Source organism: Salvia miltiorrhiza, chromosome 1, assembly GCF_028751815.1.
Source record: "Salvia miltiorrhiza cultivar Shanhuang (shh) chromosome 1, IMPLAD_Smil_shh, whole genome shotgun sequence".
Lineage (NCBI taxonomy): Eukaryota > Viridiplantae > Streptophyta > Magnoliopsida > Lamiales > Lamiaceae > Salvia > Salvia miltiorrhiza.
Window position 1 is genome coordinate 77,115,604 of NC_080387.1, and position 286,378 is coordinate 77,401,981.

The 286,378-nt window shown below is 35.2% G+C and overlaps 16 protein-coding genes, 4 long non-coding RNA genes and 1 pseudogene across 28 annotated transcripts in view; 9 read left to right on the forward strand and 12 right to left on the reverse strand.

Annotated features, from left to right (window-relative positions):
• Positions 1–563: 563 nt before the first annotated feature.
• Positions 564–2,983, reverse strand: LOC131006394 (uncharacterized; annotated as a pseudogene).
• Positions 2,984–48,462: 45,479 nt separating this feature from the next.
• On the forward strand, positions 48,463–50,132 carry LOC131006396 (transcription factor SCREAM2-like). Its single transcript, XM_057933562.1, has 4 exons — positions 48,463–48,744; positions 49,310–49,432; positions 49,527–49,700; positions 49,834–50,132. The coding sequence occupies exons 1-4, from the start codon at positions 48,667–48,669 to the stop codon at positions 49,921–49,923; spliced, it is 465 nt and encodes a 154-aa protein (XP_057789545.1). The 5' UTR covers positions 48,463–48,666; the 3' UTR covers positions 49,924–50,132.
• A 1,420-nt stretch (positions 50,133–51,552) lies between these two features.
• On the reverse strand, positions 51,553–55,121 carry LOC131006395 (BTB/POZ domain-containing protein At3g56230). The gene is made up of 4 exons (XM_057933561.1): positions 55,028–55,121; positions 53,364–53,540; positions 52,817–52,993; positions 51,553–52,065 (listed from the first exon to the last, which is right to left on the reverse strand). The coding sequence occupies exons 2-4, from the start codon at positions 53,529–53,531 to the stop codon at positions 51,604–51,606; spliced, it is 807 nt and encodes a 268-aa protein (XP_057789544.1). The 5' UTR covers positions 53,532–53,540; positions 55,028–55,121; the 3' UTR covers positions 51,553–51,603.
• Positions 55,122–83,048: 27,927 nt separating this feature from the next.
• On the forward strand, positions 83,049–89,418 carry LOC131006398 (uncharacterized). The gene is made up of 18 exons (XM_057933563.1): positions 83,049–83,388; positions 83,788–83,820; positions 83,908–83,982; positions 84,588–84,647; positions 84,737–85,497; positions 85,577–86,140; positions 86,359–86,448; positions 86,663–86,749; positions 87,005–87,091; positions 87,168–87,284; positions 87,367–87,435; positions 87,531–87,584; positions 87,669–87,734; positions 87,831–88,000; positions 88,077–88,257; positions 88,545–88,661; positions 88,739–88,882; positions 88,957–89,418. The coding sequence occupies exons 2-18, from the start codon at positions 83,793–83,795 to the stop codon at positions 89,317–89,319; spliced, it is 3,033 nt and encodes a 1,010-aa protein (XP_057789546.1). The 5' UTR covers positions 83,049–83,388; positions 83,788–83,792; the 3' UTR covers positions 89,320–89,418.
• An 860-nt stretch (positions 89,419–90,278) lies between these two features.
• Positions 90,279–93,351, reverse strand: LOC131006399 (protein FAR1-RELATED SEQUENCE 5-like). Its single transcript, XM_057933564.1, has 3 exons — positions 93,158–93,351; positions 92,131–92,923; positions 90,279–91,780 (listed from the first exon to the last, which is right to left on the reverse strand). Exons 1-3 carry the CDS (start codon positions 93,180–93,182, stop codon positions 90,385–90,387), a joined length of 2,214 nt encoding a protein of 737 aa, XP_057789547.1. The 5' UTR covers positions 93,183–93,351; the 3' UTR covers positions 90,279–90,384.
• Positions 93,352–94,253: 902 nt separating this feature from the next.
• Positions 94,254–95,768, forward strand: LOC131014158 (uncharacterized). The gene is made up of 3 exons (XM_057942045.1): positions 94,254–94,346; positions 94,445–94,972; positions 95,223–95,768. The coding sequence occupies exons 1-3, from the start codon at positions 94,254–94,256 to the stop codon at positions 95,766–95,768; spliced, it is 1,167 nt and encodes a 388-aa protein (XP_057798028.1).
• Positions 95,769–124,369: 28,601 nt separating this feature from the next.
• Positions 124,370–131,592, forward strand: LOC131006400 (protein NRT1/ PTR FAMILY 5.1). 2 transcript variants are annotated; one of them, XM_057933565.1, is made up of 4 exons: positions 124,370–124,798; positions 125,083–125,300; positions 127,000–127,556; positions 130,524–131,592. In XM_057933565.1, the coding sequence occupies exons 1-4, from the start codon at positions 124,696–124,698 to the stop codon at positions 131,380–131,382; spliced, it is 1,737 nt and encodes a 578-aa protein (XP_057789548.1). In that variant the 5' UTR covers positions 124,370–124,695; the 3' UTR covers positions 131,383–131,592. The 2 variants fall into 2 exon arrangements, with proteins under 2 accessions (XP_057789548.1, XP_057789549.1); XM_057933566.1 differs by lacking the exons at positions 124,370–124,798; positions 125,083–125,300 and adding an exon at positions 125,822–125,934.
• A 1,058-nt stretch (positions 131,593–132,650) lies between these two features.
• LOC131006401 (uncharacterized) lies at positions 132,651–142,830 on the forward strand. 3 transcript variants are annotated; one of them, XM_057933569.1, is made up of 13 exons: positions 132,651–132,883; positions 132,960–133,124; positions 137,814–137,912; positions 137,999–138,133; positions 138,252–138,320; positions 138,501–138,597; positions 138,684–138,786; positions 140,656–140,866; positions 141,409–141,522; positions 141,778–141,909; positions 142,017–142,097; positions 142,176–142,292; positions 142,399–142,830. In XM_057933569.1, exons 1-13 carry the CDS (start codon positions 132,770–132,772, stop codon positions 142,498–142,500), a joined length of 1,539 nt encoding a protein of 512 aa, XP_057789552.1. In that variant the 5' UTR covers positions 132,651–132,769; the 3' UTR covers positions 142,501–142,830. The 3 variants fall into 3 exon arrangements, with proteins under 3 accessions (XP_057789552.1, XP_057789553.1, XP_057789554.1); XM_057933570.1 differs by having other exon boundaries at positions 132,656–132,781; XM_057933571.1 differs by having other exon boundaries at positions 132,678–132,883; positions 132,960–133,139.
• Positions 133,146–137,286, forward strand: LOC131006403 (uncharacterized). Its single transcript, XR_009095515.1, has 2 exons — positions 133,146–136,450; positions 136,696–137,286. It is a non-coding gene; the product is annotated as an uncharacterized LOC131006403 (long non-coding RNA).
• A 185-nt stretch (positions 142,831–143,015) lies between the features above and the next one.
• Positions 143,016–145,597, reverse strand: LOC131006402 (phosphoglucan phosphatase LSF2, chloroplastic). Of its 3 annotated transcripts, none has more exons than XM_057933574.1 (5): positions 145,164–145,597; positions 144,260–144,465; positions 143,696–143,866; positions 143,402–143,619; positions 143,016–143,280 (listed from the first exon to the last, which is right to left on the reverse strand). In XM_057933574.1, exons 1-4 carry the CDS (start codon positions 145,420–145,422, stop codon positions 143,416–143,418), a joined length of 840 nt encoding a protein of 279 aa, XP_057789557.1. In that variant the 5' UTR covers positions 145,423–145,597; the 3' UTR covers positions 143,016–143,280; positions 143,402–143,415. The 3 variants fall into 3 exon arrangements, with proteins under 3 accessions (XP_057789557.1, XP_057789555.1, XP_057789556.1); XM_057933572.1 differs by having other exon boundaries at positions 143,398–143,619; positions 145,164–145,542; XM_057933573.1 differs by having other exon boundaries at positions 143,016–143,619.
• A 22,152-nt stretch (positions 145,598–167,749) lies between these two features.
• On the reverse strand, positions 167,750–171,894 carry LOC131006404 (adenine/guanine permease AZG1). Its single transcript, XM_057933575.1, has 2 exons — positions 170,008–171,894; positions 167,750–167,918 (listed from the first exon to the last, which is right to left on the reverse strand). The coding sequence occupies exons 1-2, from the start codon at positions 171,679–171,681 to the stop codon at positions 167,886–167,888; spliced, it is 1,707 nt and encodes a 568-aa protein (XP_057789558.1). The 5' UTR covers positions 171,682–171,894; the 3' UTR covers positions 167,750–167,885.
• A 14,183-nt stretch (positions 171,895–186,077) lies between these two features.
• Positions 186,078–191,229, reverse strand: LOC131014167 (uncharacterized). The gene is made up of 5 exons (XM_057942057.1): positions 191,086–191,229; positions 187,492–188,181; positions 186,927–187,137; positions 186,165–186,816; positions 186,078–186,123 (listed from the first exon to the last, which is right to left on the reverse strand). The coding sequence occupies exons 1-5, from the start codon at positions 191,227–191,229 to the stop codon at positions 186,078–186,080; spliced, it is 1,743 nt and encodes a 580-aa protein (XP_057798040.1).
• A 7,365-nt stretch (positions 191,230–198,594) lies between these two features.
• On the reverse strand, positions 198,595–201,025 carry LOC131006405 (CBL-interacting protein kinase 18-like). The gene is made up of 2 exons (XM_057933576.1): positions 200,915–201,025; positions 198,595–200,268 (listed from the first exon to the last, which is right to left on the reverse strand). Exon 2 carries the CDS (start codon positions 200,033–200,035, stop codon positions 198,713–198,715), a length of 1,323 nt encoding a protein of 440 aa, XP_057789559.1. The 5' UTR covers positions 200,036–200,268; positions 200,915–201,025; the 3' UTR covers positions 198,595–198,712.
• A 6,745-nt stretch (positions 201,026–207,770) lies between these two features.
• LOC131006406 (5-amino-6-(5-phospho-D-ribitylamino)uracil phosphatase, chloroplastic) lies at positions 207,771–213,392 on the reverse strand. Its single transcript, XM_057933577.1, has 11 exons — positions 213,235–213,392; positions 213,001–213,138; positions 212,593–212,661; positions 212,395–212,496; positions 211,414–211,468; positions 210,642–210,715; positions 209,338–209,421; positions 209,091–209,231; positions 208,572–208,637; positions 208,324–208,433; positions 207,771–208,104 (listed from the first exon to the last, which is right to left on the reverse strand). The coding sequence occupies exons 1-11, from the start codon at positions 213,328–213,330 to the stop codon at positions 207,936–207,938; spliced, it is 1,104 nt and encodes a 367-aa protein (XP_057789560.1). The 5' UTR covers positions 213,331–213,392; the 3' UTR covers positions 207,771–207,935.
• A 5,815-nt stretch (positions 213,393–219,207) lies between these two features.
• Positions 219,208–222,568, reverse strand: LOC131006408 (uncharacterized). Its single transcript, XR_009095517.1, has 3 exons — positions 221,872–222,568; positions 220,005–220,069; positions 219,208–219,417 (listed from the first exon to the last, which is right to left on the reverse strand). It is a non-coding gene; the product is annotated as an uncharacterized LOC131006408 (long non-coding RNA).
• Positions 221,040–221,731, forward strand: LOC131006407 (uncharacterized). Its single transcript, XR_009095516.1, has 2 exons — positions 221,040–221,402; positions 221,533–221,731. It is a non-coding gene; the product is annotated as an uncharacterized LOC131006407 (long non-coding RNA).
• Positions 222,569–227,960: 5,392 nt separating the features above from the next.
• On the forward strand, positions 227,961–230,896 carry LOC131014173 (uncharacterized). The gene is made up of 4 exons (XM_057942068.1): positions 227,961–228,858; positions 228,970–229,265; positions 229,416–229,603; positions 230,893–230,896. The coding sequence occupies exons 1-4, from the start codon at positions 227,961–227,963 to the stop codon at positions 230,894–230,896; spliced, it is 1,386 nt and encodes a 461-aa protein (XP_057798051.1).
• A 1,035-nt stretch (positions 230,897–231,931) lies between these two features.
• Positions 231,932–235,690, reverse strand: LOC131006409 (uncharacterized). The gene is made up of 3 exons (XR_009095518.1): positions 235,462–235,690; positions 233,168–233,263; positions 231,932–232,158 (listed from the first exon to the last, which is right to left on the reverse strand). It is a non-coding gene; the product is annotated as an uncharacterized LOC131006409 (long non-coding RNA).
• A 5,405-nt stretch (positions 235,691–241,095) lies between these two features.
• Positions 241,096–241,867, forward strand: LOC131014183 (protein G1-like6). The gene is made up of 2 exons (XM_057942078.1): positions 241,096–241,131; positions 241,325–241,867. The coding sequence occupies exons 1-2, from the start codon at positions 241,096–241,098 to the stop codon at positions 241,865–241,867; spliced, it is 579 nt and encodes a 192-aa protein (XP_057798061.1).
• Positions 241,868–243,622: 1,755 nt separating this feature from the next.
• On the reverse strand, positions 243,623–246,101 carry LOC131006410 (WEB family protein At2g40480-like). 4 transcript variants are annotated; one of them, XM_057933581.1, is made up of 3 exons: positions 245,701–246,089; positions 244,602–244,831; positions 243,623–244,520 (listed from the first exon to the last, which is right to left on the reverse strand). In XM_057933581.1, the coding sequence occupies exons 1-3, from the start codon at positions 245,836–245,838 to the stop codon at positions 243,794–243,796; spliced, it is 1,095 nt and encodes a 364-aa protein (XP_057789564.1). In that variant the 5' UTR covers positions 245,839–246,089; the 3' UTR covers positions 243,623–243,793. The 4 variants fall into 4 exon arrangements, with proteins under 4 accessions (XP_057789564.1, XP_057789563.1, XP_057789561.1 ...); XM_057933580.1 differs by having other exon boundaries at positions 244,602–244,834; XM_057933578.1 differs by having other exon boundaries at positions 243,623–244,834; positions 245,701–246,101.
• A 39,901-nt stretch (positions 246,102–286,002) lies between these two features.
• Positions 286,003–286,378, reverse strand: part of LOC131006411 (purple acid phosphatase 2-like) — a 4,605-nt gene continuing 4,229 nt past the window's right edge. Inside the window, exon 9 of the mRNA XM_057933582.1 lies at positions 286,003–286,378. Coding sequence (XP_057789565.1) covers positions 286,207–286,378 — 172 coding nt within the window. The 3' untranslated portion in view covers positions 286,003–286,206.

The following is a 286,378-nucleotide window of genomic DNA, read 5'->3' on the forward strand; positions in this document are numbered from 1 at the left end:
ATTTACAACACGAGAGAGAGAGAGAGAGAGATGTCTGGTTGGGAAAGAGGGCATAGTATACTACGGGATCAGGCACAATTCCCCGCTTCACAAATTCAAGGAATTCATGAGAAATCCATGACGTGAGAGTGGAGAAGGGTAATTTTGTAATGCTATACAAAAAACTGATTAATTTTTAAAAATTTTATTTTAGTGTGAATACTGTTTATTTTTGTTACATGAGAATGGATAGTTTCATGTATTGACTCATTTATTTCTACGTTCACGTGGTCAATGGTTAACTCTTCAGTTCCCATTAGTAGTAATCAGTTGATTGGCCAATGGCTGATTTTCTTTTCTTCATCTTCATTGATTCTTGCAGAGAAGAGAAGAGCACAATGGCTGAGATCGGTCGATTTCGATTTAGTTATAAACCCGAATCATCTAAAAGATTAATATGTGAATGAATTTTTATTTTCTGATTTTACAAAATGAATGTTTTTCCATGTCCCAAACGCAAAGAAAACACACAAAGACACGAGAGAACACATAATCATTGATTAAATCCTTCAAAATCAAAGAGTCAAACCTTGTTCATCCACATTGATTAATCAAAAACTTTGACACTGCTAACAAAGATCCAAACTCATGCTATCTATATATCAATCCAGCACAACCAGCTGCTGATATTTTTACCAGCAATCGCAGCTTCCATCACCGCCACCGGATCCATCACTCCACCCTCCTCAAGAAATATCTTCATCAGATTCTTGGAGAAGCCGCTCACAAGCGCCACCCCCGCCTGGTTTGCCGGCACCGGCGTCGCCCTCGAATCCCTCAAATTCCAAAACACAATCTCCGGCACACATTCTCCGTATCCCTTCTCTCTGTATTTCCTCACGATCGCCTCATAATCCGTCTCCCACGGATTCATTGAAGCCTCATCGAATTCCATATCGCTGAACACAAACAGCCTCTTTATCATCTCCTCCGCCTTCAACTTCCCCTTCTCCGCCACTTTCAGTATCACATCGAACACCTTTTGGAAATCAGTGTTCATCCCCCACTCCATTCTTCTCACAAACTCAGTCTTCTCTTTCAAGCTTTCCCCTCTCACTCTCTGGAGCTGAGGGTTTGCGCTGAAGGTGATTAGCTTCCCCTTCCATGGCTCATCGCTCAGCTCCGACACCAGAACTCCTAGCGCCACCGAAACCTCCATCGGGATCCCACACATGCTCCCGGAAACATCACAGATTGCAAGGCAATTGCTCAATTTCCCAACCTTGGCCATGTCCTCCACCATTCTCTTCCACTGAAGCTCCGCGACTTCACCGCCGTCGTCTTCGTCATTCAACGACGCGATTATCTCATGAGGAAGCAATGCGCCTGCAGCGATCTTGGCTTTGCCGGACTTCACTTTCTCAAGATACTCCTTGAATCTTTCTTCATCGTGCTTAAAGAATTTACTCTTGTATGTTTTCATAGCCACAGACGCCACTCTTTTGTAAGGCAGAGATCCCCAATCATTGGCCCCGATATACACCTCCGGCAGCTCCAGCGCCTTCCGCAGCGGCACCAGCACCTCCTTCCTCAGCCTATCCCTCACGCGATACGCGTAATGCGCCTCCTCCACGCCTTCATACTCTGCATATTCCGCCCTCGGAAACACCTTCTTCGCTATGGTTTCACACAGCAGGGTTATTTTGTCAAACGACGAATCCAGAGAGGGGCACCATTTCGCGGCGAGGCTGATCTTGTTCAATTTCCCCGATTTCAGCATCTCCATATCCGATCTCAACCGCTGCGCGAAGAGATCGGAGACTTTGTCGTGCAAGAAATTGAAATGGGGATCCTCATTATACCTGTTGACAACAGTCCTTGCCATTTTCAACCTCTTCTCTTCGCGGGTAATTTTCCCCGGTTGCAGACCTTTTCTAGCCCACATCAACTTCGCCTTCACACTTTGCCTCATGAACAACAATGTGAATCTGTATCACAATCCCCTAGCAACTTCATCTCCTCCACACATCCTTGGCCGATTTCCAAGCTTTCCACTTCTCCCCTATCTCTTTCGCCGATGCTCGCGCGTTGGGGCCTTGAAGAATCCGAAAAAGGATCTCGAGAAAATCTTTGTGGTACCCGAAATCCGCGAAGGCGGCCACGTTGCCGGCTAGGGTTTTGGGGTGGCGGTCATGCAGCCACAGCGCGGCGGTGGTGTAGAAACCTTCTCTATCAGATTTTCCGGTGCCTTTGACTCCGCGGAGATTACAAACGAGCTTCAGTGCCTTGAGCGGATCTTGATCCCACGCGAGCTTGAGGCGGTGGGTGAGGGATTGGGGTGGCGTGTCTGGGACGATGTGGGAAGAAGAAATCCAAACACGGATTTGCCGTCGATAGAAACGTCGGAGAACGGTTCTCCGTGAGGCCCCTCAGATTGATTTCTGTTTTGTTGAATTCTGAGACCATAATGTCGACGAAAGCATCGCCCGTGGCAGCATCGGAGGCGGCAGTGGATTTGGGTGGTTCTTGATAGATTTCCGGTGGTCCAACGAGAAGAGTGGTGAAGGGTTTTGTACAAGGGCTTTGAGAATGTATTTGATCATTGACATTGTATGAAAGCGGCAAGATTGTATAGCAAGTTATTTATGATCCACAAACGTAAAGACAAAAAAGAACTATAGCTCAATCACCTAAAATTCTACCGCCTCAATTCAATCGAAACGCGTCTTCTTGCCCTTCCCGAAAGCACGACAACATCCGTACGATGAAACCTTGAGGCTTGAGCGAAGGCGGCTCGATCGCCGGCGATGGAATTCCCTCCAGCCGTTAGATCGTCAATCCAGTGAGCGGGGATGACAATTTATTTAGGGCAGTGGTTACCAGATCTTTCTTATTCTCTCTGCTGTTGCTGCACTCCTTGACGCAAAAAGAAAAGAAAAGAAAGCGGATGAAGAAGAAGCTGTAGCGGCGCTGGATTGGGGAAAATGTAATAGGGCTTTCACTATTTTACTTTTTAATTATATTAATAGTAGTATTTTGCAGTTAAACTTAAGAGGTGCGGTTTTTCGTGTAGAGACAAATGTGTGTGAAATGGCCACACATATTTTAATTGGAGTTAAAAAGAACTTTATTTTATATGCTAAAATAGAATTATAAAAATATTAAGTAAATACTAATTCCTTAGTATAGCAAAGTAGTGCGTATATATAATGATTAAATCAAATACAAAATTTGACCATAAATTAAATTTTACAGTTTTATTGATTAATTTTAATTCTAATTTTACTATTTTGTTTTTTTTAATTAATTAGCTTATTTAAATATGGACTTTTAACATAAATATATTTGTATGTGTACTTATTTTATTTTTAAAACAAATTTGGGATATTAAAAAATATATAGACTTTTAACAATAAAATATTTTGCTCTATTAATTATTTATTTATTTAATTTTGATCCAAAATTGTAAAATTAAGTGTGAGCTAATAATTAAAATATAACAATGACTTTAGCACAATGATAAATAAAATTGCATGACATTTGAAAATTTAGCAAATGCATGGTTAGAAGAATATTATTATATAAAAGTACATGATATAACATAATTATATGAAATTAATGATTGAAATGGTTGTATACTCCGTCTATAATACGTTTAAATTATTTACTACTACTAATTATAATTATCATTGCACTTTATATAAAAGTGAAAATTTGTTTCAGATTCAAATTCATTATTGAATACTATGAATTTATTTTATTTTAAATAATTTCTATTTTTATATTTTGATTTTATTTAATATTTATATTTAATTATTTAATATATGTCCCACATTCGTATCCGTCGTGCATCGCACGAATGGTAGTACTAGTTGTATGAAAGCGGCAAGATTGTATAGCAAGTTATTTGATAATTAGAATGCGAAAGCGCCAAGAAATTTTATAGCAGAGGCAATACCTTGGAGGCCAAGCACAAGACAACATTTTCATCGCAAAATTATTCCTGCCCGGGTTTTATCCGTCCCGTTGGCCCAGACCCGCGTCCTATCCCCTTAAACCCTAATCTTTCCACTTTTTTTCTCACTCCGTTCTCTCTACTTGCCTCCTGCGTTATCATCATCTTCTCACAATTTTGGCAGTCATCTCTGGTGCACCATGGCCGCCGCTCGCTGCCGATGACACTGCTCAATGCCTACGGGAACTTTGGGGATTTCGAAGAGGGATATCGCCGCTCGCTTGAACTCGAACAAGAAAGGGGTTAGGGTAGGGGTTTAGGGATTTTAGAAATTGGGGGATTCTCTTATTTTCTTTGTATCTGATATGGAAGGAGCAGTGAATTTGTAATGCGAGGATGCTGATGCAAGCAGGAATGTGAGTGCTAAAAGTTTGAAGGTGAAACATGCTCTTCAAATTAGTTAAATATATATACTTGTTTTAAATTGTTTGTAGTGGTTTCTTGCTTATTTGAAATTTTGTTTGAAGATTGCGGAAACTGCACAAAGGAAGGGGATTATTGTGATTGCAGATGAAGTTACACATTGTTTTTGGAAGTCAAAAATTCAAAATTTTGCGTGGTTGGTTTCTTGCTTATGTTTACGCGTCCGATGATGTTTTTGGATTGAACCAGAGATTAATCTTGGGATTGTGGACTCTTAGGGCTGAATTGCCATTTCCAATTTTAGGGTGATATGTAACAATTTGATTGAGCGCGGGGGCCACAAGAAGATGTCTAATTTTGTGGAGAATTATTTTTATTTACTTGATGAAGTAAATATTATTATAATAAAAAATAATTATTGATATACACAAATATAAATTTTTAAAATTATTATATTTGTTATAATTATTATTGTAATATAAAGTAATAATTATTATGAAGTAAATGTAATGTGTTTGAAACATTACATTTCTTTAACAACAATATTTATTTTTATTTATACGAACTTTTACGTTAGTTATTTGCTCAAGTAATAATTTTTGTAATAAAAGTAATTATTGATGTGAAGAAAAGTAATGTTATTTTCACTCGTTTTTACTTTTATTTTTAACTATTTCGCCCAGTAATTATTGTGGTGATAAAAAGTAATTATTGTTACAAAGAAATGTACTGTTTCTAATTATTACATTTGTTCACGATAATTGTTACTTTTATTTATGAGAATTGGTACTTTTTAATTTTTTAATCAAATAATTATTATTGTACGAAAAAGTAGTTATTAATATGTATAACAACAACGTTTACTTTGGTCAAGTAATCATTGTTGTATGAAAAAGTAACTATTGAAATGTAATGTTTCAAAAACATTACTTTTTTATGTTAATAATTACTATTGTAATAATAATAATACTTTCGAATATAGTGCGTAAATAATAAAATACAAACAAAATAAAATAAAATAACATTGTAAAAAATCAAAAAAAGTACTACCTCCGTCCCATTAGTAGTGTCTCACTTTCTTTTTTGGATTGTCACATTAGTAGTGTCTCATTTCCTTTATGGCAATATTCTCTCTCAATACCTAATATTTAAATAATTTCCCACCAACCTACTTTATCTACTTTCTACATACTCCTTAATCTCAGTGCCAAAAGAAATGGGACACTACTAATGGGACGGAGGGAGTATTACTTAAAAAGGAAAAAAGTGCCCCCCCCATTTTCATGTTTTGGGCTGCATTCTAGGCTTTCTTGGTGGGTCAGCGGTTTGGGCTGTTCGGTTGCGTAACCTGGCAAAGCCGACGTAGCACGAGCATTACATATTTATATTCTTGAATTTTATAACAGGGTTAATGCATCTAATTCACGAATTTTAATCAAATTAATTTTTTAAAAAAATTATTTTTATACACCAACTTTTGGATTATGTTCAATTTAACAACGAATTTTAATATGCTAACAGTAATTATGTAGTAAAGTAAACAAGTTTTTCAAATTTCAAAGACACGCGTTTAGAAATATTTCTTCTGCGTACTTTGGTGAAGAATAGTTTGATTTTGAAAACTACTCCTAGGGTTCGTAAAATTTTGTTGCAAAGTTCTGATTTGAATTATATGGAGAGGGTTTTTTGGTCACATTTTTTTAAATCTGGAGTCCACTTCCTTCTCAATATTACAAAACGGATGGGGGGTCAGCGATTTCTAATCTGTAGAAACGCTGAGTTTTTCACACGGGCTGACACTGTATCATGGGCTTTTGCTTTAATATGTTATGAAAACCAAACATTATTTTGAGCCCACATATATCCCTAATCTTGGGGTTATAAGCCAAACCAAACTAGGCCTTAGCAGACGAAATCCAACGAGACTTGAGATATCCATGCTTTAAGGAGGAATCACAGGTAAAATCGATAAAACAGACGAAATTGAGGAATATTAACAAAAAATAACAATTAACAAATACGGGCATCAATAATAACATGAATGAATTTATGTTTATTGCTTTCGAACAACGCATCCGAACTAATCCATCTCACTTTCACCCCCAAATTTCTTCTTTCCTGCCAAAGTTGTAAACTTTCACCATCATCGGCGACCGCATCTCCTACATCCCTTACCACCACTCCCACACATCGATTTCTTATTCTATGATGAACTTGCAGACTCTAAGTGAACCGCTGAGGGCGTATATAAAAAATGGTGATGCAAATGTTTGATACGAGCGGCGACAACAGCAATGCAGGTGGCTGTCGGTCGTGGCAATGCAAGTAGCGATACCATCCACCAAGCTGTGGCGGCGCCAACTTTGAGTAGGAGAGGGAGCACGGGATTTGGGTGCGGGGGAGCGATGGAGAAATTATAGGGGGTGAGAGTTTTTATATTTTTTTTCTTTTCATATTAAATGTTTTGATTTTTAAATTATTGATAAATTTTTAAATAAAATACTTAAATATATTAGTATTAATTGTAGGGAGTAATAAAAAGATATTGTGGTAAGAGTGTTTATAATTAATATATTATTAATGTTATAGTTTCAATTAATTTATGCTTAAACAAAATGACTATTTTAAAATTTGCCTAAAAAACTTGAATTTTAAACTTATTTGTAAAAATGACTTGAATTATGATGACGTGGAAGACTCGGATTTTATATGAAAATTAGTACGTCTGCCCGTGCGATGTACGGAGAGTATCAAAATTGAATGTCATTAAAATTTTAATGTATAAATAAATAAAATTATAAACAAATTAAAATATAAGTAAATGCAAATTATTTTTTTAAAATAAAATCATCCACTCCAACTCCAATTATACAATAAAGAACTTGAATTTAAAAACATACAAATTTTAAACTTTGTATTTTTTATAGTTGAAATACCAATTTATTGTTTTAATAGAAAATAACTATAAATTGGTATTTCAAATATTGTAAATACAAAGTTGAAAATTGATATATTTTTAAATGCAAGTTCTTTATTATGTATTTGGTGTGAATTAATTTAAATCCGAACTATATTGTTGAAATCTAAACTTAAATAGCCCAAAATAAAAAGCTTGAAATTTTAAAAATTAATTAAACTTAACAATTAAGAAAAAATTAAGTTTTTGGAAAAAAGAAAAAAAACATGACGTTGTTCTCTCTCTCTCTCTCAACCGAACCCTAACCCTAGCTCTTTACCGTTGATTTTTTCGTTCGTTGATGTCTGCCAGCGACCAGCCGCCGCTCTCGGTGGACAGGAGCGGCCTCAATCTGCCACCGGTTTTGAATAACTTTACTCGTCCTTCTTTTTCTCCTGCTGGCGGGTGGGGGAAACCCTAACCCTAGTTCTCCTCCGCTGGCGCTTCATACTGACGCCACGCGGAATGGCACTACGTAGCACAACGTCTCTACTGTCAAAACTGTGACTACTCCTGCAACCTCTTACGCGAGGATCACCGCGCCGCAGCGTGTCAAAAAGCCTGATCTTCCGGCGCACAATTTTAAAGCGCTGCGCCCTTTCAACCGTGATAATAACAGTATTCTTAAAGTTCCTAAGGATCTTCAACTTGCTCAAGCGTCTAAGTTTCAATTCGCTTTGATTGGCCGCTTCATGATGAACAAGGGGCTCTGTCACGACCGGCCCTAATTAAGGATAATTAAGCCGGGAAAACCGTGACTAATGGAGGGAGATTAGAAGCGGGGTAGAAAGGGGGATAATCAAACAAGGAAGGATCGCATTTCATCATTGTTAACAAAAGGGATATTTATAATATAACGGAGGTTTAGTCGTATAGACTCAAATAACTAGTAAGTTCGGATAACTCCGACTTAGCCAAAATAACATAAAACTTCTGAGTACGCAGCGGAATAAGGTTCTGATTACATGTATGAAGACATGTATCCCTAGAGTTCATTAATACATAATAAGACAAAAGAGTCCCGCTCGTCACTTCATCACCATCGGCAGCTACTCAACCTGCACATTTAGAAATATATGCAGGGCTGAGTACAAAAGTACTCAGTGGGCACGTATGCCTAAGTATAAAAATACATGCTTCAAAACTGTAAATTGTCATGCCATCATAAACAGTACAGCAAGGGAGTTTTTCGCTAAAAAGGCCCAAGCTTACTAAGTTCATTTGTGATTCTTAAAGTTCGTCTGCAGACTAAGTTCTCTTGTAATCTATCATATCTGGAACTTTGTGCCGGAGAGGTGGCCACCTCTCACGGACACTTGACCGGCCAACCCGCTAGATGACTCACGGTCACTGGTGTACACTAGTCAAGGCAGGATAGCTATCAACTGCTCAGGACCCGAATTCGATTGCATCATTGGCAAAGCCAAAGCAGATAGATATCATACTAAAATTTAAACATTTTATGGCAAGACAATACTTGAAATAACTTTAACTCAAAGATTTTGTCATGAAATAACTTGCTTGAATGTAACATTTAAACTCATTTGATATATATGAAACTGAAATTAACAGTTAGATCATCCCATGCATTCATTCGTATAAGAGGCCTACGACACGCAGGGGATCTCTATATACGTATAGTAAAAGTAATGCCCACCTGATTGCAGTGTTTTGCTACTTAAGACAATGATTCTCTTTCCTTAGCGCGATAGGTTACTCAGGCGCTTTTGTTTATTTGAACCTTTGATAACACGAAAACATGTGTTCGAGTGAATAATAGAAAATATAACAACAAATGCAGTGAATCACTATTCACTCCTTTCTCTAACTACCCATATTTCCTTAAACGACTGTATCTAACTCATTTACAATCGTTCTTCCTTTATCGAAATACTTCATGTACCTTTGAGGATGTAGGAAATCCCATTTTATATTATTCATTTATTTATCTATTATAAATAAAGAATAATTCTATATACATAAAACGTTTTCTTTTCCCCATTTAATAATGCCAATCAATATATATATATATATATATATATATATATATATATTGCTACTATTAAAATAACTAATAAGTCATTAATAAATTCTAAACATTAATTCCTAATGAAAATTTCATTGTGAGATTTTAGGAACATTTGTAAAAATACTTTAAAATAAGAAATTAACTATAAAAAGAAATTTTTGAGGAAGATCTAATAATTTTAATATTTTAACCATTTAATAATTAATAAATCTTTAATATTTCATTTATCAACTATTCCATCTAATATAATTCTACCAACAAATTCTCATGAAATCTTTCTCAAAATATATATATATATATATATATATATATATATATATATATATATCTCAATAGCTCATTTATAAACTAAAAGTGATATTTTATCAACAATAAAACTTTAAAATCCTTAATATGAATTATTTTGAATCATTTCAATCTCAACAAAGCTGTATAGACTCAACTTCAACTAATAAACTGCTTTTACTCCGAACTCGTATGGAGTCGAATTTTATATCAATAGAAACATCTTTGAGTCTAGGTATGTTGAAAAAAATCCAAGTAGTTTAAGAGATATAGCGATTTTCCCATCGCCTACCAGATTCGGCAGTTTCTGCCAACTGAAAGTCTAGATTTTTGAAAAATAGCAAACGTTACCGGAATGACCTCAAATTTTATATGCAGATAGCTAACATATATATATTCATAAAATAAAAAGTTTAGAGCTAAATATCAACATATGGTTACTGAAATAATTAACCTAATCATCTTCCTTACGACAGTTTCAGCAGATACGGGCAGTAGACTTCTCGAATTTTAAAAGGGTAGTAAACGAAGTTCAAATGACATGAAACTTTGTACGAATATTCACCACACTCCCATCTATACCCCAGAAATTTCCCATAATATAATAGAAACGGGAATGCATCAAAACAATAGCGTCAACTTACCCCTGTCCAAGTGAGCACTAATGGAAGTTGTTCGCCGGGGATTTTTCTGGTCGTCGTTCCGCGATGGTGTTTAGCCGCGAAGGTCTACGACTTAGTCTTCCTCGTGCGAGGTAGATCAGGCTACACAACGGTGGTTTCTCGATCCTTTTTCGTCGTAAGGATAGTGAGAAACGAAGGCCGTAAGTTGGCCGGTGGCTAAGTCGGGAATTCGACGTTGGCCGCCGAAGGATATTGCGGCCTTTGGTCAAGAAAATACAAAGAAGTCTTCGGCCTTTCGATTGTTGGATTTGGTAGCCTGAAGATGGAGGAACGAGTACACGTTCTCGGTTCAGAGCCTAGTGGCCGGTCGGCGAATAAACGGCCCGGCGAAGGGAGCTCACTTGAGCTCTTACAACTAAGAAATTTAAAATTCTCTCTCTCATTCTCTTGTTGTTGGCGTGTGAAGAAGTGGATGGAAATTGCTTGGCTGATGATTTAAAAGATGGAGTTGTTGGCTGATACTACAAGGGAGTCAAAATGTATCTGCGAGGTGTAGTCATAGGTTGCGGCTGAGGTGGTTGGAGGATTTGGGCGGCTGGAGCATGCTAAGGAATAGGGAAGGGTGCTGCAGATTTTTGCACACACATACACTTTTCCTTTCTTTGTAGTCAACATCCTCATGCTTAGGTAGATGTTAGTATTGTAATAGCTAGGTTGGTTGTGATGCAAATAAATAAAATCCCTTTGGCTTCAAAATTCTAAATCTGTAATATGAAATGCGTATTTGTGTATTTGCTTGATATCTGATTTCTAGATCTCTTAGGATAAATCTAAATTAAATCCGTAGATTTAATTCTTTGACTAGCATCTAAATTAAATCCGCAGATTTAATTTGCTTCACAAGCCGAAATAAATCCACAACTCAAATAAAATAATAATAATAACAACTAATAATATAATTAATATTTCTATTGCACTTAATAAATAACATGACTTCGCTAAGTCAGTTATAACTTTTGAAAAACATCACTGACTGCTTCAATAATATAAATTCAGGATCATAAGCTGAATTCATATCTGGATAATAATCGTTCCATTCACTGATGAAAAATAATAAACACAAAATACTGGATTTAATATATATAAAAGTGCGGGTCACTACATACTACCCCTCTTTACAAAAATTTCGTCCCGAAATTTGCATATCTCTTCTAAATAGTTCGGGGTATTTCTCTTTCATCTTATCTTCAAGCTCCCACGTGGCTTCCTCGTGTCCGTGGTGTCGCCATAAGACTTTCACTGATGTGATTGCCTTATTCCTGAGTTGTTGCACTTTTCGATCTAGAATGGCCTCTGGTCTCTCTTCATAGCTCAAGTCTAGGCTAAGGATCATCTCTTCTTGGTGGATCACATGCTTTGGATCGTAGACGTATTTTCTGAGTTGTGACACGTGAAAAACGTTGTGAACGTTTCCAAAACTTGGCGGTAATGCCAACCTATAGGCCACTGGGCCTATCCTCTCTAGAATCTCATAAGGTCCTACGAATCGGGGCCTAAGTTTTCCCTTGACGCCAATCCTAGTTATCCCCTTGGTAGGAGATACCTTTAGGAAGACCTTGTCTCCTATTTCAAAATGTAACTCAGTTCGACGTGCATCAGCGTAAGATTTCTGTCTATCTTGTGCCTCCTTTATTCGCCCTCTGATCTGGCGGACTATCTCAACCATCTCATTGACCATGTCTCGTCCTAAAACTTTTCTCTCACCCACTTCATCCCAATAAAGTGGGGATCTGCATTTTCTTCCATACAACGCCTCGTAAGGCGCTATATCAATGGTCGCCTGATAACTATTATTGTAGGCAAACTCGATCAATGGCAGCACCGATTCCCAATTTCCGCCTTTGTCTAACACCACTGTTCTTAACATGTCTTCGAGGGTCTGAATCGTCCTTTCAGATTGCCCATCTGTCTGTGGATGGAAGGCGGTGTTGAAATTTAGCCTCGTGCCTAACTCCTTCTGTAAGCTCATCCAAAATCTAGAAGTAAATTTTAAGTCTCGGTCTGAAGTGATCGACACGGACACGCCGTGTTAGCACATAATCTCTCGAACATACAACTGAGCTAGCTTGTCTGACCCGTGTGTGATCGGTATTGGTATAAAATGAGCACACTTTGTGAGTCGATCCACTATTACCCAAATGGCAGTGTTTCATTTCCTTGTCTTGGGCAAACTGGTCACAAAATCCATTGCAATGTGCTCCCACTTCCATTCCGGGATTTCCAATGGTTGTAGCTTTCCATATGGCCTTTGGTGTAGGGCCTTCACTTGTTGGATGCTAGGCATCTCCCTACAAATGACGCTATGTCTCTCTTCATGCCTTCCCACAAAAAATGCTTCTTTAGATCTTGATACATCTTTGTACTCCTGGAGTGGGCAGTATAAGGGGGTATCGTGAGCTTCGCTCATGATTTTATTCTTAAGTTCATCATCGTAGGGATGCATATCCTTCCCTCGAAGAAGATAGTATTATCTGATGCTTCTTGATAATTCTTGATGCCTCATTTCCTTACCGTTTCTCGTAGCTTTTCCATTTTCTCATCATTTCTTTGTGCTTCTACGATCATCTTTCTCAAGCTATGTATCATTGCAACAACGCTTGCTATCGTTCCTGGTGGTTTGACCACTTCTATGCTCATTCTACCAAATTCTCTTATGAGCTCCATCTCTCGAGTGATGAGAGATCCCAATTTAGATTGAGTCTTACGACTCAATGCATCAGCCACTACGTTGGCCTTGCCTGGGTGGTAGTTAATACCACAGTCATAATCTTTCACTAGTTCGAGCCATCTCCTTTGTCTCACGTTAAGGTCCTTTTGCTAAAAAAAAATATTTCAAGCTTTTGTGGTCCGTGAATATCTCGCACCTAACTCCAGATAGGTGATGTCTCCAAATCTTTAGTGCGTGCACCACCGGAGCCAACTTTAGATCATGAGTCGGGTAGTTTAGTTCATGTAGTCTAAGCTGTCGCGATGCGTATGCTATCACTCTTCCTTCTTGCATTAATACGCAACCAAGTCCATTTTTGGACGCGTCTGTGTAGATCACGAATTCCTTGTCAGCTGTTGGAACGGCTAACACTGGTGCAGTGGTCAACTTTTCCTTGAGTTCTTGGAAGCTCTTCTCTCACTCCTCTGTCCAAGAGAATTTTATTCTCTTCCTGAGTAGTTGCGCCATTGGCCTTGCGATTTTGGAAAATCCTTCTATGAACCTCCGATAGTAACCTGCCAATCCTAAGAAACTTCTTATCTCATTAGGGTTAGTAGGCGATATCCATTCACGCACTGCTTGCACTTTCTCAGGGTCCACTTTAATCCCTTCTGATGACACAATACGTCCTAAAAACGTGACTTCGCTGTGCCAAAACTCGCACTTACTGAATTTGGCATAAAGGCGCTCCGTCCTCAATGTTTCTATGATAATTCTCAGATGTTCCTCATGTTCTCTCTTGTCTTTCAAGTATACCAAGACATCGTCTATGAATGCTAAGACAAATTTGTCCAAGTACGGGTGGAACACTAGATTCACGAGGTCCATGAACACGGCTGATGTGCTGGTTAATCCGAATGGCTCAACTACAACTAGTAGTGGCCATATCTAATTCGAAAGGCCGTCTTAGGTACGTTTTCCGGCTGGATCTTCAACAGATGATATGCAGACCGCAAACCTATCTTTGAGAACATACTCGTCCCCCCTTGAGCTGGTTAAAGAGGTCGTCTACCCTTGGTCCAGTTCTCTATAGTCTAAGCACATTCGCAATGTGTCATCCTTCTTCTTGCGATAGCTCTTGGGTATATACTTGTCATATATGCCCACCTTGAATTATCCTCAAGTCAGATTTTCTAACTGCTCGCTGCCATTGTTTTCATTCTTGCTTTCCACCAGGAATTAGCTGACCCAGTCAGCTAAAAAGGGCACGCAAGTTAAGCGCTCTTGGTCATTGCAGCGAAAAAGCTGAAAATGCGCTCCATCTTTCGTACATATGTCTCAGCTTGGCCGGATCTCTTGTCCCACTGAAGACAAGTGGACTTTGTCATAGGAATAGTTCTTCTATTCTATGTTCTAGTTGTATAGGTGGTGAGGCCATGTTTTGTTCTAGCCCTGGTATTGGGCCTCTTCCATCATCTCAGGGAATTATTTCCCCTTCTCTCGGACGCCTTTGCTTTGTTGGCATTCCGATGAGTCGACATATGGTCACCAATGTAATACACATATGCATATCGTCGATTCTGTAAATCATTTTCTTGATTCTCAAATCTCGCTCATACTCTATCTCATGAAAGTATATAAATAACATAGCAGAAGTGACTTGCCGCAAAAGACTGATAGGGTCGCTACATAGACATGGGAAATTAGTATCAATGAGGACTATTTCATCAACATTTGAATATAGATATGGTGATCTATTCAAGCATTATACATGATGAACTGGCTATCTTGCAAATTCATCATGAAAGAGCTCAGTTCCAAAATGCCCTATTAACCAGCGTTTCCGTACTAATACTAGTCAAAATAACTAAGCCAACATAGGGGCATACAAAAGCATCGAAATGATCATCGTTTTCGAAATACACAAATAAGGTCCTACTAAATGCACAAGAGATTGTCTGTATGCATTACGTGCTTGACCCTTGGGTTGAAGCATACGTGTTTGACTGATTTAATCTGATGAGTATCTGTTTGTCCTTGGGTTACAGAAAATCTACCAACAGCTAGTAGATCGCAATGATTCAAATCACAAATGGCAATTAGGCAAAGTGTTTCAATAATTTGCCAAACAATTGAAAATGAATAACCATAGGGTAGAAATGAATTGACTGAAAGGTCGAAACGAAAGGACCTAATAGTCTGAACCCGTTTGGCTTTTCAGATGAAGGTTTAAAATATATAGGTTTAAAGACCCATATATGACGACTACTGAGATTTTGGCCATGTGGACTGGCCAGGTCCGACACAACTACTTCTCAGTCACTCGGAAATACTTTTCCGAACTTGGCAACTCTTGTTCATTTTGCTGCAAAAGGTATATTTGGTCTAAAATCACCACTTTCTTCTTAACATCTTGAACATGTCCTTGAGAATATTCTAGAGCTTCTCAAACTTGGAGTCTGCCTCCTAGTTTAATGCAATCCTTAAACATCTTCTATAGGCAAAAATAAGGTAGGCTCGACCTTACTCAACAATCTTCCTCTACATGATCTTTATGTAGTACTTCTAGTACTTAGTGTTCCTTCACATAGCGTTTGAAATGCAACCATATAATTTGAAGCACTCTTCCGTGTTATTGCAAAAGACCTTCTGAATCATCACGCATTCAATAAGGAAATAGCTTTTACTCATCTGAGCACCTTTATAGGGTATGTGTCACCATATGTAATGCTAAGTCATGAAATGACCTTAGTCAATGCTCTCATTCCGGCTACCAGACTAAATGCCTAATCCAAGACGTTCTAACTGAGGCGATGTCCTCGATAGGTTAAGGTATGTATACTTATCTTGAGTATATCCTTAGGGTCTCATTAGAATCTTAATTCATTTGTTTCAGCATTGATCCACTGTCGGCGCTTCTAGCTATTATTAAACTCTGAACCATCTTCGAGAACTTCTCTCGTCTTACACACTTGCGTAAACTTTTATGATCAATCATAATGGTTGGTAATTGCTAGTACCCATATCACATCTCGTCTTTCCAATTCGTAGTAGGTGATCGTAATCAATAGGGATTCTCAGTCATATCCTCATCTATTGCGATAGGTACTGTAAGTAGAATGGTTCCGAATATCTGAAACTATAAGCTGATAGCTTTAATCGTAATATTATAACATTATATACAAAGCATTTTGACCCCTCGTAAGTCTAACTTTGAAGTTCATACATGAATCATGAAGGTTATCCTCAAGCCATAGCTAGTGATAATCGAGGCTAGAAGCGAGTCTCAGCTTATTAGGGATTAGCTAACTGATTACATAAGTCGCACTCATCGCTATAAGCAATATCATGCTTAAACTATCATCGAATAAGGCAATAGTCGATTAGGTGCTCCGTCTCGCGTGAACAACCTGAATGAAGAACTATGTCTGCGTCAGTGATTCGTGCGTGGCACTCCGCTTGCACTGCTTTCATTGGATTCTCTTCCTCTTTCTTAGCTCTTCACCATGGCTATAGTGAAATATAACTGAGTTTCTAGCTTCTATTGTTCTTCTCGTAACAGTGATCATGCATTCTTAACGCATCTAAGTTCATTGAGATATCTAATCAATCAATAAAGCATAAAACTTGAATGTAAGCATCAGTACATTCATATAGAACGTGAACTTCTCAATGTTTTAAAATCATTACCACCTTCTTTCTTGCTGAGCATGACGATGTGATGAAGTGATGAGCTTTGGTTGACTAACTCATATATACCAGTGATCATACTAGAAAAATTGGTTAACTCAAGGGTTCGGAGCAAATAAACCTGCTCTGATACCACTCTGTCACGACCGGCCCTAATTAAGGATAATTAAGCCGGGAAAACCGTGACTAATGGAGGGAGATTAGAAGCGGGGTAGAAAGGGGGATAATCAAACAAGGAAGGATCGCATTTCATCATTGTTAACAAAAGGGATATTTATAATATAACGGAGGTTTAGTCGTATAGACTCAAATAACTAGTAAGTTCGGATAACTCCGACTTAGCCAAAATAACATAAAACTTCTGAGTACGCAGCAGAATAAGGTTCTGATTACATGTATGAAGACATGTATCCCTAGAGTTCATTAATACATAATAAGACAAAAGAGTCCCGCTCGTCACTTCATCACCATCGGCAGCTACTCAACCTGCACATTTAGAAATATATGCAGGGCTGAGTACAAAAGTACTCAGTGGGCACGTATGCCTAAGTATAAAAATACATGCTTCAAAACTGTAAATTGTCATGCCATCATAAACAGTACAGCAAGGGAGTTTTTCGCTAAAAAGGCCCAAGCTTACTAAGTTCATTTGTGATTCTTAAAGTTCGTCTGCAGACTAAGTTCTCTTGTAATCTATCATATCTGGAACTTTGTGCCGGAGAGGTGGCCACCTCTCACGGACACTTGACCGGCCAACCCGCTAGATGACTCACGGTCACTGGTGTACACTAGTCAAGGCAGGATAGCTATCAACTGCTCAGGACCCGAATTCGATTGCATCATTGGCAAAGCCAAAGCAGATAGATATCATACTAAAATTTAAACATTTTATGGCAAGACAATACTTGAAATAACTTTAACTCAAAGATTTTGTCATGAAATAACTTGCTTGAATGTAACATTTAAACTCATTTGATATATATGAAACTGAAATTAACAGTTAGATCATCCCATGCATTCATTCGTATAAGAGGCCTACGACACGCAGGGGATCTCTATATACGTATAGTAAAAGTAATGCCCACCTGATTGCAGTGTTTTGCTACTTAAGACAATGATTCTCTTTCCTTAGCGCGATAGGTTACTCAGGCGCTTTTGTTTATTTGAACCTTTGATAACACGAAAACATGTGTTCGAGTGAATAATAGAAAATATAACAACAAATGCAGTGAATCACTATTCACTCCTTTCTCTAACTACCCATATTTCCTTAAACGACTGTATCTAACTCATTTACAATCGTTCTTCCTTTATCGAAATACTTCATGTACCTTTGAGGATGTAGGAAATCCCATTTTATATTATTCATTTATTTATCTATTATAAATAAAGAATAATTCTATATACATAAAACGTTTTCTTTTCCCCATTTAATAATGCCAATCAATATATATATATATATATATATATATTGCTACTATTAAAATAACTAATAAGTCATTAATAAATTCTAAACATTAATTCCTAATGAAAATTTCATTGTGAGATTTTAGGAACATTTGTAAAAATACTTTAAAATAAGAAATTAACTATAAAAAGAAATTTTTGAGAAGATCTAATAATTTTAATATTTTAACCATTTAATAATTAATAAATCTTTAATATTTCATTTATCAACTATTCCATCTAATATAATTCTACCAACAAATTCTCATGAAATCTTTCTCAAAATATATATATATATATATATATATATATATATATATATATATATATATATATATATCTCAATAGCTCATTTATAAACTAAAAGTGATATTTTATCAACAATAAAACTTTAAAATCCTTAATATGAATTATTTTGAATCATTTCAATCTCAACAAAGCTGTATAGACTCAACTTCAACTAATAAACTGCTTTTACTCCGAACTCGTATGGAGTCGAATTTTATATCAATAGAAACATCTTTGAGTCTAGGTATGTTGAAAAAAATCCAAGTAGTTTAAGAGATATAGCGATTTTCCCATCGCCTACCAGATTCGGCAGTTTCTGCCAACTGAAAGTCTAGATTTTTGAAAAATAGCAAACGTTACCGGAATGACCTCAAATTTTATATGCAGATAGCTAACATATATATATTCATAAAATAAAAAGTTTAGAGCTAAATATCAACATATGGTTACTGAAATAATTAACCTAATCATCTTCCTTACGACAGTTTCAGCAGATACGGGCAGTAGACTTCTCGAATTTTAAAAGGGTAGTAAACGAAGTTCAAATGACATGAAACTTTGTACGAATATTCACCACACTCCCATCTATACCCCAGAAATTTCCCATAATATAATAGAAACGGGAATGCATCAAAACAATAGCGTCAACTTACCCCTGTCCAAGTGAGCACTAATGGAAGTTGTTCGCCGGGGATTTTTCTGGTCGTCGTTCCGCGATGGTGTTTAGCCGCGAAGGTCTACGACTTAGTCTTCCTCGTGCGAGGTAGATCAGGCTACACAACGGTGGTTTCTCGATCCTTTTTCGTCGTAAGGATAGTGAGAAACGAAGGCCGTAAGTTGGCCGGTGGCTAAGCCGGGAATTCGACGTTGGCCGCCGAAGGATATTGCGGCCTTTGGTCAAGAAAATACAAAGAAGTCTTCGGCCTTTCGATTGTTGGATTTGGTAGCCTGAAGATGGAGGAACGAGTACACGTTCTCGGTTCAGAGCCTAGTGGCCGGTCGGCGAATAAACGGCCCGGCGAAGGGAGCTCACTTGAGCTCTTACAACTAAGAAATTTAAAATTCTCTCTCTCATTCTCTTGTTGTTGGCGTGTGAAGAAGTGGATGGAAATTGCTTGGCTGATGATTTAAAAGATGGAGTTGTTGGCTGATACTACAAGGGAGTCAAAATGTATCTGCGAGGTGTAGTCATAGGTTGCGGCTGAGGTGGTTGGAGGATTTGGGCGGCTGGAGCATGCTAAGGAATAGGGAAGGGTGCTGCAGATTTTTGCACACACATACACTTTTCCTTTCTTTGTAGTCAACATCCTCATGCTTAGGTAGATGTTAGTATTGTAATAGCTAGGTTGGTTGTGATGCAAATAAATAAAATCCCTTTGGCTTCAAAATTCTAAATCTGTAATATGAAATGCGTATTTGTGTATTTGCTTGATATCTGATTTCTAGATCTCTTAGGATAAATCTAAATTAAATCCGTAGATTTAATTCTTTGACTAGCATCTAAATTAAATCCGCAGATTTAATTTGCTTCACAAGCCGAAATAAATCCACAACTCAAATAAAATAATAATAATAACAACTAATAATATAATTAATATTTCTATTGCACTTAATAAATAACATGACTTCGCTAAGTCAGTTATAACTTTTGAAAAACATCACTGACTGCTTCAATAATATAAATTCAGGATCATAAGCTGAATTCATATCTGGATAATAATCGTTCCATTCACTGATGAAAAATAATAAACACAAAATACTGGATTTAATATATATAAAAGTGCGGGTCACTACATACTACCCCTCTTTACAAAAATTTCGTCCCGAAATTTGCATATCTCTTCTAAAATAGTTCGGGGTATTTCTCTTTCATCTTATCTTCAAGCTCCCACGTGGCTTCCTCGTGTCCGTGGTGTCGCCATAAGACTTTCACTGATGTGATTGCCTTATTCCTGAGTTGTTGCACTTTTCGATCTAGAATGGCCTCTGGTCTCTCTTCATAGCTCAAGTCTAGGCTAAGGATCATCTCTTCTTGGTGGATCACATGCTTTGGATCGTAGACGTATTTTCTGAGTTGTGACACGTGAAAAACGTTGTGAACGTTTCCAAAACTTGGCGGTAATGCCAACCTATAGGCCACTGGGCCTATCCTCTCTAGAATCTCATAAGGTCCTACGAATCGGGGCCTAAGTTTTCCCTTGACGCCAATCCTAGTTATCCCCTTGGTAGGAGATACCTTTAGGAAGACCTTGTCTCCTATTTCAAAATGTAACTCAGTTCGACGTGCATCAGCGTAAGATTTCTGTCTATCTTGTGCCTCCTTTATTCGCCCTCTGATCTGGCGGACTATCTCAACCATTTCATTGACCATGTCTGGTCCTAAAACTTTTCTCTCACCCACTTCATCCCAATAAAGTGGGGATCTTGCATTTTCTTCCATACAACGCCTCGTAAGGCGCTATATCAATGGTCGCCTGATAACTATTATTGTAGGCAAACTCGATCAATGGCAGCACCGATTCCCAATTTCCGCCTTTGTCTAACACCACTGTTCTTAACATGTCTTCGAGGGTCTGAATCGTCCTTTCAGATTGCCCATCTATCTGTGGAGGAAGGCGGTGCTGAAATTCAATTTTGTGCCCAGTTCTTTTTGTAAACTGATCCAGAATCTGGATGTGAACTTGGAATCTCTGTCCGATGTAATTGACTTTGGAATTCCGTGCAAACGCACAATCTCTCTAGCATAGAGTTGAGCTAGCTTGTCGGATCCATGGGTGATTGGGATTGGTATAAAGTGCGCACACTTCGTAAGTCTGTCCACAATGACCCATATAGCCGTATTACCTCGCTTGGATCTTGGCAATCCTGTGACGAAGTCCATTTCTATATCATCCCATTTCCATTCTGGTATCTCCAAGGATTGTAACTCCCCGTAAGGCCTTTGGTGTAAGGCTTTCACTTGCTGGCAAGCAAGACATCGCTCAATAAACGAGGCTACATCTCGTTTCATTCCTTCCCACCATAAATTCTCTTTTAGATCTTGATACATCTTAGTACTTCCCGGGTGGGCAGTATAAGGGGTATCATGGGCTTCGCTCAAGATTTATTCTTAAGTTCTGCATCTTGAGGAATGCATATCCTTCCTTCAAAGAGTATGGCATTGTCTGGTGCTTCTTGGAAATCTTTGAGATCTCCTAATCTTATCTTTTCCCGTAATTTTTCCATCTTCTCATCCTTTTCTTTGTGCTTCTACCACCATTTTTCTTAAACTAGGTATTGTCTCAACAACGCCTGCTATAGTTCCAGGTGGTTTAATCACTTCTATTATCATCTTGTCAAATTCTTTTATAAGCTCATCTTCTCTTGTGAGAAGATGTCCTAATTTTGATGAGACTTTTCGGTTTAATGCATCGACTACTACATAGCCTTGCCTGGGTGGTAGTTAATACCGCAGTCATAGTCCTTTACTAATTCGAGCTATCTCCTTTGCCTCATGTTTAGATCTTTTTGCTCGAAAAAGTACTTCAGACTTTTATGATCAGTAAAATCTCACACCTAAAATCCATATAGGTGATGTCTCCAGATTTTTAATGCATGTACTACTGCAGCTAGTTCCAGATCATGAGTCGGATAATTCAACTCATGAGATCTAAGTTGTCGTGATGCATATGCTATTACCTTACCATCTTGCATCAACACGCAACCTAGTCCATTTTTTGACGCATCCGTGTAGATTACATATTCTTTGTCTGGTTCGGAGACTGCTAAAACCGGCGCAGTAGTTAGCATTTTCTTGAGTTTTTGGAAACTCTCCTCACACTCGTCTGTCCAAGTATACTTGATCCCCTTCTTGAGCAGTTGCGCCATTGGCCTTGCGATTTTGGAAAATCCTTCTATGAACCTCCGATAGTAACCTGCCAATCCTAAGAAACTTCTTATCTCATTAGGGTTAGTAGGCGATCCATTCGCGCACCGCTTGCACTTTCTCAGGGTCCACTTTAATCCCTTCTGATGACACAATACGTCCTAAAAACGTGACTTCGCTGTGCCAAAACTCGCACTTGCTGAATTTGGCATAAAGGCGCTCCGTCCTCAATGTTTCTATGATAATTCTCAGATGTTCCTCATGGTCTCTCTTGTCTTTCAAGTATACCAAGACATCGTCTATGAATGCTAAGACAAATTTGTCCAAGTACGGGTGGAACACTAGATTCACGAGGTCCATGAACACGGCTGATGTGCTGGTTAATCCGAATGGCTCAACTACAACTAGTAGTGGCCATATCTAATTCGAAAGGCCGTCTTAGGTACGTTTTCCGGCTGGATCTTCAACAGATGATATGCAGACCGCAAACCTATCTTTGAGAACATACTCGTCCCCCCTTGAGCTGGTTAAAGAGGTCGTCTACCCTTGGTCCAGTTCTCTATAGTCTAAGCACATTCGCAATGTGTCATCCTTCTTCTTCCGGTAACTTTTGGGTATATATTTATCATTATCCCTATCTTGAACTGCTCCCAGGAGAGGTTTTCTAGTTGATCAGCTGTCATTGTCTTCATTCTGGCTTCCCACCAGAAATTAACTGACCCAGTCAGCTAAAAAGGGCATGCAAGTTAGGCGCTCTTGGTCATTGCAGCGAAAAAGCTGAAAATGCGCTCCATCTTTCGTACATATGTCTCAGCTTGGCCGGATCTCTTGTCCCACTGAAGACAAGTGGACTTTGTCATAGGAATAGTTCTTCTATTCTATGTTCTAGTTGTATGGGTGGTGAGGCCATGTTTTGTTCTAGCCCTGGTATTGGGCCTCTTCCATCATCTCAGGGAATTATTTCCCCTTCTCTCGGACGCCTTTGCTTTGTTGGCATTCCGATGAGTCGACATATGGTCACCAATGTAATACACATATGCATATCGTCGATTCTATAAATCATTTTCTTGATTCTCAAATCTCGCTCATACTCTATCTCATGAAAGTATATAAATAACATAGCAGAAGTGACTTGCCGCAAAAGACTGATAGGGTCGCTACATAGACATGGGAAATTAGTATCAATGAGGACTATTTCATCAACATTTGAATATAGATATGGTGATCTATCCAAGCATTATACATGATGAACTGGCTATCTTGCAAATTCATCATGAAAGAGCTCAGTTCCAAAATGCCCTATTAACCAGCGTTTCCGTACTAATACTAGTCAAAATAACTATGCCAACATAGGGGCATACAAAAGCATCGAAATGATCATCGTTTTCGAAATACACAAATAAAGTCTTACTAAATGCACAAGAGATTGTCTGTATGCATTACGTGCTTGACCCTTGGGTTGAAGCATACGTGTTTGACTGATTTAATCTGATGAGTATCTGTTTATCCTTGGGTCACAGAAAATCTACCAACAGCTAGTAGAACGCAATGATTCAAATCACAAATGGCAATTAGGCAAAGTGTTTCAATAATTTGCCAAACAATTGAAAATGAATAACCATAGGGTAGAAATGAATTGACTGAAAGGTCGAAACGAAATGACCCAATAGTCTGAACCCGTTTAGCTTTTCTGATGAAGGTTTAAAATATATAGGTTTAAAGACCCATATATGACGACTACTGAGATTTTGGCCATGTGAACTGGCCAGGTCCGACACAACTACTTCTCAGTCACTCGAAAATACTTTTCCGAACTTGGTAACTCTTGTTCATTGGCTGCAAAAGGTATATTTGGTCTAAAAATCACCACTTTCTTCTTAACATCTTGAACATGTCCTTGAGAATATTCTAGAGCTTCTCAAACTTGGAGTCTGCCTCCTAGTTTAATGTAATCCTTAAACATCTTCTATAGGCGAAATAAGGTAGGCTCGACCTTACTCAACAATGTTCCTCTACATGATCTTAATGTAGTACTTCTAGTACTTAGTGTTCCTTCACATAGCGCTTGAAATGCAATCATATAATTTGAAGCACTCTTCCGTGTCATTGCAAAAGACCTTCTGAAATATCACGCCTTCAATAAGGAAATAGATTTTGCTCCTCTGAGCATCTTTACAGGGTATGTTTCACCATACGTAATGCTAAGTCATGGGATGATCTTAGTCAATGCTCTCATTCCGGCTACTAAACTAAATGACTAATCCAAGACGTTCTAACTGAGGCGATGTCCTCGATAGGTTAAGGTATGTATACTTATCTTGAGTATATCCTTAGGGTCTCATTAGAATCTTAATTCATTTGTTTCAGCATTGATCCACTGTCGGCGCTTCTGGCTATTATTAAACTCTAAACCATCTTCGAGAACTTCTCTCGTCTTACACACTTGCGTAAACTTTTATGATCAATCATAATGGTTGGTAATTGCTAGTACCCATATGACATCTTGTCTTTCAAATTTGTAGTAGGTGATCGTAATCAATAGGGATTCTCGGTCATGTCCTCATCTATTGCGATAGGTACTATAAGTAGAATGGTTCCGAATATCTGAAACTATAAGCTGATAGCTTTAATCGTAATATTATAACATTATATACAAAGCATTTTGACCCCTCGTAAGTCTAATTCTGAAGTTCATACATGAATCATGAAGGTTAATCTCAAGCCATAGCTAGTGATAATCGAGGCTAGAAGCGAGTCTCAGCTTATTAGGGATTAGCTAACTGATTACATAAGTCGCACTCATCGCTATAAGCAATATCATACTTAAACTATCATCGAATAAGGCAATAGTCGATTAGGTGTTCCGTTTCGCGTGAACAACCTGAATGAAGAACTATGCCTGCGTCAGTGATTCGTACGTGGCACTCCACTTGCACTACTTTCATTGGATTCTCTTTCTCTTTCTTGGCACTTCACCATGGCTATAGTGAAATATAACTGAGTTTCTAGCTTCTATTGTTCTTCTCGTAACAGTGATCATGCATTCTTAACGCATCTAAGTTCATTGAGTGATCTTCTTAATAAAAGACATAAATAGGATATTAAACACTTGCGCATTCGCGTGAAATATAAAGCTTTTGTCTTTTGATGTTCTTCCTCCTGGTTGAGCATGGCGATGTGATGAAGTGTTGAGCTTTAGTCGACTGACTCATATATACTAGTGATCATACTAGAAAAATGGGTTAACTCTAGGGTTCAGAGCAAATGAACTGCTCTGATACCACTCTGTCACGACCGGCCCTAATTAAGGATAATTAAGCCGGGAAAACCGTGACTAATGGGGGAAGATTAGAAACGGGGTAGAAAGGGGGATAATCAAACAAGGAAGGATCGCATTTCATCATTTTTAACAAAAGGGATATTTATAAAATAGCGGAGGTTTGGTCGAATAGACTCAAATAACTAGCAAGTTCGGATAGCTCCGACTTAGCCAAAATAACATAAAACTTCTGAGTACGCAGCGGAATAAGGTTCTGATTACATGTATGAAGACATGTATCCCTAGAGTTCATTAATACATAATAAGACAAAAGAGTCCCGCTCGTCACTTCATCACCATCGGCAGCTACTCAACCTGCACATTTAGAAATATATGCAGGGCTGAGTACAAAAGTACTCAGTGGGCACGTATGCCTAAGTATAAAAATACATGCTTCAAAACTGTAAATTGTCATGCCATCACAAACAGTACAGCAAGGGAGTTTTTCGCTAAAAAGGCCCAAGCTTACTAAGTTCATTTGTGATTCTTAAAGTTCGTCTGCAGACTAAGTTCTCTTGTAATCTATCATATCTGGAACTTTGTGCCGGAGAGGTGGCCACCTCTCACGGTCACTTGACCGGCCAACCCGCTAGATGACTCACGGTCACTGGTGTACACTAGCCCTGGCAGGATAGCTATCAACTGCTCAAGACCCGAATTCGATTGCATCATTGGCAAAGCCAAAGCAGATAGATATCATACTAAAATTTAAATATTTTATGGCAAGACAATACTTGAAATAACTTTAACTCAAAGATTTTGTCATGAAATAACTTGCTTGAACGTAACATTTAAACTCATTTGATATATATATGAAACTGAAATTAACAGTTAGATCATCTCATGCATTCGTATAAGAGGCCTACGACACGCAGGGGATCTCTATATACATATAGTAAAAGTAATGCCCACCTGATTGCAGTGTTTTGCTACTTAAGACAATGATTCTCTTTCCTTAGCGCGATAGGTTACTCAGGCGCTTTTGTTTATTTGAACCTTTGATACACGAAAACATGTGTTCGAGTGAATAATAGAAAATATAACAACAAATGCAGTGAATCACTATTCACTCCTTTCTCTAACTACCCATATTTCCTTAAACGACTGTATCTAACTCATTTACAATCGTTCTTCCTTTATCGAAATACTTCATGTACCTTTGAGGATGTAGGAAATCCCATTTTATATTATTCATTTATTTATCTATTATAAATAAAGAATAATTCTATATACATAAAACGTTTTTCTTTTCCCCATTTAATAATGCCAATCAATATATATATATATATATATATATATATATATTGCTACTATTAAAATAACTAATAAGTCATTAATAAATTCTAAACATTAATTCCTAATGAAAATTTCATTGTGAGATTTTAGGAACATTTGTAAAAATACTTTAAAATAAGAAATTAACTATAAAAAGAAATTTTTGAGAAGATCTAATAATTTTAATATTTTAACCATTTAATAATTAATAAATCTTTAATATTTCATTTATCAACTATTCCATCTAATATAATTCTACCAACAAATTCTCATGAAATCTTTCTCAATATATATATATATATATATATATATATATATATATATATATATCTCAATAGCTCATTTATAAACTAAAAGTGATATTTTATCAACAATAAAACTTTAAAATCCTTAATATGAATTATTTTGAATCATTTCAATCTCAACAAAGCTGTATAGACTCAACTTCAACTAATAAACTGCTTTTACTCCGAACTCGTATGGAGTCGAATTTTATATCAATAGAAACATCTTTGAGTCTAGTTTAATTGAAAAAAACGTATGTTGAAAAAATCCAAGTAGTTTAAGAGATATAGCGATTTTCCCATCGCCTACCAGATTCGGCAGTTTCTGCCAACTGAAAGTCTAGATTTTTGAAAAATAGCAAACGTTACCGGAATGACCTCAAATTTTATATGCAGATAGCTAACATATATATATTCATACAATAAAAAGTTTAGAGCTAAATATGAAAATATGGTTACTGAAATAATTAACCTAATCATCTTCCTTACGACAGTTTCAGCAGATACGGGCAGTAGACTTCTCGAATTTTAAAAGGGTAGTAAACGAAGTTCAAATGACATGAAACTTTGTACGAATATTCACGACACTCCCATCTATACCCCAGAAATTTCCCATAATATAATAGAAACGGGAATGCATCAAAACAATAGCGTCAACTTACCCCTGTCCAAGTGAGCACTAATGGAAGTTGTTCGCCGGGGGTTTTTCTGGTCGTCGTTCCGCGATGGTGTTTAGCCGCGAAGGTCTACGACTTAGTCTTCCTCGTGCGAGGTAGATCAGGCTACACAACGGTGGTTTCTCGATCCTTTTTCGTCGTAAGGATAGTGAGAAACGAAGGCCGTAAGTTGGCCGGTGGCTAAGTCGGGAATTCGACGTTGGCCGCCGAAGGATATTGCGGCCTTTGGTCAAGAAAATACAAAGAAGTCTTCGGCCTTTCGATTGTTGGATTTGGTAGCCTGAAGATGGAGGAACGAGTACACGTTCTCGGTTCAGAGCCTAGTGGCCGGTCGGCGAATAAACGGCCCGGCGAAGGGAGCTCACTTGAGCTCTTACAACTAAGAAATTTAAAATTCTCTCTCTCATTCTCTTGTTGTTGGCGTGTGAAGAAGTGGATGGAAATTGCTTGGCTGATGATTTAAAAGATGGAGTTGTTGGCTGATACTACAAGGGAGTCAAAATGTATCTGCGAGGTGTAGTCATAGGTTGCGGCTGAGGTGGTTGGAGGATTTGGGCGGCTGGAGCATGCTAAGGAATAGGGAAGGGTGCTGCAGATTTTTGCACACACATACACTTTTCCTTTCTTTGTAGTCAACATCCTCATGCTTAGGTAGATGTTAGTATTGTAATAGCTAGGTTGGTTGTGGTGCAAATAAATAAAATCCCTTTGGCTTCAAAATTCTAAATCTGTAATATGAAATGCGTATTTGTGTATTTGCTTGATATCTGATTTCTAGATCTCTTAGGATAAATCTAAATTAAATCCGTAGATTTAATTCTTTGACTAGCATCTAAATTAAATCCGCAGATTTAATTTGCTTCACAAGCCGAAATAAATCCACAACTCAAATAAAATAATAATAATAACAACTAATAATATAATTAATATTTCTATTGCACTTAATAAATAACATGACTTCGCTAAGTCAGTTATAACTTTTGAAAAACATCACTGACTGCTTCAATAATATAAATTCAGGATCATAAGCTGAATTCATATCCGGATAATAATCGGTTCCATTCACTGATGAAAAATAATAAACACAAAATACTGGATTTAATATATATAAAAGTGCGGGTCACTACATGAGCAAACTTCGCTCAATCTCTAATCATCATATATGCATCAGCTAGTTCTTTCACATCACAATTAACAGTGTTTCTCTTAATCATTTCAATTAAAAATATAAAATAATCCCGCTTTGCATGGATCAATACTGAAAAATAAATGAAGTTAACTGCCACTTTTGGAATGAGATATTCAGGAAAGTATGTCCATTACTAAATGGTCATTAATAGTAACATAAAACATTACTCATATATGATCATTTAGAATTCAAGAAATCAAATATATGTAGAATTAATGTTTAATTACCCAACAATTCACATCTGGTAATCTTTTGAGTTTTTCAAAGTAATGAAAGATTTCTACTGGTCAATGCCCAGAAAACCAACAAACCTTCGTGATTCACAAGATCAAAAGTAGACCGTAGACATATCTGTTTTTTAAAAAAAAACTCAAACTAAAGATTTCTACTAGTTATTTCCCAGAAAACCAACAAACCTTCATTATTCACAATATCGAGGTAGTCACCTCTCTAAATTTATAGAACCGATTTTTGTAGTAGCCACTACTGATAGTACAAATCAATATTTGTCCATCAATATTATTTCAATTAATAAATTTTAGCCAATTTTTGAATATTTAAATGAGAATGCCCCAGTAGTGAATGGGGTCGATTTATCCTCTCTCTTACACGAAATCCTCTCCAAACCCTACATTCGCTCCGTCGTGCCGCAACTACTGTCCCTCTACCGTGCTGCCAACTAATCCTCCGTACAGTCTCAAGTTTTCGAGATCATTTCCTTTATTTTATTTTTTTGATAAATTACACAAGTAATAAAATAAATTTAAATTTCTCTCAAAAAACAAAAATTAAAGATTGCACCATGGTGGACTCCAACTCAGGACTTCAGGTCTTGAGCATTAATCACCTAAAATGAAGCATTCTACGAATACTCCTACCGGAACTAGATCTGGCAAAGAAGAACATGAGACATCCACGAGTAAATGTCGTAAATTTCACAACGTGCCACTCGAACATGAACTCCCTCAAGAAAAATAATCCCTTTTTTTGATTTACTGGTATAATATTTTTTTAACGGTTGATGCCCAATTTCGTGTTATTTCGTTCATTTAATTCGAATTTTATTCAACAATTTAGTTAAAAATTGCTCATTTGAATAAGATCTACGGAGCCAAATGCAATCTCATAATCATGAAAACAATGGGAAAGTGAGCTCGTTGTTGAGTAAGGTTTGAATCTGAACAACAAATTCTGAAAAAAATGAGAAATTAATCGAGTAAGAATTAAAGAATGCTTAAATTTGTAAAGAAGAGAAAGTGATGATAGTTTTATGCCTTGAAGGTGGAACACCCCTCAGTTTCACTAATAGCATATTTGGTCTAAGTACGATTATAAGGTCTTCTATTCCACGAAGAAACTTCGTTTTAACTTAAGTGCTACTCCGTTTGTTCACGAAAAATTTGTTACAATTTTCTTTTTGGTTCATCCACAAAAATTTTCCACTTTCATTTATAATAAGGTCACATACAACTCCACTCACATCAAAATGAGATTCTTACGCTACTAATAACTTCACTCACATTTTATTAAAACTCATGCGTCCATTTCACAATATAAAAAAAAAATTGTGAACATAGGGAGTCTGATTTATGGCAAAGGCCTTTTTAAGGAGAAACTTGAATTTTTTTTCAGTTTTAGAAAAGCGATTCAACTTCCCTGATCAGCTTGGCAAAAAAATTCAGTCATGAGCATGAAATCATCAAAGATTTACATGGAGCATTAGTACAAGGCATGTTAGCATGCATTCTCATGCATAGGATGATATCTTTCACCAAGGCGTTTATTTTTGAAACTTTTGATTTAGTTCCTTAAATCAAAAGACTCACTTTATAATCGAAAGACTCTCGACGTTGCAAAAGTTCAAATCGTTTTAATTTCTAACTAACATCATGTCATGCTTAGACATAACGATATCATATTATATTATATAAAGTTTCATGTGATCAATGTCCGAAATGTGTTTCATGTTTCTCAGTTAAGAAAGTACGTGTTCGATGCTAAGCACGTCATTCATCAACAAAAAATATTCCTAGAACCCAACTTAAGCTTCAAGGAGAGACCGGAAGCTATTTTGGACCGAAAGATTTAACTAAGGAACAAGTCCATTGCGCTGGTTATGGTGCAATGGAGACACCATGAACATGAAGAAGCTACGTAGGAACTAGAGGATAAGATAGAAGAGGAAGTACCCAGACCGTTTCCCCAAAGTTAATAAGTAAATTTCGGGACAAAATTTATTTTTAGAGGAAGAGGATGTAACACCCACCATTTTTATATTAATATAGATAAAATATACATATTTACGTGATATGATATATATGTGATTTAATGTGAAGAAAATACTATTCCATGATTTATTTTCATATGTCATGAGATAAATTGAGAATTTCGACACATGAGTTTAATTAATTTACAAGAGGTGAATTATATGCGTATTTGAGTATGGGATTTATGAAGTATGATATTTATGATTGTATAAGTAAAATGGAGTTTTTATGACAAGGTTACCCAATTGAATTCATTTAATTGAGAGATGAGATTTAATTACGGAGAAAATGCCTGTATGATTTATTTGGCTTATATAGAATATTAATATTATTATTTTATACGAACATAAGTATGTTTATTTGTATGTTCATTTGTTTTTATACGAACATATCGACGAACATTAGTATGCTCATTTATTTTTTATACGAACACATCGACGAACATTAGTATGTTCGTAAGTTCATAATAATGTTCGTTGGTTCCTAGAATTGGAAAATGAGGAATTTACGAGATTTCCTAAACTTGAAGAATTCGGATGAATCTGATTCATTGATTTTGGTGAGATCAATGGCTCTGATTTGGTCTCTATTCTCTATATAGGGAAGTGGTCTCCATTGAATCTGACTATATATATATATATATATATATATATATATATATAGGGGTGGGCTACCGTGAGAGCACATCTTAAAATAACAAATAAGAGCAATTTTTAATGTATGAATTTTATGTAGAACACGTATGGGTTCGCTGTATAAATGTATGAATTGTGAACAATAATTTTTTGCTACCTTTGGGATTCGAACTCAGGACCATAAATCCATCCAACAGGATTACAAATCAATCGTATATCTTGATGATCTAAGGGCTGAAAATGATTCTTATTTTATATCTTAAGAAATGCTCTTATTTTAGCCCTTCCCTATATTTATTTTAGTTGAAACCCAACCCCCCTTCAGATCCGGCCATGAGGCCCATCACCCTAGGCGAGAGTTCAGATCGCACGCCTAGGGCTGAATGTTAGAGGTCTGAAAAACATGTTATTTAAAATTGATAGCTCATTTTACATATCACTCATTTGCTTTTGAATCCGATTGAAAAGGGCTCATACAAATTTGACTTCATTAAAAGAAATTAGTAGCATATTACTTAGCCTTCAATTGGACTTTTATTTTATATTTTGCGTAGAGCCTTTAATCAGAAGGCCCTCCATGTTTCATCACATATTTTCTTGAGGTCGTAACTAGATAAACGATTTATTTTATTTTATTTTATTTGTGGCAATTAATCATTTCGTTCCTACTTTATGTTGATGTAAATGTTTTTAAATAATGAAAGGCATGCTCGATCAAGTCAGCTAGGGCTGGGAATCGGGTCGGGATCGGGTACCCATCGGGTACCCGGTCCCGATTAAGACGGGAAATCGATACCCGATCCCGAACCTGAAAAAAAATCGGGTACCCTAATACCCGAGTCGGGTATTCGGGTACCCTAATTACCCGGTCAAAATTACATGTTTCAGGTCAAACTGTGTAAAATCGGGTATTTCGGGTATTAGGGTACCCGGTTTTCCTTAATCGGGTATTAGGGTACCCTAATACCCGAAAATACCCGATTTTTTTTTAAAAAAAATTCGAAAATGTAACCCCTAATTTCATGCCCAATTGAAATTGAAATTAAGGAATTAAAATTTAATTAAATTGAAATTGAAATTAAGGAATTAAAATTTAATTAAATAATTTAATATATATTTAATAAAAACCGGGTATTTCGGGTATACCCGATACCCGATCGGTTATACCCGATACCCGATTTTTCCCCACCCTAAATACCCGATCCCGAACCCGGTCCCGGTCCCTAATTTTGCGGGTATAGGGTACGCGATACCCGATTTTTTCGGGTCGGGTATTCGGGTACCCTATACCCGAACCCTATCTTCCCACCCCTAAAGTCAGCTCGACCACGCCTACTTTAGGGTGTGTTTGCTTTGATAGAAAAAAAAAGTACTGATATCTTAATCTATTTTTTTTATCATTTTCACATATTTATTATGATGAAAAATTTTCTTCGGGTAGTGTGAAATATTTTCTTGGACAATTCTTTTTCACTCATTTTCTCGTCAATGTTGGATAATATTATCCTATTATAGGGGCGTGAAAATATTTTCCAACATTTTTCCACTTTTTCATCTATAGTACTAAAAAAAAGGAGAAAACGATAACATTTTTTCATCTTTTCTTATCTATTTTTTTCGAATGAAAATTTTACAACCAAAATAAACAAACCTTTATTTGTTAACTGATTCATTGCCCTGTAAATGCATGATTATTTTTCTTGAAGTTAAGAGGATACAAAAGTAAATGCATGATTATTTTTCTTTATTCATTTTTCTTCACACAATGACATAATGATTTATATTTTCACATGATATTTGTACTATATTTTTGTTTTGTAACTGTCCGAATAGATTTCGTTTTGCTTGTCATTATGTTTCCTATTGTACTTCCATTCATTACTGAAGCTGGAGAACAGATAAACATTTTTGTTTAATTAATTAAACATAAACCTTTGAAATCTATACATAGCCTATAATTTATCTGATTAGATATGTATCTTGTAATGAGGAATTTTGAGATGGAACTAAACAATTGAGTTAATATATAACATTAACATAGAACTGGAAATTAAGTATCGACCCTAAACTCTAAAATTGAGTCATGATTCAATAAATCATAATATACATAATTCTTTATTTTAACTATCTTCACAATCATGTCACGTGTATCTTTTTTTAACTTTAGGTCTACTTTTATAGGGAAAAAGAATTATTATCGTATACCTTTGAATTGAACGGCTGCTTATCGCAGTTTATGTAAGATCGTGTATAAATTGCAATTTAATTTAGGGCACGCATAATATAAAGTTACTGAAAGGAAAAAAAGTATTAATAATATTGTGTGCTATTCGGAAATAGGGATGGCTGTCTATATACAATTTCAATATATTATTGAATCTTACCCAAGATAATAATAACACCGATCCATAAGTGTTGTTGTAATAATTGAGTAAAATAATGAATATGTGTAGTGATGATCTTGGGAAATTGTGGAAGGAAAATAAATAGTGGTGATGGTGTGGCACGTGTAGAAAGAGAGAGTTGGAGAGGAGAGAGAGGACAAAGATGACGGCTGTTTTGAGAGGGAGCTCCAAATTCCCCGTGATGACCATTTGGACCCATCCAATTTAACATCCATTTTTTGATGCTTCCCATCTTCACCATTTTCGATAAGAAAAAAAAGAAAACAAAAATTGTTATCTACATACAAACAAATGTGTATACATATATACATATGTGCACGCAGCCATAATAATTCATGTGTTTCACCCTCACAATCCAACCCATGATCACGAGCTCGTGATTCCTTTCTTCATCAATTACTCACTTCAACTGTTACATGTCAACTTGTATCTTTCTTTTTTCTTATATATATATATATATATCTCATCAAACATAATTATTATATAGTATTCATAGTGATAGTTCAAATGGGAACTTTTAAATAAAATGAGGACGGATAAATATTTACGGTCATTCAATCGTAAAGATCTACAATAGATGATGCAGGACATGCATACGAATATTGAAGCGAGCGGAAGTGTCATTTTTTTTAGTGTAGAAAATTTTACTGTAAATGCAGTAATTTTATACGTCTAATGAAGTGTTCTCAGATTCTTACGATACATGCAGTTCTTATAATAATCAATTCCTAATATCCATTATACATACATACATATATATATATAAGCGTTCTTATTTTAGCCTTCCCCTATATATATATATATATATATATATATATATATATAGGGGAAGGCTAAAATAAGAACGTTTCTTAAAATATAAATTAGGAACCATTTTCAGCCCTTAGATCATCAAGATCTACGGTTGATTCATCACATTGTTGGATAAATTCATGGTCCTGAGTTCGAATCTCAAATGTAGCAAAAAATTATTTTTCGCAATTCATGCCTTTATACAGTTTATTCATGCGTGTTATACATAAAATTCATGCATTTTTGTTGGTTCGTAATTTTTAAAATAAGGGTGGTTTATTGAATAACCGCCCCCTATATATATATATATATATATAGGGTGCGGTTATAGTGAAAACCACAATTATCGTGAGAACATAAGAACCAATAAAATTACTGCATCTGCTATACAAATTAATGCATCTGCTATTAAATTTAATGCATCCGAAAAAAATAATTTTTTTGCTCCCTTCAGGATTCGAACCCAGCACCTGCATCCATCCACCAAGATGATGCATCCACCGTAGATCTTGATGATCGAATGGCTTAAAATGGTTCTCCGTTCTTATTTTATTAGTGGTTCTTATTTGAACCTCTCCCTATATATATATATATATATATATATATATATATATACACATGTAAAACCTAAAATCTACCAGTACATACCTCAAAAAAAAAAAAAATCTACCAGTACAGCTCATGTAAATTAACCCTATAAAGAAGGGATAATATTATCACACCAATTTTGAAAGGATAATATTATCCCTCCTTTGTAGTGTAAATAAGGAATGGGTAATGATTAAGTAGGAAATGTGGGAAAAGAAATTAATGATTTAAATGGTGAAATTGTGTTTATCCTTCTTTTTCTCATGATAAATTTACAACCAAAGAGAACGCACCCTCGATGTAATTGCAATTAATTTGTTGGTTGTAATTTATTAATTTGAATCTTGTTACCGCATTAGATTTAGAGCGGAAACTTGTGATTGACTGGTAAAACATATATATGGATATTAATTTATTTTCTTATTTATCCCTATCAGCAACGGAGGGAGCTCACAACGACAGCAACGGAGAGGGCTGAAATCTGTCCCAAAAATGCGAGGAAAAAACGAGAGAGAAGGAGAGAGCCAGACAATAAGGAAATTATTCCTTTCTACAACGACAATAAGGAAATTATTGAAATATATAATATAAAATTTTATTAGTGAAGTATAAGTTACTGGTTAGAATAAATTTCATGTCTTAGTGGGGTATGAGTTGATAGTTTTATTGTGTGTTAGTGGGGTCTGATTAGAGATAGCATGGTGATAATGATGAGAGTAGTGGGATGTCATCTCTATAATTGTGATTAGATGAAAGGTCTCGTTGGAGCTTATAAATACCATATGTAACAAAGAAGATAATGTACAACAAATTCATATTTTAGGATTAATGTATGCAAATTCGAAACTTTTTCTCGAATTCGAGAATTACACCTTTTTTTTCCCCTCACGATCCATAGCCTTTTTTTTTTTGTTTCTAATTTATATCAAACCATCGATTTCCTCTGACGTGACCGTTCGAAAATAACACTATGGTGGTCAGAGTGACATTGTGGCTGTCGAAAATGACACTTGGATTCAAACCCTAATTTTCCCTCCCCCCTCCCCACTCGCCGCCCCTTCCTCCTCTCCCCCCCTCTCGGCGGCTTGGATGCAGTCTGACGGCGGGCCCGCTGCTACGTGCTTGCTCAAATTTGACTTCTACTTGCTGAAAACAACATAACATAGTTCCCTCTTTATGAAGCATCTCTCTGCCTCCTACTCCCCCGTTCACGCCGCCTGCCACCACTCGCTAGCGACAACAGCCGCAATAATAGCGGCATCACCGCCGCCATTCCTTCTCTTCATCTACCCTTCTCGCCTCTCTTCCCCCAAATTCCCAAAAAGCCCTAGAAATAATTCAATAAAAAATTCTCAAATCAAGATTCAACAAGATTTTTTTGCCATCGATTCCCTAAATCTGTTCTCTACTCTTCATCGTTGTCGATAGAATGGGCGAGGGAGGGGAATGATGTAGAGGATTATGGTTTGAAGATTAGGGAGGAAGTAAGGGATTTACAGGCAATTAGCCCTAAATTTTAAGAAAATCTACACGTTTCTTCTATATTTTACCTTGTGTGTTTTATCCTTATAATATAAAGTAGCTCTCCACATTCTAACAAAGTGGTACTAGAGCTAGATGTGTTTGGAAATAGAAGAATGTCGAGTGGAACACTCTGTCCAATTCCATCACTTGCCAAAGAAAAAAAAATATGATAATTAATGGTGCATAAGAATGAAGGCTTTGCTTGGAGCCTATGAAGTATGGAATGTTGTCGATAGTAGTGTTGATGCTACCAATGCAACCGTAAGAAAAAATTACCACAACGCGATCACTCTCATCCATCAAAATTTGGATGAAAAGATGTTCGAGACACTTGCCGTAGCATCCACTTCCAAAGAAGCATGAGAAATCTTTCAAGGCTTTTTGAAAGGAGTTGATAGAGTGCAGAAGGTTGTCTCAAAACATTAGAAGGGGAGTTTATAAAGGAATCCAAATCTTTCTCGGATTATATTTCAAGGGCGTTGGCCATTAAAAATTAAATGCAAAGATATAGTAAACATGATCGTTTTGCAATTGAAGAGTCTAAAGATTTTGACACCTTGTCTGTTGATAAACTTGTGCATTCATTACAAACTCATGAAGAAAGGTTGAGGAAGTTGGTGCAAGAATCAGTGGAACAAGCTTTGAAAGAAAAGCTTTCTTTGCAGGAGAAGGAGACCAATTCTAACACGTCTTAAAGAGGTAGAGGACGTTGAACATGCCAAAATTATGGAAGAGGTCGTGGAAAAGGTGGACGAGGTGGACAAGGAGATATAAATAATGAGCAAAATCAAAATTCCAATAATGGTGGAAGAGATCGTGGACAATGAAAAGGCCAAAGAGAAGGTTATAATTCAAACCAAACAAAGTATGATAAATGAAATATTGAATGTTATAATAGTCATCGATTTGGTCATTTTGTTTCGGAATATTCGAATAATGTGGAGGGAGACAAACAATTTCATGAAGGCTAATGAAAATAACAAAAAAGATGATGGAGATCCAAATTTGTTTATTGCGTGCAAAACTAATCGAGAGAAGAAGAGTCAACGATACCTTAATTTGAGCACAAATAATGATATTTGTGGAAAAAGAGATCTTTTGTGGAGTTTGATGATTCCATGGAACGAGATCTGGCTTTTAGAGACTCATAAAAATTCCAAGTTAAGGGAAAATGTATAGTTTTTATTCATTTAAAGGATGTAAGCCATCCATTTATTTCGAATGTTATTTATGTGACAGATATGGTAAGCAATATACTAAGTCTGGGACAACACTTGGTGAAAATTTACGACATTCATTTGAACAATCAAGACCTGGGTGTATCTTCTAAAAGAGAAGTCTGAGGTGTTCGAAAAATTCAAGAAATTCAGTACTGCTGGATCTTTCTACATACTGACCTACACTTGCACTAGCACAAGCATCTTGATTCAATACTGCTAAGTTGAAAAATACAGCTTGAAATATTTTCTTAAAGCGAGTTAAAACACAACACCACATTTTGCACTCACTTTAGTTACTAGTCCAACTGATCAGCTTACGAGAAAATAGTAGGATTGTTAATTGAAGACTCTGTTACGCAGGGGTTTCACATAACAACAGTCGGCATACCTCAGTAAGCTAATTTGCATCTTTCAGGCTGACTTAAGTTTAAAAAGAGCAAATCTTTTTTAAATTGCCAACAAGTGTATTCCCTTCTCATCACCTCATACACCAGTACAAACTCACCCTAGGACAACTGTGCTCTATCATCTTCTCCGCCATAAATACTCGTCAAATTTTAACACAAATGGTTGCCGAAATTTCTGTGAAAAACTCTCAAGCTTACAAGCTCTCAAACTTTCAACTCTCATAAAACTAGCAAGTAACCAACAGGAAATCAACATTCAAGTGAATCTTTCCAACTGTTATTTCAGATTATAACTTGAGATTTCAACCCAAATTTCTCTTAGTATTCTAAACATTCTTATTGTAAATCCAAAGTTTAGAATCGAGCGAACTAAAAACTTTGTGATTGTTCTTCATTGTAACAGTTTAATCATTAGTTGGAAACCTTTCAAATACTTACCATCTCTGCTAATGTTAGGTGTTTGTGTGAGAAGTAGAAGTAAGCAATGAAGTATTTAGATGTCTGAAAATGAAGGTTAGGAAATCGATCACGGCTAATAACTCGTGGTTAAGTTAAGAGTACAAATTGAACAACTCACTTGTATGTATAAAATAAGAAATCCTAAGGTTAATTGGATTTATCTGATTGGATCAGGTCCATGGATGTAGGAGGTATTTTTTTTTTTTAACAATAAACTTCGTGTACTTTAAATTTTGTACTTACATCTTGTGTTATTGAATTGTCATCATCAGAACATTGTTTAGCAACATACTTTTGTCAACTAATTCAATTAGCTTAACAACTTAACTTGCATGAGCTGGTCTAAAAGTTTTACAAATGTTTTCTATTTATAGGCGACTAAGTTAAGCCACCACTTTTTGCACATGAACTCAATTATCTATCTAACAGGCGACTAAGATGTGCCACCACTTTATGCACATGAACTCAGCTCTTTGCTAGTTGTTTTGTTCGCTCATAATAAATACAAACAACTTGAATGAAAGTAACTCACACTTTGCATGCTTATGTAAGTAATCTCAGGAGCTAGCTACCATAAGCTAACCTGATAGTCATGTCAAAAGCTAGCGAAAAAGTTCAATTAGTTTATTCCCCTGTACACTAGTATACACTGGCTCCAAAGTTATAGGCTGATTCCTTCAGGGGGTTGCCACATATTATTTTTTTTTTTTCGTGTATTGTAATTATTTTTGTAGTGAGAGTTTTTTGTATTGACAAAAGCTTGTGTACATTGGAATGTATAGTGCATCTACCCTAATTAAATTTAATTATCGTTCATCAATCTTCAATTATGATTTATTAGTCTCAAATTGTGGTTTGTTAATATCTAACTAAGATTTATTAATCACAATAAGATTCAATGTGACCAGATGCATCAAAAATCCGAATGTATGAGAGTGTGCCCAGTTAATATTTTAAACTTTTTCCAAGTATTATAACACTTTTTATTGTCACTACTAATAGAACTTTCCCTAGATAGTCAAGTACCTTTTAGTGTAGTGTATAGTAGAAAAGAATGAGGCGTTCCTATAGTTGCTCTTTTATTTTATTGGAGTGGAATCATGGAATGATCTATAACGCAAAATTATTTCTCTATTGCTACAGAAGCTAATTAGGATTGCACCATCTTTAAATATCCCCCCGAACACATAGTGTTTCAATCAATAACTTACTATTGCACTACTATAATAACGGTGTAAAAGATACCAATCTAATTGAATATTGACTAGTTGAAGATCGACTCTTTTACAATTAACCAGAGCACGATTTGAGTACTAAAGAGATCATGGTTTTTCCATGATCCTAAACATGCTTAATCGAGCATAAAGAAAAATATATTAAATTTAGGTTATTGTTTCTATTAAGTGCATAATCAAGGTAATATTTAATGTAAAATCTAGAATGCACGGTCTAAAATATTATTTTAAGATGATATATATAAAAAAATTGATTCCTTTTATAAATTTTATTTGAATTTGAAAAAATATTACTATAACTTTCAACAAATTGCCTACTAACTTATAACGATCTATCTCACGAATTTGTTAGCAGAGTACTGTAAATATTAATATTAATATACATCTATATATACAAGTGGAGCTTTGTTGAGTTGTTCTCGAGTGTAATTTTGTTATAAGAGCATAACTAATTGGTATTTGTAAAAGGACTCCTTGAATTTAATTTAATCATTTCAGACAAAATTATAAAAGTAATTAATCGCATTATATGATTTTTAGCGACATATGATATAAAAGTTCAAAATCAATGTATGCCCACACACAAATTTGATCATGGGATTCATTCTTCTATTTCTTCTCATCGGTTGTCTTAAATATTTAGATTCACGAGGAATTCAATTAGTGAACTGATAGATTAGCTCATATCTACAAACAAGAACAACAACAATAATGTAAAAACTTACAAAATCAACACAAGAAGAATTACGTGGTTCGGATTAAATCCTACGTCCAAGGGAGGGTCACAACACTATGATGTTTATTGAATCACAACGAAGAAGAACACCAATACAAGGACACAATCGATTATTAGCTAATTTGCAGCAGTTCTCAAATCGCAGCAAGAGCATACTAAAATTCTATGCACAACTCACTTGTAATTTTTCCCCTCACACAAATTCTTTGTAGTTAATAAAAATCAGTTGATATACAATGATAAGCTAAGTATATAAAAGACTCGAACAACAAACTCTAAAGCCCCAGTCATAATGCAACAAATCTAATAAAATAATGTCGCATGCATGCTGTTATAACTGAAAGTTGCACGACTTTATAACCAACTCCTTGAAGACTTCTTTATTTTCTATTAAGTCTCTCATATAACTACGTTCTGCACAACCAACCTCTAACAAATCTCCACCTTGGAAGTGTAGAAAGAAAACAAAACACCATAAAGAAATCTTGATGGATTCATCATGCATTTTCAATTTAACATTTTCTATGCCTTTAACTCTGCATACCTAAATATTTCCAACAAGTACCGAGTCTTGATCATTATCTTTCAATTCCATAAACCGGTTTTTGTGCAGACACATAACTATGGAAGCTGCATCCAGAATTCATGATCCAAGCATCTTCAATTCCATTATCAATAACATTGAACATCTCTGTGGTTTCAATCCCTTCTATTAGATCTGCTGAATCTTGGTTTTGATCTTTCTCATTTTGTTTATTCTTCTGGGCTTTTTTTTACACGAATAATATTTTTTGATTTTTTTTCTTTATTCTCCTTGGGCTTGAACTGACTTTGTTTGTTTCCATCAGAAGTACATTTCTTGAACATTTTTCCTTTGAATTTCTTTACACTCAAACTTTTTGCAACAAAATCTTGAACACCATTGTTCATCTTCTGTAATTCTTTGGCTTTCAGAGTTGACTAGACTTCAACTAGAGTGATATTATTCACTCTATCATGCAACATTGCATTAATTTTTCAATTTATAAAAGGATTTAGGCAGAACATTTAATAGGAAGATAGCCTTGTCCTCATCCTCCAACCCTAACATCAATGTTCTCCAAGTCATTGATGGACTTGTTAAACTCATTTAGCTGCTCACTTATTCCCTTAACTTCAAGGAATTTGTATGAGTATAACCGTTGCTTCATGTACAAGCGACTAGGCAAAGATTTTGTCAAGTGTAGGCTCTCTAATTTAGCCCATACACATGCTGCAGTGGTCTCCCTTGAGACCTCTCTTAAGACTTTGTCAGTCAAGCAGAGTATGATATCGCTCTGCGCTTTCTCCATCATCTTCGTCCACTATAATTCAAAGTTTGCATCGAGATCATTCTTGTCAGAGACTTGATCCATCACCTTGACAATTCATTTGTTTATTTGATCTCTTATGAAACGCGGCTTCACATCTATGTGTTTTGACCTTTCATGAAACACTTGATATTTTGCCAAATGCAATGCACTTTAACAGTCACAATTAATCATAATCGACAGTTGCTCAATCCCAAAGTCTTTAATAGTACATTTTAGCCAAATACTTTCTTTCAGAACACTAGTTAAAGTAATGTATTCTACATGTGGTTGACAAAGTCACAATTTTATTGTAATGAAGACTTCCAACTGATAGCTAATCCAAACAAATTGAAAACATATCCAGATTGAGATTTCTTGTATCAAGGTTTGTTGTATAATCAGAATCACAAAATCCAACTAAAGCATCTCTTCTATAACTATCATCACCTCTAAACAATATTCCATGTCTAAATTGTTTTTCAAGTATCTTAGAATCCATTTCAGAGCATGCTAGTGAGCTTTTCCATGATTAGACATGTATCTACTAGAAATACTAATTGCATGAGCCACATAAAGCCTAGTGCAAACCATAGTGTACATAATACTGCCAACAATATTAGCATATGGTATAAAACTCATGTTGGGAACTTAATGAAATATCATATCCCTAGTTTTGATGATACAAAAACTCCTAGTTCTTATTGTAATAAACTAGAACTTTTTGAACTCAAGTGTTAGAGTTCACGCTTTCTAGTTAGACTGCAGTTTTGAAGACTAGAGATCTGAAGACTGAAAAATGAAGACCTCAACTAAAGATAACTTTGAAAAGACAAGTTAAATATTGATGTATTGATTGGACGAGAGTCTCACTGAACTATTAGTGATGACTGATGTGTTAATGCGGACCACGTGAAATTAGCGGACTGATACTCATGACAAGTATCATTTGACATTCTTTATCGGACTGAAACGCTGAAACCTGCATTAAATGCTTCTGCAGCCACATTAAATGCAGAGATTTTAGAGATCGTCCTTTCTCTGCAGAGAGTTTCTATTTGGTGCAAACTTTTCAGAGGCGCTCTACCTGTTGTACCTTGAGACGGCGTCCTTCACCAAAACAGGAACCTCAAAGATTGTAGCCTCAGCCAAATTCAAAATTACTCTCACAACGGATAGACTCTTGAATACCATCTCAGTCAACGGATCTATTCAAGGCTTCGTCTATAAATAGAGCTCGAGGAACACTGCAATCTTCACCGATTCAAACACACAAGCTGAACCTCTGCCAAATTTACAACTCAGCCTTCAACTGTCTACAAAGTTTTGATCGAAGAAGAGAATCTCCAAAGTCTAAATCAGTTTACTGATTAATTATATTCTCTTATTACCTTAGGTAAAATCCCTATATTACCTAAAGCCTAAGTTTCCGATTACTTGAGAGCCTGTTCTCTGTAATCTTAGTTGGAAGATTTCAAATCCACTTTCAACCGAGCGAAAAGAGTGTTTGAGTAGAGAAGAGTTCAGACCAGGGCTCTGACTCCAGAGATCTTAGCCAAGCGCTGGAAAATGCATTTGTGTGTCTTAGCGTGCTAAGAGTGAGCAAGAAATCTCACCCAGTGTGTTGGTACTGAAAATTTGATTTTCACTTCAAAGTTTGTTGTGCACCCAAAAGCACAAGCCCATAGTGTTTGTCGAATTGATCATCTGGCCGTGGACGTAGGAACTTGTTCTGAACTACGTAAAAATCCCTGTGTTCTTTATTTGCTTTCAGTTATTCCTTATCTGCGTTAAACATATTTTCAACTGAAACTTGCTTAACTGAAAAGCGTAACTAAGGATTTCATTAAGTGACAAACTTTCTTAAGGCTATTTGGACTAAGTTTATATTTCCGCTGCTGAGTTATTAGTCTAACTGACCAATCAACTGATAGTCAGTAAGATTCGTAACCCTACTCTATTTTACAAATTTTAGACTGAAGCCTTACGTGGATATCAGTTATGTGCTTGACTGAAATCAAAATATTGAAGCCACTTCAGTATCAGTCTATAACCTTTTTCCAACTGAAGATTGGTTTGTTTGTTTTCCGCAAAAATAGCCTACACGTGTATCCCCCCATACACCTGTTCAACAAACCCTCCGGGACCCAACAACTCGTTTCCTTATTCTTTGTCTCAGTTTTGAGTTTATGCTCTTCAGGCAATCTGAAATATTAAGTTAGAGAAAATGACACTTCCTTTGTCTTAGTCATTCTAAATTTCTTTAATATATTCAAGTATAATCATGTTGAACAAGCTAAAGTTCATTCTTTTGTATGTTTCTCAATATATCTTTGCCAAGAATTCTTTCGGCATTACCTAAATCCCTCGTGTTACAACTGACATGAAGATCTTGCTTAACAATTTCAACTACGCTCAGAGCATAGGATATCATATATGCTTTTGCATATCTTGAGGGTGGCATTATAGATTTTCTTGTTCTATCTCTGGCCAATCTATATTCTTTCAAATCATCTTCAATATTTGTTTGCTCTTGGTTTTCCTCATCATCTTGGCTATGATAATCATCAGATTTTGCATCATTATTTTTAGTAACCTTCACCTTGACCCTTGTAGTATAACTTTCTTTCTCTTGAGTGGGCAACTTAACTTTTTCCTTCTCAAGATAAGGCATGACATCTTCATTGAACTCGACATCCCTATTGATAATGATTTTTTTTTTCTCCATGGTTCAATGCACCATAACATGTAGCCTTTAACTCCCTTCTGATATCCCAACATAAAACAACGATTATGGCTCTAACTCTCAATTTATCTTATCAAATAAGCATAGGCTTTACAGCCAAAAACCTTCAAATCAGAGTAAACTCCCATCTAAAATCAGGTGTACCAAAACCAATAGTTGATGTTGGACATTTATTGATCAATACTGTTGCAGTAGATGCAACTTCTCCCCAAAATTTATTAGGTAATCCAGAGCCTAACACCATACATTACACGCTCTCTAATATTGTTGTATTCATCTTCTTGGCAACTCTAGTTTTTTGTGGATTCTCAAGTACAATTCTATGTCTCTTTATACCATTTTTTTTCTGAAGAAACTTTGGAACTTTTCAGATAAGAACTCAAGACCATTGTTTGTTCTTAGAAACTTTAGAGTAGTGCCTTTCTCAACTTCCACTCCTTTACAGCATTCTTTGAACTTTATGAATGCTTCAATTTTGTCGTTGAGTACATATATTTATAGCTTTCTTGAATAGTCACCAATTATGGACATAAAGTACTTGCCTCTACCTACATTTTCCAGCTGTAATGGCCCCCCTTAAGATCACTATGAGCATAATCGAGAGGTGCTTTAGAAGTATGTTTTCCATAGGAAAAAAAAAAAAAAAAAAAAAACTTTCTCACTTTTTCCCAAAACACAATGCTCTGTAACTAAAATCTATATTGATTAATTCCTGCTTTATCAATTTTTTCATTTCACCTTCACTGACATGTCCCAACCTTTTGTGCCACAAAGCAGTTGTTTCATCAGAAATGGTATAAGTGCTGCCTAGCATGGTTTCAGCCTTAAGGTAAAACAAGTTATTCTTTCTAGCACCTTGCATGATATTGATGGAATCTTTAATAACATATAAACATCCATTTTCAGATTTGAATGAATATCCTTTTGAGTCAAACCTACCAAGTGAAATGAGACTTCATTTTAATCCAGGTATGTGTCTAACATTAGATAAAATCTTGATGGATTCATCATGCATTTTCAATTTAACATTTTCTATGCCTTTGACTCTGCATACCTGATTATTTCCAACAAGTACGGAGCCTTGATCATTATCTTTCAATTTCATAAACCGGTTTTTGTGCAGACACATAATTATGGAAGCTGCATCCAGAATTTATGATCCAAGCATCTTCAATTCCCTTATCAATAACATTGAACATCTCTGTGGTTTCAATCCCTTCTGTTAGATTTGCTGAATCTTGGTTTTCATCTTTCTCATTCTGTTTCTTCTTCTGGTTTCAATCCCTTCTTGATGTGTCCTGACTTTTTACACGAATAACATTTTTTTGGTTTTTTTTTCTTTATTCTCCTTGGGCTTGAACTGACTTTGTTTGTTTCCATCAGAAGTATATTTCTTGAACTTCTTTCCTTTGAATTTCTTTACATTCAAACTTTTTGCAACAAAATCTTGAACACCATTGTTCATCTTCTTTAATTCTTTGGCTTTCAGAGTTGACTAGACTTCAACTAGAGTGATAGTATTCACTCGATCATACAACATTGCATTATCTAATTTATAAAAGAATTTAGGCAGAACACTTAATAGGAAGATAGTCGTGTCCTCATCCTCCAACCTAACATCAATGTTCTCCAAGTCATCGATGGACTTGTTAAACTCATTTAGCTGCTCACTTATTCCCTTAACTTCAAGGAATTGCATGAGTATAACCGTTGCTTCATGTACAAGCGACTAGGCAAAGATTTTATCATGTATAGGCTATCTAATTTAGCCCATACACCTGCTGCAATGGTCTCCCTTGAGACCTCTCTCAAGACTTTGCCAGTCAAGCAGAGTATGATAGCGCTATGCACTTTCTCCATCATCTTCATCCACTACAATTCAGACTTTGCATCGATATCATTCTTGTCAGAGACTCCATTCTTGCTGTCGTCGTGGATCCTCTTCCTCGTTTGGTTTCCCACAATTGTCGTCAATTTGTAAACTAATAGATCAGCTCGAATCCACGAACAAGAACAACAACGATAATGAGAAAACTTACGAAATCAACACAAGAAGAATTACATGGTTCAGATGGAAATCCTACGTCCATGGAAGGGTCAACACTATGATGTTTATTGAATCACAAAGAAGAAAACAGTCATACAAAAACGCAGTCGATTCCCAGTTGATTTGCAGTAGCTCTCAAATTGCAACAAGAGCACACTCAAATGTTATACACAACTCACTTGTATTTTTCCTCTCACATAGATGCTCTGTAGCCAATTAAAATCAGTTGATATACAGTGATAAGCTAAGTATATATTTGACTAAAACAACAAATTATAAGGCCTTAATCATAATGCAATAGCTTCTCAAAACAAAATCATAATGCAGCAGATCTAATCAAAACTTCGAGCTGAAAAACTGTCGCATGCATGTTATAATAACTAGAAATCTGCAATAACTAGGTCCTTGGAGACTTCTTTATTTGCTATTATGCCCCTCAAATAACTACTTTCTGCACAGCCAACTTCTATTACAATTCATTTAGCAATTCTATAGTCGAAATTATTGTAACATTTTAAAACTACAAATAATGTCTAGATATATAATAAAGTTTGCAATTAATTTAAATTGGATAGATCGAGAATTTTTTTTCACTACTAATGAAAATGAAATTACAATACAAATTAAAATTGTGACTGTGTGTGTACGTGACATGTAAAATCCTAGTCCCTCCTCTTTCTAAAGTGGCAGTAGATTTCTCATGACATATACAGAAATCACATGTGTACAAATTGGGCCAATCAAAGTATAGCAGAATCATGCTGTACTCCTGCTGCTATTACTGCCACATTATAGTAAAACCAAAGTTTTATTTCACAGGTTGAGAATACACACATACAATACAACACATAAACATATCTATCTATATATTTAAATATATATATATGTGTGTGTGTGTGTATATTATTTTCTTTGGTCTCTGATTTCTTGGCAGAGAAAACCTTTACGTGTTATAATCATATAGTAGCGGCATAAATTGGTTAATAATTATATCTTACATTCCTTTACACATGCACACAAACACATAATTAATCTATAGAATTACACTATAATTTATGTTTATACTTTGTTTCGGTGAGAGAAAGAGAGGCTGTGGTCATGTGGGAAGCAAACAAAAGATGACATTGATTTGAGAGGGCATCCTTCTCTTTAAAGGGCAGCAGCCGCGCTCAAAGCAATGGAAATATATAACAAATACCAGAGAAAAAAAGCCTTTGGAGGAAAAAAAGAAAAACGAAAGAAAAAAAAAAAAGATAAAGAAATATACTAAACTGCAAAGCTGCAGCAATGGTTTCTCGAGAGCACAAGAAAGATGCGCTTCACGATAAGCTGCAAATTCTTCGTTCCATCACTCACTCTCATGCCGTAAATTCTCTGCCTTTTTTCGCTTTGATTGGTTATTAAAAAGGAGTGTCCCTTGACAATTTTTTGCATCACTTTTAGGTGTTAGTTTCTTCGATTTTAATTGTTGCTTAATTTTCTGATCTTCTTGTGTTTTGATTCAATCATGCTTAATTAGATTTCGTTTTTTTTTTTTTCAAATTCTTTTTGATAGAGGTTCTATATATGTAAAATTAAATCTTTAATTTCTTCAAGTAACATGCTTTTTGTGTTCTTCAAAATCAATTCTCGTTTACATCACAAGATTGTATAAAGATTAATGGTTTAGTCTCAATTTTTAATATGTAACACAAAATTAACGGATTTGAGGGTATGCATTAAGCAACATGTTCTCTTAGTTAGTTCGTACTTGCTTCAATAAACCGATTTCCATTTTTATTCTTATTCAATAGGAATATGAGAAATAAAATTAACCAATATTATGAATAACTTGAAATAGGTAGGTTTGGTGATTGAGATGAATATTTCCCACTTGTAGCAAAGCATTTTTCTTGTTATAGTAATTGGCTTTGGGTTTCCATCTTGGCAGATTAATGATACATCAATCGTTCTCGACGCATCAAACTATATCAAAGAGTTGAAACACAAAGTGGAAATATTGAATGAAGAAATAGCAACTACAGAGAGTTCAACCACTCAGAATATGTGGCCTGTAATGCATCCTGTCCCACATATATATATGTATAAATTCAAATGTAATGCAACAATTAATAATTCTTGGTATATACATACATACATATCTGCAGAGAGTATCTGTCGAAACCCTAGAAAAGGGTTTCTTAGTAAATGTACATTCTGGAAGAAGCTGCCCGGGGCTGCTCGTATCGATACTGGCTACATTTGAAGAGTTGGGGCTTAATGTTCTTGAAGCTAGGGTTTCCTGTGGAGACAACTTCCATTTGCAAGCTCTTGGAGGAGATGTAAGAAATTTTATTCATTTTTAACTCTTTTTTTCTAGTTAATTTTGGCCTTTTTTAATTATGGTCTTAGTATTGCAAATGATATATGTCACTACTAGAAAAATACTTATACATAACACTGAATACATAACAGAATGAGGAAGACGAGGAGAGCATGGATGCACAGACGGTGAAACGAACAATAACAAATGCCATCAAGAATTGGAGTGGAAGTATTGAGTAATCAAGAATGTTTAAGCTAATATATATATATATATAAATATATGTTTATTGTCCAATTTCATGTTAAAAAAGAAATCACCGGATTTATCGTTTCCGGTTATGGGTAGATTGGGAAGCCAAAGTTTGATGAATGTGGGATCTGAAAGAAACAAGTGATCAAAGATCGCTTTGTAAATTTTGGTGCAAATTAATCGCAATTCCCCAGAAAAATCTAGCGAATATGTAACGATTTCATCCGATCCTCGTAAATTGTTGTGTTTTCCCAACATATAACATGCTCAAAATCCTCATAATTTCTGCTAGTAAGATACGGTTTCACTAGTTTACAAACATCTAGTATAATAATTAACATACATATCGTCTTGGTGAGGGAAGTGCTTCACCTCTGTCAAAATTTGTCGGATTCGTCACATTATTGTCATGATAAGTTAACATAATTTTTGTGTATTATTAACAAAATCGTGAAAGAATAACTCGTAATTAACCTGAAAACTCCAAGAAAGTGGGAAATTCCAAGCATATATCTTTTCTGCATAGCTGTGGTACTATACCTTCAACAAGAAGTTACGCTGTTCCAGCTTTTTTGTCTTTTATTAATTGAGAGAGGAATAATAAGTGTTTTATTAATTACTATTGCAGAAGCAATTCGTGTTTTGTTCGATAAGGTTAATGAAGGCCAGCTCCACGGGGGTACCGGTATTGTTGTTTCATGTTAATTCACATTTATTTTTATTTGAAAAACAAAAGATGCATGAATGTGTGAGATATGCTTTTTTCCTATTTTCATATCAATCAGTTTTTAACTTTTCATAATAATATCATGAAGAAAGAATTTGAAACTGGAGGATAAAGAAAACACAACAGAAAAAGACTTATCCGGTACACGACCAAGATTCAGCATCAATCTCAATAATATATATTGTATATAAACACTTGATGATTGGATCAAAATGTAGGGCTTATAATAGAGAGGATGGTAGAATTGCTGCATTAATAATCTCACCTCCACACAAAAAAATCACCGGTTCGGACTGGCCCAGCTGCCAAGGCCATCGGATTTTTTTATCAAAGTCAGGTTGGGTTGGGTCGTCCAAAAAATTTATCAGCCGCAAATAATAAAATCCAATCAGCCTCGAAATGCCAATTATTGTTCAAAACTTACGGAACGGCTCAAGCCCATTGGGCTCTTCATCACTTTGGGTGGTACGATCTGAAATTTCGCCTAAAAATATCTAGGAGCAGCTCCAGTGGGGTTGGCCGAGCTGCACCGATGCGGCACTGGCGCACACCGGGCTCTACGTGGGAACGATAGGGCGTGCCCAGTGCTATGGGACGAAAGGTGTGATGCATATTTTACACGCGCTCACTTAAAAAAAATTAAAATGTGGAAAATTAGCCTAGACAAAAACTAAAACGATAAATAATACTACCTCTGTCCACCAAGAATGTAGCACTTTTTGGTAAATTTTTCTGTGATAGAGGTATTATTTACCAAGCTATAAATTGAACGAGTGTGTATTGGACTAGCGGTAGAGTATTGGTTAATGCCTGAGATCAAAGGTCTCAAATTCGAATACACCGTAGTTTCGTCTTTAAATTTAATGTTGCAATTATTAAAAGAATATAATAATAATGAGAAAAAAGAATAATTAAGAGAGGTAGCAAGTGGATGGATGAAAGGTCAAACAGCACTAGTCTTTCTATTTCGAATATCCATGAAGGATGCCCTGGTGATGTGTACAGTTAGATGAGGATTCTTGAGCGCGAAGGCATCAAAGCGCGGTGAGAAAACTATATCTTCCATATTTCTAACAATGAAGTTGAGGGCTGTTTCTCTTAGGTTTTGGTTGGAGCAAGTGTGGGATATCTCCAAGATATCGAGAGCGTTGGATGAATTGAGAGAGGCAAGCATGTGATCCTCGCAAAACTTGTGCAGGAATGGGATCTCGTATTTGTCTGCAGCAATCGACAGCGAATACACATGTTTCTCCACCTTCTCTTTCGGAAGGCTTCCACTGTACAAAAACTCAAGTAGGGATTCTACTTCTTCGTGATTCAGCTCAGCAAGCATTATCGTTTCATTCGCCGGAGCTTTGCATTCGTCCGAATCCAACACGTTTCGAAATATTGCCGATCTCGCTGCCTGTGCATTCATTATAACATATACATATAATCCAATTTCTCTTCTTATGGTTACAAAATTAAAGCATATTAATTTCTTGTGTATGGTTGGTAATTTGAGTTCGACTATGTATTAAAACTCTAGCACAGATGACATGCACTCGCACATAAAAGAGAATTATTTTAATGATAATTTTGTATGAGTATAAATTTATATATATTTCATTTTATTTTATAGTAATATTTATCATCTTAATATATTTTTTGAACCAATTATTGGATATTTTTGTAAAGTATATATCATGTTATAGAACTCATAATTTTTTTTAAAAAAGATCACTTAAATTTAGTATAAATAATAATTTTAATTAATTAAACAACACCCAATTTTGTCGTCATGATTATTTTCTATATTTCATCTTTACATAATTAATTTTAATTCCAAGAATTCTAACAAAATTATACTTCTAATAAAACTATTAAATAATCCTTTGTATTTTAATTCTAAATTATGAAATTTACATAATAAAAAAATAGCAATTTCATGTGATGAAAGAGTCCTAATGGATATGACTACTTAATTAAACATAAAAGATAAACCTTCATATTTTTTTAGATTTATTATATGTATAAATTACACAATTGACGTTAAATTAAATATATATGAGGGATATAATAGGTAAATTAAATTTTGTTAGGAAACAATGCTCTTTTATAATAAGTATAGATTAGCATCGGAGATGAACCACAGATAAATTAGGGTTGTTACGCACCAATAATGCTCTATGAGCGGGTATAGGAGGCTCATTGTTTCCGGGCATGATTTGAATATCAGTGTGGATTTGATCCCTCAAAGCGGCTGCAAATCCACTTAAATAACTGATCTTCTCATTTAGCTCCTCCTCCGTTTCCTTCATCTCCTTCACCCATTTCAGAGCATTTGCAAATCCCTACCCACATCAATTGCCATATATCATCATGCATTATAAATTTCATGTTTCTAAAATCAATGCAGAGTCCACAGCATAAGAGGTAAAGATTGAAATAACGTAATCCAGTTTTATTTGTGGATCAATTCTATCTATCTAAATACATAATCTCTTTGCACTTGAAGATGAAATAAAATGCGAGCTTAATGTACCTAAAATTTACCTTATAATTTGAACATATGCACCCTAGTTTCAACTTGATAGCTTATAATACCAATCTGATGTTATATCAACTATAAATATTCTGATAAACTTGGCTTAGTCCACAGAGTCGAAACAGAGCATCACAAACAATTGAACTTAAGAAAAAGCAAAAAAAAAAAAATGGTACCTTATTGGAATTTGATGAGGAAAGAAGATTATTGTTGGTGGGTTTATCATTTTCAAGTTTGTTGGTCAACGAGATTATGCTTTTTGCTCCTTCGTAGCAGGCTGCGCATATTGTGTTTCTTGGAGGCCTCAAAATGTAAGGCAGCGCTGTGCAAATGGAACAGTCCATTTTCTCTCTCTAGATTCATAAACAATGGAGATCAAAAGAAGAAGAAGAAGAAGAAGAAGTAAAAATAAAAAAATTGGATTCTTTCTTTGTGTCAACTCATTACGTGCTTCATATTATGCATTGTTTGTTATTTTTTATGTTTTGTAAGTTTTAAATTTAGAATTGTGGGGTTGTAAAAAGAATGAGTTGGAAAGGAGAAGCACTAATTGCTTTCATTCTGTCGTTGGGTAAACTTTGATTATAATAAGGGTTATCTTAATATGGTATCTACTCAAAAAAAAAAAAAAAAACGGATTATCTTAATATTGTAGCTAACTAATTTTTATTCTTTTTGGTAGCTTGTGAAATGACACAAATACCCTAGCTGCTGATGTTTTCTTTCTGTTTCATCTGCCTATCAAACATGCTGTATCAAGTCTATGCCAATATCATATATATATAGGTTCAAATTTCTTTTAAGGATACCATTTTGTATACATACAATATGTAACAGATTATTATTTAAAAATGAAATTAATACTGTATAATGAAATTTGGGAAGGAGGAGAGAGGGCAAAGTTGTCATTTAACTAATTAAGATGGAGTCATGTGGTCGGCTGTCCTGGCTTTGAGTGAGTTTGAAGAAGAAACAATAACAAGAATCTGATAGATATATATTACTTAATTATATATATTGGAGAACAAAAGTTAGGAAGTAGAAAAAGACTTTCCAACGTTGCAAATAGCAAAAATGTGGTAAGCACGTCTTGGAAACTACTCCAACTATTTCATTATCCTTAACTTAATTGTGGCCAACTAATAATTATTACAAAATTAGTGCCAAAATAATTATCATCAATCATTTAAAAGCTTCTTATTTAATAGGAGTTGGTTAACTTGGTTTCGTTTATATATGGTGTTCAGTTGAGGTAGCACCTCATCTTCGGTTACTGCGTCAGCGAATGTAATAGGACTCGTGAATTACTAAAATTATGATTATGTCTCAACCAGTTACAGAATACTATGAATGCATTGGACGTATCCCAATTTCACTTATTTTATTAATAATTAGTTGTAGACGTCAGACCTAACTATTTCTCTTATTAAAACACAATTTGTCTATCAATTTATTCGGCTTTATCACTAATTAGCCCGATTCAAATAAATACGGATTGGGGGAACTAATTGACATTAATCTGAGTTAATCTAAAGTGATCAACCTCAAGAAAATCAAATTAAAGCACTCTGCTCAGAAAATAAATCAAAATCTAATTAAATCAATTAAACATATAGTCAGGTCTCACAGATTTTGGACTAGTATTTCATTATTATCACTGAATCAAAAAAATTAGTTACTCATCCTATTAGAATAAAACACAATAAAATCAAACAAAGTAAACATAATTAATAATCTAATAAATTAAAATAAAATATAAATTTATCACCAAGTCGAGAATTGAGGATGCCACGAAAATTGTCTTCGGTAAAAAGAAAATAAATTTATGCAGTGTTCCTACCAAAAGCTTCACTACCGCCGCAAAACTCCAATCCAGCCGCCAAAGTCCCTCCTACACGTCCTTAGATTGTCAATTTCCCCAAAGGTCCCTTTTATAACAAAACTCCCCCCCCCCCCCCCCCCCCCCCCCCCAAACAATCTCTACGAAACCTGAAATTAATGGGCTAAAATATTAATTTAATTCCTAGCCCACTAAATTAATGGGTTAGGAATAAAACAACAAATAAACTCTAAGTCCAAGCTCGTCACTTCTTTGGTCGTTTAAGTTCGTCACAAATTACACCAAAAATTATCTCCTTTTCTATTTCTTTCTACTCGACTCTATCGACATCAATCTCAATTTATTTCTTGCACCAAAAATCACCTATTTGTGTATATTAAATTTCAATAAAATATAAAATAATTCAATAATATGAACAATCAAAATACACACATCATATACCTTTAAACATCACTGAATTTTATGACATGCTTTTATTTTTGTGACACACATAGCTAGATGTCACAATATTATTTAGTGATCTTTATAAATATCACAATACTTCAAAAATTTATGTCATTAATAGAACATTTAGTTGTAAGTGTAGATTTTATCATCTGTGTGAATTACTTTACATTAATTGTTTCCTAAACTAATTTTAGCATCAATATATAACATCTTTTTAATACTACTAGATCCTTCTCTCTAAAAAATAAAAAATAAAAATACTACTAAGATCCTAGGCAACTATAATTTCATATTCCATCGGTCCTCATAAAATATATCTAATTTATTGTTGATAAGTTTATCACTCACAATAAAATGAGACCCTTACTTCACTCACAATACATTCAATTACTTTATTAAAACTCGTGTCATTTAAAAGTAGATACATTTTATGAGGACGAATCAAGTATTTTTAGTAGTCCCTCCGTCCCACTTCAAATGTCTCACTATCCATAATGGGACGTCCCACTCCAAATGTCCTATACCTTTTTTGGCAATCCACTCTCTTTCTATACTTAATATTTAAATAATTTTCATCAACTCACTTTATCTACTTTATACATATTTTTTAATCTCCGTGTCCAAAAGAAAGGAGATATTTGAAGGGGGACGGAGGGAGTATCAGATTTGAGTCTTATCAACATCTTTATATATAAATTTGAATCTATCACACTAGATTGTTCTAAGAATCAAAATGAATACAACCATAAACAAGGTCGAATTATAGAAAACAAGTTAATAAACTCAAGTTTCTAAATATAGGATTTTGCCACCATGCCTTAAATTTGGAGAGAATGATAATTCATTAAGTAAAAAATAAATAAACTAACAAAAATAACAAATAGAGGCAAAATGGATTTTTTGAAAGAAAAATCATAAAAAATACCCACTATTTACAAAACGACTGTAGAGGCTAAAATCTACAATTGAGGTTGACGTCTGCACGTCCGGATAGATTGGGCACTAGCAACCTGTCAACACAAGAACACGTAAGAGCCCTAGGTTGAGCACCGGGTGGGGGTGTCGACCGTAGAGCCTCCGACGCCCAAGTCAGTATCGGAATAGCAAAATAGAATGAAAAGCGAATTGAAATAGAGAGAAAGGCAGGCTGGAGTATGCGGTGACTCCAGGCTGTAAGCGGCGTCGGAGGGTGGAAACGGTGACAGTGTGTTGTGATAATGGAATATGGGAGGCGGAGATAGGCCAGGTTGGCTAGGCGGCGGAATAGAGAGAATTCAAAGAGTAGAGAGCAAGTAGGATTTCGTCGTGTCCTTTGTAACCTAGTCAGTCTGTCTATATAAAGGGCAGCCAGCCGCTAGGGTTTTACAAGCTGACCTTATCCGTCCACGCTTTTCACTTCCAAGTTGTTGCGATTTGGACGGGATCATAAAGATTCATCCTTTGACTGTGTCAGCTTGGCGAAAGATATTTTTTAGGGTTGATGGCTAGGTCATGTGACTTCGTCAACAAGGTGGGCGGTAACCCTTGGGCCGGATGTGATACCTCCAGCCTGGTTATCGATTCAAGTTGATCTATAGCTTCTTGGGCTAGATGGACCAATATGCTTGACTGACTGGGCCTCTTAGGGTCGTGCCAGATTGGCGAGCTAACTTGATGGGTTTGTGCCAAGTGCGATTTATCCAACCGGACTATTGAGACAAGTTGGACTTGAAGTTTGTCGGGCTGGATTGACCGGGCTGTTTAGCTCATTGGTCCAACTTGAAAGATTAATTGGGTTGGATTGACCAGGTTGCTTGGCTTGCTGAGCCAGCCTGGAGTGCTGATTGGATACGGGTCATGTTGACGAATTTTGCCCACTACAGTTAGCCCCCCACTCTACAATTAGAATTTTCTAATTGGAGAGTCATTATAGCTATTCCGTAGAGGTGAATGTCTCGGAACGTCGGGTTGTCTCAGTTGGTATAACCAATCGGTTTGTAGAAAAATTCACGTCAGTCTTTCAAAATGATGTTTCACGTCAGTCTTTCAAAGTAGACGGCGTGGACAAGTTCGGATTTTTAAATGCCAGCTTGTAAATATGTGAGTCAAGTTGGATCGGTTTGCCAACGTGGGATTTGGTACTTCATAAGCTTGGAGTGATTGATCAATCTTGAAGTTTATTTTTTTTGAAATACAGCTTGTAGAGCTTTGGAGCGCTTCACCAGCTTGGGGGTTTCTTTTCCCCTTGTTCTTTTGAAATTTGGAGCTTGATAACTTGAAATAAGTAAGTAGCTTTCGGCTTGGAATTTTGAAATAGGCAAATTTTTAACTGCTCCAGCCTTTAATTGTTCCAGCCTGGCTGGTTTGTCGAAATACTCGGCTGCTTCCAGTTTGGAGTTTCGAACCTTAATTTTCAATAGGTAAGTATTTATTGGCTTGAAATTTTGAAATAGGCAAATTTTTAATTGCTCCAGCCTGGCTGGTGTGTCGAAATACTCAACTGCTTCTAGTTTGGAGTTTCGAACCTTTTCATGTTTTACTCCAACCAGGCTTATTTTGAAATAGGCAAATTTTTAATTGCTCCAGCCTGGATGGTTTGTCGAAATACTCAGTTGCTTCCAGTCTGGAGTTTCGACCCTTTACATTTTTGCTCCAACCTGGCTTATTTGTTGAAATATTTCATTGCTCCAGCTTGTATGCCATATATTGAATTCAATTTTGCAATTTGTCTCAACTCCAGCCTGACTTTGTTTAGTCAAAATTCGCAACCTGATTGCTCCAGTCGAAATTTGTTCAGTCGAAAATAGGCAAATGGTTCTATTTACTGCAGCCTGGCTCATTTATCGAGACAACTAATTGCTTCAGCCTGGTTTCGAAAATTTGAAGGAAAGGAGTTCTCTTTCTTGGTTTCTCCGTCTGGTCCAAAAGAAAAGAAAATGGGGATATTTCATTTTTCATCTTAGATCTCTCTCTCTCTCGTTTCGTCTTTCCCGTCGAGCAGTCGACGACCGTCCCCGCCGTTCTCACGGTCGGACGGCGCGGTTCGGGTTTTGGCCAGCATGAGAGAAGTTTGGCGGCGTTAGGTGCGCCTAGGGTTTTTCAGGCAGCCTGGGGGCTGTTGGGCGACTGGTGGTCGGAGGCGTCGTCTTTCGTCGGATAATCGAAGGAGAAGAAGTTTGTTTGGTTGTTTCAAAGTTGGGGATCTGAGGTTTGGAGTTGGCGTCGTCGCTCGATTGACGGCGGTGGTAACTGAGATGGAGAGGGAGTCGAGAGAGAGGGGTGAGGCTGAGCGGCGATTTCGCCGGAGGCCGAAACTGGAAGGGGTGGCTCTCTCTTTCTCTTCGAGCATTATCTTATCTCGGTGTGGCTCGATTTTTCATGGGATGTCGCCGGAGTTCAGAGATCGATTAGAGAAAATAGGAATGGGGGCAGCGTTGGCGGCGTCGCTCGCTGCTTGATTCGAGAAGGAGAGGTAGTGGGCGGTCGTAGTCCTGGGTCTACGGAAAGTGCGTTGATTCGCTTGATTGCTAGGGCCCCACGGTGGGCGCCAAATTGTAGAGGCTAAAATCTACAATTGAGGTTGACGTCTGCACGTCCGGATAGATTGGGCACTAGCAACCTGTCAACACAAGAACACGTAAGAGCCCTAGGTTGAGCACCGGGTGGGGGTGCCGACCGTAGAGCCTCCGACGCCCAGGTCAGTATCGGAATAGCAAAATAGAATGAAAAGCGAATTGAAATAGAGAGAAAGGCAGGCTGGAGTATGCGGTGACTCCAGGCTGTAAGCGGCGTCGGAGGGTGGAAACGGTGACAATGTGTTGTGATAATGGAATATGGGAGGCGGAGATAGGCCAGGTTGGCTAGGCGGCGGAGTAGAGAGAATTCAAAGAGTAGAGAGCAAGTAGGATTTCGTCGTGTCCTTTGTAACCTAGTCAGTCTGTCTATATAAAGGGCAGCCAGCCGCTAGGGTTTTACAAGCTGACCTTATCCGTCCACGCTTTCCACTTCCAAGTTGTTGCGATTTGGACGGGATCATAAAGATTCATCCTTTGACTATGTCAGCTTGGCGAAAGATATTTTTTAGGGTTGATGGCTAGGTCATGTGACTTCGTCAACAAGGTGAGCGGTAACCCTTGGGCCGGATGTGATACCTCCAGCCTGGTTATCGATTCAAGTTGATCTATAGCTTCTTGGGCTAGATGGACCAATATGCTTGACTGACTGGGCCTCTTAGGGTCGTGCCAGATTGGCGAGCTAACTTGATGGGTTTGTGCCAAGTGCGATTTATCCAACCGGACTATTGAGACAAGTTGGACTTGAAGTTTGTCGGGCTGGATTGACCGGGCTGTTTAGCTCATTGGTCCAACTTGAAAGATTAATTAGGTTGGATTGACCAGGTTGCTTGGCTTGCTGAGCCAGCCTGGAGTGCTGATTGGATACGGGTCATGTTGACGAATTTTGCCCACTACAACGACAAATTATAGCCACTTAGGACATTTTTACCCTTATGTGTTATTCGCGCATTGCTCAACACTGAAGCGTCAAGCACTCAAGTGTCGAGTGTCGAGCATAACCTATCGAGCACTGAACTGTCGAGCGAGGCGGAGGTGTCGAGCGTCGAGCACTGAACTGTCGAGCAAGGCGCAGGTGTCGAGCGTCGAGCAACTAAGTGTCGAGCACTGAACCGTCAAGCATTGAATTGTCGAACACTGAACCAACGAGGCGAGGTACGGCGACGCGGGGGAGGAGGCGCCACAGCCGCCAACATGGAGCAATTCGATTTTGCTCGAATTTTGTAGGTGTCGTTTGCTCGATTTTGCAGGTGGATTGGGTGTCTCTATCGCCGACGCCGTTGACGGAGGAAGAGGCGCCGCAGCGAGGCGAGTCGCGGCAAAGATAGATCTGGGAGAAGGGGGAAGCGGTGGAGAGAGAGGGGGCAGTGCGGCTGGGCGGCAGAGGCGGGAGGCCGCGGCGGAGGCGCCAGAGGCGCGTTGCAGAGAGAGAGAGAGAGAGAGAGGAGAGTGGTTGTCATATATAAAAATATTATCATTATTGTAGAAAATTAAATTTGTCAACGAATTATATTGTGCCACATGTAAATTCATAAGTTAAATATTAATTAAACTTCCTTGATGAAAAATTCTATATTTTGATTAATTAATGCCCAAATCCAACGATGCAAATCCTGATGATGATCAAAACCTAACTAAAGGATCAGAAAGTTCTCAGCTAATTAAAACTGCAGTATGCTGAAACCTAAGCCTAAGAAGAAATGAGTTAGAGAAATTTTGTGAAGAACCATACTGATGAAGATATCACAGTCTAAAGGATCAACAGATGACCAAGCTGATCAAGTTCGTGTCATACCTCTAGCACGAAGACTTCGCTAAGTTTGAAACGCGAACTGATAGAAATAGCAAAGCAAAGTCAACCTTTAAAGCATATCAAGCCATTCTGGATATTTAATGTTACAGATCTCGAATTAATGTGAATCCCACTTTTTCGGAAGAAAGTACAAGGATGTCTACAGAATGTCAACATCAAAGTACGGATGTGCAGATCCAGCTATCATGACATTTCCTTGTTTCAAACGGAAATATTTCAACGAACAACAGATTGAAATTAAAGAAAGCTCTCTCCAACAGCTCTATTCAATCACTTGTCTATGTATACAATGGAAGATCAAGATACGCGTAGAGGTGGATCTCTGACATTGCTAAGCTCTTTAAACTCTAACTCTCGTGGCTAATCTTTCAGCAATTGTCCGAGAAGGAACTCAATATATTCATTGTAAAATTTTAAGTTCTTACTTAAAATATATTTGCACTTCCTAGAGTAGATGTTTTTCATTGTAAATATCCAAAGCCTAGATCATAACACATTAAATATATATAATTATTCTTCATTGAAACAGTGTGTTCACTGACTCAACTCAAAACACTTATTGAATTGACTTGCAATTATACGAGGTCATTCTAATAAAATAAGCTAATTCAATTAGTACTCTCAAGAAAAGCTAAGTAAGTCGTTTATTCGTATTACACAAAAAAGGCAATAAAATCCTAAACACTCTGAACTGTCACTCCGCATCTTATCCAAAGCGTGTAAAATAAAGCAAATAAATAAAAGCTGTAATCCTAAGATTCCAACAAAACAATGATCTTAATTACAAAATTATTAAGGTGAACCAACAATATAAATGTCGATAACTACGCTAATCCTAGACACACAATAAAATTCAATAAGCTATAATTTGGGCAATAGAAATTCATAGTAATGAAAATTCTAAAGCGAATAATCTGTGAACCGTAACAATCAATAACAAATCATTTTAAACTAGAAAATCTTCTATCTAATCTAATTAGCGTGAAGCTTAAATTGCTTCCACTGAACAATTGAAAGCATTGAAAATATTTAATAAATAAATGGATCAAACATAATAACAATCCATGAAACATAAAAGAAACAATTGAAAGTAAATAAGTAATGTAATTTAAAAATATGAATGAACTCTTACGAAATAAAAGACTGCAATTTAATTTTTTGATCTTCTTGATTTTATGAATGAGGTTATGTAAAAACTATTCAATATTATAACTAATTAAAAATTTGTTTCAAATTAATAATACTTTTAAATATAGTATAGATTAATCCAAAAATATCAACTTGAGCAATATCGTAATAGAGTATACGTTGACATAAAAGAAGATTACTAATACTCTGAAATTGGTAAATAACTGAATTGCGCAGTACAAATACGAGAAGGGAAAATAGATAAAATCCTCGAAAATGAAGTCGGTTTTTCAGTTGGGAATAATTGGCTTTGGTTGCGCGCGTTTCTCTTTCTCACAGTAATAATGGTAAGTTGCTGCCCCCGAAAGGACCGCCAATGTCAGGGCTTGTGCATGCATCCTATTACACATACGCAAACAAGATTATTATCGAGTGTAATCATTTTCAATAGTAAAATTAAGATGAGATGTCGAGTTATTAATAAATACAATAAATTAATGTATTCAACAATACGATTAATAAAATATTAACTATTGAAACGAAGAAATCAATTACGATGATTTTTTGGGAATTATGACTAACGACTAATTAACAAAATTTATATATATATATATAGGCTAGGATGAAAACCATCCTTAGACTATAAAATAAAAATAAGAACGCGACACGTGACAAATTAAAGGTCTTCTATAATATTTTATATATTTATACATAAAATAGAATATTTTTTAGTATTTCTCAAAATAAATTACATAAATGTCGATTTAGTATTTCTCAAAATAACATAATATTCTATTTATAATTTTTTGTATAAACAAATAAAAATACATAATTTTAAAAATTAATTAGTACACTGAAAAGATTTAAAATATTTAAAATAAGGTTTAGAGTTTCATGGAAAATATTACTTAAGAATATAAATTGTTTATAATATGTTAAAGCTTTAAATTATCATAACCAGTTCATATTAAATCGATTTTTTATATATCATATATCAAATTAAATGTCCTTTTATGATCTTTCATCAAAATGTATATTACATATTCTATTCAAAACATATGAAAAAAAAAATGCTCTATCTACGAAATGAGAAAAAAAATAAAGAAATTTAAAATTTAAAGATTAATGATAGTAAATTGAGGGGCTAATGGAAGATTAATTTAATTTTCATATGTATTAATTATAAAATTTAATATAGATTATGCAATTGTTTTTCCTTTAATATGTAAAATTGTCGTTGAAATTAATTTAAAATAATTTAAAATTGCATTTTAATATAGTGTAAATTAAGTTTGATTAATGTTCCAGGAAACATATTTCAAAAGAAGTTTGTTCTTAAGTTTATTAATGTTAAGATTCTGGATGCAATAAAGGGCAATCTGGTTTTTCATTAAAAGGAGAACAAGGTACATCAAATATAGTTGACGGATCGTATAGTAACTTTTCGTTAGTTAGTATTTCATTCCTTCACGAAAAAATTATTATATTATGAACGATATAAATTTTAATTCAATAAATAATAGTGTTGTAAGTATAATTTCAATTAAGTAGTTAAAAATTGAGTAGCTAGTCTCATAAGTGGCAAATTTTGTAAATAATGGAGAATTGAACGTTAATAAAATAGTGAATTATGTGGACCCTACTATTATAAATAAATGAACATGACAATTTTTTCGTGTACATATTGAAAAGTTTTGTAGATAAATGGAACACTATAACTAATATCTACAAAGCTATTATCTCCTCTCGTGCTTATCCCCTCTCATGCGATGCACGGGTCACAACATGTTTTATTATTATTAATTTTTTAAATTACATAAAAATATCAAAATATCATAATTTATGAGTTAGATTAATTGATAACGAAAAAATTGAAAATGAAAACAAAGAAAACAAAGTAAAAAACGTGGATGTGAGTATGAGGAAACCAGTATTTTTTATTTTTATTATTTAAAATCTTCAAATGGTTATAGTTTTTTTTATTCTAAATTTATTTGTTATGATTTTTACATCGATTTAAAGAATCATATTAAATATTTTTCAGAAAAAACTTAAAATATACTCTCTTCGTCCACCAATCCGTGTTCTAATTTGTCGTTTAGATCCGTCCACCAATTTGTGTCCTATTTATTTTTATTTTTTTAGTAACTATTTCCTTAATAAATAAATTATTTTTTCTTACTAGTCGTCTCCCCTTCTCCACTCAACAAATAAATAATACATTTTTTCTTAAAACCCGTGCCCTCTTCCCCTAGGACATGAATTGATGGACGGAGGGAGTAATAAAGAGGAAAAAAAATAGATGAAAGAGAATTTTTGCACCAAAAAAACTGTTTTGAAATTTTCTTTTATTTTTTTCCTAATAAAATTGCATTTAATAATAGTATTTATAAACTTACATAATATTAAAACAAAAACACATAATATTAAATACAAAATTGCATACGTAAATTTAAAACTACGTAAATTAACATTATTGCATATATACTAATATACATATAATGCAATTTTCAAAAAATAAATAAATATTATTATACAATACCTCATTAATTACATTATACTCACAACGCATGAATACTAAGGGAATGGTATATTTAAACGTGTGTGTGTGTGTGTGTGTGTGTGTGTGTGTGTTGGTAGTTACCTGGCATGAATGACCCTGAGGCTTGGCCCAAGAGGGGTTGTGCCACGTGAGCTATAAGCCACTGAAGCACCAATTGCTGCAGCCCACATCGTACCTATCCACAAATTCTTCTCATTCATTAATTTAAATTCAAAATCAACCATATTTTCCATTGCTACTTCATTTATATGTATACTTTAAAAAATGTATACCAATATACCATCAAAGTCAAATGGGTTGCAAAATTAGTTAATTTAGTATATATAGGTACCTAAGAAATTAGATTATATATGTTGCTATGCCAAAGAAAGAATAAAATTCAGATGCATTATAATTTATAGATAGTTTTGCAATTGTATGTACTGACCAATGCTAGTGAGCTTGTGTTCGGAAATCCATGACTGCACAGCCTCCATTGATGCTGAAATCTCTAATATGCTACGGAAAAGAAAATCGAACGAGAAATATGAGATTAATTAGTGATGAGCAATGGTATTTATACATGAGATCCAGAAAAGGTGTATAGTTATTGGAAATCGGAAGTAGTAGCACTAGCATAACAGGCCAACAGCCCCCAGGTTATTGTGAAACCACTGTCCAATATAATACTCCCTTGGTTCCACTCCAATAGGCTCATTTTTCTTTTTAGAATGTCCCATTTTAATATGCTCATTTTTTTGGGGTAAAAAAATTATACTTAATTGGTGTGGACCACACCACTTTACTACCATTTTTCCACTAAAAAGTAAGTTTTCTTAATCTCCATGCTCATAAGAAGAGAGCCTATTGGAGTGGAACGGAGGAAGAAGTACTATTTTTATCTTACTTAATTTGTCTAAATATTTTTATATTTTTATTTGCTTTTTGGTAGCTGACTCATCCTCATTCATCAACTCTTTATTAATTTACCCTGTTATTCAAATCATACATTTTAGTTTTACTATCTTAACTTAATGAAAGTGGGCTGCACCTGAGCAGAGCCCTTGCATTTTAGATCATAAACCACGGCGGCCGCCAGGTACTGCCCGATGGCAGCGGCCGCAGGCTCAAGAGGTGCAGTGGCCTTAATGATTTTGTGCCTAATTTTGTGCCTAAAGTTATATATGTATGATTGTATTTATAATAGGGGTGTCGATCAGTTAGGGGTTCGGTTACCCATACCCAAATTTTCGGTTACCCGAAATCGAAATTGTCATATTTTACTAACCGTTTTCGAACCGTTTTAGGTGTTCGGTTACCCAATAACCGCTTCGGTTACCCGATTCGGTTATTTGGGTATCCGAAATACCCATTTAAAAAAAGGATATTTGCCGTAAAATACACGAATTTTCAACAAATTCTGATTTTTCCCATAATCTTTAAAATTTGAAAAAAAATACACAACCTTTCGATTTTTTCTGATTTTTTCCACGGGCATAAAACACTCTCAAATAGAAGTTGATTTTAGGACTTTTGACTTATATTTTTTTGATACATAAGCGTGGGGATAATAAAGGTGCCATAATAAAGCCGACGTACACGTTTAGGTATCAAAAAATCTAAGTCAAAAGTCCAAAAATTAATTTCTATTTGAGAGTGTTTTATGCTCATGGGAAAAATCAGAAAAAATCGAAAGGTTGTACTCCCTCCGTCCATGAAATGGCTTCCTCTTTATGGACGGCACGGGTTTTAATAAAAAGTTGTAAAGTGTATTGATAGTGGAGAAAAAATAATATAATTATTATTGGAAGTTGTAAAAAGTGTTATAATTAGTATTGAGAGTGGTGAAAAGTGAAAAGTAAGAATAAATAAAGTATTATTAGTGGTGGGATAGGTTTCCAAAAATGGAAAGAAAGAAAGAGGAAGTTATTTGGGGGACGTCCCAAAATGGAAAAAGATGAAGTTATTTTAGGGACGGATGGAGTATATTTTTTTTCAAATTTTAAAGGTTATGGGAAAAACCAGAATTTGTTGAAAGTTCGTGTATTTACGGCAAATATCCTTTTAAAAAAAATAAAATTCAAATAATTTGCTAGATAAATGATTTGAACTCTAGTCTCCAAAAAATACACAAAGCAACTTATCCACTAGACTAAAACTCATTCTTATACATTAAATATATCATAATTTTATTTTACATAAGAATCGATTTTTTATTTAAAAATAAATAAATTAATGAATTAATAATTAAAATGTATATAAAATATATATTAAATAATTTTAGATTATTTCGGTTAACCTGTTTCGATTATTGGGTTAACAGATACCCGAAATTTTTTCTAAAAATGATACCTGAAATTGAACCGATAACCAAAAAATTAGGTTATTGGATACCCAAACCCGGAAATTTCTGTTCGATTAACGGATTATCCAAAACCCGATAACCAATTAGACAGCCCTATAATTATATATATGGATTTTTGTGTACAAAGTTATACTCCCTCCATTTCATTTGTATTGGTCTCTTACTTTTGGACACGAAAATTAAAAAAGTATTTATTTGTGAGTTAAGAAGGTGGAGTGCTTTACTATTGCCCACTTAGGAGTCCTTATTTTTGCTATTTTAATAAATGTGCCAATACAATTGGGACAGCCCAAAATGGCAAGGGGGCCAATACAAATGAGACGGTGGGAGTACATATTTATATTTATATGCGCTCCAATAAGACCCAACTCATTTATATGGACTAGCAGAAAGAACGTACGTTGAACGTGTAATTAATATTATTTTAATTTATAATCTATTATTTAAAAAAATCTATTAATTCATTACTTTTATTAGATAATTTATTGGATGGATATATTTATTTATAAGTCTTATCATTAGCTATAGATATAAAGTAATCTTTATAGATTTGGGTGACAAATAAATATATATCAAAATAGATTTATATTTTATAAATATAATAATAAATATATAACAGGGGTAAAATAGGCAATCCATAAGTTGTGTCTTAGACTGTCTTAGGCTCTTTTTCTATTAGTATAGATGTTTGTATATATATATATATATATATATATATATATATATATATAGGGAAGGGCTAAAATAAGAGCATTTCTTAAGATATAAAATAAGAATCATTTTCAGCCCTTAGATCATCAAGATCTACGGTTGATTCGTAATCCTGTTGGATGAATTTATGGTCCTGAGTTCGAATTCCGAAGGTAGCAAAAATTTATTTTTCACAATTCATACCTTTATACAACAAATTCATACGGGTTTTACATAAAATTCATACATTAAAAATTGCTCTTATTTCTTATTTTAAGATGTGCTCTCACGGTAGCCCACCCCTATATATATATATATATATATATATATATATATATATATATATATATATATATATGGAAGAGTTCAATGGAGACCACTCCCCTATATAGATAATAAAGACCAAATCAGAGCCATTGATCTCACCAAAATCAATGAATCAGATTCATGCGAATTCTTTAAGTTTAGGAAATCCCGTAAATTCCTCATTTTCCAATTTTGGGAACCAACGAACATTATTATGAACTTACGAACATAAGTATGTTTATTTGTATGCTCATTTGTTTTTATACGAACATATCGACGAACATTAGTATGTTCATTTGTTTTTTATACGAACACATCAGCGAACATTAATATGTTCGTAAGTTTATAATAATGTTCGTTGGTTCCCAGAATTGGAAAATGAGGAATTTATGGGATTTCCTAAACTTGAAGAATTCGGATTAATCTGATTCATTGATTTTGGTGAGATAAATGGCTCTGATTTGGTCTCTATTCTCTATATATATAGTGGTCTCCATTGAAGCTGACTAAATAAAAGAAGAATGGAGAACCATTTTCAGCCATTCGATCATCAAGATTTACGGTGGATGCATCATCTTGTTGGATGAATGCAGATCCTGGGTTCGAATCCTGAAGGGAGCAATTTTTTTTTATTTTTTTGAGTGCATTAATTTTAATAGAGAATGCATTAATTTTTACAGTGGATGCATTAGATTTGATGGTTCTCACGTTTTCACAAATAATGTAGTTCTCTCTAGAACCACACCATATATATATATATATATATATATATATATATATATAATACATTTAATTATATGTATTAAAAAAATTGAGATTATAAAAAAAAAATTAAAATCTTAAAGGCGACGATGGTCGGGTGTCGGGTGGCAATGAGCGCCGGTTCAAGAGGTGCGGGGGCCTCAATGTATATTTGTGTTCAATTATATGTATTAAAAAAAATAGATTAAAAAAATACTCTCTCCGTCCACAAAGATTGTGTATTTTCTTTTTTTTAGAAATCTCCTTTAAACTTTAAAATTCACACTCAATATTTACAAAATACTAACCCTTTACTTTTACAATATGAAGGGCACAATACTACCCTTTAAAACTAAAATCACACCTTTCAACTTTTTTATTAAAACTTATGCCCTCCACTTCACCACACACTGTTTGTGGCCGGAGGGAATAACGTCCAAAAATTTTATTTCTATTTTACCCCTACGTGTATTTTGTCTTCCGCTTGGAAGCTCTCTGCCACATGTCACGTTCTTAGCGCGCCGGATATACAAAATGTGTTGAGAAGTTGAGAAGAAATTCTATAGATGAACATGTCAATTAATTTTTATGAACGCCGGTTTGAGAAGTTGAGAAGAAATTCTATATATATATATACACACATACACACATAGGGTATGGTTAATATAAAAACTCCTCTTAAGATGAAAATTAGGAACCAATTTAAAGCCATTGATTTAAATAAAATAGAGGGCTGAGATTAAACTACAGATGCACGATTTCAATTGCATAGATGCACAGGTTCAATTGCATAGATGCACAATTTCGATTTGCTTGAGTATTTTGCATTGTTGGTTTCAATTGCATAAATTACATATTTTTTAAGTGCACAATTTCTTTTGTTGACTAAATCCTAACCATTAGATCTAATATTTAAAAGGTCAAGATTAGGTTCCTAGTTCTCATTTTAACAGAGGTTTTTATTAGAACCTCTTCCTACATATGTATATAGGGGAAGGCTAAAATAAGAACGCTTCTTAAAATATAAATTAGGAACCATTTTCAGCCCTTAGATCATCAAGATCTACGGTTGATTCATCACCTTGTTGGATAAATTCATGGTCCTGAGTTCGAATCCCAAAGGTAGCAAAAAATTATTTTTCGCAATTCATGCCTATATACAGTTTATTCATGCGTGTTATACATAAAATTCATGCATTGTTGCTGGTTCGTAATTCTTAAAATAAGGGTGGTTTATTGAATAACCCCCCCATATATATATATATATATATATATATATATATATATATATATATATATAGGGTTAGGTTTTATTGAGAAGCTCTAATGTGTTGAGAAGTTGAGAAGAAATTCTATAGATGAACATGTCAATTAATTTTTATGAACGCGGGTTTGATCTGGGGTTCGATCCTTGGCGGTGGCGTATTTTTTAACAAATTAAATAGATTCGTATGTTCGTCAGTTATATTTGGTATGTTCAAAGAATTTATTGGTATGGGGTCTAATTGCCATGTTCATCAAAATGTACTGACATGTTCATCTATTAGATTACTTCTCAACTTCTCAACACATTTGAGCTTCTCAATTGAACCACTCCCTATATATATATATATATATATATATATAAGGTTAGGTTCTAGTGAGATTGTTATTTTTCATGAGATGTGAGAATAATGAATAAGTAAGCATATAGTGATGAATATATAGTGTTGAATGGTGATATTCAAAAAATTAATAAATTTTTTGCTCTCCACAGGATTCGAATTCATGTAAAAAAAAAAATTCCTCCAGGTAAATATTAGCCATATGATACATTAAATTAACACCTACAAATTAGTCTAAGATTTCACCAAATATGAGGGAACTATATATATATATATATAGGGTGTGATTCTAGAGAGAACTACATCATTTGTGAGAACGTGAGAACTATCATGTCACAGCCCGCAATCCCTAAGGATGGTTTAACCGGGGTTATGACTCGGGAAGGGGATTAAGAAGCGGGGAAAGAAAGGGGCATTTACTTAACAATCAAACATTTTACGAAAAGAGACATTTATTATATAACACTAGGATCATAACTGATCACTTGGGAAAATACAAGACGTTCGTTCGGGAAGACCCGTCGAAGTGGATTACCCAACAAAAGAGTATCATACTTAAAATAAAACATTAGCATAATCAGAGTATCTTGCAGCGGAAATACGTGTGAGTTATACATATGAAGATGTATACTCAGGGTTACATTACTATTTTATGTCAAAAGGTACATCCGCTCAACTCCACTCCATTCCATCACCCGCTCAACTTGCACATTAGGGAAAACAACATGCAGGGCTGAGTAAAAATACTCAGTGAACATATGCCGGAAACATAACATTTTATATCATTTATTGTACTGCCAACAGTAACACACAGGGTTTTACTTGAAGGACCTGTGCTTACTAAACATTTTCTTTCATTTCATAAAGTTGGATGCGCATCCCATTTTCAGTCTATATGATCCATATCTGTTCCTTTTACACGCCGGGAAGGAGGCCTCCTTCCACGGACGCTAAGACCGGTCGCAAGCGACACACAGTCTCCATAAGTGTACACGTTAACCCTTACTAGCAAACCTTCGTCTAGCGTAGGGTCCGAATTCGATTTCCTTTATAGTTGGCGAACCAACACAGATAGGATACATACATAAAACATAAACATTTTTGGCAGACAATCATTTCATAAACATTTACCTTTCCTTTCATAAGAACCATTCATCAATTAATCATTTCCATAAACATTTCATTTAATAAGAACCATTTACCATTTAAAATATTACAGTTATATCATGTCATTCATTTCATTTCGTATAAGAGGCCTGTATGCAGGGGATCTCTATATACGTGTTTTAAGAAAGCCCACCTCATTCCGTTCCCACTAGGGGCGTAGAGTTACCTCCTTCTTTAGCTTTCACTTCCCGTCTGGACCTTTATTGACGAAGAGTCGATAAGTTCGAGAAGAAAGTCGTGTAAGAAAGGAATATAGGTCTCTAAACTAAACTATCTCCTTTAATGATTTTAGGGTTCTAGCATCCATATTAATCTTATCTCGTCAAAACCTTAAACTCAAAACATTATCACATAACTATCATTTAGGTTCGAAACTATTTATTCGAACATCAACATGCGCATTAATCATAACTCGTTCTATTTATGTCATCAAGTCAAATATTCCGTCATTTAAAAACAAATCCTATAATATCACATAGATAAATTATATCATCATAGATCATGCTTTCTTATATTTAAAATCATTTAATCATTTTCAAATAATCCATATTAATAAGTCATTTGAAAAGAATTAATTTAAATAGGAGTTTAACTCAAAATATTTTATTTTAAAATCCATTTATAAATACTTGAAATAAAGAACTCCATTTAAATAATTAATTTAAAGGTCAATATATAATTAAATTAATCAAGCTCAATTTAAATTAATAATTAAGAGCTCAAATAATTTAAATAGATATAAGCCCAAATTAATTAGATAAATTAAGTCTATCATGTTTTTCTTTGAATAAGCCCCAAACAATTAAATTAAAGAAGCCCAAATCCTATAAATAAAAGAAGCCCATCAGATTTTTATTTAAAAGGGCCGAGCCCAACAGATATTGAAGCCCAAACATTTAAAATCTAAGCCCATCAATTAATTAAATAAGGGCCCAAACACTTAATAAAATCGGCCCAAGTCTCGGCCCAAACAATTAAATCATAGACGGGCCCAAAGCCCATCACCCTTGTAACCCTAAAGTCTCACACACTAAAACACATTCAGCACACACACAACACACATAACACACAGCCACACACACACTCCTCTCTTCTCTCACTCTCGGCGCCTCTGCGCTCTCTCCGCCGCCGCCGCCGTTCAACGGCGCCATCGCCGCCGACGAGCGGCGCTCTGCTCTCCCTCGGCATCTCTCCTCTTCCTCTCGGTTCTCTCCCTCTCTTTCAGTTCTCACTGACTCACACACACACGCACGCAGACACGGCGTAAGCCGCGCCGCCGCGTCGTCTTCTTCCCCGGCGAGGACAGCACCGGTCAGCCATCTCCCTTCTCTCGACTCCGGCAGCAGTAGCAGCAGCTGTTAATGAAGCCAGCCACCGCCGAAGCCCTGAATCACCGACTCCCTCGAATCCGGCGACCACAGGACAGCCATGGCCGCCGCCCTTCCTCCCTCCGATTTCCGGCGAAGCCGCAGCCGCAGCCGCCGACAACCCAGGTAAAACCCTATCTTCTACCATTTTCCCCTTTTCTAAATTAAAAATCTGAAAACCCCTCTCCTCTTTTCCTCTATGGCAGAACGGAAACCACCACGTGGCTCCGCCGCCTCCCGTCGACCGCCGGCAGCCCCGCGGCTGCCATCCCCTGACCTCGACTCACACACACACAGCAGGGTTCAAGCCACAATTCAGTTCACAAAATAGCATAGGATTTTTCTTAGCACATATCATTCTCATACTGTAAATATCATATATATCAATTGCTTATAACATCTGAACATCTTTTCTTGTAGTTTAAAAAATCTAAATTTCAGATCGTATGCCATATCTTGTAAACACATAAAGAAATATGGTGGTTCTCTGTTGGTGGTTCTCTGAAAATTGACAACGAAAGGGTGATGATACCTTGAATAGGTGGATTTTTGTCTCTGCATAATTATGTGTATAGCATAAGTTAGAAATCTGTAGTGAAGAAAATTGAAAGAGGGAGAATTTCCTTTCATTATTACCGTAAATCTTGCTGTTGAAAATGGGCTGCAGTAGTTGAAAATGGTGGTGTGAGAATGGTGAAAGTGGTTGTGGTTTTAAAGAAAAATGAGGAGCGTGGAAATGGTATGAACATAGAATTTCTTTTTCAGCTTGCTTTGTATGACTGAAGAATTTCTTCAGCATGCGTAGTAAATTCTTCAGCATGCTTAGGATTTATTCAAATTTAATCATTAAAATATCTAAGAGATTAATATATTAATAATATGGTTCCAAACTCATTTAAATACATTAAGACATATAAGCCTAATTCTTATTGAAGCATAAAATTCATTTGAGCTTGCTTCTAACATAAATTAAATTACTCATGGGCTTAAGTAAATAATCGATAAAAGATTCATATTTAACACTTCAGTGTTAAATCCTCCACAATAAATTAATGGACTCAAAATATATTTTGAGTGCATCATCTATTGAAAATAAAAATAAATCATCACATATATAAATTATCAAATTCATATAAGTTCGTATTTTATTAATGGATGCTGAACCCTAATTACCATAATCAATCCTTAAATCAGTAATTAAAAGTATATAATCCTTAATAAAAAGTCGGGGCATTACATACTATCCCCCTTAAAATAAATTTCGTCCCGAAATTTGTACCTCAGAAAATAACTATGAGTACTTCACTTTCTTGTTAGACCGTAGTCTATTCTTGACCATGATATATTCATAGGTCCCTTACTATCGGTATCGACTTAGTCCTTAATACCTGAACTTCGATCTAAGATAGATTTGGATCTTCCTTCGTAACTCAAATATTGACTAATAACAATGTTGTTCTCATGGATCATATGCTTTGAATCGTAAACATACTTCTCTATTTGCGACACATGGGATTCATTACGCACATTCTCAAAGCTTAGCGCTAACGCTAACCAATAAGTTATTGGGCTCATCATTTCTACAATCTCGTATGAGCCTATAAAATGGGGTTTAGGTTTACCCTTCACATTGAATCCGATGATTTCTCTTGATGGAGAAACTTTAATGGAAATTATCTCTCCACTTTCACATCATAGGTCAATTCGTCATTTGTCAACATATGACTCTGTCAATCATGGCCCTCTTTTATTCACTATCAAATTTTGACGGATGATTTCAATCATCTTGTCATTTCATCCCAACAAAGTGGTGATCTATATTTCCTCACGTATAACGCCTCATTTGCTAACCTATCGATAGTCGATTGATAACTAGTATTATATGTCTCACAATGAGTGACAAAAACATGTTCTCAGCTTTCACCCCGGTTTAGCTCGGTCGTCTTCAACATACCTTATTAGTAATTTCTATGTCGTTTAAGCGGAACTATAATGACTAATATCTCTAAAGCATTCTTAAGGCAACTTAAACAGTTTGTAAGGAGACCAACCATTTCGAGCATGTAGGCAGTCAGCCTAAAACGCCGTTATAAACTTTTATTCATTCATCGAAGGAATCTCGAGTCATGTGGGCATTGACTGCCCCCTTTCGTGACAACCTTTGCTTAAGTCTGATGGATTCGAAAAATCCATCTCGACAACGAAATTCATTGGTTCGTTAAGGGCTCGGTTTGTCCCAAACATGACATTAAGCTTGACTTTATGAGCTCGAAGACTCAAAGTAACGATATGATATGTTGTAAAACCTTCACTTGCTAGCACGCAAGACATATTTCAACAAATGAGGTTACATCTCGTTTCATTTCTCCTAACTAGAATTTTTCTAGATCTTAATATATCTTAGTACTTCCTGGTGACAGTATATGGGTGCCATGGCTTTATCTTATTCTTAAGTTCATTGTCATGGAGATGCATATCTTCCCTTCAAAGAAAATAGCATTATCTGATTCCTCGTGGTAATTCTTGAAACTTCTTATCCTTATTCTTACTCTTAACTTCTCATCCTTCCTTCGTGCTCCTACCACAATTTTCCTCAAACTGGGTGGTTTAATCACTTCTATCATCATCTTATCACATCTTAGACGAGGCCTTCCGGCTCACTGTATCATCTACTACATTGGTCTTGTCCATGTGATGGTTAATACCAAAATCATAATCCTTTACGGGTTCAACCCATCCTCTTTGTCTCATCAGCTACTACAAATTCCTTATCCGGTTTTAGAATCTCTAGCACTACAATTCAAAATCATCAAAACTCTTTATCAGTAAACTATCATTTATACTCGACACCAATTGTTCGAGTGTCAGATACCAACATTTATGTGCGTTATTCATAACTCTCACACTCACTCCATTTAGACACATAATCGATATCAAACTCAAATAATAAATTATATCTTAACAATTTATCATGCTCATAGTTCTCGATTAAATCTCGGACTTTGTAATTAAATACTAAATTCCAACTATAATTAATTAACATGCTTCTCTAATTTTTTTACCTCATTTAAACTAATAAATCTAATCCATGCTAATTTCTCATACTTAGCCATTTTATATGCATTTCTCATGCAATTCAAAAAGCTCAATAACTTACTAATCATGCTCATCTCATAAATACTCAAATAATTCATATAGTCTTACTAACATAGCATTAACTCATATGCACTGCTAGTTCACTTACATGACTTCACATACTCCACATATCTCAACTTAATAAATCATCGAATAGTTAGAAAATTTGTATTTAATGGAAATAAATTCCAAAAATTTAAATACAAATATTTTTAATTATTCTAAACACATTGGCATGCTCAAAATAACTCAATTAAAATCGAGCATCGCTCGTCTCTGGCCTTATGACTCACGGCCTTCATCAAATTTGAACCTTGTTGTTCAAATTAATCTAAGTAAATTATACGTGCAATATTTAATAAATATAAACACATATATAAACTCAAATCATTCAATATGTTCCAGAAAATGCCACTTTCTTGAGCAAAACTCACACCTACTGATTTGGCATAAATTCGTTCACCCAATAGTACTTGTGTACATGGTCCCTAAATGTTCCTTATGTTCATCTTCATTCTTGGAGTCACTAAGACGAACTTATCCAGGTGAAGGTGGAATACTCTATCAATGATGCCCATGAATATATTTGGGCATTTGTTAGCCTGAATGGCACAACTACAAACTTGTAGTGGTCATAACCCGTTCTAAAAGTTGTCTTGGGTGATGACATCCGATCCTCAATCGATCTTGGAAAACACATTTGCACCTTTGAGTTGGTCAAACAATTCATCTACCCTCAGTAAAGGATATTCATTCTTGAGTATTAATTTGTTCCACGCTCTATTGTCTGTGCGCCTTTTTAAAGTACCATACTTCTTCATAACATACAAATATGCGCTCCCGATGGGAATGCACTAGACTAACTTAGGTCTAGTAGTTTCTGCAACTGGATCTTTAGGTTCTCCGATTCCTTTGGAGTCATCTTGTTCGATGCTTTTGATACACATGTCGATCTTGGTACTAGGTCGATGGTAAATTCTACTTGTCTATTGGGTGGCAGTCTTGGTAAGTTTTCCGGATAATCATAATGGAATTCACGTATAACTTCTATGTCCTCAACTGTCCTTTCGGTTCTAGCTCCTCCGTTTAGGTATACAAGGAAAGCTTGGTAATGTTTCTTATTTATCACCTTTATGGCTTGTATGTATGAAATAACTGGTATCCGCTCCTTATACTAATCTCATGAAAACTTAAAGCGTCTATTCCTGGAGGTTTGAAGGAGATTTCCCATTCATTGCATAAATCATAGCATATTGTTCTCAGCTAACCAGTCCATTCTTAAGGTTACATCTACGTTCCATATTGGTATAACATCAAGTTATTCGCTACCACCTTAAGTGATCCTACATTCAATTAAAGGTTCATATAACTACGTGTTACTATCATCGTTCCTTCTATGGGTGAAAAGTTTCTTATGTCTTGATCACCTTGTTCAGTTTGAATTTGTGTCGGGTGATCCCCGTGCATAACTACCTCGACGTCTAGAGTTTTGCTGAGCAATTCAAAGTACGTAAACTCAACGTGGTTGGCGAATGCCATTCTTATCTCATACTTTAGGCCAGGGCAAAACTTCTTAGGGATCTTTTCATTGGTGTCCACCTATTGTGGGGCATAACGGACATGCCACAACAAATGTGGTCATACTCGGTCATAGATATCCTGTTTTGCTTCAGATTGAACATTTTCGTTTCTCTCCTCCTATCGCAGATATTGAAAATATATGTCATATGTATCCGTCTTAAAGTCTTTCTAAGACAAGTTTACTAACCATTCTTGAGTCATTGCTTTTCTTTTGGCCTCCCACCAAAATCTGTAGATCTAGTCAACTGGAATGCAACATGTGAAGTCGTTCTTGTGCGGTAACAAGAAAATCAAAGGTTCTCTTCATCGTCTTAATCTAGAGTTTACCCTCAACTGGATTCTTGGTTTCAATAAATAAAACAAGCTTTACTCCAGAAAAAGTTCCTCAACCTTTCATAATGGTTCATTTCTGTCCCCACCTTATTTCTAGTTTCTCGCCTACAAGACATTCTATTTTCAAGAGAAAAGCGATAATCAACACACTCCTTGCCACATATTACATGTGTAACATTTTTTTTTAGGGTTTGATCGTAAAACCATTATAGACAAAACAACTCAAGTCCTTGGGCTGAAACCCTACATTACGGTTTGTACTCTAAATTGCTAACAAAATGTATGGTTGATAATAATCATAGGGGAAGAACTAATATCAACTAATTTAGACACAACTGAAGGTCAATTAACCATGCTATAGTTTGAGTGACTTACTAAGTCAATATACTAACACTTCTTAGTCGTATACCTCAAAAGAATCTACTAGGGCAACTCAAAAGTTGTAAAAACTCAAATCTCAAATGATATCAGAATAAAGTGTTGCAGAAAATTTGTTCAAGAGACTCAAATAAATAACCAGAGGGTAGAAAGGAGTAACTACCAGGTCGAACAAAATGACCTAGAGTGAGAACCCATCTGATTTTTAAACTGAAGTTGAAATACAGGGATTTATAAACCCAAAAGACGTCTACTGAGATTTGGATCATGTGGACTGGCCAGGTCCAACATAATCACTTCCCAGTTACACGGGAAACATCATCCCGAACTTGGTAATTCTGGGTCTTCTAAACCCTCAAGATACTATATATAACAAAACTTCAGCTCGCAGTAAGCTAAAAGTTCAAACTTAGGATCATTTGTTCTAGACTCATATTCTGAACATTCAACATAAGTAGACATATTACAACATAGTAATGTAACAGTCAAACCATATTCTTTCTACAACTCATCATGAAACGAAGTCAATTTGATATTCTGTCATGTGTGAACTTTCGAACGTAGAGACTATGCTTAAAACCTTCGTGGTGTAACGTCCATCTTGAAGTTGTCTCATGCCACCTTTCGTTGACTTACTTTCAACGTGGCACGTATCCTTTCAGTCTATCTTTGAGTTTCAAAGAAACTACAGTCTCCCGAAGGAAACCAAAACATTCGTGATGTTTAGTCATTTTCTGATTCGTCATTCTCAAGCATCTAGGTTATAGGGATACCCTATAAATCCATCAATCTATGTTCTTTTGCAAATGTGATCATGTAACTCATAGCAATCTATGTTCCTTGAAAAACGTGTCCATGTCCTTTCATTCGTACAATCGTATCAACATAATATGCACAAATTGTGCCATAAAAAGGTAAAGCATCAACATATCATTCATAACATGCGTTTCACAATCACATCCTTGCAACTGTTTAAAACCATAACATAATTAAACATTGTAACTTCAGTTACCTTTTTCTTTGATTGAGCGTGATGCAATGGAGTGTTGAGCGGTGTCGTTTGAACCCATATAAGTCTAATGACTCGATCTAAGCTTTACTTTGAAAGGAACTTCTAGGGTCCAGAGCAAACGAACTGCTCTGATACCACTCTGTCACAGCCCGCAATCCCTAAGGATGGTTTAACCGGGGTTATGACTCGGGAAGGGGATTAAGAAGCGGGGAAAGAAAGGGGCATTTACTTAACAATCAAACATTTTACGAAAAGAGACATTTATTATATAACACTAGGATCATAACTGATCACTTGGGAAAATACAAGACGTTCGTTCGGGAAGACCCGTCGAAGTGGATTACCCAACAAAAGAGTATCATACTTAAAATAAAACATTAGCATAATCAGAGTATCTTGCAGCGGAAATACGTGTGAGTTATACATATGAAGATGTATACTCAGGGTTACATTACTATTTTATGTCAAAAGGTACATCCGCTCAACTCCACTCCATTCCATCACCCGCTCAACTTGCACATTAGGGAAAACAACATGCAGGGCTGAGTAAAAATACTCAGTGAACATATGCCGGAAACATAACATTTTATATCATTTATTGTACTGCCAACAGTAACACACAGGGTTTTACTTGAAGGACCTGTGCTTACTAAACATTTTCTTTCATTTCATAAAGTTGGATGCGCATCCCATTTTCAGTCTATATGATCCATATCTGTTCCTTTTACACGCCGGGAAGGAGGCCTCCTTCCACGGACGCTAAGACCGGTCGCAAGCGACACACAGTCTCCATAAGTGTACACGTTAACCCTTACTAGCAAACCTTCGTCTAGCGTAGGGTCCGAATTCGATTTCCTTTATAGTTGGCGAACCAACACAGATAGGATACATACATAAAACATAAACATTTTTGGCAGACAATCATTTCATAAACATTTACCTTTCCTTTCATAAGAACCATTCATCAATTAATCATTTCCATAAACATTTCATTTAATAAGAACCATTTACCATTTAAAATATTACAGTTATATCATGTCATTCATTTCATTTCGTATAAGAGGCCTGTATGCAGGGGATCTCTATATACGTGTTTTAAGAAAGCCCACCTCATTCCGTTCCCACTAGGGGCGTAGAGTTACCTCCTTCTTTAGCTTTCACTTCCCGTCTGGACCTTTATTGACGAAGAGTCGATAAGTTCGAGAAGAAAGTCGTGTAAGAAAGGAATATAGGTCTCTAAACTAAACTATCTCCTTTAATGATTTTAGGGTTCTAGCATCCATATTAATCTTATCTCGTCAAAACCTTAAACTCAAAACATTATCACATAACTATCATTTAGGTTCGAAACTATTTATTCGAACATCAACATGCGCATTAATCATAACTCGTTCTATTTATGTCATCAAGTCAAATATTCCGTCATTTAAAAACAAATCCTATAATATCACATAGATAAATTATATCATCATAGATCATGCTTTCTTATATTTAAAATCATTTAATCATTTTCAAATAATCCATATTAATAAGTCATTTGAAAAGAATTAATTTAAATAGGAGTTTAACTCAAAATATTTTATTTTAAAATCCATTTATAAATACTTGAAATAAAGAACTCCATTTAAATAATTAATTTAAAGGTCAATATATAATTAAATTAATCAAGCTCAATTTAAATTAATAATTAAGAGCTCAAATAATTTAAATAGATATAAGCCCAAATTAATTAGATAAATTAAGTCTATCATGTTTTTCTTTGAATAAGCCCCAAACAATTAAATTAAAGAAGCCCAAATCCTATAAATAAAAGAAGCCCATCAGATTTTTATTTAAAAGGGCCGAGCCCAACAGATATTGAAGCCCAAACATTTAAAATCTAAGCCCATCAATTAATTAAATAAGGGCCCAAACACTTAATAAAATCGGCCCAAGTCTCGGCCCAAACAATTAAATCATAGACGGGCCCAAAGCCCATCACCCTTGTAACCCTAAAGTCTCACACACTAAAACACATTCAGCACACACACAACACACATAACACACAGCCACACACACACTCCTCTCTTCTCTCACTCTCGGCGCCTCTGCGCTCTCTCCGCCGCCGCCGCCGTTCAACGGCGCCATCGCCGCCGACGAGCGGCGCTCTGCTCTCCCTCGGCATCTCTCCTCTTCCTCTCGGTTCTCTCCCTCTCTTTCAGTTCTCACTGACTCACACACACACGCACGCAGACACGGCGTAAGCCGCGCCGCCGCGTCGTCTTCTTCCCCGGCGAGGACAGCACCGGTCAGCCATCTCCCTTCTCTCGACTCCGGCAGCAGTAGCAGCAGCTGTTAATGAAGCCAGCCACCGCCGAAGCCCTGAATCACCGACTCCCTCGAATCCGGCGACCACAGGACAGCCATGGCCGCCGCCCTTCCTCCCTCCGATTTCCGGCGAAGCCGCAGCCGCAGCCGCCGACAACCCAGGTAAAACCCTATCTTCTACCATTTTCCCCTTTTCTAAATTAAAAATCTGAAAACCCCTCTCCTCTTTTCCTCTATGGCAGAACGGAAACCACCACGTGGCTCCGCCGCCTCCCGTCGACCGCCGGCAGCCCCGCGGCTGCCATCCCCTGACCTCGACTCACACACACACAGCAGGGTTCAAGCCACAATTCAGTTCACAAAATAGCATAGGATTTTTCTTAGCACATATCATTCTCATACTGTAAATATCATATATATCAATTGCTTATAACATATGAACATCTTTTCTTGTAGTTTAAAAAATCTAAATTTCAGATCGTATGCCATATCTTGTAAACACATAAAGAAATATGGTGGTTCTCTGTTGGTGGTTCTCTGAAAATTGACAACGAAAGGGTGATGATACCTTGAATAGGTGGATTTTTGTCTCTGCATAATTATGTGTATAGCATAAGTTAGAAATCTGTAGTGAAGAAAATTGAAAGAGGGAGAATTTCCTTTCATTATTACCGTAAATCTTGCTGTTGAAAATGGGCTGCAGTAGTTGAAAATGGTGGTGTGAGAATGGTGAAAGTGGTTGTGGTTTTAAAGAAAAATGAGGAGCGTGGAAATGGTATGAACATAGAATTTCTTTTTCAGCTTGCTTTGTATGACTGAAGAATTTCTTCAGCATGCGTAGTAAATTCTTCAGCATGCTTAGGATTTATTCAAATTTAATCATTAAAATATCTAAGAGATTAATATATTAATAATATGGTTCCAAACTCATTTAAATACATTAAGACATATAAGCCTAATTCTTATTGAAGCATAAAATCCATTTGAGCTTGCTTCTAACATAAATTAAATTACTCATGGGCTTAAGTAAATAATCGATAAAAGATTCATATTTAACACTTCAGTGTTAAATCCTCCACAATAAATTAATGGACTCAAAATATATTTTGAGTGCATCATCTATTGAAAATAAAAATAAATCATCACATATATAAATTATCAAATTCATATAAGTTCGTATTTTATTAATGGATGCTGAACCCTAATTACCATAATCAATCCTTAAATCAGTAATTAAAAGTATATAATCCTTAATAAAAAGTCGGGGCATTACATATCAAATCTAATGCATCCACTGTAAAAATTAATGCATTCGTTGTTAAAATTAATGCACTAAAAAAATAAAAAATAAAAATTGCTCCCTTCAGGATTCGAACTCAGGATCTGCATTCATCCAACAAGATGATGCATCCACCGTAGATCTGATCTTGATGATTGAATGGCTAAAAATGGTTCTCCGTTATTCTTTTATTTAGTGGTTCTTTCTTGAACCTCTCCATATATATATATATATATATATAGGGTGGGGATCTACAAAGAATCCCCTTAGTATAAAGAATAAGGAATTAATCCTTACCATAGGATCTGAATAAATTAATGGTCCAGATTAGCACTAATTACTAATTAATCTACATTATTTTTTTTACTGAATACCTTTAAAAATTATATATAAAATCGTTGGGGGTATGTTAGACATTTTGTCTATTCAGAAAACTGTCATTCCTAAATTAACTCCAGTAAATTAGGACATTTACTTTCACCCCCACTTTCATCCACCAAACCATCTTCCCCCCACTTTCGTCTGCCAAACCCTAGAGGCGACGGCGATTCTAGTAAACCAGACGGCGCTCCATCTATAGCAGACGACGCTTCTGTTTTCGCCGGCGAAAATCGAGTAAGTAGTTAGGATTCATTTGTTTTGATTTAGTTCATATGTTCATTCGACAATTCATACGAATCTCCTGTCAAATCGGAAACTTCTTTCGGTGTGACAATGGCGATTAGTATACAATGTGTCTACGATTCATCCGAATAGATAGTTATTTCTATTTGTTTATGTTTCTTGTGTTATTCTGAATAGTTTAAGAAATATGCAGAGCAAGGTCGCTCGATACTTTATGAAATGGCTATGAAATCGACAAATCAAGGTTTATATTGAGTACTTTTTGACAGTATTATATGGTACTTTCAAGTACTGTATGTTAATATGGTCCCCTCATGAATTTTCTATTCTATTCGGTCGAAATGTGGGCTATGGTGTTACAATAAATTTATTATATTTTCATGTTTGTAGGGACAATGACTAAAAAGGGAAAGAAGATAGCAGGTTATGATTAAATTCATGTATTTATATATTTTGTTTTAACTCTATACAGTTCGTATATCTTAAGTTTTAATTGAAATTTGATTTCAGATGTTGGCGAGCCATCTTCAAGTAAAAGCAGAGTTAAACACAAGAAGACTAAAAGGGTAAAAGCAACTGAAGAAGGTATGTCAATGATTTCGATTTATTGGAGTGAAATGTACATTTATAGATTGTGAATTATGTTTTTGTTTGTAAAATTGTTTTGTTGTGTATTTGGTCTGCTAAATCCCAAAAATGATAGAGATATTATGATAAATTGTTTTTTTATTCAGTTGGTATAATTCCTACTTTCACTTACCCCTAAAGGTTGGCAACATTATTCAGATGTTATAATATTAGTTATATGAAAATATTCAGATGTTATATCGTATGTATTCACATGCTTGGCAAGTATATTCAGATTATTTGTGAATTACTAATATCATTCCAAGCAATAAAACTAATGTGCTGACATTGAATTATGCTTAATTTTTTATCATCGAGATATTAACAGTGTGTAAACAGATTTTTGTTAACATTATTCACATGATTTAAGTTTTTAATATTGAAAATTAATGTTTTTGGTCTGAATTAATTTTAAATATTTTGAATTAAAGATGATATTCATACAGAAAATTATGTTTATCTTATGATAAACTGTATTTTTATTCAATTTGTGTACTTCCTACATTCAAATCCACTTTAAGGTTATTCAGATAATATTTACAATATTTATTGCCAAAATACAGGTGAAACCTCAAGCAAAACTGATACAAGGCTTAAGACAAAGACGAGACCTTTAAAAACAGGTAATTGTAATAAAGTGAAATCTTTGATATATTAATAATTTACAAGTTATGATCATGTAATTAATATACTTGCTTATTGAAATGCCCAGCAAAAAGGATAATAACTACAGAGGAGCAGGCAGAGAGAATTAGGGTGCAAAGACGGAGGAATTTTAACAAGAACAAAGATGTTACCTGTAAACGTCGAGGTGATGTAAAAAGCGAGCTGGAAGGAGCACCTACAAAGTTTCCATCGCTAAATACTCGAACAACACCATCATCCTTGTTTGATGAGCTGCCAAAATTGAATGATGCCCAGAGACAAGCCATTCAGGATATTGGATTTGGAAGTGTATTGAGTTTGCAGGTGAAAAAGTTGCCTTGCAGACTTGCCTATTGGATTTTGGAACATTTTGATGAGAACAGATGTGAGCTGGAGCTTGAAGGAGGAATCAGGGTTAAAATCACCGAAGATGACGTTTATAGGGTTTATGGATTCCCAAAGGGGAGTGAGATAATACCGGATTTTAATCGTTGTTCAAATACTGCATTATGTGAAGAATGGGTGGCGTTTTTCGGGCTTGCTAATCGTGAGAAGATAAAGATTGGCCACGTCTTGAGTGAAATGCTGGACTGTACGACAGGTGGAACATGGTTCAAGCGCCATTTTATGATAGCAATGACGCATTCACTGATACAAAGTTGTACAAGTGGAACGGTTTATCCTCACATCCTGAGGTGTTTGGAGAATGTGAGAACGCTAAAGAAATGGAATTGGGGGGAATATGTTCTCAGGAGTCTCGTTGATCATAAGCTGTCATGGGTCGGTGATGAAGATAAGGTCTTTTCTGGGCCAACGCTATTCCTCGTGGTACGGCTAATTAATCTTATATTTTTTACTGATCAAAAACTGATATTACTTGTTCCTCATAACTTGTTCCTTTTTTCAGCTATTTTACGTTGATAGATGTGAGCTGCATCGAAAGAGAGTGGAAAGAGAGTTCCCTATTATAAAGAATTGGACTAGCGCAGCGTTGAGGAAGCGTCAGGCAACTGAGGAGAATATCAGAAAGTTTGGGACTGGTTCATGGCGTGAACCCATTGTCCTCCCAGCCGAGTATGTAGATAATGAACAACCCGATGGAGATTCCAACGACAAAGATGATCGTCTGGGATCGAGAATCATGAAGATGGCGGTGTCCATAAGTGCACAACTGGAAGACTTGAGAGACTTGATATACAGTGCATCTGTCGTGGACAAGGAGTCAAGTTACTTTCTTCAATGCGTGGATGCGGCAATTAAGATTACAGGTGTGAAGGTGGATATGGATGGCCCACGACCATGGCGTCGCCCTGAGGGTATGGAGATTGATGACGATCCCTTATCTTATTCAGATGAGCTGCGTGCGTCGGTTGATGCAGCATGTGCTAATGTGCAAAATGAAAAGGTGAGGGAGAGGGTATCGACAGAAGGAATACCTAGTTTCGACCTCGATATGGGAACTCAGGACGAGGTAATGGGTTTAAATTTATTATATTAATTATAACTTAATTTAAAAAAACTAAATTTTGCTATTCAGATGTTTTTTATGGCTATTCATATAATTGTTAGATTTATTGGATTAATAAAGTAATGATATTCAGAAAAATTTAAGTTTCGTTTGTTAGTGTTTTTCTGTATTCTGGTTTTTAGTTGCTAAAATTTAATGCATGTACATTATAATCAATTAAGGTTCCTATTGAGAAAGATCCCGTCGAACATGTTCCCAACAAGGAGGGTGCTACTATGGTCGAGGATATCTTTGCCAAGGAATCTGCAGTGGTATTATTAGTTTTTATAATGCATTTTTGTTAAAATTATGTGTCATTCCCGGCAACGGAATTTTTGTTTATCCCAATGGGTTTTCTTTGAAGAGGTTTTAACGACGCTCGACCCTTAGTCTGCTTCTCTGTGCTTTCAAGGGTTTTTCGAATTTTTCTTTTTCTTTTTCTTAATAAATCCGCATTTTAATATTGTGTGTGTGTTTTTATCTTAGTTTGAAGCTACAATCTATAAGGAGCAATCGAAAGAATATGGCATGGTCGATGATAGTGTAGCACACGAAGCAGGGAATGGTGAACTGGTATGAGTTATATAATATTCTCTGACCATAAAATAATGATATTCAGTTTGGTTGTGTTTTCCTGTATAGAAGGAAGTTACTTGCATGTACCTTATAATTAATTAAGGTTCCAATTGAGGGTAAAACTATGGTTGAGTAAAGTTTTGCCAACAAATCGGTAGTGTTATTATTAGTTTTTATAATGTATATTTGTTAAATTTATGTGCCATTGCATCGTAATGCCGATAAAATATTGCGTGTGTGTTATTATCTTAGATTGAAGAAAGAGCCCAGCAGGAACCATTAAAAGAATCTGCCATGGTCGAGGATAGTGCAGCACATGAGACGGGGACTGTTGTACTGGTATGAGTCTCTATATTGTTTTCTAAAGATGTACAAATATAACTTAAACAATAACATGGAGTTCTTTATATATAAGGGAAAGTCTGTTGACGGTATAGAGCAACCGTCCAAAGAAGCAACTGAAGAAGGATTTATGGGAAAGGGAGCCATGGATGCAGTTCAGAGTAAAGGTGGCTGTGTTGTCAAAAAAGTGGTATGTTTTAGTGTATTACGTAAGACTCATAGCTTTTAACAAACATAGAAATTAAAAAATTATACATATGTTAAAATTGTAGGTTGCTAGAAAGGCAGACATTGGAAAGGTGAATGAGGTTGCCAAGACTCCACCCCGTAGGTCAACAAGGGTATGGAACCAGAAATTCTTCTTATTGAGTTTAAATACAACTTATGTTGATTTTGATAAAATTCTTCTTAATTGGAGTTGTGTTTATATCTGTAGGTTGGAGGTGCAGCCCGTGGAAAAGGTTCAGACAACATTGATAAACAGCTGGAGGTGCTGAAAAAAACATATGTTAGGAAAAATGTGAAGAAGTAGTTCAATATGGTTGTAACTTAATTTATATTTTGCGATAAACAGGTTAATGGAACTGAGATATTAGATGGCAAGGCAGCACGTTTGCCTCTGGGAAGAATTGACGAAAACGTATGTGAATATTGTTAAAATTAAGTGCTATTATGAACTTGGTTAAGTACTATTATAAATGCATGTGCTTGAATTTATTTGTTTATGTGCGAGAAGATCCCAATGCAAGCTAGGAACATTGGTAAAACACCAATGAAGAGTTTGTTAAGAAAAACAGCAAAATTCAGATCACCCTTCCTACAAAGGGAAATCTCAACATCAAAGCAACTGACCATAAAGGAGAAAGAGCTTGCTTTCTACACATTGTATGCAGTTGAAGAAGATAGGTACAATACTTTTTGGTTTGCTACTTTATGAGAATTTATTGTTTAATAGTACTGAAGTGAAATTATATATTTGTAGGCATGAGCTTATGTTTTCGGCCATCGATGTTGACTTAAGGCGTTATGATATGATAACCCTAAAAAGAGGCATAGTAGTTGGAACGGCTGTCATAGATGCATGGGCAGTAATCTTGAATGGCCAAGAGCAATATCGCTCTGAAACATCGCCTACACGATTCTTTGCAACAACAAGCATATATGTGAGTGAACAATTATTACAGTGTGTTAGCAAATTAAATTCAATAAGTTTATATTTGATATTCAGAACATCGTAATATAAATTCGGATTGACAACTTATGCTATTCGGATTTATTCAGATAAATATATCATGTTATTCGGATAAGTTACGCATGCCATTCAGTAATATTCAGATTAAATAACTGCTATTTTGTTCAGTTTGAATATGAAGCATATTCGGCGCTAGGAGCTTTTTACATTTTATTTGTGTAAAGCTTATTAGATTAAAAAGGTATTATGTTGTAATAGGTGGATTGTCTGAAGCCAACTGATTGGTCCTACGCCGACCAGAAGACTTCATTTTTTCTAACACTATATGCTGAGATACAGGCACATCATGGAGATTTGCTTTCTGTTGTAGACATGGTAACTTTACTACTTGTGAAAATATATCTTTTTCAATGTATTATTATTCGGTATTAAAAGCAACTTTATGTCTATAGTTTTTCTTCCCGGTGTACGAAAAAGAAAAGTACTATGCTTTGTGTTTCGATACACGTCGTCAGCGACTGTATATACTAGACAACACTAATGAAGTAACTGGAGATGCAAATGACACCAAATATAGGGGTGTATGCCGCGATCTGGTGAGTGGCTTGATATCCATATTTATTCTTCTGGTTTATATGTCAACTTTAATGGATATGTTTGTTTGTTGTAGCGTAAACTATTGGCCGACTTCCTATACTACCACAACGATGAGAGAAAGGCGAAGGCAGTGGCTAACTCAGTTGAGCATGTCGTCAAAATGTCGTGGGCTGATAGTAAGAACGAAGTCGACACAGGAGTATACCTAATGAGGCATTTAGAGACATTTATGGGTGATGTTACAAAGGGGTGGACATGCAACTTATCCAATAAACGCCCACAACAGTTGACAAGGTTGCGCATAAGGTATTGTGCATCGATAGTTGCGTGGGAGGGAAACAGCGAGAAGAAAGAGATTGGAGACAAAGCATCGTATACCTTTACAGAGATGTGCAAGAATCCAGGATTCAATGTGAACTCGATCCTACTTGGGTGAAACTTCATCAACTGAACACTATTCCACGTTATAAATTTCAGACGTTTTTTTGGGGAAATAAATTATATTGCAGACTCCAAATTGATTTGAATAAATGTGTACTGGTTTTCAAATATTATGGTGTGCTTGTTTCAGACGTTTTTTTGGGGAAATAAATTATATTGCAGACTCCAAATTGTTTTGAATAAATGTGAACTGGTTTTCAAATATTATGGTGTGCTTGTTTCAGACGTTTTTTTTGGGGAAATACATTATATTGCAGACTCCAAATTGATTTGAATAAATGTGAACTGGTTTTCAAATATTATGGTGTGCTTGTTTAGAATAGTCAAATACTTACAAAATTCTGAGTGTTTGATGTATTAAGTTCTGTATATACTAACACAATATTGGATCTATCAACAAATATAAACTTCAAATTAACAAAAATATTGGGCTAGATTATTCAGATGTTTTAAATTATAATTCACAAAAGGGAGTCATGATGTTCAGTCAATCAGTTTTCTATTCGGTTAGGTTATTAAGTTTTCTTAGTGTTTCTACAATTATTTCCATAATTTTTCAATATTTAAATAAGTTTTTAGGTTATTCAGAAAGGGAAGACATGATATTCAGTTTTTAAGTTTTATATTCGGATAGGTTATTCAGATAAATGGAGTTGTAATTCAAATAGTGTTTAAAAAATGTTCATTAAATAAGTTATCTATAAGTTATAATTATTGTCAGAAGTTCTTCTATATTGCTACATTATTCAGATGTTTAGAGTAATAATTCAGAGCGGTGGATAATGATGTTCAGATGTGCCTTTAATTTATTCAGATAAATTAAATTGTAATTCAGATAAAGTTTCAAAGACGTTGATCAAATAAGTTATAGTAAATGAGTATTTATAAATTCTATAATTGGTTGTAATATTCTGATGAAAATATACGATCAGAATAGTAATTGGTCAAGTCAACTGTAGTTCTAAAAAAATAATGTGGATCAATATTCTAACAAAATAATTCGTCAACGTCAAATTAATTGAAGCAAACTAAAATGTGAAAAAGACAATAGCTAAAAACTTCATGGCTTAACAACTGCCTTGGTGGGACAATTCCGAGAGTCATGGTGTCCCATGGTATTGCATCTTTTGCAGTTACGCAAAGGCTTCTGAGCTAAAATCATTGCCTTCTCCTTGCCGGATTTCCTGCGACCACCGACTCCACTGCCTTTGGTTTTAACAAAAGCAGGGGAAAGCACTGTAGGAACCTCAGGTCGCACAGACCCATAAAACTCTTGAAATATAGCATCCTTCGAATTTAGCGTTGCATTTTCGTTTCGAAGCTTACCAAACTTGTTCTCAACTTCACTTAATGCACCAAGCAACTGCTTCATCAAAACTTGATCCCCCGAAACATGACCAATACATCTGCTGAAAACATGGAATAGATCATGCTTGCCAACTACTTTGGTTGAAGACGAATCTGTCGTACAATTCATCACTTGCGGTGTGGATAGCATAAAAGATTTACACCACCGATTAGCAATGTATCTGTCAGGAATCTTCTCAACTTTCAACCACCGCAACACATAGAACATGTGTCTGCATAAAAGTCCTTTCCTGGTGAACAAGTTGCACTTGCATGTCAAAGAATCGGTAATTGTATCATGCACAACTGTGAATTCGCCATCAACATTGTCATCAACTACGAATGTGTTACCCTCCATCTTTGCCATCATGCATGCTTGAAAAGCAGATACAATCTCCTCCTGTACCTCCTTGAAAATTGAGATGGTGTATAATGTAGAGGCATGTTTCTCAATTGCCATCGTTGTAAGGATGGGGAGAACACCAGTCTCATCCTCATAATTTAGCCGCTGACATGTATCTCGTTGGGCATCTAAGGCGCTGTTATAATTCATAAACAGCACAACTAGATCAGAAAACTTGCTAAGGAAGCGTTTGAAATAACTATTCTCACTCTCAGACAAGGAAGTGGTGCGAAACAGCCCACTCATACTGATGTCACGAAAATATGCAGGAATCCATAAAGCACGATCCTCATACATTGAAGAGAACCACCTGTTATCACCCAACTCATATTCAGCTATCAAATTATTCCATTCTTCCTCAAACTCATGAGTGTCAATCGTATCAGACCATATTATATTATTTAACTTCGATTTGAACTCAGAATCGTCCCTCAAATTAAATGGCAGTTTCTCCACGACCTTCATCGTGATGTGCCACATGCAAAACCTATGATGTGTTTCGGGCCAGACAAGAGCAACGGCCTTCTTCAATCCAGGATCTTGGTCAGTCATAAACACACGAGGCGCATTCCCAACACACTCCGTAAACTTGCTCAAAACCCATGCATATGAATCCATGTCTTCATGTGATATGATTGCCGCACCAAACGACACACATTTACCGTGGTTGTCCCTACCAGTAAACGGAGTAAAAATCATTTTGTACCTACAACAATAAAAAAATCGAACATCAGACTTGCCAAATAGACTACAACAACATACCGAATAAAGTAAACATATGTATGAACAACTATGTAAACCAAACTGAATGAGAACAAAAAAAATAAATAATTGGTGATCAGTAAAATTCAAACACAACCAAAACTAATTTATCTATCATAAAGGAAATATATATATGAACAACTATGCAAACCAAATTGAATAAGAACATTAAAACTTAATTAAATAATTTATCTATCATAAAACTGAAAAAATGTTATGACAAGTTGAATAAGCATATACATGTACTGAATACAATAAAATCATATCCGAATATACATATAAAAAAACGTAAACCTGTTGGTGTTGTATGTTGCATCAAAAGACACAGCCTGTCCAAAATTTTTAAAGTTGATCACAGCTTGTTTATCTGTCCAGATAAGGCGGCGCAGCTGTTTTTCCTCATCAACGTCGTAAAAATATTGAAAACCATCACAAAGCTCCTTCCTATCCTTAAATGTTTCAAGCAACATATGGGCATCCGAACCAGCGACATAGACCTTCAAGTCTCGACCATAGTTCTTGAAATCAATACTAGTGCAACCAACCTTATCATAACCACCAACAATCTCTTTAAAAATGCGAAATGTTTTAGTTGGACCAATGTTGGCTTTAATACCCGCGTGAATAAAAAACTGGTGCACTTCGTCGACTTGCCTATTGCTCGACATAAAATGACGACTGCTTTCAGTAACCATCTTATGGTTATGACCCTCACTAAAGGTTCCAACTCTAAAACGATCATAAGACATGGCCTTAAATATGATACGAGCTCTGCAACCAATCTTGAATGATGTTCTCTTGCGTTTCTTATCTTCTCTGTTACCCTCGACCAAAATTAACGAATCTGCATGGTTAGGAGCACCTTCTCTATTACAAAGCATAAATCGAGTACTTATGGACCCATCGTCATCTCTGTTGATGGTAGCCTTGCGAGGAATAAAACCACATACTTTTGCGTAATCCTCATAAAACTTCTCAGCTTCTTGAAGATTACAGAAAATCTGCCCCTCAAATGGTTTTTCCTTAGCATCACAGTAAGGGATAAAAAGATCGGCACAACCTTCAACTTCATTTGTCGTTGAGTCACCTAAAACAATATAAATAAACGTTGGCAAAAAAATATCACTAACCACAAACCACCTATTCGGACAAGTTTATTCAACTCGACATCCGGCCGTGCATGTCTAATATTATAACTGGAAATCTCATATATATAAATGTTCTCCAACGTAAAAGGTAAAGTATAATGCTATAAAACATGATGTATCCGTTCGAAATGTTGAAACTAATGTAAATATTACGAGCCAAACTCGACACAAACCTGTACTACACGAGCCAAACTCCATCGCAGGTTCAACGGACGATGATGTTTGCGCTGCCGATTTTATAAGTAATTTTATAGTTCGCCGGAATGATGGAGACTTCAGATGAAGGACGCCGATGGAGACTTCAGATGAAGGACGCCGACGATGATATACCAACTTGCTGCAACAAAAACAAAACGTCAAAGCTAGACCAGAAGGTGTTAGGTTTTCCTAAGTTTAAGGAAAGAAAAAGATTTGCCATATAATTGATGGATATTTACGGTAGTGTTAATTAGATTAGGACAAAAATAACCTTTCATTGATTTATAGATGTAATATATATTCTTAATCATCAGCCGTAGGATTTAAAACAATAAAGGGCCGGATTTGATTCCTTATTCTTTTTACATTTAGGATTCTTTTTTGATCCCTTCCCTATATATATATATATATATATATATATATATATATATATATATATGTTGAGAATGTGTGGGAACACACGCGAATAAGTTAATACTCCATCCGTCCCGCGAAGCATGACCCATTTCTTTTCGGCACGAGAATTAAGGAGAGTGTGTTTATTGATTTAAGTGTCTTTGCTAATAAAGAGAATAAGTGTTTAAGGATTGCTTTTATTATGTCTATTATTATTCCTTTTATTTTGACAATTTGATCTTCATAATTTCTTTATAAATTAATTATTATGATTAGTTAAATATGATTAATTAATTAAATATTTAAATAATCAAAATATTGAAATTTTTTAATTTGTTTTTTATAAATTGTACACTTCACCACACAAAATTAAAAGCTGTGTAGAGACACCTATTACAGCAGGAAGTACACGGATTCTTATAAACTGAAATTGTTTCAAAATCCCCCAAAAATATTGGCGGCAGTACAAGGGATGCTCCAATATCTCATTTTCTGCCAAAATTTTCCACCAAAACCTAAATTACAAGTCTATTTAAGAGAGTTACAACACAAAGAAACATAACAAGCTAGCAAAAAAAACCTAACAAGCTAAAATGAGGAAAGATCTCACTACAGCACAAAGAAACTAAGTGGTGCAATTCATCCTCCAAGGCAGCATTGATGGGAAGCCGCAACATGGCAGAATACATGAAGCCGTTCAGAAATTCTCAACCTCTCGTTCCACTATTACTCGACTATGGAGGTCTGCAAGAAAGCAACATCAAGAAGGTGAAGTTATAAACAGTGTAAGTCGAAAGATTACTACAAAACGTAGAACTCAAGTTTATCTAAATTTGACTGTTCTGTCAAATCTCGAATACACCAAGCGAGGCACGATTAGGAAGCTTGCAGTTGGTCTAGAAATCAGTAAGAGCACAATTGGCAGGTGGGTGAAATCTGGAAAAATCAGAGCACACACAAGTGCTCTAAAACCAGATTTGACAGCCACCAACATGCTATTGAGGCTGCGATTCTCACTTGAATCCTTAGAATTGGATAGGATTCTTAATATAATCAAATTCAGAGATATGCATAACACCGTGCATATAGACGAGAAGTGGTTTTACATTACTCGAGGTTCACATAGATACTACTTAGCACCCAGAGAGCCCGAGCCACACCGAACATGTAAAAGCAAGAAATTCATTACCAAGATCATGTTTATGTGTGCTGTAACAAGGCCATTGATAGCAGAAAATGGCACTGTTTTATTTGATGGTAAAATAGGCATATTTCCGTTCATCGTCCAAGTTCCAGCTAAGAGAAATAGTAGGAACAGACAAGCCGGCACCCTTGAGACTAAAGCAATCGAGTCAATCACAAAAGAAGTGATTAAAGATTGTTTAATCAACAAGGTACGGCTGTCACACTTAGATTATTTATGCAGTTAATTAATGCAAATGTATCTAGTGTTGTTGTCTCAGATTATAATATCATCATCGACATGTTTAGATTCTGTTCTTACCATGTTTAGTTTCTGTTCTTACCATGTTTAGTATCTGTTCTTAGCAAGGAAGTGCACAAAACATACAATCAGCATATAAAACTCATCATTTCAGAATATATATAAAACTTACCATTTCAATGCATATATTATTTTAACAGATCATACCAGTCATAATGGCTAAGTGGCCAGAGGGAGCTAGCAAAGATATATTCATTCAACAAGACAATGCAAGGCCTCACATATTGGATAATGATCCAGATTTCAGGAAGGCAGCTAGCCAAGGAGACTTCAACATTAGACTCACACAACAACCACCAAACAACCCAAATTGTAACATAAATGACTTGGGATGGTTCCGAGCCATTCAATCGCTACAAGTTGAGACTGCGTGCAAAACAGTAGATGAACTACTGAAAGCAGTTGTGGATTCTTTTGAGAAGCTATCACCTCATACCCTTAATGCTGTTTTCCTTAGTTTACAGGGATGCATGATGGAAATAATGAAGTTTAAGGGGCAGAATTGTTACAAGATTCCACACATGGGAAAAGATGCACTTAGAAGGTTGAACCAACTGCCACAGAACTTGGAAGTCCCAGTGGAGTTAATTCAAGGGTATATAGACTACCTAAATGAGATGGGCAGCCAAGATGGAATCACAGAGATAGTGCAAAGCCTTGGTTTAGATGAGATTGAAGGTTACTAATCAACATATAACTTAAGTTTTTGGGTAGCATTTTGTAAATTAGAGCACATATGTAGTTGCTCATAAACAATTGTTTAACCTTTTTTTGTAAATCAGAGCACATATGTAGTTGCTCATAAACAATGGTCTAACATTTTTTTGTAAATCATATCACATATTTAGCAGCTCATAAATAATGGTTTAACCTTTTTTAGTATCTGTTCTTGTCATGTTTAGTATCTGTTCTTTTCAAATCAAAACAAATCAGGCTCATCACAACAAGTTCAGAGCAACAAATCAAAACAAATACGGCTCATCACAACAAGTTCAGAGCACCACCAACAATTCAGAGCACCACCAAATCATAGCAGCAATTAGAACGACATCATAGCAACCATTCAGAGCACCATCGAATTCAGAGCAACACGCAACAATTCAGAGCAACACACATCAAATTCAGAGCAACATGCAACAATTCAAAGCAACAATTAGAACAACATCACCTCATCAAGGGATAAGAAACCCTCATCTTTACACTGTTTATCGGCTATGGCAACACACTCGACCCACTCCTCCGTGCTCGGCTTCCAAGGAAAATAGACAGGGGAGAAATCCATGGGCGACATCACCTTCTCTCCAGTTTCGCACTGTGTTTCCTCCATGCCGCCGGCGACCCCAAGTCCATCGGGATACTCATCATCACTGTCGAATTCAGCTTCTAGCTCGAATGGTTGAAGACCACCTCGGATCCAATACGGATCGGTGGATGGGGGGTGGCGATGGAGTGGGACGCAAGAGGAGATAGGAGGTGGCTGAGAAAGGAATGGGGCGGAGGAGGAGGGAGGAGGTCGCCGTAAATTACCATATCTCCACTTGGGGATGAGAAGGGGGAGAGGGGCCGAGGGATGCCCGTTTGCTTCGCCGCCGGCGAGCCCACCGCTCGTAGAGACAATCGCGGTGGGGAGGGGGCAGCGAGGGGGAAAGCAAACTGCATAGGGCCGACGATGGGACGAGACAAGGGTGAGGGTTAACCTACCCATCGTCGTCTGCCATTAAACCACCGTAGGAGATAGCAACGGTAGAAAACGAGCGAGAGCGGCGGAAGCAAACCCTAGATCTGAGTCTGCGATGGGGAGCGGCGCTTGGGGCGAGAGAGAGGAGACTTGAGGGGCCAGAAATCAAATGGGCTCATTTTAGGGTTTCGGGGAAGACTTGGTTAATTGGGTCCTTACTTCAAATGGGTTAGCCCATTAATTAAGTATAGTTATAACCCCTAATTATCTTTAATCTTTGCCATTTCTAGAAACATGTCAAGGTTCATAGGACAACCCAAAAAGGAAAGTGAGTCATGCTTCGTGGGACGAAGGGAGTATTTTTTATGAATAAGTCAATAACTTTTACGAATAGACATTTTTGGTATAGATTCGAATCTTGGAATGAGCGAGATTTTCACCATATTAATTGGATACAACTATTTGTTAATTATATTGATTTATTCATAAATTTTATTGATTATTTGTTATTCTATTTCTTACGAAAAATAGAAATCTCAATAGCACCACACCCGAGAGAAAGACAGAAATAACATAATATATTGCTTTAATAATTGTGGAATCCACTCTTACTGCATAATATTTTACAATGGTTTGTTACATTAATTTGTTAAATTTGTATTAATTTTGTCTCATTTCACTTTGTAGTTACTTTTTAATGTTGTATTAATATTAAAAATTACTTTAGTTTTATAGAAGATGGAACAGTTTTTTAAACGATGCATAGAAGTAATTTTTGTTGTGCTAAATATACATGTGTTGAATTAATAAAAAGAGAACAACAATTTATTATGTGAGTGTCTAAATTCTAATCCTAATCTTATTAAAATTCTACTTGAAAAAAAAAAACTATATGAAATGCTCAAATTTCTTTTACTCGGGGCACTGTCCCCGAGCCTGTAGCAATATACAACAAGTTTAGCCCTCCCTGTCATGAAATTTTAGATCTGCTCTTAATTATGCATCGAATCATGCAAATTAAATACTTAATTAAGTTAAATTATTTTATCAATCACACCTTATCATTCAACCCTAGCACTTTCATATACATTTATGTCATTGTTTTATAATTTATTAGTGTATTTGTATATCAACGGTAGGATCAATTTACACAAGAAGAAAAAAACATTTTATACAGTATCATATTCGCATTTTTAGAAAGTTGGGCTGGAGCTTCATAAAATGAAATGGGCTGACTCATGGATTATTTTTTAATGATAGAAGTGGGATTTAATGAAATAAGAAATGGGTATACGTGCATGGGTTTTATTAAGAAGATAGAATTGACTATTTTATTTTATGTGTTTATAATTAAATTATTTGAAAGACGATAAAGTTTTGTTTCATTTTTTAACACTGATGTTAAATTTATTCATGGAATAATATTATTTGTTTATAAAATCTCAAATTTTTCCACACCATCATTTATATATGTTTTCATGTACTCATTATTATCTGTTTTGATTTCAAGATGGTGCACGTATATTCGAAATGTGGTAGTTCACGGGCTGGGAACCGCCGATTGTGGACCTAAACTTACGGTTCATGGTTCACCGATAGGGTGAATCGTAACTAACCGGTCTGAGTATAAAGAAGGTTTCGGGCCGAGCCCAAAACCGTCAGTTTAGGGTCCGGTTTAAAACCGCCGATTTTCACGCCTGAACCAACATTTTTTATTTTATTTTTATTTTTTAAATATTATTTATTTGTAATTACATAATTAATTTACTACATTGCATTTAATTTAATTGTTGAAGATTATAATAGAAATAAAATCACAACACTCAACTATAATAAAATTTGTATTATTATTAAAGTCAAAGTAAATATGTACTACAAATTATAATCTTCAAATTACAAAATTCAATAAGTAAACTAAAAATAAAATATAATGTTTACACTTTACATTATTTCTATGATTACACAATTACTAAGTAGTACAAGTCTAAGTTAAAAATTATAAATCTAAATACTATAAATTGATGGTTAGCTGGCAGTTGACTAGTGGTTCAAGCCCATAACCGGTCCCTTGTTTCGGACGATTAATCTGGTTCTAAGCTGGCCCGACAGTCACGAGTTGATTCTGATTAGCTGTAGATAACACTAATCTAAAATGATATGAGTTTCATCGTAAATCGTTTACCCAAATAAGATTATGATAGGTCCATACGTTGGCCTTTAAGTAAGAATTAATATTTAGACTCCATTTATTTGGAATGAAAGATTACCCATTCTTAATTTCGACATAAAGAAAATGCAAACATGCAAAAAGATCATTTAACCGAGTTTAATTCAATTACACATGTATTTGTTGATTGCAACTCATTTCTTAGAAAATTTGCTTCTTATGTTTACAGGTTTCAATAAGAAAGAATCAATAGCTGAAAATTGGAACACGAAAAGTTTTTTAGTATTCTTTCAACTTTCAACTCAAATCTACTGATGGTGTTAGAAGATGTCTACAATTTACAGACAAGCTAATAAAGAATGTTAGCAAAGCTCGTTTGATGTTTGAAGATCATATATTGAAGAATAAAGCTAAAGATGAAGTCAGTCTACCCACATCAACTACTTAGATTTATTGAAGAAACGTGGAGTCAACCCGACACTTACTGAATTTTCACGACGAAGTCAACCTAAGATTTAAGCTGAATTAAAGTAGAGTTTGACAACTTTTCTGCAGAAGATCCTGACATATGCAAAACAAAGTACAAGTGTACAACCTATTTAGAGCGCCAATATACGATGTTACAGGCGTCAAAAGCTATGTACCGTGAGTCAAATAGGAAGAATTTCATAATACGTACGTATGTTCTTGTTTTTACACAAGAAATTGACTATGTCGCTTGTCGTGGTCATTTTACTTTTTTTGTTTGTTTCCGTTTTCGCAGAAAATGATCGAAACTCAATCATAGCCAGAAACTCGTGGTTTAGTTAAGGTTACAAACTGAACAGTTGGCTTGCATCTATAAAACAAGAAATTCTAAAGTTAAGTGGATTCACCTGATTGGATCAGGTCCGTTGACATAAGAGGTATTTCTTCGAACCACATTAAACTTTGTGTGCTTTGAATTATGTACTTATATACTATGTTATTGAACTTACATCATCATCACACTTTCACCAGCACATTCATAAACATACTTTTGTTAACTAACATGCATTGAATTAATTTAACTGGCGCTTGAGTTGATCTAAATATTCACAAAGATTTTTTTAGTACAAAGCGAGAATAGCTAAAGCCACCACTTTTGCATGCATGCTCAATTATATGTCCAACTACTAAGCAATATGTTGTCAATATATTAGCAAGTTGATCTTCTCACTCTCGATAAGGCAAACTACTTAGATGAAGGAAGCTCACTCTTTGCGTGCTTATCTGAGCCGGTTCAAGACTTGTGTGTCATAAGCTAACCTGTGCTTGATAGCTACATCTAGTTTTGGTAGAATTGCATAAATTTCTCCCTTTTGTGGACTACAAGCCTTATATATAGTCATTTTTGAAGGTGCATGGATCGCTACTCAATACCAATGATTTTTCAAAAGGATAAATATTAATTTTTAGTTCAACATTTGAGTGAAATGACAAATATGTTAAGGTAAATATAATTGTAAAATAGTAGTACAATATTTTTAAAAAAATACGTTTGTGCCTCGAAAACGAGTTTCAACACCCAAAGATGAAATGTCTTATCGGAGCGCACACATGGCATATATGATATGATTTTAAAATAGAAAACGAGTTTGTGTTTGAGTTATTATTAAAACTGGAACTGGACTTTATTTTAAATAAAAATTAGGCATGTGTTTGAGATATTTTTCACCTTGGGAAGAGGGATTTGAATCCTAAACATTACACCTTGGGTGATGGCCGGTATGCAGGAATGAAATTGAAAGGGAATGAAATGAATTTTGAAATGGAATGACAATGAGAATGAAATGGAATGAAATATAAGATTCCTATGGCTGGTATTTACAAGGAATGAATGGATAGGAATGAAATAATAATAATATAATTATTAATAATTATATTATTATTATTAATTATTATTTGTTAGTACATATTATTATTATTATTATTGTAGTGATTTATTATTTTTTTTTTATGTATTAACATTGTTTTATTATTAGTATTATTACTATTGTTGTTGTTGTTGTTTCACTATTATTATCATTTATTAATTTACTATTAATATTATTTATTTATTATTACTAAAATTATATTATTATTATTATTAATTTATTATATTATATTATTATTAGTATTATTTTTACTACTATTTTTATTTATTATTTTAATTATATTAAATTAAAAGGAAATATTTTTTTTTTGAATAATCCCATATCCGTGGGAATACACAATACTATGGGGGAGGGGAGGAATGACTAATCTCATATGCATGAGAATAGGTATTCCATCGGGAATAATGATTCCCATTATAAAAGTCGTACCAGTCATAGGGTTAGGAATGAACGCATGAATCACCATTTCATTCTTGCATACCAGCCAGGCCCTTAGGGATTGAAGTCTACACTATTTGAATGTTTCATCAAAGATTGCTTAAATTTTTATTAATGACATTTGATGATGTAGCTAATCACTAATAGTTATACTTTCAAACACCAGTAATTTTTATGACACGAATATTAGCTAACAAACCTCATGTTACTGATAAAAGCTTTTTTTGTAGTGAATCATCTTTGTTTAATAGTGAGATTACTTCTCCACTTACCAAATATATAACTAAATTTTCTGAAAATTTGTGTTCATTATTTTGCATAAAGATATTATATAGATGAAGGAAGTAGTATTATATAATTTTGTTATAGTTTAACTATCCAAATCGATAATTGTTTAATTAATTTGAAAAAAACTCATCAAATATTAGAATTGGCGTGATCATTTTCTAAAGATATTTTATAGATGAAGGAGTTATTATAAAATTTGTTCTAGCCAGTTTAACTATCCAAATCAACAACTGTTAAATTGATTTGAAAAAACTCATCAAATATTAGAATTGGCTTGATCATGTTTTTATAAATTACACAAATAATAAAGAAATTTAATGACTACGGACGATGGACTCAAACTCAAAAACTCGAGCTTAATTTGGGCATTAATCATCTACTGTTAGGCTAATACACGCGCACAAATATCAGATTTGAAAAAGCTACTCAAGCTTGATCGTTTTTTTTTAAAAGATATATACTTTATGTAGATGAAGGAAGTATTATATAATTTGTTCTAGTTTAACTATCCAAGTCGACAACTATTAAATTAATTGGAATAAATTCATCAAATATTTAGAACTGGATGATCATTTTTTGTCCGTTCAAGTACTTCTGCTAATTTTTATTTTTTTGAGGGGAAAGACGAACACATATATTACTTCAAATCGGAAAGAGCGATATTCGAGAGCCAGGTAGGGAATGCCGACTTCCATATCAACCCACTGAAGAAATTTAATGGACTCCATATATCATACGAATTATAAATAGTGTAATTAATTAGACAATTTGAACTCAATTGTTGAATTTGCTTCTCCTTATTGGCTCCGCCGCCACTTGCAACCGCCCCCACTTCCTCCCAAATCAAACACCCTCTCCACTGATATGATATTCGATGACAATGGCTTGTGGTGTGGACCTTTTTGCCAAGCCATTTTCCAAGGTCCCAACATATTTCCCCTTTCACGCCTACATCATTATTGCTTCTTCACCAATTGATGCCCTCATATATGCCTATTTCATTTTCAACTTTCTTCATAAAAAGGGGATTCTCACCCTAGAATCTACTGTATGTGTGCCTTTTCTTATCACCTTTCTCCACAATCCATTGCTTTCTAATATGTTGAAACTTTTGTAGTTTTATACTCCCTCCGTCCACGAAAAAGTGCCCCATTTGGGTGCTGACACGGGTTTTAAGAAAGCTGAAAAAGGTGGTGTAAAGGTGGTGTAAAAGACTAAAAGGGTAGTGTTAATGTATTGTGGTTACTTTTACTAATCTTGCACTAACTATTTGGCATTATTTTATTAGGTGAATTAAATGAAAGCATTTAAATGAGAAAACATTAAACAAAAGTGCCGATTCAATAAATAAATGAACTTGAAATTCAGGAAATAAATAAATTGGAAATAAAATTTTCAGAAAATAAATAAATTGAAAATTCGAAAATAAATAAATAAATAAACTGAAAATTGAGAAAATAAATAAATAAACTGGAAATAAATAAATAAATAAGTAAATAAACTGGAAAATAAATAAACTGAAAATTCAAAAATAAATAAATAACTAAACTTGAAATTCAGAAAATAAATAAATAAACTGGAAATAAATTAACTGAAAATTCAAAAAATAAATAAATAAATAAACTGGAAAATAAATAAACTGGAAATTCGAAAATAAATAAATAAATAAATAAACTGAAAATTCAAAAATAAATAAACTTGAAATTCAGAAATTATATAAATAAATAAACTGAAAATTCAGAAAATAAATAAATAAATAAACTGGAAAATAAATAAACTGGAAATAAATAAATAAATAAATAAGTAAATAAACTGGAAATAAATAAACTGGAAAATAAATAAACTGAAAATTCAATAATAAATAAATAAATAAACTTGAAATTCAGAAAATAAATAAATAAATAAACTGAAAATTCAGAAAATAAATATATAGATAAAATGGAAAATAAATAAACTGGAAATAAATAAATAAGTAAATAAACTGGAAAATAAATAAATAACTAAACTTGAAATTCAGAAAATAAATAAATAAATAAATAAACTGGAAATAAATTAACTGAAAATTCAAAAAAAAATAAACAAACTGGAAATTCGAAAATAAATAAATAAACTGAAAATTCAAAAATAAAAAACTTGAAATTCAGAAAATAAATAAATAAATAAACTGAAAATTCAGAAAAAAAATAAATAAATAAACTGGAAAATAAATAAATAAATAAATAAATAAGTAAATAACCTGGAAATAAATAAACTGGAAAATAAATAAACTGAAAATTCAAAAATAAAAAAATAAATAAACTTGAAATTCAGAAAATAAATAAATAAATAAACTGAAAATTCAGAAAATAAATATATAGATAAAATGGAAAATAAATAAACTGGAAATAAATAAATAAATAAATAAATAAACTGAAAATTTAGAAAATAAATAAATAAACTGGAAATAAATAAATAAATAAATAAACTAAAAATTCAAAAATAAATAAATAAATAAACTTGAAATTCAGAAAATAAATAAATAAATAAACTGAAAATTAAGAAAATAAATAAATAAACTGAAAATTAAGAAAATAAATAAATAAATGGGATTGATTAGGCATGGGGGAGTTGGATTCGTAGTTTTAATTAGTGAGTTAATTGTGTGGGTTAATTGCATAGATTAAATAAAAGTGTGGATTTATTAATGACATAAGTTGTAAATAAATTGAAAAGTAAAGGGTATGAATGTACAAAAAGGTAAACAGGGCACTTTTTCGTGGACAAAAAAAAAAGGGTAAGTAGGGCACTTTTTCGTGGACAGAGGGAGTAGTATAATATGTGACATCTAACCTCTATAATTTGGTAGCTCAGATGTTAAGTAATCTAAAATTTTACCTATGGCAAATTAACTAAAGATTGCTATTGTTATGTTAGTATTAACCAACTGTGACGCCGTAAGAATGCAGTTTTCCGTTTTCTATCATAATTAATTTTATCTTTTGTTTTATGGATATTAAATAATATATATACACGCATTGTCAATTCTCCACACATTTAGCATTCTCAATGGAAAGATGAATTAAATGAGAAGGATCCTTAAAATGAGAAATGAAATTGAATATGGATGCTTATGATTAATCATATGAGCTGAGATTAACGAATAAGATAATAAAACGCACGAACAACATTTGATCCTGAATTTGAAGGGGGTAGAAATTTTACAACATTATTTTAATACGGTTGTTCGTACATTATAATTGATTTGTTTGTAAATTTTTATTAATTGGTTTGTTGATTTTATTAACTCTCTCTCTCTATATATATATATAAGGATGTCACATAAGGATTTTATTAACTCTCTCTCTCTCTCTCTCTCTCTCTCTCTCTCTCTCTATATATATATATATATATATATATATATATATATAGGGTTAGCTTATATTGAGATTTTAAATATTTTGAGATTTTGAGATAAATGAACATATCATTAAATTCTTTGAACGTAATCAATATAACTGATGAACATATGAATCTATTTAATTTATTAAAAAATACGCCACTTGCAGGGATTGAACCCCAGACCAACGCACGTTCATAAAAATTAATTGACAAGTTCATTAAAATGTACTTATATGTTTATTTATCTCAAAATCTCAAAATATATATAAATCTCAATTGAACCAATTCATATATATATATATATATATATATATATATATATATATATATATATATATGAGATTGCTACAGTATAAACACTTTTTAACATATAAACTACGAACTAGTTAAAATATATGAATTTTATATAGAACACGTATGAATTAGTTGTGTAACTGTCTGAATTGCGAAAAATAAATTTTTTGCTATCCATGGGATTCGAACTCACAATCATGAATTCATCCAACAAGGTGATGGATCAACCATACATCTTGATGATCTAAGGGCTGAAAATGATTCATATATTATATTCTAAGAGGTGTTTTTATTTTAGTTCACCCCTATGTATAGGGGTAGGTTCCAGTAAGATTGCTATTTTTCGTGAGACTAATGAATAAGACAATATATAGTGTTGAATAACCATATTCAAAAAATTAGTAAAATTTTTACTCCCTCCAAGATTTGAACCCAGGTAAAAAAAAATTCTTTCTAGATAAATATCAGCCAATACATTAAATCAACACTTACAAATCAATTTAAGATCTCACCACATATAGGAGATTTCGTGCGTGTGTGTGTGCGCGTAGGGTTAACATCCGTTAGGAATCCAAGATCAAGAATTAAGAAGTAATATTTAATCATTGATTTTAGTCAATCTAATGGTCTATAAATAAAGGGAAATTGTCGATTTAAATTCTTTGAATAATCCTGATATATGTTTTACAATTATTGAGGGATAGTAATGTCCATTTCACAGACGGTAATATTAGGAATCTAATTAGACGCGTGATTTTCTACCTTCCTTCTTCAGTTTGTTGAAGAAATTCAACAGATTCTTAATTACACGCAAAGGCAGCGGACTCTAGGTAAATGATTAGGCAAAGTTTTTCGATGAAAATAAGCTTTTTTAGATTCATTAGAAATATATAAATGTCCATTATATTTATGATGTTATTTATTGATAGGTACCAAATAAAATGGATTCTTTGTAAGTATACACTTTTTTTTCGACATTTAATATATAAAACTAGGGCTGTCTAAATGGTTATCGGGTTTTGGGTATCCAATTAACCGAACCGAAATTCTCGGGTTTGGATATCCAATAACCGAAAATTTCGGGTAATGGATCGGTTTCGGTTATTATTTTTTTGGAAATTTCGGTTATCGGTTAACCCGAAAAACCGATCGGGTTAACCGAATAACCGAAAATTATTTTATTAATTATTTAATATATATATTATCAATATATCATATATAATATATTATATATTTGTAAATTATTATATATATATTATATATAATATATTTGTAAATTGTATTTGTAAATTTACACATATATTATATATTTGTAAATTTACATATATATTATATACTCCCTCCGTCCCTGAAATAAGTTCCTCTTTTTCCATTTTAGGACGTCCCCCAAATAAGTTCCTCTTTCTTTCTTTCTATTTTTGGACAACTACCTCACCACTAATAATACTTTATTTATTCTTACTTTTCACTTTTTCACCACTCCCAATACTAATTATAACATATACTTTTTTTCCACTATCAATACACTTTACCATTTTCCTTAAAACCCGTGCCGTCCCCAAAGAGGAACTTATTTTGGGGACGGAGGGAGTATTTACAAATATATTATATATATAATATATATTATATATTTACAAATATATTATATTTGTAAATTTACAAATAATTTACATATATATTATAATATATTTACAAATATATTATATATTTGTAAATTTACATATATATTACATATTTGTAAATTATTTAATATATATATATAATACTCCCTCCGTCCCAACGAAGATGCTACATTTCTATATTGGGCAAAAATAAGGAATTTTAAACACTTAATTAATACTAATTAATTATTTCTTTATTACCTTCTCTCTCCTACTTTATCACTTTATTACTTTCTCTTTCTTACTTTATCACTTTATTATTTTCTCTCTCCTACTTTATCACTTTATTATTACACATTTAAAACATTAATCTACAACTCCTTAAATCCCGTGCCGAAAAGCAAATGTAGCGTCTTGGCCGGGACGGAGGGAGTATATATTTGTAAATATATATTATATATTTGTAATTTCTTTTAGAGTAGATAGAGCAAAAATTATTTGAATTTTATTTTTTAAATGGGTATTTCAGATACCCAAATAACCCAATTGGTTAACCGAAGCGGGTATTGGGTAACCGAACTTCTAAAACGGTTCGGGAACGGTTATTGAAATTTGGCAATTTCGGGTTCGGGTAACCGAAAATTCGGGTACAGGTAACCGAACTCGAACCGATCGACAGCCCTATATAAAACTATTGATCTTGGTTATTAAGGTGTGTGTCTAGTATTTATTGATATGGTCTGTAATAATAAGTAAAATTGCCTATTTATATTAGATTTTCTTGAATGAATTCACTAAATTGTGAACTTTGTTCATTATTATTACTTAAATGTTCTAAATATTTATGCAGATATGCTATATATATATATATATATATAGGGTTAGTATCCTCTGAGAATTTAGAATTGTGTGAGAACTAAAAATCATCTTAGACCCTAGATTAATATTAATTCAGCGGTTGAGATTATTAGTTAGGCATTAATTTGTATTTACAATTTAATTGGAAATCAACCGTTTTTAATGAACAAGGGTAATAGTGGTATTTGAAACAAATGTAAATACCGTGTGAATTGAAATGATTTCAATGAATCCCTAAATTACCGCGTTGACTCAAATTAAAAAAAGAAAGAGAATCATCTTGGCTTTATTCACCGAAAATTCTAGCCTATCAACATTAGTCTCATTTAATAGTTTTCATCCACCATTAGAGAGAACCATCTTTCATATTCAAGGTTTGTATCGCCGGCGTCGGAGAAGGCTACTAGAGAGGATATTTTGTATCGTCGGCGTCGGAAAAGGTCTGTATCATTTTCGAAAATCGCCGCCGCTGTTTTTTTTTTTTTTTTACGACATGAACATGCCGACGGAATTTTAGATAACATCGAGAGACCCTTGGCTTACCGGTGCTTTCCGGCGAAGCGTCGATAATGTTGAAAAATGTTTGATTTTCTGATGCGTTTAAGATTTTGGTATGTGTTTGTGAATGGTTTCCGGTATTTTAGTGGTGCTTTGTCGAAAAAGCGAACCGTTGAACAAAACTTGTTCAAAGTGTAGTATATGTTCATTGCTTTTGGAATATGTTCATTAGATATTGGAAATTATGCACGGTATATGCTCATTCATACAATTAGTGAAATGTTCACTTGAATATGATTATTATTCACGACAGTGTTGTTTTTATTCAAAGTGTGATGTTGGATATTATTTACTGTGTATGTTAATTCATGTCAGTAGTGAAAATGTTCATGGGGTATTGTTCACGGTATATGTTCATTCATGACACTAATGATATAGGTTCTGACACATGAATAAATGGAGTGAATAATTTTACAATGATGAAATCAATGAACACATACTTATATTATTGGATGAACAGGGTGTAGTTTGGTTGATGTTTGATATTGTTCATTGATTATTCAGTTGTTGTTCATATGCTTCATATACATGTCATTTGTTTGTTCATATGCCTTAACATTTTGGTCGTGGGATGTATTATTTAATAATAATATTTTGATGTTCTAATAACCTTTTGAATTCATTCATTAAGTGTTGATTCTCGTTCATTATTATGTACGTTGTTTAATAATAGTTTTATTTGACTTACAGATCATTGAAACATTCGTCTAAATATGAGGACCGTCTCTGGATTCATGTGGAAGAGAGCTATGCGATTATAACCTTGTGTATCGATTCTATGTTGTGACTACAACTGTGTCAAAGAAGAAGTCGCGTAGTCCGCAAATGTGAATTAACTCAAACTATGCATGGATCCTAAGTTCAAGGCTAATTAAGTTTTGCTATTGTTTTATTCATGAACATTGAACGTTATGAACAATACAACATTGTCATATTTGAGATTCTTATTTGTTGGGGTTGTTAATCTTATGTTCGTACTATGAGTTTGAACTTAAATCTTCAAGTCAATAAATTGAGAGTATTAATTATTAGATTTATTAACAATGTTCAATGATTACATGACATTGGATTGTATATGAAATTACTGTTCATAAGCTTATTCATTTAATATTTTGATTTTTTTTAATTATGTTTATTGCAAAAATTGGTATTCATGATATTATGTTTGTGTTCATCTGTCACATGTGGGCTGTTCATTTGGTCTTCATTAAGCATTTGGTTATTTATGGGAAATAATCGTTATAAATTTTTTGTTCACTGGTTAATAAGATTTGTTCATGCCTATATGTTCATTTTCTTCATTCATGTTATTATTTTGTTCAACAATTTGTGTTTAATTGCAAAGTATATGACATTATTGTTCATAAGGTTATTCATTTGGTCTTCATTAAGAATTTGATTTTTTGTGAGAAAAGAATAAATGCATGTTATAACTTTTTTGTTCACGGGTTAAGTATTTTTGTTCATGTTTATATTCTTTTTGTTCATTCATGTTACTGTTTTGTTCACGGGTTAATAGGGTTCATTCATGTCAAAGTTGTAATAGCGGGTATTTTTCATAAAACTTACCCACGTGGAACTAAAACCCAATATTACCCACGTGAAATTAACACCCAACATACACCAAAAGGATAATATGTATGGAAAAAATATCCTTCAACTCCGAACATGAATATATCAATAACAGTAACGCATATTACAATAAAGAACGTGAATATGAAAAACGGTGGTCAAAGTTTTTCAAAAAATAATTGTAAAAAATAAAATTTCAGAGTACTCACCTTCGTGCGGCCAAAAAAATATATGTAAAAAAAGCATGAACAATCTATGTGTAAATGTTAACTCCAAACCAACAATTTAAAAATAATGAGTAAGAACAAAACATCCTTCAACTCATAACATGAATATAAAAAGTAACAGGAATGCACATTGCAATTAAAGACATGAACATGATTTTTGACATGTTGAATTAGTTCGAACGTGAATGAATAAAAATCTCATAAAATATGGTATCTGGTGTATGCTTATCGTATTGCTTATGCGAAAGAATCAAGTTTGCTAATGAAATATTTAAATATAACATGAGAAATGATTCAAACGAGATTGAGTCTAAATGGTTAATATTGAAAAATTTGTCGATAAAAACCTTTAAATATAAGTTAGTGGGTGATTGGAGATAAAGTTTCTGACGTGATTTGGTTTAAATCCCACCTTCTTTAATTAAAAGATGTGCTTGCATGATTTTAGGAAGAGTACGATTACACAAAATGATAGATTGACTAAATGGTCCTTTTAAACGAAAATAAAGCTTGAACAAGTTAATAGATAATAACCGTTAGATGGAAAGGATCTACGATTGTGATTAGTTCTTAGTTCTCACAAAAAATTGGAGTTCTCACATGATCCTCTCCCTATATATATATATAGGGTTGCATTCTACGGAAACACAATATTAGATGGAGAATGGAGTCGCAATCTGGTTCGTCAGATCAATCTTGATCAAAGGCTGAGATTAAAAGTTAATATAATTAAAATTTGTAAGATTCATAATATCCCTTAGTTTACTCCCTTCTCTCTCCTCTCTCTATCTCCCGTCACCTCTCTCCTCTCTCTCTCTCTCGTCCCCTCTCTCATCTCTCTCTCTCTCTCTCTCTCTCTCTTTTAAAATCAAAATACATAATTAAGTTCATGAAACTATATCTGAAAGTTCGTAAAACTGTATTTGCAAGTTCATAAAACTATATCTGCAAGTTCAATCCTACTCTCCCATCTACCTCTTTCTCTCTCACGATTTTCCCCCATTAAACACCAGAAAACTTCAACATCATTCAAGACAAGTTCAAGACAAGTTCAGCACAAGTTCAGAAGTTCAATACCACAAATTCAAAAGTTCACAGAATTATACGTATAAGTTCAATAAAATTATTTACAAAATCTGCCGCCCCCTTTCTCTTCTCCGGCGAATGTTCAATGCACGGAGAAGGGGGCGGCGGCCGGAGTTCAGAAGGCGGCGGTGGTGGCTGAACTTGGGGCGTTCGAAGGCGGCAGTGGTGGCTGAACTTGAGGGCGTTCGAAGGCGGCGGTGGCTGAACTTGGGCGGCGGTGGCTGAACTTGAAGGGGTTCGAAGGCGGCGGTGGCTCTGAACTTGTGGGCTGAACTTGGGGCGTTCGAAGGCGGCGGTGGTGGTTGAACTTGAGGGCGTTCGAAGGCGGCGGTGGCTGAACTTGAGGGCGTTCGAAGGCGGCGGTGGCTCTGAACTTGAGGGCGGCGGTGGCTCTGAACTTGTGGGCTGAACTTGGGCGGCGCCGAGGAAGGAGGCAGCGCCACCTTTTGTGTGTGTTCTGCGTGTGTGTGTGTGTTCTGTGTGAGAGACGAGAGAGAGAGGGAAAAAGGGACGGGAGAGAGAGAGATGAGAGAGGAGAGAGGAGAGAGTGAAGTGGGAAAAAGTGACGGAAGAGAGAGAGATGAGGGAGGAGAAAGGAGAGATGAAAGTGAGTAATTTAAGGGATACTATAATCTTACCAATTTTATTTTCAAAAATTATTATATTAATTATATTAGTTTTTAGGGTTAAGTACCAAATACCCCCCAACGTTGGGGCCCCTATCGCGTATAGGACCCTATAGTCAGGGTAAGCGCTGTTTACTACCTCAACGTGGCTAAACCTAAGCAAATCCCCCCCCCCCGCGTTTTAACGGTGCTTAACACCGTTAGTTTTTTAATTTTTTATTTTATTTTTAACGGTGCAAATCCCCCCTCCGCCTCCATCGTCGCCTCCACCGCCACTTTCACCTTCACCCCCACCTCCAGGTTCCCCACCACCACTGTCGCCCCGCCTGCTCCTTTCTCATCTCCTCCGCCGCCGCCGTCCCCAGACATGTTCTTCCCCAACCTCCGCTGCCGCTTCCCCCACCACCGCCAGCCATGCCTTTCACCGCCACCAGACATCCCTTTCCCAAACCTCCCGGCGTCCCCCGCTCTCTCTTCACCATAGATCCTCCCCCAATCTTCCCAGTAGCCATTGCTAAACATCCTCCCCCATCTTCCCAACCGCCACCACCACCACAACAAAAGAAATCGAACCCCAATTCAGAGGGAGGTCGAGAAATTGATAATCAAACCCCAATTTTTGGAGAAATCGAACCCCCAATTTTTGGAGCTTCAGTTGGTGCGGCGGAGGCGCATAGTCTGGTGGGGCAGGGCGGCGGAGGATGAGAAGGGATTGCTGGGGGTAGGCGACAGAGGCCGTCGAGGAAGGCGGCGGATCTGTGATGGTGGTGAGGAAAGGCGGTGGATCTGTGATGAGCCCCTCCCCTCCATGGGTGCCGGGGTTGGCGCTTCTATCGGAGCCGGAGTAGGTGCTTCCATGGGTGTCGGCGTAGGCGCTTCCATGGGTGCTGGGGTAGGCGCTTCTGCCGGAGCCGGAGGAGGCGCTTCCATGGGTGTCGGAGTAGGTGCTTCTATGGGTGATGGCGGAGGAGGAATGATTGTTGGTGACGGAGAATGAGTTTCTACAACTGGCGGTGGGGGAGGAGAAGGAGACGGGGGCAACGAAGGGGGAGGGAGAAGGGGAGGGAGGCGGCAGTGGTGGTGGGGAACCTGGAGGTGGGGGTGAAGGTGAAGGTGGCGGTGGAGGCGACGATGGAGGCGGAGGGGGGATTTGCACCGTTAAAAATAAAAATAAAATAAAAAAAACTAACGGTGTTAAGCACCGTTGAAACGCAGGGGGGGATTTGCTTAGGTTTAGCCACGCTGAGGTAGTAAACAGCGCTTACCCTGACTATAGGGTCCTATACGCGATAGGGGCCCCAACGTTGGGGGGATATTTGGTACTTAACCCTAGTTTTTAATCTCAGCCATTGATTAAGATCGATCTAACGAACGAGATTATGACTCTAGACTTTGCAAATATTTATGTTCTTGTTGAACTCTTCCCTATATATATATTATAACATGGGCGGATTTACTTAGGGGCTGCGCTGGGCTCCAGCCCAGTGCAACCCCAATCTTTTTTTTCTATATATATGTAATATATTTAGCTTAACTAGTACGTTCTCCCGTGCGATGCACGGGCCAATGTATATATTTATATAGTATTTTTTAAAATTTTATTTATGTAAAAATGTCTAATATCATCATTATGAATTAGATTATTTGGCAGTACTTTTTTATATTAATTTAAATATTATTATTTGATTTGAAGTAGTATTGTATCAACTCAATGAATATAATATTAAATTTAATGAATATTGTAAAGTTTTAATTAAATTTATAAATTTTAAAGTAAATAATTTAAGACAATTCATTCTAAGCATATAATACTAAACCATGAATATCAGCATAAAAGTTTAATTAATAATCTAAAAATGACAAATTGATTTGGAATATGATATTTATCAATAAATGAAATTAAACAAAGAATCAAGTCAATCTTCCTACAAAACATAGTCATACTATATCTTATTAAAATAAAGAGGCCAAAAAATAAATATTGAACAAATAATAAATCATAAAAGATGTAGATATTCTATATTTTAAATAATAAATCATAAATGATTTCATCATAGGTGTTCCCGACAATATAATCTTCATTTGTTTCTAAAACAATCTATCAATAAATAATCATTTATTCTTATAAATTATATGATATTTTGTGATACATATTACTATTTGAATTAGTAAATGCAAAAACTAAATTACTTCATTTCACTATCATCTATATTTATTTTCTTTTATTTTAAGTTTTTTATCATATAAAAAAAATTGTAAATATATAACTACAAATGTTATGACAATTAATTTTTATTATTTTTTATCTCCTTTAGGCATATAATAGTAAAATAATAAAAATAATAACAATTTATTTTGATTAGGGTTAACTGATGAGGTATAAAACGTTTTTAATATGTGGATAAGATAAAAGTGACATTGCAAAAATTAGAAATTTTTTTAGAGGAATATTTTCTTTATAAATTTTTTGATACATTTGTTGTTTAAGCCATATAGCTTAATGAATTGAGATGAAGAAATTAAATAAAATTAAAGATATTTTTATGTTTCATTCAAGATGTATAGTATATATTTTATCCAAAATATAATAGCATGAAATGAAACAATATAATCTATCTAAAAAATAAAAAAAAATAAAGAAATTAAAAATGTAATTAGTATTGCACGGTAGTTATTCATGCAATTAGTTTTTGTTAGAAAACTAAAGTGATGCCCACGTTTTTTCTAATGGTAGTTATACATTTTTTTTTTACAATTTGTATAACCTTTATATTATAACATATTTTCAAAATTGCCATTGAAATCAATTTCAAATTAATTTGAAATCAATTTGGAATTGAAAACTCCCTTTTTAATATAGTATAGATATGTACATAGTTCAATTCATAGCCCAGTCTAGCTTAAAAAAAAGATAATTTTTTTTAACATAATAATAAAAATTAATTTATTTTATTAAAATTAGAATAATTTTTAAAAAAATGTATAGATGTAGTTCTTTATGTGCTTCAAATGTACCTATTATTGAATCAATAAAAAGAGTACAACTATATATTATATTAAGCGATTGATTTCTAATTTTAAGTCCATTAAAATTCTACTTAGACAGAAAAAAAATTGTACAGACTGTCCAAAAAAATTTGTACCTTCAAGAAGTTCAGCTCCCCTATCGATAAATTCTAGATCCGCCCCTGTATATATATATATATATATATATATATATATATATATATATATAGAGAGAGAGAGAGAGAGAGGTTCAAATAAGAACCACTAATAAAATAAGAACATAGAACCATTTTAAGCCATTCGATCATCAAGATCTACGGTGGATGCATCATCTTGGTGGATGGATGCAGATGCTGGGTTCGAATTCTGAAGGGAGCAATTTTTTTTTTTTTGATGCATTAAATTTAATAGCGGATGCATTAATTTGTATAGCAGATGCAATAATTTTATTGGTTCTTATGTTCTCACGATAATTGTGGTTCTCACTATAACCGCACTATATATATATATATGGGAGAGTTCAATGGAGACCACTCCCCTATATAGAGAATGAAGACCAAATCTGGTTCCTTGATCTAACTTAATCTAATGGTGGTAATTTAATTGATTAAATTTATTAATTTTCATTTATTTTATAATTAAAAGGTTAAGCATGTCATTTTCTATTTAACCCTAATCTCACTCCTCCAACCTCCCTCTCTCTCTCTCCCTCGACCTCCCTCTTGCTCCCTGACAGCAGCAACGGCCGTCCAACCCCCACCAGATCTGGCGCATGGTTCCTTTTTCGGCCGGCAAAAACGATCGCCGTCGCCGCCACCGTGACTGGCAGCAGCAGTCGGCAGGCCGCCGCCTCCCCTGCTTCCCTCTGTCTGGCTCGACTACAGCCATTCTCCAATATTCATCTCTAAATCCTTCCTCCCCGCCACCTTCCCAATCGCCTCCATCTCTCCTGCTGCTGCTCCGCCGCCTCCCCAATCCCCTCCATCTCTCCTCCTGTTGCTCCGCCGCCTCCTCCTCTGCTCCGCCTCCCCAATCGTCGTGGGCGCCTTCTCCTCTGCTCCGCTAGTTCATGCACCCATCTGTACTTCGATCGGCGGCAACAACGACCGCAAATCCGCCCAGCTGCCGCCTCCCTTTTTCAGATCTTACATCGCCGTCGCCGCCCTTGCTCCTCCGGTGAGGACGCCGCCTATCGCCTTTGTTCATCGATTTTTTCCATGTATTCATCGATATTTTTGTACTGTGTTCGTAGAAAAATATAATGAACATGATAATGTTCATTGTCATGTTTTGTAGTGTGTTCGTAGTGTGTTTGTAGAAAAAAAATAAATGTTCATCGATTTTTTTGTACTGTGTTCGTTGAAAAATAAATGAACACGAAAATGTTCGTAGAAAAACAAATGAACATACTAATGTTCATCAATATGTTCATAGGAAAACAAATGAACATACTAATGTTCACCTATTATGTTCATTGACGGATCAGGTCTCAGAATTGGAAGAGAGTAATTTTCGGTATTTGTTCAACCAGATGCCATAATTCGTGGATTTGAGTGGACGTTTTTGCCCTTTTTGGATTAAATAAATGTAATTAACCATTATTTAATTACATGAAAAATCAAATCAGGAAATAATCTGGATCATTGATTGAATTGAGATGAATTACCTTGATTTGGTCTTCATTCTCTATATAAGAAATGGTCTCCATTGAATGCGACCCTATATATATATATATATATATATATATATATATATATAGGGTTGGGTTCCGGTGGATCCCTATGCTTATAATAGATCCGTAGATCCAAATCTAGACCACACATTTATGACATGTGGCGCATCAAGATGGTGACACGTGGCAAGGCATTTCAAGGCAAAATCTGGAGAGGGGTAAAATTGGAATGTAATTTTCGAAATTCAAAAAAAAAAAAATTATACTTTCTCAAAATATGTATATTTTAGATGCATAAAGTTTCATACGAGAATGCATGAACTTTCATATAAAAATGCATAAAGTTTCATATAAATATGCATAAGATTTCACCCCACCCCAACCCCACCCCCCACACCCCAGAACCCCACCCCACCCCAGAACCCCACCCCCACCCACCCCCTACCCCCACCCCCCACCCACCCCCCCGCCACCCACCCCCCCACCAAATTTTTTTTTATTATTTTTTTATTTTCTCAAAAACTGATTTTCTGACCACTGACCCCCCCACCCACCCACCCCCCACCCCCCCCCCCAAATTTTTTTTTTGAAATTAGTTTTTAAAAAAATAAAAAAAAAAAATTTTTGGGGGGGGTGGGGGGTGGGGGTGGGCCAGCAATTAGAAAATCAGTTTTTGAAAAAAAAAAAAATTGGGGGGTGGGTGGGGTGGGGGGGCAGGGGGCAGGGGCAGGGGTGGGGTGGCGAAACTACCAGATTTATTAAAATGAAATGCATTTTTTGTATAATTTAATGCATTTTTATGTGAAAACTTTATGCATTTTTGTTTGATTTTATATGCATGTGAAACATGCATATTTTTGGGGGGTGGTAATGGGGAGGGTTGGGGGGTGGTGTGGGCTGGATTGGGGGGTGGTATGGGGTGGGGTAGTGAAAATACCAAAACGGGAAAAATTAAATGCATTTTTCTGTTCAAAGTTATGCATTTCATGTGAAAACTTTATGCATCTTTGTGTGAAACTATATGCATCTAAAATATATCTATTTTGAGAAAATCTAAAAAATATATATATATTTTTTTAATTATTAAATCCAAAAATTACATTCCAATTTTACCCCTCCAGATTTTGCCTCGGAATCCTTGCCACGTGTCACCATCTTGATGCGCCACATGTCATAAATGTGTGGTCAAGATTTGAATTTAGGGATCTATTATAAGCATTGGGATCTATATGATCTCATTCCTATATATATATATATATATATATATATATATAGGGTAGTGCTATTCAATGGTCTTCCCTTAGTCTATAATATAAGACTAAATCATGACCATTGATCATTCATTATCGACGGCTGGATTGCATTTTTAAGGGATTGTAAAGTTCATTTAATAAGTTAAATTATGCAGATGCGTGGCTGACGTAAGGGTATAATTGCCCATATGAATTTGACTTTCTAAATCATCTATTTTTTCGTTTTCGAATTTCAAGCATCAATTAAATAGGAAACTGAAGATTTGCAATGATTACTTCTGGGTATATTTAAGGGAGAGAAGAAATTATAGTAATAAATGATTCCCTACCTAAATTTTCACCGAATCTTTCTGATGATATCAATAAAACTTTGATTTTTTTTTCATTGTGTACATATAAATGGTATTTTGTTATGAATAATACATGGGAATGTATGAATTATTTCATAATAGTTAATGAATTATTAGTTGTGTACTATTTACATGAATAAATAGGCGTGTGGTATGATTTTTTCCTGAAGACTAATTATGTATATACATGTGTTTGTATTAATTTTTTTATAATTTAATATTGATGTTGGCAGAATGAATATTTTAGTTCAGATGAATGAACCATCTTAAACATCTTTATTATATATTATTATTTGTGAGGTAAATTATGTTGTATAATTGTGTTTTAGGCTAATTCTGTTTTTTTGGTTTGTTAATTTGATTGTGACTACGCAGGAGATGCAAGAGTATAATAAAATGTTCATACATTTATAATAAAAATATTCATACAGAAAATATGCAAAACTCACTGACTCAAAGGGTCATATAGAACAAAAATTCGTACATAAAAATTCATATAGGTATAATTTAAAATATTCATACATATATACTTAAAATATTGATATATGTATGTTAAAATATTCGCGCATAAAATGTGAAAAATTCATGGACTTAAAGTATCAAATAGAAATAAAATTGTTACAGAAACTATGTAAAGAATCAAAAACATTCATATAGGTATACTTAAATATTCATATAAAAAGGCATAAATAAAATGCATAAATAAATTTTCATACAGCGCAAATGACTTGGTTAATTAAGATATGGAATATGTGTTCCCATAAATAGTGGGATACATATTAATTAATGGAAATGTAATTACATTATTAACCTCCTTTAACAATTCGGATAACCCATTTAAAACAACATTTGTCCGTTGATCTAATTGAGATGAAGAGTTGATATTGAGTCTTATTTTATAGTATAAGATTGAGTCTTATTTTAGCGCAACCCTATATAGGGTATATATATATATCTTATGATCAATATAATTTTATAGAACATATTAAAAAATAGGGTTAATTACATATACATTACTGAACTTTCAACAAATTCTCATTTTGCATATTTGCCCATTTTTCATCGTGTTGACATGACACAAATATATTCGCTTGACATGAATATATATGCGTATCATAAATATGACCGTGTGAAAAATTAGAACTGACGTTGTAATGTATAGTTGGATAAAAACGACGTCATTTCAGACCCAAAGTTTGGTCTAAAAATGGACAAATATGCAAAATGAGAAGAAATTAATAGTTGAGTAATTTTAATAAAGATTTTAAAGTTCATGTGCAAAATAAGAATTTGTTGAAAGTTCAATAATTTATATGCAATTAACCCTAAAAAATATAACGAACAATAAATACGATTGCTGCAAACAAATAGGAGTAATACACTTCAAACTAAATATAAAATTAAAATTTGGGAAATTTGTAGAATAGTTAGGACAAGAAATAATGGCATGAGAAAGAGATGCATATATAACAAAAAATCTTCCATAAATAATTGTTGAGGAATGAAAATTGTACATTTAAAAAAGTCTTCCAAAAATATTTAGATTTGGTTTAGATTTATTATAGTAACTATCGATTAGGCTTATTAAGTAATTTACAATAGGGATTATTGCTTGAAAATACTCATAGTTTGTCAATTTTCTGATTTATAACATGATCTTATAGTTTGACAAGAAAATACACTAATTTTTAATTTAATCGTAATTATAACATGACTTTGTAGCTTGACTAGAAAATACAAAAATTTTCAATTTAATTATAATTATAACATGACCTTATAATTAATTCAGTATAATAATATCAAAGTTTAACATTAAATATTTTTAATTTTCTTTTCATCTCACAATATACTATATACATACAGATATATATATTTTATGAATATACATCTATATGTAAATAATAGTATATAATATTATTTATTTTTTAACATAGTTCCTATTATATATGTACCTAAATTATTTATTGGTCCTAATATTTTATAATTTCATAATTTAAATAGATAAATACTTAATATATATGTAATATATTAATAGAATATTAAAATATATATGCATTTGTGTGTTGAAAATGTAGAAATATATATATATATATGTATGTATTTTTAAACCATCAATATAATATCTTGATATATATATATATATATTACGAAATAATTATTATAAAATAATTAATCATCTAACTTAATTTTTATAAAAATAAATAAGTCAATTGTTAACAATATTTTATATATAACAATTTAATATGAAATTACAATAAATATTAATACATCTATGATGAACAATAATCTAAATAAAGCCATGTTATAATTGAGATTAAATTGAAACTTGGTGTATTTTCTGATCAGACTATAAGGTCATGTTATAATTATGATTAAATTGAAAATTAATGTATTTTTTGGTCAAATTATAAGATCATGTTATAAACCAGAAAATTAACAAACTATATGTATTTTCCGGCAATAACGTATCCTTTTTAATAAAATTGACGGATGAAATGGGATTAATTGCTGCCGTTGGATTGCAAGAAATCAAAGGCTAAGATTATTTTTTAATTCTAAACACATATAGATTTTTCGATGGAACCTTTCTCTCAATATATATATATATATATATATATATATATATATATATATATAAAAGAAACGAAAAGTGACTTTCACCATTTGGTTCATTTTCTTGACAATAAGTGTGAAAGGGTTATCGAACATATATAGGTTCAATATTATAGGAGTATGATTGATAGCTAGGTTTGACGCCAATGAAGCAAACGATGAAACGAATGTTGCTGCACACTGCCCTCGCTTCCAAGCAACAGTTTTTGCATCAACTTATGTTGTGTATACATACAGACAACGATCTTTGGGTGTCTTCCGCTACAAGTGGTCTCATTTTTTTCATTTATTTTATTTGCTATTTTCACGTTTAAATCAATTGGCCAAACTTTTCCTCGATGATACTGCCCTTATGTCGAATAATTAATCTAATACCTTAGGAAAAAAGAAGTCCGTGTATATATATATATATAGGGAGTGAATTATGTAGATTCATTTCCTTATAACAGTACGTAGTAACTAGCGGTCTGCCTTACAATCAGGGACGGATCCAGAAAATTTTTATTGTGGGGGCACAAAATATAAACATATTACAAAATATGAAATACGTTAAAAAATTACTAGTATATAGAATTAAAATCTACGCGTTTTTATTGATGGAAATATTTGCATGATCAACTATCAAAAATCTCTTTTTATATAGAATTAAATTATCATTCATTTATTTATCTCTCATCCGATCGTATAGGCAGTTCTTTATGATATTCATTGCAGAAAATACTTTTTCAAATTAAGGAATACTTATATTTATAGTGGATTGAAGATTTAAGAATTTGCTTATTTATTATATACTTTAATTATATATATATATATAAATATAATTAGTGAAAATAAATAAATAATTGTGGGGGCACGTGCCCCCATAGCAATACATGTAGATCCGTCTCTGCTTACAATGGGACCACGGACCACGTGGAGCGCGCCACGTGACAGCAGCCTCCCAAGACCATTCAAAGTCTTCCAAGGGAAAAACACGGAGGGATAAAATAGTTATTTTAAAATTATAAAAAAATCATATATATATTACCGAAAACCCATTTTTTCTCATGACCATCGTCAAAATTATGCATATAATTGTACACCGATATGCATAAACATAAACCCAAATATACATGACGATGGATAGAAATATGCATGAGAAAGTATCAGTATGTGACCCGTAAGTGACCAGCGGCAAGAGCTACCTGACGGTGTCGCATAGTATTATGCATATAGTTTAACATGAATATGCATAAAGAAAAACAGAAATATGTATAACGTTACACACAAATATGCATAGCATTATTCGACAGCGAGAGATACCAGAGGGTTTGCATACTGATACTTTCCCATACATATTTTTATCCAGCGTCATGCATATTTGTGTTTACCTTTATACATATTGGTGTTCATGTTATATGCATAATTTTGATGACGGCCGCGACAAAAAAATAGATTTTCGGTATTAAAAAAAAATTAAATTTTTGAAATGACTATTTTACCCCTTCTCCATTATCTTTTCAAGCCCTAGTTTTATTCCTTGTATGAAGTGTTGGCCACTCTTTATGCATTTCTAATTTGTAATTTGAATCGGGAGAGGATAATTGCAATAGATTAGGTGTTTGAAACATATCGACTCAATAAACTGGGAGGTTGAGAGTTGGGTGAGAGTTTATCGATCTTTGTTGTGCTTTTGGGAGTTATAGGTTAGAAGTTAACCGGGGACGGTAACTATGACCCGTAATCTACCGTTTTAGTCGTCCGGGAGGGGGCTAGAACTAGTTGGGAGATCACTCTAGATAATAGGTAATATCAAGACTAATGTTGAGCTAATTTGAGGTCCATTACTAATCCATGTCTAGTCCCTAAATCATCTTAATCATCATATTAATCCACCTTGGTTATTTGATTTATTTGTCTTTGAACTTGTTAAGTCTTTAGTTAGATAATCAAACCAATCACTCCATTATTTAGTCTAAATAGTCTTAGTAAAATGAATTAGGATAATCACTAGATTGAACTACTAATCCTTGTGGGATACGACCTTGCTTCCATATATTGCAACTACCCGTATACTTGCGGCATGATGAAAACAAATAGCGAACACCCTACCCGAAAAAATCGGGTACCCGACCCCAAATAAGGACGAGGAGAGATACCCGATCCCGAACCCGAATTTTTAATCGGGTACTCTAATACCCGAGTCGGGTATTCGGGTACCCTAAATTACTCGGTCAAAATGACAATTTTTAAAGTCAAACTGTAAATTCGGGTAAATCGGGTATTAGGGTACCTGAATTACCCGATTTGGCTTAATAGGGTATTGGGGTACCCTAATACCCGATTTTCTTAAAATAAAATAAAAAATATAGCCTCTATTTAAAAAAAAAATCAAAAATATACCCTTAATAGGGTATTCGGGTACCCTAATACCCGATTTTAGACTTTAGTTTTAGTTTTAAATTTCATATTAAATTTAATTAAATAATTTAAAATATATTCAATAAATAATTTGGGTATTTCGGGTATACCCGATGATGAGTTCGTTAATTATATTTTATAATGGGAGATAAAGTATTTCACCTGTAGTGTAAAGAACGTTGAGAGTTTCAGACAAGCATGTAAAAGAAAGAATAGGTCTGTTGTATTCAATATTCGTTGTTGTTTACAATAGGAGGTGAAACTATTATTTATAGAGAAATACAAGAGGGGTAGAGAAGTCATTTTAGGCTCTTGTACGATCGCCATATTAGTTAGAGAAAAGAGCTTTGCGTTAGTAGCTATAGAATCACGTCATTAGTTTGTCGACTTTATCTTGTTATCCAGTGCTGACATGTTCCAGCGTAGTCGTCACCAGCAGCGCTGCCCGCTTACATAGTAGAAACGTCACTTAAAGTCCACAAATGTCTTCACTGGGTGGCAGCTCCTCGGGGAATACTAATTTAGGCGATTCTCCCCTGATGGAATCCAGCTCTGCCCCATAACCTTTGTTGTACTCCAAATGCATACACACTTTACTCCTCATCATCCGATACCCGATTTTTTCATATCCTAAATACCCGATCCCGATCCTGAATTTTTCGGGAATAGGGTATCCGATACCCGATTTTTTCGGGTTGTATAATCGGGTACCCTATACCCAATCCCGAACTTCCTAGCCCTACTTGAATCAATCTCATGAAAGGATTTGAAGCACCACATCACACAAAATTCGAGAAAATAATTTTTTGCATGAAACAGGTTTTGGCAATTTTTTGTAAAATTATCATAACTTTTTTTATTGAACTCCGATTAAGTCAATTAAGGTGATCACGGAGAGCTCTTTCAAAGACAAAGAGATTGTATTTCTGGGCCGAGAAGCAAATGAGATATTTTGAAGGGTCAAACAGGACTCCAAAATATTCTGACGGATTTGAATTCACTAGAGAATTTGGAGGTTGACTGAATAAAAGAACAGCGAAAAGTCTAGCCATCTACATCGAAATTAGCGATTCAAGATTCAGTTATACTTAGGTCAATAATCGAACTCAGGAATAATGCAGGGCCCGATTTTCTGCATAATCTTACGTGCAGTTCATATGTTTTGTGATAGTGATAAATTAAAATTTGCATATTAATTTTTGAAATATAGTTACTATGAAATCCTAACATCGAACTCCTCACCGAATTCCATCAAAGGCTCCCCATACAATGTTAATTTTTAAAGTGAATTTTACTATCTTGGAACGTATCTAAAGCACATTCAATCTTTAAAATTATTTAAAGGCATCCATTCATGGACCCAATAAATTTAGACCCGACCCAATTCAATCGAACCCGATCCAGTAAATTCAACCAGTTGACTCGACCCAAGCAACTAGCATTTATCCTTTGCTATAATATATGATGAGCATTATCCCCTTAAAGAAGGGAGCAGCCGAGGAAGTGATTCACAGCGACAGCGGTAGCAGAATCTTGCATACCGCACCGCCTACTTATAACCCTCCACACTTTCCCACTCCCTTAATTCACATCCTCATTATATACACCCACTATTCTATCAACTAATATTGCACATTTATTGTTTGATCGTTCATGGATTCCAAAGGCTACACACAAGACGGCACAGTCGATCTCCGCGGCCGCCCCGCCATCGCCGACAAGACCGGCAAATGGAAAGCTTGTGCTTTCCTCGTCGGTAAGCTTTAATTAATATCTTCTCGACTCGACTCGATGGAATGAAATTAAAAAGCCCGAGTTCCCTTTGGTTTCATGTCAATTGCAGGATTTTATCACTATCTAAATTTACTAGATTTATACATCATCTCGCCATATATATTTCTTATTCTTGTGAATTTCGTGACATAAAATTGCATGCGCTTTTCAAAATTTTTTAGTTATACATAACTTAAACTGGTATATTGGAATAAATATCCGAGTTGATTAATTTATTTGTTTGATTAATTTGATTTATATATGTAGGTTACGAAGCGTTCGAACGAATGGCGTTCTATGGTATTGCTTCAAATTTGGTGGTATACTTGACAACTCAACTCCATGAAGACACGGTTTCATCAGTTAGAAACGTGAACAACTGGTCCGGAGCTGTTTGGATCACACCCATTCTTGGTGCATACATCGCCGATTCCTACTTGGGCCGCTTCTGGACTTTCACCATCTCATCTTTGATTTATGTCATTGTAAGTATCTTAATTTTAATTATGCAATTATAACATCTTCAATATTTTTCATCAAGACATGCTATTCTCGTGGGATCACACTAATCGGGAAAAGTAGAACATGTTATAATTGCTCAAAATTGAAACATCATGTCCTAATTAATTACATTTTTGTAAAATAACGTGGTATCTGCAAATTCAGTACAAGATTGTATTAATTAAAGTCAACAATCAATCCTTAATATACTTTATGTTTATATTTAATTTCTTTTTATAATATTAGAATTTCTTTTCGTGAAATTTTGTAAGGTGACAATGGCTGCCCTTTTTTTTTTTTTTTTTTTTTTTGTATTATGTGGGAATTGGGTATTGGTTAGTGAGGTTTTCACGTTGTCCACCTAAGTGCAACCATCAATGCTACTCCATTTGTTTGGTCAATATTAGAGTGTACCTAACCCAACTGGCCAATACAAGACTCGGATTTTTGTTTGTGGGGGCCACAATTTAATGGTGTTCCTAATGATCTGTAATTAGGTTCTCCACATGTTGCTGAGGCACCTTATATCATATGTGATATCCACATAAATAAATCCATGGGTTGGTTGAGGTTGATGCGTCATTCATCTTTGATGGGAATGTGACTTACTTATTTCTTGTAAATTAATTTCTCTTGTTTTTATTCTTTTCTCTTTATAGACTTAAAATGAGTTTCTTGGTAGTCTTTATGTCGACCGGCAATTTCAAACCAAAAATCAGTTAAATCAGTTATAACCCTCTACCCATTTAATTAGATATATAATTATTTTTTTGTTATTTAATTTTACTTTTATTAGAAAATAATTTATCATTAGAATTGATCATTTTTTTTTTTCTGAAATATTTCCTCCATCCCACTCTAATAGGCTCATTTTTCTTTTAGGGACGTCCCACTAGAATATGCTCGTTTTCCATTTTGAATAAAAAAAGTTGTATTTAATTGGTGTGGTCCACACCACTTTCCTCATCAAAAGTAAGTTTCTTAATCATCGTGCCCAAAAGAAGTAAGCTTATTAAAGTGAAACAGAGAAAGTAATAGTTAAGTACTCTAATTCATACTATTATAACAATTTTTTTAATAAATATTATTAAACTAGCCAAAGGGGTGTAATCGAACCGAGTCGAATAGTGGTGTGCTCAAGTTTGATTTGTTTAGTATCGAATCGAATCCCGAACTTTACTTACCGAATACTTTGAGGCTCGCGAGCGGCTCACGAGCCTAATCGAGTCTATACGAACTTTCTAAATTTATATTTATATTCAAAATATTGATTATTTTATGTAAAATAATAAATATATTAATTATTTTCTTATGAAAAATAAAATTAATTAGAGATTTAATACAATTATTATTAATTTTAGTGGATAAATATAAGTTGTATATACTAATAATTTATATTTTTCAAGCTGAATCACTTGACGAACATGGTCACGAGTTAACGAGCCGAATACTACTAAGCTCAAGTTTGGTTTGTTTATTTATCGAGCTTCTCTAAATGAACTTGAACGAGCTTTTTTTGAGCCGAGCTCCGAATAGTTCGCGAGCGGCTTGGTTTGTTTACACCCTAAGCCAAACAGCATGGCATATACGAAATTGTGAGACACTTAGATAAAAATGACGTCTTAATTATAATATTACTAATTAATTTTGTGATTATTTTATTGAAATCTATGTTTTGAGCAGGGGATGGTCCTTCTAACAATGGCGGTGTCGATCAAGTTGTTGAAGCCTAGTTGCGAAAACGGAGTGTGCAGCAAGGCTACCACAACGCAGATCGCATTCTTCTACACATCCCTCTACATAATAGGCATAGGCGCCGGCGGCACAAAGCCTAACATCTCCACATTCGGCGCCGACCAATTCGACGATCTAAACCCCCATGAGAAGAAGCTCAAGGCCTCCTTCTTCAACTGGTGGATGTTCAGCGCCTTCACCGGCGCCTTGTTCGCGACGCTCGGCCTCGTCTACATTCAAGAGAACTTGGGGTGGGGACTGGGATATGGAATCCCCACCGTCGGCCTCATCTTGTCCTTGATAATCTTTTACATCGGAACCCCCTTGTACCGCCACAAGGTTAGGCGGACTAACAAACCTGCCGGAGACATCCTACGAGTTGTCGTCACGGCCGTCGCCAACGCCAGGCTTGAGCGCCCCGCCCACCCTTCCGAGCTTCATGAACTCGACCAGCACTACTACATCACTACCAGAAAACGTCGAGTCCATCACACTCCGGTCTTCAGGTAATTTCCCATTTTAATTTATGGCGCACCACATATTTTATTTGTGCTGACTCGTACGTTAAAGTTGAAAATTTAAATTATGCATCTACCGTTGATATATCAAAAAACAAATATATCTAGAGAATATATAGATGAATTATATCAGAATTTTTTATTTATTGGTGACCACAATATAGTTGATTGCGCCTCGATGAACTCAGATCCAAGACCTTGACCTTAGATATTAACTACTTTATATCGCTTGAGCAACACGCGCTCGTGATTACGTTTTTGTTTCCCTTAAAGTGTTTCATTTGGTCCACCAACAAACTTTCTCCTAGCCAGCTAGTTTATGTCGTAATTATATTTTTGTTAGTATTAATTCGTTAACTTAACTTTCTTTCTGTGCCAACTCTATCGATCCTATTTTTGTCACGTATATCCTCAATTGGTATTGATAAAAGGTGCTAGGGTGTCGACTAACCTATGGCCATGACTTCATTGGAGATTAATGGGGTGGTTGGTTGAGCGTACGTATACAATAGTTTATGAGTTATAACTATCTAAGAACTTATAAGTTCTTGCAAAATACTGATATTTGACAAAATAGATTATTAAATAATTTATAAATTATTAAAGTAAATTATGAATTACCCAAGAAATAAGTTTCTCAATCTCAACAAATATTTTCATAATCTAATAAACAATCATTATTTCACACAAATAACCTTATTATAATATCATTTTAATTTTACATCTATTTTATTAGAATTTTTTGTCTATAGCTCACAATTGTCTCCGTAACTTATATTCATTATATCCAAATTCTAACATCTTATAAGCTCTTAAAATATTTTATGTATAATTAAGATATTCAAATTTATAAATTTTCGAAAATAAGCTCAAACGTCCTCTAAGATGAATTAATTAATGGATGACAATGTGTGTGTGTGTTGACCTAACGGTAGATGATTAATGCCCATGACTTGAGGTCTTGGGTTCGAGTCCACCGTCGTATGGTCTTTAAATTTATTTATTCGCTTATATAATATATCAAAAATTATTATAATAATAATGGATGACAATGAGCTGTAATGTTTTAAAATTTATGAGCTGTAATGTTTTAATAGTAACTTTGTAGTATAAGTACTTATCATCTCTGTCTCTGAATAAGCGAATGTCTCAGCCGTCCAAAAAAGTAATGAAATTTGCTCTTTTTATCTCTAATCATTGCGAAAATATAATTAAAGAGTGTAAATTCATTGCAGTTCTGAAAAATTGGACAAAGTAAACTTGATAGTTAGACATATTATTCTTTAAATTTCAAGTTAAAACAATTATTCGGGGATCAAAGTGAATATTGTTGCTATAATTTAATCAGTTTGTCTGTAGTATATATTAACTAAACTCGTCAACCTTTTCGGTATAGTAGCGAAGGTATTTTTATTATAAAGTGACCTTTTGGTTATACTTATTTTGTAAAAAATAAAGTGGCAAATATTCTTTTTTTCATGAGCTAGAATGGACCATTAATTTTAAATAAATTTGTTATATAATGCATTGATCCCCAAAAAACTTTTTACTAGGAGAGAGGGGCACGAGTTTTAAGATAAAGTTGTTGAGTTTATTAAGAATGATGAAAATAGTGAAAAGGAAAAATCTAAAGGTAAATGGGAAATTTATTGTCATGGGGTAGTGTCCAAAAATAAAAGTAAAATTTCTTTTGGTGAAACACCGAAAAAGAAAGTTGAGAAGTTATTTGAGGAACAATGTTATTGTTATTTTTCGAAAACCTATATATTTTTTCGTGTCAGCTCTCTTGACGCCTGATGGTAGAGCATTTGTAAAATTTTAATGGCCTTACCATGTTCCACGACAATGGAAACAAAAAAACAGAAGTAAAATCATTAAATACTAATAAAAACTCGAAATTAATATTTGCGTACTTGATTTCCCCAAGACTCAATTCATTGCTTTCTTCTTTCTTTTTGAAAGTGAAAAGTTAGTCGCACCAGAAATTGTAGCCCACCATTCCTCCGTATATGCATAATTGTAGAATGGTCCATAATTCGTGTTCCACATGCCTAAGAAGTAAGAATAAAACTTCTAAATTGGTCACAACAAATCTCAAGTGAAGTTGAAGGGTTTGTGATCAATACAATGAATTATTGAACCCATCTATATCACATAGAGTAAAAATATCAAAGTGGACCCAACTCATCAATGTTGTTGTCGTTAGTTACTTCGCCTTAATGTTGATCGATCGTAGTTGTCTTTGGCCGTTGATAATAGTACTATCTTTTAGTTGAACCACATAAATCCTCAATCCAAAGTTTTGGTTTTCCGCTTATATATGTGTGATTAATGATAAGTATTTTAAGTTTGATTAATTATAATTTATAGTCCGATCAACTAATTGAGCATATTTCAACTTACTGTTAATTTTTATTTACCTTTTATATGGTTTAAACTATGAAAATTTATTTAGTTATAGCTACGATCACGTCAAAATTGTGGAAGTAGTTTATATTTGTTGAAATTACACCTGAACGATGATCAGTTGCCACTAAATCAGAGTCTAATGTATTCTACGCTGAAGGAGATTTTCAACGGTAGGTTGCGCCTAGAAGCTAGTGCAACGGCGTCCACTATCAAGTATGATTCCCACCACACCGGCGATCCTAGACGATGGCTACCTATCGTTGGAAATTCCTTTCAGCGTAAAATATATTAAGTTCTAGTTTTGTGGCAACTGCTATAATTTCGACGTGATTGTGACTATAATTAAACGATATCTCAAAGTTGAAGACATATAAAAAAATAAATCAAAAATTGAGATGGTAAACTGAAATTCAGAAATAGTTCAGGTTATAAATTATTCTTTCCATTAATTAATAGAGTAATTTTTTGATTTTATAGTGATTAATTAGGTTCAGTATTTCGAATTAGGATAAAAGTTGATTAGTATTTGTGATGGTGAGAAAGCAGATTTTTAGACATGGCTGCAATCAAGAGCGAGAAGTCAAGAAGGCAAGCATGCAGCGTGACTCAAGTGGAGGAGGCGAAGTTAGTGGTGGGCATGTGCATGATATGGGCAGTGACCCTAATCCCGAGCACCATATGGGCCCAGATCAACACCCTGTTCGTGAAGCAGGGCACCACCCTGGACCGGCACCTGGGCCCCACCTTCCAGATCCCGGCGGCCTCCCTCGGCAGCTTCGTCACGCTCTCCATGCTGGTCTCCGTCCCCATGTACGACCGCTACTTCGTCCCCCTCATGCACCGCCGCACGGGCAACCCCCGCGGCATCACCCTCCTCCAGCGCCTGGGCATCGGCTTCGTCATCCAGATCCTCGCCATCGCCGTCGCCTACGCCGTCGAGGTCCGGCGCATGAGGGTGGCCGCGGCCCACGGGATCACCGGCCCCGACCAGGTGGTCCCCATGAGCATCTTCAGCCTGCTGCCGCAGTACGTGCTGCTGGGCATCGCCGACGTCTTCAATGCCATCGGCCTGCTCGAGTTCTTCTACGACCAGTCGCCCGAGGACATGCAGAGCCTCGGGACGACCTTCTTCACCAGCGGCATCGGCGTCGGGAACTTCTTGAACAGCTTTCTGGTGACGGTGGTGGACAAGGTCACCGGGAGGGGCCGGGAGGGGAAGAGCTGGATCGGGAAGAATGTGAATGACTCGCATTTGGACTATTACTATGGCTTCCTTTTCTTGCTGTCGGCCCTCAATTTGGTCGTCTTTCTCTTGGCCTCCAACAAGTATGTGTATAAAGTTGAGTCCGCCGAGATCGAGGGGCGTGAACAAATTGAGCCCAAAAACTTGGGATTGCAAATATGACCTTACTACCTAGTTTTCGTTTCTCAATAAAAAGGAAAAGTACCTAGTAGTTTTCATCTCTTAATTATTGGAAATTAGAGATGCAATTTCGAGTTTGGAGCTGTCCACTTTATGTGATGGATTCAATTTTACAACAAGTGCTTGTTGTGGTATATATATAGTAGTTCGATGTGTTTTGATAACATAATTAAGTGATGTCTTTTGTTAGTATTCACTAAATCAAAACACAAGTGACGTCTTTTGTTAGTACTTACTACTTACTAGCTAGTTTAGGAGGGTTAGAATATGCTTGGTGAGTAAGTCATTAGTAAGCAATGCTTATTATAAGAGTTCTAACTTAGTGCATTTTCTCTTATGAACCTCTCATTCCGATCATGTGGCGTAAAGGCCCTAGTGGAGGAACGAAGTGAAAGAAAGTAAAACATCCACGGAAGCGTAAGCCAGAAGACACAACTTAATATTGCGGGCTTTTCTACTCCATTAATGCGACTTTCTAACAAAAAATCTTATGAATATGATATACTCCATTCGTCTACCAAATATTGTCATAATTTAAGTATTATTTTAGTCCGTCCATAAAAAGTTGTCATAATCTATTTTTAGTAAATTTGTGGGTTCCTTTTTCCACTCATTAACATGTGAGCCTCATTCTTCACCGCTAACTTAATTAACTTTTTCCATTTTTCTTCATTTGTGAGCTTCTTTCTCCATTAACTAAATAAACAACACAATTTTTCTTAAAATTCGTGCCTCCCTTGCGGAGGGAATATCTATTAACTTGCCATGCTTGTTAGATTGATAACGATGAGTGTATGATACCAACTGTTGATGAGTACGAATTGGATCCTGTGTAAGACTATGTTTACTAATGACCGCACAATCGGTCATGGGAATAAAACAAAAATTTGAAACAAAAAAAAATGATTAAAAAATTGTAACTTTGATAACCGAAAAGATAACCTTTTTAATCAAATAAATAGTTGACACTTGGCATTGTGTTATTAAAAGTATGTTAATAAATAATATAAAAAGAAAAAATATTTAAGTTCTAATGGATTATTGATAAAGTATAAAAATTGTAGAATTTAAATAAATTATAGATTGTAGATGTGGAAGAGAGAGAAATAATTTTATTATTAAAAGATTGGGTTGTTGAGGTCAAGATAGTGTAAAACAGGATTGTGCATACGCACATATGAAAATACTAGTAATAAAAATAAAGTATTGATAGATTCATAGGACTAAAACATAAATTAGCAGAACATGAGGGTCCTAAAAGAAACGCCACTATGACACTGTGAGGCTTCCGCATTTGGACATGATTCTAATTTTCAATTTCCCCATCCATGATTTCCCTTTTTTCCCTTGAAAGATCGCGATATCATACATGGTCAGAATGGTAATCGATAAATCTCGTGTAGAATCAATTATTTCAATTTTCGTTACTGTTCATCCCCACGAAACCTCTGCATTGATCTCTTCGACCTCCACATTTTTCTTTGTAAGTCGCACTTTTTAATTGAAGAGAGATGAAGTCTTGCTATGATTGGTAGGTAACGGGTTTATGATTTTTCCAGGTATTGAGTGCGTACTTCGTGGTGCTTCCGTTGCGGGATGAAGGTGCGATATCGTTGGGTTTGGGGAATCTTCCAAGTCTCTTCGTCGGATCACTGCTGCTCACGTTGGTTGCTGCGCCTGTTTCAACCCTCGTCTTTTCGTTACCGAATCTCTCCAAAGGAAAAGTATGAATTGTTTTGGTAATCTACCGAATTTTCAACTAGGAGGCACTGGAAAAAAGGGTCTACTTTTTCATATTATCCAATTGGTAGCATATATGATGCACTAGGATTTGAACTTTGATGCTATGGTTCTTGAATTGTTTGAGTTTGGCTATTCTTTGGTTGAAGTGGAGCATGGTAGATATAGTTATAACCGCAGCGCCCATTGACCTTAGTTAGGATCTCAGGGTGGATGACGGAGTCATTAGACTTAAGTAAGGATTTTACTTCGACTAGGGTGAGGTCAATTTAGTTTTAGTTCGCTAACAAACTAGGGAAAAGAAAGAATGTCTATAGTTCAAGTTAAGTGGCAGGTTTTAGAAACCATCAAAGCTAGTGGAGGAGTCTGATCTGTGGAAAGATGTTGATGTTTAAAAGTGGAAGAATGAACATAGTCACATCCTTCCTGTGTTATGATTTGTAACTTTGTTATTGTTGACAAATTTCAGTGCATATTTGGAATCTAATATTGCTTGTATTAATGTGAGCCTGTTCTCACTATTGATTGTGAAATGCAATAGCATTGCGATATAAAATATTATTGCCAAAAAATTCTTTAATCTATATCTATATTATAATCGCAAAAGGAAGAAATTTAATCTTGTATATTGTAGTGCTAGGGCTACTGGGTTGCACCATTTTAGCTTTCTATTCACCAAGAGGAATAAGAAATGATAAGCTTTCTGTAGTGAGGTTCAACTAAGAGATTATGTGTGGGAAAGGTTAGATTCAAGTTCAACTCTCTTCCTTTGAATAGAACAAAGATAGTGGGGTGAAGGAGGTCTGGGGGGCAACCCGGTATTAAATATAATTTTCACTCCCTTGTAGCTGAAGACATCTCTAGCCGTCTAGCGGGATAACCTTGTTACAGAGGTTGCAGAGCCGAGATATCAAATCTGGTTTTGAGGATCTGCTGTTTCACTTATCTCACTCATGTGAAAATGCTTCTACAGAAACTAATCTCTGCTATCTTACTTCAATGCTCCGACCCTTCTTCATAATATCTTGATACCCAAAAGAAAGAAGACACTAACTTTCCTACCTTACATTATTCAAACAACACAGAGGTTCCTCATATGAAGCAGACAACATGCTAACACCATGCACTTCAACAAAGGAGGGACTTAAACCGTGACCTTATGGAGCTTTCATTTTCTTGGAGACTAGTCCCTTCTCTCATCCCTTCTCATGTGATACTAAAAATCAACTGGTAATTGGCTGATTGGCACCATTTTGATAAATTACCCCTGCAGATCTTCTTAGAGGGTGTTTTACTAGGCTTATTTTAGATAGCTTATAAGCTCTAACAGCTTGTAAGATGTTGCAAGAGCTTACAAGATAAAATGTGTCAAGAGCTTCTAAGTTATCAAAGTGTTTTGGATAGTTGAACTTATAAGTTAGCGTGAGAAAATTGATGAGAGATGTAATTGAAAGGGTATTTTTGTAAATTGATCATTGCTTATAAGATCATGAAAAAAGAAGATGGGGTTGAGGAACTTTTTTTCTTTGTAGCTGATAAGGCAGTGAAACTTATTTTCACAGCTTATAAGCTCTTTAGGAGCTTCTTTTACCAAACACCCTCTTACTATCAACTTACAAGCTGATTTGGGGGCAGTTGGTTGACATGATACAATGCTTCTAGAAAGGGCAGTAAAATTGCTTGTGAATTTTGTAATTTGCCACTAACCATCACTGCAGCATGCATGTCCCTAGGACATATGAAACATGAAAAACTATATATTCACTTGCATGCACTCAATATTCGTAGGGTATTGTGTGGTCTTGTTCTTAGTGTCCTTGTGCAAGTGCACATAATATGAGATGAAAGCTCCAAACATTTTGGTCTTTATCACCAAGTTTGGCGATTATTTTCCACATTATTTCCAAGAAACTTTTTTTTAAGAATAAATAGAATCATGTCCTGAATATGTGTTTCAAACCATAGTCTTTAGTTTAGTTTGTCATCATCTGAAGGTCATGCACAAAAGTTTTCTCCGCTTAGATATACTGAATCAAAGACTCATGGATCTCAGATGCATACTCGTCCACTCATCCAGCTTAAATGAATATATCATGTTAGAACCGCTGGTACATATGTTGCAAGTCCATACCTTTTAAAATAAACTTTATTGTGTATTACCATCTCTTTACAAACTTCACTTTTATAATGTATCATTTACTAAATTACTATGGCAATGTTTGTGGTATACATGTGGATGGATCAGACAACTCAACAAATATCTATAGCACCACCTGTATCCAGATTTGGTGCAAGATTCCATGGAAATTAGCATGTCTCCATCTATGCATTGATGTAGTATCTGTCCCTCACCAATCAAAAAGTGCACAAGGTCTAGAAAATCCTCTCATGTTAGAATATGTGTCAATAATTTTCACATTAGTAGAGAGGAGATATAGAAATCACTTCGTAGCACCAAGATGCCAAGTATTGGTTTCATGGCCTTAATTTATTTCAACCGGCTTTAAGTAAAAAATCTATGAATCATGCTGATGTGTTTTTGTTAAAGTGATTAAGATTACTATTGACTCAATATATTGGCTTCAGCGTTTAAAGATTATCTTCATTGTGCTTAAGTTTTTTCACATTATGCAATTTGCTTTGCTTTTTTATTCTTGGGATTATATATGGTATTTTAGTATTAGGTTTTGATTATGTTTCATAGTTTAGTTAGGAATCTTGTATTATAAATAGGTGCTTTAATGGGTTGATGAATACACAGAAAGTTAGTCCCAAATATGTTTTCCATGTATTGTTTTACATGGTATCAAGAGCCATAGGATCTAGGGTTTCGAAATCGGGGTTTTAGAAATTAAAAGTTAGTGTTTTTGAGTGAAAATGGAGGCACCGAGGCAGCCACCCATTCTTGTTCGAAGTATTACCAGTCGACACCGCCTGGCCAGGGAGGTGTGTCGCCGTCAGACCGACTTTCGCCGAAAGTCCGGTTGCCGGAATCGATGCATGTGGATCTCATGTGCCGGGCCTCCGGCAACCTTTTTCTCCCACAGTTTCATTTTCCTGTGCATGTGGCGGTATGGGCGCATTTCTCTCTGTAATTTGCTCCAGCCGGTCCCATTTGACTCGTCTCGTCATCCTCTGTCTGTTTGAGTACTTGTTTGGATCAGCATCGGAGAGGTATTGGATTTGTTCTCATCGTTCTCGTCCATATTCTAATTTTTGGCGCGTGTGTGGCCGGAATTCAGTCCAGTTTGTGGTGTTGTGCTCGTCTCGACGTCCCCTTTCGTTTCGTATACCTGTTTTTCAATACCTGGTTGGTATTGGATTCCGCTCTCGATACAGATTCAACTTCTGCTTGGAATTTCAGTTTCAGCTGAGATTTATATTGTTTGATTGTTTTGTTGTATCTTGTCTTGGGAAAGTTGTTTTCTTTATCTGTTTGGTTGGGTCAGCATCAGATTGCTGTGTGGTACCGTTTTGATACAGGTTCAGATATTGTTTTTGGTTACTGTTTGGTAGTTTGATATTTCAATTTTGAATTTGGAATTTCTGTTTCAGTTTTGAAATCTTTCTGCTCTCTCTTTTGTCGTTGGAATGGAAACTGTCTGAGGATGAGAAAAAGACCGTGGTTCCTGAGGTTGTGTCCGTGATTGCAAGAATCACGAAACACAAACTTTTGCGTCATCCACCTTCTGATGCGTCCAAACTTTCTTGGTCACAAGAGGATGCTCGTTTCTTGCAAGTTCGAGAAATTGAGGGGTTCTCAACCTACTTCTGTCACCACCGTTGCTGATTCAAATGTCATGAGGAAGAAGATTTTTAGTGAAAGGGAATTGGTCTTCCTATTTTGAAGGGACTTGTCCACTTTTGTTTTCTGTTTAGCTGTCGGTTTCTTAGTTATTTTTTTCTTTAGATAATCTAGTCTTTATTAGTTCTAGTTTTTTAGTCAATAATAATTGTTTTGATGCGCCCGATATAACAAGCTAGGCATGAAACATCTATGTTCTAGCTTGAGGAGGGGTGTTGGAATTATATATGGTATTTTAGTATTAGGTTTTGATTATGTTTCCTAGTTTAGTTAGGACTCTTGTATTTAAATAGCCTAGGTGCTTTATTGAGTTGATGAATATACCAAAAATTAGTCCCAAATATGTTTCCCACATATCGTTTAGCATTTATTAACCATTCTAGCATCATTAGCATGGCCTTCTAGCATATATGATGTAATTGAATCAAGCAATGAGTTATTTGAAGTCACCGTTCTTTTATTTTTCTTACTTAATGCACGGTAACCTGAAATGTTTTTTCTTCAATCATTGATTTGTAAAGGCACTTGAAATGACATTCCACTTCTTTAGATGGAATTTCATGTTATTTGACACTTCTTTTTACCTTCATTTGTAGTTTCATTTTTCTTTCACTCTTAGGCCCTCTCTGTATTGCTCCTTGTGAAATTCTCCATAGGTCACTTATTCTTGAAATTGAGCATCAAGTTTCTGAATCCCATATGTAAACCTTTAATTGCTAACACATTCTCAAGAGGACAAATGTTGCAAAATCAAACTTTTTCTTAGTTCGAGCCTTTCCTTTCAATAATTTAGTACTGAGCTACTTTGTCAATTTACATGGAACGTCACACATTCTCCCACTAACATCAGTTTCTTCTCTTTCTCCAGGCTTTGTTCCTGATACACCGGTTTTTTAGCTTCTCTCTTGTTATATTCTTTGTTCTATGGCTTTTTTCTACACCTGGAAGTTCATCGTTTAAAGCCAAGGTGAAGTGCATAGCAGTCTCATTCTTCAACAGTTTGCTTTCGTCACATATCTTGTGGGATGCACAATAAGACATATGCTTATGTAGGAAATGCTTCCTGTGAAAACCATTGTAAAGGACGAGCTGAAGGTTACAGTCGATGAAACCATTACAGCTAATTCAGGTGGCTGGGAAAGCCATGGGTGGTTTTACATTTTAGTCAGGATTGCCATGTTCCTTTGGGTATAATGAAGTTTGCTTCACATCTATGAAATTTAGATTGTTCCTGATTATATTTTTTTATTATATCATGTCCACATCACTCTCCTGAGTATTTTCTTTTGATATCTGTTATCAACAGGTTGCCCTTCTTAATCTTATAACTATCTCCTCAACGTGGGCAAGAGTAATTGATGTGATGGATAATGAGGTTGGTATGCTTCAATATTTATGTCGGAATCTAATCTACCATTTTTAATAATTTCCTCACAAGATCACGAGTATTTCCTTTATCCTAAGTTCATATTCATAACACTTATGACGCTAGTGTTTACTTAATCTTGTTCTGAGGTCCTTCTCGGGTTTGCACTCTGTAACTGCTTATGTTCAGTCAGGTTCAAGATTGTTTGGGTTTATTGGTGCTGGTGCTACGCTAGGTCAGCTCTTTGGTTCACTGTTTGCTACAGGAATGGCATGGGTTGGCCCATGTATGTTTTTCCTCTATTTTCCATTTCTCTCTCTCTCTCTCTATCTCATTGCCTTTGTTCTCTGACTTTGGATTTGGTTCATTTAGATTTGCTTCTTGTCTCTGCTCTCTTGTTGGAATTTGCTGCGCAGTCTTCGGTAGGAATCAACAAGGACGTTTCCCAGCATCCAGAAGAACTATCTCCCTTAAGGTATTTTTTTTTGTTTTCTGCTTCTTGCGCCCTACCTTATTGACTCACTTCTACAACCCATTTTTCATAATTATTCTGTTCTGGCATGTTTCAGTAGATATGAGTGTTTATCCCTCTGTTTTTATTTCCCTCTCTCCAAAAATATCTGGTCATTGACTTGACTGTATCTTTTTATTAGGATATTAGCTGTAAATGCATGAACTTTGGAGGTTTTCTGAAATTGCCAACAACCTTTTTTTTTTCTGAAAAAAATACATCACCTTTCAATTTTTTCTAATTTTGCACACGATTTTAAATTTCCCCCAAATTGAAGCTGAGTTGACAGTCGGGAATTCTAACATGGTCCAATCGACATTGAGAAAAAACAATAGAGTATTGGAAAACACCCAAGCATCGTTGTTTATAACTAAATGAGTTTCAATTCCAAGAAGCGGTTTCAGGTGCCATCGATGAGCTCAACGATGGTCTTGAAAAATGCCCCATCCCTCCCATAAATATGTCGTCACCATATGAATTATTTCTCAACCATGCTCTTGAAATCTCTACTGCAATTTGGCCGCAAATTCTTTTTTGAACTTCTGAATTCCCCTCAATTGAACGATTTGTGGATTTGAAACCCAAATTTTGTTAAAATGGCGACATTTTGGTGTTTCCCAATACTGTGTCGTTTTTTCTCATCGCTGATTTGGCCATGTTGGAATTTTCAATTGGCAACTCAGCTTTAATTTGGGGAAATTTAATATCTCTGTATTTCTGTTCTGAAAAAAAAAGGTCGTGTCGTATGCAAAATTTCAAAAACCTCCAAAGTTTGTATATTTACAGCCTAATATCCCCTTTTATTTCTGGGTGATTATTTCGACAAGTGTATTGGATTATTTTATACGATATGCGATCTGTCTTCGTTTTACTCGTTTGTACTATATTGTAATAGGATCACATGATTTATTTGGAATAGTTAAGGGGTTTTAAGGTGAGCTTATAACCTGTAAAAATTAAGCTTCTATAGCTTATAAGCTATCCAAAAAATAAGTTCCTCAATTTCCATAATCTTATTTCCATTATAGCCCTTCCAATTTCAATTTTGATCATCCTATCGATTCGGAGGTAGCAAATGTGTGGGCTTCTATGTGCAGAAAACAGTAAAAGTGCATGTGAGATAGGAATATTATACGTGTATGATTGTATAGTCTTGTTTGAAATCCTTATCTTAATCCATTATCAGTGGCGCAGTTAATATGGGAACATAGTATGTTAGCAATTGGTATTCCTATATTTGACAAGAGGTCTACTAGAAAGACTAATCGATAAATTACGGAGTCTCAACTTTATGTGGGATATCAAATTTAATCTAAAAAGATTAGTTATTGAATCAAACAATTACAATGGAATCATAAACCCTTAATAGTTACTTAAATTCATCATTGTTTTGTGGTTTTGTATTCTATGATTTCTATCTCATGTTCACATAGGTAGTGTCTAGTTTGAACAACTTTTTCTAGTCCTAAATTTGCAATATAACTCAATTTTGCTGACTGATAACTCGGTCTTCATCAGAATGAAACTCTACCAGCTACTTTATACTTGTCAGTGATTACATACACATACATTCTCAATGAATACGAGTTAAGAAAGATATATTAGCTGTCATGTTATTTAGTTCCTATGAAAGATATATCTTCAATCTAGAAACTTCATTAAGTCTGTCAAAATATCCTTATATATGTTTGTTAGACATTAAATATTTAGTATACCTCAAGTATTTTGTAAACCTGTACCTTGTTAATCATAGACATGTCTACTGTTAATTGATGAAGGCACTTTATATTGGCAAACCTTATGTATCTTCAATTTGCTTATTGTGGCATGTAGAAAAGCTGATAATGATGATGTCAGTGAGACTGATGGAAAAAGTGAAATGGCTCTACAAGCGTCTTCTCCCAGAATTTCTACTTCCAGAGGGAAACCTCATATCTGGGTTATATTGGAGGGTCTGCAGCTTATATTATCATCGACCTATTTATTACAAGTTGCACTATTCCTTTGGCTAAGTGCATTGGTGTCCTCTTTCTTCTACTTCCAGGTTAAAAAAACATTTGTTCATCTTTGGTGTGATAACTTTGACTCTTCTGTAGGCAATTCCTAGGTTCTATTTCTTTCTTCTGGTCTATTCTTTTTTTGGAGATTTTATGTATATGTAACTTCGTTGATTCTGTTAACAAGTACTATTAATTGAAAACAGTTGACTTTTCTGATTTCATAAACTACTCGCTTTGGAGACACAGCTTACTGAATGCAGCACTAAGTGGCTCCTTATTTCACTACGTGTAGATCTTTATGAGCATCATTGCCTGATTTAATTCAGAACTATATTTCCCAGATTTTTATTTTAATTATCTGAATAAACATTTCCAGATGGCAACTGTATGTTAAGAAAGTGCTTGCTCTTATAAGGTTTCAGCAGAATTGCATGTTTTAAGACAAGGAATTCAAGTTGGGTATATGCATCATTAAGTTAAATATTTCAGGCTTCAATATGTTGATGGATCATTTTTGTTCGAGATTGATTTGGTGTTAATTGGTTGGCTTCCATGTTAAAGCTGCCTTCTTGTCAAATTAATGCAGAAAGTGACTGTTATTGCCAGTACTGTTGCAAGTCCTGTTGGTAGAAGAAAATTGTTTGCACAGATCAACAGCTTTATTGCTGTTTTCATCCTTGGCGGACAACTTACTCTAACGGTATGGATACATTAGAATATTACTAGTTTTTAGTGTAAGCATCCATAGAGGCCCGAGATTTATGTTGCTCTAATTCTGGTTTTTCTCTTCCATTATTTGACTCAAATAATTTCATATAAGCAAGGATTGTGGTGCCCTATGTTTTATCTCTTCCTTCTATATCGTAAAGATGATATCTCATTCAGTAATATGCACATTATGCATTTCTTTTTGGCTCTAATAGTCATGAAATTTACCCATCTACATTTTACACAGGGGCATATCCTTACTGTTGCTGGGGTTACGGCAGCTATTTGCTCTGCACCACTTGTTGGGTTCTTAAATCTGATTGCTCTATCGGTATGGCCATCATGGATAGCAGTTGCCATATCTGAAACTCTACGGAAGGTTTTAACTGCTTTATAACACAGTATTCCTTTTTTATCAATTGTCACCTTGTTCATAATTTAGGCTAAAGAGCGTAACGAATTGACATTGCCCTTTCGTTACTCCAGGTGGTTATATACGTCGTTACTCGCCCTGGAAGAGAGCTGCTTTTCACTGTTGTTACCCAAGATGAGAAGTACAAAGCGAAGGTTTGCATAAACTTTCATCTCATTTTCAACATGGCATCTCTTTTACAAGTGTTCTTGACACCAAAAGTATCATCACAGGTATGCATAGATGTAATTGTTCAAAGGCTTGGAGATGCCACTGCAGCCGGGATGTACAAGCTTCTTTCGGGCACTTTAAACGGCAGTGCCTCTACCCTGCCCCTTTATGCATTGCCCGTACGTAGCTCAACCGCCCTTTATGCATTCTTGAACCACCAAATAGTTTAGTTTGTGAGTAAGGTCGTCTTGCTAAGAGTTCATCTTCTTCACTCCTGCTTATCAGGTGTGTTTCGTATGGTTAGCAACAGCATTCCATTTAGGACGCCAACAACAACAACTAGCAAAGCTCCGATCATCTCAACGATCCGAAACATCATCAAGATGATGTTTTACAGGTTCTTGTAGCAATACATACATAGTCAGAGGATCATATTGTTTAGCAAGGAAGGATAAATTATGTTTGTCTTCCTGTGGTCCGCCGCCATTGCTAAATATAGGAAAATGATTTATCAATTTGGATCCTTTTCTACTATTTTCTCTCTTTTGAGACTACAGATGTGTTTACTAATAATGGTTGGTTAGGTTCTCTTCTCTCTCTCCCCCATATTTTCACCTTGAAACTCATGTTATTATGAACATGTAGTGAGATTAGGACTTGTATACCGTAACTTCAATTTTATTTTAGTTTTAATCAAAATTGACTAAGTTTCAAGGATGCCTCCATTTCCTTCCACCAAAAAGATGGTGTAATATTTATATAATTGTTTGTTCCTTTGGTATAATCCTATTAAAATGATGAGATTGGAATAATCCTATTCTTGGATAAAAATACTCAATTGTGCACGCTCCCCCTAATAGAACGAGGATGTGGTGTTTTCAACTACAACTAGTTACTAAATGTGGACAAATGCTGATTTCATTACCTTTTAATGATTGAACATTTTCAATGTTTAGGTGAACCTCCGATGAAGTTGAACAAGTGCAAGGTAATTTCTGCCCTTGTTAGGGCTTACACAAGAAAAGAACACTTATTCGTTTCCAACTCAACTTGAACTACAATTCAAGTCATATACTAAATTTATAGGAATTACATATATGTGATTAAAGGTGCTCCAATTTATTCTCCAGTTGGATGTATGCGGGGCCAATAAAGTCATCTTCCGCTCTGAAATTACAATTTAACCATTTAAATCAGATTTACTCTACTTAACACATTTAAGGAATGGAAAAATCAACAATCTTTTCCAGATTGGGATAATGTTCTTTTTTGTAATCCTAAAACGCACTTTAATTCTCGAGATCAAGTTCCACCAAGTGCACGAACACGATCCTGGATCAGTTGTCTTTCCCAGTCTGCTATATTCTCAAAAGCATCTTCAGGTAAACTTTCAAGAGGCTCCTTCCAGGGGTCGCTCTTGGCCAAATCATACGTTGCTCCACGAATCGCCTGTCTATTGGGTCCACACGGCCTCTTTGAAGTCAGCGTCTTGTATGCTGTGTCTAGCTGGCTCCAAAGGAACACGAGAAATCATTAGAATTTTCAAACTGCTCTAACAATCATACAAGAAAATGTGCCTTACGTCCATATTGCAGAACCAGAACATATAAGCAATTGCAACAGCTGGTGCCCTTCCCAAACCAGCAGTGCAGTGAACATATGCTCTTCCTTTACCCTCTCTGATCGCCCATTCCAATGACGAAACTGCTTTTGGTAATCCATTTCTTAAAGAATCTGGATCGAAATCTTTTGCCTGCAGTACATCTCATCATTGTTAGAGTTAGTTGTAATTGAAATCTCCAATTTATGATGTAACTCTTACGGGATTATAAACCCTGAAAGAAGATGCAAATCCGACAAGACAAAATAGTAGGGTGAGTTATACATCGTGAATCAGTCCGGGATTGAGCTCAAGAACATTGCTTATAAGTAGTTAGAATTTAAACTACACGTATTTGAAAATAAACTGGGTGATGGAAGGCCAAGACGAAATAGTTTCCATTTGAAGTCATGGACAAATGCAAAATACTAGTCCTAAGGTTGGCTTTTTAAGTTGAAAATAAAACATTTCTTTTCTCTCTACATATCATGGATGATGGTAATTCACAAGCAAAATACAATTGCAGAAGAAACCAGATTAGCTTACAGGCCTTCTCATGTGCCGTATTCCAATTTCTTTGCATCTCTTTATAATAGATTGAAGGTCGACTCCCCAGTATTCTACATCACTATCCTGCTGCAAGTTGAGAATATATGCCACATTCTCTTCCTCTTTCAGATGATCGATGTCCTCAACCTTTTGAGGTTGAGAGCCAACAATCAGATCCTCAGTTATCAGAGTATAGTTCATGCCTAAAGGCACAATTCCCCAATCAGCTTCCATACATCTCAACATTATAACCAGAAAAAATCTAAACACATTTTGCAGAGTCTTAGCAAAGTCCGTTCCAACAAGAAACCAAGATAATTCAGAGCCATCACACAACAGTATGTATCCAAACTCCTAGACCTTTTTCTTGATGTATCTCATTATCATATACAATAGTGCTGAAAGAGAAGCAAATATCAGACTGCCTTTTCTGGTATCCTCAAAGCACATGAACAAAGAAATCACTCTAATAATTAGTCCACATCATTAAGACCTTGGAAAGGTGACCGACTTTTATGACTCAGATCCACTTTTGTAGCATCAAGTCATGTGATTAAGTCAATAATAATGGGATTAAGGCCAGAAAACTGTGAGTAAAAGCTACTTTATTATTTATTACAAACGTTAGTTTAAAGAGAAAAACTTTCTAACACAAACCACTTTTTGTCCCACCAGATTCTCATATGTTTCGTTCTCGAACATGAAATGAAACAAGATTCACAATGGAGACATGAGTTCAACCTACCAAAATTAACTCAAATTGCAATCTATTGGAATAAAAGATCTAAAGACGGAAGCGAAAAAAAAAAATCCCACAAATCTGTTGAAGATTCCTCATTTCTCTTTCAAGATTTTAACTGAAATTAATGAGAAGGCTGTGAAGTGGAGAAATGTGACTAACCAAATTCGTGATGATATTCATACGGGTTCATCATGAGCTTCTTCATGGCTATGTTGTACTCGTCTGTTTTGCTACTCGAAAACCCTTGCGTAGAATGGGTTGTTGCTTCAGTGTCATTCTCAGGTAGCTTGCAACAAATCTTAGGAGATTTGAGGGAATTCTTTGCGATTTGCTTTGGAGAAGAGAAGAGGATACCAGTTTTCTGCAATTGAAATGGAGATAAAAGAAGCCGTGAAGACAAGCTTGCAACAGCTTCCATTTTTCTTTTCTTTTCTTTCTCTGCTTCTCTCTCTCTCTGTTGTCAATAGTATTTTTTACAGTCAGATTTTGTTTGTGTGGTGAACGGTTTGTTATTTATGGTAGCTTCGCTTCTTCAACTTGTATAGTTGTATACACTCCCACTTTTATCTCCTGCTGTATAGGAAACTTTATTTATCTTATTTTGTTCAGAAAGTTTATTTAATTTATTTCGTTTCATGAGATACGTGAAAAACGTGACTTCCTAAGAAAGGAAAAATACATTTACACTCTAACTTTGTTGGTGACTCGAACCCCCCGACTTATTGGTTGGAGGTGAAGCGTCTTACGAACAACATCTATAATAAGCATCTTATTATGGTGTATACCTTGCGAAATTTTGTACTTTGATTTTTAAAAATTTATAATAAGAGTTTCAAATAAACACGCACTATAATCATACATTTGTTAAGTAAAGTTAGTAGTAGGCAAAAAAGTCTTAATCGTTCCATAACTTTCACATGTGCTTCTATATAAATTCATGAATTTTTGGCGAATTCTAATTTTGACCATGACTTTTAAATAAGCGTAAAATACATGAATTTTTTATTGATTCTAATTTTTTTCACGACGAACTCCTCCGGCCAAATTTTTGCTTACTTGTAAATGATGTGGCTTATTAATGTTCACTTTTTTTTTAGAACTATAAAAACAAAGTTGTTTGATGGTAAAAATATATAAAAGTGTTAATAGGCAAAAATGCCCAATCCCTTATGTTTTTTTTTGAAAACATTGTCGTCTTGTAACAAAGCGATGGCGTTTTACTCATTGATTTCAAAATAAGCCCTAATAAAGTTTTATAGCTGCACGAGGACATATACTATGCTCTAGGTCATTTTTGGTGTGTGACGTTCGAGTCAGGGTAGGGATCCCATTGCCATAAAGTAGCTGCATTTCGGGATAAGGGCGCGAGCTCGAGGTTGAGTGTGAGGAACTAGCCATGGCAACTCTAGAATCGTAACATAAACGACTCCAATCAAAGCGGTGAAAAAAGAATCCTACCAAAATTAATGGTTGATGAAAAACCTTAGTCTCGTAAAGAAAAGCCCTAATTTGCAAACTCAATTTCTATCCTAATTAACGAATTCCATCTCAAATAACAACAAAACGACGACATTTTAATTTATGAAAAAAATAAGACAAATCGTGAAAGTTGTGAAGTTTATTTTAAAATTGAAAATTTGTAGGAAAAATCAAAATTCACTGAAAGTTAGTGTATTTTACAACAAGTAACCCTTTAATTTATAATCCTAGCCGGACGATGTTGCCATGTTGGTAATTCTGGATGCCAGTTAAGCTTTAAATTTTGGACTAAATTGCAATATATGAAAAAAAATTAGAATCAATCGAAAGTTCATGTATTTTATGCTAACATTTAAAAGTCATGGTCAAAATTGGAATTCGCCAAAAGTTTGTGAATTTTGGCGCTATTTGCCCTATTTTTAAATACTCCTCCGTCCACAATCCCTCGATCAATAATATCATTGTCACTTTTATCATTTTGATCCGTTCAAAATATTTTTGTCACTTTCATTTGTAATAGTAGGATCCACATACTCCACTCACAATAATAGTGGAACTCAAACTCCACTCATAACAATTATCAACTATTATCAACTACTACTCACAACTTTCTTAAAACGTGTGTCATCACAAAGTGACAATGATATTATGGACGGAGTGGATAATAAATAATACATTTTCCCCTTACTAAATGTAATAGATTTAAAAAAAAAAAAAAGATGAATAAATATAAGAATATATGATCTATAAAAATGTTAATAGGTCGAATATATATTCAAGTTGTACCATTTCTCAAATTAATATTCTATCAGTTCCAATTCAATAGGTCACAAGGCTTAGACATGAATGTTAGGAAACAAATAATTTATAATAAAACAGAAGATAGAGAATAACTTTTTTGAGAATATATTTTTCAAAAAAATTAGAGAGATAAATGAATACTTTTTTAAAATGAGAAGAAAGATAATTATGTCTGAGCGACAATGACATATATTGTAAATAATTAGTTATGTAAAATTATTTATTATGTATTAATTTTCTATTTTGAAAAATGGCCTATTGAATTAGGACGTTTAAATAAGGAAATGTGATATATTAAATTGGGACGGGAGGAGTATTACTTTAAAATTATACTCCAATATTAATCAGGTCCAAATTAATCAAGTCCAAGTTATAAATCTTGATAACAACGTACAAAACACACCTTGTTATACCTATCGACAAATTAAATAGCAATAAAGTTTATAAAATAACTATGTAAGTTTAAAATTTTCTTTAAAAATGATTGAAATCTTATGAAAATATTGGTTTTTTGACTCAGGCGTGACTTAATTAGGTCATTCATACTATAAGACAATCTCCAATTTGAAATTATTTAAAATTAATTTTAATGTTAATTTTATAAAGAAAGTAGAAATAAATGTCATAATTTATGCATAAAATCAAATTAAACAATTAAACGCCCATTAGCTCCTCGATTAACCATTACTAATTTTTAAATTAAAATTTTTTCATTGTGTTAATGGTGCGAGTTGACCAAATAATGAAGTGAAATCAACTTTCTCTCTTTCCTTGTCACTGCTGATCTTGTACTTCAGTTCAAAGTTCTCTTTCACGAGCTTTTTGATATCTGTATGTAGAATAAGTGACAACAATTAGTTGAAGCTTATCCTTCAGATGTCCAATCTCATGCTGAGCTTGTTTGTGCAAATTGAGCAGGTTTTCATGTTCAAACATGATTTGCTCAATCTCTTTCTTTTTAGGGGTGGTTCTCCTTGAGTTTGCATTATGTTCAGAGATAATAACAGTTTTAGATATAAGTTTAAACTGAAGTTTGGAAGTTATCTCTGACTCATTTAGCTAGTAATCAAGATCAGTAAAGCAACTGTCGGAATTGCTGAATAAAGAGATTTTTGGTTGGGCTGACAAAGAGATTTTTGCCTTCATTACCTAAGCTTGATGATTCCTTGGATGACTTGTTGATCCCAAGGTTTGACTGCGATTTTCTAGATAGAATCTTTTGTATTATCTGAGCGTTGATTCCATCTTTTCAAATCGCTCGACCATGAGATCGTATACTTTATGCAGTGTCTCCGGGTGTTTCCTTTTTAATTGGTGAACTTTTAGTTGGATGATTTAGAGTAGCGTTCACCTGAAAGAGGGTTCAAAATTTGCATGATAAAATCGAATTCTTCATGCTTTGCATATTAATTTGAATGCCAATATGTGATTAGATTTAGAGTTTTAAAGCGACAGTCTTGATGCTCTTATTTTCTTAAAAGCTTTTTTCTATTAATATCATGTTCGGGTCTTTTATTATATTTCCAAAACTTAATTATAAAGTTGGCCCAATAATTTGTAATTGTTGGGCTTTTAAATGAAATTTTATACGGTCTTTGAATTTTATTTTTGGACCAAATCATATCAATGAATTGGGTTTTTATCTTTTTTATTACTAAGAGAATGACAACTATTATATCAGTTGAATTATGCAGTTGCAAAAGCCACTTCCTTCTTGATTAATCTGGCAAATAAAGGAGAGCATAAAGTCAAATTTTTGTTCGAAAAGTGAAGTTTAATTAAACGGAAGGGGGTTCTTGTACTCCCGAATTCAATTGTTTTACAAACCGATTGTCTCCTAACTCCTAAGTCTAAGTCGGAGAAAATAAGTCCAAATCTTTAAGGGAGAAGTAGTAAATAGTCCCTTATCATACAACTATCATATACCTACCATATTTACCTCCCTATCTTTTAATTATGGGCTGTCACCATCTCATAAAAAGTGCAAAATTCTCCATGTTCTTGACGGACACTTAACATCATTAAATTTTTTTTTTCTTATTTCACTATAATATTTGTTAAGCAAAATGCACTATTACAAATATTTCTACGCAAACCTCAACCTTAATTAATAATTAACAATTATCATTAAATATAAATTTGCATTTTTTAGAACAATCGACGAATACCCAAAGATTAAAATATGCTCATGCAATTGCTTCTATTTATTTATCCAAGAAGCAGGATCCATTGACCATGATATCCAAATGGTATGATAGAGAAAAATACGTAAAAGCTTATGAGCACTCAATCTTACATATTTTAATCTTTGCGTACTCGTCGATTGTTCCAAAAAATGCGAATTTATATTTAATGATAGTTGTTAATTATTAATTAAGGCTGAGGTTTGCGTAGAAATATTTGTAGCAGTGTATTTTGCTTAACAAATATTATAATGAAATAAGAAAAAAAAATTAATTAACGGTGCTAAGTGTCCGTCAGGAATAGGGGGAATTTTTCACTATTTATGAGATGTTGAGGGGCTAACATCCCACAATTAAGAGATATGGAGGTAAATGTGTTAGGGGATTGTATGATAGGGGAACATTTACTACTTCTCCCAATCATTAAATAGGCTAAAATCCTATATTTATAGTTATAAATATAATTATTTGCTCTCAAAACAGAACAAACATAAAATCATAAAATAAGATTTTTTGTGAAAGTAGTGTGGGTGAGGCGTCTTTTTTTTTAGCGATTTGTTGGGAACCTTGTGGAATATCCTAACCCTTGTTTTGATGATACCAAAATTCATAGGTCTTAATTGTAATAGACTAGAATTGTTTTGAACTCAAGTGTTAGAGTTCGTTTCTAGTTTAGCTTGCTGTGTCGAAGACTGAAGACTGAAGACTGAAGAACGAAGGACTGAAGACTGAAGACTGCAGATACCAACTGAAGTATCAGTCGAAGACTGATTACTTAATGCGCGCAATGGACTGATACTAAAGTCAAGTATCAGTTGAATATTCCTCCTCGGACTGATCTTCCAACGTTCAGAGGAAGCCACGTACTCACAAAGTACAGCCGCATTAAATGCAGAGATCTCAGGATCTTATCTCTGCAGAGGTCATTCCTATCTGGTGGTTACTTTTCAGAGACGTCACATCTCCTGTCCATCAAAGAGAGCCGTTTCCACCCAGACAAGGAACCTCGAAGATTGAAGCCTCAGCCCAAATTCGAATTGCTCTTCAACGGAAGAAATCTCGAGGACGATCTACGCCAACGGATCTATTCAAGAGTTCTTCTACAAATAGCGCTCGAAGATCACTTCAACCTTCACCGATTCAACGACATAAGCTGAAGCTCTGCCGAAATTGCTACTCAGCCTAAAGCTTAATCTCCCCAAAGCTTGAATCGAAGAAGAGAATTCCAAAGCCAAAATCAGTCACTGCTGATTACACACATTCTCTTAGACCTTAGGCAAACCTCTGTTTACCTAGAAGCCAAAGGTCAAACTTGCTTCAAAGAACTTGTTCTTTGTAAGTATAGTTGGCACTCGTTCAAACCTCCCCCCATAAGAGTGTTTGAGTGTTTCGGAGTTCAGGAAGGTACTCTGACTCTGAGTGATAAGTCTTAGCACGGGTTGTGTTGAGCAGAGAAATCCGACGCGAGTGAAGCGTGGGTACCGAAGAAGGGTTTTCTTTAGTGGTACGGTTGTGTGCACCCGGCAAGCACACGGTTTGGTTTGCAGTGCACCTGTTAAGCACTTGCGGAGTGGATTATTGGTCTGATCAACCAACCGTGGATGTAGGAAAGGGTTTTTTCCGAACCACGTAAAAGTCTCTGTGTTGTTTATAGTTTTCAGTTTTACATTCTTACTTGTGTTATTTCAATTGATAAACTGAACACTGATTAACTGCAAAGAGAAACCTAAAAACCAACAACGTGCTCCACCGAGGCTATTGAGAAACTAAGTTTAATTTCCGCTGCGTATGATATCAGTCTGACTGATCTATCTTCTGATAGTCAGGAAGAGTGTTATCATCTCTGTTTTAGCAAACACGACTGAAGCCCTTACTTGCATCAGTTAAGTTCCAGCAACTTAACTGATAACTCTTTACTGAAGAGCTTTCAGTATCAGTCGTTAACCCTGTTTGGTCAAAACTGATTTCTGTTAAACATGCGTCTTTGTTTGCATGTAAAGTTTCGTTTTGATCTCTGACTGAGATCCCTCTGTTTGAGGATTGTTTAAAAATAGCCCATAGGTGTATTCCCCCCCCCTCCATACACCTATTCGAGACCCTCAGGACCTAACACGATTACTTTCGAAGATGGTCGTCCATCCAACGTCGAAGATTGAGCGGGATAACAGTCCAAAAAATTAAGTTAGAGTCAATTTTTTTGCAGAAAATCAGCTTATGGCAGTCTCCGTACAACGACCATAACTTCTTTCACATAATTCCGATTTAGATGAAACAGGTGGCCACAAAAAACTCTTTCAAAAATGAAGAAGTCATATTTCTTACAGAACACGATGGGAGATGGTTTGAGAGGTAAAACAGGGTGTCAAAGTCTGCTGACCTGTCCGACGATTAATTGATGAATTCATTGCGAATTCTTCAGGTATTTTTAAACCCCTATGTGCAGTAATTAAACTAATAGAAGCTTGCTAGACTTGATCGATGTATGATGAATTTAGATAATCTAAGAGACGATCCTCGAACAAAGTGAATGTTAAATGAATTTTAATATTCCTATGTAGGCATGGGTTGACTCAGTCGGGTCCCCCATGTCTAGCACCCAAGTAACACCAAACACTGTTAAAATGCATATTATCAGGATCCCAGGCTTACTATTAAAGTATTTTGGATTTATAGTATCCGTTTCTTAAAGTGTTATTATATTTTATAAGCATGCATGCATTTCACTAAGATAAAGTCTTTAAACTTGTTTTAAAGATAAATTACATTAACTTCACTGAGTGCCTTAGTACTGAGCCTAAGTTTATTTAAATATTTTCAGATTAATGAGGAGTCGGCTGCAACAGGGGGCGTGTGGTGGTGGTAGTCGTAATTCTTAGCAAGCGAGTCAAAGTCGTATTCGACAAAAGTTACATTATATGGACTCATGTCATTTGATTGAGTTCACTATCAGTTCTTGATAACGCTCACTTTTCCATGATTTTTAATGTTCTTATGATGTCAATTTTATAAGGAATGGAATGATTGATGATTGTTTTATGCTTATATTGTTTTATCATAGGAAATATGATACTTGCTTGAATTTTGATGGAATTTACAGAAATTTAAAAGTTTTATTTGTAGATATGGTCTTAATGAAAGTTGTATATCACCTCGATAAGAGTTCATGAGCGCACACGAATCGTAAATTGAAATTCAGATGAGGGAGATATGGCCAAAACAAGAAAGTCGCGCACAGTTGCATAACGACGGCGACCCGGGCGGCGATCGCCGGGTAGGTCGCCGGACACGCTGCTTTCTTCGCGTTTTTTGCGGATTTTTGGGCTTTTATTAGTGTTTTCGAGTTCTATACTGTATTTTTACCATATGTTTATATTTAGGTCTTTTTCTTGACCTATTTGACAACTCTCTTCACCTCACCTCTCTCTTCTCTCTTTTTTTCATATTTTTTCAGTTTTAGGCTTAGAATTTTATTGATTTCATAGATTAGATTCATTTTTTGCAATATTCAAGTTTTCAGCTGTTCTTTGGTTTTATCTATTTTATTTATTTTTATTGCTTTCTTTCTTATTATGTTTTTATTTTCTTTTATTATATCTGGCTAGTTCTTTTTCTGATTCTAGGGTTTGTATGTAGTTGATTGAATTTATGTGATTGATTTATTGATACATTTTTTCCTTTCATTTTCTTATTCACAATTCTTGCTGCCTGTTTCTTGTGGATTATCTGGCCAATAATTTGCATGTCTAATTATTCAATTTGAGACTTAGCGGAGATAACTGTTTAATGGATTCAGAACTGTGAGATATGATTTTAACCTTGAGACCTAGCGGAGATAAGTGGATCATAAGGAGCTATTCTTGTGAGATTTTGATAGTTCGTAGATTTTCTTGAGATCTAACGAAAATAGAGAATTTACTAATCTACTATCATAAACTGCTCTAGCAAGAGTGTATGGTTATTTATGTGATTTCTCACCATAACTGGATTAAAATTGACAATTAGGATTAATAGGTTAATTGTGTGAATTTTATCAACAAAATTACATCCCTAGAATCAGTATTTTATTTATCTGATTTTTTTTTTAGTATAATATTTATATTCTCCACCTTATATTTGTGTTTTTGCCTTAATATTGCTAGAGAGTTATTATGATTACTTAGAGTATTTTTGCTTATCAGTCCTTGTAGATACGATACTCGATTGCTATATATGCTACAATCACACCGTGTTAGTTGCGGTATTTTGTTGCTAATAAATTAGTGATCAGTTCTTTAATTAAACCTTGTTTATTTTGATGCCCTGCATGACAATTGAAACAATTTTATTTTCATGAAGCCAATTGAACAATCGAGTTGCCTTGTGCACTCAACTCCCTTTTATTTTAGATACCTAAGATTTGGCCGGAGTCTTCGTACTCCATATCAAACATGGTTTCCTTGAGCAATCGATAAGAGTAGTTAGGTTAATTATTTCTGCTAATTAACCTAGTTCAGCAGAGTATTTAGGCTAATTATTTTCACTAATTAACCTAGTTCAGTAAAGTAGTTGAGTAATTATTCTAGATTAAGGAACCCAGAGTCCATGTGTCAACCCCTAAAAAATCTACAATGTTTCCGATTGATAGTTGATTTTCTCGTATGTAACCAGGTGTGAGTCGTTGAGTATTTATAATCGTGAATTTTGAATAGATCTGTTTGAGAGGCATCTTCAAAATCTAGGCTTTAGATTAACTTGAAAACTTTCCATTTGACTCATTATTGGAAAAATTCTATGTTTCGAAGATGTCAGAATCCAATGATATCAAAACCCCGATGACGATCAAACTAGCTGATGGATCAGGAAAGTTCCAAACTAATATTCAGTAAGCTGAATTCTACGTCAAAGACAAAGAAGACTTAAAAAAATTCTATGAAGACTTAAAGACTGATAGAAGTTCCATCGAAAGAGATTATCCCAGCTGAAGAATAAGTCTCGACAGGAAAAAGAGAAGACCCAATAGATGTGCAAATCTAGTTGAGAACAAAGAAACAACTGCTCAAATATTCCAGCTGACTTTCAATATACTGACATGGACCCCACTGTAGATCATCCGTACCTGATAAACTGCGAAGCAAAATTAGAAGTTGCAGAGTTCATAGTACGAAGTTGCAGGACTCGACAACGACATGTCTAAAGCAGTCTAACCGGAAGAATTTAATTGCCAACAGATCAAAATTAAAGAAGAGTCTTTCCAATAGTTCTATTCAACTCCCTTATCTAAATACAACGGAAGGTCAAAATCAAAGTATTAGAATTGTTGTGCATTTGATTTCTCAAGCCATCAAGGCAATCATTTAGACAACAGTAAAATTTTGAAGAGGAACTCGATCTACATTGTAATATTCCAAGTTCATACTTGTGAATCAATATTTAGTTCCTAGCTAGGCATCTCTTCATTGTACTCCCTCCGTCCCACTAGACTTGGCACACTTGCCTTTTTTGTTTGTCCCACTAGAATTGACACTTTCCTAAAATAGTATGTGGTCCCTACTTTCTCTACTCACATAAAATAAGTGGACCCTACCTACTTTACACTCTTAACCCTTTATTCTTAATCTCCGTGCCCAACTCAAAAGTGCCAAGTCTAGTGGGACGGAGGGAGTAATATCTTTTGCCTAGATTTTGAACACACTTAAATACCCTTATGTTCTTCAATGTAATAGTGTGTTCAATTAGTTGGAGAACAGCTAAAAATCTCTCACCCCTTGTAAAAGATTGGTGGAGTAAGAAGGTGTTCGATGAGTATCTACTTGTGAGTAGTCTGAAAGTTGATAGAAGATATAGAAGCAAACCGTTCAAAATGCTTGAAACGGTCACGGACGTGTAACCCGTGGATCAGCTTAACGAAACTAGCTGGTCGATTGACTTGCAACCTAAAAATAAGGAATCTTAAAGTGAAGTGGATTCCCCTATTCAACAGGGTCGTGGATGTAGGAGCAATTGGGTCTGAACCACGTTAAACCTTTGTCTGCTCTACTTTGAGCTTTACACATGGCAAACATATGTCTATCATACTTAAGCGTACATCTTATCTACATTATCTTCTTCTGATTTGGTGAGTTAGTTCCATTGGATATTGATTAAACTAAACTCACGATAAGCTGATAAGATAGACAAAGAGATTTTCACAAAGTGATTCTAACCACCACATTCCTCACAGAATAGTTACCGGTCCAACTGATCATCTTACAAGTAGGCAACATGATTGATAACTGAAGACTTAGTGTGAACAAGATTATCTGGAACCTATTCAGTCTACTTAGTTAGCTGATTATAATCAACATCAACTGACTCATTATCAGTTGAACCTGTTCCTCATAAACAACTCTAAACTACAACAAAAAAGTTATAATTTATGTATCCCCCCATACACCAATACATACTCGCTCGGGACCAACACTCGTCAAACATAGCTTTCAACGTTTTACAACATTGTACACTGTCTTATGAAAAGGTTTCACTTGTTCTATCATGTCAATGGATATTGCGGGATACGCCTTATTTGTCTCCGCATAAAAGCTTCAATTGGTCCTGAGTTAACTCCATCTTCAAACAATAGATATTGCATTGAGTTGGTTTTTTCAAGGTGTAGACCATATGTTAAACGACTGATTCCGTAAGGTGTTTCCAGTTTAGGTCAAATCTTCTAGCATCGTGTTTCTATTGATCTTCTGAAGTTTAACTTACACTGAGATGTTTATTATCAGCAAGTCTGGAGTTCATAGGGCTTCTAATCTTCATGCACATTCAGTAGACATTGCCTACTGATCTTTCAGCTGAAACCTATAAACAAAATATGCACACTCTCTAACAGGTGAGTTACTTTCTACAAGGTTACAACAAAAGTTCATCACCAGGGGTTTTGGAATGTTTTCCCAACAGTACCACTTAACTTCATTATTGTACCTTAACTTAACCAAGTGGTAGAATTTAGTATAACGGACCGTATGAGCTCCTTATATTACCCTAAATAGATACAATATCCTAATACAAATTACCAAGTGTTGTACATGCACTGTTGTCACCCAAGATAGAGAGATATTGAGTTCAAACTAACTTTCCCCCGTAGTAGTCAAAGTGACGTACAGACACGCATACACACTTGTCACTTTGTGAGGTATAAGATTACTGACAATCACCGAGATCTATAGTTATTGTTTTTAGGTCTATTAAGAATAACACATCTTACTATGGTCCTGAATACATATTAATGTATCAACATAAATAAATAATCAAGGCAAGTCATTTACTTATTACACGTCAGTCTAAATCGATAATTCGTCCTTGAATTATCTTAGTTATGATTTAGTTTTTATTATCTCATAAAGGTTAATCCAATCATATGATCTTTGTGTCATATGTTACTCACCGTATAATTTACTAATATAATAAGATAATTGAAAAAACATACGCAATTGTAAATAACTCAGATGGGAGAATAAATAGTGGTACAGTAACATTGTATACAATCATAAAACTTCTTGCTCATAGTATACGTACAAACCCAACAACAACAACAACAACAACAATCACACAAATGTTCTCAAAAGACTTAAAAAGAGAGTTCAGAATGATATCGATCTTGGTCTCGCCTTCAATATCCCCACTCATCAGGTCAAGCTATCTATGAGGTAAGTCATGTGCATGACCTGATCGGGTATTGAGGTAAGCCATTGATCATCTTACAAGCTAAGATTTATCTCATCAAGTTAAATCGGGCAGCTCTATCTGATTGCCCATAAACATCTTTGAGATTCAACAAGATGCTAACAACATCGTCCATTCTCAAGTTTTGGAGTTGCAATCTCGGTGACACAGTGTTCATGATATATCATTTCACTATAGTATCTAACTTATGACACCTCTTATGAGTTTCTCGGTCTTCATCGACTAACTCATTAGTTATAGGTGGCGGACTTGGAGCATTGAGAACAAACATGAGCTCTTCGATGACAAGGATATATACTTCAAGTTCAAGTTGTGTTTTCATTCAATTGAAATATGTCTCGCTGTTAATTATTATTATTATTATTATTATTATTATTATTATTATTATTATTATTATTATTATTATTATTGTTATTATTAATGTAAAAAGTTACTCTCTCCGTCCCGCCGAGCTTGAGGCGTTTTTCTTTTGGGCACGGAAATTAAGGAGTTGTTGTTTAGTTATTTAACTATGTTTGTAAATTTGTGATTAACTAATTATTTATATAATTAATTATTTTAAATATAAAATTTAAAGTAATTAGATCTGAAATTTAATTAAAATATTAAAATTATTTTAATTATGTTTTATTTTAAAATAATAAAATTATTTTAAATATAAAATTTAAATTAATTAAATCAGAAATTTAATTAAAATAATAAAATTATTATAAATATAAAATTTAAATTATTGAAGTATGACTATTAAAATGTTCTGATTTTTTGAGAAATAAGAATTATATGGGATTGATTAAAGAAAAATAAGGGGTGCAATTAATTTTGTTAAGCGTTTTAAATTACTTAAGTTTTGTCAAAAAAGGAAATTATTCAAATTCGGTGGGACAACCCGAAAAGGAATACGATTCAAGTTCGGTGGGACGGAGGGAGTAGAATCTTAATATTTTTTCAGATTAAATATTAAGAGGAAGCATAATCTTTTATTAGAAAAAAGTACATATTTATTATTATTATTATTATTATTATTATTATTGTTATTATTATTATTTTGAATACCCTCTCGAAAATCATTTACAATCAACGTATTAAAAATTGTTTAGTAGGGTAAGATACGTGGCGTAATTTTTGATGATTAGTGGTGGTCGATTTTCAGTTTTTTAAGAAAAAATTCAAGTGACTAGAGAAAATGACCGGGCCTCAATTGCTTAGATTCTCAGATTTTAAATGATGATTAAGATATCTATCCACTTTAGCGGAGAATATGTTAACCAATGGCGGCTACACTATGCATATAATTAGGGCAGTAAAGAAATCAAGCGCACCGAAGAGGAGGAAGTAGCCATTACACATCGCTAATCTACAATACCCACTTAGACGTCATTTCGAACTATTCGGAGTTCGGCTTGAAAAAAGTTCGTTCAAATTCATTTAGAGAAGTTTGATAAATAAATAAATTAAACTTGAGCTTAGTAGTATTCGGTTCATTAATTCGTGAACATGTTCGTCAAGTGATTCAACTTGAAAAATATAAATTATTAATAGACACAACTTATATTTATCCAGTAAAATTAATAATAATTGTATTAAATCTCTAATTAATTTTGGTTGTTATAAGAAAATAATTAATATATTTATTATTTTGAATCAAATAATCAATATTTTAAATATAAATATAAATTTAGAAAAATCGTTTAGGCTCGATTAGACTCGTGAGCCTCAAAGTATTCGGTAAGTAAAGTTCGGGATTCGGTTCGGTTCGATTCGATTAAGTCAAGTGGGATGAACTTCATTTAAGTTGAAATTAAGACCATTACCAAAATCGCTTGATATGAGCTACAAATTTCTATATCAATTTTTCATTCTGACATCGATTTGGCTCTGAAGTTCGAACAATCATGGACCCTTAATTTCACGACGTAAAACTGATGCCCGATTGAAAAATTGGTTTGTGGGTTATGTAGTTCAAGGAGATTGCAGTCGTGGTGATCAATAAGATAGAATTATTCATAAAAATAACAGTCTTTGTGTTGATTTATAATTTTGTATACGTTAGGGTGTAATTGTTACAAAGTTCAAATGTTAATCGTATAAATTGTTTTTTTTTTAATATATTTGTATACTAACACCATACACATTCTCTCTAAAGCATAATTAATTTTATAGGTCCCTTCTTAAAAATAAAAATTAATACATGATAAACACATCCACATCATTCACTATTCACACAAAATATCATTATGATTTTATGACTCACAAATAATTATCTCTCATTTTATTTAGAAAATAATATATTCCTTTCTCATTTCTATTTTTTTGACAAAGATACTATCACACCATAATGAAAGTTATTTTCTCTCTTCCATTTTATTATAAATGATTTATTTCTTAACACTAATATTCAAGCTTTATGACCTATTGAATTGAGATAGATAAAATTCTATTTTGCATTTTTAAAAATATATCACAAAAATTTGTGTAAGATCGTTTTATAGGTCAAATTCATAAGACGAATCAATATTTGGAACAAAATTCATATTCAATGACATATTTGTAACTCTGATATTTAATTACAATATTTGGAACAAAATTCATAAGATCGTTTTACAATTCTTAACTTGTAACTAATATTTATACACATAATACACAACCTATTGTATATAGTTTTGAGGTTTTTTTTTTGATCGGGCAAAGTCATGTTAGATGTTAGTAATTAGTTCCCCATCCACTCCAAGAACCACCTTATCTCTCCATTCACCAAATCCACCTTATATCTCCAATCTCCAATTCGCTCCCAAGAGGGATCGAATCCGGGTCACTTCAACTTAAGTGAGGATCCGGTGGCCAGTAGGCTAAGCCCCCTGGTTTATATAATTTTGAGGTGATCTTGGATACAATTAAATGTACCGTACGATCGAATTAACTTGTACTCAGGTCTTAACCCGTATTCCTATTCGAACACGCATCATGATTCAAATCGTGTAAATGACACTATTCACAAATAACACTGCATGTAATTGACACCATTCTGTTATACAAATGACATTGCGTATAAATGACACTATAACATTGTAAATGACAGTGTGTATAATTGACACTATTCAGAAATACAAATGACACTTGCTATAATTGACACTATAAGATTGTAAATGACACTATAATATTTTAAATGACACTATAATATTGGAAATGACACTAAAATGTTACAATGTCATTTATATAACGAATAGTGTCAATTTTTTTTTTGATAAGGAAAGTAAATATTATAGAACGATAAGGCACCAGTAGTACCAAGAAGATTACAAAATCATCGGGGATTTTGTAATTACAAAATCAATTATAGGTAGTGTCATTTGTATAATCAAATAGTGTCGTTTACACGATTTGGGTCAAGATGCGGGTCAGGGTTTGGGTGCGGGTCAATCCAGTTGTACCCAAATTTTTGTGTATAAAATAAAACATCATTTATACGATTTTCTATTATAAAAAATCCTTCCATATTTTGGGACTTTTGCTTGCAAGGAAAAGCATACAGTTGAGATTTGAGAGGCACTTCCACCTTCATTAATCATGAATCTCACGAGATCCACTTGACAACAAGACATGGCTAAAGCACATCCCCACTCTACTAGTTTACTCATTTTACACAAATCTAAAAATGAAATAAACAATCTTTACCAGATTTTCTGAAAACTTTTCAGTATTTAATTTGTGGATTTAGCTTTAACACATTAAAAATGATTTTTTTATTTTTATTTTATTTGGCAAACGACTTTGAGTGGTAGACGGTGCAGATTTTCTTGGTTTTGATTATGCCTAAGTAGGACTTGAGCAGTCGAGCGTGCTGATTCAAAACTAAATAAATATGGGGCCACCAACTATATACGAACCAACTAAAACCCAAGACTTCATTATTTCATACGACATAATCTATATATAATATACTCCATATAATAGCAAAATAAATCTTATCCTACGTGGTAAATCATTCTACGTGTATTTAATCACGATCACAATTATTAACAAATAAGTAATTGACGCAAATATAGATAAATCTTATAAAAAGAAGAATTCTTTAACAAATCAACTAATCTTATATTTCATCTATAAAAAAGTGTATAATTAATTTTATTTCTCAAGCTTTCAAGTGTATATATATATATATATATATATATATATATATATATATATATATATAGGGGTGGGCTACCGTGAGAGCACATCCTAAAATAAGAAATAAGAGCAATTTTTAATGTATGAATTTTATGTAGAACACGTATGAATTTGTTGTATAAATGTATGAATTATGAAAAATAAATTTTTGCTACATTTGGGATTCGAACTCAGGACCATAAATCCATCCAACAGGATTATGAATCAACCGTAGATCTTGATGATCTAAGGGCTGAAAATAATTCTTATTTTATATCTTAAAAATGCTCTTATTTTAGCCCTTCCCTATATATATATATATATATATATATATATATATATATATATATAAGTGCAATTATTTTATAGTTAAGTGCAAATGCTAATATTAATTTATGCAGAGGACGAATACTATCTAGATATTCCGTATAATGCATCTCGCATGAGCAAAATAAATAAATTGATACCGAGAGAGTTCTTAGCATTCAAGATATAAGATAGAAAAAAAGGACAACAAGTACTTTTTGTTAGACAATTGCTTCAACAATTTATAGTGGACAGGTATACCATGATGAAAATGCAACTGTTACAATTAATCTGTCATATTCAGTCAACCCATAGGTCAGAAAAATATGAATTATAAATAATTTGAAAAGCAAGGGAAATATTGCTAATAAAAAAAAAATCACCTTGCATGGTGAATTCGAAGTGCTTAAAAATATATCCAAAAAAATCATATTTTAATAAAATAAAATGTTACAAAATTATATAATAATAGATCCTCGTCGAATTTTGACGGGCCACTTACTAGTATAAAATAGAAGAAATAAAAAATCAGGGGGTGTCTTTGTAGAAACTGACCCTTGATATCAATAAAAAACTAATCATATATGGTTGATTTAATTAATTAACTTATGATGCTTGCTTTCCGATTAAAATTTGAGGATGTCCAATTAAATGCTCGAGCAATCAATGATAAGTGAGTTGGGTCATTGGGTGCAGAGTAATGCTAAATAGCCACATTGTGGCCACCCACACACTAGTATAATAAGGAAAATCTTGATTTATTTAATTTATTTTTTAAAATAAAAATAAGATTTAGTTATTTTATCATATTCTCTACATTGTAATTATTTTTTTGTAATTTTTTGGTAATTTTTTTATTTTTATTAAAAATAAATTAAAAATAAAAAATGCAAAAAAATTTTAAAAAAAATAAGTACAATGTAGAGAATATAGTAAAATAACTAAATCCTATTTTTATTTTAAAAAATAAATTAAATAAATTAAGATTTTTCTTATTATATTAGTGTGTGGGTGGCCACAATGTGGCTGCATAGATTTATTGTTGGGTGCAAGGGTGGAGTATTTAATATGTGGAGTATTAAATATCTTCCACCAATAAATAGACTTCACTTTTTCTACCTACAATCAGATGGATTTTATTGCGCGGAGGAGTATGTAATTCAGATCAATCATCATTGTGACTTGCAACTTGAGTCATTTTATTAATTTTCACAAATAGTTATTTCTCTTGAATTTCCAGATAATTGGGTGTTGTTGGAATTATTTTTGTTCTTGGAAATTATTTTGAATAAGGATAGATTCTTTCGGATCAAATTGATCCGAGTTAATGAAGGCAAAAATAGTCTTAATATTTAAACTAAAAATGTATTTTATTTTAAATGTCCCTAATGAAATTTTAAAATATTGAAAATGCTAAATGTAATATATTCATGAACATAGATTTAATTGTCTTTTCATTTTTCTAGGTCATCAATTGAATTCATGATTTTTGCTTAATACATTTTCGGTTTAGTCAATAAGTGCCTTTTCATTATTTGTAGCTAAGCCAACGTTTCATATTCTTAAATTTATTTCAAATTAATCTCCTTAATTCATGAACATTCTTTACTTTTTTATTTTTAAATAATTTGTTTTTTTTGTTTGACATTTTTGTTTATTTTAAATTTTTTTGTAACATATTTTTATTTAAACACCCAAAATCACTATAAAAAACATTTCAATTTATAAATTAAAATGCTTATAAATAATTAATATAATATCAGATATTATTCTTAAAATAAACTTCTTTACATAAATCATTATGAGTTATGTGTTGTGTACTTTTCAACATCATTTTGATTTTCTTCTTTCCATGAGATCATAATAATTCGGAACACTACTAATAATATAAAAAGTCGTAAAAATATGATATAATATATATTACACCCTCCGTCCCACGAAGCTTGAGCAATTTCTTTCGGCACGAGTTTTAAGTGATTATTATTTTGTGTGTTAAGTGTTGTAGGTGGAAAAGTGAAAATGTTAATAAAAAGAAATTTTTTTGCAATATAAGGAAAGTACTCAAGCTTCGTAAGAAGTGTAATTTTTATATATATAAGGAGAATTTGAGTTTACTAATTTTAGTTCTAGTTTTTAAATATTTACTATAAGTAATTTTTTTAATATGACGAAAAATCGTGTGAGACTAGGCCTATTCTAATCTCCAATGAAATTATGAATAATTAAGGAGAACTTGAGTTTACTAATTTTAGTTATAGTTTATTAAGTACCATTATAACTTATTCATTTTCAATTATAAAATATTTTAATGATAATTTATTTTTTGGTGAATATATTTGGAAGATGACTATCTTAGGGGTGAGCAAAATACCCAAAATCTGAATATTTGATCCGAACCAAACCGAAATTTAATATTTGGTTCGAATTTTTCGGATCAGATCGGAAAGATAGTTTTAAAATTCAAAAATATTCGAAGTCTGAATTATATTTATAATATAAATATTATTGTAATATTATATATAAATATAATATACTCCCTCCGTCCCCCAAATAACTTCTTATTTTTCTTTTTTGGGACGTCCCCCAAATAACGTCCTCTTTCTTTCTTTCCATTTTTGGATAACTTTTTTTTTTTTGATCAGGAAAAGATTATATTAAAGCAAAAAGAAACGGTACCAGAAGTACCAAAGAAGACAAACAACATCACAACAAAGTAGAAAAAAAAGAGAGAATGGGTCGCACACTGACAGCACAAGGAAGAAGAAGAAACTCGAGATCAGCCATGAAGGCTCACAGCCCCAAACCACTAATAATATTTATTTATTTTTACTTTTCACTTTTTGCCACTCTCAATACTAATTATAACACATTTTCACAACTTCCAATAATAATTATAACATTTTTTCTCCATTATCAATACGCTTTACAACTTTTCCTTAAAACCCGTGTCGTCCCCAAAGAAGAAGTTATTTCAGGGACGGAGGGAGTATATATATATATATATATATATATATATATATATATATATATATATATTACTCCATCTATCCACCAATTCGTATCCTAGGGGAAGGGGACACGAGTTTTAAGAAAAAGTGTATTGTTTATTTGTTTAGTGGAGAAGGGGACCCACAATTAATAAGTATACTTACCTAATGACATTATTTAACATTAAAAGTACTGGGTCCCTCAATGGCATATGTGCAAATAAGTGTAAAATATAAGGGTAGTAATTAAGGAAATGTTTACTAAAAATAAGTAGGACACAAATTGGTGGACGGAGGGAGTAATTCTTAAATAGTTAAATATTTCTAAATTCTAACCCTACACTCTCATCTTGGTTGATTATAATTAATGGTTTGTTAATTAGAACCTTAATTCGATCATAATTATCTAATTGGTTAAGTTTATATATATTTCAGAAATTTTTAGTTTTTAGATTTTTTTTCCGCATATTTTCAATTTTTTTTCACATTTTAGATTTTTTAGGTTCGGATCGAATTTTATCCGATTCTTTTGAATTTTCAAATTCAGATTTTCAGTTACTATGGTTCGAATAGGATTGAATTTTAGGAAAATTTTAAATTTTCGGATTAGATTGGATTAGGCAAAAATCCGATCCGAAATCTAAATACTCGCCCTTATCTATATACATCGTGTATACATGTAATCAAGCGCAATTCAATTGGTAAAATATTTTTTGTCCAACTTTAATCGATGGATCGAGTAATGTGTTCTTGCGTTGTGAAATCAAAAAAAAAATCATGTATATATGCAAGGACGACGGTTTGTGCAACTTAAAAAATTTTATTTCTTTATTAGAAGTTTAAAAATATAAAAGAAATATAAATTAATTATATTTTAGGCATGGTAACAAAAAATCATAAATTTTTTCTTAATACAAGATTCATGCATGTCAAAATAAAAAGATTCGTGCATGTTGAGAAGATTCACCAATTTAATTCACACTATAAGTTAGTCAAAATTCTCATTGAAAATACAAAAATATTTAATGAATTAATGTTCCCAATATATACATATATATTTAATTGATATATTAAAATTATAAAATAAAAAATAAAAAATAAAGGGTAAGAATATCTTTTTATATTGAAATGTAATAAATTTTCATATTTGATTCAGATCAAATTGATCCAAATAGCTCGATCCTTTGAATAATAAGTTATAACTTGAAATATTATTATTATTATTATTATTATTATTATTATTATTATTATTATTATTATTATTATTATTATTATTATTATTATTATTATTAGAATTATAATTCTTTCTTATCATCTTTATTCCTTATCTTATGAGGAGATATACATAGAATACAACCAACAGACGATGAAGCGTAGTCTGTTGGTAAGACGCTTCCCCTCCAACCAATAGGTCGGGGAGCGTCCTCCAACCAATAGGTTGGGGGTTCGAGTCACCTTAGGAGCTAGAGTGTGAGTGGGTTTTTTCCTTTCTTTGGTTGTAACAAATTTAAAAAAAAAATATAGAATACAATATTTATATTTATCAAAACTATATATTTTTGTTTATATTTGAAGAATTTAAAACCTACGAGAAATACTAGAGCTTTGATCACTTTTATACTAATCCATAAAAAACAAAAAAAGAACATTATATTTCCTTAGTAGATCACGTGTAGGATACTTCTAGCATGAAATTATCACATCAAACCCCACATCTTTTACGAGACTAATTATGCTATTGATTTTTTTTATTTTCTTTTCATAAAGATTTATATAAACCACATTATATATCTATAGATACGTATTTGTATGAAAAACAAAGTGATTTATTCAAATTACATTCATGCTTATCAAAGTTATCCCACAGACGGACTTGGGAGGCATGGACACACAAACCTTGATATAATAATTATGTATTAGATGCTATAAGAAAGGATTACTCGAGCTTCATTATTGGTTAATTAAGTGCAACGAGGATCTTCGTTTCACATCAAATTCAAGTTCAAGGTGAAGGATTTTACGCTTATTCATATTGTTATGTATGTTTTTATTTTTCATGTTTGATTACGTGTTTACATACATCTCTTTTTATGATTATGATTAAGTCATGAGGCTTAGGTCTCTACCTCATTGGCTTAAGATATGTCTACGATTTAATCACGTGGCTTAGGTCTCTACCCCATTGATTCATGTTATAAGTTTATGACTAAGTCATAAGGCTCAGGTCTCTACCTCATTGACTTATGTTACCTCTACGATTTAATCATAGGGCTCAGGTCTCTACCCCATCGATTCATGCTATAAGTTTATGACTAAGTCATGAGGCTTATGTCTCTACCTCATGTACTTAGGTTACGTCTACGATTTAATCGTAGGGCTCAGGTCTCTACCCCATCGATTCTTGTTATAACATCATGACTAAGTCATGAGGCTCAGGTCTCTACCTCATTGACTTATGTTAAGTTTACGATTGGTCATGGGGCTTAGGTCTCTACCCCATCGACTCAAGCTATGTTTATGTTTCGTCAAGGGGATTAGGTCGCTACCCCTTGGCGCATGTTTGCAAGTATTACATGTTATGAGAACGTGATTTGATTTCATATGTGACATATATGGATATTTGTTATGTTCCTCACTGAGTATATTTTCAATATGTTCACCCCTTTATCTTTTCAGTTTGGCAGTTCCGGAGTCGAGGTAGCCATGGAAATCGAGAATGACTAGAGATTAAGTAATTCCATAGAAAATTAAGTTGAACTTGTTACTTTTCAGTTTATCGTTTTATTTCATGTTACAACTTTAGTTTCGGCAATATGATTTTTTTTAATTAGTTTTTGAAATTCAATAAATTTTATTTTTCTATCTTTAGCACTTCTATTTTTTTAAATCGTAAAGTTTATGAGTTGGGGTGTTACATTCTCCCTCCCTTGTTTGCAGTGGTTTGGTCTCATTTTCTTGTTCGTCGGTTTTGAATGGGGTTCTATTAGCAGCGTAAGGGTAGTGAATGTGGTGTTTGAAGTTCCGATCCCGCCATGCTCATTACTTGTTTCATCAAGATGATATTGAGGGTCTACAGATCAGACATCCCAATGGTGGTGTTTTCTCTAGTTGTTGTCACCGCAACAACGTTGTTCGATAGAGTTGAACTTGGATCGGTAGCATTTCCTGGTTCGTTCAACAGCTCTACAACCAAGTCTTTGGCCCTGTTGGAAGCAATTGCCTCTTCTAGGTTAAATTTCGCGTTAAGGTCTCGGTTGATGTTCGAGTTGTCCTTATCCATCCTGGTTCTTCCGATCGTAAAGTTCCTACGACAGGGAAGAAAAGGAAAGAAACAAACTAAGATATAAAACGTCAACGTCTAGCTCGAGTTTAGAACTCCCACAGAAGTCACCAGTTGATATACTAAAAAATAACAGATCTAACATAAAGCAATAAAGAAATGAATATGGTGGAGCTTTGGGACTTTGTATTGATTTCAAATAACTTTGTTTGTGTGTAATGTGTATCGTGTGTAGCTTGTGTGTTTACAATAACTTTGCGCTGTTATCGATTGGATTAAGTTGCTTTCACCTTAATTCGACGATTTTTTGGAATTGCATACTTTCATCCTCATCACACTTATTTTTGAATCCAATACAAGTTTAAATGTTATACTCCCCCGTCTCAGTTTTTAGTATCTGTATTTCTATTATATTCCGTCCCATAGTTTGGTATCCATTTATATTTCTAGTAAAAGTATGTGAGACCATTGCTTCACTTTAATTACTTTAACACTCACATAAAAGGTAAGACATTTATTCCACTCACAACACACTCAATCACTTTATAAAAATCTGTGTCAGTTTCAAATGGATACTAAAAGTTAGAACGGATGAAGTAATTGAAAAAATACAATTTTTTTTATTACAAAAAGTTAATTATTAAACAAATTATACTCATCCGTCTACCAAAAAGAGTCATACTTACCTTTTTTTTTCCACAAAAAATAGTCTCATTTAACTTTATGAATCATCACATCATACATTTTCTCCTATATTTAATTATAAACTGTACTTTTATTCTATTTTTAATTAATATTGTACTTTTATTCTATTTTTTAATATTAACATTAATTATCTCTATAAATTGTACTTTTATTTTACTTACAATAATTTTAACAACTTCATTAAAACTCGTGTTCATCCTTAAACGAGACTATGTTGTTACGGAGTACATGGCAATTACTTTGGTAGATTGAGAAACTTTGGAAATTCAAGATATAAAGTTAGAGCCGAAGATTTGTATGATTCGTAGATTGAGAAACTTTGGAAGTTCTGAGCGTCGTATGATTGATGAGAAATCAAGTAGATTGATTTGATTGATATATCTAATTTGAAATTGAATCCACAATAAATGATTAAAATCGAAATATGTAATGGGAGCACATGGTCAAGAAAGCACGAGGTGTTTGGACAGGAGAAAATTAAAATGAGTTGCATCTATTGGAGTACGTACGTGGACATTGTTTGGTCTCGTACCCGCTTTGCTTTCTTGGACTAATCTTCGATAAACACGGACATCAATCATCCTTTGATACGCTACCAAAATCTATTCGTATCTAAACATAATTACACTCGTAATTGCTAAATATGATTGATATTCTTATTCTTGTTGTCTCGGATAATTATGATATGATTTTTGTCAAACTACAAATTATTTGAATTTCTCAATTTCTTTTTCTGTGGTTTTACTTCCCTATCCTTTTGGATAAGAGCATGCTTGCTTCGGTTGGATATAATTTGTTAAGTTTTTCATTACCTTCTTTAATTAAATAAATATGTTTGTTCCATGTAATTACTGTTTGTCTCTTTGCGATATTTTTCTAAATGCTGATCAACTTTTGTTCATCTATCATTCACCTGCTTGTTTGACAAACCTTATGTAGGTTTGTTATAAAAAGTTACACGAAAATCAACAGCTATTATCTTTAATTTGCAACATGTTTTTATTTCTGGATGAAAGTAGGTAAGTGCCAATTTGGGTCATTAATTTTAGTTTAATTAGCACATCCTATTTCCAATTTGATTTTATGTTACAGCAAATATCCTAAATTTCTTAAATGAAAATAAACTCAATTCCAAAATCCCCCAAAAAAGAAAAACACAAAAAAATAAAATTGTGCAATTCAATACCTGTGCACTATCTATCTACATTATTGCTAACAAGCAATTAGCACTACATCAAGTAAAAATTGTTCAATTCAATATCCCTTATATATACATAAAAGAATATGACAAATGTCAATCCCAATTCACAAATTCAATCTACAAATCATTGTACTAATGTGCAAATTTAACCATTAATCCGAAGAAAAAAAAAGTTAATTACCATAAAAACTAGTAGTAGTAATCATACCTCTTCTTTGACCCCAGCATTGTGAGTATTTAGATTTGCAGGGCGAAATTTGGTTAGAAATTGGGCAATCCAATCCCCGGAATGCAAGACAATATAGGTCCCAATCCCAGCGATCAAGCCATAGGCAATGGAATACGTCAACGGCATCAAAATGAGAGTCATGAAGGCCGGAATGGCCTGCCGCATATCCCCCCAATCCACTTCCACCACCGCCTTCATCATCAGCACCCCCACCAGTATGAGCGGCGGCCCCACCGCCCACGCCGGTATGGACGCCAGCAGCGGCGTGAAGAAGAATGCCAGCATGAAGTATGCCGCCACCGTGAGCGCCGTCAGTCCCGTCCTCCCCCCCTCCCTTATCCCCGTCGACGACTCGATGAACGCCGTCACCGGCGACGTCCCCAGCAGCGACCCCACCACGATCGCCGACGCATCCGACATGAAGGCGAAGTACTGCCCCTCGAACTCGCCGGAGTCGTCCGCGAATCCGGCGAAGCTGGCCATGGAGTAGAGCGTCCCTGTGGTGTCCAGGATGTCCACGTACAGGAACGTCACTAGAGCCTCCCAGAAATGCCCCTTTCCGATGCTCTTGAAGCTCAGGGCCCCCGCCGTGCTCTCTATTTTGTGGATGTCAACGATTTTCTTGAAGTAGCCGAAGGCCGCGTCCCCCGCCGCCGTGCTCGGAAACGCCGTCACTTTTGTGTTTCTGAACCAGGAAACCGCCGTAACGAAGATGATTCCGTAGATCATGGCGCCTTTGATGTCTTTCACCAAACAATACGCGATGATGATGAATCCCACGATACCCAGCCACAGAGTGGGGCTCTCCATGCGCCCGTGGAGGCAGAGTATATCGCCGGAGACCGTGCCTCCGGGAATTAGGGCAGCCGTGCCGTTTGCGAGGGTCATGACGGGGGCCACCGCCGCCCTGGCGCCCGCCGGGCAGCCGCCGAGGGTGACCAATGTGGAGGAGCTGTAGCCGATGAGGCCGATGCCTTGATTGTTCTGCAACCCGATGAAGGCAAGGAAGAGGCCGATGCCGGCGGAGGAGGAGATGCGGACGGGTTTGGGGACTAATTTGGCGAGCTTGGCGCGGAGGCCGACGGCGGAGATGAGAAGGAAGATGAGGCCTTCGATGAAGACGGCGGCTAGGGCGGCTTGGTAGGTGACGTTGCCGGAGCCGTGGAAGCCAACGACGGTGTAGGCGAAGTAGGCGTTGGTGCCCATCCCTGGCGCCAATGCAAGGGGGAGGTTGGCGAAGAGGCCCATGATGACGCAGCCGATGAGGGAGGACGCCACCGTCGCCACGATCAGATCCTTGCGCGTTTTCTCAAGGCACGCGGCGTACCCGGGGTTGACCGGTTCGAATTTGCACGAGGCGTCGGGGGGGATGCAGTCGCCGCCGGAGGAGCAAAGGGGGATGCAGTCGGAGACGGAGCACGTGCCGCCGGAATCCGACAGGATGGAGGCGTTCACGGCCAGGATGTAGGCCATTGTCAGGAACGTGGCGGTGCCGGCGCGGAGCTCCGTGGTGAACGAGGTGTTGCGCTCGGTAACCTTGAACCGCTTGCCGACGCGGGATTTCGCGACGTAGGAGTTGAGACGGCTGATTTGGGACTGCGCGCCGGAAGACGGCGGCGGTGGCCGTGGCGGTGTGCCGGATTCTACTTCCATTGCAGTATGTGTGGAGTCGAGTGTGCGTTTTGGGAGGATTGATTTGGGGGTTATTAATTTTTTCAATTTTTTAAGGCAATGAATTTCTTTTTATATTGCTTTGTGATGCTATTTTTTAGCCTTTTATATAATAATAATATTAGTTTTTTATTTTATTATGATTATGATTCTGCGCACTATCACGTTTTTCTCGTAATTCAATTGAGTTGATATTTCTTCAATAGTTTTACAATTCAAACCTAATTCATATCTGTTCTCATTTATAGCTCTGCTATTTGATTCATCGTTAGTATCCTCTCTTTTCTTTTCTTTTTTCAAAGAGATAATTTAGTATCCTTATTTAATATTTCTTGCCTCTTTCAAGGAACAATATTTCCTAAACAATAAATACGCATATCATTTTAGCCTTTAGGTTCAAACTCCTCACGTTTGGTTTTTCACGCAATATAACAGTTTCACCAATTCAGAATTACTAAATGAATAGAAAAATATATTAACAATTTTAGAAAGTTGAACTTTGAAATTTGAAAGTCATATTGTTGACCTAATGATATGGAGATTCCATGTGCGGAATATGAACAAATCTGGATGCTGTACTGATTTTTAGGCTTCAAAAGCGTTGAAAATATTAGTCGGCACAAAATTCGGCCAAAAAATTTAATACTCCCCAATCTACAGTAAATATGGTTTTATTTATCATTTTTGTCCATTCACAAAAAATATTATCTCTATTCATAATATCATTTTCATTTTATGGACAACACGAATTTTAAGAAAATGAAGAATAATAATTGATAATAATAAATAATTGAATATTGTAGTGAGTGAAATTTGAATTTTATTATTATTATACGTTAAGTTTGTGGACTTTATTGTTATAAAATAATAGCAAAAATAAAACAATCCAAAAAAAAAATCTCTCCATCTCGATTTTAATATTTCAAAATTATAAGACAATATTATAGTACACGTTAAGTAAAATGGGACTGAGGTATCATTAGTTTAAGCATAGAGTCGTAAATAATGGTGTAAATGCTACTTGAAATCCTGCAGCCGTAATGCTAAAGAATTTTCGCCACAAATAAATTAAAGACATTTAGGTTTGACCGCAAAATTAATCGCAACAGCCCTATGAGATTGATGTGACCTCTTTTAGTTTTAGTTGGATTCTGATTTTTGTTCAATTGGAGACAAAGCAGTATTGCATGAACAATATATACTTCATTAGTCTACAATTCGTTTATGATGATTTCTCTTTTTATAATTAGAGGATAATATTTTTTACAAAAAAAATTAGTTATATTTTCAATTTTTTATCTTAATGAATACTCTTTCCGTCCCATTACAAATGTCCCACTTTTCATAATGGGATATTCAATTATAAATATTTCATTCTTTTTTTGGCAATATATTATCTCTCTATACCTAATATTTAAACAATTTCAAGTACTTTTTATATTTTTATATGAGATTGGATAATTTTATATATTAATTTATTTTTAAACGTGGAATAATTTTAAAAGAGCATGAAATGAAATCAACAATCTACCAGTGAAAGTTTATAGTATCAAATTTCGAAGAAGTTTTTTTTTTTTTTTTTAGAATTCAACAATCTTATAAACATTTTCTCATTCTACTAAAAATTAATTACTCAAGAGAAGAGCACAAACTCAATTCACTAAAATTGACTATCAAATTTGGACGAGCTTTTTTTCTTCAAATTCAGGACTCGAGTACCCCACGAATATTTATCATTTTAGAGCTTGAATAAACAATTTCATCCAATTATAAGAAGAATCAGAAACACTAACAAATAGCAGTACTACATTTTTGTTGATATAATGCAAAATAATGATTTTTCCTTATTTTATCTACCATATTAAAAAGAAAAATGGCTGAAAAGTGCCCGCGAAAGGCTAAAATTAAGGCTTGTAGCTAGCATACAAAGATGAGTTTCTGAATTATTGATGAAAGATGAGTATAAATCATTTTACAGCTTTATATACTCCCTCCATCCACAATATTGTTTCTACTTTGTGGACATTACGAGTTTTAAGAAAGTGATGAATAATAATTGATAATAGTGAGTATTGTTGTGAGTAAAGTTTGAGTCTCATTATTATTATGAATGGAATTTGTGAATCCTACTGCTATAAATAGAATTAATGAAAATAGTATTGTGAACGGATAAAAATGACATAAGAATTAATGGATTCAACCCTATCTCTAAGAAGAAGCAAATTCGCGAAACCAATTTTAAAAATAACTCATCTAAAAAAATTCATAGAGAATTGCTAGAATTTCGAATTTTGCTTCCCGATCATATCGAAAAAGTTGTGATGTTGCGAGTCGAAGCTGTTCGACAAAAAAACCATGCTGGAATTGTGAGACAGAGCCGTCATCGAAGCTTCTGTGGCAAAGCTCTTCGCTACGGTTTCCTCTGTGAAGGCGGCCTATGTCGTGCAACAAATGGCGCAACTCCCTTACGACGATGCGACCATGCAATCGGTGAATCAAGTTGTCATCAACGAGCTGCGTGCAGTTTTAAAACTATAATTAATCATGAATTTAATTTTAAAATTAAAATTCACAACTTGAATAGGTTGGTTGTGCATTCGAGTTTTAAAACTATAATTCACAACCGAGAATATTCTGAATTGTGAATTCGAGTTTTAAAGTTAGAACTCACAATTAGGAATAGTTTGGTTGTGGATCCGAGTTTAAAAACTCGAATTTACAATTTAAAAATTAGTAGATAATTTTTAAATTTTTCATCTGAATGATAAAATGATAAGTATAGTTAACCTGTTAAGTTTTTTTCTCTTAGGGTGTGTTTGCTTTGAGGTATAAGGGAGAGATAAGCTATATTTACCACCTTATACATTGTTTGCTTTGATGTATAAAAAAATTCGGGTAGGTTGTATAAGAGAGGGTGATATAATTTTATACCACCTTATAAGGAGTGGATAAATATATTATCCTTCAAACCAAATAAGATTTAACAAATGTGGTCCCCACTTTAAGTGATAAGTTTATACCCTATTATATTATCCCTCCATTTAGAGGGATAAAAAACAAACACACCCTTAATGGATAGTTTGTATTTTTGCAATTTTAATTTAGATTATTTCCTTTAAAATTTACTATTTGAATACGATGTTGAATGTTTATTTATTTATTTATTTATTTTCCTTTACTTTTGTGTATAAACTATTTTAATTTAACATAAACGATTACCTATCCCTGTGGACAAACATAATGTGCCCACCACTGATGACAATTTTAATTAGAGTAAGATATGTTAATTCTTTTTCCTAATTAAAATGATCAAATTAGTGGTAAAACTACCCGCACGCAGGCGGAACACTTTCCACACAAACGTGGGAAAACTACCTGCATATAGGCGAGATTGAACCCAAGACCTCTTACAAAAAAAAAAAAATTTGGATGCCTCAACTTTATCACTAGAGCAATGCCCGGCAGGTTCTGTTTAATTTAATTCTGAAAAATACATTGAATGGTGACATAACGAGATGGTGAGAGACCTAATTTAAACCAGCTGGATTTTGTCTACTTGTGATTTATAGCTGGTGCCTGACAATTTGTACGCGATTTATAGTTTGAGTTCTCTCCTAATGTCGTACATAAACTCGATCAATTTTAAATTTTGCTTGGTTACTTGGTTTTATTTCTACACGACTTAGGATACTTGATTTGAATTTGATGATGCCATAAATATTAAAATATGGTCAAAACTGATTGTGACGAAATTGGGAATTTTTTTGCGAAATTTTAAGAGCCTAATTGACTTAGAGGGTGTTTGGCTGAGCTTATAAGCTCCTCCAAAGTGTTTGGCAAAATAAGTTCCCAAATAGCTTATAAGCTCCAAGAGCTTATAAGCTCCCAAAAAATAAGTTCATCTACCACAACTTATTTTTTTATAATCTCATATGCAACAATCATTTTATAAATATTTTTCAACTATAATTTATTATTTTTATTATATATCATTCAAGTTCATTTTTCTTCGATTTTCTCTCTCTAACTTATAAGCTCAATTATCCAAACACTTTGACAACTTATAAGCTCTTAAAAATTACATCTTATAAGCTCTTGAAACATCTTATAAGCTACAAGAACTTATAAGCTCTTTAAAATAAGCTTAGCCAAACACCCTCTTAGTCATACTTCGAACCTAACTATGAGTCAATTGTGATATTGGTTTGGTTCATCTCGTTAACTCATACTCCCTCCGTCCATGATTCAGTGCCCCATTTGGGTGTGGACACGGAGTCCAAGAAAAGCTGAAAAAGGTGATGTGGATAAAGTATAAGGGTAGTGATTAAGAGATTAGACGACTTTTACTAATTTTGTGTTAAAATGGTGTTTTTAATTTATGAATTTATTTTTAGCACCATTTGGGTTAATTTTTATAATTTTAAATTTCCAGTTTATTAAATTTCATTTTTTTGGCCCCATTTTGCCTTAAATTTCGTTTTTTTTTTGCCTAATTTTTTCTGCCATTTATTTTTCCCCATTTTTTTCATTCCAAAGCAAAAGCTGACAGTACAGTGCAAAAATGAAGGCAAAATAAAAGCTAGAGTAAAAAATGGAGGCAAAATGAAATTTCATTCCAAAGCAAAAGCTGACAGTACAGTGCGAAAATGCTCCCTCCAAAAGTTTGGAGGGAAAAAGGTACACTTCACCTAAAAGAGGCAGCCTATAAATACAACCATAAATTGAAGCAGCATTCAATTCTATCAAAACAAAAAAAAATGGCCATGCATAGAGCTAGAATCGAAGATGATGAAAGAAATAAGTTAGCACAGTGGCTTCTTGAGCATAGCCTTGGAGGGAAGCTTGAATTTGGTGCCAAAAAAGAGGCAGCTCTTCTCTTCAAAGTGGATTTTGTTTATATTCAACCTCCAAGACTGAAGTGATGGCTGAATACAAACAACCCTCAGACTATAAAGTCATCACAGGGTCAGCTTACTTATACAGACTAGAGAGATACACAATTGGCACTAGAGATACACAAATTGGCACCTTAGATGCACAATTGGCACCACAAACAGCCATTCGGCAGCAAATCCCCACCAAAGACAACACCAATACGGCAAACACACATTCGGCAGCAAACACACATTCGGCAGCAAACAAAGCACAAATTGGCACAACAATTACACATCATAGACACACAAATAAGAAGGCATCACCAGCCAATCCCCACCAAAGCACAACAACATAGAATAACAAGGCATCACCAGCCAATCCCCACCAAAGAAAACAACAATCACGGAACGAAATCGCCTTAATCGTGCGGCCTCTTCCCGATCGCGTCTGAAAGACTCTCTGATCTCGGCGATTCGTTGTGCCTCTTCCCGATCGCGTCTGAAAGATTCTCGGAGGGCTGCAATTCGCTTGGCCTTTTCCTTCTCTCTTCTGATTTGTTCAGAGAGATGGAAGCCATCGGAATCGTATTCCGGCGGTTCAGAGAGAGGTTCCGGCGATTCAGAGAGAGAGCCTCGGTTCCCGGCAGCATCTATGGCGTCGCTTCGGATTCCGGTGGCGACGACTCCGATCCAGAGAGAGGGAGGCGTGCCGCTACGAATTCCGGCAGCAACCACAGCGCCGCTTCGGATTCGGGCACGAAATCAACCGATTCAGAGAGATCGGGAAGAGGAAATTTAGTTTCTGGCACAATCGTCTCCCGCAACACAAATCCATCTAGATAATCCATAAAAATTCCCTCCATCGATGAAGATGGGGGAGATTTGGATGGAGGTGGATTCATGAATCGAGAGTCTCAAGATCGGGAGAGAGAGAGAGGAAGCGGCGCTAGGGTTTTTAGAATGGAGAGTGAGAGAGGAAGCGGCGCTAGGGTTCGTAAGAATGGAGAGAATAAAGGATAGGGTAGAATACTTAAAATAGGGAGAGAGTAATATAATTAGGTGTTAATCAAGATTTAATTAACTGTTTTTAAAAAAGGGGTGGGGTAATGAATGGCAAAGGGTAACAATTTTAAATAAAGAGGGAGGGTAAAAGGGTACAAAAAGCAAAACAGGGCATTCAATTGTGGACACTTTTTAAAGGCCAAACAGGGCACTGAATCATGGACGGGGGAGTATAAATTAATTTTAAATTTTTAAATTTTGATTTAATCTAAACTGAAAAATTATAATAATTGAAATAAAATAAAATCACATCAACAAACATGAATGAGGAAAATACATTAATTAAAAAAACTCGCAATCCAATTTTAATGCCATTTCCCTTCCCTCATAACTCATTTGGAGAGAAGCTTAACACAAATATTATTTAGGCATAGATTAAAATTAATTAATGCGCTAATTCTCCTCACCACATTTCCAACAAACCTTCATAATAGTATAATACCTTACAGAGCTTCATCGATTCATAGCCATGGCGGGAGATTTAGATCAACATCTATAAATCAATATAAGATCTCATCGTATATGAGAGATCTCATTAGAATCATTCCCTATATATATACTCCGTATGAAATAAGAACGGAAAATCATTTTCAGCTCTTCAATTATCAAGATCTATTGTGAATGTATATATCATCTTGTTGGATGAATGCATCACCTGAGTTCGAATCTTGAATGGAGTGAATTTTTTTTTTCGAGTACCTTAATTTTAGGATTAATGGATACTTTTACTCATTCTCAAAGACAAAAAATAAAGAATGTCCACTATAAAAATTACTAATTTTGAGTTTGAAAGGATTACATTGCCCTTACTTAAATCACAAACTTTACTGAAATCGCAAACTTTGCTCGATATGCTCGATCAATGGAAGTTGAGCATGTCAAGCATTAGTGATTAACACTGCAAATAGAGTATGTCGAGAATAAGTGTATTTGTGGTAAATACATTAATGCTCGACCTTTGCGAGTCAAGCTTTAGAAGTAAATACGTACACCAATGCTCGACATGATCGACCATTGCGAGTCGAGCAATCAAATATTAATAGTCGAGCATTTTTAGAAAATGCGCTAATATTCGACATACTCGACCATTAGATGCACTAATGCTCGACATAAGGACAAATAATTCCTAAATTAATGGTATAATTTTGCAAAAGATGGATAATTTTTAGATTTTGTCTTTCACAATGAGTATATATTTTTCCCTATTACTTTAACAGGGAACGTATTAATTTTTACAACAGATACATTAATTATAATAGTTCTCATGTTCTCACGAGAAATGTAATGGCATGATTGGTATGCAGGAATGGAATGGTGATTCCAGCGTCCATTCTCAATCCTATGGCTGATACTGTTTTTATAATGAGAATCGTCATTCCAGATGAAATGCCTATTCCCATGCATATGGGATTAGCCATTCCCCCCCCCATGGTATTATGTATTCCCACGAATATGAAATTGCTATATAATAGTAAAAGTTTATTTGTTTAATTAAATAATTAATAATAATAATAATAGCAAAAATTATAAAATAATTTTAATAATAATAATAAATAATATTATTAATATAATAAATAATAATTGTAAAAATAATAACACAACTTTAGTAATAATATACTATAATAAATAAATAATATTAATAGTAAAATAATAAATGATAATAATAGTAAAACAATGATAATAAATAATAGTATAAAATATAATAATAATATAAAATAATAATTAATAATAATAAAATGTAACTAATAATAATAATAATAATAATAATAATAATATTATTATTATTATTATTATTATTATTATTATTATTATTATTATTATTATTATTATTATTGTGTTAATTTTATTTCATTCCTATCCATTCATTCCTTGTAAATACCAACCATAAGAATCCTATATTTCATTTCATTATATTCCCATTATCATTCCATTCCAAAATCCATTCCATTCCTTTCTAATTCCATTCATGCATGCCAGCCATCACCTCAATGTAATCACACTCTATATACTCCCTCCGTCCACGAATGAACTTCATATCTTTCCTTTTTGGGACGTCCACAAAAGAACTTCCTACCTATTTTTGGACTATACCCCACCACTTATAATCCTCTTACTTTTCAATTTTCACAACTCCCAATATTAATTATAACACCTTTTCACCATCCCAATACACTCAACTACCTTTTATCCACTCTCAATACACTCAACAATTTTTTTTCTTAAAACCCGTGCCACTCCCTCCTAAAAAGTTCTTTCATGGACGAAGGGAGTATATTGATAGAGATATATTTAATTCATATTTCTTTCTCGAGAACGAGGAAATTAAATTTAATATTTGCCAATATTTGGTGATGATTTAAATTATATAACAATATATACATGATCAGATTCCACTTAAGTAAAGTACCTTCATTTCATCCCCACCCTATCTCTCAGAAACAACCGAATAAAGAAAGAAAGAGAAAAAGAAGTTTCAATTTGGCAGCAATTGAAGCTGGACCATATGAAAATGAAAAGCATGATATAGCTTTCTTGGTAAAACGATTGCAACACAAAATTCAAAAGATGATTCAAGGAAATGATGTTGACAATGTCTGCCATATTCCTCCTTTGTCTTCCTAGGGAAAGTTATCACATATTTGCTTCAATCTATTCCCTTTTGGCCTAATAAAATAGAATAGATTAATGGCACTTATAATGTATGTTGATTTCACGAGTCTGACATGTGTCTACAGTTTTCGAACCTATCACCTACTTTTTTATGGAGTTGATCAAGATAGAAAGTTCCAACCTAGGATTCCTATTTGATTTGTGCAGAGTGATCACCAGACTTACTTCTCAATTCACAAAAATGGGTTTGGAGGGAATCTAAGTGCAAGTCATTTGTACATTAATTCAACATGGCCATGTGGTGGATTATTTCTCATAGGCAGGAGCAGATGGGCCCTTATAGCAGCATTAAACTATGTTATCAATTCTTGTGTTCGATTATGCGTTTCTTCTGTTGATATTATCGCTACGAATTGGGGAGCTAATTGTTAGAATATGATTGTAATTTTTAGAGGCGTTTACTTTTTTAACATGAATGATTATATGTATGATTAATTTTTATCTTCAAAAGTAGAATTTCTTCAATTCCAATCTTCCATGAGATAAGAATCAAACAAAATTAGCTTGAATGATAGAAATAATCAAGGGTCTTGGGATATAAGGACACTTTAAATGCAAAAAAACTACTCCCTCCGTCCACGAAAAAAAGTTCTGTTTCTCCTCTTTTTTTTGTCCACAAAAAAGAGTCCTGTTTCACTTTTTATACCATTTTACCCTTCTTTGACTTCCATATTTACTTTATTTGCCATTCATGGACCCACCACAATAACTAATAAACAATCTACTTACTTCTTTAATTAAATCTTAATCTATTTTCTTAATTAAAACTCTTCCCCAAACGCAACACATTTTCACTTTCTTTCATTTCTTTGAACCCTAATTTTCTCTCACACTTGCGCCGCCTCTCACCGGCGAAGGTGACGCCTTTCTCCGGCGAGTTTGCCCCTCCTTATGGCCTGAGTCGGTGACTATTGATGGCCTAAGTAGGTGGTGCAAGGGAACGCTACGGTGGCAGCGGGATTTTAGAGAGGGGCGCGACATCGTGCAGCGCAGCGCCGCTTCTTTTCCCCGGCGAGGAACGTCGCCGCCGACTGCCGACTGCCTCTCTCGGCACCTTGCGAAACATCCCCCTCGCTCTCGTCACCTCCCTCTGTGCGATTGTTGGGAATTTGATTTGGATTCAGGGGAACCGCTGCCACCGGGCCGACCACGAACGGTGGGTCGGAGAGAGGGAGGGAGAAGAAGATCGTGGAGGTTCCAGCAGCGGCGTCGACGATGGCAGCGGCCCCCTTGGAGTTCCGGCTGAAAAGGGTGTCGTCTCCACCGGCGGCGAGGGGTGACCTTCGTGGGTAAGCGACGTCGTCGGCCCACTCTCATGGATTGGAATTCGAAATTGTTGCTGTAATTTCTGAATTTGTTGCTCGAAATTGTTGCTGAAATTTGTTGCTGAATTTGTTGCTCGAAATTTGTTGCTGGATTCAATAATTTTACTAAATTTAAATTATGAATTGTCATCAAAAGTTAATTGAGAATTAGGGACTTTAAAAGTCATATTAACACTACCCCTATAAATTTATTTTTCTCTCCACTTACACTACCCCAAATGGGACTCTTTTTCATGGACGGAGGGAGTATATTCTTGGCTTGATACAGTGAATTATGATAAGTAAACACGTGCATGTTATGTATATTCGGATGTATGGTGCACTCATCTGAATTAAAAATTCACTAATTCTCGATAAAAATTATTAATTCTCAATTAAAATTTATTAATCATAAAATACTTTAATTAAAAAAAGATACACTGTACATTTAAATGCATCAGAATGTAAATGTCTATATATGATCGAAGACTCAACGAACATTCCTTGGAGCTACTCGAGTACTCATATTCTCATAATCCAAAACTTCTTAGAATTTTGCATGCGTGTCTTAATATTATGTGGAGTCTAATTCCACCTTGATTATTGGTGAATCATGTTCCACGTCCTAACAGCTTAGGCTTCACACGTGCCAACTAATTATGACCTAATCTAAGTACATCGAATAAGTACATTATGTGAATCAATCAATTACTCTGTACGGTATTATGATTACTAATTATTCAAAATTTAAGGGAAACAAATATCCATTCACTTAATATTCGATGTCTTTTAATTTATAAAAATACCGAAGAGGATGTGTTAGAATATTTTTCTATACTCTTTAGTCGTCATTAAGTTAGTACTGTCTCCTTCAATGTTCTAAGTGGCAATAAAGACGTTTAAGAGCCTTCAACTTGCGAATTATTGCAGATTTCTGGAGTAATCATTTGCGTGATTTATAGATAAACATGACCACGAATCTACAGATTATGTGAAGTACTATTATTGGTCAATAATTACAGATTGACTCCAACTTAATCTATGAGTCCTTTTCAAGCTAAAACTCTTCTAGGGTTTTCCTATATAATGACGATGAAGAGAAAGAACAGATGTTACTGTGTTTTTATCACTCTCCTGAGATTTTGCAGAGTAATTCCGTGCTTCGATCCTCTTCAGATCATACAGTGTGTGCATGTGTGGTCTAGTAAGTTCGCTAATTATTTCATGTTGTAAGCGTTGATTGGTTGGTTTATTTCTTTGCTTTCTTACACCAGCCTATCGGTGTAAGTTTATATTGTTGAGTTTAGGTGGTGAATGTGTAGCATTCACGCTTAGAGAGTAGGTCGTTGTCTTGCTCTCAATTATTTATTATTGATGGAGTTTTGGGAAGATATATAGGCTAGAAAGATCGTGTCTTTTCATGTAAGTCCTTTGTATATCTTATATTCAATAGTGGATAATTTACCCTGGGCGTGGCCCCCCAAACGTAAGTGTTTTATCACCGAACTGGGTAACCGATCTTGGTGTTTTGTTCTTTACCGTTACAAGTACACTTATTGCTACTGTGTCTCTAAACATTCTAACTTCTGTGTGTGCGTGATTTAATGTGTTTGGATAAGTGACAATTTCAGCACGCATAAATGTAGTAAACTTCAATTTTTTGTCACTCTTGGAACATATAACAAATGGCGTTTTCAAGATAGTCCCACTTAAAGCAATTCAAAGCAGATCAGAAAGATATATTTCATTTAATTGAAGAAATTCGGATTCACAAATACTTGGGCGTCACAAATTCTCCTGTAAAACCGTATGTATAGGTGAGGCAGATCGAAGCAGAGCTGGGAAACGGATCTGAGCGTCGATCGGGACGGATTTGAGCGTGGGTCACGAGTCTGGCTGGATAATTCAAAGTAATTACTATTGTGATGAAAAGTAATCGATATGAAGAAAAGTACTCCCTCCGTCCCATGAAACATGACCTAATTCTTTCGGCACGAAAATTAAGAAATTGATATTTTGTGTGTTAAATGTGGTAGAGTAAAAAAGTGAAAATGTGAATAAAGAATAATCTTTTGTCATTTTTAGAAACAGATCAAGTTTCGTGGGACAATCCAAAAAGAAAACTGGGCCATGCTTCGTGGGACGGAGGAAGTAATGCTTTTGAACATTATCTTTTTTTATATCAATAATTACTTTTTGTTACAATAATAATTAGTAGACCAACCCTTCGCACCACGCCGGCGCCCTCCGCTGTTCTGCCAGTCATGATTGGTTGATAAAATATGAATTATTCGAAGTAATTATTATTATGATTAAAAATAATAATCGACTTGAAGAAAAATAATATTTTTCAAACATTATCTTTCTTTATATCAATAATTACTTTTTTTATAATAAAAATTAAGCAACCCTGATCCGATCCGACCCCTTTTTTCTGTACACTTAACAGGAGATCAATTCCTTGAATGTGGTTGTCGTTAAACCCCTCCAACCCCTAAATTAATCCTAAAATTTAAGAATTAATTATGGTTTGATAGGAGTTTAGTAACCCATAAATAAAATTTAGTAATTCATGACTCGGGTGTACTGATCCGTAACTATCCATAATATATGATTTAATAATTTATAATCAGAATGTAATACAGTTAAAACTTTTAATTTGTTTAACTAGAATTCAATAGGATCAATTCCTCCTCTAATTAATAAATAAGTCGAGAGTTCAAATTATTACGATAAAAAAGGAGGAATTATTATTAATTTTTTTTAAGAATAAATAAATAAACAGGAACGTATGTAGGCGAATGCGCCACATTCGATCTATTTTATTTGCGGCTCTTTCCGAACTCATGATGCAAATGTTTCTAGGTATATACTCCATCCGTCTCATTCTAATAGACTCATTTCTTTTCGGCACTTACTTTTTAGTAGTAAATTGGTGTGGTCCACAACAATTAAGTATATTTTTTTTATTTAAAATAAAAAATGAGCTTATTGGAGTGAGACGTCCCAAAAAGGAAAATGAGCCTATTAGAGTGGGACGGAAGAAGTAATAAATAATTATGATTGATTCAGTGGGTGAACTACGTATATGTATTTTAATTAATTTATTTTTTAATATTATCGCTATATGCCCTAGGGCTACTGGTACAAAATTTTAGTTGTAGATCAGTAATAGTGGCCACTTGGCAATAAAGGAAAAGGTCTACCTTGTTTGGAGGGAACCATAAGTTTGAATGATTGAGATATACGGCATCCTCACAGCTCAAATATACCATTTTCTTTGGGTTGGATTTATTTTTTAGGGGTAAGGGTGCCTTTATCTCAATCAATAAATTCTTATATCCAATCGATGATAATATTCAATATTTATCCATGATGCCTTGCTCCTATAGAATCTGGGTATATAGGAGTATAATTTTGTATTTCAAATTTTAATTTCTATGATGTTCATAAATTTATTTTTTGTTGCTATGTCGATTTAGGGCACGTAGGTGGACAATTTGACTCTAATCATTAGCGGTTTTGTCTTATTTGCAGTGGAAGTATATCTTTTGTTCTCTTAAATTACTATATTTATTGCAACTTCAGTAAAAAGAAAAGTGAAAAGATGACTCTGAAAGTTACCTAAATAAAGACATAAGGTTCTTATCTAGTTACTAGAAATTGGTTGGTTGTCCAATCACATGTGAAAAGGAAACAGAGAAATCTTAGGTTGTTTTGTGCTGATATCAGAATTGTGTATCATCTTAATAAGTCCTAATGTTGTATGATTCAACTTTATCCTTTTTACATTGTGGAAAGTTGCGATCGCATTTTTTTTTTTTTTTGATCAGTAAAGTAAAAATTTTATTGAAAGAAAAGTGATGAAGGCATCAGGAATGTCAATCAAAACAACAAAATAAGTTTAAAGTCTTTGGAACACCAGGAAGTAAAAGGAATTCCTAATTCCACGATTTTGTAGGCCTCGTTCCAACTCCAAAGTCTCCCCTTAATCTGTAATACAAGTCTATCAATATCCCAAGCCTTGTCCTGAAAACGACTACCATTCCTGCTTTCCCATAGCAACCACACTGTTCCCACCCACAAAGCTTTAAGCATTCTTCTTTCTCTCTTCTTTTTTCCAGCCGCAATGAAAGAAATGAAGTGCTGGAAAATGCCTCTCGGATTTGCCGTTTTTATGTCAAGCCATTGAAAGATCTGGTCCCACACCGCCGCTGCTTTCGGGCAATGGAGAAACATGTGTTCCGTCGTTTCCTCACTAGAAACACAGGCATTGCACCATCTCTCCTCCACGCTGATCTGGACATTTCTTCTACTCAGATTATCACATGTTGCCAATCTGTTTCTAAGACATCTCCATGCCGTCACCTTGGCTTTATTTGGTGTTGGGGCCTTCCAAACCTTTGCCATCTCCAAAGGTAAAACTTGTTGCTCCTCTCTTGTTTTTGCCACAATTTCATATGCCGACTTAATTGTGAAGCATCCATCTGGTGTAGCCTTCCAGTTCCATCCGTCTGTTACATCTACACAAGGAGCAAAATCAGCAATCACCAACCGGAGTTCCTCCGCAAACCCTTTCTCCCTCTCCCTTAGCTCCCTCCTCCACTCCACCCTCCACACCCACGACCCTCCCACCCAAAACCCGCTTTCACCAACCAACCTTTTCTTGTTCAGGCTCAAATTATACAATCTCGGAAACACAAACTTAAGGGGTTTGTCAACCGCCCACACATCCTCCCAGAAGCTGGTCTCAAGCCCATCCCCAATTCTTCGCCTCAAATTATTGATGAACCACCTATCTCTCATTCCTCCTTCCTTATCCACAATTTTCTGCCACCACCCTTTCTGTCCACCTCTCCCCACCACCGAACATTCACCCCCTTCCCCCCATTCTAGCTCCCCATAAATCGATTTAATCACCCTTACCCACAGAGCTTTCCCCTCCCCCAAAAACCTCCAGAGCCACTTACTTAACAGCACCTTATTAAACCAATCGATATTCCGAAACCCCAGACCTCCTGAATCCTTGTTTAGGCACAAGGCATTCCACTTAAACCAGGTAATACCTCCCGTCTGTGTACCTCCTCCCCACAAAAATTTGGAGAACAATGAATTAAGTTCTTTAATCACCGCTTTAGGTATGAAAGCGAAGGATAATTGATAGACCGGGATGGATTGCAACACTGACTTGACTAGAGTAATTCGTCCTGCCAGCGAAAGGTGTCTCTTCTTCCAGCTTGCCACTTTGTTTGATATTTTTTCAACCAAAAACTTCCAATCTCCAACACCATTGCTGCGCCCCCCCCCACTTTAGTACCCAAGTAGTTGCATGGAAAGGATCCTATCTTGCACATGAGGAGCGATGCCCATCTCCTCTCAACTGCCTCATCCACTCCCACTGTCAGAAGACAGCTTTTGTCAAAATTTACAGCTAAACCCGAGACGAACTGAAAGAGAATCAGGAGTTTCTTGACGCTCTCCATATTCCTATCATCTGCCTCCAACAAAAAGATAGTATCGTCCGCGTACTGTAAATGTGAAATTGACACTTTATCCTTGCCAATCTTCGCCGGAACCAGGAACTGCCTATCCGTTGCTCTTTCAATGAACTCGTTGAGGCCTTCCGCCACGATAAGGAAAAGAAAAGGTGACAACGGGTCACCCTGTCTCAAGCCTCTCTCCATTTTGAAGTCTCCCGTCGATGACCCATTCACCAATACACTTGACGTTCCTGATTCCATACACCCTTTAATCCACTTCCTCCAAACTCCTTCAAAGTTAAGTCGATCGAGAAGCAAATCCAAGAAATCCCATTGCACGGAGTCGTATGCTTTTGCGAAGTCAATCTTGAAGAAAATACGGCCTACTCTCTTCTTTTTTGCCTCAAAAATAGCTTCATTCAGGATAACCACCCCATCTAGGATGAAGCGACCCTTGACAAACGCACTTTGATTATCGGAAATGATCGACCCCATAACCCTCTTCAATCTCTCAGCCAGGATTTTAGCCACAATTTTGAACAAGCTAGTGATAAGAGAAATTGGACGAAAATCTTCGAGCGACCCAGCCCCTTCTTTCTTCGGAATCAAAACAATAAAAGAGGCGTTACCACCTTTCGGTATTTTCCCGTTTTCGTGAAATTCCTTCAAAACCTGGACTAAGTCCTCTTTAACCACGGGCCACGCCGCTCTCCAGAATGTGAAGTTAAATCCATCGGGTCCCGGACTCTTGTCTCCACAACAGCTCCAAACTGCTTCTTTAATCTCGTCCAGATCAAAATCCCTGATCAACCACTGCCTCTCGTCATTTGAAATTTTCCTCCTCATGAAATCCAGGGGGAAATCAGGCATCAATCGTTCTTTCCTTTTGAAAAAAGCTTCAAAATGATTTTTCACTCTTACTTTAACCTCTTCCGGTTTAGATATCCACGAGTTTTCAAAGAGCATTCCGCCAATCTCGTTTTTGACACGTCTCCCACGAATTGCCCTATGGAAAAAACCTGAATTAATGTCTCCCTCTTTGAGCCATTTGATTTTGGCTTTGAGCGATCGCAATTTTTTTGCTTCCGTGGCCTACAAATTGAATAGCGTTTAGAGGTAAAATTGTCTCAATCTTTAAAGAGGCATTCTTGTGTGCTCCATGGAGCACCGTGCTTCATGACACTAACACTTGCATTAAATGACATTAACACTATCGTCAAAATTATGCATATAATTGAACACCAAATATGCATAAAGGTAAACACAAATATGCATGACACTGGATAGAAATATGCATGGAAAAATATCAGTATGTGACCCGTCAAGTGACCAGTGACAAGAGCTATCTGACGGTGTCGTATAGTACTATGCATATAGTTCAATACAAATATGCATAAAGAAAAACAGATATATGCATAACGTTACACACAAATATGCATAGCATTATTCGACAGCGAAAGACACCAGAGGGTATGCATACTAATACTTTCCCATGCATATCTTTATCCAACGTCATGCATATTTGAGTTTATGTTTATACATATTGGTGTACAATCATATGCATAATTTTGACGACGGCCGCGGGAAAAAAAATGGATTTTCGGTAAAAAATAATAATAATAATAATAATAATTAAAAAATTATATATTTTTTTAATTTTATTTCTTTAATTTCTGAAATGACCATTTTACCCCTCCGTGTTTTTGACCTTGGAATACTTTGGAAGGTCTTGGGAGGCTGCTTCCATGTGGCGCGCTCCTAGTGCGCCACGTGGCCCCATTGTGTGATTCAAATTTGTACCTATATATAGAGATGGCAATGGATCCGAGACCCGGTCTAGATCCGCGGATCTAGACCTTGTTTTCCGGATTTGGATCTTGCAAAATTCGGACCCGGCGGATCTGGACCACCCTATAAAAAACCGGATCCGGATCTGGAGTAGAAGATGTAAAACCCATATCCGGTCCAGATCCGGTCCAGATCCGGATCTGGACCGGATCTGGACCCGCTAATATTAAATATATAATATTTTTATTTTTATATTTTGAAAACCCTACTTCTAATAATCTAATCCCACCACCTGCGCCGCTAATATTTCCATTTCAATTTCAAAACCCTACTTCTAATCCCAATTCCCACCTGCGCCGCTCGGACCTCGCCTATCAGCCCTTGATCCCTCCCAGGTTCCGACCTCCTCCGTGAACAGCAGTCGGCGTGAGCAGCAGAGCAGTAGCAGCAGCCGCCGTGAGCAGACCTCCTCCGTTGCAGCAGAGCAGCAGCCGGCGTCGTCGGCTGTCCACCTCCGGTCTCCGTCCACCTCCGTTGCAGCAGAGCAGCCGGCAGCGTGAGCAGCAGAGCGCAGCAGCGCCGGCGTGAGCAGCAGAAATTGATCGTTTCAATATTAGGATTATTACGATTTTTATTTTAATGTATAATTAGCTTAGAATTTATTTTGTAAAAAATTACTATGGATCCGGGTCTGGACCCGAGATCCAATGGATCTCATGGATCTGGGTCTGGATCTCATTTTTTTGGATCCAATGAATCTGGACCGGATCTGGATCTAAGTATAAAAACATGGATCTGGATCTGGACCAAGCAAGATCCGGTCCAGATCCGGCGCATTGCCATCCCTACCTATATACTATGAAGGTAGTGGGATACTATATGATCCCACCATATTTATATATATATATATATATATATATATAGGGAGAGGTTCAAGAAAGAACCATAAATAAAAAAAGAACGGAGAACCATTTTCAGCCATTCGATCATCAAGATCTACGGTGGATGCATCATCTTGTTGGATGAATATAGAACCTGGGTTCGAATCCTGAAGGGAGCATTTTTTTTTAATTTTTTTAGTGCAGTAATTTTAACAGCGAATGCATTAATTTTTACAGTGAATGCATTAGATTTGATGGTTCTCTCGTTCTCACAAATAATGTAGTTCTCTCTAGAACCACACCCTATATATATATATATATATATATATATATATATATATATATATATCATGAAAACCTCTGAAGTATACCCGCTTTATCAAAAATACCCTGAAACTTTTAAAATGTTCTCCCAACCATCAAACTATCAGGTTTTTATCAAATATATCCCGCATATATTTTTCGGTCACCAGAAACGTGATATGGCTCGCCGGATGCCACAATGTAATTTATTTTCTATTTTTTTAAAGGGAAAAGGTGCAGATTAGTCCCCCGAAGTACTAGCCCCTATAGCGTTAAACCCCCCTTAGTCACTGTGTGTGCAATTACCCCCCCGAACTCCAAAAAAAACGTTCAAATCCACCCCTCTGACCTAACGCCGTTTTCGGCCGTTAGTCAATTTTTTTTTAATTAAAATATGGGGCCCACTATTAGTCTTGCTCAACTCTCATCTCTCGCTCAGCTCTCTCTCTCTCTCTCGCTCTCTCTCTCTCTCTCTCGGCCACTCCACCGCCGCCGCCGCCACCTTCCACCACCATCATCACCAACCGCTCCTCCACGACGTAACCGCAGCAGCTGAACGGTAGCAGCAACAACAGCTGAACGGTAGCAGCAACAACAGACGAACAGAAGCAGCAGCAGCCGCGAGTGCAGCAGCAGCGCGCGAACTCGGCCGCGCCGCCCTCGTCGCGTTGTCGCCTCGCCCTGCCGCCGCCACGACGCTCCTACGCCGCCACCCTCGCAAAACCAGCCAAGGAGGCCGTGGAATCGCAAGGGAGACACCAGAAAAGCCCCCTGCCCTCTCGCCCGAAACTTGAACAAGAGCTCAAGTGGGCCTTCTTCACAGGTTTATTTCATCGCCGATCGGCCACTAGGCCACGAACCGGCAACGCATAGCCGTTCACCCATCTTTAGGCTACCACCGACAAGAATCGAAAAGCTCAAAAACTCTCTACATCTCCCGAACCAACAGCCGCAATACCCTCCGGCGAAGCGACGTCGGTGAACAATCTCAACACCGTTTCCTCCCGTTCTCGATCTCTCTCACGGCTGTGCGTGATAGAAAGCTCTCGTCAATGCCTCGGTAATCTTTTCCGCTCGTGACAGCGGCGCCGTGAAGACCAGAGCCTAAAGATGCCAGCGCAGACACACCAGAGTAAAGAGCACACACACCAGAGCAGGAACGCCCCATCATACATACTCATTCATTCATATATCAGCTAAGTTGACGGGAAACTAGCGCCGGAACTACTCGAAACCTCTCTTTCCTCCGCGGAGTTTGAATACACTGCGCCTATCTTCCGGGACCGCCGTTGCTGCTGGCGCTCATCGCGAATATCGTCCCATGCACTAGAAAGAGAGAGAGAGAGAGAGAGAGAGAGATAGAGAAGGGGTGATGGGCGAAGGGTGAGAGCAGAGAAAGGGAGACGGTGGCGGTGACTGCAACGACGCCGTTCGCCGGGAATGGACAGAGGCAGCAGTGCCGCTGTGCGGTTCGTTTGTGTGTGCGTGAAAGAAAAAGAGCAGAAAGAGGGATGGGGTTACATTGGCTGAGAGAGAAAGAGAGATGCGAGTTAATTAAAAAAAAAATTGACTAACGGCCGAAAACGGCGTTAGGTCAAGAGGGGTGGATTTGCACGTTTTTTTTGGAGTTCGGGGGGGTAATTGCACACACAGTGACTAAGAGGGGTTTAACGCTGTAGGGGCTAGTACTTCGGGGGCTAATCTGCACATTTTCCCTTTTTTAAATGCACTGACAAAAATAACGTCGTTTCATACCATATCATTAAAAAAAGGGAAAAGGTACATATTGGCCCCCGAAGTAGTAGCCCTTATAGCGTATAACCCCTCTTACTCACTGTGTGTGCAACTAAAACCTCGAACTAAAAAAAAAACGTGCAATTAGGCCCCTCTGACCAAACGGCGTTAACTACCGTTAGTCAATCTTTTTTTATTATTTTTTTATTAAAATGTGGGGCCCACCATTAGTCTTGCTCAACTCTCATCTCTCTCGCTCAGCTCTCTCTCTCTCTCTCTCGGCCACTCCACCACCGCCGCCACCTTCCACCACCATCACCACCAGCCGCTCATCCATGATGCAACGACAGCAGCTGAACGGCAGCAGCAACAGCAACTGAACAGAAGCAGCAGCAGTCGCCGAACGCAGAAGGTGAGACAGTGTTGTCGATTCAATTCGATTGACACAACCACCGCCCACCGCTCTAGCCTATGAAGTCTCTCACTCATCTTAAAAAACACAACCACCGCCCACCGCTCTTAACTTCCTAAACTATTTTGTCTCCTTCTTCATCATTCTCTCGCCATTCGACCACACCACCACGGCCAATAATTTCAACAGACCAACGCCGCCCCTCCTTCCTCATCTCGGTCGATCGACCAACCAGCAGCCTAAATGGCCGCCGCCTCGTCTGATTTTGACGATGCATCCTTAGTTCTGCACCAGATCCGACAGCACCACAACCCTTACTTTAGCTTTAATTTTTTTCTCTCCATTGAATCGATCTACACAAGTGATATTATTGATTAAGGTGATATTATCAAAAGAAGAGATAGAGAAGGGGTGATGGGCGAAGGGTGAAAGCAGAGAAAGGGAGACGGTGGCGGTGATCGCAACGATGCCGTTTGCCGGGAATGGACGGAGGCAGCAGCGCCGCTGTGCGGTTCGTCTGTGTGTGCGTGAAAGAGAGAGAGCAGAAAGAGGGTTGAGGTTTCAATGGGTCCCACATTTTAATTAAAATATAATATAAAAAAAGGTTGACTAATGGTAGTTAACGCCGTTTGGTCAGAGAGGCCTAATTGCACAGTTTTTTTGAGTTCGAGGGTTTAGTTGCACACACAGTGAGTAAGAGGGGTTATACGCTATAGGGGCTACTACTTCGGGGGGCAATCTACACCTTTTCCCTTAAAAAAAATCCACTCTAAAATTTAAAATTTACTTCTATCGTATTTGAAATTCACGTTAATAACCTAGAATTAGGAATAAACACGATAGAAGAATAACTTCTATCGTATTAGCGTGAATTTCAAACACAATAGAAGTTAATTTTAAATTTTATAGTGAATTTTTTAAATGATATGGTACGAAACGAAGTCATTTTTGCCATGTCATTAAAAAAATAGAATATAAATTATATTGTGGTATCCGATGAGCCTCATCACATTCCTGGTGACCGAAAAATAGATACAGGATATATTTGATAAAAATCTGATAGTTTGAGGGTTTAGAAAACATTTCAAAAGTTTCAGGATATTTTTAATAAAGTGGGTATAGTTCAGGGGTTTTCATGATATTTACCCTATATATATATAGGGGAAGGCTAAAATAAGAACGCTTCTTAAAATATAAATTAGGAACCATTTCCAGCCCTTAGATCATCAAGATCTACGGTTGATTCATCACCTTGTTGGATAAATTCATGGTCCTGAGTTCGAATCCCAAAGGTAGCAAAAAATTATTTTTCGCAATTCATGCCTTTATACAGTTTATTCATGCGTGTTATACATAAAATTCATGCATTTTTGCTGGTTTGTAATTCTTAAAATAAGGGTGGTTTATTGAATAACCACCTCCTATATATATATATATATATATATATATATATATATGTGTGTGTGTGTGTGTGTGTGTGATTATTCCTTAGGGAATAAGACTAAGTGAGAATGATGAATGAAATGAGATTTTATTTAGTGTCATAAACACTAAAGGGTGAGTAAAGTTCTAACTAGAATCTCGTTTGTCACATGGTCACTCAATCCCGATGCATCTCTTGAATGGTCGAGCTACGAGAGGAATTGAGACTCGAAGACTACTTGATATGAGCAGAGACATTGACAGGTGGGCTTTCTATTACTAAAAAAATGGAGCTTCTATGCCAAATAAATATATTTGAAAATACAAAGTATGATTGGTTGAAACTATGATATGAATTATATAAAAAAACGTCAACTTGCCATGTTTTACTTGTGATAATGATATATGTTATGCCACTACTACAGATGATAATGAATATGTTGATAATCATGATGATGATGAGACGATATCGGTCCTATACTGAGAATGTGTTGACAGTAAGGATTTTTGTGCACAATGTTTTGATCGTGAGCCATCTTCTAGTCAGCAAGGTCATGTTGTTGGGAATGAGGCATACTTCTCTTCACACGGTTATTGATGTTATGCTGTTGTAATTGGTGCATACACATTTGAGTTGTCTGCAGACCTATGATATATGTACATATGATTGATTTATTGTTATGATAAAATTGCATGCACAAGTACTTTTAACTTACATTATCATGTGATTGCTCTAAAAACGACAAGTTTGACATATAGCTCTAGAGAGCAAAATTTTTAACTATTTTAGTATTTGTTTGTTGAGTACTCTAGTACTCAGCCCTGCATATGTTTCTAAATATACAGTCAAGCATGGCGAAGAGATTGGAGGTAGAGCTCTGGCGATGTCATGTTGATGTCAATTCAATCCATTTTATCTTGTTTGTATGTAGTCTTTTGAACTATTATTTTTATTTCTATCTCTCTAGGTTTTAAGCTCCCTGCTATATGTCTTCACACATATAGTCATGCTCTCATGTGTTACTCTAAAACTTTTTTTTTTTTTTTTTAACTTTGTAGGATTGTCTTAGTATTGTATTACTCCCTCGTTGGGAAGTCACATTCATGAACCATTGGAACCTTAGCTATATAGTTATGCCCTATTAGCCTTAGCTATATAGTTATGCCTTGTTAGTATCTTATTGATCAATCTGAGTTATTTCATTGATTGATGATTGTATCTTATTATCTTATTGTATGCTTTCGTTAGATGTTAGTAGTTTTCCTATTTATTTTTCTTTTTTCTTTTATTAGTCATACGATACTCGGTCTACGCTATCACTGGCTAGATATCGGGTTGCCATAGCTCGAGAGCTTGTCAGTTGGACCGTTAACTGATGTGCGGAATGTGGTGGTTTAGAAAACTCGCTTTTGGAGAATCTTTTTAACTTAACTTTTCACTTAGTCTGTTTGATGAAATGGTCATGCAAGATGATGACAATTTGTGAGACAATAAGAAAATGATATAATAGTATGGAAAATGCAGTAAAATCAAGACACAATCAGTTTTTACGTAGTTTAGAGAGCTCTCTTATATTCACGGTCAGTTCGGTTAGACTGATCACACGGGTTATGCGGCTGTGACTGTTTCTAGCAATTTACGCGATTGTAATATCGTTGCAATACCATAGTCTTTCCTTCAACTTTCAAGCTTCCAACTTGAAGCTTACTAACTAACTTCCTTCTAACTCTAGCACCTAACTTTTACAATATGTGTAGGGTTTACAGAGGGTTTTCCAACTATGAGCACACTTTTACAATAAGAACAGTGGTTATGATAATGTGTTCGTCTCTAAGCTTAAGATACAAAGATTTAAAGGCCTAGAGATAAGGGAGTGTTGTATGCTAGTACTCTAAGAACTTATATTGTTGTTCCTGACTCTAGCTTTTAAACACTTTGATATTGCTTTCTAATTCAAGCACATTGACTCAAGCTTCCGACTCGAAGTTTTAATAGACTTCCTTCTAACTGTAACACCTAATTTTTACAATATGTATAGGGTTTACAGAGGGGTTTTCCAACTATGAGTACACTGTTACAATAAGAACAATGGTTAGTGTGTTCGTCTCTAGGCTTAAGATACAAAGATTTAAAGACCTAGAGATGAGGGAATGTTTGTATGCTAGTACTATAAGAACTTATCTTGTTGTTCTTGACTCTACCTTTTAAACACTTTGATATTACCTTTTTCGAAAATATGTTGAGTTCTTGAGTGTAAGAGATTGAACACTTATGAGCTCTTGAGAATTCAAATAAGCAGTGTTATAGGTAGTCTTCTCACTTGAATCCTTTGGGGGTATTTATAGACCATCCTTCGAATAGTACCGTCGGAGGTGATTGTCTTTAATGGAGTGGTAGCTGGCTTGAAAAATAATCTCGTTGAATTCTAAAGAGAGACGTTTCTAGCATTTTGCAGATCCGTACAAGGTTATGTAAACATATTGCATTGTTTCTCATACCTTCTTGTCATTTCTGCTTAAAAGGTGGGATCTTCATTACATTTTGTATCTTCAGTATCAAATGCTCTGATACACTCTGAAGGGTTTATTATGGTTGATATGCAATATCTTCATATTTCGGAGATGAAGTACCAATTGCAAAGCTGCATGTTTTATCAGCATGCACAAGTATCAACAAGCTCATTGGCTGATCCTTGAGCTGATCGATGAGCATGGTTAAGTCAGTAATCGTGTGCAAGCATAAGATTCGTGTTTTCACATGCATGAGTGGTAATAATCAAAATTAAGTACAAGACATTAATATCAATTAGGGTTTTGGTACAAATTCAAAACTCTTCTGAATTTTTCCAACACTTTATATTATTATTTAAAATCATGTCTCGATGCGTCTAGTTGATGATATACTCTTGAGGTGCTCATAAGGTTTATTGTACTAGAAACATGGGGGTTGGAATTAATTCCAGGTACAATAAAAATACTAGAGCAAATTAAATTATTGGATAATATATTAATTAACTAAAGTTGTTAGATAGCTTAAAGTAATTAATGTATATGTGCTATCTTATACAGGAGAAATAATTAAATGAAAATGAGGATAGATAGTGCAATATTTTTTTTAATAAACATTGATAGACTTAAATTTAAGTTATAATAAAGTTATAGTTATTTATGTCTATCGGGAGGTCATATCTTAATCCTCCTAGGAATCCCTAGCTTAGCCCATCTAAACCTATAAATATGGGATATGGAAAACACAAATCACATATCAGAAAAGAAGAAAAAAAAATCACCACCATTCTTTCTAGGGATCAAAATTTCATGCTCTAGCTTTGAGGATTTTCGTGCTATTTTTTCAGCTATTATGCTCGTCGTATAGTTGTACATCCAATGTTCGAGCTATAAGAAAGAATAAGTTAGAAGGTTCTCAAGTCAAATATGTAGCTGTTAAAGTATTTAAAGGCCATTAACTACAACAAGGTAAACATCAAATCCCTGAGATTTGTAGTATTCCGTTTTACTTTAGTTGTAGTATTTATTATTTGATAGCTATTGAACATTAAATATGCATGCTTATTTGAATTATTATCCTATGAGATCTATGGCAGAGGAACTCCTTATCCGGGTTCTATCAATATAGACACACACACTTGTAACTTTATCAAGAATAAGATTACTAACAGTCACCGAGCTATAGTTAATAAGAACACATCACATTGTGGTCCTCAATACGTATTAATGTACCATCATAAATAACTAGGACAAGTTATTTACTTATTATGTTGTAGCCTAAACCGATAATTCGTCCTCAAATTATCTCAGCTGTGATTCAGTATTTATTATCTCATATAGGTTAATTCAACCATATGGTCTTCTAAGATTTCTTACTCATCACCATATAATATACTTATATAGTGTGATAATTTGACAAACATATACAATTGTAAACCATTCAGATAGGAGAATAAATAGTGGTCTGGTAACATTGTGTACAAGCATAAAACATCTTATTTTTCAATATACAAACCCATCAATTGTCCCACTTATACTAAAATAAATTTTTAGTATACAATTCTTGGGACTATATGCTAATTATACTCAATAATCACTACTTCTCCCACTTAGATGAAAGTTTCCTCAAGTAAGTTGGAGGTACCACAGCCAAAGTTGTTCAACATGCTTGTCGAAGCTCTTTCTGAGGCAGACTTTTCTGGTAGATTCTCCGATGTATGTATCTTCTCATCATGTGGTACCTCATTTCTATGTACTTACTTGCCTTGTGGGTCTGTGGTTCCTTTGTAAGTACAAACCCAATCAGTGCATTTTGCACTAATGCTCGACCATTGATGCTTGATTGCTCGACAAAGTGGTCGAGTATGTCGAGAATTAGTGCATTTTCTAAGAATGCTCGGCCATTGATGCTCGATTGCTCGACTCGCAATGGTCGAACATTAGTACATTTATTACTAATTCTTGACTCATAGATGTCGAACATGTTGAGCATTAGTACATTTACTACTGCTCGCATGCTCGACTCACAGTGGACGGACATGTCGAGCATTAGTACATTTACCACCAACGCTCGAAGTCACATTGGTCAAGCATGTCAAGCAAATTCGTGATTAAGGTGATATATATAAAATATCAAGATGAAGTTTTCAATCTATTAAGTAAGGACAATTTTGTCCTTTCAATTTTTGTCTTTGAAAATGGGTAAATTAAAAGCTACTATTAACCTTATTTTATATGTTTTAGTTTGTACGGGTATATTTATCTTCTAGTTTTCAAAGTGAGTGTAAACTATCATTAAGTCATTTTTATGGAGTTAGCATATATAAGAGAATATATTGAATTTTGGACTATAATAGACATGATTTTGGCCTATTAACCCAAACTCAAAATGAAGAGTATAATATCATCCACATTAGATAATATATAATCAAAAAAATTGGGCTAATGAACATAATATTGACACAAATATTGAACAATGATTAGACTAGAGCAGAAAATAGTACTTTTGAAATGTATAAGGAGTAACATAATGCAACAAGTTACAGATTATCTATATATACATAAATATATATAACTAGTGATGTTGTTGCTCTCCTATCCAAGACCAAACTATTTCCTCAAAGGCAGGTCTTATATTTTGTTTCATCAAATGCTCATAGTCTATCAAATCCCCACTAGATTTCTTCATTTCCACTAAATGGTAGGAGGGGCCAATCTCATATATCTCTACATCGACGGACAATGCATCCTTGGTGCCTTCATCAGGCCCCTGGTCAAGTTTAAACAACCCTCTCCCCTTGTTCATCAGCTTCAACCCCCCGGACCGGCGCGCAACCTCTTCGAGCTTCGACACGATGCAAGAGGCCGAGCTCGTGGACGTGAAGCGGGCATCACCTTTTTGATCCCGACTCACAAACAAACCAGATAGATCGAATCCATCAGAGAGAGATATGATATTGAACGCGTTGAGACTATCTGGCCTCACGAGCTCCATATTGGCCTCATCAAAAGGCTTCCCAACAATAACATCATCAAATTCCATATTTGGCTTGTCCACTCGTGCATTTGAACTGCTCAGATCATTCTTAAACCACGGGTGCTCCATGATCTTGGCGGTAGAGATCCTCGTATTAGGGTTGGGATCAAGAATCCTGGACAATAGTCTTCGCACCTCAGGGGAGAACCAATGAGGGCACTTGTAACTCGCCTTTGCTATGTTTCTATACATATCCATGAGGTTCCTGCAATGGAAGGGAAGATGTCCCGCAAGCATCACGAAGAGGATTACCCCGCATGACCAGATGTCAGATTTTGCCCCGTCGTAACCCCTTTTGCTGATGACCTCGGGGGAGACATACGCCGGGGTCCCACACGTGGTGTGGAGCAACCCATCCTGCCTTTTGGACTCGGAGAGCGCACTGAGGCCAAAATCCGAAACCTTCAAGTTCCCATTCTCATCTAAGAGGAGATTCTCCGGCTTGAGATCACGGTGGTAGACGCCTCTGCTATGGCAGAAATCAACGGCACGGATGAGTTGTTGGAAGTAAGCCCTAGCAGCCTCCTCTTTGAGCCTTCCTTTGACGATCTTCTTGAAGAGCTCGCCGCCTTTAGCGTATTCCATGATGAAATAGATCTTGGTCTTGGTGGCCATGACTTCCTCAAGATGCATGATGTTGGGGTGCCTGACCAGGTTCATGATGGAGATCTCTCGTTTGATCTGATTGATGAGCCCAACTTTCACCACTTTTTGCTTGTCGATAACCTTGATTGCCACACTCTGCCCTGTTCTCACATTCCTACCGTAGTAAACTTTGGCAAAAGCGCCTTGACCTAACATCCTCCCTACTTCATATTTCTTCATCAATATGTTCTCCTTCTTCTTCGTCGACGTCTCCATCTTGATCCTCTGAGAGCACGAAACTGCAAATGTGTTGCGCTAAGAGCTCATTGCAGCCTCGTGCTCCACCATTTGCTGAAAAACACAATATAATCGTTGTAGTCCTTAGGAAACCATAGTTGGTATGCGTTGGGCGAAATGTTGCAAACAGCCCACGTGGAAGCCTCAACAACAATATACATCTTTCAGCATCCCTAGGGAGTTTGGATGTCGTCGAAGAATAAGGAGAACCTCTACATTAAAATATAAGACACATTAAAATTTATAAAGGTACATTAATTTTTTTTGACATGACAAAGCCTAGACCTTGTTGTTCACATATTAGGCCTACATCATTTGTATGTCCCTTGAGACCACTTTAATATACTTTTGTACAAAAGTTGAGCTATTAGGCTATTAGTTATGTTATTTTTGTCACTAACTTGCTTTCAAAACATTAAGATAGAAAAATTCATGAATGATTTGAAGTGTTAAAATCACCATGTTGTTTTATTAATCTTAAATAAAAATTGATATATTGGATAGGGAAACATATTAAACTCCAAGCAAGCATTCTGCAAATCCAAAACAAATGAATTTCACCATTTTGCAGAATTTGTAGGATAAAATTATCTATAAAACAAAGTTCAATTTTCTGGTGATCCAAATCGAAGTTCTTCATCGACAAAACAACACGACTGAATTAGACATAATTAATCATATTCAAACCTCCAACTCGATATTCAAAAGAAAGAAAAGAAAATGTTCAACGAAAATTATTCCGCTTTAATATCTAGAAACTTTGTAATAACATGGAGACATTGAAAATGGGATAAAACATCAAATGGGGTTATAGAAAACCTAAGAAATTGTTGTGAATTAATACAATGAAGACGATACCTTGATGAAGATTGAAGCAAAGAGGGCTTCGGTTCGGTTGGATCCAAAGCCACAAGAGAGAGAAGAGAGTAATGTTGAGGTGAGCACATTTTTGCGGTTGTTGGTATAAATATGGATGAATATAAACTAACTATTTAAGGAATGTGTTTGTGTTTGTGTTTGTGTTTGCTTAAATATTTTTGTTGTCATAATTAGAAAGGTGTGGCGACACTTTTATTTCTCAATATAAAATATGCTAATTCAATGGATCTTTGTTGCAAATTGTACGAAAATAGCAATTTATTTTGAATTACTATATTTTTATTAGTACAATGAGCTAGCAGAAGCAGTTTTACCAATTAATTATTTGATGTGATGAAATAATATTTTTGGTTGGAAAAAACATGAAAAATAATAATTCATTCATCCACAAAAAATTGACACGTTATGGACGACACGAGTTTTAATAAAATGTGAGTGGAGTTGGTAGTGGAGCAAGGTCTCACTCTAAATGTGAGTAGAAATATGCATATCCTATTACTATAAATGAAAGTGATAAATTTTTCTTGGATGGAGCAAAAAAGAAATTGTCACAATTTTTTTATGGACAGAGTGAGTATATACTAAGGGAACGTTTACTTTTGATGATTAACCTTGATAGATAAAAACAGTAAGACTAGTCATTTATTTACTTAGATAGATTGAAACTTTGGGATATCCCAAGGCCCTTGATAACTTATATCATTTGAGTTAGTTTTGCTTGATTTATATCTCATTCAAAGGGTGTGACTGAAACAATCCTAATATGAAAGATAAAAAGACTCAATCATGCGTCTTATAAATCATGCAAAGTAAACACTCCTAAGAGTACAAATCTACGGCTAGGTCAACCATATTAAAATAACTTGAAGATGCCTACAAAATAGGGTAAATATCAACCAAAAGCCTAAACTATGAGTTGAGTCACAGATATATCCTAAACTATTGATAATATCAATCAAAGACCCGAACTATCAAATATATATCAAATATAACCCCAGTTAAGTTTTCCATCACAGAAAAGTGGCGTGTATTTTTCTTTTATTTTTAATGATGACCTGGATTACATTTTCCCATTCATTTTAAAACACCCCATACATGTCAGATGATCAGCTCACGAACATAAGAATTGCGGGAACAAGGATTCAACCCTAATGTGAAGAAAACAAAAAGCCACATACAAACTTGAAGCAATCCTACGCAACTGGGTTGAGCACCAGGTGCCCGCAATTTGACGGCGATCAGAACCTCTTCTCCCTCGACTTTGTCTCCCCCATGTGCTTCGACAATGCCTACTTTAAGAATCCGCTAAGTTTAAAGGGCCACCTCTACTCCGATCAAGCTCTTCCCATTCACATAAACACACAATAAATATCCCCTTGATGACATCATTCTGCACAATTGATAGAAGTGTTGCAAAATTAAAGGTAATGTATATTTCTTTTCAATACAGGAGCACAACTTTTCAATTTGATAGAAACCATCATTTACCTTTTCATTGTTTTGAAAATTAAGATACTAAAAAATCCTCTATATTTCATTAACCATTTAACATTTGTTGTAAATGACTTATGAATCTCTAGGAGTCTTAACCACTATAATTTTCAATACTATCTCTATGTATTATTTGATGTCTTTTCTAATGCTTAGTTAATTAACTTATTTATTTTTTGTAAATGCAGCATGAATGTTGGTGAGTGTTTTTTCATTACAATTGAAGTTTATTCAGGAGGAACTTTTGTAGCATAAACTAATTATGATGGTGATAAGATTTGTTATGTTTTGGAAGAATGGGATTGGTTTTCATGGACTTTTGAAGAGTTAAGTTATTCGGTGACTAGATCTTGCCAAATTGTCAAAAGATATGCCTTTAGGATTAAGAACACTAACAAGTTCATTTTCTTCGATGGTGCTAAAGGATTCTTTGAAACTCCATGGGAGTGTGTTGATTTTGAAAATAAAAAGTTAAAAGTTTATGTTGAGTACGCTGGTGATTATTATGCAAGTGGTAATGCTAGTTGTGGAGAATGACAAACAGAAGATAATGATGTCGATGATGAAGAGGGGCAACAAGATTAGAACACATCTGATTTTGAAGGAACAAATGATGGTATGTCTGATAGAGACTTCACAAGTGAAGACGAGGAGTTCTTAGAAGCCCGGAAGAAGATAAGTGAGATGAGAAAGACGAACAAACAGGTTAAGGAAATGAGGTTAGATATTGGAGAACCTTCGGTACTTTCTAACGATAGTAAGTGATGAGGACTGGAATACTCATCAGCGCTGTGCTTAGTAATCCAAGCCTATTTTTCCTTATTATGATTATTGTTATTATTATTATTAAATAAACTAACCAGCACAGGTTTAACTGAAGACTCGGGATAATAAATGAATACGAAGAGCCTGCGCAGTCGAAGATGCCTGAAGAGCCCACTTCACCAGAGACAGCCCTGCCAGAGGCAGCGCTTACAGAGACGACATGCCAGAGCAGAGCTGCTCGCCTTGCCAGAATGCAGAGCTACCAGAGACAGCCTACCAGAATTCGCAAGGCCTGAGACCAGCAACGAAGGGACTTGGCAGCGCAGACGAAGGGAATTGGCGGCGCAGATTACCTAAGCTACTTTGCAGCACAGACTCGCCTGCGCAGCTCAAGGGAACTACTCAACACGGGTAATGAGGGACAGCGCAGATGGGGCAAACCAAGATCATTAAAGGGCCTAAATCCAACTATTAGAGTTCATGGGCCTAAGGCCTTTAGGGTTCATTCTCACAACTATAAATAGGAGGTTTAGCATTAGCATAAAAAAGGATCAATTCATTCGAGCAACACACTTGTAATATGTAAACACTCTCAATATAGTGAAACCAACGAAGAACTCCCGTGGATGTAGGTCTTGACGACCGAACCACGTAAATCCATGTGCCGTTTATTGCTTTCTAGTTTAGGTGTTGATAAGATGCTTTATCAGTAAGGATGACATTGTGTCAGTATATGGGGATGAATTGTCAGATAGATCAGTTCCATCATTGGCTTCAGATGAAGATGCTGAACCATTCCAAAAAAGGGGAAAAAGTTTGGAATATGACAAAAAGTGTGATCATAAGAAATTAATTTTTCAGGTAGGCATGAAATTTAAGGTTGTGAAGGAATGTAAAGATGCAGTCATTTTGTGGGCTATTCTGAATGGTTACAACATCAAATGGACTAGGTCTGTTAAACAATAGAATACAAGCAAAGCGTGAAGAGAAATGTTGACGGAGGTTGATCATTTGCCTTGTCGTTGTGCAGTGGATTCTTCGTGCAAATAAATTTGTAATTTCCCTATACCCACAGCTAGGTTCCGCTAGCGGTAAGTATATGGTTGATCCCACGAGGAGTTGGTGTATTCTTCTCCCTTGTCACGGTCACAATCACACACTCTAGGTTGTGCCCTGATCAGAGCACTGGAAACAAAGAGCCTGAAATAAAACAAAAGAAAGATAAAAAATAAAAGGAACTTGGTTTGGGCATAGTCTCGTCAAGTTTGGGCAGAGTCATCGCTCATAGGTTCAAGGATTGTCATTGTGCCTTCACATCTTTGGCTATGGACAGTCGTCAGTAGGTTGGGCCCCCCTTTTTTAATCGTCACGTGCACAACTTACCCTGTCCTCATCCGTCACATTTGCTTGGTAGAGCCAAATGACCCATAAGCATGTCCGAGGACATACGATCACATTTCCCACATTTGCCGCACTATGTGGAGCCGGATTCCTCCTAACTTGAGCCCACTTGTTTCTTGTAACTTGATCGTGCCCAGAACGTCATCGGCCTAATGAAGTTCCGGGTTAGCCCAAGTTGTATTGGCATCAAGCCAAATGCTTCGGGAATGTGACTGCACAAATCTTGTGCCCACATTAGACCTCATGATTTCACTTGCTCATACTTAACTCGATTTTTAGCCTAAACAAAGTAAAATAATTACCTAGACATAATTAAATAAAATAACACAAAATAAATAAACGAAATAAACATACTTGAATTGAAATAGAAGTTCAAAAATAAAAGCAATCTTTGAGCAACACCAACTTTGCCCAAAGCAAATTAAAAAAATACATAAAATAAAAAGGTGCCCAAAAGGCTTGTTTCTTCCTTGGCTAGACTCTCATTGAAAATAAAAATACAAAACAAACTAATCTAAGGTGTGGAATTATGTGTGGTAAACTTCCACTCTCTAGCTCTCCAAATTCGTCCTCTGGCCGCAGGGGGACTGCTTCCTTATATAGAGATTTCAGTGGGCCTTTGGGCCAGGTCCATGTAGATTAGGACTTGTGGGCGCAACAGCTAGGGTTTCTGGGCACGGCGGCTAGGGTTTCTGGGCGCAGCCATATTGCTGAGATTTTTTTCCATATTTGCTTTGCCCGCATCAGATATGCATCCCATAACTTTGGCAAGTAAAGTAGGGCAGATCCTCCTATGTATGGTAAGTGGATATCCGTCTTCTTCTTTCCTTATGTTGATGGGTGCGCGTTGTGCCCTTGTACGCCAAGTTGTGCCTCAAAATCAGCATCACAATTCTGCTTAATTTTCGTTCGACCTCTGACTTGCGGTTGTGCCTGTGAACACCAACTTTTTCCGTTGTGCCCTGGAATGCCAGATTTTGCTCCTGTGTCGCCACTGTGCCTTGGAACGTAATTGGATCTCACGTGGTACTTAGTCTGGGCATAGGAGTACAACTGCTGTGCCCATGAATGATATCAAATCTTTGCTTCTTTTGCGAAATGCAGTCTGTTGTGCCTGGGATCCTGTCCACATGTCCCTATGCCCAAAATGTGTTCTCCCAAACACAAAACACATAACAAAAGACTCGATCTATACCTAAAAGACACACAAAAAGAGCACGAAAAATGGGCTCATCAAATTTCCTGGAGGTTATACGCAAGTGAGTTACCTCGTGAACCAACTTGTGTCATTTAGACATATGTTGCTACGCACGAGTGTGTGAGGCCGATTCGACACAAACAAGTCAGTACTGAATGGGTATCAAACATTTTCATGGAGGTTTTGAAGACTAATCCTACGATGAAGGCTCTTGATATTTGGAAAATTTTACAGACACAATATCATGCTAATAATGTAGAAATAATGACGTGTTACAGGGCAAAGACGCAAGCCTTTGAAAAATTGGTGGGAAGTTATGAGTTACTACAACAAGCTTTAACCATAATTGGCTGAATTGCAAAAGAGGGATATAGAGGGAAAGTTTATTGCAAAAGCATATTTTGATACAAATGGCAGAAGTGTGTTTGAACGTGTATATAGGATTTTATGCTCTTCGAAAGGGTTTCTTGATTGGATGTAGAAGGTTCATTGGATTTAATGCGTGCTTTCTCAAGACTCGTCTAGGAGGGGCATTAGTTGCTGCATTTTCAAAAGACTGTAGCCTAAAAATGTATCCAATTGCATGGGCTGTCGTGGAAAAGGAAAATGAAGAGACATGGAAATGGTTTATGGAGTTGTTATTTGAAGATTTTGGTATATTAGATGGGTTTGGATGGACATTCATGAGTGATAAGCACCTGGTAACCTGGTAACCTTGTTGTCATGTTTAACATAATTGAAGTTTACTTTAATATTTCCAGTTTATCTTTTGCATGCATGGCTTGATTAATGCGGTTCAAATATTGGCTCCTAATGTTGAGCACACAGGCACTGTGCAAGGCATATTTATGCCAATTGGAAGAAAAAGCATGGTGGAAAGAAGTTCAAGGCTTTATTTTGGAAAATGGTGAAGACTACAACGGTCATTTTGGGTACTACCCACCAATCCTATAATTTTCCTCAAAAACTAAAATTTAGCCTTTAAAACTTACCATTTTTTGATCACTTAACTATTATTACAATTAGAGTTACTCTTAAATTATAGTTCCAACATTTGACCTTATGATGATATTTTAACTCAAATTATAAATATAATTTATATTAATATTTATTGTTCTCTTAATAACTCGAGTTAAAACTTCTGTCAACTGAAAGCGGATCGTATATCATCATAAATAAATTTGGCAACATTGTCATTCTTTCAACAGAAAGCCTCCCGATTAATACAAGAAATTTCCTCGATGGCATCGAAACATATGCATATAGGCAATTAACTCAACTAATTAGCCTTGCAGATGCTATATATCTTTTTTGCATCAATTCAAAGCTACAAAAAGGTTTTATGCGATTAAAAGGTCCGTTGAGCGCCTCATGGCTATGTCATAATAGATCCAAACAAATTCTTTATATAATAAAGCAGAGGACTCATACTAACAATATTTTCGCCTCAAAAAAAATATATATATACTAACAATATATTGGTAGACTTTCTATTTCACCACAACAGAACCGATCACCTACCCACCGTGGGCAAGCATAACGTGCCCACCATTGATGTGGCAATTTTAATTAGGAAAGATAACTAATAAATCTTACTCTAATTAAAATTATCTTACTATAATTACAATTGCCACATCATGGTGGACACGTTATGCATGCCCACGGTGGGTAGGTGATCGGTTCTGTTCACCACAAATATTTCACCACTTTTGTTCTAAAAGGACTCTTTCTACTGTCATAATTTTTCCCATTGAGATTTCTATCTGCAAAAGGTTTAACTCATTGTTAACATAGCCACGAGTCTAGTTCCAAATCCTTAATTTTTAAATAAATTTCCATATATTTAAAACGACAGAAAAGTTGTATATCATAACCCTTGAAAATATTGTCGATGGTGAGGCATTTTTCTGGAACAAATTATAAAAACAAAAATCTACCATGAACTATACATCTGAGACTTGATGAAATGCACTTTGTACAGACTGCAAATTATTTTTTCCCATTGCATTCATAAAAGAAAAGAAATGTAATAGAAATGAGAAATCAAGGAAAGAAACGTATGAGGTAGAGGAAGGAGAAGGATATGCAATGATGAGCCCTTAATTACAACACATGTACAAGAGATGTCGGGAGAGAAGAGACGAGTCAGTATATGGTGTCGATGGTCAGCTTCCTCTTCGGAGGTGATTTCTCTACAACTTGTTTCTGCAAGTCCATGAAGGTCGAACCTTTGTGGGCAAACAATCTCCGCAAATTGATCACAGACAGCTCATTGAAGCTAGCAACGGCTAGGTCAGCTTGCCCCAAATCATACCTGGTTTTAAACGCAACATCAGCATGTTGATATTTTTCCTATTTAAAGATTAATTGTCTGTTCCTATCTCTGAAATCACATCATTAGAAAAGAATACAATTTTGGAATTTTCTTTTTGGCATGTGAAGGAGAAGTTGTACAAAATTATTAACATGATGCAAATCATTGACATATCTAAATAGCAAATGACAAACTGAGGGAAATTTGTGGGTCACGTACGCTGGATGGGTACCAATTAAAGCTATAGCCATCATCGTGCAATTATGAGCAGCCGTTATTCCTCTGGGGTCATCCTCAAACACAACACACTTGGAAGGTTTTCTGTCCAACTGCAACAATTTTTAGGTGAATGGTGAGAATTAAAAAGTTGTGTCGCCCCAACTTAAATATTCTCATATCGGATATGTGAAGTATTGTTTCTTCTCTATTTAAGCAGATTACTGTACCAAAAATACAGCTGAATGTACCTTAACAGACGCTGAAAGGAATCTATGAGCTAGGGACTCCATACCATCTTCCTCCGACACAACGGCCTGCAACTCCAAAAGGGAAAGTCTTAGCTTTCAAAAAAAGTGATGATCATCATTTTAACCTAATGCATATCAGTTCAAAAGACCATAGAAATTTGGAGAGAGGTGTCATTTTGTCAATTTCCAGGTACAACATATGGCCTAAAGGAAAAGCATCTGCATATGAGACTAAATCCACATTTGTCTGGGTAAAAATAGTATGATTTAAATCAGAACAAGTTACCACGTACATTAAAGACCATACACAATATTAATCAACATTGAACAGTGGCCAAGATAAGAGTATAATGCACTGTCGTGAGGATAAGGAGAGGAGAACCAGAATGACAAGTGCATAATATCCGAATATTTGAATTTGCAAGTAAAAGCCTAGTCTGTAAGCATCTTCATGCCTGTGCGAGCATGCACACAAACACACACTGCTGACATGCGCACATATAGAGAGGGAGGAGAGACCTGGAAATAATTTTTCAGACCCATCCTTTGTAAAGTGTCAACCATGTTCTTGCGGTCAAGACTTGAAACAACTGCACAAGGGATGCGAGATGTAGACAGAGCATCTAACCATTCCTTTAGACCTTCTACAGGTTCTGAAAACTAAAGACAAGATTAAATAATTAATTACAGTATATATATATATATATATATATATATAAAGAAAAAAAAAGCAGAACAAGCAAATGAAAGTTATTGAACATCTTACTTTGATAAGGTTGTCATAATATAACTGTGAGAGCCTGGACTTCAGTCTATCTACATCATCTTCATCCTTTTCCCAAAGCAATACCTAAAATTTTGTCAAAGAAATACAGTCAGGACTTCAGTGGAGGAATCGAAACTTCAATGAAGTATATTCCTCTTTTTGCACAGACAAGCTTATGTAAACCTCCTTATGATGCTGCTGAATAAAGATGATAAATCAAAGCTTATAGTTTCTTTTATTATTGTAATTTGAAGAAATACAAAATGACTCAGACATGCAATAGCCCCTCAAGGTGACTCGAACCCCCCAACCTACTAGTTGGAGGGTAAATTCAATTACACCTTTTTAGAGCCCCAGACCCCCTTCGTGGCAACCCCTCCTCATACAGCCACGCCCAGACACACTAAAAGTTACAATTCCGGTGCGTGTGTGTGTTGGCCAAGCGATAAGGGGTTAATGCCCAAGGCCAAAGGTCTTGGGTTCGAGTCCCCTGTGGCGCGGCCTTTAAATTTATTTATTTAATACTGTTAATTTATTCAAAAAAAAGAAGTTACAATTCTATGCTCACTCCTGCCTACTACCAGTACCAAAGGAATAGATAATTCCTAAATGCTTCTAGATGAAACAAACCAACAAGGCAACAACCCATTAGTAAGAAATACCAAATAACCCCCCCCCCCCCCCCACACACACACAAAAGATTAATAGCAAGAATAAATAACATGACAACACTAGCTGAACAGCTCGATTTTGACCTTTTGAAGCTTTTTATTGAACTTAGTCTTCCAAAACAATGTTACAGAAGCCTATCCAAACACCAGCACCATCCCAACCATGTGCCAAACAATTTCTCTCCTTACATAACAAGGAAAATGCCGTGAAATGAGAAATTGAATACACTTGTCTGAAATGTCTATGAACACCAATGCATGAATTCATTGCCTATAGTCAGTTTAGAGAACATATATAGTATTCCCTCCGTCCCATTGGGCTTGTCCCATTTGGTTTCGGCACGGTTATTAAGGAGAGTATTAGTAGTGTTAAATGTGCAGATAAAGTAGGAGAGAGAAGGAGAGAGAGGTGATAAAGTGATAAAGTAGGAGTGTTATTTATAGAAATGGGACAAGATGAATGGGACAAACAAAAAAGGAATACGGGACAAGATCAATGGGACGGGGGGAGTATAAATGTAATAATTTTTCGATACCCAGTCAAATTGGAAATTATGCATAAAGTATTTAAGTATCATTAAAAGCCACAAATGACGGGAAAGAGTACATGAAAAATCATCTTTAGATTCAGACCTTGCGCAGAACATGATCAGCACCAGCATACAGCAAAAATCTTTGTACATTGTCATCGTTAGGAATCTCCTTTCCTGCAAAATAATTGTTCTTTTCTCAAATCTATAGACTATAGGAATTCACAAAAACCTAGTACAGGTGCACAAGGTCATCATTTTCCTGTTAAAGGGTGTCAGTGTCAAAGCCTCAAATCAATAGGAATTCAGAAGAACCTAGTAGAGGTGCGCAAGGTCATCATTTTCCTATTAAAGGGTGTGAAAGCTGAGAATTTCACCAACTGGAACTAAAACATAATTTTCTGTAAGCATACATCCACTGGGCTACTTTAAAACAAACATGTTTCACGTAACACCAAATAAGTCAGCTCTTTCTAGCAACCAAATTTCTGGTACATTGAAGCCCATGCTATTGTAGGCAACAGCAACTAGATAATCATCGCAACATAGCTTAGCTAAAAAGTTAACTTTCTAGCCAATACAACGAAGAAAATGTCATTACATCCTGAATTAAAGCACATAAGCAAGTTTGTTTGTTTGCCATAAATGTAAAGGCTGCATCCTTTACTCAATTTCATTGTGGATATTAACACAAAGCTCAATCCTAGAATATTCTATTCAGTGTTGGTCATGCACTTATCATGCATACATCCTAGGGATTTGTTTCCAAATGTAACTCAAACTTTTGCACTTTAGATTCTGATATCCACGTAGAATCCCAGACATAAAAAACAAGCAAACTGAGAAATCAATCAACTCAAGTGAAATACCCTCACCTTCTTCAGATGCAAGTTGTTCCCAAGCACGCAATTTTAAGGCTTGAGTATCTGCCTGTACAGGAATCAAGGAGTACACATTCAGTAGAAGAACATGCAATCTACATAATTAAAATTGTAATATGTACAAGAAAATGCCATTCAAATTAGAAAGTTATACAGTTTCGGGGGGGGGGATTTAATTTAAGCTCCTTTTGACTGTAAGAAAAATAAAATTGATGGCATGCCACCAACAGGGTTAATCCATGTGGGTGCAGAGGTGATAAGATGGACTAGCACAGGTGTACATATATAAGAACTGATCTTTTCTGATGAGACCTCGAGGTGAGTAACCACTAAATATATCAAGTAGTATAGATAATCACAAACTTGCAATAATCACCTCAAACAGAGTTTGAGTATACAAACTATGATTACTGCAAAAGCATACTAACAGTAAGCTTCGATTCCAAAGAAGCAAAAATCAAACAAAATGAAGGATGCGTCTTAGTCCTATTTCTAACTCATTTTCGTTAAGGAGAAAAGTGGTGTAACAGCAACATTCATTTGATTAGGTAAGACAAAGTTATTTTATTATGATTTAGGAAAGAGTGTGAATTACAGCAGCGGTAATTATTTAATTACATGACATATAATTTACTTCATCTTCATGGTCTTTCAGGTTCACATTGGTTCGTGTCTAGACATTCGCACCACCATTACCATTAGCAACTAAAGATTCATTGAAGTACAACCCACCAGAAGAATAATATTCATACAGATAATAACAAAAGAACAATTTACGCACAAAATTGTGACTGGATCTTCATAGATAAACAAATGAACTTTCTATATTCATTGCAAAAAGTACATATGAGTCAAATACATGTACACATACTGTTGCAAAACAACATCTTTCAGGAATGTGGAATAACCACAAATGGTAGTAGCACATAAAAACAGCATTTACCAAATACTCATGATTATAACTCAAAAGTTTACCACAACATCCCAAGAGAATATGAGGCCATAGGCTTCATCAGGCTTCATGGCATAGCGAATTCGTTGGAGGAAACCTTCTTGCATTCTGTCATTTAAAAAATCCTAGTATGATACCAACAATACAAACCCATTAATTTTAACTGAAAAGTGAATCGTAGAGAATGATATGTGATGACAAAATGTACACCCAAAACTTACAACATCGACTTTAAGGGGACCTTCGGGTCTAAATGTCTCAAAACCTTCGCCATATTCTGCTCCAATGACCTGAAGAATTTAGCAAGATAAGTCTACAGAGAATTAATGATAGTGCAGCATGAAAAAATAATACTAATTCACAGAAACGAACAAAGAGGGGAACCTCATGTTAATGTTTCTTTTTTCTCACCACCAAAAAACTGAAATTAAACAAACAATAAAAAACCCAAAAACCTATAATTACTAAATAAACTTCTTCCAATTCTTAAATTCATGAAGCAAGAAACTGAAAAGTCGACGGAACCACACGAACCCAAATTCCAAAGAGTTCACAAAAAGACGAATCAAAATAACAAAGTTAAAAAAACAAAAACAATTAAGGGGAAATGGAGAGAGAGCAGAAAGAACCTCCTCCATGAAAATCTTGTTGGGTATATTCGGGAACCCGTTAAGCTGTCCATTCTCATCCGAGCCAAAACCATTCCTAATCACTAAAGATTTACTCCGGCGCTGCTGCTCTTCCGCGGCGCTTGCGCGATTTAATCTCTGGTAACGGCAGATTAAAAGAGGCGAATGATTACGAAGAAACAGAATAAACAAACTTTCAATCACACAGAGGAATTAGCGTCGAGAAGAGAGTACCAAAAATGTGAGTTTAGACGAGGGGGTAAGAGAGAGAGGGGAGGCGGGAGTGACAGGTAGCAGAGAACAAGAGGTGCAGCTGAGAGCATTCTCCATTTTTGGAAGGGCGGCCTACCTCTGGAACTTGTTATACCTGCTATTTTATTTATGATTTATTTTATGGGCTTTATTTTAGGATTTTAAGGATGATTTGTTCACTGCCCCATTTTATTGCTATTAGCCCATGTTTGATTAGATTTTTTTGAAGCTTTACGAAAAGATTTAATTAATTGAATTCATTATAAATTGAGTACTAAATTATTTGATTTGAGTAATAAATTAATTTATGCTTGAAGGTAATTCAATAATTCAATTTGTTACTTTTTAAAAATTTTGAGAAATAAAATTGTTTATGCTCGTAACTCTTCTCTTCAACTCTTTGTCTTTTCTTCTTCTTCGTCGACGCTAAAGATCTCCATCATTTCCGATGTCTTAAGAAGATCAAATTTCATTTCAGATATTGCTACATTTTCTTTGGTACTTGTTAGAATTTATTCCCTTCAATTTTTCAGAATCATAAAATTGATTTTTAACTGAAAATTATTGATTTTACTCTTTCTGATTGGTTATAATGTGCTAGAATTGATTATAAATTTAGCTTTTCGATTTTATCAAAAATCTTTACAAGTAATCTCTTATTTTTCTGAATAGAAACTTTTGGAATTTTTTTTGATAAAATTTATGTTGGAAGGGTGCTTTGATTTGTATCATTTGCATCTTGATTGCTCTCCTTACCCCTTATCAGGTACGTGTTTTCTAACCCTGCTCTTCCTATTCTTGTTGTGTTAGGGAACTTTCTATCTCTCATACTCCTGCATTAGGGGAGCTTTTGTTTAGGGTTTTTTCGTTTCTTTGCCTCTGCTCTATTTCTAATTGATTGTAATGGGCTAGAATTGAATGGATGAATTATTAATCATAGGCAAGAGAGTATGAAACTACCAAATTCTCAGTGTTAAATCCTCCTTGGACAATTCATGACACTACAAGAAAATGCGGCTCTAACGACCGAAATTTCGGTCGTTAAAACCCAAAAATCGGTCGTTAATATTTTTAACGACCGATTTAACGACCGTTTTTTTCGGTCGTTGTTTGCATCGTCGCTCGAGTTTTAACGACCGTTTTTTCGGTCTTTAAATTTAACGACCGATTTTTTATTTTTAACGACCGAAATTTCGGTCGTTAAAAAGAAAATAAAAAATAAAAAATATAAATAAAAAAATTATTTTTTTTTATTTTTTTTTAAATAACGACCGAAATTTTATTTTTAACGACCGAAAATTCGGTCGTTAAAAAATTAATAAAAAAAAATATTTTTTTTTTCGAAAAAAATAAAATTTTTTATTTTTTTATATATCTTTGTATCCCACAAGTATTTTTAGTGTATTTCTAATGTATTTTGACCTTAATTGCATACCATTTGACGAACTTCCCAGTAGGTCACACCCATCTTACTTGTGCTCTAAGTCAAGAGCGCTTAACCTTGAAGTTCCTTTCGAGTAGTCACCAATAGAGAACACTCATATTATTGATATATATAGTACCTATTAATTCATTTAAACTCTAATTCAATATAAAATATCATTAATCATTCATAACCTTATATATGTCGAGATAATAACTAAGATTTGTAGTGTCGGCGAAACATTGACGATAAATATACGATCGAATTTAAAATAATAAAAAATTAATATTATCGTAATTAAAAAAAGAAAAGAAAATATGAGTATGAAAAATAACAATCAAATATACAACAAAATCAATATTAAATCAAATAATCAATATTAATAAAATTAATATTTGAAAAATAATTTTATTATTTTAAAATAATAAAATTATTAATATTTTGAAAATAATGAATCTAATAATTTAGAAAATCTAATAAGTCTAATAATTTATTATAATAAGTCTAATAATTTATTATAATAAGTCTAATAATTTATTATAATAAATCTAATAATTTATTATTATTTGCAAATAATATCACATTTTTATTAATAATATCACATTTTAAAAAAAATTAAAAAAATATATTTTTTTATTTAAAAAATATTAAAAAATAAAAAAAAATAAAAAATAATATTAACGACCGAATAATTCGGTTGTTAAAAAAATTAATTTTTTTAAAAAAAAATTATTTTTTTTTTCAAAAAAAATAAATTTTTAATAAAAAAATAAAAAAATATATATTAACGACCGAATTTTCGGTCGTTAAAATTAAAAAAATAATTAAAATATAAAAAAATAATTTTTACGACCGAAAATTCGATCGTTAAGAAAAATTAAATATTAAAATATTAAAAAAATAATTAACGACCGAATTTTCGGTCGTTAAAAAATAAAAATAAATAAAAAATAAAATCGGTCGTTAAACGGTCGTAAATCGGTCGTTAAGGCCGCAAAATTAACGACCGAAAATTTCGGTCGTTAATTTCGGTCGTTAGACGCGTGTTTTCTTGTAGTGTGATATACGAAAACAAAAGATATGCTAGTTGAAATTGTGCTAGTGGAAACTGGAAAGTGAAAGTGGTTTCAAGAATGATAAAAATTGTGCTTCCTGCTTGTGGCTTAAGAGCTGATCCACGATTGAGTCAAGGATTAAACATTGATACGAGAAGTATAGTGCACTAGCTTAAATGCTACTCCCTCCGTCCCACTTAAGACGCAACATTGCTTTTGGGCACAAGATTTAAGGAGTTATATATTAAGGAGTGATAAAGTATGAGAGAAGAAGTAATAAAATGATAAAGTAGGAGAGAGAATGTAATAAGAAAATATTTAATTAGTGATAAAGTAAGAAAGAGAAAATAAAAAAGTGATAAAGTTGGAGAGAGAATGTAATAAGAAAATATTTAATTAGTGTTAGTTTTTGCCAAATAAAGAATGTAGCATCTTGGTTGGGACGGCCCAAAAAGGAAAATGTTGCATCTTGGGTGGGACGGATGGAGTATTTGTTATTTTCATTAATCATTTGCTTTTAACAAAAATATTATTTTCATTTAAGAAAATTGTCATTTCATATCATGTTTTATATGCATAATTTCATTATTATTATTGTTAGTAAAAGTATAAGTATCATTTGTTGTTAATAATAGTATTATTTACATATAGTATTTAAATGGAATAGGGCAGAAATGAAAAAAAAGAAAAAGAAAAAAGTGACAACGGATCTAGGCGAGTGGAATGGACGCAAACATGGGCCCAAATTTGACCCGACCGTATGACGAGATCTCTCTCAAGGGAGACCAGCTCTATCTCTTTTGTGTTGTTAACTTTGATAAGGTTGGCAAGGAAGAAAAACTAATGGGTTATATTACCTCCGCCCCCTAGACATCTTCCTAAGGGAGGGTGGCACGGGTTTTAATAAAAGTTAGTTGTGTATTTGATAAGTAGAAAATTAGTCCCACAAAAAGTGAAGATTGTAAAAGTAATAGTGAGTGCAATCATTTCCAAAAGTATATTAGGAAGATATTTTGGGGACGGACCAAAATGGAAAGAGAGAAAGATGTTTGAGGGACGGGAGGAGTATCTATTTTTCCCATAAATTGTTAATAAATTTTGATTTTTGGATAATTGAGTTTGATCGCATGGGTGAGATGGTTAGCGAGCTTGATGGACAAACAACCAAGTGGGCTTCCAAATTTTATGCTTCATATTTAACTTGAAAAATTATTGTATTGCAAAAGCTATCATTATATAATATGATTAGTTATTTATGGCATCTCCATATTTCATTCTCTTATTTGGCTTCATCACAATTTTTATTTTAATTTCTCTGTAATTCTAGTGCTTTTGATTTTAATACTATAGATCTATGTGGCTTTATTATTTATCTACGTGTCTCCTATTTTATGATTCTTTTATTTCTCTTCTTAATTTTCATTTCAACTACCAAACCTCCAATTCCACACCAAAAAACGCACACACGTCTCTCCTAATTTTCCTACAATGGCGGTCATCGTATTATATTCTTCTCTCTGTTTGCGGTACAATTTTGTTTCTTCTAACTCCTACTTTGTATGATTTATTGTCCAGATATTTGTATATCTCATCCGGAAGAGATGATTAGCCTCATTTCCTCCGATGCTCTAGCTCCAGGGCCCAATCCATCTTCACCATTTCCCTTGCTCTAATCCTTTCCTCAAACCCTTTTGGCGCCGGTTTCTCGTTGTCGTTGCCGCAATCGCACACACATCAAAAACGTTCAATTCCACAACAACAAAATGCACGCATATTTATCATAATTTTCCTACAATGGCGATCGCCGTGCTATCTTATTCTTCTCTCTGTTTTGCGGTACAATTTTGCTTCTTCTAACTCATACTTTGTATGATTACTTCCCAGATATTTGTATACATCATCTGGAAGAGATGATTGGTCGCATTTTCTGCTAAGCCATCAGCCCTTAAGCTTTGGCGCCGCACTAAATCCATCTTCACCATTCCCCTTTCCTCAAACCCTTTTAGCAGCGATTTCTCCCGCAATCGACATTGTCTGCTTCTATTCGTCGGCCACCACTAATGGCTGCCCTACCGCATCACTTGGCCGTAGGGCTAGAAATTGCCATTATCGTCGCTGCCATTATAAGTATTCTATTAGGAAAGATTACAATTATAAATATAGAATGATTAGGGCTCTACTTTAGAAAGAACAAAATTTGGAAGTATATACAATCATTTAGATAATTTTTTAACGATGAAAACTTTATAACCTAGATTTTTAGAATAAATTTATTACTTCACTTTAAATTATGTCGCATCCACCCCGTCGCCCCGTCTCCAGCCTTTGCTTCATCCTTCACTCTTCAATCTTCAAGTAACAGCTTTTCCCTCAAATTTTATGTAGGCTCGATTTTAATTGTGTTGTAGGGCATATTGTTAATTGCTATGCTAGAATTAAATGGTTGTGGCTAATGAATGAATAGGACAAATTCGTATGCTCGATTCTTAGAGCATCAGTAGTGGGGGGTGACCTGATAGAGGGGGGACCACATTGGGTCAGTGAGGCTGCAGTGGGATGACATGATAGCTGACCTGATTTTTTCAGTTTTGATTATTGTATTTTTCATTTAATTTTAATTGCAGAAATTTAAATAACACAATTTACTTCAAATTAAACTTCATTAATTTTAAAAATCCTAAAGATTACATTTAAAAAAAAAACATAAAGACACAATTTAAAATTACTTAATTAAAAACTAAAAACATAAAATCCTAAAGATCTCCAGCTTCTCTCATCCTAGCGATGATCTTCGCGCAACGCTACTTGTGGAGGACGAGGGTTTCTGGATTCATGTCGTCGGTCTTCACGAATAAAATCCGGTCGTCGTGCATCTGCTTCAGGAGTTTGTTCGACTTGGCGACCTCGGCCATCATTTGTTTGATGTTCTCGTCCGACCTGTCCATCCTCTCCACGTATTCGGGTGGAGGCCTGGAGCTTTGCGTCACCTTTTCTTTCCCCTTCACCGCTCTCACCGCTGCCTTCGCCGCCTTATTTCCAATCGGCCCGACGCCGAGGTAGTGAAGTCACCCGTCTCCGACGTCTTCGTCCACTTAGAGGAATGGACGTCGCCCTCAAGGTACATGGACTTGAACCTCCGATTGATCCGGAGCATCCTCTATGCATTCCAGTAGTTGAAGGGGCCGTTAGTTGGGCTCCTTGCTTGGAACATGACTTGGGCCTTTTGTTGGAGCATGTCATCGGAATGGCTGGAAGGCCACTTCGCGCAAACCTTCACCCAAACATTCTCCCACTACTTCACATTCTGGGCCACTTGTCACAGCCCGCAATCCCTAAGGATGGCTTAACCGGGGTTATGACTCGGGAAGGGGATCAAGAAGCGGGGAAAGAAAGGGGCATTTACTTAACAATCAAATATTTTACGAAAAGAGACATTTATTATATAACACTGGGATCATAACTGATCACTTGGCCAAATACAAGACGTTCGTTCGGGAAAGCCCGTCGAAGTGGATTACTCAACAAAAGAGTATCATACTTAAAATAAAACATTATCATAATCAGAGTATCTTTCAGCGGAAATACGTGTGAGTTATACATATGAAGATGTATACTCAAGGTTACATTATTGTTCTATGTCAAAAGGTACATCCGCTCAACTCCACTCCATTCCATCACCCGCTCAACCTGCACATTAGGGAAAACAACATGCAGGGCTGAGTAAAAATACTCAGTGAACATATGCCGGAAATATAACATTTTATATCATTTATTGTACTGCCAACAGTAACACACAGGGTTTTACTTGAAGGACCTGTGCTTACTAAACATTTTCTTTCATTTCATAAAGTTGGATGCGCATCCCATTTTCAGTCTATATGATCCATATCTGTTCCTTTTACGCGCCGGGAAGGAGGCCTCCTTCCACGGACGCCAAGACCGGTCGCAAGCGACACACAGTCTCCATGAGTGTACACGTTAACCCTTACTAGCAAACCTTCGTCTAGCGTAGGGTCCGAATTCGATTTCCTTTATAGTTGGCGAACCAACACAGATAGGATACATACATAAAACATAAACATTTTTGGCAGACAATCATTTCATAAACATTTACCTTTCCTTTCATAAGAACCATTCATCAATTAATCATTTCCATAAACATTTCATTTCATAATAATCATTCATCATTTGAAATATCACAGTTATATCATTTCATTTCGTATAAGAGGCCTGTATCCAGGGGATCTCTATATACGTGTTTTAAGAAAGCCCACCTCATTCCGTTCCCACTAGGGGCGTAGAGTTACCTCCTTCTTTAGCTTTCACTTCCCGTCTGGACCTTTATTGACGAAGAGTCGATAAGTTCGAGAAGAAAGTCGTGTAAGAAAGGAAGATAGGTCTCTAAACTAAACTATCTCCTTTAATGATTTTAGGGTTCTAGCATCCATATTAATCTTATCTCGTCAAAACCTTAAACTCAAAACATTTATCACATAACTAACATTTAGGTTCGAAACCGTTTATTTGAACATCATCATGCGCATCAATCATAACTCGTTCTACTCACGCCATCAAGTTAAATATTCCGTCATTTAATAACAAATCATATAATATTACATAAAAAAAATTATGTCATCATAGATCATTCTTTCTCATACTTAAAATAATTTAATCATTTTCAAATAATCCATATTAATAAGTCATTTGAAAAGAATTAATTTAAATAAGAGTTTAACTCAAAATATTTTATTTTAAAGTCCATTTGTAAAAATACTTGAAACAAATGAACTCCATTTAAATAATTAATTTAAAGGTTAATATATAATTAAATCAATCAAGCTCAATTTAATTTTAATAATTAAAAGCTCAAATAATTTAAATAGATATAAGCCCAAATTAATTAGATAAATTAGATCCATTTAATTTTTGTTTAATAACAGCCCAAGCAATTAAGTTAAAATAGGCCCAAAACTTTTAAATGAAATAGCCCATCAGCTTTTATTTGTAAAGGGCCGAGCCCAAACATTTAAATCGAAGCCCATCTGTTAATTAAATAAGGGCCCACACACTTATTAAAATCGGCCCAAGTCTCGGCCCAACAGTTAAATAAAAACCCAAGTTCATCCCAAGCCCATCTTAATTAAAATAAAAACAAGGCCCAAAAATAATTAGGGCAAAGCCCAAACTTACTCTTCTTCTTTAAACAAACACTCTCACACACACACATACACATACAAAACACACACGCACACACTCAGCTGCGCAGCAGCCCCCCCTTCTCTTCTCTCTCTCTCTCTCGGACGATCTGTCCGTCGCCGCCGGCGAGCGGCGCGGCTCTCCCTTCTTCGGCATCTCTCCTCTCCCTGACCTCTGGTCCTCTCTCACCCTCTCGCCTCTGTCTGTCTATCCGCCGTAAACAGGACGCACGCCGCCGTCAAAGCGGTGCGCCGCCGCTGCCTCCGTCGTCTTCGCGGCAGATCCGCTGCCGCGTCAAGACCACGGCCACCACCTTTCCTCCCTTCGCTCGTTCTCACCTTCTCTCAATTTCGCACTGACTCACACACACACACACGCACGCAGACACGGCGTAAGCCGCGCCACCGCGTCGTCCTCTTCTCGCCGGTGGACAGACGGCCAGGAGCCGCCGCCTCCGTCGTCCGTCGAATTCAAGGGTAAGCCCTAATTCCCTTCTCCTTTTCTTTTTCCCTTTTCTAAATTAAAAATCTGAAAACTCATCTTTCCCCTTTTTTTTTTTTTTAAATTAAAATCTGAAATCCCCTCTCCTCTTTTCCTCTATGGCAGAACGGAAACCACCACGTGGCTCCGCCGCCTCCCGTCGACCGCCGGCAGCCCCGCGACTGCCATCCCCTGACCTCGACTCACACACACACAGCAGGGTTCAAGCCATAATTCAGTTCACAAAATAGCATAGGATTTTTCTTAGCACATATCATTCTCATACTGTAAATATCATATATATCAATTGCTTATAACATCTGAACATCTTTTCTTGTAGTTTAAAAATCTAAATTTCAGATCGTATGCCATATCTTGTAAACACATAGAGAAATATCAAGAAATTGTATGTGGCTTTGGTGGTTCGCTGCACAGATTAACTGAAATAAGCTTAAGGAGAAAAACCTTAAGATATGTGGCGTATGTTGTTGTCTCTGAATCTGCGAATCTGCTGTGTAAACTTAGGCTGCAGAATTTAGAAATGGTGAAGTGGTGGGGTTTTTAGGTGAAAAATGGTGTAGGTTATAAAAGAAAAATGGGGTGGTGAGGATCGTGAAAATTCTTCAGCTTTAGTATGAACATGGACTTTCTCTTCAGCTTGATAAGTATGAATATGGACTTTCTTCAGCATGCTTGTGGAATTTTTGTCTCGTAAATCTTGCTGATGAAAATGGTTTGTAGTAGTTGAATATGGTGGTGTGGTTGCTTTGTGAACTTGCTGCGGAAATTGAGTGTGAAGGAGAGTGAAGAAAAATGTGAAGTGTTGGGGACGTCTTTAAAGATATAGAATAGGATAATAGTCTCTTAAAGTTGGCTGTGAGAAATTGGGCTGCGTAGGTTGAAAATGGTAAAGTGTTGTGGAAGACTTTAAAGATATAGAATTGGATTGGTGGTTGATTTATGACCATGTATCTCTTAATCCCATTTAGCAAAATATCTAAAGACTAAACACATTAATAATTATCCACATAAGTAAGCTCAATCTTATATAAACAACACGTACCTAATTCCCATTGAAGCATAAAAATCTATTTGGGTTTGTCAATTTAATAAATCAAATAATCACATAGGCTCACTTTAACAATCAATTAAAAGATCTATATTTAACACTTCAATGTTAAATTCTCGATAATAAATTAATGGACTCAAAATATATTTTGAGTGTATCATCCATTGAAAAATAAAAATGAAAATAAATCATCACGTATATAAATCATCAAATTCATATAGGTCCGTATTTCGTATTTTATTAATGGATGTCGAACCCTACTTATCATAATAAACCCTTATATTAGTCATTAGAAGAATTAAATCCTCAATTAAAAGTCGGGTCATTACACCACTCGGGCGAAGTGTCCCTTTATTTGGCGGGGCTTGAAGGCGGCGTCGAGGAGGCTGTTAACGCGGTTGAGAATCCGGCCCCAGTAGGCCTCGCCTTTTTTATCGACACCCCGGATGACGTCGTTCGTCACCTCCGCCCAAACACGGACAATAAGGTCCGTCTCCTCGAGGGTGTATGTGTGTCGAGTGGCCCTTCCCTCCTTCGGCTCTCTCGCCAGCGCCTTCTCCTTGAAGGCCATAGCCTTCCGCCGCCCTCTTTTTTTGGGCTTCGACGCACTGTGAGCGGCCGGTGGCTCCTCGTCACCGCTTGGACGAGGTTCCTCCTCCAAGTTGATATCAGCCAAATTGGGATGATAATCATCTCCGCCGGAGAGGTCGGAAATCTAATTTGAGTCGTACCAATTGGAATTGTATGGATCCATTTTTTTTTGGAGAGAAATTGAAAGAGAAGATATAAGAGTATGAAAGAGAGGTGAAGAAGAAGAAGAAGAAGAAGAAGAAGAAGAAGATAGGCAAATTTATGGAAGAGAAAAAAGGAAAAAAAAAATCAAACGGTCGAATGACCGTGATCCGTGAATATGAAACAAAAGAAAAGCAGCAACGGTCAAATTCATTCTAATTTGATTTTTTTTTTAAAACACGCGCCTGGCCAAAATTCTATCGGAGCTGCCCTGTTCTATCGGGACCCCATCGAGGCGCCTTCGGTTGCAGCGGGCGACCCGATATGCGGGGTGACTCGAGACCCCCTATCGGGGCACCACTGCGGGTGCTCTTATATGTGGTTATGTGAAACTGTGACCATAATAGTTGATTTTTTAAGAAGTGTTTTATTTGATCCTTATACATTTATATTCTATATTAGTAGATTCTTTTTTAACATATTCATTTGGTCAGTTAATTTTTCTGTTAAATATATACCACTTCAATATTAGTATTATTTAAGTTGTTCACTTCATTAATTATTATTAAATGATGACTCTAACTTATTCCACATTATATTTTAAAGGAATTGGAAGATAAACAAATTAAGTTTGCTGTGAGAAACTCATCAGAAACATCAAACATTCAATTCTAAGAAAACATCAAACTTTTTGTCTTGGGAGACTCATGATATCACTTTTATTCCAGTGATACATGATTTGATCATATAAATTCTTCTCTTCCAGTCTTTTAACACGATGAAATCGAGCCAAACCACAACTAGCTACAACGCACACAACCTGTTCGATGAAATTCCAAACTGGTGGCAGAAGACGATGTTCATGCGTTAAAAATAGAGACTTTTATTTCAACGGCTACAAGCTCATCTATGTACACTGCGTAAGAGAAAACTTAAGGACAAAATTGTTGTCTGCATTGCATTAATTGTCAGTTATAATGTATTATGGTCGAAAGCTTGGAGCTAATTAAGGTTTATTATCTAAATTTTTTATTGTAAATAACCTCTCAAGATACCAAGCACTGATCATAAATATTCTATATCAAGAGCATAAACAATACACTAAACATACCTATGAATTGTTTGCTCTATGACAAAATTTCTCGTTAATTATGAACCAGAAATCATTAGGCTCAGAAAATGACATACAGCGATTGCCATATCTACGTATAGGTTTTCTTTTCTTTTTGTTTATAGAGAGGCATGTGTTTGGAATAATTAAGTATTTTGATAATAATTTATCAAAATCTTTTATTAGAATATGATATGGAAGATATGATGTGGATTTTTTTTATGTTTTAGAAGAGGTATGATGATGTGGAACTTAATTTAATAATGAAATGGTATATATTTAACAGAAAAGTTAACTTATTAAATGGATCTGTTAAAAAAGGATCTAATCAAATCTAATATAAAAGTATAAGGATCAAATGAAACAAAAAAATCTAGAAGGACTCGATGAAATAAAAAGTCAAAGTATGAGGACTTTACAATGTGTTTTGCCTAAAAAAATCTTATTGTCAATTGGTTTGGTTATGGATACTCGTAACTGGAATTCTAGCATATATTCGCGTACCATTCTCTTTCGGTGAGATTATGATTGCTCGTGCATAATCTAAATAATTTTTTTAGTTGGATTTACTCATATAAATTATTTTCAGAGGATAAGATTTGGTCAGAACTGCGCACCACGAATATATAGACTTTTCGAAGACTTTACTTCGTTTAATGATGAATTTTTGGTCAGAATTGCGCACTGTGAATATATAGACTTGTGGAATACTTGACTTTGTTTAATGAAGAAGTTTTTTATTCTGTATGAAATCAAATGATAATATTCTTATATATGAGGATGTCGTGAGACGATGAACGTATTTGAGAAGCTGTAACAGGAATTTAAGCAATTTACTGTCAGGTTTGGCGTTGGCCTAAATTATTTTTCCTTAAGACATTATACCAATAATATATACAACTTGATACTTAAGTTCCCAGATAAACCATAACAAGAATTTTGATTGCTTCCCATTTCAGTAGTTACTTCCCTAGCCAAAATTTCTGAAGTCGAGAGTTTCTTAACAATATATAATCCAACTTTTAATATTGTTGAACATGTTATTTTATTAAGAAAATTCAAAATACATAAATATATAACATCTCACGAGACCCTTACCCATGTAATTTGAAATGCTTTATTTATCCTCTCTAGAGACAAAGAAAAGAAACCCCATTATGTTCAACTCTCTTAATGACATAATAAAAGGAAATCAAAAGTAAATGATATGGCTACTGTATTAGGATTCTAAAAGTTCTGATTTTTCGTAGATGAAATTTCATGTGCTTATTTTCATTGGTATTTCATTCTATGATATTTGAATTTAATTTGGGGATGTGTATGTGATCACTCATTCGATAGACTTAACCATTGCATTATTTCTTCTTTGTTAATATGTTAATATGTTGTCTTTTTATATTCTTATCTTAAACATAGAAGACGTCAACATCAAATAAACATATTCATTTGAATGCCACAAATGGGAAACAAGAAACAAGCTTGAGGTGATCAGAATACTTCGATTGTGGTGAATTTAGAAGAACATAACAAGTCGGGAATGAATTAAAATGATTGTAGGTGATGAAATAGTAATTGTTAAAATACACTCCAATAACTTCTTACAATTCTTTCAGTATTGTTATTTTTTAGCACATGCCTTATCTATACAATCTATAAATAACTTTTTTTTATGTACAGAGCAATAAAATTCAAGCTACCATTTTTACATAATTAAAAAATAGGTTTATGCATCTACTAGAAAATAGCCAAATTTATGTCATTGAAAACTTTTAGGCTCATTCCTCAAAGAAAAAAGAACAACTTCCAGGCTCTGGAAAATAATCTCTCAACTTTAAAAATGCCAAAATTAATCATCAATGGAGGATCAAGCATGGCCTTGCTACTAAAGTGTTAGAACTTAAGAAGTCCCCGGACATTGTGAAAGATGAATTTTAGTTTATTCCTGTTAAGGAAATACAATCACATAATAGCATGTTTATTTTGAGTAAAAATAATTTCACGAACTTTCAATTGAGCCTTCAATCAAATTAGTGCACAAGCCTTAAATAAATCGAGCTCAAATAACATACTCCCTATCGTCCTCAATATATGACTTCTTGATGATTTTCATTAATGTTGTTTTATATGACTTTTTAGATATATTTACCAAAATTAACCTTATTTATTAGCCTTTGTTAATTGTCTCATGTTTACGGCTGGCTTCTTCTCATCCTATTCATACTTCTTCTTTTCTTTTCTCAATCAAACTTCTTTCTTTCCATTCATACTTCTTTTATTTTTTTTCAATTAAATTTATCGGTAATTATTGTGAAAATTAACATTAAATTAGGTTAATACACGTAAAAAATGCAAAACACTTCAACAACTTATATTAAAAATAGAAAGGAGTATTAATTAAGATCAAGAGCACATTTTGAACATTCATAAAAAATTTCTAAGTTTTTAACGAATTTGAACTCGAATATCATGTATACGAACATTTAAACAACCGCACTCAAATTCAAATTCGACATTATTGAATATCACCCAAATTGAATTCGAATTAATTTTGAACCAAACTCAAGCTCGATTAACAAAATAGAAGCTCAGATCGAGCTCTAACATCCAAATATTTAAACTAATCGAGTTCGAACCTATTAGTATTTGGCTTGACTCGAGCTTGAACTTGTTAGTCGACTCCTCTAGAATCCTATTGAAAACTAAGAAACACGTCGCATATTAGCAACAAAATTATAAAATTGTAACGTAAGCTACAAACAATCACATGTTGACAAGTCCTGGATACATGAAGTTGTAACACGCATGAGCTGATCGACATCAAATTGCGAGAAAAGTAATACTACAATATTTTCTTTGTAAATCAAATTTAAAGGTTTCGAACTTGAACTTTTAATCATAGGCGGTTACTCAAAAAAACGGCGTCTCGGAACTCGAGAGGAAGGTGGTGGAAACTAATGGCCCGTTCTTACATTACTCTGACACAGATAAAGGAAGCCAAGTCCACCGGGTTTCCTCCGAAGGGACTGATAAATCGCCTTTAAATGAGCCAGAGACTAGAGGTAGAGAGATCAATGAAGGGAGTAGAAACGAGAAAGAGAAGGAATTTCAAAATGAACTTGAGGGGGAGGAGTGCGAATCCTCGAGGGTACCAGATTCTATCACTGCGGGGGTTGTTTCTAAGAAAGGAACGGCGAACAGACGAGGAGGAGTTTCGAGGAAGAAAATTCAGAAATCAAAAGCAACCGAAAATCAGCATCAAGTTTGGGGCAATTTCATTGCTGATATTGAATCAGAGGGTGAGATGGGCAAGAATGGAAGCGGCTCGCGATCTACTGAGGCGGATTGGGAGAATTCGGAGAGAGATGAAGATACAAGAACATGGCTCTTTGCCAAGAAGTTGGGTTTGTCGAGCAATCACCAAGACGCGGTCATGATCGAGCAATTGAAGGAGCAAAGAGCAAAGGCAGGACATCCAAAGGTCGTGGGTGATATGGAAACAGGTTTTTAATGAATATTTTATCTTACAACATTAGAGGCTTGGGGAGTTCCATTAAACAGAGTGATATCGGAGAATTGGTTAGGAAAAATGCTTTAGATTTTTGTTTTGTTCAGGAAACCAAAATGGAAATTTTCTGTTCCTCAATGTGTGATAAGTGGTGGGGGAGGAGTAATTTTGATTGGGCTGTGAGGGAGTCAGAAGGCAGATCGGGTGGAATACTATCGGTCTGGAGTAAGGATAAGTTTGTGGCAACTAGTAAATGGAACGTGACGGGGGCTGTTATTGTTAATGGGATTTGGCTACAAGGAGACCTGCATTGTTGTTTTGTTAATGTGTATGCGCCCATGGGAACCACCGAAAAGGAATCTTTGTGGGATACATTACAGCTCATTGCTCTTCAAAACAAAGACTCTTGCCTGTGTTTTCTTGGCGATTTCAACGCAGTGCGTGATCCGGGAGAAAGGGTGGGGAAAGGTGCTGTCTTTAATCAAGCAGATGCAAGGTCTTTTGACACTTTTATTAGGCAAAGTAATCTGCTGGAAATCAGAACACAGGGGAGAAAGTTTACGTGGTATCAACCTGGTGGAGGATGTAAGAGCAAACTAGACAGATTTATGGTCAACGAGAAATGGATGCAGGAATGGCCGGACACAGTCGGAAGGGGGCTTCAGAGATCAGTGTCGGATCATTGTCCGATCTTCCTGACTACAAAAACCAAGAACTGGGGACCCAAACCTTTTAGGTTCCTCAATTCTTGGCTCTCCCACCCAGATTTTTACGCGTTGGTAAGGAAATCTTGGGATGAAGCTAAAATTGAAGGATGGAGCTGCTTTGTGTTCAAAGAGAAATTGAAATTGGTGAAGAGTGCGTTGAAAGAGTGGAATCTGAGGATTTATGGCAACATTGAGCACGGATTGACAGATCTTAAGGATGAACTTCAGGAGCTGGACATTTTTGATGACACCTTTGGTCTTGAGGAGAGTGAGACAATCAGGAGAAATGAATTACGAGCAAAGATTTTCCTTAAATCCAAAGAAAAATGTAGTCTTCTCCAACAAAAGGCGAAAGTCAAATGGGTCAAGGAGGGCGATCTGAATACTAGTTTTTATCACAAAGCAATTGTTGGGAGAAGAAAGAAGAATGAAATTGCAGGGCTTGATGTTGGGGGCTACTGGATCGAGGATCCAAAGAACATTAAGGAGAACGTCAAAACGTTCTTCGAGAATCACTTCAAGAAGACGCCGCGCGTCCTACCTATGATACCGGGAGATTTCACTGCTCGGCGAGTTTCTGCAGAGAATAATGCGGAGCTGATCAAAAAATTTTCAGAATCAGAAATTAAAGAGGCCATTTGGAGCTGTGACGGTGACAAGAGCCCAGGACCGGATGGTTTTAACCTCAAGTTCTGGAAAGCGTCATGGGAGATTATCAAGAAAGATTTTTTAAAGGTGATGACTGAATTTCACACCAATGGCAAAATCCCTCGGGGATGTAACTCTTCATTCATCGTTCTCATTCCTAAAAAAGAAGGAGCTTGCTCACTTGAGGAGTTTAGGCCTATTTCACTTATTTGTAGCCTCTACAAAGTCATTGCGAAGGTTTTGGCGAATAGGATGAAACAGGTCATGGATTCAGTTATTTCGGATAATCAGAGTGCTTTCATTGGCGGCCGTTACATCCTTGATGGGGTCGTGGTTCTAAATGAAGCAATCGCGGAGGCTACTAAGAAGAGAAAAGGGAGGATTATCTTCAAGGTGGATTTCGCGAAAGCATATGACTCCGTCGAGTGGGATTTCTTGGATTTAATGCTTGAAAGAATGGATTTTGTACCATTATGGAGGAAATGGATCCGAGGTTGTATCTCCTCGGCGACGACGAATATTTTGGTGAATGGATCTCCATCTGGTGAGGTGTGTTTAGAAAGAGGATTACGGCAGGGGGATCCGCTTTCCCCATTTCTCTTTCTTATTGCAGCGGAGGGGCTCCACTCTTTGATCACGAGAGCTGTTGAGAAGGAGCTGATTAACCCGGTAAAGGTAGGAAATGATTTCATTTCAATTCCGCACCTCCAATACGCCGATGATACGGTCTTCTTGATGGAGGATGATGAAAGAAATGCAGTGGCAGTTAAAAGGATTCTCAGAGTGTTCCAGCTACTGTCAGGGCTTGCTGTGAATTTCAAAAAATGTTGTCTCTTCGGAGTTGGGGTCGAGGAGGATAAGATCGAGAGGATGGCGGCTGTTTTGGGTTGTGATGTAGGCTCCTTACCTTTCAATTACCTCGGTATTAAAGTGGGTAGCAAGGGCAAAAAGGTTGCTGATTGGAAATACTTGGTTGAAAAGGTGAGAAAGAAAATCGATTCGTGGAAAAATGGGAAGTTCTCTCTCGCGGGCCGAGTGACCTTGATGAAGGCAGTGCTTCAATCTATACCGATTTACCAGCTCTCTTTTACCTGTTTACCAAAATCAATTGTGAGTTCTCTAAATGCTTTACTTGGTAATTTTCTGTGGGGAGGGGGTTCTAGTAAAAGTGCGATTGCTTGGGTGAAATGGAAGGTGCTTTGTGCTTCAAAAGATGAAGGAGGCTTGGGGCTTAAAAATATTGAGTGGTTTAATCAGGCACTTGTCGTTAAATGGTTGTGGCGGTACCTTACTGGAAGGGACATGCTTTGGGCTAAAATTGTTAGGTCCATTTATGGTGAGGTTGAGTGGGGAGAGACAGGTCTGGAAAACGCGGGGAAAGGTAGATTTAGAGATGGGTGGTGGCCGAAGATCGTTTCGGCGGCGGGTGGGGCGAGCAATTTTTGGTTTGTTCAAAATTTGAAGCCAAAGGTGGGGGATGGGAAGACCTTTAAATTCTGGAGTCAGTGGTGGGTTGGACAAAAGCCGTTGAAGTTTACTTTTCCTAGACTTTTTCAGTTGAGTGCTAATAAAGAAGTTGCAATCTGTGAAGTTGGGGAATGGACTGATAATGGATGGTGTTGGGATTTAAGGTGGAGAAGAGAGCTATTTGACAGAGAGAGGGAAGGAGTTTCGGAGTTGCTTAGCCTTGTTTCTGGTACTAATCTGTGTGCAGGTAACAAGGACGGATGGACATGGAGTGGCGACATTGAGAGAGGCTTTACAACCAAGTCCGCTTATGAAGCTATTAAAGATCAAGCAAACGAGACTACGGAGACGGTGGAGGAAACTGATATGAGTACGAAGGTGTGGAAGATCCCTATTCCAAACAAAGTCAAGCTTACCGCATGGAGAATTTTGAAGAACAGAATTCCGACGTGTGACAATCTCTCGAGAAGAAATGTGATGTTGTGTGAAGTTGAGGTGGGATGTAACGCCTGTTTTCATCGGCAGGAATCCACGAACCACTTGTTGATCCACTGTCCAAAGACCTCAAAGGTATGGGAAGCAATCTTTCAATGGCTCGGAGTTAGCATGGCGCAGCCATATGACGTGTCCTCGCACTTTCAGTTCTTTACTAGTTTGAGTGGCCGGAAAAGAAATAAGAAGCTCTTGATGGCTCTTTGGTGTTGTACTACTTGGCTTATTTGGAAAATGCGTAATGAGAGTAGATTTGAGAACAAAAGATGGGAGAGTGCAAACTTGTTTGGAGAAATCAAAGCTAGAGTGTGGAGTTGGGGTAGAATTTTTGGATTTGTTAACGATGGAGTTGGGATTCATAGGTGGATGTCGAATGATGAACCACCGATGATTTTGTAATCTTCTTGGTACTACTGGTGCCTTTTCGTTCTATAATATTTACTTTCCTTATCAAAAAAAAAATTAATTAATGCAACGAGGCACCCCATAATGATTCGTTTAAATTTGACCGCATTAATCGTCAACTAATTAATTGACAATCGAAACACAAATTGATCTGTGCATCAATTGAATATTCTTCAAATAGATAAACGAAACTGATCCCAGTCGATTTCTTGAAGAATCAAATTTTAATGTTGAACATACAGGTAGCTCAAAGATCAACACATTGATCTAACAAGAGTAAAATAAAACTTAGGAGAATTAAATCGATGATCCACAGCAGTAAAAATCCATCCAAATGAAATTGTACACCGACGTCGACGTCTCACCATCTTTTCGGTATATGCACATAATGAGCATGAAACTAGCTCTTTCGAAAATTTCCCAATGGAAAATAAATCATTGTAACTATATTTAATTACAAATATCACTCATAAATTATAATAATGATAACATAATATTAGCCAAAATGACTTGCCTCCGGTTATATGATATCCATAATGCTGGGCTCCGCCGTTGCAATGATTATAATTATTCACCAACCACTATACCCACATATAATCTTCAATGCCCTCGTAACCTGTCTCCAAACACCAAAAAAATATTAAGTAAACCGAGATTTATTTATAGATATATATGGACTTTTTTTCAATCAAAGTATAGATTTTTTATTTTCATATATATATATATATATATATATATATATATATATATTGAGGTGGGCTAGAAAAATAAAAAATAATGACGAATTCGCAATAATAAAAATTAATATTTAAAAAAAAAGAAAGAAACAATTGAGAAATTAATATATGTTAATAGAAAAAATGAAAAAAAAAAGATTTATTCAAAAAAAGGAGAAAGGAAATAAAATTTTCTTAAATTTTACTAATATTTAAATAAATATACCTTTTACATTTGAAATTCAATATTTACATAATATATATCAAATTAAAGCTCTTGTCATTATCTTTAATTTGATATAGATATCAAATATTCTATAATTAGACAAATTTCATAATTTTAGAAAAGAAATAAAATAGAAAAATAAGAAATCAATGAAAAAAGTAAATAAAAATATATAATTTACAAATAAATTTTAATTTTATTATAATCACAAATTTGCTACTCAATTTTGAAATTAATTTCAATATGAGATGGTACGAGTTTTAAGAAATCATGTAAAGTGTATTGTGATGGGCCCACATTGATTGTGATGTTTAGTGGAAGAATTATTACTATAAATGGACTATGCATGTTTTTATGGGACGAACGAAAAATGAAAACTGTATATGTTTTTATGGGACGAAGAGAGCATATATTATAAATTATAGATGATTTGATAAATTTATAAAAATATTTCAAATTACTTTGAATTAAATAATTTTATATTTTTAGTACCACCCCAGTTTTTTAATGAATTTTTTATTGATCAAAAAAAAATAATTTTATATTTTATCAATTTATCATATTCCTCATAATAAACGCTTAGTTAAGCTATTTTGCCTATATCCTCGTAGATTTCAAGAATCGAGTGTAAATATGCTATGATGGAGTATGTACCATTTTCTACACAAAAATAATACTACTACCTCTTTCGAGATGTGCTTCCTCGACTCAAATCCGTCTTGTCAATCCCAATTACTTCATCTTCTTCTTGGTGCATCTTAGAAAATTCTTTCGTAAAACTTTACAAAAATAAATAAATAATGTCATAGTAAGCCAATCCCTATATACCAGATCAAACCAACAGTTATCTACGTACCATTCCAAAATTTCAGTTAATTACTCCATCCATTCACGAAAATAGTCTTAAGAGAAGACGACGAGAATTTTAGGAAAAAATAGTTGTTTATTTAGTGAGTAAAAAAATATTCCACAATTTTTTTTTTTAAAGTACAGGGAATTAATGAGAGAAAGGACCCCATAAATTAAAAAGGGTAAATATCATGAAAACCTCTGAACTATATTCACTTTATCAAAAATACCCTGAAACTTTTGAAATGTTCTCTAAACTCTCAAACTATCAGGTTTTTATCAAATATATCCTGCAACTATTTTTCGATTACCAGAAACGTGACGTGGCTCGTCGGATGCCACAATGTAATTTATATTCTATTTTTTTAAAATGACACAGAAAAAATGACTTCGTTTCGTACCATATTCTATCGTGTCTATCCCTAATTATAGGTGATTAGCGTGAATTTCAAACATGATAGTAGTGAATTTTAAATTTCAGAGTGATTTTTTTTAAATTATATGGTACGAAACGACGTCGTTTTTGCCATTGCATTTTAAAAAAAATAGAATATAAATTTCATTGTGGCATCTGGCGAGCCACATCACGGTTTTTGTAACCGAAAAATAGATGTTGGATATATTTGATAAAAACCTGATAGTTTAAGGGTTTAGAGAACATTTTGAAAGTTTCATGGTATTTTTGATAAAGCAAGTATACTTCAGGGGTTTTCATGATATTTACCCAATTAAAAATTTTGGGTCATGAATGACAAAAAAAAGTTTGAATATATTTTTATAGACAGAAGAAAGTGACAAACTAAGACCTTTCATGGAGGAAGAAAGTATAAAAGACCGATTATACTAGTAAATATAAAATGTGGTGGATACATACAATTTAAATTTTCTACATTGGTCCCATTCATTATTCTTGATTGAAATTGAAGGATTTAATAACATACGGCCAAAACACACACACACACATATACATATACACAGTATAGGGATTTGATAGAACCCTTCTTAGAGAATATATAAATTCAATTATGAACTACACATTTTACACCCGTGAATACATAAAAGGATAACATGTGGTAAATAAGGACATTTTAGAGCAAAAGACAAAAGAGGGGTATTATTGTTTCGTAAAAATTGGGGGCGCAACTGCTCCCTAAACGAAGGGCCGCGGTTGTGCACCATGGGCATGACTGCGCCTTCACTAGACGTGCACAAGTTTTTTTTTTTTTTTGCTATTTTAATATTCATAATATTGAACAAAAATATGTATTTTGTTAAACACAAATATATTACTTTGATGTTATTATCATTTGGCGCGAACAACCCCTGATACTAGCCTTATGTGATTAAAAAAATATGCAAATTGCTAAACATAACATGTATATAGTTAAACACAAATATACATATATTGTAACACAAATATGCATATAAAATTAATTGCTTCAACACGACCAGCCAACGCGAGCACGCCATGGAACGCAAAGGTGCCACTAGCAAGACCGTGATCGCGCTCTCACGGCCCCGGCCCCTGACGTATGATATTTGTGGGAAAATAATACCCCTCCACATTTTATCTTACCAGACATCTTTTACCGGTCGCAATTTATGTGTCCACGTAAACATAACGCGTGATTTAAATTTATAATTTAAATTTATATTTATATTATTATACATATAAACAAAGCCCCCCCCCCCCCCCCCCCCTATATATTAATTAATTACATACCCAAAAAAAGACCAAAATTAACAACACACGACCAATCGCATCCAGAAAAAACGAACCAAGTTCATGAATTTGATGAAGAAACTACTAAAAATCAGCACCACTCCCCTCTTATCAAACCAAAGAAACCAAATATTTAACTAATTAGCAGAAGATATGAAATAAAGCGAAAATGATGAAGGCTGACAATAAAATAGAAACAAGAAAGAAAACATGAAACTTAAAATGGCAATATTATTAATTGATTTCTTCCATTTTTCCTGTACTGAACAAATTGCAGCATATCATTCACATAATTTGGAGCAGAAATTAAATCTTTCCGGCAATATAGACGACGTTTCAACACGCGATAACGTTATTTTTGTATGCATATGTAATTTACAGACGTAAAAAGCGGCAGAAATTAACCATTGAGAGGCGGCGCTGCGGGTGGCGTGAGCCACCGCCCGTGGATGCATCATCGAAGTTGAACCACTCTCTGCTGCTAAGCTCAACCAGAATATTCATTTTATAGATTAAAAAGCTCTATTTAGTAGTAGTGTTTGTTAACGTGCGCCTTAGTATGTATAGGCACGCTCCTTCCTTTTTACAAATTGCGTTTTAATAATCTATTATCGGTACCCCGTAATTAGGAACGTCACTGCATCCAAAATTTATACATTAATTAAAATAGATCGATAATTTAAAAGGTTTAAGATTATTGATGCATAAATATATTAATTTATTGATCGGTGATTTTAACACGAATCATATTTTTGACCCAATTAGAACGACATTGGATCAATTCACTCTTAAATTTAAATGAATTAACTGTGAAATTAATTATATAAATTAAATCCAAATAAAATTTTAAAATTTCCATCTTTTAAATGACTTTATCAGCAAATAGAACAAAATTGATCTTAATTTCGACATCATAGCTTGATATCTGTTCAATTTGAACAGATAAATAATTATTTATTAAAATAAATTATAACTTTGAGATAATGTATCCATGATGTTGTTTTTAATAAACATTCGAATTCAAATTAAAGTTACGGTAATTAATAAATTGATATATTTTTTTATACTTATTTTTTAAAATTCGTATTAAAGATTAGAATTGATCTACAATTAAAGAATTTATACTCTAATAACTAAAATAATAATAGTAATACGTGGAGAACACCGCAGACAGGCGCATTTTAGTAAGGAGGCTAGAATAAGGTGGTGAATGAGTAGCAATTATTAAAACGAATAGCTTTCAAATTTTTTGGTAAAGTAGCAGTGTCGTCCTCTACATAATGGACACGTTAAAGTCGTGTTAATAATTTCGTGACACGCGTCTCTCTCTCTCTCTCGTCCCGTAAAACACTTTCCAACACTTGACCTCAACCACCCCTCAGTGGAGGAGGAATTCCACCGGAGGTGAAGGGTATTTTGATAATTCTGCTTGACCTGAAGCAAAAGGTATGATGCGCGCATGTAATGTAATAGTGGGGAAATATGTTGCTTAATTTAGCCAATATAGCTAAAATAGCAGGAATCGACCCATCATCTATATCTATACTATATTAAAACATCAGTTTTCAATTAGAAATTGATTTCAAATCAATTTGAAATTGATTTGAATGGCAATTTTGAAAATATATTCAATATGAAGGTTACAAATAAATTATATCCCACTCACCCCACTATCTCACTTACACATTAACCCATTCAAAAAATTCAAATAAATCCACTAATATATTATAAAAACTAACGATCAATTATATAAACAATGCATAGATAATATTATGATTATAATATACGATCAATTGAGTATAGTAAATCAATTGAGTATAGTAAATCAATTATAATATTATAACTATTATAATTGATTTACTATTTAATATATATATATATAGTATATATATCTTATTATATATATATACAAAATTATTTTCGTGCATTGCACGAGGGAAAATACTAGTATTATATAAAAGAGCAGTTTAACGACTATTTTTTTCGCCATAATTTAAAATTATAGTAGTTATTTTTTAAATTTTAGTTATTAAAGTATATTTTCACTAACTTTTGCTATATATGCGGTGGAGAGGTTTTATTTCCAATTCGAACTTCTTTTCTTCTTTTCTTTTATCTTCTACTTTTTTTTCTTTCTTTTTTAAAATCATATAATATGATTAATGATAAAATATTCAATATGCATATTAAACTAAAGATCATAAGATTAACTGTAATTTATTATAGCTTTAATTTGATATATAATAAATATAAAATAGATTTAAGATAATAAAGATATTAGAATTTAAAGTTTTAAACTAAATTGTTTTCTCTCTCCTCTCTCTTATTTTACTTCTTTTTCTTTGATGATCTATTTTCATTTGATTTATTATATTTGTTTTCGTTATATCCTTCACTTATTTCCTTTTCATTTAGATATTATTTTATTTTAATATTTTCTTTTATTTTTCGGTTTTATCGTCTTTTTTTTGTGCATAGCATGTTTAAGTATGATTTCATAGATATATTGTAATTTTTTTTGTTACGATTTCATATAAATTTTATACCTTTTAAAATTTCAAAATCATAAAAAATAAATTTAAAATGAATAAGTTATGATAATTTAAAATTTTAAAATAATTTTTTTATCCTTCCTCTCTACTCTCTTTAATGTTTTTTTCTAATCTTCTTTCCTTAATGACATGCGTACTTTTTGTCTTCTATATATATATTTTTTCGATATATGTATTTATTTTTATTTTTGTATTTTTAAAGGGAAAATAAATAGATATCACATTTTGCGTTTTACATATTTTTTATATTAAAATGGTTTAGAATGTAGCATAGGTGAATGAAAAACCAGGGGGCTTAGCCCACTGGCCACCGGATCCTCACTTAAGTGAAGTGACCCGGGTTCGATCCCTTTTGGGAGCGAATTGGAGATTGGAGATATAAGGTGGATTTGGTGAATGGAGAGATAAGGTGGTTCTTGGAGTAGATGGGGAACTAATTACTAACATCTAACATGACTTTGCCCGATCAAAAAAAAAAAAAAAAAAATATTTGGTTCATTATATAACTCTTTTTTAAATTATTTTTTTTGTATTAATTTTAATATAACTTTTTTGATTAATAATTAGTTATTTATATTAAAAATATAATTTCAAATATGAATTTTTATTTATGTTTGTGCATGAAAATATTTTTTTTATTTATTATGACGTGTAATACTCGATGATGATGATGATGATAATAATAATAATAATAATAATAATAATAATAATAATAATAATAATAATAATAATAATAATAATAATAATAAGTGATGCTAATTTTATCAAATAATTTTTAATTGTTTGATAACTATAATTATCATTACACTTTATATAAGGTTGAAAATTTAATGTTTTCAAATTTGAGTTTTGTGATTAATTGATGTTGATTATTTTATTTTATTTTTGAAACATATTTAGTATTTATTTATATTTTAATTTTATTTAATATTTATATTTATTTATTTAAACGTATCGTTTAATTTCGATGTTCGTCGTGCATGGTACGGGCAGACATACTAGTTTAACATAAAAAGAAGGAATGATGATTTCCATTTCTTTACAAACAATGTCTTTACATTGGAAATAAGTTGGTTTTGCCGTGCATCTTGCACCCTCTTTCGCATCAATCTAGAATTAAGAATTTTTATCCGACTGTGTTGATCTAATGATAAGGGGTTAATGTTTAAAATTTAAAATTTTGAATTTGAATTATATGTCACGCAAGTTTTAAATTTTTTTATTTAATTATATAATTTATACAAAAAAAAAACATTAAAAATTTCTTATGACGAGTATAAGCCGGTTTATGGATGCGTTCTTGTGAGGGATTTTGATTGAGCATGGATGTGTTCTCATTTGGGGAGGGACTTTGATAGTACATATATAGGGACTAGGGTGTTTGGATAAACTTATTTCAAAAAGATTATAAACTCCAATAATTCATAAGAATATTTTTATTTGAGAGATTGTTTGGGGGCTTTATAGAAGTGGTCCTTATTTTAGAGCCCCTCGTCCATAGTAGGGAACTTTATAATCAGACTCTATAAAATTTCTTTATATTTTCTCCAAATTAAATATATTAATTAAAATAAATATAGAATTTTAAGATCGAAAATTTCATTAAAATTAATTTCAACAAGCAAAAGACAAGGAATCATGTCAAGGTTTGAAAAAACGTGCTATAATTGAGTGTTTCAAGAGGCAGAAAGTTCAAAGTGGAACAATCTTTGCAATAGATGAATTAAATGTTATTGCAATGAGATGGTTGTATTTGCAGATGATGAAACCTTCGATATTTTGATTTGGTGAAAACTTAATCAACATAGGTTCCGGTGCTTTTCCATCTTGCTAGTGATGTATTAGTTGTCCCCATTTCTACCATAGCCTCAGAATATGTTTTTAGTACCGAAGGAAGAGTGCTCAATGCTTTTAGGAGTTCTTTTAACTCCTACAATTGTTGAGTCACTTATATGCACTCAAAATTGGTTGAGGAGGTCAAAATAGACAATCACCATAGAAGAGGATTTAGAAGACATAATGAAGCATGAAGAAGGTCAAATTTTAAAGCTTTTTTCAATTTTATCAGAATATATATACATATATATCGTTCCATTACCTTTCCCATTTTTCCTTCAACACAACGCAAACAAGAGCTAGTAGTTCCATTTGGGACACATCACTAGACTCATTGGCTAATATAGCAAAATAGTTATCACTTAGCTCATCCATAATTCGCTTAGTTATTTATTTAGCACAACAATTGATAATATCTTTTTGAATAATTGGAAATATCAATTGACAATTGCCGGGAGCATTTTCAAAAGTGACCTTTGAAACAACTCCATTCTATTATGCGTCTTTAACCATTTCAAAAGTTCAACAAAATTTAACCTATTAATGGATTCTTCATTTTCTCTATGCCAACGAAACATCATCTCTTGTCCTAATAGAAAACACAAACAAGGAATTGAAGCTTTCAAGCAAACTTCTACTCTTTTTGAATCACATTAGTGGCATTATCAAAAGAAATAAGAATTGATTTTTTTTTTCCATCTCTTAAGGTTACATATTTCTCATAAGCAAGGTTGTGAGCTATTTTAACACCACCAACATGTTTAAGAAATCTTTCCGATTTATTCCACGACTTAAATCCTCAATTAACAAATGCATCTCTCCCCATATTAATCTTAACTTCATTCTTGAACAATGCGATATCTTTCTCAATACTATATTCAAGCCAATCTCATTTTTCAAACCAAGAAGCACTAAATCGACGCAAATCTCCATAATTTTTTGGAGGAAAATCATGAGTTTTTGGTTGGCAAGGCTTTTTAAGAATATATGCTCTTCTAACTGCATCTCGTTCATTTGGAGGATAATCCATTATCCTTATTCTTTTTTTTCAGGTCATGAGGAAGAAGTTCAATATCATAAACTTAATTCTTTATCCTCTAATTAGTACTATTTGAACCACCCAAATTTACAGAATTTTCTTGAGTTTGAAGTGACTCATTTGTAGGAGACTCACTCTCTTGAATTTTCATTTTCTTGAATATTAATTGTCGAAGAACGAGTTATTTTTTTTTATAATAATATTGTGTATATAATTAAGATTTTATTGAAAGAAAGGAAAAAATGAACCTAAAAACCCTTGAGAGCACAGGGAAGCAAACTAAGGGCCGAGCCTCAATAAAACTAACGAGTTATTTTATTATTCCTTTTGAATCTTTTGATTTAGGTGTTTCGCTTGCCATTCCTGTATCCAATACACAAATATAAGAATTCTATAAGAAAACTAAAATTTTCACAAACATAAACAAGTTCACATATCAAGTAGGCAAAAATATAATTGACAAATGAGTTCGTCATTTAATCAAATATATTATATGAAATATATAATACCCCTAATTTAAACAAAAGAATTATATAATAATACCTTATAATTGGTTGAAAGAATCAGATTCTAAGCGAAAATGTCGAGGACACGATGAATTTAAAAGGGTTAATGGCATGTAAATTACTAAACTATGACCAAATTCTGGTTTAAATACCGAAATTCAATGTGTATCATGAAAATTCCTATACTATTAATTTGATCTGATTTAGGTACTCCGCAAATTTTCCGGCGAAAAATTGATGACATGGACAACTGAAAATCTTACGTGGATAAGCCGGAACAATAGTTAAACACAGTCGTTTTACTTAGTTAAAAAACGATATCGTTTTGTTAATAGTCTGGTCCAGCCCTAGTGAGCTACTGCAACTCGAGCAGCCCTACATCGGAGACGAGCTCCGTCAGCCAGAAGGCGGTGGCGGGTGCGCCACCTTCGTCCCTGAGCCGGTACGAGTCGCAGAAATGGCGCAACTGGAACACGTCCGGGCGGTATCTGAAGAACCACAAGCCACTGCTGGTGCTGAGCCATTGTAGCGGGGCCCACATCCTTGAATTCCTCCGCTACCTCGACCAGTTCGGCAAGACCAAGGTCCACACCGCCGGCTGCCCCTTCTTCGGCCATCCTCACCCCCTCCCCCCCCCCCCCCCCCGCCCTGCCCCTGCCTTCTCCGCCAGGCCTGGGGAAGCCTCGATGCACTCGTCGGCCTCCTACGCGCCGCCTTCGAGGAGAACGACGGCAGGCCGTAGACCAATCCCTTCGGCGCACGCGGTATCGCCTATGAGAAGAAAAAGAGGAAGAAGCCCCCAAAGCAGCAGATGCAGGCGCCAGATTCGAGGTCAGGGACTCACAGCCCTCCTCTCCTTACTCAAAGAATCGAATTGAGCCCTAGATTCGATACCTCCATTAAAGTTGTCGCCTTGTGATTTTTGGCAAGGTCGGTGCTCGGGCAGTCGAGTCTCTCAAATCTCCAACCCCAGTCGGCGCCCTTTTCTCCCTCAAAATCGCAGCAGCCGCCATCCTCTTCTCAATTCAGCGACGTCAAAGCCCAAGGCTGATGTCGTTCTCCTTATATTGTGGTGTGTATCGAATTAAAGAAGCAGATCTACTGGTGGTGGCGTTGTGGTGTTCTGTGTGTCGTGAGTATGTCGTTGTGTGTGCGTGTTCTGTTGAGTCGGAGATGGGGGTCAGAGGGAGATCCGGCAGGGGCCGACGGCCGGCGTCGGCTACTGCCGCCGGATGAGAAGGGAGAGAGGGGGTGTTGTGTGTTAGTGTGTGTAATGTTGAAGAAGAAAGGGGATCTAGTCACAACACTAATTTGCCAGCGCAACATTAATTTACTTGCATTTGGTGTGCTGGGATCCAGTCGGATGCCACATGGATGCCAATATCGTTCCAGCCCAACATTAAATAGATCTGTGTGCAAAATATCAAAAATACCCTTGCCGGAAATTGGCCGGAGTACTTAAATCAGATCAAATTAATAGTGTAGGAATTTCCATGATACACATTGAATTGCGGTATTTAAACCAGAATTTGGTCATAGTTTAGTAATTTACATGCCATTAACCCAATTTAAAACCAATAAAATCTTTTTCTTACCTCTAAAACTCTCATACAATTTCACACTATTCTTTTAAGATGTTGTGTAGTGCGTCCAGTGGTGACTTTGTCTCAAAAACTCAACCATTTCTCTAAAATTTAGTTTATGTGATTTTTTTATTTTATTTGTTAACTTATTTCAACCGCCATTTTTTTACTTTAACTTGGGCCCAAAACCCAAACAAAATATATTCATATAAGAAGGGCCTACTCTCACAGTTCGATTGAGGGTACAAAAATAAATTAAATAGTATTTAAATACATATATTAAAAAAAATAAAAAGTTCAGGTTACAACTATACCCCACCGCCTCACTTTGGATCGACCATTGTTGACGAGAATCAAACATAAGGCTTATAGTGTAATGATTGATGCACTTGTATCAAAGATCCATAGGCTTCTTAAATAGCTTAAGAAACTCATTCCATTTAATAACAAGACAGATGTGAGACAAACTCCTTTTATTTTAATACAAGCAAATTTTGAACACATGCGTTACCCCAAAAAGCTAACGAGTCCTTGAAGCTTTGATAAAAGGAGAGCTGCAGTTACAACTATCACACAACAACGAGGATTGAGGATAGCAATTATATAAGCTTATCCAGACAGCATCGACGCCACGATAGGGATACTACGGGCTGAGAGCTTCGGCTCAGTCTCGTCTCCTTCTCCAAAATGCACAGCAACGCCAACGGCCTCTCTGGCGGCTCTACACACTAGCTGCACCCAGAATAACTAAATGGGAACAAGCATGACATGAAGCTTCTTATTCGATCCAAGAATTAAATGGACATTGGTTCACACAAAAATAAACACCAATTTTTGTCTTCTTTTTCTCACGCTATGAGCAACGCCTCTCTCTAGCAGCGCATCTCCACCACCTAAAGAAGAAATAAGGAATCAAAGAAGACCTGAGGTCCTGCCTTCGAGTCCTACGTGGCGCATTCTTTAAATTTTATTATTTATTTACGTAATTTATCAAAAAAAAAAATAAAAGAATCAAAGAAGACAAAAGGTAAGGAGTGGACCTTTTTCAAATGGGCCGAGGTCAATGTTGGGTCAACACAATCCCAACAGGTCCATTATTTAAAATGGCCAATGTTGGGCCAACACAATCCCAATAATTGGTAAAAATAGAAAAAAGGGAGGAGTATCATCTCCAATACACAATACAAACAATTTTATATATAACACAATAGTAGTAAGATGCTAAGAGGCTGGTGACTTTTTCTTGCTTTGCTTGGTGGGAATGGGCACTTGAATAAACCCAAATTTCTTCCTCTGCATGAAGTATTGCTTCTGCACATTCCCTTCTCCTGCAGTTTTATTGGGATGCAGAATGAGCCTGCTCTGCTCCCTCAGCATCTGGCTCAACGACACATGCTGCTTCTCCGACTGATTCTCCACCACCACGTCGTCTCGCACAATCACCTTCCTGCTACTACTCAGCACGTCCCCGATCGAAGCAGGCTTCTGCGAGTTCCTCAACTTGAACTTGGCGAAGCTATCCTCCACCACCACGTTGTTCTCATCCTCGAACTTCTCGAGCACCGGGACCTCGAGGTGATGAGAAGGTGTGTCGATGAATTTGGTGGTGCAGAGCTGATCGGCCTGCTTGGCCTTTTGAGACAGAGCCTTGTATTCCTCGAAGGAGAGCGTGATGCCATCTCCTTGATTGGCATTGGTTCGAGCGAGGGCGATGGCCTCGACGGCCTTAGCCGCCTCCTCCATCTTCTTGGCCGCGTTGAGCCTCATCTCGGCCATCCGGATGCAGTCCTTGGTGCGCTCTATCTCGGCCATCGCCTCCATCACCTCGTACCTCGACGCCTCCGTCATCTTCTTGTACTGCTCTGCCTCGAAGCCTATGCTTTGCTTGCTCGACGACACGGTTAGAGAGACGTGATGGTGGGTCTCTTGCAGCTGCATCTTGCTTGCCCTGTGAAGCAAAATTTTATCTTTTCTTAGATTCTTGTTGAGGGACTCAACGGAGGCTTGAATTGCAGCGAGATCAACCGACGTTTTGCTGAGGTTGAGCTTCGCCTGGTTGAGCTCGCTGAACATGAGGCCAGGCGACGGCCACGCGACGTCGAGCTCGGGGATGAGATTGAGTTTCAGGCCTTGGACGAAGCTCTTTGCTGCTTCCAGCTCTTTCAACACGTTCAGTGTTTGCTGCTCTTTCATTATCAGATCCCTCTCCAGTCGTACTGCCTCTTCCTCTATCTTCTCCACATCGAACGCCTCATTCTTCTGCTGCAACAATTAATCATCACAACTATTGCATCCATCAAAACTTATATTGCGAATACGACACTTCACATCACGACTCCATCTATGATGCCATGAATTCCGAAAAGGAAAACACACCATCTTTGTGGACGGACGAAAATGATAATAAACACACGATCTCATCTTTGTGGACAGAGGGAATACTTGGCGCAGTGCTAAAATTGTTAACATTTATTAAGTTATTCGGTATGAGATGTGACATTGCACTGCGAAAAATACTTTGATAGGAAACCATCAACTTAGTGCTCCAAAACAAACTTTATTTCTCCATTTAACCCAGCTCCCCATCATCTGAATTTGGAACACAGCACTCCATAGTGATAAATCTAGCAGCACTGTCACTGCAGGCCCACTAACATGGGCCGCAACAAGTGTATCTACTCAAAATAAGCTTCTTTTTTTTCGTTAGTTGGTGTAATAATAACTTCTTTTTGGAAAAAAAAAATAATTTCTTTTTCGAGTCAATTTCCATGCATTGCTGAAAATTAAAACAAGTTGCTTAAGTTCTTCACACTAATTGCAATCGTCGTCAAGCTTCTATGATGGAAAAGTAGTAATTCGTTTCTTAGTGGCGCAGCAAAAATGCCAATAAAAACTCCAAATATATACTTTGTAAATATGAAAAATCATCAAGTTTGTCTTTCCCAATCATCCAAGATGATAAACATCCTGTCCCATTTTAGTCCAGCTACATAAACTAACTCGATCTATTTCTTACCCAAATGCTCACATTAATTTCAAGTATTACGATTATAGCGCAAGGAACAAGAAGAGACAGAGTTGCATAAGATTATAAAGATTAGAAAAGGTAAGAAAGAAAAAGAACCAACATTGGGTAAGTGATGAGGAATCCAAGGGCCGCTGCCGCCGAAGTGGTCGACAGCCTCCTTGACCGACTCGAACGGCGGCGAAGTGTCGATTTCCACCCGGGGATCGATAACCTTTTTGGTGTCGGCGGATTCCGCCATATGCTTTTATTGAGAGTGATGAACTTGGAATTCAGAGAAATGGAATATTGTTGGTTAATGCAGCAACAATAGCTATAGTCTATATATGGAGAAAGTGGCGATAATTGGGATTGGAATAGATGAGCATATGCATATTGCAATTGCAATGATGGAGGGTAAAACAAAGGACCATTTAAGATAAAGGGAAGGAAAATTCTAAATTTCACTTTCCATATTATAGTTCATTAGTGAAAGGCTGAAGACAGCCGCGTGGTGGATTAAAGTGAATCAAAATTATAAAGAGAAACTCAGGACCATTTGCTTTAGGGACATTTGCAAAAATGCCCACATCCTTATAAAAACTTATAAAATTGCCCATTTTCATAAACAAAAGTGGGCAATTTTACAAGTTTTTATAAGAAGGGGGCATTTTTCCCTATTAACACTTTGGTTTATAGAGAGAGAGAGAAAGTGCGGTACCTTCGGATAGTACACGAGGGATCTTCTGTCTCATTTTTAGTATCTTACACCGTGTCAATTTTTCTTTATATATCTATTTTAATTATTTTATAAATAAATTTCTTAAATTTTAGTTTAATTTTGAAATAATTACCTAAGATTCACTAATTCAATTAGTTTTTATAATTATTGTTGAATCTTTGTTTTTCAATTTTTAAATTAATAATTGATTAATTAATCCAAACGGAGTATAAATCTTTTAATTAAGTTTTAATTTTTAATGGTAAATTATAATTTATTGTATAATAATATTTTTAGTTTTAATAAATTATTTTAAAATAGTAAAATTAGTAGTGAGACACAAAAGACTATGGAACATAAGATCTCATTCGCAGATAGTATGGGTGCAATTTTAATTTCTCTCCCTTCCAAGTGCGTGCTCACGTGTAGTATATGATTAGAAGACATAAGTCGCTCTAGGAAAAGATGAACAACTGAAATAAACGACCCATAATTAGTATGGGGTTATTTCATGACCGGATCAATTCTTAATTAATGCTACTAAATAATAGTAATAAATATTCAAAAGTAATTGAAGGTCTTGAAGATATTTGGTTATGAATGTGAATCAGTCGCTTTGAATCGATTTGAGATGGTCGGAATTCGGTCTTGATTAGTGTAAGTACTCAAAACTCAAAAAATTTGTGCTTGGATGTTTTTTACTTTGTTGCAAGCGGTAATTCATCCATCATTCACATGGAGTTATGGTGATATAGTTATTAGTCTGGAGGCACGCCTTCATGGAGCAGCAGATGTTACAAAAATTAATTCATCAACATTTATATAAGCATATATATATATAGGGTGTGGTTATAATGAGAACCACACTTATCATGAGAACATAAGAACCATTAAAATCAATGCATCTGCTATATAAATTAATGCATTCGCTATTAAATTTAATGCATCCGAAAATAATAAAATTTTTGCTCTCTTCAAGATTCGAACCCAGGATCTGCATTCATCCACCAAGATGATGCATCCACCGTAGATCTTGATGATCGAATGGCTTAAAATGGTTCTCCGTTCTAATTTTATTTAGTGGTTCTCCATTGAACTCTCCCCTATATATATATATATATATAATCAACATTGAATAATAATAGTAGTATAAAATTAATACGAAACGATGGGTGTTACAAAAATTCAATATAAAATGTTTCCCCCAAATAAACTTTGACACATTAGTATATTGGATTTTTTGTACACAAAAAATAATGCATGCAACACATTCCCTTACCGTCAAATACATGCTAAATATTAGGGGTGGTAAAATAGTTTCAATTATTCGGGTATACGTGTACCAAAATCGTACCTATAGGATATTCGGGAAGCCGATAACCTCATTTCACGATTTCGATATGGATATCAATTTTATACCCTATGGGTGCGTTCACTTTCATGAATGAGAAAAGGAGCTATAACAAAAATTTATACCTTTAATTGTCTCATTTATTTTTCCACATTTTACACAAAAGAGAAGTTCACCATTTTTCTTTCCTTATTTTCACTTCAACGAGAGATAAAGCTCAACTCTTCGATCACCGAGACGTTCGTGAATCTGCAGCTCACAACCTTCTCTCCTGTCTGAAAATTGAACTTTGTCAAAATGCAGTTGATATAAAAAATATACAGTTTGTTTACGTTCAATAGAATTGCATACCTTAACCCACCACCAAAAATACAGGGCAAGTAGGGCATTCGTTCCACGTCATTGCTCTTTCTCTCGATACCTTCCACCTCAGCCCCTCCAACTCTCTAATCGCCATTTCCCTCTATACCAAATCGTCGTCGAAGGAATTGACGGAATTTGAAGAACATGAAGAAGAACTTTGCAATGACTTCAGAAAGCAATTGAACGAAGCGTGACTTCAGAAAGCTGTCGAAGAACACGGTAAAGATGTAACAACTGCTAGGGTTGGAAGATTAAAGTTTGTCGATTTTTTTTAGAAGAGGAGGGTTTGTCGCGCGAATGAATTGTGGGAGAAGAAGTTGGTCGAATGAATTATGGGCGGGAGAAGAAACTGAAAGTTTTAAGCCCAATTGCTTTTATTTTATGTTAGAAATTATGGCGTGACTTAACATAATTGTAGTCGTGACTTGATATAATTGTGTTGTTTGAATTGGCAAAAGTCTTTCCTTGTAACTTAAAGATCCTATGTTCGACCCTTGCCAACACCACATCTTTATTTTTGTCTTTCTTTATTAAGATTTCCAATTTTTTAATTAAATTTCGAATATAAAAATTTATAATAATGTTTACTTTTAATCCTTGAAATGATAATTTAAAATTATTTCATTTTTAATAATTAAAATTAACTATAGTTTATTTATATACAAATTTTAAATAATTTTTTCTTATTTTTAATGTTTAGATAAACAAGTTTTTGATTAAGAAAATATATATATTATGGTTTTCAAAAAACAAATTGATAAAAAAAATGAAAAAAAAATGATGCACATACATAACAGTCCTCGTAACAGACGGAATAACCGTTATTAAAAACAATCATATATAACGGTTTTCGTAACGCTTACATTGTCGTTATAAAAGACTCGCTCATAGATAACATTTCGCATAACGGTTCAGGCTTAGCGTTATGTATCCATGTTCTTCTGTAACAATAGAAATAACCGTTATAATAGACACACATATATAACGCTCTTCATAACGGTTCCGGAGTACCGTTATCTTTGTGACTAATAGATAACGCTAATACATAACGCATTACTTAAAACCGTTATCTATGCACATGCATAACAGTACATAGATAATGATTTTTTCGAAAACCGTTATCTATTACTCCCTCCGTCCCGGCTTTTGGTATCCAGTTGAGAACGACACGGGTTTTAATAAAGTGATTGGTGTGTTGTGAGTGGAATAAGGGGTCCCACATTTTATGTGAGAGTTAAAATAATTAAAGTGGAGTAAGGGCTCCACCTACTTTTACTAAAAATAGAAATGGATACCAAAATGTGGGACGACCAAAAAAGGAAAGTCGGATACTAAAAGCTGGGACGAAGGGAGTATAAAAAAGGCGCTCGAAAAAACCGTTATCTATGCAGTGTTATGTGTGTGCGTTTTTGGCGTAGTGTACGTAAGTGATTTAACTGTTGAATAATTTTTAAAATATGTAATTTCAAAAAACTCTCAAATTTGAAAGAACCCATCTATATAAACAATAAAAATAGAATTTAATTAATTAAAGGTCAAATGTTTCAAAAAAATCATAAATTTTGAAAGAACTCGTCTATATAAACAATAAGAATAGAATTTATATTAATTAAAGGTCACCATTTTTTTTGTTACATTAGAGATAAACGAGCAACAAGAAAAGAAAACAGGTATGAAAATATGCACGTGCTATAGGTTTGAATTGTAAATATGCATGTACACATAATTTTGTATATGTGAAAAAGAAAACAGATATGAAAATATGCATGTACACATAATTTTGCCAAGAAATCTGAAAATTAAAAATCTAATATAACAATTAAATAAATACTTTGAATTGTAATTCTAAAATTAAAATTATAGAACAAATAGTAATTCATGAGGATGAAGAATTCTAGTGGGACCTACTACTTAGATATGTAATTCTAATATAACAGTGCTCTCTTATGGAGTAATGTAAAAATAAAATATTAATGATAAACTAATATATGCGCATGGTTGTTATATAAGTGAATGTAATTAAAATATTTTAAAATTTAGGGTACTCGCAGAGTAGACGTGCACACCATATATATCCTTATAAAACAAGTTTTCTAAAACAAACAAAACAAGAACATGTTTGTCTATTGCTCGATTAGTTCACACTAGATTCAAGTATATTAGCAGAAATGTTAATTATGTTGCTTATTTTATTACCCATTTTATTAAGGTGTTTGATAACCCTCATATGTGGATTGAGCTACCAAATTTTGTGATTGGTCCTCTTTTTTTGGAGTGTACATGCTCGTTAAATTAATAATAATGGATCCTTTCTTAAAAATAAAACAAGAATATGTAAGCTTTCTTAGGAAGATAAATCAACTGTGACATTGGTTTCAATAGATAGACGACAAGAGCCAGTTGACGTAACAATACTAATATACGAAAGCCATTTACTGCTGAAAATTAAATTATTCAACTCATCAATCCACAAATCGTACTAAGATAAGGCAACAAATTAATTTAGTAGTCTTTCAAGATTTGATCCAAAGAGGGGCTTGTTGAGGGCCCTGTGCAATTGCTTTTGTTGTGTGGTGGGTGTGCAGTTTGTTGATGCCCAAAAGAGGCATAATGACCTCGCTAAACCAACTTGTTGATTTTGACTAAAGTTACAAAAGCACACAATAAAGGAACCATTTCACATTTCACTTTATAATTACATTATTAGCGACACAATCAATGGAATTTAACCTTTTTCCGCAATTGCAGGAAATATTGTGAAACGTAGGCATTGTAGTGCGCAATTTTTTACCCTTTGTAAGTAATGTTTATATTTATTTTTATTGTAATGGTACCATTTGTATATGGCATCGAATTGTTCCTCGAAGGAAATGAAATTGACAAACTCGAATTGATATTCTAGTTGCAGTGTGTGACAATAAATTGAAGGAAGGAGCTATGGATGCAGAGACTGCAATTGAGCTTGAGCTGAAGCTGGAGTTTTCAGCCCAGGTGAAAGGTCAGTTGAGCTGATACCAGACTAATGTATCAACTGATGCCGGGCTGACCGACGGGTTTGCTGATACTGAAGCAAGCTCGGCAATTATTTTAAGTCCTATAAATAGTGATAGTCGTGACACACAATAATATATGAAAATATACATTATAGAGCCCATAACTTTGAGAAGAGAAAGAAGATGGTTAGAGATAGAGAGATAGAGAATTGCAGATCTCTGCGACTGAGAGCATTTTCTTGCTCAATCTTGTAACTGTAATTTATTATCATTGATAGTGAATCTTTTTTAGTGACCTCCCATGGTCGTAATGATCGAACCACGTAAAATTCTTAGTGTTATTTTCTTCGTATTTTCTTTATTTCTTTGTTGCGTCATTACCGAAATCAAATCTCAACAATTGACGCCGTTTGTGGGAAACGATTCACGACAACGACGACAGCAAAGTTTGAGACAAGAAGTTCCCTGAAACGAATAATTTTGGCATGTGGAGAATCAAGATGACAAGGACTGACCGATGCCCTAAAAATTGATGAACCGTTGAAGGAATGTGAGGATAAATCGAGAGGACAGAAAAGATGGAAAATGTGCAACAATGAGATTATCATTCGTCTCGGAGACAAAGTGTTGCGTGAGATAGCAAAAGAAAAGATCGTGGCGGTTGTTTGGGCAAAGCTGGAATCCCTATGCATGTCGAAGTCCTTCGCAAATCAACTAGACATAAAGCAGAAACCCTATGCCAAAAGATTATAGGATAAAAGCATAGAGGATCAGCTTGAAGACTTTAACAAATCTCTTGATGATCTTGAAGATATCTATGTCACAAATCAAAGATTCTACCGAAGTTTTTCGAGCATCTAAAAGATGTTATGTTGTTCAGGAATATAAGGAATGATGTTGTTGGGGAGGACTGAATCTTAAGAGTGGGAAGGGATTCAAGAACAAGAAAGGAAGTTTTGCGGCCAAAAAATCAGGTTAGTCAAAGGGGAATGGATCGAATAAAAAAGAAACCAGAGTGTTCCATTACTGCAAGAAGCCAAGACATTTGAAGAAAGACTGATTTGCTGTGAAGAAGAAGCAAGCTGAGAAAAACCATAAACAACCAAACACTACCGATTGTGCAGAGGAATGTGAGGATGATGAGATGTTGAATGCGACGAATAGTCACATAGAGTACACATGGATTATGGACTCTGAATGCAGCTTTCACAATTACAAAGAATGGTTTCAGGATCTTGATGATCATGAAAACGGTTCAATTTTACTTGGTAATTGTTGGATTTGTATATTACATAAAAATATAAGAACCTTTTATGCTTGTATATAATGATTTCTAAGTTTACTATCTTTATTTTATCTAAATTGTCCATAATTGCATATGTATGTCCAACTATCTCTATATAAGTAAATTATATGGTGTGCTGTAGATCACAGAAGACCATATAATTGGAATAACCTTATGAGATATAAATATATCAAAATTTATAATTGTGAATTTTCTTTATTTTTTTCATATTTAATTGAAATATATTCAGTTAAAATTTATATATATATACACTACAAAAAAAAAACCGGCATTACCGGCGGGGTTTTGCCGTCGGTAAATATAGGGCGGCCGCCACCGGCGGCGAGGGCCGCCGGTAACATTCTCGTCGGTGATCGCAATACCAACGGCAAATGACCGTTGTCGGTAAATAACGGCGCCAATGCCGCCGGTGAACGTTGCCGTTGATCGACGGACCTTTGCCGGACGTTACCGGCAGCAATTGTCGTCAGTGATTAGCGGCGGCGCACCGTCGCCGGGAATGTTCACCGGACGGCGGTGGCGACCCTCGCCGGACTGTCGGAGTGTTACCGGCGGCGTTGGCCGCGGGTGATTAATGACGGCAACGTGCCGCCGGTAAATTTTTTTTGAATTTTTTTTTATATTATTATTTATTTTATTTATTCCACACAAGTATTTTCGTATTTATACAGTATTGCATACGTTAGACGAACTTCTCAGACAGTCACCCATCTTAGTTGTGCTCTAAGTCAACACGCTTAACCTTGAAGTTCCTTTCGAGTGGTCACCAGTACAGAATACTCGTATTATTGATATATCTAGTACCTATTAATCTATTTAAACTCTATTTCAATATATAATATACAATATACATTCATAACCTTAGAATATGTCTAGATGATATCCAAGATATGTCGTTAATTAATTATTGATCGGTCTCGTTTTCGTCCTTATTTTTATGTCGAAAAAATATTAATTAATTAATTAATTAATTTATTATTATTATTATCAATCTAGTTTATACACAATAAGTATTTTAATTTGGTATTTGTAATGTATTTTGAATTTAATTAATTGCATATGTTGAATTCAATATAGGTTACCTTTTTTTTAAGTATATATATATATATATATATATATATATATATATATATATATATATATATGGTGTGGTTATAATGAGAACCACACTTATCGTGAGAACATAAGAACCATTAAAATCAATGCATCTGCTATATAAATTAATGCATTCGCTATTAAATTTAATGCATCCGAAAATAATAAAAATTTTGCTCCCTTCAGGATTCGAACCCAGGATCTGCATTCATCCACCAAGATGATGTATCCACCGTAGATCTTGATGATCGAATGGCTTAAAATGGTTCTCCGTTCTAATTTTATTTAGTGGTTCTTATTTGAACCTCTCCCTATATATATATATATATATATATATATATATATATATATATATAGGGTGTGGTTCTAGAGAGAACTATATTATTTGTGAGAACGGGAGAACCATCAAATTTAATGCATTCACTGTTAAAATTAATGCACTAAAAAAATAAATAAAAAATGCTCCCTTCAGGATTCGAACCCAGGATCTGCATTCATCCAACAAGATGATGCATCCACCGTAGATCTTGATGATCGAATGACTGAAAATGGTTCTCCGGTCTTCTTTTATTTATGGTTCTTTCTTGAACCTCTATATATATATATATATATATATATATATATATATATATATATATATATATATCTTTCGACTTAATTATACAATGACAATAAATAGGGGATGGAGAACGAGGTAAATGCAATGTTGTTTGAAAACATGAAATAAATAGTTCAAGGAAACATAAATGTAAAAACAAAGTTATAATTATAAGATTCTTACTAAGAATATTGAATTGTTAGAAAGAATCTTAGATTAGCGATGAGTGATGAGTGAATCACTAATCAAACTAACATTCTTAAGTTATAATTATAAGATTCTTACTAAGAATCGTGAATTAACATTCTTAAGTTATAATTATAAGATTCTTAATAAGAATCTTGAATTCTTAGTAAGAATCTTAGATTAGTGATGACTGATGAGTGAATCACTAATTAAACTAATATTCTTAAATTATAATTATAAGATTCTTACTATGAATCTTGAATTAACATTCTTAAGTTATAATTATAACATTTTTACTAAGAATCTTATATTAGTGATGAGTGATAACTGATAAGTGAATCACTAATCAAACTAACATTCTTAAGTTATAATTATAAGATTTTTACTAAGAATTTTGAATTCTTACTAGGAATCTTAGATTAGTGATTAGTTGGGATTCTACTTAAGATTCTTGATTCCAAACTAGATTAGTGAAGAGTCTTGTTAATTATTTTAAATTGAAGAGTGATTAGTTGGGATTACACTTAAGATTCTTGATTCAAAACTAGATTAGTGAATAATCTTGTTAAGATTCTTCAATTGATTAGTAAAAAAATTCAAGGAAAACGAAAAAAATAACAAAAACAAAATGAACAAAAGGAAAAAAAGAGAAAGTAAACAATATATATATATATATATATATATATATATATATATATATATGTATATATATAAATTAGCGGTGGCACCTCGCTGTCGCCGGTAAATATTTTAACTATATAAATTAATTGATTTTAAGTATACCGGCGACAGTCGCCTCCGGGGATTAGCGGCGGCAATAACGCCGTCGGTAATTGTGGCCGGACGGCGGTGGTGCTATTGTTGGACGTCACCGGCGGTTGCCGTCGCCGGTGATTAGCGGCGGCACATCACCGCCGATGAATAACGGCGGCAAGGCCGCCGGTAATTGATTAAAGTATATAAATTAAATAATACTCCCTCCGTCTGCCAAAAGTATAGCACTTTGGCTGGGCATGAGAATTAATAAAATTGGTGATGATGTTGATGTAGTGGAGAAATGGTCTCACCACTTTATGGGATGTGTGGTTGAGATTGAATTTGGGGTGAATTGTAAATAAAGAGTGTTTGTAAGGATAAAATATAAAGGTGTATGGTTGAACCATGGCTTTAAAAGGAAAGTGAAATACTTTTTGCGAACGCCAAATATAGTAATTGTTCCATACTTTTGGCGGATGGAGGGAGTATTAGATATACCGGCAGAACCGCCGCCGGTGATCATCGGCGGCTATGTTGCCACCGGTATTTTTGCCGCTATTTTGAAAAACACGGGTCGTCCCGTTCGCTATCAGTGGGCCGTTGGTAATTACCAACGGGGTTACTGCCGCCCCCGATATTTCGGCGATTTTTTATAGTGATATATATATATATATATATATATATATATATATATATATATATATATATATATATATTTATATATTTATAAGTATGATAGTTGAATTAGTATTAATTTTATATAAATATAAAAATTTAAAAATATTTTCCGTGCATTGCACGAGGTGCAAATGCTAGTAGAATATGAAATCTGAATAAATTATTTTAAAATTTGACACAAAAATCAGCATGATAATTATTATTTGACCATGTCATATCCGTAATCAAGCTCGATCATATTGTCTGCAGGTTGCATCAACTTATTTTCATACTAATATCCCCTCTTGTACCTTTTCCAACTTTTAATTATTATTATTTATTAGTATTCACTTTAGTCTCGAGAGAGAGAGGAAAAAAAAAAAAAAACAGCTTCCATATTTTGATGGACCGACTATATTGTTGACTTGAATTTTAATAAAAAGATCCGCCTGATGAATTTCGACCCATAATGAAAAACTGCCCAAAAGATTATGGTTCACGTAAATAACCATAACACAATCAATGGCCTAATTGACTAGGCTTTAATTCTCATTATACTTTTCCTTGAAAAACATTTGTTTCTAGAAACTCGTGATGATATCCGATGCATATATGTAATTATGGGTGAACTTAAAAAATATTTAAATTAAAATACTCTCTCCGTCCACAAATTCGTGTCATAGAAAAAGGGGCACGAGTTTTAAAAAAAAAGTGTATTGTCTATTTGTTTAGTGGAGAAGAGAGCACGACTTTTAAGAAAAAATAATTTATTTATTAAAGAAATAATTACTAAAAATAGATAGGACACGAATTGATAAAACGGACTAAAATGACAAATTAGGACACGACTTGGTGGACGGACAAATTAGTAAAAATAAAAATTATCCACAAAGATAAAAAAAATTAAAAATTAGTCATATTTATTATTTTACCCTTTATATTTTTTTAAAAATAATTCACTAATTTCTTAATTGCAAATTTGAATTTTTGAGCTATAATTCACAACCAATAATATTTTCTAGTTGTGAATTCGAATTTTTGGAGCTTAATTCACAACAAATATCATTTCTAGTTGTGAATTCAAGTTTTAAAACTCTAATTCACAACAAATTAGAGTTTTAAAGCTTGAATTCGAGTTTCAAAACTCAAAGTTGTGAATTCATCGAATTTGTTGTAAATTCAAGAACATTAACAACACAACCTCGCCTCAATCATATTTTTCACAAACACGATACCCTAAACAAAAATTGCAATCAAAACGAAAAAGAAAAAAAAGAAAATCAACACAACACAAGAAACGAACTCCGTCGGGTACCAATGTTTCGGCCATCAGCAAACAAATGGGCTAACTCATTTGCATCTATTTTAACAAAACTAACAATATAGCTACCATTTATGCCCGACAATTCTCTGCAATCAAGCAAGATAGCTCCTATCTCCGATCATCGTGGCACCAAGAATTCACTCTATTGTACACTATCTTGCTATCTACTTCAAAAATCACCTTAATCATTCTCATTCCTTTGATCCAGGAAAGAGCTTCTCTAAGTCTCATAGCTTATTCCCTCCTGCACTCTCAAACAGTCATGTAAGCGCACAACTCTAGCCTTTACAAAGGCATTATTCTCATCCCTCACAACTATACCAGCCCCCGACAAGCTCGTATCAGTTAAAAATTTTGCATTCACCCCATATTTCTACCAACCCTCTTGAATGTTATACCATCCTTTGCACTTGGGTATTGCCAGACTCCTGCAGCTGTTTATGACGCTGCACATCATCCCAATCCTTCCTAGCAGTAATAGCACCACCCATCACCACTCGAAAATGATTGGTTTGTTGTGAACCCCATACCACTTTTTATTCCGCGCGCGCCAGATGCTCCACAACAACATGCAGGTGATAGCCATTTGCTCCACCTCCTGGATACATAGGAGGTACTGGAAAAAATTCAAAAAAGACTTACAGCTATATCATCCTTAATGGATATTGATAAGGTTTGCCATCACTAGATATGTTACAAATTACAATTAGGCTCAACATGAATGCCTCTCGACACAAGATTTTCTTTGGTAGGAAGGCAATTTTGGAGGGCACTCCACATAAAATGCTTAACTTTGGGAGAGACTAACAAATTCTAGAGCGCATTCCAACAGTCCACATTCCTATTGTGCCCATTAAGCGTGAGCGAAACAAGCTAAATTGCACGCTGATTTCACCGTATAACAACCTTGTTTGGAAAAGTGCCAAATCCATTTGACCCCACACTCCTCGATCCGCAAAGGAATGTTAAGAAAGGAGTTCTCATCATCCTCATTAAAAAGCCCCCTTATGAGATTAATATCCCAAGCTTGTTGTCCAGTGATCATCACACCCTCAAATTCCTCATCTCTAGGTCAATGTCCCAGTGCACATGGAAGCGCCCTCACGACAGAGCCATGAATCCTGAAATTTTTTCACCTTATTCCCATTTCCAATTTTCTAACTCATTCCATACTTTGAAAGATCTTGAGAAGAATAGATGCTACTCGAAGTGTAACTTGAATTATGCCCCAACTCGGCATTTATATGCCCCCTCATAGGAAAATATTTAGCCTGAAGAACTCTCCAAACTAAAACATCTAAGTTGGTCATGAGAGGCCAATCTATCTTCCCAAGCATAACAATGTTGAAAATGTGAAGATTTCGAAAACCCATATCCCCCTTCTTTTGATAACACATCTGATTCTAACGCATCTAGTTGATGCTTCTCGAGTTGTCCTGTTTATTCCCCCACCAAAAAGAATTAATCATTCTTTTGAGTTCGGCTGTGAGAGTAACTGGGAGAAGGAAAGTTGTCATACAATATGCAGAATTTGCCTGCGTCGTTGCTTTAATCAAGATCTATTTTCTCGCTTTAGAAAACTTCTTATACATCCACCCCTCCAAACTCTTCCACATTTTGTCCCTTAAAAAAATAAAGATTGTCTTTCCCAATCAAAGAAGGTAGCCCTAAGTATCTCTGCGTATTTAAAAGGTTGCGAGACCCTAAGGATTGCTGAAATTAAATGCCTATTTGTCTCAACCACATTCTTACTAAAAAATATGTCCGACATCTAGAGGTTAACAGATGGACTTGACGCTTGTTCATAAATATTTAGGACCTCCTTCAGCTTTGTGCACTCCTCCTTAGTTGCCCTACAAAAGAGCATGTTGTCGTCAGCTAAGATCTGGTGTGACATTGGAGGACCATTCCTACTTATGCACGTGCCATGTAGAGTACCTCTCTCCATCTATGTAGTCAGCATAGCTGACAAGCCTTCCACGCAAATGATAAACATGTACAATGAAAGATGAACACCCTATCTAAGGCCACGAGTTGGGTAAATCGGTCCCATCCAACACCTTAAAATCAACATTGCACACACTCATTTGCATCCACTTCAGCCAACTCTTGCAAAAGCCAAGCTTGCGCATCACCTCGATGAGGTAGCTCCATTCACCCAATCATACACATTGCTAATTTTAATCTTCAGCGCCATGTCTCCAACACGACTATTATTCTTCATCTTTATGGTGTGTATCGCTTCAAAAGCTATCAACATGTTGTCCAAAATAGATCGATCTTCCACAAATGTAGATTGACCTTATTGATAAGATTCGATGGAGCGGCTTTAAAATGGTTACATAACACTTTGGAGACAATTTTGTAAAGCACATTGCACAATGCAATCGGTGTAAGCTCTTTCATATTCGTAGGTTTGTCCACCTTAAGAATAAACATAATATTGGTGCGGGTGAGGTCCTTAGGAAGCTTGGCCTCTAGCAGCCATTGACACCCACTGTTGACAATATCCAACTTTAAATTTACCCAAAACTTTTGGTAGAACAATGGATCGAAATCATCCAGCCCTGTAGATTTATCCGGGTTCATTTTAAATAAAGCATCTTTGAATTCCTCTTTCAGTAAAATTCTGGCGTTTATGCTACCACTGATAATGGGTCTAAGTCGCTGTAAAATCACCGTTTGGTCTGGCATTCGAACGTCCGCTACAAAAATATCCTTGAAGTAATTAAGAACTTCATTCTAAATTTTGCTTGTGGACGCTTGACAAACATAGTTTTCGTACCTCAATTCCACATGATTTGTTGTCATTTCCCTTCATGTTTTGCTTGTAAATGCTTGTTTGTGCCCGAATATTTAGTTTTATGAAGATTTGATGTCTTGGTGTAGTTTTGGAGTAATTTCAGGAAAAATAAAGGATTAATTGGAGGATTTTGAAGATATGAGATTGAAGTACGTCTCGAGAGGAATCCGTGAGCGCAAACGGCGACCAAAACCGAGTCCGGACGAGGGAGAACGGAGCAAAACGAGCGGACTGCGCAATACGCCCAGTACCCCCGCGGTCACCACCCGCGGCCGCGGGGTGGGACCGCGGGTCAGCTGCCCCCGACTCCAGGAGACACCCGCGGTCAACGCTTCCCCAACTCCTATCATCTCATTGCAATTTAGTAAAAAACTATACTTTCTTTTGAGCGTTGGCCAAACCATGAAAGAAATGCGTGTCTTTATCTATATCCTTCAACCACAATTGTTTGGATCTTTGTCTTCTCAGATCTCTTCTTTATGTAAACTGTTCCATAAGGCATTCTTTGCTTCTAATAATTGAACAATCTTCACCACGTCAATGCTACTCTCCAAACCTTCTGATGAAGGCTTCATTTTGCATTTTTTCCTTTCTCTCATCCTCTTAAAGAGTTTGCCCTTTGACTGCAGCGCATCCATCGTGGCTTTAAGCTTCTCCAGTATATCAATATCCTCTGATTTGGTCCAGTGAATTAATGCTTCGGGGAATAGACGGTTCTGTAATATGTTATATTTGGTAGAAAATATACGGCCCTTTATAAATCAAATTCCTACAAATACTATACAGATTTGGGTACTTTTGTATACCATAGTAATCATAATTATAATTATTATTAATTTGATATAATTTTAATACATCCTACCAAACATTATAGGGTTATTAAATACACGAACTTTGGGTCCATTTTGATTTTTCCCACGAACTTTGATTCATTTTGTTTTTTCCCACAAATTTTGAGAATTATTAAAAAATACACGAACTTTGCCCATTTTGTTTTTCCCCAAAAAAACATTGTTATAAAAAAGATCTAAATAATTCTTTTATAATTAACTAGCTAGCTTAATTAATTTAATTAATGATAGATGATAATTATTCATGGTGATATAATTTTTTTTAATTTTAAAATATATTTCGTAATTAAAACGACATCGTATTGAAAAAAAATTAAAATAAAAGAATTATTTGGATAATTTTTTATAACAATATATTTCGTGGGAAAAAATAAAATGAACCAAAGTTTGTGTATTTTTCGATAATTCTCAAAGTTCGTGGGAAAAACAAAACGAGTCAAAGTTCGTGTATTTAAGTACCAATAACCCAACAATATATTACTCCTTACGTCTCATTAAAAGCGGTCACTTTCTTTTGGGCACGAAGACTAAGAAAGGGATTGTTATGTTTTAATTAAGTGTGGTCCACCAAAATTAATGAGTCTTAATTAACTTCCTTCAACCTAACTTTTTCTTCTTCTTCTTCTTCTTGCATCTGTTCAATTTTCTGCACCAAAATTCTTCTCACTGCGCCGCGTCGGTGATCGCCCCACCGCCGTTCACCCTCCCTGACTTTGATTTTCAGCGGCCCCAGGCTTCGATTTTCAGCCGCTCGCTCCAGCCCTATGCCCCCGAATCAATACTCCGCCGCTCGCCCCAACTGGAGCCCTAGGCCCCCAAATCGATACTCCGCCGCTCGCCCCAATCGGAGCCTTAGGCCCCCAAATCGCGGCCCCAGCTTCGATTTTCAGCCGCTCGCCCCAACTGGAGCCCTAGGCCCCCCAAATCAATACTCCGTCGCTCGCCCCAATCGGAGCCATAGGCCCCCAAATCGTGGCCCCAAGCTTCCATCCCAACCTGCATATCGCAACTCACCTTCCTTTTCGGCGACGATGACGCCGCCAGTCGTCCCTCGCTCCTAGCCCCTCTATTTATCCCCTGTTTCTCGCCCCAAAACCAGACACCCATATCGCGACAAGCGTCGATTCCAGCCCTCAAATTCCGCCAATAAGCGTCGCCGCCTTCTCCCTTCTGATTCCAGCCCTCGCTCCTGGGCCCTCTTTCGATTTTCGACGGATATAGAGAGAGAGACGAGATAATGAAATGAAAATCCTTCAAGGGTTAGGTAGAATAGAGCAGGTAGGTTTTAATTAGAATCTTAATTAAGTTTAATCTAATGGGCTTAATTAAATCAAATCTTTCCTATTTTAGAAAGTGATCATTTTTAATGGGACAAATCAAAATAGAAAAATAGCAACTTTTATTATAACGGAGAGAGTACATTTTACAGATATTAATATTGCATAAGGGTCATACATTAACATATTGATAGTTATAATTCATTCTATAACCAGGGGGCTTAGTCCACTGGCCACCGGGTCCTCACTTAAGTGAAGTGACCCGGGTTCGATCCCTCTTGGGAGCGAATTGGAGATTGGAGATATAAGGTGGATTTGGTGAATGGAGAGATAAGATGGTTCTTGGAGTGGATGAGGAACTAATTACTAACATCTAACATGACTTTGACCGATCAAAAAAAAAAAAAAAAAAAAAAGTTATAATTCATTCTATACAATAAAAACAATGTGAAGCCTGATCTAAAAAGTCAACTAGCCCTAACTTTAGAGAAAAAAAAAAGGGTCATACATTAACTTATTGAAAGTTATAATTCGTTCTATACAATAAAAACAATGTGAAGCCATGATCTAAAAATTTGACTTCTTATATTCTTTTGGTCATGTTCGTGAAGCGACTCCACCGCGTTTATCGAACCATTGTCGTCGGGAATCGTGTAACTTCCACGTCAAGTCACACAGCAGCCGTCGCAAGTCGAGTTCGCAACATCGCCGTCTCAAGTCATGCAATTACTAATGGAGCAAAGATAATATGGAGTCCATATTATGGACCATGTGCAACTTCTTAAAATAAACCCTTTATTAATATATTAAAAAATTCAGAGAGACTTAAATAAGCTTAAATTTCGCCAAGGGTCTTAAACAATCATAAATTTTATCAAATTGTAATACCCCGATTTTTTCACTTAATAAAATTTTAGGAAAATTTTTGAACTCATTATATTAAGTCTATACACGTTCGATGAAAGAAATTTAAATTTATTTTTAAGTTCCATAAAAGAATTTGGAAAACTTTTACTAAATTTAATTTATTGATTTATATACTTTGCGTATGAATGTCTTTGATTTTTACAAATAGTTGTAAATTTTTAGGGTTAATAGTGTAATAGTATTTTATGTCCCGAACTTTCAGTGTTTTCTATAAAATATCTCGAATTTTCATTTTTTCCTAAAAAATCCTGAATAATTCACAGTTATTGTAAATAGTAGTATTATTTATTATTTATTGTACATTACTTATTCATATATATATATATATATATATATATGATGGAACTTGCAGATACGGTTATGAGAATACAGAATCTGTTTTTCTCTCTTCTTTCTCTCCTTATCTTCTCTCCCTGAATCTTCCATTCTTTACTTTGGAATTGCTTGCTCAATGGGATATTACAATACGTTATCAGCACGAGTCTCTAGCCAAATGAGTGGACACGGGGATAGACCATAAGAAAAAATCGTATTTTTCTTGAAAGAATGTCAAACTCAAACTTGCAACTCATGAAGAATGAAAGTACATTGTGTCTAGTGGATAGTGCCACAACACATACTATACTTACTGATAGAAAATATTTTCAAACTCTTATTGAAAACAGGGGAGCGTCACTACAATTGCAAATGACAATATCCTTATTGTCGGCTCCGGAAGAGCTTCTCTAATACTCCCTATGGGTACAGAATTAATTATCAATGATGCACTTTTGTATCCACAATCAAAACGTACCCTTCTTAGTTTTAAAGACATCCGATTAAACGATTTTCACATTGAAACTAAAACCGATAACAATAATGAATTTCTTCTTATCACTCAGAATGTTGGATGTAGGAAACAAGTTCTTGAGAAGTTCCATTCTTTCTCCTCTAGGTTGTATTATACTCATATTAAATCTAACAACCATGTTGCATTAAGCATAAAATTTAAAGACCCAAAATCTTTTATATTATGCCATGAACGATTGGGTCATCTTGGGCATAATATGATACGTCGGATTATTACTAATGCTATTGGGCACAATATACAAACAAAAGATCTATCACCTTCAAATGAATTTGTTTGTGAAGCATGTGCAAAAGGTAAGCTTATAGTACGACATTCTCGTATCAAAGTTAAATTAGAATCTCCTTCTTTTCTTGAACGAATTCAAGGAGATATATGTGGATCAATTCACCCGGCGTCCGGACCGTTCCAATATTTTATGGTCCTGATTGATGCTTCTACTCGATGGACTTATGTATGCTTATTATCTACTCGCAATAAAGCATTTGCAAAGCTTATTGCCAAAATAATTGAATTAAAAGCTCAATTTCCTGATTACCCAATAAAGTCCATTCGAATGGACAAAGCTGGTGAATTCACATCAAAATCTTTTGATGAATATTGTATGTCATTGGGTATCAAAGTGGAGCATCCAGTTCCATATGTCCACACACAAAATGGTCTAGCTGAATCATTGATCAAACGTTTGAAACTAGTAGCTAGACCATTGCTACAAAAATCAAACTTACCTATTACTTGTTGGGGTCATGCGATTTTGCATGCTGCAAATTTTCTCCAATCTCCTGATATCTATATGAAAATCTCTGAAGGATTCAAAATTCCTCATATGAAGGAAAATGAAACTCGTGACATGTATTGTGTGAAATTAGAAAAATCGTTGTACGGTTTAAAACAGTCGGGAAAGATGTGGTATAACCGACTTAGTGAATTCCTCTTGAAGAAGGAATATGTGAATAATGATATATGCCCTTGTGTGTTCATTAAAAGATCACAAAATGGTTTTTGTATCATTTCTATTTATGTTGATGATATAAATGTAATTGGAACACGCAAAGAGGTTGAAGAAGCTCGTTCATGCTTAAAGATGGAGTTTGAAATGAAAGACTTGGGTAAAACCAAGTTTTGTCTCGGCCTGCAGATCGAGCATCTCCCTGAAGGAATTCTTGTACACCAGTCAACTTATGTAAGTAAGATTTTAGAGAAATTCTATATGGATAAATCACATCCACTTAGCACACCTATGGTTGTCCGATCACTAGAAGTAGATAATGACCCATTTAGACCTAAAGAAGATGATGAGGATATTTTAGGACCAGAAGTTCCTTATTTGAGTGCAATTGGAGCACTACTTTATCTCGCAAATTGCACAAGGCCTGACATAGCATTTGCGGTTAATTTGCTAGCAAGATTCAGTGCTTCTCCTACACGAAGACATTGAAATGGTGTTAAACACATACTTTGTTATCTTCAAGGTACAAAAGATCTTGGTTTGTTCTATCCAAGAAACCAAGACATGACATTAGTAGGCTATGCGAATGCTGGTTATTTATCTGATCCCCATAATGCTAAATCTCAAACTGGTTATGTTTTCCTCTGTGGTGATACAACTATTTCTTGGAGATCTGTTAAACAGACTCTAGTTACTACATCCTCAAACCACTCAGAGATTATAGCTTTACATGAGACTGCTAAAGAATGTGCACGATTAAGATCATTGATACAACACATTCGCGGATCTTGTGGTATTGCGGATGATAAATCTCCCATTGTCCTATATGAGGACAATGCTGCTTGTGTTGCACAAATGGATAGCAGATACATTAAAGGAAATTTAACAAAACATCTACTCCCTCCGTCCCTGAAATAAGTTCCTCTTTTTCCATTTTGGGACGTCCCCCAAATAAGTTTCTCTTTCTTTCTTTCTATTTTTGGACAACTACCCCACCACTAATAATACTTTATTTATTTTTATTTTTCACTTTTTCATCACTCCCAATACTAATTATAACACTTTTTTACATTTTCACCACTCCCAATACTAATTATAACATATTTTTTTCCACTATCAATACACTTTACCATTTTCCTTAAAACCCGTGCCATCCCCAAAGAGGAACTTATTTTGGGGACGGAGGGAGTATTACCTAAATTCTTTTACCCGCATGAGCTCCAGAAGAGCGGCGAAATTAAAATAAATAAAATTCGTTCTTGTGATAATCTGGCAGATTTATTCACAAAATTCCTTCCTACGTCAACTTTTGAAAAACATGTTCATAATATTGGAATGCGTAGGCTTAGTAGATTATTAGTTTGAGGGGGAGCGAATTCATTATGCCTTGAAGGTGTATTTTTGTTGTACTCTTTTTCCCTTACTAAGTTTTTTCCCATTGGGTTTTCTTAGTTAAGGTTTTTAATGAGGCAACAAATGCAACACAAAATTATACATATCACATGTACTCTTTTCTTTGACTGTTTTTTTCCCACAGGGTTTTTCAGTGAAAGAGGCATGAACATAATCAAATAATGTCCAAGGGAGAGTATTGTAAATAATATTATTTATTATTTATTGTACATTACTTATTCATATATATATATATATATATATATATATATATATATATATATATATATATATATATGATGGAACTTGCAGATATGGTTACGAGAATACAGAATCTGTTTTTCTCTCTTCTTTCTCTCATTCTCTTCTCTCCCTGAATCTTCCATTCTTTACTTTGGAATTGCTTGCTCAATGGGATATTACAATAACAGTTTCCATAAAATGTCTCAAACTTTTAGCACTTTTCAATAAAATATTTTGAACTTTTGTTTTTTCTCCTAAAAAATCCCGAACTTTCAACATTTTTTATAAATTGCCTTGCCTTGCTATACAAAATTTGGTGCCTTAAAGATGACTCTTCTCAAATTGATTGCAGTCAAGTTGTGAATCTTATATCATTAAATTGATAATTTTAGATTTCTTTGGCAAAAAGAGTCATAATTCGGTCACCAGATTTTGTATAACGGGATATTTTATGAAAAACAATGAAAGTTTGAGGTTTTTTAGGGGGAAAAAAAGTTTGAGACATTTATGAAAAACGCTGAAAGTTCAGGATTTTGTAGGAGAAAATGAAAGTTCAGGACATTTTATAGAAAATGCTGAATGTTAGGCGTTTAAAAAAAATGAAAATTTGAGATATTTATGAAAAATGCTGAAAGTTTGAGATATAAAACACTATTAATTCTAAATTTGATAGGAGAAATTAGCCTTTGGGCCTTTTATGTTTAATTGTTGGGCGTCGATTGTCTAATTATTAAAAAGTAAGGCTCTTGATTAAAATAAAACATTGATGGACTCATCCATACAAAAGTAAAATTTGAGCTATAAAAGTAATATTTGTGCCCATAAAAATTGATGTTCCGAAATTATTTACTCTTTTGGGCCAAGGTTTTGGGAAAATAACTGTAGGAGCCCAGTTGACTTTACTCCAGCAGTTGCTGTGCAGCCTTCCATCTAGGGCTAAGTTTTTGGGAAAATAATTGTAGCTCGCAATTGACTTTTTTTCTTTTTTGAATTAAAATTATAAAAAATATCTGAATGTAATTAATTATGCAATCTATATGCAAGACCTCAATATCATATAACTATAAAAAAACTACACCGCACGTAAACGAAAATACAACACACCGCATGCAGTGAAATTGAATTCAAGACCTTTTATAAAAAAAAAATTGGATACGTGAACTTTGCCACAAAAGCAAGGGCTCATTGGCATAGGCGTAATTGACTTTATTCCAGCAGCTGTTGTGCACCTTTCCATCTGCTCATATTATTTCTTAAAAAAAGATCTACTGATATTTTCCTCAATATATGGAGAAAACGTGATCTCTTTTCATCCTCTGATTTCCTTGATCAAGGATTAATTATTAAAGTATGGTCTCATTTTTTGGCCACGTCATTTCTTCCCTTCTATTTAAAGACCTCCTCTAATTAATGGTGGAGTCAGACTTTCGATTCAAGATGTTCAATTTTTTTCAATAAAAATAATAATTAGATTAAAAAGTAAATCAAATTAAAAATATATTATCATTATTATTAACATAATTATGATATCATTTAAATTACAAAAAGTATATTTCAAAATGACTTTCAAGTTCTTACAAAATAACTTCAAAAAATTAAAATGGATAAAGCTTTAGAATGCAAATTAGTTTTCAATATCAAATTCAAAAAATGAATCTCTAGGATTCAAGTAAATTAATTAAGTGTCCACTTCATCGAAACGTCAATTCAACTCTAAAATTTATATATCAATCACAGTGTAAAATAATTCAACCCAATAACGATAAAGATAAAATTAATTTTTTATTTTATTTTATAATAATATATTTATAAAATTACAAAATAGTACTCCTATTCTTTTTAAAAATTCCAAGAGGAGTCAAGTGATCTCCTGCCCACCCCTCAGCTCAACATGCTCCAAACCTCATTGCATGCGATCAGATTACTATATATGGGTAAATTTTCCTCTCAATCATCCTTCTATATTTCCTTTCTTTTTAAGATCACAAGGAGCTAAACTTGACCGCTTCTCCATTTTTCCAGCACTTATCTCTCGAGACCAAGCAATAAAGGCGCAACATAATTTGTTTTCATTTTCAAAGATACCAACTTAACTTAGTAGTCGACTGCATAAAGCTTAGTTAACCAAAGACTACAGTAAGTCCCTATGATCTTGGGAAGATTTTTCCTTAACCTAGGATTAATGGTAGGCTTTAAAAATTTACCTTGACTCTAGTTTTAAAAGAAAATGACTTAATTTATTGTCGTTGCCGCCGCCGACTCAGGCCAGACAACAAGTTCACGAGATCGACCGGAGACATTAGCTAACTAGAGGAAAGAATTTCCTTCTGTTGTGCTTTAGAAAATTATGTGGATCCAGATTTTAATGAGGGTATATTCGAAATTGTATTTAATAAAAAATTATGTGAAATTATTTCACAAGGACTAAGATTTTAAATCGTAGTGTATGATGATGGAACAATAGATTTTTGTAAACAGTGTTTACGGTTATCCGTTAAAACCGTATACAAAACTATACATACAATATAGGGAGAAGGACACAAGTAATCAAAATGAGATAGTTTAGGACTTATATAGCCACCACACATAAAACATGACTTTAGGGGTCAAAAGCTATTGAAAAGACAAAACAACCCTTACTAATTATTGAATAAAAATAAAAGAAAACTAAAGCCTAAATAAGAGTACATGATTTGAATTGCAGTAATTGTCACACACTCTCTCTCTCTCTTCGCGGTTCATCTTCTCCAACTCTCTCCCTCCCAGAAATCGCCTCTCTCTCTCGCCGCTCGCCTCTCTCTCGCGTCTGGGCTCTCTCTCGCCGCTCGCCTCTCTCTGGGTAAAGATGGTTGAGCACAACACCACCGCGACATCTGCTCCATCGGAGCACACCACCACATCCCAGGCGGCGGCAACATCTGCTCCATCAGAGCACCCCAGCGCCGCCGTTGAAGCACCATCCACGACGGCGACGACTCTGCTCCATCGGAGCAGCCCACCACCGCTGTTGAAGCACCATCCACGACGGCGACGGCATCTGCTCCATCGGAGCAACAATCAGAAGAGCAAACGGCCATTGGAGAAGTGAGTTTTCAATTTTTATTGGTTTTTATTTTCAGTTCGAATTTGACTATTTGAGAGTTGTAATACGAGGATTTGGTGTTGTTTAGATGATTTGTGTTACAATGCATGTGGTGTTTGAAGAGATATTGCAATTGATTTAATGAAATTGGTTCTACACAATTGATACATTAGGGCACAATTGAATAGGGTAATTGATTTGGGGGTAATTGTGAGGCAATGTATGTGATTATACTTGATTTTGTGGACAATTGAATCGAATAATGAACAATTTATTACTTGTACACAGTTGAATCAAATTAGGGCACAATCAATACTTAGTAATGAACAATTTATTACTTGTACACAATTGCACTTTTAATACACAGTTGAATAGGGTAATTTATTTGGGGGTAATTTTGAAGCAATGTATGTGATTATGCTTGATTTTGTGGACAATTGAATCGAATAATGAACAATTTATTTCTTGTACACAATTGAAATTTGTACACAGTTGAACTTGTGAGTACATAGTTACACATTTTCGTACACAGTTGAAGTGATTATGCTTAATTGTTGTTATTTTTTCATTGCAGCGCCGATTTCGATGGGTTAGGCAACAAATGCAAGGATACCAAGCGCGCATAAATCTTTATGTGCGAGTTGAGGTGGTCAATCGAATTAGGAAAAAACTCTACGACGTTGGTGGTCATGCCTTAGAAGAAAGGTTTCTAGAGGGCGTATTTGGACGGCTGGTCCAGTTGAGGCGCTCGGCTAGCGCCAATAATGCGCTGTCCGAGCTTATTGCTCGGGAAATAACTGACGAAAGCTTCTCAGAGTTCGAGAAGCGATATTTTGTGGGTGGACGTGAGATTAGATTCACCGCCCAGGAGTACGCCTTGGTCACGGGTCTTAGGTTCGGCCCTTCCGGCTTCGACCATAAAGATGACCATGTCGTCCCCGAGAGCAGCCTCTACACGCGCCATTATAAAGGCAAAAAGTGAGGGTTTGCGGCCTGGAATTTGACTTCAATGCCGGATCATTGAAGGATCCGGAGGATTTGTTGAAGGCTGCCAACATACTATGCCTATATAACCTTTTGATTTGTCGTGGAGATAGCATATGGATTGATGACTGGGTATGGGCCTTAGTAGAGGACGAAGATGGTTGGGCGAGTTTTCCATGGGGATCCTACACTTTCTCTATTTTATGCCATCAATTGAGTGTGGTGGTGAAACATCCAAACTACATCAAGAATAGTAGAAAGACGTATCATATCTTCGGTCCTGTGTGGGCATTGCAGATATGGTCCTATGAGGTGATACCAAAATTGGGAAACACTTGTGGGAAGCGTGACAGCGAGATGGCCATTCCTCGTTGTCTGCATTGGGACACACATGCTGCTCCTTCCGATGATTTTTCTGAGTTTTTCGATCGTCAGGTAACCTTTCTTAAAGTTGTTTTATTGGTATTGAGTTTTTGTTATGTTTTTCGATAGTGATACACGGTTGCACAGTTGAATACATTTACAAAATTGATTACACTGTTACACAGTTGATTACTTGATACACAGTTGATAATTGTTAACACATTTGATTACTTGATACACAGTTGATTACACTGTTACACAGTGACACAAAATTGATTACACTGTTACACAGTCGATTACTTGATACACTGTTGATAATTGTTACACATTTGATTACTTGATACACAGTTGATAATTGTTAACACATTTCATTGATTTTGTGTAGCTGACGATTGAGCCTATGGTTCCTACTCCTATGGAGGAAGCCCAGGAGTTCTATGTGAGCGTTAGGAGAGATGATCACATGGCGGTTACCTTTGAGCCCTCGAAGAGGCATGCAGCAAAGAAACAACTTGTTGATGAAGACATTGAAATCATTGAGAGGTCTAGCGACCGAATAGGAAGAGAAGAAAGGAGCCAGGGCGTAAGACTGCACGTAAGTCCACCCGCCGACTCAGCGATTCTTCACGCCGTAGTGCAGCCGCCGAGAAGCGGCAGAGGACACATTCTCCAGAGCCACCACAACCATCTACTTCTTGTTGCTTGCATGGATTGCCATGCAAGCATGCAGATGACGAGGAGGCTCACTTGGACCGCTTGGCTCGAAGAGTAGCTCCTCGCATACCGTTGGATGACTTGGAGAGTGGTTGGATTGCCCGTCTCGCGCATAAATTGCTTGACATTGTGGCGAAGAGATCTGATGAGTCACCCTCCATCAGTGCGACTCAATCAGTGAGTCGAGCTATTCCAACTGCAGACAGTCCTCTTGTGGACGTGGACGTGGAGCAGGCTGCCGAGGTCGAGGTGGAGGTGGAGCAGGCTGCCGAGGAGGTGGTTGAGGTGGAGCAGGTTGTGGTGAATGAGCGACTGGAGGTTGATTTGGAGAAGCCCGTGGAGCAGGTTGTGGAGGAGCAGGCCGAGAACGAGCCTGAGACGCCTTCGGTTCCAACTCGTGAGCCTTCCCCTGATCCAGAGGAAGATATGCTTCCCACGGATGAGGATGTGTCTTGCGGAGTACTGGCTTTGGCTCCAAGAGTGCAATTGCCCTCTGCTGCGTTGAGGAGCCCGTACATGTCGGGTGCGATTGGTCGTGCTCCTACTACCCCTGTTGCGTTGAAAAGGCTATACAAAGAATTTCGATCAAAGGATGCCGATGAAACTCTTAAGGTTATCTCTACTGGGCATGAGCTGAGTAATTCCACATTTGATGTCATTGAGGATAGCTCTGCCGAGTTCACCGGGACGGTATTATTTTAATTTTATCTACTGTGCACATTCTAATTCACCTGTGCACATTCTAATTCTACTGTGCACATTCTAATTCAACTGTGCACATTCTAAATTGCTTAACTGTGCAGATCATTGATTTGTATTTGATCTATATGAGAGAGAGATTAAGGAAGAAAAATAGCATATCTTCGGCGGTGAAAGATAACTCGACAGTAATTGTTGGATGTGATTTCTATGTAAGTATCAAAAATCTTTGATATTCTTTTGTTTAGCAATTTAAATATTTTTTGTTGAATCTAACTCATTTTTACATATTTAGCTGGTATTGCATACTGAGTTTGAAAAACTCCACGGACCAAAGCCGAGTGGAGTTGGTATTGGTGTGAAAAGCCTGTACAATTATTGGACTCCACCGAAGGGATTGGTGACAGACGTGAGTAAATGGGGGAAGGCGAATCAGGTATGTATTTCTAATGCTTTGTCAATTTTTTTATCATTGAAACACTAACACAAATTCCTATATGTAATGTCGGTGGTCGTCATTGGGTCATCGTCCGTGTACTATTGCACGAATGGACTGTAGAGTTGTACAAGTCTTTGGCCTTCAAGTACGACACTGAGGTCGGGGTTTCATTAGCCGCTCGGACTTCGGAATTGAAATGTATTACTCGTCTCCTTCCCCGACTCTTGAGGCAGGCAGGTTACTGGCAGCATCACGATTCCAAACTGGAGCAACTGTACGAGATCCCATTGACTGTGATGCCTTCGCGTGATCAATTTTGTCAGACGGACTCGGTTAGTTGCGGCCCCTTTTGCACCATGATACTTGATCGTCTCTTGACGCGCACAGAGCATCACCGAGGGGCTATCGACGAGATATACTTGTCCCAGTATAGGCATCGTATTGCTCGTCGGATATTTTCTCTTACTATTTGATATTTAGGTTGGATGTTGAACTCTGCTTTGGATTGTGGGCTATTTTTGTGAACGTATTTAGCTACTGTGAACGTATTTAGCTACTGTGTACGTATTTAGCTACTGTGCACATATTTTGAATTTATCAATTATGCACTTATTACATCATTTGTGCTAATTAACTGTGCACAAATTTTCAAGTGTGTACGAGTCTTCAACTGTTTTCGAATTTTCATTTGTATTAATTGTATTAACTGTGGTCAAATTGAATGAACTAGGTACTAATTAATTAAGAAAATTAAATTACATGTGTACAAATTGGATGAACTGTGCATGAATTTTCAGCTGTGTACCAAATTCTCAAGTGTGTACGAGTCTTCCACTGAACTGTGTACTAATTAATTAAGGAAATTAAATTACATGTGTACAAATTGGATAAACTGTGCACCAATTTTCATTTGTGTACCAAATTCTGAAGTGTGTACGATTCTTCAATTGTGTAAAATAGTGCACAATGACAATACACAGTTTAATGCATACACATTTGTGGGCTAACTATCCTTTAAACGGGGCATATTTTGATAATTGAGATGCAGTTAGGTGAAATTAAGTATTTAAAATGTATTAGTAAACATTATATTCAATAAAATGAGTTAATTGTGTTCATATCCATCACTTGCTCAAACATATTGAACATATATCACATATAACTTAAGTATAGTAAGTGTATATGTTAGTGTACATATAATAGCATCTTAGTAATTTACACGTGTTTCATTAAAAATAAGTATTCAATTTGATTTGTTAATCATTGAAATTAACTTAGGATGTTCAAGTTCTTAATTTTCATTGAAATTAACTTAGGATGTTCAAGTTCTTAATTTCCATTGCCCAAACGCCCTCAAATCGGCAAAAAGGAATAGTTATACGGTGCACAATGACAGTGCACAATGATAGTACACAGTCGAATGCATACACAGCTGCGGGCTAACTACCCTTTAAACGGGGCATATTTTAGTAATTGAGATGCAATTAAGTGAAATTAAGTATTGAAATGTATTGGTAAACATTATATTCAATAAAATGAGTTAATTGTGTTCATATCCATCACTCGCTCAAACATATTGAACATATATCATATGTAACTTAAGTGTAGTAAGTGTATATGTTAGTGTACATATAATAATATCTTAATAATTTACACGTGTTTCATTAAAAATAAGTATTCAATTTGATTTGTTAACCATTGAAATTAACTTAGGATGTTCAAGTTCTTAATTTCCATTGCCCAAACGCCCTCAAATCGGCAAAAAGGAATAGTTATACGGTGCACAATGACAGTGCACAATGATAGAACACAGTCGAATGCATACACAGTTATCCGGTGCACAATAACAGTCGCTCAAATAGAGTACACAGTTGAATGCATACACAATTGCTAACAGTCCTCTTGTGGAGGAGGAGGGCATTTTTTCTTCGTATGATCCGTACTCTTACATATACTGCACTTCTTCTTTTGTCGGCCCTTCTGTGGTTGAGGGTCCACGTCCTCGGTAGGAAGAGATGCCGCGCATGATCTCCTATTGTGCCCATGGCCTTTACACCTGCCACAGATTTGACGCGGTGTGGTGGACGACGATTTCTCAAGATGTGATTGAGCTCTGTTGTCTTTCGGTCGTCCAGATTGTCGCTTAATGACCGGTGGTTGAATAATGTAGCCAGATACTGAAGTCGGCACATCCCACGTGTCAGGTTGTGGAACTGGCTCTACCCGAGCTGCATAAGTTTGTAATAAGGCATGTTGTTTGAAATAACGTCCCACAAAGTCATAGACGTTGAGGTTGGCATGCCTAAAATAAAAACAAAAAATAAAAAAGGATCAATTGTAAAAAAGATCAATAACTTGGAAACATTATACGAAATAAATAACTGAGATACCGTATAGCAGCACAAGCGTGACGACAAGGTATCATGTCCAAATCAAACTCACGACAATCGCATGTCCAGCTTTGTAGATCAACAAAGGTTGTCTTGTTCTCTAATTCGACTTTAAATACATGTGTCGTTGTTCCCCGAACAGTATAGCGACGACCCGATTCTACAGATAAAGATAGTTTTCTTAAAGCCTCCTCTGTCATCTCGTGGTCTCTGGCTAAAGCTTCTGCGCGTCGTTGGTCAAACCATTGTTCTACAGTTGAGCGATACACTTCCAACATGGCACAAACCGGCAGACGTCTCGCCCATAACAATCGAGCATTCATACTTTCAACTGCATTAGACGTCATAAAACTATAGCGCCGTACCGGACACTTCGATCTTGCCCACCTTATTAAATAAATAATAATCTGTCAACTGTGTATGAAGAATTCAATTGATTGTGTACTCTGTGAATCAACTGTGTATAAAGAATTCAATTGATTGTGTGCTATGTGAATCAACTGTGTATAAAGAATTCAATTGAGTGTGTGCTCTGTGAATCAACTGTGTACAGTATGTGAATAAAAAAACTAACCTTTCAATCCCAATATCTGTCAGTCTCTTGTAAGCACCCGCCCGGTGGTGGGCTTCCAAAGCAGCAAAGCTCAAGTTAAATACTTCATGTCGATAACTGTAGGCTGCATTTTTGTATATTTCAGCTACGTGACGGCCAAATCGCGCCAAGTTCTTCTGTATATGATAAAAGCACAACCCGTGAGCAACATTCGGATATATGGACTCAATGGCACTCCGGATGCTCGTGTGTTGATCAGACACGATCAGTAAGTCATCCGGTGGATCTCCTAGGCTCGCACGTAGCATCGAGAAAAAATATGTCCATGATTCGTCATTCTCGATCGGACCAAGACCAATTGCAAGTGGAAAGACCCCTTCGTTACCGTCTTTGGTAACTGCGACAAAGAGAACCCCTTTGTTCTTTCCTTTAAGGTGGGTTCCATCTACTACAATGACAGGCCTAAGATGATTTTGAAAGGCGTGAATAGACTGTCCAAGAGCTAAAAACATGTAGCGGAACTCACCCGTCTGAGTAGTCTGAACATCATATATGGTCCCAGTATTACGCTCCCCCAACAAGTATAGATAAGTCGGGAGCCTCTGATAAGACTGCTCGAACCCACCATACATCATCTCTAGAGCAATATCCCTGGACCGCAAAGCAAACTTGTAGCCCATCTGAATGCCAAATAGCCTAAGCATTTCATCCATCATCTCCGGTTGGCTGCTTGCCTTTCTTGACAACATAGACTACTGGATAGTTATTATGTTCCAAAAGCAGTCGAACAAAATCTGTATCACTTTTCAAGGCAATTTTTGTTCTCCTACCATCGCTCATGCTCGTCAGATAATGAAACAAATAATCAGAGGCGCTTTCATCACAATCCAGTTGCTCGTTAATCCCTCGTACTAGATTATCATAGGATAACAAACCCACAGGCATGAATAAAAGAACCTCGTCACCACCTATGTAATTGGATCTCTCCCAATGACCACCATGGCGAATTGCTACACGTCTTGATGACATATCTGCAAAAGAAGTGCATATAAATTAGTAAATGTGTTTTCAACTGTGCACAAGAATTAAACTCAACTGTGTACGCATTTTAGTCAAGTGTGCGCAAAATAAATATTATAACAATAATAAATAAATATATAAATTAATTAATAAAAAATTAAGTAATAAGCTCAATTAGTATTTTAATTAAGTATCTAAATTAACACAATTAAATATTAATTAATTTTAATAAGAAATAATTAAGCTAATTTATAAATAATATGTCAACTGTGTATATTGTTCAACTATGCACACATTTATACGGTTGATTTTGATCAAACGTGTACAAATTAAATCAACTGTGTACGCATTATAGTCAAGTGTGCTCAAAATGAATATTATAATATTAATAAATAAATATATAACTTAATTAATTAAAAATTAAATAATATGATTAATTAGTAATTTAATTAACTAGATAAATTAACAAATTTAAATATTGATTAATTTTTAATAAGAAATATTTAAGCTAATTCATAAATAATATCTCAACTGTGTATGTTGTTCAACTATGCACACATTTACACGGTTGATTTTGATCAAATGTGTACAAATTTAATCAACTGTGTACGCATTATTGACAAGTGTGCTCAAAATAAATATTATAATAATAATAAATAAATATGTAACTTAATTAATAAAAAATTAAATAATATGATTAATTAGTAATTTATTTAACTAGATAAATTAACAAAGTTAAATATTGATTAATTTCTAATAATAAATATTTAAGATAATTAATTAATAATATGTCAACTGTGTATATTGTTCAACTATGCACACATTTATACGGTTGATTTTGATCAAACGTGTACAAAATGAATCAACTATGTACGCATTATAGTCAAATGTGCTCAAAATAAATATTATAATAAAATTAAATAATATGATTAATTAGTAAATTAATTAACTAGATATATTAACAAAGTTAAATATTAATTAAATTTTAATAAGAAATAATTAAGATAATTCATTAATAATATGTCAACTGTGTATATAGTCAAATGTGCACAACATTTATACGGTTGATTTTGATCAAACGTGTACAAATAGAATCAATTATTGTGCACGTATTAATTAAATTAACTAGCTAAATTAAATAAATTAAATAGTATTGATTAGTGAATTTTATTATTATACAACTATTTAAGTATTATAGTCAACTGTGTATATTATTCAACTGTGCATATTATTTACACTGTGCAATTTAGCTCAACTGTGTAGCTAAGAACACCTTCATATCTCCCAACTGTGTATATTATTCAACTGTGCATATTATTTACACTGTGCAATTTAGCTCAACTGTGTAGCTAAGAACACCTTCATATCTCCCAACTGTGTCCTCAAAATCAAGCATTTATTTTATATTGTTCACACTCAACGTGGTCTTAGACGTGAAAAAACTAAATTTTATCAATACGCAACAATAAATCTCGATTTTGATTCCAATATAGTCTTAACTGTGTCATTTACGCAGAGGCTACTGTGTACTGAAATTTTCTCACCAAAATCAGAAAATAAAACATACAATTGATACATTTGCTATGAATTTAACATACATACCTAAATACAATCAGAATGCCCAAACAATTTCGTCCGACCCAAGCTTTTCCAAATAAAAAATCGATACTTTTTTCAGAATTTTCGTGGGTTTTCGATAGAAAAAACAAAGAAAGAGATGAAGAATGAACACACACCCAAATATTCATCTATTTCTTCACCAACCTACCTTAACATTTGCATTTACTATCACATTTATTGATTTGTACGGTGAATCCTTAACATGCGAAATTCTCATGGCTGAGGAAGATAACTTCATTTATGAGGAATCAGCTCAATTCGAAGAGAGAGAGAGAGAGTTGTTGGCTGAATTCGAAAGAGAGAGAGAGAGAGAGTCATTTATGAGGAAGAAGGTGAATTCGAAGAGAGAGAGAGAGAGAGCCATTGTTGCTGAATTCGAAAGAGAGAGAGAGAGCCATTGTTTGACCCCTAAAGTCAATTTTATTTTTCTTTTATTTTTATTACTAATTAGTAAGGGTGTGTTTGTCATTTCAATGGCTTTTGACCCCTAAAGTCATCATTTATGTTTGGTGGCTATATAAGTCACAAACTATCTCATTTTGGTTACTTGTGGGAATTCTCACTACAATATATATAGTTCGGAATAAATTAGCAATGATAGATAACTGTAATCTATTGAATACAATAGACTACAATTGAAGGAATCTGTGTAGTTTATGTCCACGATAAATTTTTGATGGTTAATATAGAATCGAATATAAATTTTTAATTAAAATGCAACATCCTAATGTAGCTAAAAACATTTTAATTGTAGAAAATTCTATCATATGAATAAAATTATGAAAATATTAATATTTATGATCAAAATACCTTTATAGTGTATAAAAATATAAATTACATTGATACACACTTTTTAATCACTGAAATCGTGTAACAATATATTTTCTTTTTAGCAAGTTTGGTTGTGATCGTTATCTCATGTCTTATTTTTTTCTTTTCATTTGAATAAATCGAGCACTAGGCCCCTTTTAAAAAGTTGAATATTTCATGCCACTCAAAGAGCGAGAAAGAGAAGCTAGCGACGTCAAAGGAATGACAATCCCTACTCAAACTGATGTAAATACAAGATTTTTTTTTTCATTTTAAAAGCAAAGGTTATATTCTCTCCATCTCACAAAAAAATGAATATTTATAACTGACACGAGTTTTAAGAAATGTTGGACAGTGAGTGAAAAAGAGATTCTACTTTATGAAAAATAAAAGGATTGTGGTAGGGTAGGATAGGGTAGTGTACTAAAAATAAAAATGTTCATGTTTTTGTGAGACGCCCCAAAATGACAAAATATTCATATTTTTATGAGACGGGGGGAGTATTACACTGTTACATGATTTTTACAATTAAAAGAGTGTGTAACAATGTATTTTATACTATTATACACTATAGTGTATTTTGATCAGAAATGTTAATACTTTCATAATTTTATTCGTATAGCTAGAATTTTCTATAATTATAAAAAGTTTTGGCTACATTAGGGTGCTGCCTCTTAATTAAAAATCTATCTTCAATTTTATATTGACCATGAAAAGAATTATTCTTAATTTTTTTATTACAATAATTTAAGTTTAACAATTTATTAATATAAATATACAAAAGAGTATGGTGTAAAGAATCCGAACCGACCATGTAGCATCGTCATCTTCATTATTATCCCCGAGATCATGAGTATATCCTTAACTACCCCCGAGTTCATCATGTAGACAAATGTTTAGATGGTTGAGATCATCCCACATCCACAACTCTATTTAGTATCATCCATAACCATAAATAATAATTATTGAAAAGAATCAATAAAATAAAACAGAAAAATTAAGAAAAAGAAGAACCTACAGGCCAGAATTTGTAACAAACAATATTAATTGAGTTAATATATAAGAATACCCACTTTTATATAGCAAAAATAAATTTTATCCACTCAAATAAAAACTTTAAAAAATATTCATTTTTTGTGTTAAATGACTAAATTATCCCTCTATATAAATGGGCAATTATAATAAAAATTTTAAAACTTGAATTCACAACCAATACTAGCCATTCAGTTGTGAATTTGAGTTTTAAAGCTTGAATTCACAACCAAAATTAATGACAGTTGTGAATTCGCTGGTTGTGAATTCGTGGGTATTTTTTAAATTTTTATATGCAAGGGTAAAATAGCAAGTGTGAGTATTTTTTTTAATTTTTTATCTTAGTGGGTATTTTTTAAATTTACTATTCCAAAGTGGCTATTTTCAAAATCCACTCAATTCATATTAATTTTGTTTAACAATAAATCTATGCAGCCACATTGTGGCCATCCACACACTAGTATAATAAGGAAATTTTTGATTTATTTTTTAAAATAAAAATAGGATTTAGTTATTTTACTATATTCTCTACATTGTACTTATTTTTTTTGTATTTTTTATTTTTTATTTATTTTTTAATAAAAATAAAAAAAGTACCAAAAAATTGCAAAAAAATAATTATAATGTAGAGAATATGATAAAATAACTAAATCTTATTTTTATTTTAAAAAATAAATTAAATTATTTTTTATTTAGATAAATTGTGGGCAGTCACGACGTGGATGTTTAGCATTGCCTTTCTTTAAACGTGGTGACAAAATATTGTCCTACATATTTAATGCACCTATTACTTTTAATACAATTCCCTCATAAATATCATCACTTCATCCTATGGATCTACATCTACTGATTTTTAAAATTACAGATTCCAACAACATATTCATAGACTTCTTGAAACCAATAATTAGTCCGCAAAGTCTCCGGCCACTTCAATATATATTTTGCATTATTCGTGTTCCATTTAATGCCATAACTCTAGCCGCATTTCTCTCTAATTTCTTAAATTCCAATCCAATTGCAGATCCGAAATTCTCATAAAAATATCCTCAAACAAAAAAAAAAATGATGAATAGTGGCCAAGATGACAAGTTTTTCTCCATGCTTTCATCAAGGGACAAAAGGTACAACTCGTCCAAGCAGCTTTGCGGCGAGGCCTCCTTCAGGGTGTTGTACTACGGCGACGCTGCCGGCACCGTGCCGTTCCTGTGGGAGTCTCAGCCGGGGACGCCTAAGCACAAGCTCAGCGACGGCCCTCTCCCACCGCTCACTCCGCCGCCGCAGCACCAGTCGAGTCCTCTAGCTAGCCCTAGCATGAAGAAGAAGCACTCCAAGATTTTCAACTCCATATTTGCCAGAACACCTTGGACAAAGATCAGCGCTCCCACTTCGCTACCTTCGTCGCCTTATTCCTTGTCGTATTCGTCGCCGTCGACTCCGTTGCATTCCGGCGGCAAAGAAAATCAGAAAGCTCGTTTAAGTTGGATTGGTTTGGAGGGGGAGGAGGAGGTAAGAAGGGATTATTCAGCAACCTCAACATTGTGTTTTCGTGGATCAAGTTCGTGTAGGAGATCTAAGGGTTATTATGGGTACCCAATAAAGAGTGTGAAGAAGGTGGTCAAGTCCATTACTCGTCGTCGCCATTTCTCAAATTAACAGAAAATGTTTTCATGTTCGATTTGCACATCATCATGATACGATACCTCTAGCTTGCTCGTTAAATGTGTGTTGGATTGAGAATTTCATTGATAATTAATGTCCTGGTTTTTTTTTTTTAATCAAAAAATCCTAGTGATAAATCCAATCAAGATTTACAATATTTTGATATGGTTGAGTTGATGAAATTAACATTTGTTTGTTTTTTATTATTTTTTTAATTAATTTGGGAACTGGACCGACACAAAACTTGTTTCCAATCATGAATTTATCACAAAATTGACTTGTGACAATGATCGGTCATTAGTTCATTTTCGTAAGATGGGCATGCTACCGGTTATTATAGTGTATAATATATTTATGTATAATATTTTAATATGTTATTTGATAAAAAATAATACGAATCAATTTATAAATTAAAAACGCCAAAATATTATATTGGTTTGAGAGATTCCGTATACCACCTACGAAATTAGTATATTCAATACAAATATTAATTGTAACTAATATTAATTTTATATAATTTTAATATATCAAACCACATAATATATTTTATAGATGTTGCAGTACATTTTACTAAATGTGATATTAATATGACATGTTATAAAAGACTAACTAGCCAAACATATGATACATTATCCCATACAGCGTACCAAATGAACCCTTATGGTATTAAATTAAATTAGTGTATGACTCGTGGATATTCAACCGTAAATCACTCCACGTGGTGATTCAAATCATTTTACATTATTTTTGTGTAATAAAATTATTTTTATGTAAATATTTTTTAATTAATTTAATTTGATGTAACATAGTTCAAATTATATTGATCTAAACCACTTGTGTCAATTATTTTTATTGGGATAATAGAAAGAGTAAAATTTTGAAGAAGCCAAAATGAAGCATAAAACACAATTTATGGCCACACATTGAAAAAACACAAATTTTGGCCATTTTTATAGCTTTGGGACGTTTTTGCCCTTAATTGAGCGGACTGGGTAGGGTCAGGAGCGCGGGTCGCGTGCCGGGTAGGATCAGGCACGCGGGTCGGGTTAGGCACTTATGGCACTATTAGTGCCATAAGTGCCAAGCTTGGCACTTATGGCACTTATAGTGCCATAAGTGCCAACGAAATTTTTTTTTTACTCCCCCTGCCCTGTCTACCCCCCAGACCCCCGACCCCACCCACCCCACCCACCCCCAAGCCAAAAACTTTTACTTTATTATTTTATTTTATGGCACTTATGGCACTAATAGTGCCATAAGTGCCAACGAAATTTTTTTTTACTCCCCCTGCCCTGTCTACCCCCCAGACCCCCGACCCCACCCACTCCCAAGCCAAAAAAATTTACTTTATTATTTTATTTTATGGCACTTATGGCACTAATAATGCCATAAGTGCCAACGAAAATCCAAAATAAAATAAAGTAAAATGGTCTTTTTAGCACTTATGGCACTAATAGTGCCATAAGTGCCAAACATGCAGAACAAATATAGAAACAACAGCATCATCTAAACCCTAAATGGAACATTTAAACCCTAAATGGATAATCTAAACCCTAAATGGAACATCTAAACCCTAAATGGATAATCTAAACCCTAAATGGAATATCTAAACCCTAGGGGAAGTGTTTAAAAAGTTCCTTTTGGCTTGGGGGTGGGTGGGGGGGTAGGGTCGGGGGTCAGGGGGTAGGCAGGGCAGTGGGAGTAAAAAAAAAAATTATTGGCATGGGGTGGGTGGTGGGGGGATGGGTGGGGTTGGGGGTCTGGGGGGTAGACAAGGCAGGGGAAGTAAAAAAAAAAAAAAAAATTTGGCTTGGGGGTGGGTGGTGGGGGGGTGGGTGGGGTCGGGGGTCTGGGGGTAGACAAGGCAGGGGAAGTAAAAAAAAAAAAATTTGGCTTGGGGGTGGGTGGGGGGTGGGTGGGGTCGGGGGTCTGGGGGGTAGACAAGGCAGGGGAAGTAAAAAAAAAAAATTTTTTTTTGGCTTGGGGGTGGGTGGTGGGGGGGGTGGGGGGTGGGTGGGGTCGGGGGTCTGGGGTCTGGGGGGTAGACAAGGCAGGGGAAGTAAAAAAAAAAAATTTTTTTTTGGCTTGGGGTGGGTGGTGGGGGGGGTGGGTGGGTGGGGTCGGGGGTCTGGGGGTAGACAAGCAGGGGAAGTAAAATTTTTTTTTTTTTTGGCTTGGGGTGGGTGGTAGGGGGGGGTGGGTGGGGTCCGGGGTCTGGGGGGTAGACAAGGCATGGGTTAATCCCTAAATTTGGATCCGGGTCAAAGAAAGTTGTTGGATCTATTGGGTTAAAGGGTAAATTAGGTAGAGCACATAAAAGATGGCCAAATATTGATGTTTTAAATTTTGTGGACAAAATTTAAGTTTCAATCACCAATAGGGCCATCCGGCCCTATTGTTTCTAATAGAAATATCCTTTGTTAGGGATAATAGAAAGGGTAAAATGATATATACCATTTTTGAAAGACAAAACCTAAAAAATACTCATCATTTATAAAATATATACTCTCTCCGTCCCACAAGTGTGTGCATCACTTTTGGTGGCATGAGTTCTAATAAAATGTTAGATGGGTGAATTGGAAGTTGAAAAAGTGATTCACTTTAATTAGTAAGAAATAAGGAGTTAATGGCGTGGTAATATTCAAAAATGGCAAATGCACATTCTTTTGAGACGTTCCAAAATAGAAATAAATGCACACTTTTATGGGACGGAGGGAGTAAATTATACTCATTTAGTCATGAGGCATTCTTGTGTGCTCCATGACACTAACACTTGCATTAAATGACACTAACACTAACACTATTTTATTTTACAAATGACACTAACACTAACACTATCTTGAAATGACACTAACATTATTTTATTTTACAAATGACACTAACACTATCTTGAAATGACACTAGCACTATTCTGTTTTACAAATGACACTATCATGTTATATAAATAACACTGTCGCGAAATGTTATATAACATTGTCGCGAAATGACACTAACACTATAACATGATAGTGTCATTTGTTAAACAAAACAGTGTTAGTATCATTTCAAGATAGCGTTAGTATTAGTGTTATTTAATGCAAGTGTTAGTGTTATGGAGCACGATGCTCCATGGAGCACGCAAGAATTTGCGTTTAGTCATTTAAGACATTTTTACCCTTATGTGCCATTTATTTTATTAAAATTATAAAATCATTAAAATATGAAAATAAAAAAGAGAAGTCATGCCACTACCGGCAAGCGGTTGACGACCACCGCACATCGACGGACGGCGGCTAACGACCACTGCATGCCACCGTCGGCCGACGACCATCACTCCATCACCAATCGTCGTGTTTCGCAGATCTACACCACTATTAGTGATCTAACACCAGAACCACCACCAATTCACAAATTTAACACAACAATACTTAAATCAAAATGAATGCTCAACACTAACATACTCGATTTGATGCTTGACACTCGACAGACACCTGACATCGAGCGTCGAACAATAGTTCAAATTGAATTATTATGCTCGACACTCAAGCGTCGAGTATTCGGGTGTCCAACATTGAGGGTCGATCGTCAAGAAACTATTGCTTGAGTGTCGAGCATTGAACATCGAGTTGGGCATTGTAGACTCTGTGTGTGTGTGTGTAAGAGAGAGAGAAAGAGAGAGAGAGAGAGAGAGAGACGGCGAGACAAGGCGGTGCTATGGCGAGACGGTGGCGCGACGCAGAGGAGGGTGAGCGACGAGGCTGTGGCGCGGGGCAGCGTAGAGGAGAGGGGTAGCGGATCTGGGAAGAGAAAGAGGGATAACGAGAGATGTGTGTCTAGGGAGAGATCGCGACCTGTGTATTAATTGAAGGCCTTATCCCGCGTTATGTGGTCCTGCCCGCAGCAGATTGCACGATGTTTTTATTTTGGCTCGTTATTCCTCGTTTTTGAACTCCGATTCGCACAGTAACTCATATTAAGTTGTACTTTAACCCTATCATGATTAACCTCCCGAATTTCGATAACATTTTCCTTATATTTCATCAAAAGATGCAAATAAGTATCCATTCTCAAAAAATATGCAAAATTAAACATAAACTTGTTTCAAATACAATTTTCTCTAATATATTCGACACAATTACACCTCTAAGAATGTAGAAAATCCATGTTTATGAATGACTTGTTCACTAAAGAGAGTTTTTATGCCTTAATTTTGCCCTAGACCTCATCAGCCACCTCCGCATTGAAAGGTTTTAAAATGAGTGGCCGCTCCGGTCGCACCGTTGAATGACATCCCAGTGTTGCGGCACCAACAACATCTCAATATTCACCGGTCTACGACTGCGCCGCCAGAAATTTTCTTGTCAAGTGCCATCATGGCTATTGGAATCAATCCTTATGTGTGTATATGTATATGTTCATTCGAGAGTGTACAGAACAAACAAATAAAAACAAAACATTGGAGATTCCTTTAGAACACAATTAGAGGATCTAATCTAATTGTTTGTCGAAGCGAAGTGCGTTCAAAGAGAAATACCAATCACATGAAACTAACCCAATATGATTTACCAACAAGATGATATTTTGTCTGAACAGATAAAAAGTGGAAGTCACCGAGAGCAATAACATTAAAACCTCTAGTATTCTTCCTCAAGCAACTGAAGGGTTTTGTTCCATGGTTTTCCAGTACCGATTAAGAAACCATAAAGAGTCGGCTTCCACAGCAAACCCATCCTGATTACGATGCCAACCGAAGTAGGCGTGAGTCCGATTCTTTATGTCGAAAATGCCATGGCCGTAGCTGGGTTCGCGATAAGCTGAG

Excerpts from the sequence above, each read along its gene's own strand:
- LOC131006396 (XM_057933562.1), top strand. The coding sequence starts at position 48,667 with ATGGTTTCTCGAGAGCACAAGAAAGATGCGCTTCACGATAAGCTGCAA. Across the intron at positions 49,433-49,526 it reads CCACTCAGAATATGTGGCCT|AGAGTATCTGTCGAAACCCT; the intron begins GTAATGCATCCT and ends ACATATCTGCAG. Across the intron at positions 49,701-49,833 it reads TGCAAGCTCTTGGAGGAGAT|AATGAGGAAGACGAGGAGAG; the intron begins GTAAGAAATTTT and ends AATACATAACAG.
- LOC131006406 (XM_057933577.1), bottom strand. The coding sequence starts at position 213,330 with ATGGAGAATGCTCTCAGCTGCACCTCTTGTTCTCTGCTACCTGTCACT. Across the intron at positions 210,716-211,413 it reads ACAACTTGCATCTGAAGAAG|GAAAGGAGATTCCTAACGAT; the intron begins GTGAGGGTATTT and ends ATTATTTTGCAG. Across the intron at positions 208,638-209,090 it reads GTCTGAAAAATTATTTCCAG|GCCGTTGTGTCGGAGGAAGA; the intron begins GTCTCTCCTCCC and ends TTGGAGTTGCAG.
- LOC131014183 (XM_057942078.1), top strand. The coding sequence starts at position 241,096 with ATGGCATGTAAATTACTAAACTATGACCAAATTCTG. Across the intron at positions 241,132-241,324 it reads TAAACTATGACCAAATTCTG|TCTGGTCCAGCCCTAGTGAG; the intron begins GTTTAAATACCG and ends TTTTGTTAATAG.
- LOC131006401 (XM_057933569.1), top strand. The coding sequence starts at position 132,770 with ATGGTCAGAATGGTAATCGATAAATCTCGTGTAGAATCAATTATTTCA. Across the intron at positions 132,884-132,959 it reads CGACCTCCACATTTTTCTTT|GTATTGAGTGCGTACTTCGT; the intron begins GTAAGTCGCACT and ends TGATTTTTCCAG. Across the intron at positions 142,098-142,175 it reads ATGAGAAGTACAAAGCGAAG|GTATGCATAGATGTAATTGT; the intron begins GTTTGCATAAAC and ends GTATCATCACAG.
- LOC131014158 (XM_057942045.1), top strand. The coding sequence starts at position 94,254 with ATGGCAGAATACATGAAGCCGTTCAGAAATTCTCAACCTCTCGTTCCA. Across the intron at positions 94,347-94,444 it reads AAGAAAGCAACATCAAGAAG|CGAGGCACGATTAGGAAGCT; the intron begins GTGAAGTTATAA and ends GAATACACCAAG. Across the intron at positions 94,973-95,222 it reads AAGATTGTTTAATCAACAAG|ATCATACCAGTCATAATGGC; the intron begins GTACGGCTGTCA and ends TTATTTTAACAG.
- LOC131014173 (XM_057942068.1), top strand. The coding sequence starts at position 227,961 with ATGTGTGATAAGTGGTGGGGGAGGAGTAATTTTGATTGGGCTGTGAGG. Across the intron at positions 228,859-228,969 it reads CCTTAAATCCAAAGAAAAAT|GGCTTGATGTTGGGGGCTAC; the intron begins GTAGTCTTCTCC and ends ATGAAATTGCAG. Across the intron at positions 229,266-229,415 it reads TCAAGAAAGATTTTTTAAAG|GTTTTGGCGAATAGGATGAA; the intron begins GTGATGACTGAA and ends GTCATTGCGAAG.
- LOC131006405 (XM_057933576.1), bottom strand. The coding sequence starts at position 200,035 with ATGGAGACGTCGACGAAGAAGAAGGAGAACATATTGATGAAGAAATAT.
- LOC131006404 (XM_057933575.1), bottom strand. The coding sequence starts at position 171,681 with ATGGAAGTAGAATCCGGCACACCGCCACGGCCACCGCCGCCGTCTTCC. Across the intron at positions 167,919-170,007 it reads ATGCTGGGGTCAAAGAAGAG|GAACTTTACGATCGGAAGAA; the intron begins GTATGATTACTA and ends TCCCTGTCGTAG.
- LOC131006400 (XM_057933565.1), top strand. The coding sequence starts at position 124,696 with ATGGATTCCAAAGGCTACACACAAGACGGCACAGTCGATCTCCGCGGC. Across the intron at positions 124,799-125,082 it reads AGCTTGTGCTTTCCTCGTCG|GTTACGAAGCGTTCGAACGA; the intron begins GTAAGCTTTAAT and ends TTATATATGTAG. Across the intron at positions 125,301-126,999 it reads CATCTTTGATTTATGTCATT|GGGATGGTCCTTCTAACAAT; the intron begins GTAAGTATCTTA and ends TGTTTTGAGCAG.
- LOC131006398 (XM_057933563.1), top strand. The coding sequence starts at position 83,793 with ATGACTAAAAAGGGAAAGAAGATAGCAG. Across the intron at positions 83,821-83,907 it reads AAAGGGAAAGAAGATAGCAG|ATGTTGGCGAGCCATCTTCA; the intron begins GTTATGATTAAA and ends ATTTGATTTCAG. Across the intron at positions 87,092-87,167 it reads AGACGGGGACTGTTGTACTG|GGAAAGTCTGTTGACGGTAT; the intron begins GTATGAGTCTCT and ends TTTATATATAAG.
- LOC131006410 (XM_057933578.1), bottom strand. The coding sequence starts at position 245,838 with ATGGCGGAATCCGCCGACACCAAAAAGGTTATCGATCCCCGGGTGGAA. Across the intron at positions 244,835-245,700 it reads TTCCTCATCACTTACCCAAT|CAGAAGAATGAGGCGTTCGA; the intron begins GTTGGTTCTTTT and ends TAATTGTTGCAG.
- LOC131014167 (XM_057942057.1), bottom strand. The coding sequence starts at position 191,229 with ATGGGGCGTTCCTGCTCTGGTGTGTGTGCTCTTTACTCTGGTGTGTCT. Across the intron at positions 187,138-187,491 it reads TGAATGAAGCTATTTTTGAG|TACGCGGACGATACTATCTT; the intron begins GCAAAAAAGAAG and ends TCACATTTACAG. Across the intron at positions 186,124-186,164 it reads GGGTTTGCGGAGGAACTCCG|ACGGATGGAACTGGAAGGCT; the intron begins GTTGGTGATTGC and ends TAGATGTAACAG.
- LOC131006395 (XM_057933561.1), bottom strand. The coding sequence starts at position 53,531 with ATGGACTGTTCCATTTGCACAGCGCTGCCTTACATTTTGAGGCCTCCA. Across the intron at positions 52,994-53,363 it reads CCTCATCAAATTCCAATAAG|GGATTTGCAAATGCTCTGAA; the intron begins GTACCATTTTTT and ends TGATGTGGGTAG. Across the intron at positions 52,066-52,816 it reads CCGCTCATAGAGCATTATTG|GCAGCGAGATCGGCAATATT; the intron begins GTGCGTAACAAC and ends ATGAATGCACAG.
- LOC131006399 (XM_057933564.1), bottom strand. The coding sequence starts at position 93,182 with ATGGAGTTTGGCTCGTGTAGTACAG. Across the intron at positions 92,924-93,157 it reads GTTTGGCTCGTGTAGTACAG|GTGACTCAACGACAAATGAA; the intron begins GTTTGTGTCGAG and ends ATATTGTTTTAG. Across the intron at positions 91,781-92,130 it reads GCAACATACAACACCAACAG|GTACAAAATGATTTTTACTC; the intron begins GTTTACGTTTTT and ends TTATTGTTGTAG.
- LOC131006402 (XM_057933574.1), bottom strand. The coding sequence starts at position 145,422 with ATGGAAGCTGTTGCAAGCTTGTCTTCACGGCTTCTTTTATCTCCATTT. Across the intron at positions 144,466-145,163 it reads TGAATATCATCACGAATTTG|GCATGAACTATACTCTGATA; the intron begins GTTAGTCACATT and ends TTGTGCCTTTAG. Across the intron at positions 143,620-143,695 it reads TCTGGTTCTGCAATATGGAC|CTAGACACAGCATACAAGAC; the intron begins GTAAGGCACATT and ends CTTTGGAGCCAG.